Raw genomic sequence first — 221,075 nt, forward strand, 5'->3', positions numbered from 1 at the left:
CAATATTATATAAAAAGGAAAATCTATACAATAATAGGGATTAAATGAAACTTCACAAAATCAACTTAATTTGAATGATCTACCATTTATAGTATAATCTTTAATATTCTTCAAAAAATCAAACTCTGAGTCTGATTTCCAGTTTTGAGGAACTTGATCTTCTCTATAGTCTCTTGAGATTTTGCTTTGGCAAGTACCCTTCATCCACTTCCTTAGGATAAGAGCCTCCTCTGTTTTCACCTGAATTCCAAAACCTGACTTCTCCTATCATTTAGTCCTTTTGGTCTAGTGTACCTAAAGATGCTAAAGCTGGTTTTAAAGGCTGTTTAACCTCTTGGCAGGAGTTCAAAACTTGAAATTCCAGTAGCTTTGGTAGTGGTAGAATTCTTACTTCAGATTTCTAGTTCATCTGATACCCTTGCTTTCAGAAGCTAACTCATCCCTCACCCTTAATTAAAACTTTCCATCATTTGCCTCACCTCTATGTATTCTTCCTAAGCAACATCATTTCAGGACAGTATATACACTACCTGACTTGTTCTGAATTTAGTGAAGGATTGTCCAGCTCCAATTGTCAGTTTCCTTTTTCATCCTTTATTCTTTTTGATGACATATTGCACAGAGAAAATGTCATTTTTTCTTCTTTACTCTTAATATGCTCTTACAGTTCATAAAAGTTAAATTGAAATAAAAGAAATATTCACATAGATGTGTCCCACCATAAAAAAAGGCTACAAACATATCCTCATTGGAAGGTTTCTGGAAGTGCTAGAAATTCGCAAATAATTTTATTTAAAAGGAACAGATAGTTGTGTTTCAGTTATTAAAAAAAACACCCCCTCACCAATGCAATATTTCCACCACCAATGTTTGTAATCATGGTGCTTAAAAAAAGGAATTATAAAAATAGCACAGCAGTAGGGCGTTTGTCTTACATGCAGCTGACCCAGGATAGAGGGTGATTCGAATCCTGACATCCCATATGGTCCCTGAGTCTGCCAGAAGTGATTTCTGAGTGCAGAATCAGGAGTAACCCCTGAGTGCCACCGGCTGTGACCAAAAAAAAAAAAAAACACACACACACAAATAATAATAAATATAATAACAATAAAATAAATATGAAACCATATTAAAAATGAGGGTGAGAGACAATGAGGATACAGAAAAGTCCCATTTTCCTTTAAATGACCCTTAAGAAGTCATGTCATATCCTCAGCATAAAGACTATTGTATGTTGAATCAACATAATAAAGTCTCAACTTCCTTTATTTGAAAAATAAATTAAAATGAACAGATAGAGGCTCAAAGGACTAAAGCACAGAATTTCTATGTGAGAGATTTGATCCCACACATGCCATGGTCCCCTGAGTACTGATCAGAATGACCCTAAATACTTAGGTGTGGCCTCTGAGACCACCATGGTTTGTATGCAAAATCAAAAAAAATAAAAAACAAAGTGGAATAGAAAATACAATTATTATATAGGACTGTGGAGTTTGAATGAATGCTTTACATATGTGAGGTTTCAAGCTTGGTTCCAGGAGCTGTGTGCCATGCCTCTCCCCATCCCAACAAGACTGTGTATGACTCTAGTGGTTTTAAGTGCTGTCAGGTGTCCACCAGCACTATCACATCCACAGAACACCTCATTTCTATCCTGAACACTGAACTGTCAGTTCCACTGCATCAGACCAAATATTGCCATGAGCAATCCCTAGGCTCTTGAGCAAGAATGATTTTGACCAAATGACATCTGAATGAGAAAACTAAAAGTAAATTTAATCCTGAAATAATCATTTGATAATATCTTCATTGTGGTAGTACAAAGAATTTTTCTTTATTCCACTGGCTAAGAAATCACTAAACATTTGCTATACTCTCAGCCTTCTTTTTAACCTTCTCCTTAAACTCTCTAAAGAGTTGCCAAAGAGTAAAAGTTGTATATTCTACTTATGGAAAGTACCAGAAATAAGCAAGGTCATAAAGGCAGAAAGTAACATAGTGATCCAAGTAAATGGGATATAGGAAAATGAGGAATTGGTATGTAATGAGTAAGTAGATTCTGTTTGGCATAATGAACTTTTGGAAATTGGTAGAAAAAAAAATAGTTGTACAACTTTGTGAAAGTACATAATTCCACAGAACTATGAACAGAAAAAAAAGCAATTAAAATGGTAACATACCTATGTTAACAATGATTTTTCCCAGTGAAGAAAAAAGTTTTTATTGAAAGAAATTTACTTAAAAAGATATGAAGGGAGATAAAGAGAGAAGAAATATGTGTTCAAGAGAGAACACAGGCTTCAGAAAAGCAAGAAAGCAGAGTAGAGAAAGAAATATGTATTAAATAGAGGACACAGTCTTGAAAACTGCAAACAAGCATAACACAGTTTTTGGGTTCTTATTTTTGTTTTTGGTTTTGGTTTTTGGGCCATAACCAGCAGCGCCCAGTGGTAACTCCTGGCTCTGTGCTCAGAAATCACTCCTGCCAGGCAGGGGGACTATATGGGATGCCGGAATTTGAAACAATGTCAGTCCTGGGTTGGCTGCTTGCAAGGCAAACATGCTACCACTGTGCTATCTCTCTGACCCCTAACACAGTTTCTAAAGTGAAAATAGAATGCTTCAAAGTTGGAGGTGTTTTCATCAAATGAACTATGTTTTTGTCATTTAATTGTCACATTTAGTAATTTACTAGACAAATAAGATGCACCAGACACCACACTAGGTAAGGGAAGAAAACAGTGTGTAGCCAGGTGTGTTGGAGGAGGGAAATGAAAACTAAGGGGAAATAATCTATGATTGACGTTATGCAGAGTTGGAGGTGATCCTTTCGTGACTAGTGGGGGTTCTTCCTTTACTGCCTCCAACACAACATTCCTCTTAAAATAGAAATCTTGTAAATTGATTCATTAATAAATCCTGACTACCTCATTTAGATTAAATATTTTATTTAAAAATATTTTATTTGATGTAACGCTAAATCTCTTTAAGGAAAAGAAAGACTGATAGTTATTGTTAGTAGGGACATCTTGTAAGTCAATGTATGTATGAAAATTCTCCTTCAAAGTGTTTAATACAGGACCAGAAATTACAGCAAGGACTAGACAATTCCAGCAAGTTGAAAAATAAATAATCATAATGTAATGCAACCATGAACATTTTTTGAGAATAAGAATTAATATCTGGGTTCATAACCAAGGGAGAAATCTCAAGTATACTTGTCAGAGTATAAGAAATGTTAAAGTGTCAGGCAAGGATATTGTCAAAACTTTAGCAATTCATTGTAAAATGTTTAGCTTGAATTATAAGTTATTTGTTTTTTGGTGATTTATCAGCATCTCCAGATAGCAGGTGGTAGATTGGTGTTATCTGGATAATCTACAGGCATTTTCTTATTCCTTTCCTTATCATAGACTGCTGGTAAGGCTCCCTTATCAATCTACCACAACAGAGAAAAAATGGCACTGCTTGGCTCAGAAAAAGTTCCACACATGTTAAAGACCAGAATCCAAAACAGTTTTATTTTTATTTTTATTTTATTTTCTTTGGACCACACCCAGAAATGCTCTTCACTCTGTACTTAAGATTACTCCTGGCAAGATTTAGGGAGCCATATATGGTGCTGGGGATAGAATCCAGATTAGTCACATGCCAGGCAAATACCTTATGCTCTGTACTATCTACCAAGCTCCTCCAGTCTTGTTTTGATTCCTTGGGTCAATAGTACATGTAAGCAGCATTTGGAACGTGAAGCAAATGTGTTTATGTTAAAGAGTGTGTGAGCATAACCTCACCACCTGCAAAAAAATAATCCTTAGTGAGAGAACAGCATGTGTACCACGATGTGTGCATTAAGGGGAGGCAGTAAATGACTAATCATTTCCATGGTGAATATGCAGTACTTTCAGTGCCATGTTTTAGCGCCACAAGCTCACCATCAAACTGTGCACTTGTCCAGAGACACAATGGAACATATAGACATTAAGCTCCTATAAAAGTCCAGGCAGCTCAGTGTAGTTCTCATTTTGATCTTTTCTCGGGCATGATTCTTTTCTTTGCCCTCATAGCATCAATTTGCTGTTTACAAATTGTTTACTTCAGGGGTTTCAAACTCAATTTAGCTGGGGGCCGCAGGAGGCAAAGCCGGGGTGACGCAGGGCCACGTAAGGGATTTCGCTTACCGAATATTCACAATAAAAAATCGCATTAGTAAGAAAAAAAAACTCGCAAAAAATCGCTTTAAACGGGCCCGGAGAGATAGCACAGCGGTGTTTGCCGTGCAAGCAGCCGATCCAGGACCAAAGGTGGTTGGTTCGAATCCCGGTGTCCCATATGGTCCCCCGTGCCTGCCAGGAGCTATTTCTGAGCAGACAGCCAGGAGTAACCCCTGAGCATCGCCGGGTGTGGCCCAAAAACCAAAAAAAAAAAAAAAAAAAATCGCATTAAACATTTGCATACCCCGAACGGAACTGCTTTTTATTGCGATTATTAGGTAAGCGAATAATCGCGAATACTGCGATATTCAAAGGCCCCCTCGGGCCACTAAATGTTGGAGGGCCGCAAACGCGAGTTTGAGACCCCTGGTTTACTTCCTTGGGGAAGATGCCTATTAGTCATTTGGGGGTGAACTGGCTTACTAATAATGGGATTAGTGATTAACAGTGAACAACAACCCAGAAAGAAAGCATCCCTAGAGAGGTCTTTTCTCTATGGCTACTGTTGTTGCTGTGCCAGTGGCTTCCAGTCTTTGTTCTTTCCTTCTCCTAGGCAAGTGCAGTCTATAGCCACGAGTGAGCAGTTACACTGGAGTTACTGAAGTCTTCCCAAGATAAGTCTCTCATGAAGAGGCTAGTGTATAACTTAGCAAAGATTGGGGCAATATTTGGGGGCTCTTCCTTGCACTCCCTTCAGAGCAGACAGAAGCATCCACATCACAGAGACTACCTCAAACTGATTTCCCTGATTTTAGATTAGCAGGCTAGAAAATAATGCTTGATAAAGCATCGTCTTATTTAAAGTCTCTGTTGAGAGAAAGAAGCTATTGGGGTTCTTGTGGCCTCCCCTCCAGCTGTATTAGTGTTGGAGTTATTTCTCACTAACCTATGGTTGACCTTAGTTGGACTCCTAGAAAAGAACCCTACCTTCTATGGGGACACCAGTGGGCCTTATTGTTTAGATGCAATTTATTAGCAATTAGAATATACATCTTTTCAACATGCTCTGTGCCATATAGAAACCAGCAGGCCTGCTGTGGAATAGTCCCAGCATGGCTACTGAGACCAGATCTCAAAGAGAGATTGCTTCCCTGACAAGTGTGTGTTGTTTCTTAAGTTTATCTTATTTTTTTTTAAAGTTTATCTTACTGATAGTTGAAAATATTTATTTGATCTAAATATGAATCTCCCTTCTGCTGGGCTAAGTATGTATATATTTGAGAATTTACCTCTATACCTAGAAAACAGCATCAAGAGAAACATATTGAAGCTGAAATAACTTATTTAGTTAGTTCAATAACAGTTCATTCATTAGTTATTGATAGAAAGTATTGTGCCTTATTGCTCTGAAGCCCATCCTCTCAAATGAAAGGAATGTTTTAAAACATATCTGATGCATAAGGTACTCTTAGTGACTTGCTAATCTTTTACCGTGGAAATAACACCCAAGATTTGGCCTAGAAGTAATAATGGGTTGTTAAGAAACCTTTTCTCAGGTAAAGATTTGCCCCCTTTTAATTAAGCTTGTCTTTTTAGTCAGATTTTGTCCCTTTTACTAAAACCTGCCTTTTACTCAGACTTTAGAGAAGACAGGAAGTTGAATTATTTGTGGAAGTCCTAAAAGTAAAAAGCCTGCTCCCTCAGATGAAAGGAACCCTGATAGGAGCACCTGGCATCTTGGTAATCTTTCGATTTATATTGAATTGACACCCAGGGTCTGGGATGGGAGGGAACACTTTAAAATATTAAAATACACCCCCTTTGATCCCAGGGAAGCTCTGGCTCATACAGAGACTCTATGTCTTTTGATTAAAGCTTATCTTTTAGAAGGTATGTAACTCACCTTATAGACATGTGAATTGTTTTGAAGAAATTCATAGATCAAACACTATATGCTGACAAGCTTTTTTTTGTTAACAAGTAGGTATATGTTGAACTCTGCAGAAAAACAAATATGAGCTTTTTTTACATACCACAAAAATTATGATGTGCATAAATTGCCCTTGTAAACTTTAATAAGCCAGAATTCAGATTTACCCCACTTCTGAGTATAGTCTGTTTTCTCACTTCACCAACTCCTGCATCCACTTTCCTGAGGGACCCTGATTCATCCCTTTATCCATTAGTGTCTGGACCAAACCAGCCATGACACTAAGTTTATGAACAATTTAAACATTCAAATGTGTAAATAAATAAGTTTTGAGTGCTGTTTGTAGCAGTGATTCTCTAGAGTAATGGGAAATCATTTCTTTGCCAAAAACAGCACTTATAAAGATGCTACTTCTGGTCACATGTCTCTTTCTCTGTATCTCTGTGTCCTCTTCATTCTCCTCATACTCCTCTTTCTCCTCTTTGTCTGTCTCTCCTCTCATTCTCTTGCTTTGTTTCTTTTTGTCTTACACAGACACTGACAGATAGACATTGAGTTGTTTGTAGAGAGAAGATTCTGCTTTTATGACTGGTTGGTGATCTGGCTACATTATTCTGATAGTGTCAGAAAACTTAGTGAGCTCTTGTTCCATATACAGATGTGGTAAACTCTCTATTTTGCCATTCTTCATTCAGTGTTTATATACCTTAGCTGCTTTGGACTTCCATGAGACAATTACTAGTCTTCAGAAGGTCAATTGCATGTTTGTTGTTAAATTCAAGATAATGAAGCAAAAACCCTGATCTAACCTGCTCCAGGTGGCTTCGTGTTCAGAATCCTGTACTAGAGATCTACAGTCAGGTTTGGGCTTGTCACTCAAACTATCATTACTTCAATGGACCAAGGGTTATAACTGATTAATTGCACTCTGTGGGCCAAACAATGTGTACAGGAGTCTCATTCAAAAGGCAAAAATGGGAATCAAACTTCTACCAGGGAAGGCTCTAATACTACTCTGACACCTAATTGCACCAGAGTGGGTTCATATGACACCCTAAATGCCTTAGAAACAGGAACAACTTGCTTTCAGGGCAGGGTTACCTGCATTGCCACCTATGGTGAGCTGAAACCAGAAGATGCTTCGTGACACCCTGAATTTGACATAGGATCTATGCAAAAATTAGAATCTCGACTATATAAACATGACTGAGACAACTGTAATCGAAAAGAACTTTTACTAGGACCACAAAGAAAGACTTTGGGGTTAGACAACTTAGTATGTCTAAAACCTTTTGTTGGTCTTATGGCAGGAGTCTTCATGGGTAGGGTCTCCTTTTTTTTTTTTTAGGCCAAAGAGTCCCTTTATCCACACATTCATGCCAGTACTGGTTGTTCTTGTTCTTTATCATGTGTACCAGTCTCTGTGGTAGACACATGTGAGATGGTGTCTCATTTTAATTTGCATCTCCCTGGTAATTAACGATGTGAATTTTCATATGTCTCTTGATCATCTGTATTTGTTCTTTAAGGAAATGTCTTTTACTTTCTTCTCTAGAATTTTGGATGGGATTAGATGTGTTTTTCTTGCTAAACTCTACTAATGCCTTGTATATTGAATATTAATTTCTTAAAATAGGGGTATTGGGTAAATAGTTCTCCCATTCTGTGAGTAGTCTTTGTTTCCTAGTCATCATTTCCTTGGAGGTGCAAAAGTTTCTTAGTTTAATGTAATCCCATTTGTTTATGTTTGCTTTCACTTGTTTGGCCAGTGGTGTTTCATCTTTGATGATGCCTTTAGCTTCAAGGACATGAAGTGTTCTGCCTATGTTTTCAACCAAGTACATGGTTTCAAGTCAGATATAAAGGTTTTAATCCATTTTAATTTGAATTTTGTGCGTGGTTGTAATAACAGGTCTGAGATTGTTATTTTGCATGCAGTTTACCAATTTTCCCAACACCACTTGTTGAGGTTTTCCTTGCTCCACTCTCTCTATTTCTCCCTTATTTGAATTATTTGAAATAATTTGAATTATTTGATTATTTGAACATATACCTGAGGATCAGTCTTAAAATATTCAAGTCTATTCCATTAATCTGAGTGTCTGTCTTAATTCTAATACCATGCTGTTTTAATGACTACTGCTTTGTATTACAATTTGAAGTTGGGAAAGTGATACCTCCCATCTTTTCCTTATTTGTGAAGGTTTATTATTCCATATAAGTTTCAGGACTGTTTGGTCTATTTCTTTGAAAATGTCATAGATATCTTTATAGGTTCTGCATTGAACTATATAATGCTTTGGGGAGTATTGCCATTTTAATGATAGTAATCTTCCCAATCCATGAGCCAGGAATATGTTTCCATTTCTTTGTGCTCTCTTTTATTTCTTAAAGCAGTGTTTTTTTAGTTTTCTTTGTTATAGGCCTTTTATGTCTTCAGTCAAGCTGACTCACAGGTACTTGATTTCATGAGGCACATTGTGAATTGGATTTTTTTTTATTTTTTTCTTCTCAATAATTCTTTTTGTTATATTTTATTATTTATATATAGAAAAATTATGGATTTTTGTAAATTAATTCTGGAGCCTGCCATTTTACTATATAAATCTATTGTTTCTAGAAGGTTTCTGGAGACTCTTTAAGATTTTGTTTTTGTTTGTTTTTGTTTTTGGGTCAAACCCAGCAGCACTCAGGGGTTACTCCTGGATCTACACTCAGAAATCGCTCCTGGCAGGCTCGGGGGACCATATGGGACACCAGGATTCGAACCATCAACCTTCTGCATGTGAGGCAAATGCCTTACCTCATGCTCTCTCCTGCCCTGCTTTAAGATTTATTAAATATAGTGTCATGTCACCTGCAAACAGTGAGACCTTGACTTCTTTCCTATCTGAATTCCCTTGCTATCTTTTTCTTGCTGAACTGCTATGAGAAGTATTTTCAATAATTGGATAGAAGTGATGAAAGGGGGTAAACTTCTCTTGTGCTAGATCTTAGAGGAAAGACTTATAGTTTTTTCCAATTTAGTATAATGTTTGCTATGGGTTTGTGACAATATTGAGTCAAATGGATTGTGTCAAATGGCTTTGACAATATTGAGAAAAATTCCCTCAATTCCCATTATATTTAGCACATTTTTAATCATGAACAGAGGTTGGACCTTGTCAAATGCTTTTATGCATTTATTGCTATGATCATATAATTATATTTTTTGTTATTTATATGATGTCTTATATTGATTAAACTTGCATTGTTAAACTATTCTTGCATCTCTGGGATTAATCCTACTTGATTGTGACATTTTTAATAAAATGTTATATTTTCTTTGCTAGCATTTTGTTGAGGATCTTTGCATCTGTGTTCACCAAGGATATTATCCTGTAAAATTCTTTTTTGGTGATGTCTTTCTGCTTTTGGTATTCAGGATGATGTTACCTTCATAGAAACTGTTTGGGAGTGTTGTTTTCTTCAATTTCCTGAAAGAGCCTGAAAAGGATTGGTAGTTGTTCTCTTTAAAGGTTTAAAAAAAAATCACTAATGACTCCATCTGGGCCAAGGCTTTTGTTTATGGGAAGCCTTTTGATTACCATTTCAATTTACGCAATAGTGATATGTCTGCCCAGGTATTCCAAATCTTCTTGCTTAAGCCTTGGGATGTTATAGGAGTCCAAGAATGTATTCATTTCTTCCAGAGTCTCTTGTTTTGTGACAAAGAAAATTTCAAAGTAATCTCTGATCACCCTTGAATTTCTGTAGTATCTGTAGTCACATGCATCGTTCTGTTTCTGATTTGATTTACTGTTTTCTTCTCTCTTTCTTTTTTCTTTTTATTTTTTATGAACTTGCCCCATTTCCATAACATCAATGTAGGATAAAGTTTTATTTTATTTTTATATATTTATTTAAACACCGTGATTACAAACATGATTGTAATTGGGTTTCAGTCACGTAAAGAACACCCCCTTTAATGGTGCAACATTCCCACCACCAATATCCTAAATCTCCCTCCTCTCCACCCCACCCCCACTTGTACTCTAGACAGGCTTTCCATTTCCCTCATTCATTCACATTATTATGATAGTTCTCAGTGTAGTTATTTCTCTAACTGCACTAACCACTCTTTGTGGTGAGCTTCATGTTGTGAGCTGGAACTTCCAGCCCTCTTTCTTTGTCTCTGAAAATTATTGCAAAAATGTCTTTTTTTCTTTTTTTATTGTAAGAATTTATTCAAGAGACAAAATTGATTAACATATTGAGGTAAACTGATATAACAAATATAGTAACATAACATATAATTAATATAATATAATAATACATGTAAGTCAAAGAACATTTCTAAATAAAACACAATTTTTGATTATAATGACTTACATATCTTTCACAGTAGTATTTTAGGTACATATTAACATTGAATCAGGGGAATATTCATCACCACCAGTGTTGTCCTACATTCATCCCTGTTCCCAAGCATACATCCCTTTCTTCCTCCTTTATCCCCCAGAATGCTAGTTTAACTAAGAGCATATATGTTAACACTAAAGTAAACATTTTTTTTTTTGCAGTTCCAGATATTTTTACTAGTGGTTCTTAAATGTTTAGAGTCAAAGGAGCACTGTATAAACAATGTTAGAGTGGCAATTATCGTTTGCATGAGCCCACCAAAGTATGGGGGTCATGGAAAGGAAAAACTTTTGACCTAAGTATAAGGAGACCTTACCCTTAAAGTTTCCTGACATAAGACCATTTCTAGGCTCCAGGAAAACTAGTTTGTCCAATCCTGGTCATTGTCTGTAGAGCCCATACAGTTATATTTTTCACAGTCTCTGTTGTTGGTATTGTGTTTTTGTATTGCAGGTCCTGGAATCTGTATATCCTACATTGAAGTCAGGATAGCGCGGAGCAGCGTCTAATTTCAACTCGCAATAAATGGGCAACACAGAAAGCCCTGTCCAGTACACAGATTGTTGTTGTTGTTGTTGTTGTTTAAATCTTCTCAGTGTTAAGGGAAGACTCTTTTGAGTAAATCAATGTCAGAGCAGCAGTAGGGTCTTCCCTGGTAGAGAATTGCTTCCAGGTGATGACATAGACAACTTTGGATGTTTCGTAGATGGCTTCCCTGGTTCAGGGGTGACTGGAAAATGCCCAAACCTCTGAGGTTTGTGCCAGGTCATCATGTCAATGTTCAGGATGTAAGGTTCCATTGCACCACAAGATTTGTGTGTTCCTATCTCTATTAGATAAGAACTTATTTGTATGTATAGTATTTTCCATTTTAATGTGCCCATGCAAACAAGAAATAATGCCACCTGGCATTATCAGCACATAAAGGGGCCGCAGGAACAAGTCCAACAATCCCTGTGATCTGGTTCAAACATGAGCATTAAACTGGGGGACTCTTTCACCAACATTCCTTATTGAACAGTTCACAAAGAGAAAAAAAGATAAAAAGTGGGGAAAATAAACAATCTAACTTAAGATAGTGGACACAATTGTCACCGTTTAAGAAAATTTGTGTGTTCCCATCTCTATAAGAACGTGTTTGTATATAATTTCCCATTTTAATGTGCCTATGCAAAGGAAGAACAGTATCACATAGCAAGATTGGTGCCTATGGGGTTGCTAGAACAAGTCCAACAATCCAATTGACTTGGTTCTTATATAAACATTAAATGGAGGGACACTTCTACAAACTTCCTTATTTAACAAATAACAAAGGGAAGGAAAGATGGAGAGGGACTTTTTCACCAAAATACCTTATTGAACAGTTCACAAAGAGGAGAAAAGATAAAGAGTGGGGAAAATAAACAATCTAGCTGAAGACAGTGGACTCAATTGTCACCATTTATAGGAACAAATCAGAAACCTAGTATGGTAGTAACCACAGTTACACAATAAAAGAAGGAAGAGGCCAAGAGGCCATTGAGAGTAAACAAGTAGAGTACTGGCCTCTTCCCAGCCTGAGTCCATCCTCTCATTTTTATTTTGAAAATATATGGTACCCCCACCCGAAATGATCTCTTCCCAAACTAAAAGTCCATCCTCCCATTTTATTTTTAATATATATGGTATAGGGGCCAGTGAGGTGGCGCTAGAGGTAAGGTGTCTGCCTTGCAAGCGCTAGCCAAGGAAGGAGCGTGGTTCGATCCCCTGGCGTCCCATATGGTTCCCCCAAGCCAGGGGCAATTTCTGAGCACTTAGCCAGGAGTAACCCCTGCGCATGAAACGGGTGTGGCCCCAAAAAACAAAAACAAAAAATATATATGGTATTTTTGAAATGGAGACCAATGAGAAAAAATACCAGTGAATGTCACGACATTATGTCCCAACATACACCAGTGCGGCATCCGCCCACCATCCACCCAATGTGTCCCCCACTTAGTGTCGAGAGAGAAAGGGGGAAAGCCTGAAGACCACGATTGAGTCCACCTGGGCCGGCAACCAGGGAAGACCTGGAGTAGGGGAGGAAATAGGGGTACGGATGGAAGCCTGCCAAGCCTCCCAGCACCCCCCAAGCTAGGGAAAATGCCTGCGGTCTGAGGTGTCCCCTAACCTCATACCTGGGAAGAGCTGGTCTCCAAGATCAAAGCACCGGAAGCTAGCTATCTGCCTGGCCCCTCCCTCTGCTCCTTCTCCCTAGATAGGGAGGGGGGGAGAAGATTGGAGACCCCTAATAGAGTCCACCTGGAACCCACAGCAGGCCACCCAAGGTGGCACTCAGGCCGAGCCTAGAGTCCAGGTGGAAATAGGGGAATGGCTGGAGGCCTGCCAAGTCTCCCAGCACACACCCCCCCATGCTAGGGAAAATGCCTGCGGTCTGGGGTGTCCCCTAACCCCATACCTGGGAAGAGCCGGCCTCTAGGATCAAAGCACCGGAAGCCAGCTATCTGCCCGGTCCCTCCCTCTGCTCCTCCTCCCCTAGAGTAGGGAGGGGGAAGCCTGGAGACCCCTAATGGAGTCCACCTGGAACCCACAGCAGGCCACCCGAGGTGGCACTCAGGCCAGGCCTAGAGTCCAGGGAGAAATAGGGGAATGGCTGGAGGCCTGCCAAGCCTCCCAGCACTCCCCAAGCTGTGATTGGGACTACAAAGTACTGAAGTTAAAAAGGGTAAAGGGGGTATTGATGCTTGGGGGTGATAGAGTTAAGGAGTGAAAATGAGCTTTACAGGGGTTTGCGAAAGGGCAGGATACAAGATGGACATTCTACATACACAACACATAACTGAAGGACAGGATATACTATTAATATTTACTGTGTGCGTGGGGGCTATTGCCCATTTTTTCTGGCCGCCTGGGCTGGGTCCCAGGGAAGGCCTGGAGGCCAGGGGGGGCAGGAGAATGGATGGCTGGGGGCCTACCAAGGCTCCCAGTACCCCTAAGCTAGGGACAAGGCCTTCGAACTAGGGTCTCCCCAGACCCCATGCCTGCTAGAACTAGCCTCCAGATCAAGAAAGGATTCAATAAAGAACCGGAAGCAAGGATTTACCCGCCCTCCTCCTTGTGCTCTCCCCCCTCTTCACTGGGGGAAGGGCGGGGAAAGCTTGGGATTCCCTCCAGGAGTGACCACCCAACACCCACCTTTTCTGGCTGCCTGGGCTGGGTCCCAGGGAAGGCCTGGAGCCGGGGGGGGGGGGGCGGGAGAGGGAACGGCTGGGGGCCTACCAAGGCTCCCAGCACCCCCAAGCTAGGGACAAGGCCTTCGAACTAGGGTCTCTCCAGACCCCATGCCTGCTAGAACTAGCCTCCAGATCAAGAAAGGATTCCTCTTTTATTTTTCTTAAAACTCACAGATGAATGAGATTATTCTGTGTCTCTCCCTCTGACTTATTTCACTCAGCATAAAAGATTTCATGTACATCCATGTATAGGAAAATTTATTGACTTCATCTCTCCTGACTGCTGCATAATAATCCATTGTGTATATGTACCACAGTTTCTTTAGCCATTCATCTGTTGAAGGGCAACTCGGTTGTTTTCAGAGTCTGGCTATTGTAAATAGTGCTGCAATGACTATAGGTGTGAGGAACTTTTGTATTGCATTTTTGTGTTTCTAGGGTATATTCCTAGGAGTAATATAGCTGGATTGTATGGGAGCTCAATTTCCAGGCTTTGGAGGAATCTCCATATCACTTTCCATAAAGGTTGGACTAGACAGCATTCCCCCAGCAGTGAATAAGAGTTCTTTCTCTCCACATCCCCACCAGCACTGCTTATTCTCATTCTTTGTGATGTATGCCAATCTCTGTGGCGTGAGATGGTACCTCATAGTTGTTTTGATTTGCAACGCCCTGATGATTAGTGATGTGGAGCATTTTCTCATGTGCCTTTTGGCCATTTGTATTTCTTCTTTATCAAAGTATCTGTCCATTTCTTCTCCACAATTTTTGATGAGATTAGATGTGTTTTTCTTGTAAAGTTCTGTCAGTGACTTGTATATTTTGGATATTAGCCCCTTATCTGATGGGTAATGGGTGAATAGTTTCTCCCATTCAGTGGGTGGCTTTTGTATCCTGGGCACTGTTTCCTTTGAGGTGCAGAAGCTTCTCAGCTTAATATATTCCCATCTGTTTATCTCTGCTTCCACTTGTTTGGAGAGTGCTGTTTCCTCCTTGAAGATGCCTTTAGTCTCAATGTCATAGAGTGTTTTACCTACATGTTGTTCTAAATACCTTATGGTTTCAGATCTGATATCATACATGATGTTAGCTGGGAGTCTAAATTTGCTTTTTTGTAAGTGGATAAACAGTTTATTTAGGGTTTTTTTTAGGGTTTTTTTTGTTGTTGTTTTTTGTTTTTTTTTTTTTTTTTTGGTTTTTGGGCCACACGCGGCGGTGCTCAGGGGTTACTCCTGGCTGTCTCCTCAGAAATAGCTCCTGGCAGGCACGGGGGACCATATGGGATGCCGGGATTCGAACCAACCACCTGGATAGGTCCTGGATAGGCTGCTTGCAAGGCAAACAATGCTGTTCTATCTCTTTAGGCCCAGGATAAACAGTTTTGCCAACACCACTTGTTGAAGAGGCTTTCTTTGTTCCATTTAGGATTTCTTGCTCCTTTATAAAAAAAATTAGGTGATTGTATGTCTGGGGAACATTCTCTGAGAATTCAAGCTTATTCCACTGATCTGAGGGCCTGTCCTTATTCCAATACCATGCTGTTTTGATAACTATTGCTTTGTAGTACAGTTTAAAGTTGGGGAAAGTAATTCCTCAAATATTCTTTTTCCCAATGATTGCTTTAGCTATTCGAGGGTGTTTATTGTTCCAAATAAATTTCAAAAGTGCCTGATCCACTTCTTTGAAGAATGTCATGGGTATCTTTAGGGTGATTGCATTAAATCTGTACAATGCTTTGGAGAATATTGCCATTTTAATGATGTTAATCCTGTCAATCCATGAGCAGGGTATGTGCTTCCATTTCCGCGTGTCTTCTCTTATTTCTTGGAGCAGAGTTTTATAGTTTTCTTTATATAGGTCCTTCACATTTTTAGTCAAGTTGATTCCAAGATATTTGAGTTTGTGTGGCACTATAGTAAATGGGGTTGTTTTCTTAATGTCCATTTCTTCCTTATTACTATTGGTGTATAGAAAGGCCATTGATTTTTGTGTGTTAATTTTGTAGCCTGCCACCTTGCTATATGAGTCTATTGTTTCTAGAAGCTTTTTGGTAGAGTCTTTGGGGTTTTCTAAGTAGAGTATCATGTCATCTGCGAACAGTGAGAGCTTGATTTCTTCCTTTCCTATCTGGATTCCCTTGATATATTTTTCTTGCCTAATCACTATAGCGAGTACTTCCAGTGCTATGTTGAATAGGAGTGGTGAGAGAGGACAGCCTTGTCTTGTGCCAGATCTTTGTCCCTTACAACTTTCCTAAGTATAAAGTTTGCATCATCTGATATTAGTATGGCCGCTCCTGCTTTTTTATGGGTGTTGTTTGCTTGGATGATTTTCCTCCAGCCTTTTATTTTGAGTCTATGTTTGTTCTGACTATTCAGGTGCGTTTCTTGTAGGCAGCAGAAGGTTGGATTGAGTTTTTTGATCCATTTAGCCACTCTGTGTCTCTTAACTGGTGCATTTAGTCCATTGATATTGAGAGAAAGAATTGTCCTGGGAGTTAGTGCCATCTTTATATCAAAGTTTGGTGTTGTCTTAAAGTATGCTGTTCAGTTTTTCTTTTAAGAATGGTTTTGAGTCTGTGAAGTTTCTGAGCTGTTGTTTGTCTGTGAAACTATGTATTGTTCCTTCAAACCTGATAGTGAGTTTTGCTGGGTGCAGTATTCTAGGTGAAGCATTTATTTCATTGAGTTTTGTCACTATGTCCCATCACTGCCTTCTGGCCCTGAGTGTTTCTGGTGACAGGTCTGCAGTAAATCTCAAGGATGTTCCCTTGAATGTAATTTCTCTTTTAGATCTTGCTGCTTTCAGAATTCTGTCTCTATCTATGGGATTCGTCATTGTGACTAGGATGTGTCTTGGGGTGTTTTTTCTGGGGTCTCTTTTAGTTGGCACTCTTCGGGCATGCAGGATTTGATCGCATGTATTCATTAGCTCTGGTAGTTTCTCTTTAATGATGTTCTTGACTGTTGATTTTTCCTGGAGATTTTCTTCCTGAGTCTCTGGGACTCCAATGATTCTTAAGTTGTTTCTGTTGAGCTTATCATAGACTTCTATTTTCATCTGTTCCCATTCTTTGAGTAATTTTTCCATTGTTTGATCATTTGCTTTGAGGCTTTTTTCCAATTTCTTCTGCTGTATGAAACTGTTATGCATCTCACCTTCCAGTGTACTGATTCTATCCTCAGCTGCTGTTAACCTGTGGGAAAGCTCAACCATGTTTTTCTTCAATTCATCTACTGAGTTTTTCAGACATTTTATTTGACCTGAAATTTCAGTTTGGAGTTTTCTGATTTCTATCTTCATATTCTCTTGATTCTTATTAGTGTTCTCTTCTATACTTTGTTTGAGTTCTTTGAACATCTTCCATATTGCAGTGTTGGATGGGAGGATGAGAGGGAGATACTTGCTTAGTTCTTGCTTCTACTTTATTTTTCCTTAAAATTACGTAGTCATATTTATATTTTATGCCCATTGCCACATACTACACCACAAAATGTGGTTGATTAGTTTGCTAGAATGCAAGTATCTCCCTCTCACCCTCCCATCCAACACTGCACTGATCCTATGTTGTAACATACAAATTTATTTTTTCATCTTCTTTTGTTTTTTTTTTTTGTTTTGTTTTGTTTTTCGGGCCACACCCGTTTGATGTTCAGGGGTTACTCCTGGCTAAGCGCTCAGAAATTGCCCCTGGCTTGGGGGGACCATATTGGACACTGGGGGATCGAACTGCGATCCTGATCCTTGGCTAGCGCTTGCAAGGCTTATCTCTAGTGCCACCTCAACGGCCCCTATTTTTTCATCTTCTGATCAAAGTTTTCACTTTCTGATCAAAGTTGAAAAAATGACCTAAGCCCCTCTCCCCCGGGTCTATGTTTGATGTAATTACTCCTCAATATTCTACAGAGAATATCTAAATGTCATCAAAGGGCCTTCAGAATATAAGGGAAATCTTCAAAGGACCAAGGCAAAGGCCAGGCTACAAAGGATCTAGCTTGAGCTATGCATGTAGTACCTGTGACAAGCTCTGGCACACTAGAGTTATAAAATTATAAAGCCTGACTACCACATGCCACTTTGAGTTAATTTTTATGACTGGTTTCATTCTTTTGCAGATAGCTGTCTAGTTTTTCTGACAGTATACACTTAAAAGATGCTCCTTTCCGGTATATTTTTTCTTTAACAAATTGATCATATATGTGTGTATCTATTTTCAGATTTTCAATTCTGTTCCACTGATCTACTATTTACATCTGATGGCAATATCACACCGTTCTGATTACTATAGGTTTGTTCTATAGTTTGAAACCAGGTGCATAATGCCTCCTACCTTATTTCCTCTCAATATATTTGGGGGTCTTTTGTGAGTCTATATACATTTTAGGATTGTCTATCCTATTTCTGTGAAAAAAAAATACCCTGGTGATTTTTAATGTTATTGTACTAAGTCTATGACTGTTTTGGATTATATGGGCATTTATGTTGGATTGTACAGTTCATGAGCATCGGTTACTGTTCCATCTGTTTGTTTCTTCCAACAATGTCTTATTTTAGAGTCTGGTCTTTCACCTTTTTGTTTGGTTACTCCTGAGTATTTTAAATTTTTGGATGCAATTGTTAATAGGACTTAATTTTTGTTGTTTTAAGATGATACACTTTGTAAATTTTAGATTATTAAAATGAACATATAACCTATTTTAAAATATTTGAAAATCTGAGAAAATGAAATAAAAAATCCCTAAGGAGGGCTACATTAACATTTTGTTATAATCCAGTCTTTCTCTAGATTAGTTTTTCAGTGTTTATAAGTTCTTCAAATTGGCTCTTGAAAGCCAGAGGTAAACCTTAAATAGTTTTTTTTCCCTTCAGAGTAATTACTATTCAGTTTTTCCCATCATAAGGAAAATCACTCATAATAAAATAATTTGCTATTATAATTTATACAGCTGTTATTGTGAGAAGAGATCAGTGATCTCTCTCATTTGTAGAGGTTCACAGTGTTTTTCTTTGCTTCAGTTCTTTAAAATTATTTTTTCAGGGGGGAGGGGATACTAAAAGGAACCTATAAAGCCTTTTTGAATAAAAGAATATCATTTTTCATTTCAAATTTTCTTATAAAACACTTCCATTATTTTATTGGAATTTAATAATGATAAACATTTGCATTCTATAAACAACACAATTTTTATTGTTATACATAACCCTGCTCTTTCTAGCTTAATTCTTTTGGCAGATATTTCCTACTGCTCTGAAAAATATAATCAGTACAACAAAAATGGGGATGGATCTTGGTCAAATGTTTCAGTCTTGGGTCACATTTGGGAAAGCTAAATAGTTTTGTTACTTAAAATTGCTAGAGTCTATAATGAGTTCTAGACTCTAGCAATTTTAAGTAACAAAACTATTTTAAGTAACAAAACTATTTAGGTTCTTTGCCTGAAGAATTCTAGGTTTGATGGCTTGCACTGGAACAGCCTCTAAGCAGTGCCAGGTGTGGATATTTCACTATAGCATTAGACAGTACTGTGTGCATCATTATAAACTGATATCTGAATATACTGAAGTAAGTTCATCACTAGAGATCCATCTATGATTATAGATGGGACCTTTAACATCTATGGTTATAGGTGAGACCTTTAATATAATTTGGCTCCCACACTCACCCCATCCACCTCTGGTAACAGAACATGTTTTTTTTGTTTTTTTTTTTTGTTTTTGGGTCACACCCAGCGGTGCTCAGGGGTCACTCCTGGCTGTCTGCTCAGAAATAGCTCCTGGCAGGCACGGGGGACCATATAGGACACCGGGATTCGAACCAACCACCTTTGGTCCTGGATCGGCTGCTTGCAAGGAAAACGCCACTGTGCTCTCTCTCCGGGCCCACATGTTTTAAATTCATTCTTATTATTATGAAAGAAAACTTTTTACTGTATTTTTTTAACAATGATTACATTCTATGAGTTACAATACTGTTAACAATGGGTTCTCTTGAAAGTAATTCTAACACTATAACATATCACCAACAGGCCCAACACCCTTCCCTTTGACACCTTCCCCCTATGCTCTAATTCAGTTGTGTGGATCAGTTCTCCCATTACATTGCCTTTAGATCTTTGTTGTTACCTTGTTGTGTAACTTTAAGGTCTACCTATGAGAGGGATCATTCTGTATCTATACATATATATATTTTTTTTCTTTGAACTTTTGACTTTACTCAGCAGCTTAATACCCTCAGTTCCATCTATCTTGCTAAAAATTGCATGATTTTGTGGAACTGTTTTTTAATGTTGGGTAGTATCCCATTGTGAATACATACAACTTTTAATTTTATAGTTCATCTACAGGTATGTTGTTTTCAATAATGAAAAATGCAGGGAAATGCAGGCATATCTGGAATTAGGCTATATCACATTGTATGGGACCTAGAGAGTCTGATACTTTTACTTTCTGCAGAAACGCCAAACTGCTTTTCCATAATGCTTGCACAATTTCTATTCCTCCCACTTTTGTATAATAGACCCCTTCCTCTCTCTGTATACTATCCAACACATTTATTGTTGCTTGGAAAATATTCCTTCTAACAGGTGTGTTCTGGTATTTCATCTTTTCTTTATCCTAGTAGACAGGACAGAGAAAAGTCATTTATTTTTTAATTAATTTTTTTATAAAAAAAAATTCTTCATCAGTGCAACAGTCCCATCATCAATGTCCCAAGTGTCCCTCCTCCCCACCTCACACCGGCCTGTGCTCTAGACAGGCGTTCTACTTCCCTCATTCAGTCACATTTTGTTATTATGGTTCTCAATGTAATTATTTCTCTAACTGCACCCATCACTCTCTGTGGTGAGCTTCATGCCGTGAGCTGTACCTTCTAGTCCTCCTCTCTTTTGTCTCTGAGACAAATTTTGTCTCATTGCACAAATATCTTTTGAGAAAAATAAAAGTACTTCATCTTTTTTCCTAATGATAATCTGCATTTCTGACATGTTTTTCACATTTCTTCCCAACAATTTTGCTCTTTTGTGCTCTGGTGAGAACGTTAAGTCATTGTCCTCACTTTCTACTCGATCTTCCTTTGAAAGCATTTTCCTGTTGTCCTTTTACTTCCGTATGGTGCATATAGTTTCCATCTTTATAAACACCATGCTTTCAGGAAGCTCACAAAAATGATCAGAGAGGTTTTTTCCTTTTTGGCCACACCTGGTGACATTCAGGGGTTACTCCTGGCTATTCGCTCAGAAATCACTCCTGGCTTGGGGGAACCATATGGGACGCCGGGGATCAAACCAAGGTCCGTTCTGGATCGGCCGCATGCAAGGCAAATGTCCTATGCTATGTTATTGCTCTGGCCCCGGAGGTTTTTGCTCAATGTCCTTTAGTTCTAAAAAAAATAATTTTCAAAGTTCTGGCCTTCCAGATAATCTTCGCTTTTTTCTGAAGCATGTTTGCATATAGGCTCCATAGAAATTTCTTTTTTATGCTTCCTTAACGTCAACTAAAAAGGCATTTATGAAGTCTCAGAGGTTTGTCACTGAAACTACACCTGAGCTAGTTAAAATACCTTCTCAGATCACTTATCACTGACTGCAATAAGTTGTGATTTCTTTCAAGTGCATTTCTCAGAGCTGAGTTAGAAATTTGTAAAACAAATTTATCAATTAAATGCTTCCCTTCCTTTAAATTTGAGGGGATGTTGGGTCATACCCAGTTACGCTCAGGGGTTACTCCTGGCTCTACAATCACTCCTGGCTTGGGGGACCATATGAGATGCAGGGGATCAAACCGAGGTCTGTTCTGGGTCAGCAGTGTGCAAGGCAAACACCTTACTGTTGTCCTATCACTCTGGCCCCCTTCATTTAGATTTGCTTAAATAGGGCACAGTTTAGAAATAGCTAAAGTTCTCCCTGGACAATGGCTTTTTTCTGTACTTCCTTTTTCTACCAACATCACCTTAAGCTTTGCCTTTTCTCCCCTTATTTTGCTTTGAGTACAGAGGAAACACTACCTCCTGACCAGTTTCTAAGCTATTGCTTTCATGCATCCACAAACACAGGAGCATGATTGAGAACATCAGGAAGAGGCTGATGCAAAACTTTGGCATGACAGAGCCTGCCTGGCAGCAGCATTCCAATGGCTGTGCTATCTGCATAGTGCATTCAGACTTCTCAAAGTGAGTGGTGGATGGGCAGAGAGTGAAAGTTTCCCCTGTGGGCCACTGACATGTCTCCATCTGATCTCATCTGTTCTTAGCTGACAGAAATTCCTTTGGAATCTGTGAACAGGTTGGACATGTGCCCTTAGATAAATTATCTTAGATAAATTCTTAATTTTGTGGTGGAGAAAGCCCATTACATTTTTCTTTTCTATTATTAATAACTGGTAGTGATGGTAGTAAAGTAGAAGGTCTCAGGCTACATAAAGATGAGATTTGAATGTTGTCTTATTTTTCAAAGACTCGATTTTTGTTATATCACCTAATTTTACCTGCAAAATTAAAGTCAAGCCAAAAAAACATAAATTCAAGTTTCTCTATTCTAGTCCTCTGCATAGTGCTTAAGCCTCAGGAAAAAAATAGTAGACAATTATTTCAGAGCGACACTTGGTTGCTCTAAATGACTACTCCAACTGTATTTTTTAAAGTCTACAATAGTGATCTTATGAAATGGTAATCATTCAAAAGAATGATGTGTATTTTTCTGAAAACTGGCACACTCAAACAATTTTGCTTTTAATTTAGCCTCTGCCTACTTACTTACAAATCAATGTAAAGGAATAGAAGTTTAATAGGAAACTGGAAAGAGTAAAAAACAATGTCCATGTGCAAAATTTAAGAATTCTGGAGGGAAGGACTACAGAGCATGAAAACCGGCAAAGCTTTGCAAAAGCCGGCTCCCTGTGTGTGACATCAGGCGGGGAAAATCCGCGAAAGTACACCGGCCCAGTGGGGCCCAACTGTGAAAAACTGTGAGTGTGACCTGTCTATGTCTGTCTACTGTCCTCTTGCGTGAAACTCTTGCGAGTGGGGCAAAAAGAGGCTCCAGAAACCTCGCTCGCCCAGACGCCATTTTCAGGGAGGGACTACAGAGCATGAAAACCGGCAAAGCTTTGCAAAAGCCGGCTCCCTGTGTGTGACATCAGGCGGGGAAAATCCGCGAAAGTACACCAGCCCAGTGGGGCCCAACTGTGAAAAACTGTGAGTGTGACCTGTCTATGTCTGTCTACTGTCCTCTTGCGTGAAACTCTTGCGAGTGGGGCAAAAAGAGGCTCCAGAAACCTTGCTCGCCCAGACGCCATTTTCAGGGAGGGACTACAGAGCATGAAAACCAGCAAAGCTTTGCAAAAGCCGGCTCCCTGTGTGTGACATCAGGCGGGGAAAATCCGCGAAAGTACACCGGCCCAGTGGGGCCCAACTGTGAAAAACTGTGAGTGTGACCTGTCTATGTCTGTCTACTGTCCTCTTGCGTGAAACTCTTGCGAGTGGGGCAAAAAGAGGCTCCAGAAACCTCACTCGCCCAGACGCCATTTTCAGGGAGGGAATACAGAGCATGAAAACCGGCAAAGCTTTGCAAAAGCCGGCTCTCTGTGTGTGACATCAGGCGGGGAAAATCCGCGAAAGTACACCGGCCCAGTGGGGCCCAACTGTGAAAAACTGTGAGTGTGACCTGTCTATGTCTGTCTACTGTCCTCTTGCGTGAAACTCTTGCGAGTGGGGCAAAAAGAGGCTCCAGCGGAGCACGGCCGCTCCGCTTCGCTATGCGGCCGTGCACTCTAAGGAAAGAACTCCATTGCAACAAGAAGGAAAAATCACACTAAGAACGGCGCTATATCACAAAAGCAAACATTTCTCTCCGGACTGTCTTCTCTGCTGCATGCTCGGGCCTAAGATTTGACCCAGTGTGAGGCTTCATCCACGGAGGACTCCCCTCCCTTAGAGGCAAGTCAGCCCATCCAAAAAGGGAGGAGCCAGAGGAGTGTGCTGCCTGCATCATATAGACAATGAATACCACCACAACACGTAGAAAAACCCACAATACAAGTGTGACAATGGGGAAACAATGCAGGCCAGCATCAGACATAGAGAATGAAGATGACAATTCTGAGGACCAGATAATGACCAACCAACTAATCAACCTCTCAGATAAGGACTTTAGACTAGCAATATGGAAGATGCTCAACGGACTCCAAGAAACCATGGATCGAGTTGAACAGAACACTAATAAGAACCAAGAAAATATGAAGACAGAAATCACAAAACTCCAAACTGAAATAACATGTCAACTAACAGGACTGAAAAAGTCAGTAAACGAAGTGAATGACAAAATGGATAAGCTCTGGGACAGGGTATCAGAAGCTGAGAATAGACTTGGTGCTGTGGAAGATGAGATACATAACAATTCCATACAGCAGGAGAGATTGGACAAAAAAACTTAAAGCAAATGAGCAGACAATGGAAAAATTAGTCAAAGAATGGGAACAGATGAAAATAGAAGTCTATGATAAGATCAACAGAAACAACTTAAGAATCATTGGAGTCCCAGAGACCCAGAAAGAAAATTTCCAGGAAGAAACAACGGTCAAGAACATCATTAAAGAGAAATTTCCAGAGCTAAAGAATATATGTGATCAAATCCTGCATGCCCGAAGAGTACCAACCAAAAGAGACCCCAGAAAAACCACCCCAAGACACATCCTAGTCACAATGACAAATCCCACAGATAGAGACAGAATTCTGAAAACAGCAAGATCAAAAGGGGAAATCACGTTCAAGCAAGCTTCCCTGAGATTTACAGCAGACCTGTCACCAGAAACACTAAATGCCAGAAAGCAGTGGTGGGATATTGTGACAAGACTGAATGAAATGAATGCTTCACCCAGAATACTATACCCAGCAAAACTCACTTTCCGGTTTGACGGAAGAATACATGGCTTCACAGACAAAAAAAAACTCAGAAACTTCACAGACACAAAACCAGTCTTAAGAGAAAAACTGAAAGACCTAATCTAAGACAAGACTACTCAAAAGACACACCAAATTTTGAAATAAAGATGGCGTTAAATCCCAGGACAATTCTTTCTCTCAACGTCAATGGACTAAATGCACCAGTTAAGAGACACAGAGTGGGGCCGGGCGGTGGCGCTGGAGGTAAGGTGCCTGCCTTGCCTGCGCTAGCCTAGGACGGACCGCGGTTCGATCCCCCGGCGTCCCATATGGTCCCCCAAGAAGCCAGGAGCAACTTCTGAGCGCATAGCCAGGAGTAACCCCTGAGCGTCACAGGGTGTGGCCCAAAAACCAAAAAAAAAAAAAAAAAAAGAGACACAGAGTGGCTAAATGGATCAAAAAACTCAATCCAACCTTCTGCTGCCTACAAGAAACGCACCTGAATAGTCAGAACAAACATAGACTCAAAATAAAAGGCTGGAGAAAAATTATCCAAGCAAACAACACCCATAAAAAAGCTGGAGTGGCCATACTAATATCAGATAATGCAAACTTTATACTCAGGAAGGTTGTAAGGGACAAAGATGGACATTTTATATTAATCAAGGGGTACGTAGAGCAGGAATAATTCACTCTCCTAAACATATATGCACCGAATGAGGGGCCAGCAAAATATTTAATACAACTGTTGACAAATCTGAAAAATAATATCAACAACAACACAATAATTGTGGGGGACCTTAACACGGCTTTGTCAACACTGGATAGGTCAACCAGACTGAAACCCAACAAGAATATACTAGACCTGAGGAGAGAAATGGAAGAAAGAGGCCTAGTGGATATATATAGGACACTTCATCCCCAGAAACCTGGATACACATTCTTCTCCAATGTACATGGGACATTCTCCAGGATAGACTACATGCTGGCACATAAAACATACCTCCATAAGATCAAGAGGATAGAAATTTTGCAGACTACACCTTCGCTGACCACAAGGCTCTGAAATTATTTGTGAATTCCAAAGGGACTCAGAAGAAACACTTTAACACCTGGAAGTTAAACAGCCTCATGCTCAATAACCAGTGGGTCCGACATGAAATCAAGGAGGAAATAAAAAGGTTCCTGGAAACAAATGACAATAAAGACACAAACTATCAGAACTTATGGGATACAGCAAAACCAGTACTGAGAGGAATATTTATAGCTTTGCAAGCACACATCAGGAAGGAAGAAGGAGCTTACCTGAGTAGCTTAATGACACAGCTAATAGAACTAGAAAATGCTCAACAAAAGGACCCAAGAATAGGAAGGCAGAAGGAAATAACAAAGCTGAGAGCAGAAATCAACGAAGTGGAAACTCAAAAAACAATCCGAAAGATCAACGAAAGCAGAAGTTGGTTCTTTGAAAAAATAAACAAGATTGATAGACCACTGGCAAACCTAACAAAGAAAGAGAGAGAGAGAAACTTGATAACTCATATCAGGAATGAAAAAGGAGAGATCACTACTGATATGACAGAGATTCAAAGGGTAATCAGAAACTACTTTGAAAAACTCTACGCCACTAAAAATGAGAACCTGGAAGAAATGGATAAATTCTTGGACTCTTATAATCTTCCACGGTTGAAGGAAGAGGATGTAGCATATCTAAACACCCCCATCACCATTGATGAAATTAAAACAGTAATCAAATGTCTGCCGAAAAACAAAAGCCCAGGTCCAGATGGATTCACTAATGAATTCTATCAAACTTTCCAAGAGGAACTACTGCCAATCTTGGCAAGACTCTTTCATAAAATTGAACAAACAGAAACACTTCCAAATAGCTTTTATGAAGCCAACATCACCTTGATACCTAAACCAGACAGAGACGCTACCAAAAAAGAAAATTACAGACCAATATCACTGATGAATGCAGATTCAAAGATCCTCAACAAAATACTGGCAAATAGGATTCAATGCCTCGTTAAAAAGATCATCCACTACGATCAAGTAGGTTTCATCCCAGAATGCAAGGCTGGTTTAACATCCGTAAATCTATCAACATAATACACAACATCAATAACAAGAAAAATAAAAACCACATGAGCATATCAATAGATGCAGAGAAACATTTGATAAGGTCCAACACCCATTCTTGATCAAAACTCTCAGCAAGATGGGAATGGACGGAACCTTTCTCAATATAGTGAAGGCCATCTACCACAAGCCAGTGGCAAATATTATCCTCAATAAAGAAAAACTGAAAGCCTTCCCTCTAAATTCTGGCACAAGACAAGGCTGTTCTCTCTCACCACTCCTATTCAACATAGCACTGGAAGTACTAGCTATAGCGATTAGGCAAGAAAAGGATATCAAGGGAATCCAGATAGGAAAGGAAGAAGTCAAGCTCTCACTGTTTGCAGATGACATGATACTCTACTTAGAAAACCCTAAAGACTCTATCAAAAAGCTTCTAGAAACAATAGACTCATATAGCAAGGTGGCAGGCTACAAAATTAACACACAAAAATCAATGGCCTTTCTATACACCAATAGTAATAAGGATAAAATGGACATTAAGAAAACAACCCCATTCACAATAGTGCCACACAAACTCAAATATATTGGAATCAACTTGACTAAATATGTGAAGGACCTATACAAAGAAAACTATAAAACTCTGCTCCAAGAAATAAGAGAGGACACACGGAAATGGAAACGCATACCCTGCTCATGGATTGGCAGGATTAACATCATCAAAATGGCAATACTCCCCAAGGCATTATACAGATTTAATGCCATCCCTCTAAAGATACCCATGACATTCTTCAAAGAAGCGGATCAGACACTTTTGAAATTCATTTGGAACAATAAACACCCTCGAATAGCTAAAGCAATTATTGGGAAAAACAATATGGGAGGAATTACTTTCCCCAACTTAAAACTGTACTATAAAGCAATAGTTATCAAAACAGCATGGTATTGGAATAAGGATAGGTCCTCAGATCAGTGGAATAGGCTTGAATACTCAGAAAATGTTCCCCAGATATACAACCACCTAATTTTTGATAAAGGAGCAGGAAATCCTAAATGGAGCAGGGAAAGCCTCTTCAACAAGTGGTGTTGGCACAATTGGATAGCCACTTGCAAAAAATTGAACTTAGACCCCCAGCTAACATCATGTACGAAGGTAAAATCCAAATGGATTAAAGACCTCGATATCAGCCCCAAAACCATAAGATATATAGAACAGCACATAGGCAAAACACTCCAGGACATTACAGGCATCTTCAAGGAGGAAACTCCCCTCTCCTAGCAAGTGAAAGCAGAGATTAACAGATGGAAATATATTAAGCTGAGAAGCTTCTGTACCTCAAAGGAAATAGTGCCCAGGATACAAGAGCCACCCACTGAGTGGGAGAAACTATTCACCCAATACCCATCAGATAAGGGGCTAATCTCCAAAATATACAAGGCACTGACAGAAATTTACAAGAAAAAAACATCTAACCCCATCAAAAAATGGGGAGAAGAAATGAACAGACACTTTGACAAAGAAGAAATACACATGGCCAAAAGACACATGAAAAAATGTTCCACATCACTAATCATCAGGGAGATGCAAATCAAAACAATGATGAGATACCACCTCACACCCCAGAGAATGGCACATATCACAAAGAATGAGAATAAACAGTGTTGGCGGGGATGTGGAGAGAAAGGAACTCTTATCCACTGCTGGTGGGAATGCCGTCTAGTTCAACCTTTATGGAAAGCGATATGGAGATTCCTCCAAAAACTGGAAATCGAGCTCCCATACGATCCAGCTATACCACTCCTAGGAATATACCCTAGGAACACAAAAATACAATACAAAAACCCCTTCTTTACACCTATATTCATTGCAGCACTATTTACCATAGCAAGACTCTGGAAACAACCAAGATGCCCTTCAACAGACGAATGGCTAAAGAAACTGTGGTACCTATACACAATGGAATATTATGCAGCTGTCAGGAGAGATGAAGTCATGAAATTTTCCTATACATGGATGTACACAGAATCTATTATGCTGAGTGAAATAAGTCAGAGAGAGAGAGAAAAACGCAGAATGGTCTCACTCATCTATGGGTTTTAAGAAAAATGAAAGACACCCTTGTAATAATAATTTTCAGACACAAAAGAGAAAAGCGCTGGAAGTTCCAGCTCACCTCAGGAAGCTCACCACAAAGAGTGATGAGTTTAGTTAGGGAAATAACTACATTTTGAACTGTCCTAATAATGAGAATGTATGAGGAAAATGGAGAGCCTGTCTAGAGTACAGGCGGGGGTCGGGTGGGGCGAAGGGAGACTTGGGACATTGGTGATGGGAATGTTGCACTGGTGATGGGTGGTGTTCTTTACATGACTGAAACCCAAACACAATCATGTATGTAATTAAGGTGTTTAAATAAATTAAAAAAGAAAAAAAGAATTCTGGGGTGTAGTACTCACTAAGTAGTTTTCTCTAAATTAAAAAATCTGCAAACACGTTGGAAACCAGCATAATGTAAACAAATTATTTATTTAAACTTCCATCAGGTAAGGCTTTTCAGAAGTCACACCAGAACTGAATACTGATATCAGAAACAAAAGTTCACAGCTGTACACCTGCAGCAAAGCTTATATTGGTATGATCATGATATAAAAGGTTCGAGATGTTATCATTCAGAATCCATGAGGAAAGTTTCAAAGTCCAGGTCCAAGTCTGAAACCAGGGCATTTACAAAGTCGTCAGTGGAAGGGCACTTCTGAAGCATACCTGCAAATACAAACAAAATTAAATAACCCAGAATAAAACGATAAAAAGCCACAGTTAGCTCTGTACACAGATACTCTACTTTTTTGAAAAGAAGCATGCCTCTCTGTGCTTAGGAAGACAATGCAAAGTAATGGGCAGGGTAGGACCTGATTCATGGTTGTCAAGCACTTTAACTATTTGATCATAAAAAGTTAGGCTTTAATAAATATTTCAAGGATTTCTCTTTTTAAAATTTAAACACTGTGATTTACAAAATTGTTCATAATACAGTTTTTGGGCATTTAATATTCCACAACACCAATCCTACTGCCAGTGTGACCTTCCTCCAGCAATGTCCCCAGTTTCCTATCCACCTCCCAACCCTATCCTCTCAGCAGGCACAAACTTAAATTGTTTGTTACAACAAAATAGTATGATCAAAAATAGACCAAGAAGTCATTTTGTGTCAACTGTTAAAGCTTACTGAAGCCATCATCTGAGGATTTTTTTCCCCAAGGATTTTATTGTGCACATGTTTCTATCCACTTGGAATGATCTTAGAATGAATTTTCAGTTATCTTTGGCTGGGTAAAATCGAAACTGATTGCATTTTTTTATTCTGACACACACAGAGCTTGTTCCTGACTCTACACTCATAGATCACTTCTGGTGGTGTTTGGGTAACATATGGGGTCCTGAGGATGAAACTTGGATTAGTCATGTGCAGGGGAAGAGCCCTACCTTACAAATGATCACTCTGGTCCCAAGAACTGATTATATTTATGGGGCTATAAAACAGAGGATCAAGCATCTGCCTTGCATACAGCAGACATGGTTCAATCCCATTTTGTTCAGCATCCCATTTGGTCCTCTGAACTTGCCAAGGTGTGATCCCTGAGCACAGTACCAGGAATAAGTCCTAGAACCACCAGGTATGGATCCCTTCCCCCCAAAAAATAATTGATTACATTTAATAAACTTTATTATCAACTTCTATGTACTATAAAATCAATCAACTGTTAATTCTTTTACAGAAATTTCATACCACTGCCAAAATTACTGGCTTTCCTCCATATTTTTCCTATCTTGAAGAACTAGCTTTACAACTTGTTGTATCTTGCATATAATCTATGAAAATAATATCTCCCTATCTAATATTCAAAGATAAAAAAGGAGACAGTCTTTAGAAAGACTATGTCTTTGGAAAGTAAGGAAGCACTGCACCTGGCATATATCAACAAATAAATAAAATGCTATATTTATTTCAATTTTTCACCCCCTGGAAGCCAGAGACTCAAGTAATCAATCTTGTTCTCTCACCATATCAGATAATATCCTGGTCAGATAATGCTCATTATTAAAGGCTGACCAGGGCTGATACATTACTCTTTAATTTGGGGGAAGGATTCTATAAAATGAATTTCAGCACTGAGACATTAAAAGATTGACAGTCTTCTATTATCCTATACATTTCTCTTTGGGTGTGTGTGTGCATGCATATCTGTGTACTAAGTTTATCATGTAGTGACAGGAACTCTACATGCAAAAATATATCCTCCAGCACTTTAAGCTAATGCTCTGGCCCTACTCTCTACATCTCAACTGCAATGCAATTAAAATACAGCAAGTACTTGTGCATGTGCAAAATGTCAAACAGGTTATGAGCATTCTAGAACAAATAGGACATCTCAGCACATCACAAAAGTAAACTGTGTGGAGCTGGATATCCAAATGGGCAAAACTAATCTTGATCTCTACCACAGATCAAACAAAAACATTAATTTGAGAGAGGCACATACCTCATATAAGGCTAAAATGAGTGTTTAGAAAAATATATAAAATAACATTGTGACTTAGATATAGGCAAAATCTCTTAGGACAAAGATAAACCATTAAAAAAAATTCTGTATCAGACACAGATCAGTTGTTGCAGGTTTTTTTGTAGTATAAAAGAGAGTATAGGCTTTGTGTTTCTCCTCTTCCATTTGATTTGCTCTCATCTCCTTGTTATACCCTGGGACCTATGGTATTCAAAGTATCTACCATTTAGACTGTTGTGTTTCTTCGTGGAGTTATTCTAAGTATCACATATAAGTGAAATCATTCTGTATTTATCCTTTTCTTCTTCTGGCTTATTTCACTTAGCATAAAAAAAAATCAATGCTTTTCCAGGTATGTGCCATGTTTCTTTTTATTTTTTCCTCTCCTTTCTCTCTCCCCACATCCCCTTTTGGGTAACACCCAGAAATACTCAGGAATCACTCTTGCAGTGCTTGAGGATCATATAGGAGATTGAACGCAGGTCAGCAGCATGCAAGGTAAGCACTTTAATGCTTATATTAGCTCAATGACTTCATATGCCAGGTTTCTTATTACTGAAGAAAGTTGTAAGAAAAATACTTGAAAATGGCTTTCTTTTAATCAAATGTGCTAATCTTTTACATCTTTTCTTTACAGTATTTGAAAAAAAGAATGAATGGTCATTTATAATTAAAATGACTAGAACATTAGAACTACAAGAATAATAAAATCCACTTAGTCAGAGCCAAACTATTCACTTTAAACATGGTCAGCCTATTCCTTTGAAGTGGGTTATTTTGACTAGACAACTGCCAGTATAAATATGACCTTTCTCTGTCCTTCTTGGCAGAAAGATTTACTAACTAGCACATGTCCCTTTCCAATTTTCCATTTTCAACCATTCCTGCATCATAGAGAATAGTAATTATAGCAACAACAGGGAAAAGCATGTGTATATTTATAATATTGAAAAAAGAGATAGAGTCAGAGCTAAATGACTTACTGACTTGGATGCTATAACATTGCTTAAGAAGATTCAAAAAAGCAGATTCAGGGGTTAAAAAAAACATATGAGAAGCCTTTTAATACAAAGTTATGGTCTCCTCTCTTTAATTATATTTAAGTATTTTGCAAGTGTCAACATGAACTAACTTCTAGAGAATTCATAGAAAAAATTACTGTTTTCAAACAGTTCTATAAATGAGGGGGGAAATGAAGTCAGCTTTTATATATGTGACTAGTCAAAAATATTCCAAGAACTCAGATTAAAAAACCAAAAAGCTAGTAAAGATGTACCCTTTATCTTCATATCCTATTCACAGAAAGGGAATTAGGTTTGTAGCATCTAGGGCTCATAGCTGCCACTAATAATAGATTCATTAATAAGCATGTTGACATACTCCAAAACTGAAATATATTTCACTGCGGAGATCGACTAATTTAGGAGGAAAATGTGCTGATTTTACAGAGGACTGACCCAAACAAATAGCCACTTAAACACTAAAAAAAGAAAAGGGAAAAAGAAAGTAAAAACCATGTAAAGAAAGAAGGCAAAAGACAAATGTCAGTAACACACATATAGAATCTACCAGCTTATCAGAAAAAATATGGTAAATCTTTGAATGCTACCTGCTTGTCCCCAAAAGAGGAAACGGACATAATGGAATAGTCAAAGAAGGATCATTTGTTTTTTGCTCTTCTACCTAAGCAGCTAATGGGCTAATAATAGTGGGCATAAGCTAGAATTTTTTAAATTTTTTAAATTTTTTAAATTTTTTTATTTCTGGGTCACAGCTGGTGATGCTGGGTCAGCTGCATGCAAGACAAATGCCCTACTGCTGTGCCATCACTCCGGCCCCAAGTCAGAACATTTTTATCTTGACTTTTCCACTCAACTGGGCATGTCTCAAAACTACTAGGGCAACTGCATTAGGCCTGACTACAATAAATGAGATGTCAAAAGACAATGCGACTCTTAGACCATAAGACTCCCAGATCATGCTATGAATGTATTCTGTTCTCTCCTTGTTGCTAACACAAGACTGGAAATAGTGGGAGGATAAAGATGCCAGGCAGGAGGGTCTTACCATCCCAAAACTGGCCTAAAAAGAGGTTACCATGCTCACTAAACATCCACAAAAACACCAAAACAATGGTGGAAGCAACCTGTTGATCATGTACCCAGGGGCAAGCACTGTACTCAAATGGGAATTCATCAAATTCTTGGACACATTGGTGAGGAACCCTTTTGTTTATTTTGGGCCACACACTTCTGTATTCATGAATAGCTCTTGGGCTCAGGGATGCTGAGAATATGGGATGCTGGGAATTAGCTTGGGTTTATGGCAAGGAAGGCAAGCACCCTACCTACTGTATGTAGTATCTCTCTAGCCTCCATGGTGAGACCCTCTTATAGAGCAGAGAATGAAGCAAAAGGTCACAAACAGCCATGACTGGTCATGATTTCCCATGGCAATCTGATTCTGGACCCCCTGCTTACAGGTTACTGGCTGGATCTTTGTAAAATATTAACATATTCAAAAGGTTCACAATTAAACATCATCATTCTGGTTGTAATAAACCTAAAAGAATAGAAAATGAGAGAAGCAAGAAGTCGAATTAACTTCTATAAATATATAAGTCACCTTGTCAGCTTCTTGCTCTTCAAACAGAGTCAAATGCTTATTGTTTATTGAACAAACCAATTTCATACAATGAAGGCCATTTATGAGCAGTCCAAATTATTTTACAGTCTCTGTGCTAGAGAACATAGGACATTATGGGAGGATGCTCATGAAGCAGTATAGCAAAATTACCTGCCTTAGACATGATTGGCATGTATATGCACCCAAATAAGCTTCTTCCTCTCAAGGCACTACGCTTGGCCATATGTGCTCATCACTCAAGTGTTTTTCTATTGTCTAATACAAGGGAAAACTTCTCAAAGTTTTGCACTTAAGGTCATTTTTCTGAATAGCCTCCAAGTAATCCCCTGCAACTAAGAGCCTTTCTAAGCTCTTTATCTGAATGACTCCTAGAATGAGTTCAGTATCTTCACAAAGCTGAAAGTTCAAATCTTGCTATTCTGTAACACTCAACATAGAATCTAACCAGACCATCTTTTAAATATCAGCATGCTCTTGGCAAGGCAGTTGCTCACTAACCTGGAGAAACACATGAACGAAAATGTGATAATTGTATGAGATATCAATACTCACTATCACCACTGGACAGATTCAGCAGACAGAAAAATCGCAAAGTAATAAGACCCCTAAATAAAAAATTAAAAGATCTAGGGCTAATAGACTTATATAGAGCCCTCCACCCACAGAAAACAGAATACACATTCTTCTCAAGCCCTCATGGAACCTTCTCCAGAATAGACCATGTCTTAGGATACAAAGCCAACCTATATAAGACCACAAAGGTAAGGATCATTAGAAGTACCCTTTCAGATCACTATGCAACAGAGCTTATAATTGATGTCAAGAAGAAGCAATGGAGGAAAACTAATACCTGGAGATTGAACAACATACTGCTTAACAACAGCTGGATCAAAGAACAACTCAAGGAGGAAATAAAAAGATTCCTTGAGACGAATGACAATGAAGAGACAACATGTCAGAATTTATGGGATACAGCAAAAGCAGTACTTAGGGGGAAACTCATAGCATTACAGGCCTATGTTAAGAAACAGGAAAATAACAAAACCAACAGTTTAAAAGATCACCTCAAAGAATTGGAACAACAGCAACAGAGAAATCCAACCACAACCAGAAGGCAAGAAATCATAAAAACCAGAGCAGAAATAAACAACATAGAGACTAAGAAAACAATACAAAAAAATCAATGAGACCAGGAGTTGGTTTTTCGAAAAAATAAATAAGATAGACAAACCATTGGCAAAACTTACCAAAAAAAAAGAGGGAAAACACCCAAATCACTAGGATCACGAATGAAAGGGGAGAGATTACAACAGAACCCCAAGAAATACAACATATCATGAGATCATATTATGAACAACTATATTCAACTAGGCTAGAGAACCCACCAGAAATCGACAGATTCTTGGACAAACACCCTCTTCCAAGACTGGAAAAGGAAGACCTAGAAACTCTAAACAGTCCAATCACTTCAGAGGAAATTGAAGACGTAATTAAAAGACTCCCTAAGAACAAATGCCGAGGCCCAGATGGATTTACAGGTGAATTCTATCAAACATTTCAAGAAGACTTATTACCACTGTTCCATAGGCTTTTCCAAACCATAGGAAAAACAGGAATCCTCCCCAACTCCTTTTATGAGGCTAATATCACACTCATTCCTAAAGAAGGCAAAGACACCACCAAAAAAGAAAACTACAGACCAATCTCACTAATGAACATTGATGCAAAGATACTTAACAAAATCTTAGCAAACCGAATCCAACACCTCATCAAAAAGATCATACATCACGATCAAGTGGGATTCATCCCAGGAATGCAAGGTTGTTTCAACATACGCAAATCAAACAACATTATACACCACATCAACAACATGAAGGACAAAAACCACATGATCATATCAATCGATGCAGAGAAGGCGTTTGACAAAATCCAACATCCGTTCATGTTAAAGACACTCAGCAAAATAGGGTTAGAAGGCACCTTCCTTAAGATAGTTACAGCTATTTATGAAAAGCCTACAGCCAACATTATACTTAATGGCGAGAAGCTAGAAGCATTCCCACTAAGGTCAGGAACTAGGCAAGGCTGTCCACTCTCTCCACTCTTATTCAATATAACCTTAGAAGTCCTAGCAATAGCAATCCGACAAGAGAAGGGAATCAAAGGAATTCAAGTAGGGAAAGAGGAACACAAGCTAGCTCTATTTGCTGACGATATGATGATATACATCAAAAACCCTAAAGAATCCACAGAAAAACTCCTAGAAACAATCAACCAATACAGTAAAGTGGCTGGATACAAAGTCAATACACAAAAGACAGTAGCGTTTTTATATACAAACAATGAAGTTGAGGAGAGAGAGATTAAAAATACAATTCCATTTAAGATAGTATCAAAAAATATCAAATACCTAGGAATCAACCTTACAAGAGAAGTGAAAGATCTATACCAGGGAAACTTCAAAACACTTCAGAAAGAAATTGAAGACGATCTAAAGAAATGGAAGAACATCCCATCCTCATGGATAGGTAGAATTAACATAGGCATAATGACTATTTTACCCAAACTGCTATATAGATTTAATGCAATCCCTATCCAAATCCAGACACAATTCTTTAAAGAAATAGAACAATCAATTATAAAATTCATTTGGAACCATAAAAGACCCAGGATAGCTAAACACATTCTGAAAAATGAGAAGTTGGGAGGTATCTCCTTACCTAACTTGAAACTATACTATAAAGCCATAGTAATAAAAACAGCATGGTACTGGAACAGAGACAGGACCTCAGACCAGTGGATTAGAACAGAATTCCCAGACATAAACCCCCAGATATATAGCCAACTAATATTTGATAAAAGAGGCAAGAATATGAAATGGAACAAAGAAAGCCTATTCAACAAATGGTGTTGGTACAACTGGAAACTCATATGCACGAAAGTGAAAATCGACCCATATCTCACTCCTTATACAAAAGTCAACTCAAAATGGATCAAAGATCTGGAAATCAGACCTGAATCTATAAAGTTTATCGAGAATAAAATAGGCAGAACACTCGAAGACCTTTATATCAAAAGGGTCTTTGAGAATGGAGCACCAATGGCAAAAACGTTAGCATCAACTATAAACAAATGGGACTATATCAAACTAAAAAGCTTCTGCATGGCAAAAGAAACCCTACTTAATGCAAGAAGACAGCTAACAGAATGGGAAAAAATCTTTTCACTTGATATATCAGATAAAGGGCTGATATCTAGAACATACAAAGCGCTCAGAAACCTGAGCCCTTCAAAACCAAACGAAGCCATAAAAAAATGGGGAGACGAAATGAATAGACATTTCTCTGAGGAAGAGAGAAGGATGGCCAACAAACACATGAAAACATGCTCACCTTCGCTCATCATCAGGGAGATCCAAATCAAGACAACAATGAGATACCACCTCACACCAGTGAGGTTGGCTCACATCAAAAATAATGGGAACAACCTTTGTTGGAGAGGATGTGGTATGAAAGGAACTCTCATTCATTGCTGGTGGGAATGCCCCTTGGTCCAACATCTATGGAGAAAAGTTTGGAGAGTGCTCAAAGAACTTAGAATTGAGCTGCCATTTGACCCAGCAATTGCTCTCCTAGGCATATATCCCCAAGATGGAAGGACATTCATTCCAAAATACGTATGCACCCCACTATTTATTGCAGCACTCAGTATAATAGCCAAATCTTGGAACCAACCTCGATGTCCAACAACAGATGAATGGATCATTAAGATGTGGTACATATATACAATGGAATATTACATGGCAGTTAGAAATGATACAATCACAGACTTTGCAGCAACGTGGATGGACCTAGATCATGTTATGTTAAACGAAGTAAGTCAGAAGACAAAAGAAAAACACAGAATGGTAGCACTATTCTGAAACACCTAGAACACATAAAAAACAAAAAAATGACATTGAAGAAGCATAACTGCTAGAACCACAAAGAAAGACTTCATAAACTCCATTCCCTGATCTGCACAGCCACCAAGATCTTTAGAAACAGGTCTGATTTTACCATCCAAGATAAAGTAGAAGTCTTCCACATACCACGAAAGCAGCAAGAGGAGAATAAATGATCTATTTTTTTTGACGTCTTTATTTTGGTGTGGAGATTACGGTTGATGTCTCCAATATTATTTTATTTTATTTTGTTTTGTCTTTCTCTTTCTTTTTTGCACTTGAGTATGATTTGATTTCAGAACCGAGATTATTGTGTGGTGCCTGTCTTTATTGCTGTGGTGCTTGTCGGTTATTTAATTCGATATTTTTTTTGTGTGTGTATTGTTGTGATATTTTAATTACTTTTTTCACATCCTCTCTCAAACTGAGGTTGGAAGCCTCTAGACAGGACTCTGCCTATTTTCAGCATATTTGATTTTTGATTGAGAAGAGGACATATTAGGTGATGGGTATTCCCCTGATTCAATGTGAATATGTACCCAAAATACTACAGTGAAAGATATGTAAGCCATTATGAAAAAAAAAATTGTGTTTTTAATCAGAAATTTTCTTTGACTTACATGTATTATTATTATATCAATTATATTATATGTTATGTTATGTCACTATATTATGTTATATTAGTTTACCTCATTATGTTAATCAATTTTGTCCTTTAAATGAATTCTTACTTTAAAAAAAAAAACAACTTTAGTTTGCTCTGAAGAAAAAAAAAATAAAATAAATAAAAGATAAGATAAGGCCTCCCAAATCTTACCACAGGCTGTGTTCTTTACACTGGCTGTATAGAAAGAGGAGGTACAGTAAAGGCACCCCATATACACCTCAACACAGGCCCCTTGCCGGGTATGTATTGTGAATTGGGGGACAAAAAAAAAATGGGCCAGGTGGCAATGATAGCGATAAGGCACTTGCCTTGTATGTAGCCAACCTAGATTCTCTAAACGGCATACCATAAGGTCCCCAAGTTGTCAGAAGTGATTTTTAAGTGCAGAACCAGGAGTAATCCCGGAGTATCGGTGGATACTCAGTCAAACCAAAGCAAAAAACCAGCCAAGGAGTAGAGAAGAGAGCAAGAGCACTGCAGGAGGGCAGATGAACCTGGACTTGTAAGAGCTGCAGGGACTAAAGGTAGTTTTGATATCAGTAGAAGAGTTTTTAGCTTATAAAAAAAAAAAAACATTCCTCCTTCCTGGGAAACTGCTTTGTGGTTCGTGATCAATGACTCTGGCAAAGCACTAATACATATCTCAGAAACCTGTTTCCCTGAGCCGAAGTGATAGCACAGCGGTAAGGCATTTGCCTTGCATGCGGCAACACAGGACGGATGATGGTTGGAATCCCAGCATACCATATGGTCCCCGAGTATGCCACAGGGGCGAATTCTGAGAACAGAGCCAGGAGTAACCCCTGAGTGCCACCAGCTGTGACCCAAAAAACAAAAAAAGAAAAGAAACCTGTTTAAACTGTTCTGAACCTGAGAAGTTTCATCAGGCTTTAGTTGAGCAGAAGCCCTTTCTCTAGGAAAAACTCAGACAAGTTATTTAAGGTGCTAGAGGTCTCTGGGAATGCCATGAGTTCTGGGAGACCAGGGCTTTCCTGGGGAAATTCTGACTAGTCATGGGGATGGTGGGGACTCAGAACAGCTCCCCCTTCAGTTCTGAAATGGTCTTCCTGATGTCAAATTCATGCAATAATACAGAAAGTAAGACCATGTCTTGGCTGGCTCCATGCATTTGTGAAAAATTTCAAAGGTACTTAGTACAGTGTGTGCTAGAAATAACAGGCACAGGTACAGGAGCAAGAAACAATTTCTGTTTCCCTTTAGTTTGTTCCTGGGGAAGAAAATCCTAGAAAACTGAGGGGTCTAGAAGGAAGAGTGTGTTTCCTTCCAACGCAAAGAAAGTGACTGGTTAGGACACAGAAAACATTAGGATGATCCTAAAAAATGAACCTGAATCACAGCCAAGACCAGAAACAGTGAAGGTAAATAGACTGGTGGGTGGAAAATGGTGGGTTTTGCCACCCAGCATCAAATTTTTTTGGCCAGGGTTCATATTGCTTTAGGCAAAGGTGTTCAATTTGGGGGCAATTCTACTCTCAAGGAGCTGTTAGCAGAGTCAGAAGCTATATTTGGTTGTCAAAGTAGAGGAAAGCTCTGTCATCCAGGGGTCAGAGGACAAGGGCTATGCTAAATCCCCTCCAGCATAGGTTCAACCATCAGTGGAATCAACTGCCATTCACAAGGAATGTAGTCCTGGAGCTTGGCTAAGGAACTCCTGCCAGCTCCAGCTGTGAGGTTCTCCTCATCTCCTGTGCCCACACCTAAAATTGAATGGCAATGCTCATGGAGCTTGTAGAAAGTCCATTCTGACACTAGTTCTGACAATAGTAACAAGATCTGCCCTGATTTCTGATGCTGCTCTTCCTGGCCTTTCTTTCAGCCTTTCTCTTAAATTTTTGTATACTTCCATACTGCTCCCTCCCCAAATTCCTTTCTGCTTGGGTAAATCAAAGTTGGTTCCATTTCTTTCAAGAAGATTACCAACTGATAAGATGATAAATTTACAGGTTATCAAGAGAGATTTAGTAATGTATCTCAGGAATATTTGACATTTTTTGTGTGATTAGAGGCCAACTCTCTAGAATCAATAGTTGGATTAAAAGCAGGCTAATTTTTGTTTTTCATTTAATGACTACGTCTTTTTCAGATTCATAAAGTGTGGGTGATACACAAGTAAATTAGAATATCACATTTCCCCTCTTAAAATTCACTAAGAATAAAAAAAGAGTGTTTCTGGCTACGGAGGTTAATGAGTATTTCACTGCTTCACAATCCTGACCAGAGTAGGATAAATAATGAAACAAGAAAGATCTAAAGTAGGGTGAGGCTGTCTCAATAGTTTGCATCTTTTTGAACTAGTTAATCTCTTGGCACCATCAACAGCTAAGATCTAATCAGAAAGAACATCCTGGCCAACACCCCTATCTGCCTGTCTTCTGTGCTGTACACCATTTTCGGCCTGATTTCATCCTGTGTGTGGCTCATCTACAGACGGCTTCCCTTCCCTGGAGGTGAGTTTACAAGCCCAGAAAGGGGAAGCCTCTGAACTCTGCTGGAACTCATGTGCCAGCACCCCTATCTGCCTATCTTCTGTGCTGTGCTCCATTTTCGGCCTGATTTCATCCTGTGTGTGGCTCATCTGCAGATGGCTCGTCTTCCCTGGAGCCTTCCCTGGAGGTAAGTTTACAAGCCCAGAAAGAGGAAGCCTCTGAACTCTGCTGGAACTCAAATGCCAGTACCCCTATCTGCCCGCTTCGCTTCCCGGCAGAGCACATCATTTAGCCAATGAATACAACCACAACACGTAGAAAAACCCATAATACAAGTGTGACAATGGGGAAACAATGCAGCCCAGCGCCAGACAGAGAATGACGATGGCAACTCTGATGACTTGAACATGACCAACCAACTAGTCAGTCTCTCAGATAAGGAGTTTAGAGTCGCAATATGGAAGATGTTCAAAGAACTCAAAGAAAGTATAGAAGAGAACACTAATAAGAATCAAGAGAATATGAAGATAGAAATCAGAAAACTCCAAAATGAAATTTCAGGTCAAATAACAGGTCTGAAAAACTCAGTAGATGAATTAAAGAAAAACATGGTTGAGCTTTCCCATGGGTTAACAGCAGCTGAGGATAGAATTAGTACACTGGAAGATGAGATGAATAACAATTCCATACAGCAGAAGAAATCGGAAAAAAGCCTCAAAGCAAATAATCAAACAATGGAAAAATTACTCAAAAATGGGAACAGATGAAAACAGAAGTCTATGATAAGCTCAACAGAAACAACTTAAGAATCATTGGAGTCCCAGAGACCCAGGAAGAAAATCTCCAGGAAGAATCAATGGTCAAAAACATCATTAAAGAGAAACTACCAGAGCTAAAGAATACATGCGATCAAATCCTGCATATCAAAGAGTACCAACTAAAAGAGATCCAGAAAAAAACACCCCAAGACACATCCTAGTCACAATGACGAATCCCATAGAGACAGAATTCTGAAAACAGCAAGATCAAAAAGAGAAATTACATTCAAGGGAACATCCTTGAGATCTACTGCAGACCTGTCACCAGAAACACTCAAGGCCAGAAGGCAGTGGTGGGACATAGTGACAAAACTCAATGAAATAAATGCTTCGCCTAGAATACTACACCCAGCAAAACCCACTTTCAGGTTTGAAGGAACAATACATGGTTTCACAGACAAACAACAGCTCAGAAACTTTACAGACTCAAAACCATTCTTAAAAGAAAAACTGAAGGCCTACTTTAAGACAAGACTGACCAAAAGACACACCAAACTTCGATATAAAGATGGCACTAACTCCCAGGACAATTCTTTCTCTCAATGTCAATGGACTAAATGCACCAGTTAAGAGACACAGAGTGGCTAAATGGATCAAAAAACTCAATTCAACCTTCTGCTGCCTACAAAACGCACCTGAATAGTCAGAACAAACATAGACTCAAAATAAAAGGCAGGAGGAAAATCATCCAAGCAAACAACACCCATAAAAAAGCTGGAGTGACCATACTATATCAGATAATGCAAACTTTATACTTAGGAAAGTTGTAAGGGGCAAAGATGGACATTTTGTATTACTCAAGGAATATGTACAGCAGGAAGTAATAACTCTCCTAAACATATATGCACCGAATGAGGGGCCAGCAAAATATTTAATAAAATTGCTGACAAATCTGAAAAGTAATATCAATAACAACACAATAACTGTGGGAGACCTCAACACGGCATTGTCAACACTAGACAGGTCAACCAGACTGAAACCCAACAAGAATATACTAGACCTGAAAAGAGAAATGGAAGAAAGAGGCCTAGTAGATATATACAGGACACTCCACCCTCAGAATTCTGCCTGGATACACATTCTTCTCTAATGTACATGGGACATTCTTCAGGATAGATTACATGCTAGCACATAAAACATACCTCCATAATATCGAGGATAGAAATTTTGCAGGCTACCTTCACTGACCACAAGGCCCAGAAATTATATGTGAACTACAAAGGGACACAGAAGAAAAACTTTAATACCTGGAAGTTAAAAAGCCTAATACTGAATAACCAGTGGGTCTGAGATGAAATCAAAGAGGAAATCAAAACCTGACTACAAACAAATGACAATGGAGACACAGACTATCAAAACCTATGGGACACAGCAAAAGCAGTACTGAGAGGAAAATGTATAGTTTTGCAAGCACACATCAGAAAAGAAGGGGCATACTTGAATAGCTTAATGACGCAGCTCATAGAATTAGAAAGTAGTCAACAAAAGGACCCAAAAATAGGGAGACAGAAGGAAATGATAAAGCTGAGAGTAGAAATCAATGAAGTGGAAACCCGAAAAACAATCCAAAAGATCAACGAAAGCAGAAGTTGCTTTGAAAAAATAAACAAGATTGATAGACCACTGGCAAAACTAACAAAGCAAGAGAGAGAGAAAAACTTGATAACTTGTATTAGGAATGAAAAAGGAGAGATCACTACTGATATGGTAGAGATCCAAAGGGTAATCAGAAACTACTTTGAGAAACTCTATGCCACTAAAAATGAAAACCTGGAAGAAATGGATAAATTCTTGAACTCTTATAATCTTCCATGGTTGAATAAAGAGGATGTAGCATATCTAAACACACCCATCACTATTGAGGAAATTAAGACAGTAATCAAATGTTTGCCCAAAAACAAAAGTCCAGGCCCAGATGGATTTACTAATGAATTCTTTCAAACCTTTCAAGAGGAACTTCTACTAAACCTGGCAAGACTTTTTCATGAAATTGAAAAAACAGGATAGCTTTTATAAAGCCAACATCACCTTGATACCTAAACCAGACAGAGATGCTACCAAAAAAAGAAAACTACAGACCAATATCACTGATGAATACAGATGCAAAGATCCTCAACAAAATCCTGGCAAATAGGATTCAATGCCTCATTAAGAAGATCATCCACTATGATCAAGTAGGTTTCATCCCAGGAAGGCAAGGCTGGTTTAACATCCGTAAATCTATCAACATAATACACAACATCAATAACAAGAAAAATAAAAATCACATGATCATATCAATAGACACAGAGAAAGCATTTGATATGGTCCAACACCAATTCTTGATCAAAACTCTCAGCAAGATGGGAATGAAAGAAACCTTTCTCAATATAGTTAAGGCCATCTACCACAAGCCAGAGGCAAATATTGTCCTCAATGGAGAAAAACTGAAAGCCTTTCCTCTAAATTCTGGTACAAGACAAGGCTGTCCTCTCTCACCACTCCTATTCAACATAGCACTGGAAGTACTTGCTATAGCAATTAGGTAAGAAAAAGATATCAAGGGAATCCAAAAAGGACTCAATACTAGTAAATAAAACAAAAGTTGAATAGCTTAAAAATAACATGAGAAAAACTATTCAAACAGCAGTAGCAAAAACAAGTGTTACAGTCTCTAAAGAGCAACCATATGAGTCTGAGCAGTGCAACAGAAGTATGCAACTGCCATGAGTACTGAAACTAAAGATTTCTGAGCAACAAAGTAAAACATGTGAACCTCATTAAGTACAAGTGTGAGCAATCCTGGTGAGCATGCCTACCAGAATGTGAATGAGCACTTCAATTCAATAAATGAGCTCAAGCCAGTGCTGCAGCTGTGTGAACACTACCACGATACATGTGACCGTCAGCAAGCAAACAGAAGTTTGTGATTCCCAGTCATCACAATAACAAAATAAAGAGAAAAAAGTAAAACAAAATCACTAGTCAGAAAGTTACTTATCAATCAATATAAATAGACTGAATTCTCCAATTAAGAGGCACAGAGGTTTAGTGGATAAAAAAAAAAAGTAATATTTAATTTGCTGCCTATACGAGTGATTGGGGCCAGAGCAGTGGCACAAGTGGTGGGGTGTTTGCCTTACATGTGGCTGACCTAGGATGGACCATGGTTTCGATCCCCCGACATCCCATATTATCCCCAAGCCAGGAGCGATTTCTGAGCACATAGTCAAGAGTAACCCCTGAATGTCACTGGGTGTGCCCCCACCTCAAAAAAAAGAAAGTTCAACATTCAGAAATCAAAGTGAAGGATAAACTCATACAATCACCTCAATAGAGCAGGGTAGAAACCACATCTGATAAAACAAAACATCTATTTATCATGAAAATTCTCAACAAAGTGGGAATAGATGAAACAGACCTCAATAATAAAGACCTGATATGACAAATGCACATTAAAATCACATTTGATAGTGATAATCTACATGTCTTATCTTTTAATATCAGGAACAAAATAAGACGAACACATTTGTCAGTTTATTGAAAGTCCTTTTCAGAAAAATTGGGTGAGAAGAGAAACAAAAGACAATTGAGTATGAAGACGGGAAAATTGTTATTTGTAAATGATGTGGTATTATATATAAAAATCCTAAAAACTTCATTAAAGATATTAGACCTAATAAACCAATATAATAATTTGCAAAAGCAAAAGCAAAATATAAAAATTAGTTGCATAAATTTAGTTGCACTGTTATTAACAATATTCATTAACCAGAGAAAAACTTAAGGAATTAACTCATATATAACTGCATCAAAAATTAATAAAATATCTTGAACAAACTTCACCAATGAGACATTCACCAACATCTCTGGATACAGAGGTCTGATTTTACCATCCATGAAAAAGCAGAAGTCTTCCATACACCACAAAAGCACTGAGGGGAGAGTAAATGATCATGCAAGGAGTCTATAGTTAATCCCATGACAGTATACTTCAGGGGTGGAGAAACCCTGTAACTCCCAGGCCAAGGGAATTCCCTCTATAATATCCCCAATAGTTACTGCCTATGCAGGGGGGAAAAGAAAAAAAAAAGCACAAAAAAATCATTTTGCCACATATATATTTACTGATCGATCGATTTTTTTTGACATCTTTATTTTGGTGTAGATAGTGAAGTTGATGTCTCCAATTTTATTTTATTTTATCTTTCTTTTTGCACTCTGGCATGGTTTGATTTCAGAACCGAGACTATTGTGTGGTGCTTGTCTTTATTGCTGTAGTGCTCACTGGATATTTAATTTGATATTTCTTTCTGTATTGATGTGGTGTTTCAATTGCCTTTTTTATGTCCTCTCTCAAGCTGGGTTGAAAGCCTCTAGAAGGACTCTGCCCATTTTCAGCTTTTTTTTTTTTTCTGATTTTTTACCCCATTCTATTGCTTTTCTTTCCTTCAAACAAAACCACATAACTCGAGTTGTCTAGCTCTGCCTCTCAAATAGAGGGAGAAACAAGGGAGGGTTCCAGGACCAAACAGATATATGATCACTAATAGTAAGCTAGACTAAGAGGGGACCACCTACTCTAGCAACCCGGGGGGTTGATGGTGGGGGATGGGTTGCAGGAAGGGAACGAGGATAGGGGGAGGACAAATTTGGTAATGGGTATTCCCCTGATTCAATGTTAATATGTACCTAAAATACTACTGTAAGCCAATATGATCAAAATAAAAATTAAAAAAAAAACACCTCTAAGACATTGATGAAAAATACCAAAGGAGACAAAATAAATGTAAAGCTGTCCTGCACACATAGAATAGAAGAGTTAATACTGTTAAAATATCCTCATTAATCAATACAACCTACATATTCAGTGCACTATAATTAAATACCCAATGGTATTTTTCACAGAAATAATACAAATTATCCTATAATTTGCTGGAGCCACAGAAGATCTCAAATAACAAAAACAATCTTGAGGAAGGAGATGAGTGCCAGAAGCAATACAGTCTTTAATTTCAAACTAGGTTTCTAGGATGGATCTATAATAAGTAAAACAGTGTTGTACTCAAAACTGGAAAAGTAGAAATCAGTAATTAAAAAAGTGGTGTAAAGACAATATACATAATATTAAACAATATACTTTATATAACAACTGGATCAATCAAGCCTCTACCAGGGAAGACCTACCACTGCTTTGGCATTGACTTACTCCAAAGAGTGCTCCCAACACCCAGACGACTCTGCAACAGTCTGCATGCAGGGCAGATCGCTCCACATTTAATGGTATGCTGAATCTAGAGGATGCTCCACATCAGCCTGACATCGATGAAAGAAATGCAGAGAATCTGATACCAACAGTAGCAAAAGTGTGAAAAAGTTTTACCGGGACCATGTAGAATGACTTGGGTTGGACAGACTGGTATGCCTGGAACTCAGAGCCGGTTTTATGCCAATAAACTTCTGGGGTGAGGCCTTTTTGTAATCAGGTCAAGGATTTTTTTCCATTATCCCCATTTTTCTGGACCTGTGCAAACAGCGGCAATCGCCACTATCACACCTTTACTATATTTTTTTATTCTTATCGTTTAAGGAAAAAAATACAATTTACTGAACTTAAAAACAAATAACTGTAGTAGAATGCTTGTCTCGAATACAGGCAGGGGATGGGAAGGGAGGGAGGGGGTAATGTTACACTTAGTGAAGGGGGTGTTCTGTTTATGACTGTAACCCAATTATGATCATGTTACTTAAATAAAAAATATATTTAAAAAAAAGACAAGACAGACCAGAATCAAAACATTCCTGGAAACAAATGACAATAAAGACACAAATTATCAGAATTTATGGGACACAGAAAAGGCGGTACAGAGGATAATTTATAGCTCTGCAAGCACACATCAGGAAGAAGAAGAGGCTACATGAATAGCTTAATGACACAGCTTATAAAATTAGAAAATGATCAACAAATGTAACCAAAAACAGGTAGGCAGAAGAAAATAACAAAGCTTAGAGCAGAAATCAATAAAGTGAAAATCCAAAAAACAATCTGAAAGATCAACGAAAGCAAAAGTTGGTTCTTTGAAAAAATAAACATGAGTGATAAAGCACTGGAAAAACTCACAAAGAAAGCAAAGGAGAGAAACTTGATAAATCGGATTAGAAATAAAAAGGGGGAGATCACTACAGATGTTGCAGAGATTCAAAGTGTAACCAGAAACTAACTTGAGAAACTCTATACCACAAAATATGAGAACCTAGAAGAAATAGATAAATTCTTGGATTCTTATAATCTTCCAAGGTTGAATAAGGATGAGGTAGCATATCTAAACAGCCCCATCACTATTGAGAAAATTAAAATGGTGATCAAAAATCTTCCCCTTCTTCTGTACCTTAAAGGAAATAGTGCCCAGAATACAAGCTACCCATTGAGAGAAAGAAACTATTCACCCAATAACCATCAGATAAGGGGCTAATATCCAAAATATACAAGGAACTGACGAACTTTACAAGAAAAAAACATCTAATCCCATCAAAAAATGGGTAAAGAAATGGACAATTTGACAAAAAAGAAATACAAATAGCCAAAAGGCACATGAAAAAATGCTCCACGTCACTAATCATCAGAGAGATGCAAATCAAAACAACTATGAGGTACCACCTCACACCACAGAGAGTGGCACACATCACAAAAAATGAGAACAAGCAGTGCTGGCAAAGATGTGGAGAGAAAGGAACCCTTATCCACTGCTGGTGAAAATGCCATCTAATCCAACCTTTATGGAAAGCAATATGGAGATTCCTCCAAAAACTGGAAATAGAGCTGTTATACGATCTAGCTATACCACTCCCAGGAATATACCCTAGGAATACAAAAATACAAAACAAAAATCCCTTCCTTACACCTATATTCATTGCAGCACTATTTACCATAGCAAGACTCTGGAAACAAACAAGATGCCCTTCAAAAGATGAATGACTAAAGAAACTGTGCATAAACACAATGGAAAATTTTGCAGCCATCAGCAGAGATGAAGTCATGAAATTTTTCTATACATGGATGTACATGGAATCTATTATGCTGAGTGAAGTAAGTCAGAGGGAGAGAGAAAGATGCAGAATAGTCTTACTCATCTATGGGATTTAAGAAATATGAAAGACATTCTTGCAACAATTTTCAGAGACAAAAGAGAGGAGGGCTGGAAGTTCTAGCTCACTTCATGAAGCTCATCACAAAGAGTGATGAGTGTAGTTAGAGAAATAACTACATTCAGAACTATCCTAACAATGAGAATGAATGAGGGAAGTAGAAAGCCTATCTAAAGTACAGGCGGGGATGGTGTGGGGAGGAGGAAGATTTGGGACATTGGGGACGGGAATGTTGTATTGGTGAAGGGGGTGTTCTTTAAATGACTGAAACCCAATCACAATCATGTTTGTAATCAAGGTATTTAAATAAAGATATTAATTAAAAAAAAATCTTCCCGAAAACAAAAGCCTGGCCCAGATAGGTTCACTAATGAATTCTTTCAAACCTTTCAGGAGGAACTTCTACCAAACCTTTTCAGGCTCTTTCATAAAATTAAAGAAACAGGATCACTTCCAAATAGTTTCTATTAAGCCAACATCACCTTGATATCAAAACTAGAAAAAAAAGCTGCCAAAAAAGAAAATTACAGACCAATATCCCCGATGAACAAAGATGCAAAGATCCTCAACAAAATCCTAGCAAATAGAATTCAATGTATCATCAAGAAGGTCATTCACCATGACCAAGTAGGTTTCATCCCAGGATGAAATTTATGGTTTAACATCCATAAATCAATCAACATAATACACCATATCAGCAAAAAAAACCCAGAAATTATATGATAATATCAACAGATACAGAGAAAGCTTTTGATAAGGTCCAACAACCATTCTTGATAAAAACCATCATCATAATGGGAAAGAAAGAAACTTTTCTCAATATAGTCAAGGTCATATACCACAAGTCAATGGCAAATATTATCAATGGAGATAAACTAAAAGCTTTTCCCCAAAACTCTGGTGCAAGACAAGGTTGCTCTCTCTCATCATTCCTACTCAACATAGTACTGGAAGTACTTGCCATAGCGATTAGTCAAGAAAAAGATATCAAGGCATCCAGATAGGTAAGAAGTAAGTCAAGCTCTCACTCTTTGTAGATGATATGATACAATATTTAGAAAACCCTAAAATTGTCAAAAGCTTCTAGAATAATAGATTCATATAACAAAGTGGCAGGTTACAAAATTAACATGCAAAAATCGTGGCTGTCTCATATACCAATAATGATAGAGAAGAAATGGACATTAAAAACAATCCCGGGGGCTGGAGAAATAGCATGGCGGTGAGGTGTTTGCCTTGCATACAGAAGGACAGTGGTTTGAATCCCAGCATCCCATTTGGTCCCCCTGAGCACTGCCGGGTGTGACCCAAAAACCAAAAAAAAAAAAAAAAAAAAAATACCAATCCCGGGGCCAGAGTGATAGCATGGAGATAGGACGTTTGTCTTTCATGCAAAAGGACAATGGTTTGAATCCTGGCATCCCATATGGTCACCCGAGCCTGCCAGGAATGATTTCTGAACGTAGAGTGACCCCTGAGTACTGCCGGGTGTGACCCAAAAACCAAAAACAAGCAAACAAACAATCCCATCACACTAGTGCCCCACAAACTCAAATATATTGGGGTCAACTTAACTAAAGAGGTGATGGACCTATACAAAGAAAAATAATAAGAGAGAACACTTGGAAATGGAGACACATACACTGCTCATGGATTGGCAGCATTAATATAATTAAAATGGCAATACTCCCAAAGCATGTACAGACTTAATGGAAGCCCTCTAAAGATACCCATGACATTCTTCAAATAAGTCGATTAAACACTCCTGACATTCATTTGGAACAATAAATACCCTTGAATAGCCAAACCAATCCTTGGCAAAAGGAATATGGGAGGCATTACTTTCCCCTACTTTAAATGGTATTACAAAGCAATCATTATTAAAATAGCATGGCACTGGAATAAAGACAGATCCTCAGATCAGTGGAATAGGCTTGAGTATTCAGAAAATGTTCCCCAGACATACAATCAACTAATCTTTGATAAAGAGGCAAGAAATCCAAAATGGAGTAAATAAAGCCTCTTCAACAAGTGGTGTTGGCAGAACTGGTTAGCCACTTGCATAAAAGCTAACTCAGACCCCATCTAACACCAGGCACAAAGATCAAATCCAAATGGATTAAAGACCTTGATATCAGGCCTGAAACCATAATGTATATAGAACAACACGTGGGTAAAACACTTTATGACATTGAGACTAAAAGCATCTTCCAGGAGGAAACAGCACTCTCCAAATAAGTGGAAGCAGAGATAAACAGATGGGACTATGTTAAGCTGAGAACTTCTGCACCTCAAAGGAAATAGTGCCTAAGATTCAAAAGCCACCCATAGGATAGGAAAAACTATTTACCAAATACTATACTAACAAATATCATGACAAGGGTAATGAGTGAGAGAAATAGAAGGCGTATCTCGAATATAGGCACAGCATGGGGGAGCAGGCAGAAGGGGAACATTGGTGGTGGGAAGGTTGCAAGGTGAAGTGGGGTAAGGTTCTTTTTTATTTAAAGAAAATGCTTCACATAATTGACATAACTAATCATAATACATTTGTTTCAATATAAGGAAAAGCAAAGTTATTGAGAAAAATAGAAAGAAAAACTAAAAAATAAAATTGAAGTGAAGAAAACAGAAAGAAGAGAAAGCTCAGTAGCAAGTATATTTGTGGAAATTATTGTATTTCCAATAAAGTCATTTATACAATAGCAGAAAGCTATTGTAAGCTCACTCTTTTTTTTTAGAGATAAGATAAACAATAATACAATAAAAAGGTGTGTGTTTGGCAGTTGTCTACCTAGGCACAGCAAAATTTGGGGAACATAGAAAGGAAAAAACCTTTGCCCTAAAAACAGGGAGACCTTACCCATGAAGTATCCTAGCATAAGACCAACTATAGGCTCCAGACATACTAGGTTGTCTAACCCCAAAGTCTTTCTCTATGATCCCAGTAAAAACTCTTCACAATCACGGTTATTTCTGTCAGGTTTCTTTAGTTAGATATCCTGGTTTCTGTACAGATCCTATGTCGAAGTCAGGGTGACAGGGATCGTCTTTTTGTTTCACCCCACCATTCAGTGGCAATGCAGAGAACCCTGCCCTGAAAGCAGGTTGTTGCTGTTATTACCAAGCTGTGAGATATGAACCTACTCTGGAGTAAGTTGATGTCAGGACAGCAGTAGGCTCTTCCTGGTAGAAGTCCAATTTCTGGTGCTGGTTTAGAAAACTGTGCTGTTTCCATAGATAGGGTCCAAGGTTCATGGGTAAACGGTCAATGTCTGATCTTCTGAAGCCTAAGCCAAGTCACTATGACAAGTGTTCAGGGTATAAAGCCCCACTGAAATATAAAATTTATGTGATCCTATCTCTATTAGATAAGAACTTGTTTGCATACATAAGATTTCCCCCCCCCTTTTTTTTTGGTTTTTGGGCCACACCCTGTGACGCTCAGGGGTTACTCCTGGCTATGCGCTCAGAAGTTGCTCCTGGCTTCTTGGGGGACCATATGGGACACCGGGGGATCGAACCGTGGTCCGTCCTAGGCTAGCGCAGGCAAGGCAGGCACCTTACCTCCAGCGCCACCGCCCGGCCCAAGATTTCCCCCTTTTAATGTGCCTATGCAAAGAGAAACAATGCCACATAGTTCTACTGGTGAATATGGGGGTAAAAATAACAACCCCAGTGATCCTCAAAATATGGCCCGCAGGCCACATATTGTATTTGTATCTGTTTCGTTTCTTCATTGCAAAATAAGATATATGCAGTGTGCATAAGAATTCATTCATAAGTTTTGTTTTTACTATAGTTAGACCCTCCAATGGTCTGAGGGACAGTGAACTGGCCCCCTGTTTAAAAAGTTTGAGGACCCCTGATAAACAATCCCTATAACCTGGTTCTAACATGAACTCAGAACACTAGAGAAACTTATCTATTAGAATTCCCTACTAAACAGATCCTCCCAAAATAGGGGAAATTGCCGCTACATAAGAAGATAGACAGTAAGGGTTATATCTATTAAGGAAATACATTTAAAGAATTGTTCAAAGAATATATGCATGTCCCCTTTAAGCCTTTTGAAATAGTCTGGGGTGGGGATAAAATCCGGCACACAGCTTCAGCCTGTGATTTAGTCTTGTGAAGTCTAAAAAAATGGTTCCCAGTAGTCCTCAAGCTAGGGGATTCTCAGAAACTGAATCTTGTAGTGAGCAACAGTCCACAGCTAAGGGAGGTGGGGGATAAAGGGCTGCCAAGAGCAAATCAGCTTTTAACCCTCCCTCCCATGTAAACGAGTCTTGCCGGGTAGTGTACTCTAGGTTGAAAGTTTCTTTCATTCAGTAGTTTGAATGTCATTCCACTCTTTTCTTTGCTGGACTGTTTCAAATGGAAGATCTGGTTTGATTCTTATGTTGTTTCCTTTATACATGAGGTTTTTTTTCTCTTTTACTGCTTTAAAGAGTCCATCTCTCTGTTTGTGTTTTGCCATTTGAATTACTAAATATCTTGGTGTTCTATTATGGTCTGTTATGTTTGGCACTCTTATTGCTTCTTGAATTTGTAGAGAAACCTCTTTCCCAAGGGTGGGGAAGTTCTCTGCTATTATCTCCCTCACTACTTGTTCTTCCCATTCCCTTCCCCCACTCCTTCTGGAATTCCTATAATTCGGAGATTATTTCTCTTGTCTTTGTTCATGAAGTACCATATATTTTCTTCCAGTGTTTTGTTTCTCCTTTTTTGACTTCTTTATTATTGCTGGCTTATAATTTGTCTGAAGTTCTTTTATGTGATTCTCCACCTGTGTTCCTTCAGTTCCATTTGTATGAATTCTCTCATCTTCTGAAAGAGTTCTTCTTTGAGTTGGTTGAATTGTTTATAGATTTCTTAATGTTGCAGTCTAGTGACTCCTTGATTTCTATTGCTAAACCATTAAGTATTGATTTTAGGTCCTCATCTATAAGGTTCAGGCATTTTGAGTGGACTTGGAGATTTGCCAGGATTTCCCTCCATATCCCCCTACAGTAGATGTCTTCTTTAGCTTCCCCATTGATCTTTGCATTTAGTGGTTTGGAGTGCTGGAATATCAGAGTGTTGAAAGAAGTGCTAGATTAAATCTGCCAGGAAGATATATTGAAATGACTTCACATGGATGCACTAACATCCACTAAGTTTGGGAAAAGGATTGATGGGAAGGAAGGGAATTTCAGTAATGGCACTGGCACCCAGAAGGTGACTGAGGGAAGCTGTAGAGGAGGCCTGTACAGGAGACCTGTTCAAGCTTGGTTAAGGGGATTAGGACTGGAGCCTCCCTATTCTTGCCCAGACACAGGCCTCACTGTCCCCAGGGAACAAAGATTCAGCAATGGCACTGGGACCCAAAAGGATGCTAGGAAAGACCCAAAAAGACAACCACATTTACCTTTAGCAAAAGAGATTAAGGTGTGAGGTTCCCTAGTCCCTCCTGACACCAACCTGGCTGGCCCCAAAGGGCAGATGAACAGTGATGGCACTGGAACCCAGGAGACTGTGGAGAGGTTGAAGAGGAGGCCCCATTAGAGCTCGATGGAAGGGATTAGGACTAGAGTCTCCCTGTTCCCGCCCAGACACAGATCTCTCTGTCCCCAGGGAACAAAGATTCAGCAATGGCACTGGGACCCAGAAGGATGCTGGGAAAGATCCAAAAAGACAATCTTGTTTGCTTTTGGTGAAATGGATTAAGGCATGAAGTTCTCTGTTCCCTCCATGCCACCAACCTGGCTGGCCCCAAAGGGCAGATGACAGTTAATGGCACTGGAACCCAGAAAGAGACTGAGGGAAGGCTGGAGGGAATTAGAGGGTGTTTTTTCTTTTTTAATAACTGAAACCCAATTATAAACAAGTTTGTAATCATGGTGTTGAAATAAAGATATTATAATAAATAAGTACTATATCATGTCATGCCAGTGAGAATGGCATCTGTAAAAAATCCAAAAACAGCCTCATTGGCAGGATTGTGGTGAGAAAGGAAACTTTTCCACTGTTGGTGAAAATATCATCTAGTTTAACCTCTTTGAAAAGCAATAAATGAGATCTCTCAAAAGAAAGAAAGAAAAAAGAAAGAAAAAAAAAAGATTCCCATATGACACAGTAGCAGTACTTTAACTCACATACCACCGAGTAATACTACTTTTTGGACTCTACCCTCAAAACACAGACACATTAGTTTAAAAGGATATATGCATATATATGTTCATTGAATTGTTTAGCTAATTATGATTTAAAGATATACAAAAAGGTAGCAACAAAGGGCAAAAGGCACATAGTGGGAGAACTGAACCACACAACTGAGTTTGGTTGAAGATGGGGAAAGCTGAAATAAATAATAATGTCATGTCTTGTTAGAGTTAAGATGTGACTTGGGCCCAGCATTCCAGATGAGCCACATGTGAGAATGCTCCAGAAACTAAAGCAAAGGCCTACAAAACAGTTTCCTTAAAGTGGCATGGGCCTGGCATATATGAATCCATCTGACCTGTGCTGTTATTTTTCTCTGTGCAGACATCTGTACCAGGCTGCCCCATGTGCAGGTGTCCATATCTGCTCTTTATCTTCCTACAAAAGGCAAACATCTGGTTCTCTATTAACATTCCTGATTAACTCCCCTCTTGCTTCATGACTAATTCCTTTTTATTTTTCCCACAATATATCTTGTCACGTACATCAGATCAGTAGAATAAAAATCGCAGAAACAATCCTAATAAAATTGCTAATGACCAGCAGTCAGTAGTCCAGGCTACTGATTATAAGTCCATCTCATTCTTTTAGCTCTGCACACCATAATGCTGGATGGCACAGTGCCTCAATCAATAAAGTCAAAATACTTAAAAACAACAACAGTGTGTTGTTGACAGAAAAGGAGACAAAGATTAATGGAACAGATCTGGGTCAAATATAAATCTAAACATATAACGCCTTAATATGGCATATAGAAAGTTGAGTTCATGACTTTCAGGCAACTTATTTCGGTCTAATCCATGGCATCAAATGTGGTCCCTGGAGCCCTGCCAGAAGTGATCCCTGAGCTCAGAGCCAGGAGTAAGACTTGAGTATCAGGTGTGGCCTCCAAACAAAACAGCAAAACCAAAAAAACATAGATAGCCTGTTAATAACAAAATAATCAAGAACATAAAATGGAAAAAGGGCAGTTATTTCAATAAAATAAATAGGGCAGTTTTTTTTCAGTTGGAAAAACTGGATAGTTACAGCAAAAAATAAATAAATAAAACTGGAATGCTATCTTATATTATATACAAAAATTAACTCAAAAGTTAAAGACTTGAATGTAAACTGGAAAACTCCCAGAACAGCCAGGTAGTGTATTTCTTGACATCAGTCTCAGTAATCTTCTTGCTGTCATTGTTACTTCTGGGGATTTGACTCACAAGGTAATCAAACAAAGGCAAAATAAACAGCTACATCAAACTAAAAAGTTTCTACACAGTCAATGAAAGCATCAACAAAACAAAAAGGTAGGGACTGAAGCAGTAGCACAGCGGTAGGGGTAGCAGTAAGGCGCTAACCTTGCACATGGCTGACCCAGGACAGATCTGGGTTCAAAGCCTGGCGTCCCATCTGGTCCCCAAGCCAGGAGCAATTTCTGAGTACATAGCCAGGAGTAACCCATGAGCGTCATTGGGTGTGGCCCCAAACAAAACAAAACAAACACCAACAATAACAACAACAACAACAAAAGGTATACTATTGAAAGAAAATATTACAAGTCATATGTCTATTAAAGGGCTATTATTCAAAATGTATAAAGAATGCATACTACCCCCCAAAGTGTAAGGAATCTGAATAGACAACTCTCTGAGAAGGCATGCAGATGGCCAAGAGGCACATGAAAGTATACTTAACATCAGTAGTCATTATGGGATTGCAAATCAAAGCACAATGAAATATCACTTTACACTTGTTAGGATAGCTATTGTAAGTAGAAAAAAATAACAAGTGTTGAAAAGCTATGTGGAGAAAAGGAAATCCTTGTGTACTGTTCGGTAGGAATGTAAATCACTGCAACCTCTATGACAAACTGTATGGCAGTTATCCAAAAATTAAAAATAAAACCTTATTGATCCAGTAATAGTATTTCTGGTATTTACCCCCCAAAAGCAAAAACACTAACTGAAAAGATAAATGCATTTTCCTATTCATTGCATTATTTAAAAAGTCAAAATATGGACTCAGCATGTGTCCACAGACAAATGGATAAATGTGATGTATCTTTGTTATGTCTCTTAGAGGACATCTATTTTTGGTCAGTGATGAATTGTACAAATGTTACTAATCCCAATACATTGTATCACTAGCCTCGTGTATAGCCAACTTGTATTCAGGTTGCACTATTACTACACTCTATGATGTTTGCCTAACAACAAAATTTCCCAATGTCAAATACATCATTGTGCTAAAAGATATGTAATCATGGTTAAACAAATCATTATGGTGTACAAATTGAAATAGTGCATATTTCACCAAAAAAAAGAACAAAATCATATCATTTTTGATAACACAGATGATATTAAGGCTATTCTACTAAATTAACATCAGATTAAATGGACAAAAGAAATCAAGAACTAGAAACATCTGATTATAACTAAGGCATAGAGATGAGATATACAAAAAGGAATTTAGCCAAAAATACTAAAATAAAATATTTTCTATGTGTATAATCCCAGGAGGAAGAACTAGAGGGAGAAGATGCCACATCCATGATAGTCAGACAAGGGCTTGATGAAGGATTCTCAAGCATACAATGGTTAAGATCTTGAACTACTCACTTTCTATAGCATAATTTTTGTTAGAAGCAATCTAACATAAAACATTACCATGTAGAATAATTTTCGAGTATCACAAATGCTCTACTTTGTCTATCCTGAAATTTAATCTCCAGAAAATTCTTCAAAGTGGCAAAAATAACATATAGATCTAAAGTTTCATGAAACCTATTTCCCAGTTAAAAATGAGGTTGCTTATTTTATTTTGCTTTTGGGCCACAGCCAGTGACACTCAGGGATTACTCCTGGCTATGCACTCAGAAATTGCTCCTGATTTGGGGGACCATATGAAGATCGAACTGAGGTCCATCCTGGGTCAGCCATGGGCAAGGCAAATGCCCTACTACTGCACTATCATTCTGGCCCCTGAGGTTGCTTATTTTCTTAGTACAAATCAAATTCCACACAGAATGGATTGTGATTACATATTCAGGATATTCTTAAACGCACAACCATAAGCCAATTACTGAGCTAGTAATGAATACTGGCTTATTTTCTTACCCTCAACTTTTTAGGAGGTAAATATGGACCTCTTAAGAGGAAATAAAGAAGATAACTAAAATAAATCTGCTTTTGTCCCTGTTTGCAGTTGTGATAAAAGGTTTATCAAGGACTGATGATTGGGTTGAAAGTTCAGAAAAGGGACAATGCCCATGTTTCACCCCAGATAGTGAATATCACCATGAATGCCATTAAACTGTTTACTTCTCCCTTGCCTTCTCCTCCTCCCCCTCTTTATCTTCTTTCCTTCCTTCTTTCCTTCTTTCTTTCTTTCTTTCTCTTTCTTTCTTTCTTTCTTTCTTTCTTTCTTTCTTTCTTTCTTTCTTTCTTTTTCTTTTTCCTTCCTTCCTTCCTTCCCTCTCTCTTTTCTTTCTCTCTTTTCTTTCTCTCTTTCTTTCTCTCTTTTCTTTCTTTCTTTCTTTCTTTCTTTCTTTCTTTCTTTCTTTCTTTCTTTCTTTCTTTCTTTCTTTCTTTCTTTCTTTCCTTCTTTCCCTCTCTCTTCTTTTTCTTTCTTTCTTTCTTTCTTTCTTTCTTTCTTTCTTTCTTTCTTTCTTTCTTTCTTTCTTTCTTTCTTTCTCTCTCTTTCTTTCTTTCTTTTTCTCTTTCCTCCCTCCCTTTATCTCCTTCCTTTCTTCCTTCTTCCTTCCTTCCTTCCCTCCCTCCCTCCCTCCCTCCTTCCTCCCTTCCCTTCCCTTCCTCCCTCCCTCCCTCCTTCCTTCCTTTCTTCCTTCCTACCTCTTGGAACATATGGGATTGCTGGGGATCAAACATGGAGTAGCTGCATGCAAGGTGCCCTAAATGCCATACTTTTTTTTTTTTGAAGAACTGTGTACTTTAAGATGGCTAAATTGGTGAGTTTTGGGCTGGAATGACTGTATAGTGGGTTCGATCTCTGGCATCTCATATGGTCCCCCAAGTTCACCAGGAGTGATTCCTGAATGGTGAGTATTATGTTATCTAGACGTTACCACATTAAAAAAAAAAAGAGACCCAAAATTCTAAAATAGGATTTTTGATTCACCCAAATTATTAGCTGTCTTTATTCATTCATTACCAAATAAAACACTAATTATACAGAAAGGCAGATTTTCGATATGGGTTTGGGAGTGAGTGATATCCCAATATCACTGTGCATTCCCAAGTTCTTTCAAAACCATTAGTGGCAAATAATTACAAGTCCAAATTCAACTCACACTGACTAAAATTTACAGCACAAAAGCTGGCTTGCCAATTTGCAAACTCGAAAATAAATTTTATAAAAAATAATAAAAAAGAAAATGAATTTTATAAAAAATAATAAAAAAGAAAATGAATTTTATAAAAAATAATAAAAAAGAAAATGAATTTTATAAGATCAGAAAATTCTGATTATAGAGAATTTCTCTTCAGCCTTGGGCAACTGGATGGCTCACCACTCCACTTTGAAGCTTTTTTTTAGTACAAGGCTGTGGTTACCCAAATCTTTCCCTATAGGTGGATTCCCACTATTTACAATCAGTTCCTGGGAAAAGAAGGATATCAGCCAGAAAGTGAAATTCCTTTCCTCCTTTGAACTGAAAAACAGCCCCATTACCCCCTAGGCTGGGGGTCCTTTGTACTTCAGTTCAAATGAAAGGTTTTTTCAGGTGTTACCCAGCAGAACATGGAAGCTTCCTTATGTGCAGAAGTTGAGTCAAACAAGCAGAGTCCCACACAAGTACTCTGCTTACAAATAAGTTTATTTTAATTTCATCCTGAGATCTAATAATTCCATTTGCAATTACATTTCTAAATTACAAAACATTTTTCCTTTTGAAGTCCCATGTCTTCCTTAAACAAATACACCCACACTTTAAACATAAACACACCCTCTTAAAAATCAGTGCATTTACAAAAGGGAGGTCTTAGTCTTGAAAATGCAGGTGCTCTATTCCATTTCTTTACTCTCAAAGCTCTTAGCTATTTCAGAAACTATGCTGAATAAATATCCAAACAAGCCAGAGATTAGGGATTCTATTTACTTGGCTATTATTCTGCGTTGCCATTTACCTCTATTACTGAAACTATGCTGTACTACAGCCACAAAATTCTAACTCTGAATACATGACATGCTTTTCGCCTTTGTTACTGTTAGACTGTGAAAGCCATGAAGATTCTGTCCGAAAGGTGTATTGTGAAGGACCTAAACATGCTCAGCATTCATGCCTTCCCACACAACTAATCTTCTATGAGTAGAAAATCCCTTAATATGTAAGGCAACATATACCACATCAATTCCAGCTGGTATGCATTACCTCTCAGATTTGTTCCCCTGGTATTATTATGCTCCGAGAGCACAAAATATCTTCTTTGAGCACCAGAGCTTTCATGGCCAGACATTTTAGTGAACTAAAATGTTAAAAGTGCAAGAGAAAGAGTACAAAGGAGCATGAATGCATTCAACAGTTTCCAAAGCAAAAGCTTCCTGGGATAACCTGAAAAATTAGTTGAGATTACCAGTTCCAACAAGACAAGTCAAGGTACCTGCATTTGAATATTGGTTCTACTCCTTGCTACTGTGTAGCCTCAGGCAGTCAATCTCTTAAGCAAAGCAAGCAGTGGCCATTTAAGATGTCTCCTTTGTGCCAAAGCACAGGGCAGGAGTCAGGCTCCCTGCTTCATGGGTGAAGACCACCTATCTTGACGATAAGGCCAGAGATATTTTCGCTGGGGGACTTTCATGGCTGCAAAGTAGAGGCAAGCAGGGGACAGAAATCCAAGCAAGCGCAAAGCAAGCAGCAGCCATTTAAGATCAACTAAGGTATTATAATACAATATACATGAAAAGACAAAATGGAAGCAGAGTTAAAAGTCTGGCTATTCTAAGTATGTAAATTGTGATATTATGAATATTTTGATACTCAATTTTGTTTAAATTAAAGGGAAAAACGTAGTGGTTAGCTTTCCTTACCCTACAACATAATCCAACTAAGCATACATTTAATACTGTGAGGAAAGATTCAAAAATTTAAACACATATTACTAACTTATTTCCTTAGAGGTAGACAAAAAACTTGATAAACATATTCCAATAATTTAGACATACAAATGGAGATGAAGGAGGAATTATTCTTTTAAGAAGCTATAATAAACATGAACCATAAAGGAAAAATATTAGGGGCACAGGATATTGAGATAGTTTTATTATAATGTTAATAGTCAATAAAAATGTTTCTTTTAGAGCTAGTTGAAAGATCCAAACAATACTAAAATATATATATATAATCATCTTCAGAAAGTGACTTGTCCCTACACTCTGGCAATCTTGAAACCAAGAGAGTTGGCTGTAAATTCCAACTTTCAATGATTTAATATCTACTAAAAAATCTATGATTTTTAATATTTGGTGTGTAAATTATAATTCTTTTCTGCGGGAAGGGGGGAACCACAACATAACTTACCCCAACTCTGAGCTCAGGGATCACTTTTGGCTCTGGAACCATGAGGTACTGGAGTTCAAACCTGAGGCGGCCACAGGCAAGGCAAACACCCTATCCTCTATTCTCAATCCTGCCCACTGGCACTTTCTTTTTTTTTTTTTTTTTTTTTTTTAATTTTCTCCCCCTCTCCCTTTTCTTTTTTTTATTATTTTTATTTTTTTATATTTTATTTAAACACCTTGATTACATACATGATTGTGTTTGGGTTTCAGTCATGTAAAGAACACCACCCATCACCAGTGCAACATTTCCATCACCAATGTCCCAAATCTCCCTTCTCCCCACCTGACTCCCACCTGTACTCTAGACAGGCTTTCCATTTCCCTCATACATTCTCATTATTAGGCCACTGGCACTTTCTAAAAGTAAGTTCATTAGCATATTCCAGTCCTGTCTGAGATGCCCAGAGCCCCTCTTTTCCTTTTGAAACTCTACAACTGAGTGTCAGGTAAGCATTAATCTGGGGCTTTGGAAAAGGGGCATCAGCATTTCTACCCTGTGTTCAGGTCACCGTTAACAGCTGAACTATATGTTAACACTGATTTGTAATGACCTTCTTTAACAAACATTTTATGATATTTCTGTCAGGCAAACAAAAGAGCTGAAAGAATATTATGTACATTCCTTTTAAAAGGTAGTATTTGTTGGTATAACCTAAAAATGGAACTTGTGGTATATTTCTTAGAATATATCTACTTCAAGATATGAACTTTTAAAATAAGTTAAAGTAATTTTTTTTTGTTTTTGGTTTTTTGGTTTTTGGGCCACACCCGGTGACACTCAGGGGTTACTCCTGGCTATGAGCTCAGAAATTGCCCCCTGGCTTGGGGGACAATATGGGACACCGGGGGATCGAACCATGATCCATCCTAGGCTAGTACGGGCAAGATAGACACCATACCCCTTGCACCACCATTTTGGCCCAGAGTTAAAGTAATTTGCTAGCAAAAATTAAGTTGGTTGGGGTGGAGCACTGGTCAGCAACCTTTTTTTTTCAACTGAGCCAAATCTTGCCAAAACCACGATTGAAATTTATTTTGAGAGCCACATTTCTTTCCTTTTTTTCTTTTCTTTTCTTTTTTTTTTTTTTTTTTTTTTGGTTTTTGGGTTACACCGACAATGTTCAGGGGTTATTCCCAGCTCTATACTCAGAAATCGCCCCGACAGGCTCAGGGGACCATATAGGATGCCGGGATTCAAATCAGTGACCTTCGCATGCAAGGAAAATGAATTACCGCTGTGCTATCTCTCCGCCTCCCTCATTTTTTTTTTTTTTTCCGCTTTTGGGTCATACCCGCAGTGCTCAGGGGTTACTCCTGGCTCTATGCTCAGAAATAGCTCCTGGCAAGCTCAGGGGACCATATGAGATGCTGGGATTCGAGCCACCAACCTTCTGCATGAGAGGCAAATGCCTTACCTACATGCTATCTCTCCGGCCCCGAGAGCCAAATTTTTAAAACCGAAAATACATAGGATGGTCTCTTCTGTGTTGTACTACATTTTCAGCCTGATTTCATCCTGTGTGTGGCTCATCTGCGGACAGCCCGCCTTCCCTGGAGCCTTTCATGGAGGTGAGTTGACACGCCCAGAAAGGGAAGAGCCACTGAACTCTGCTGGATCTCAGATGCCAGCACCCCTATGTGCATCTCTTCTGTGCTGTGCTGCATTTTCTGCCAGATTTCATACTGTGCATGGCTCATCTGCGGACGTCCCGCCTTCCCTGGAGCCTTCCTTGGAGGTGAGTCGACATGCCCAGAAAGGAAGGAGCCAGAGAAGCATGGCCGCTCCGCTTTGCTTCTCAGCAGTGCACATCATTAAGCCAATGAATACAAGCACAACACGTAGAAAAACCCACAATACAAGTGTGACAATGGGGAAATGCAGGGTCCTAAAGCCCCCCGGAGGGGCCCGGCCAGCGGGGAAACGGCTGGGAGGCTTTCGGACTTCCACACTTTTATTTGGCTGGGTTAAAAGAACAACCACACCTGTAAAAAATCTGAGAGAGGTTAGTAAATGAAGACCTCAGGCGAAATATCCGATCAGAGGCACCTTTATTGGGTTCAGCATCTCTTATATAGAGGAGGAGAAATGGGCAGAAAAAAGGACATGTCAATCATACTTTTTTGGCGCGAAGGTTATAGAACAAAGGCAGTAAAATATTCAGAAGGGAGGGAGACCTTATGTCTCCAAAGTGGGATCTGCAGCCTGCTTATCTGGGCTAACATCAGTCTGTGAAGGGGGCAGGTTTTTGAAGGTAGCTATTAACGCCGGAAAGAAGCTAAGGGGAGTGGTCTAGATCTGGAACTAGCATTGGGGGTGTTCACTTTTCTCTTTGGCTTCAAAGAAAAATCTCCTTCAGCTGTGAAATACCTTTCCTGTTAGCTCAAAAGCTTACAGCAAAGTCAGCAGGTGGGCAGCCTTAGGTAAAAGGCTGCATAAAAGACAGAAGACAGAAAAATTGATCCTCTGACAGGACACTGTCTCCAACAGGAAAACAAAGCAGCCCAGCGCCAGACATAGAGAATGACGATGGCAAATCTGATGACTTGAACATGAACAACCAACTAGTCAGTGTCTCAGATAAGGAGATTAGAATCGCAATATGGAAGATGTTCAAAGAACTCAAAGAAAGTATAGAAGAGAACACTAATAAGAACCAAGACAATATGAAGATAGAAATCAGAAAACTCCAAACTGAAATTTCAGGTCAAATAACAGGTCTGAAAAACTCAGTAGATGAATTGAAAAAAACATGGTTGAGCTTTCCCATGGGTTAACAGCAGCTGAGGATAGAATTAGTACACTGGAAGATGAGAAGAATAACAATTCCATACACAATGGCAAATATTGTCCTCAATGGAGAAAAACTGAAAGCCTTTCCTCTAAATTCTGGCACAAGACAAGGCTGTCCTCTCTCACCACTCCTATTCAACATAGCACTGGAAGTACTTGCTATAGCAATTAGGTAAGAAAAAGATATCAAGGGAATCCAGATAGGAAAGGAAGAAGTCAAGCTCTCATTCTTTGCAGATGACATGATACTCTACTTAGAAAACCCTAAAGTCTCTACGAAAAAGCTTCAATTAACACACAAAATCAATGGCCTTTCTATAAACCAACAGTAATAAGGAAGAAATGGACATTAAGAAAACAACCCCATTCACAATAGTTCCACACAAACTCAAATATCTTGAAATCAACTTGACTAAAAATGTGAAGGACCTATACAAAAAAAACTATAAATCTCTGCTCCAAGAAATAAGAGAGAACACGTGGAAATGGAAGCACATATCCTGCTCATGGATTGGCAGGATTAACATCATCAAAATGGCAATACTCCCCAAAGCATTGTATAGATTTAATGCGATCACTCTAAAGATACCCATGACATTCTTCAAAGAAGTGGACCAGACAATTTTGAAATTCATTTGGAACAATAAACACCCTAGAGTAGCTAAAGCAATCATTGGAAAAAAGAATATGGGGGGAATTACTTTCCCCAACTTTAAACTGTACTATAAAGCAATAGTTACCAAAACAGCATGGTATTGGAATAAAGACAGGCCCTCAGATCAGTGGAATAGGCTGGATTACTCAGAGATTGTTCCCCAGACATACAAGCACCTAATTTTTGATAAAGGAGCAAAAAAATCCTAAATGGAGCAAAGAAAGCCTCTTCAAGAAGTGGTGTTGGCACAACTGGCTAGCTACTTGCAAAAAATTGAACTTAGACCCCCAGCTAACATCACGTATGAAGTTTAAATCCAATGGATGAAAGACCTCGAAATCAAACCCGAAACCATAAGATATATAGAACAACACATAGGTAAAACACTCCAGGACATTGAGACTAAAGGCATCTTCAAGGAGGAAACTGCACTCTCCAAGCAAGTGAAAGCAGAAATTAACAGATGGGAATATATTAAGCTGAGAAGCTTCTGCACCTCAAAGGAAATAGTGCCCAGGATACAAGAGCCCCCCACTGAGTGGGAGAAACTATTCTCCGAATACCCATCAGATAACAGGCTAATCTCCAAAATATACAAGGCACTGACAGAACTTTTCAAGAAAAAAACATCTAATCCCATCAAAAAATCGGGAGAAGAAATGGACAGACACTTTGACAAAGAAGAAATACAAATGGCCAAAAGACACATGAAAAAATGCTCCACATCACTAATCATCAGGGAGATGGAAATCAAAACAACTATGAGGTACCACCTCACACCCCAGAGATTAGCACACATCACAAAGAATGAGAACAAGCAGTGTTGGCGGGGATGTGAAGAGAAAGGAACTCTTATCCACTGATGGTGGGAATGCCGTCAAGTTCAACCTTTATGGAAAGCAATATGAAGATTCCTCCAAAAACTGGAAATCGAGCTCCCATACGATCCAGCTATACCACTCCTAGGAATATACCCTAGGAACACAAAAATACAATACAAAAACCCCTTCCTTACACCTATATTCATTGCAGCACTATTTACCATAACAAGACTGTGGAAACAGCCAAGATGCCCTTCAGCAGATGAATGGCTAAAGAAACTGTGGTACATATACAGAATGAAATATTATGCAGCTGTCAGGAGAGATGAAGTCATGAAATTTTCCTATAAATGGATGTACATGGAATCTATTATGCTGAGTGAAATACGTCAGAGAAAGAGAGAAAGATGCAGAATGGTCTCACTCATCTATGGATTTTAAGAAAAATGAAAGACATTCTTGCAATAATAATTTTCAGACACAAAAGAGAAAACAGCTGGAAGTTACAGCTCACCTCATGAAGCTCACCACAAATGGGTGAGTTTAGTTAGAGAAATAACTACGTTTTGAACTATCCTAATAATGAGAATGTAGCAGGGAAACAGAAAGCCTGTCTAGAGTACAGTCGGGGGTTGGGTGGGGAGGAGAGAAATTTGGGACACTGGTGATGGGAATGTTGCACTGGTGATGGGTGGTGTTCTCTACATGACTGAAACCCAAATACAATCATGTATGTAATAAAAAAGAAAAAGAAAAATTGAAAAAAAATATATAGGATGGTACACTGCTTTTAGTTTCAATAAGTTTTTATTGAGAATATTCTACAAGCAAGTATCCACATAGGTCGGGAGGATACAAATAACACAACTAATGAAAAAGAAAACCTTTAGAATGATATTATTTATCGATAGCATTAAATTCCTTAAAATTTGTCTTATAATGTAGAGAAAATTACATCCTGACAATGACTGACAAAATCACAAACACTAATGTGAACATTGGCCTTGCATTTCCTTTGATAGTTTGAGTAAGTCAGGTTTATATGTTGTTCTTTTTAATTTTAGGCATGATTCCAGGTTCTCACCAATGAGACAATTTCTCAATTTACCCTTGATAAGATTCATGCTTGAAAATGATTGGTCACACAAATATGTAGACCCAAACAAGGAAAGAATAGGAAACACTAGTTTTTTAGTTGATTATATGAGTCAGGAATACTATTCCAGGTGTTAAAAATCAATATATCTTCCTTCTCCAGGTCTCTTCAAAGCAGACCACTTGTGCTGTGAACTAAGTTCACATTTGCATTTCTCCAATTTTTCTAAATTAGCACAAAGACGTTCAAATTTCGAGCTCCACAGTTCTTTGTTTTTTTAAACCCAGCAATTGCATTTCAAAGTTGCCAGTGTCGTTATTAAAGGGAGAATAATTTAATTCCATTACAGTGGCATCCAGAGGATTTTTAACAAAGGTCAATGTCGCTTTGCTGTTTCTGAAATCCTGAGAAAAGCTTCCCTCATATTTAAAAGTGCTGTTTTAAAATAGGTAATGTCAATATCAGAATTGTTTTCTTGGCGATGTTTCAACAGGCTTGGAAAGTGAATCAAAGTTTCTCTGTCAAAATCTTGAGCGAAAACAGATAATTTGTTTTCAAATGAAATAACTTCTTCTAACATGAAAAAATCGTGTTTCCTTTCCCCTGTAGTTTATGATTAAACTGATTTAGATGTGAAGTAACATCCACCATGAAATACAGTTTTTGAATCCACTGATCATTTGTTAATTCTGGATAGTGAACACCCTTCTCAAAAAAATGCTTTGATTTCTGATAATAAGGAAGCAAAACTGAGGATGATGCACTGTTATGGGGGGGATCTGTGGATGACACATATATGGCACCTTATGTGTTTGTAAATCGTATTATAAAAGCAATGGGGCTCATCATGGTATTTTAAGCAGGGTTCACTCAAATAGTCCTCACTGGTACTGTTATATATTGACCTAATTTATTTTGCTGGCTCCTAGATTAAAAAATGCATGAAGCTCTGGCTTACAGGGCCCCAATACAAATATTGTCCCTGGGGAGTCTAGCAGGAGGAGGTTTGGCAAGCCCACGCCATGCCGGAGGCCTGCTTGGCCAGGCCTAGGGGGGGGTGCGGGACTTGGGTAACCCCAGCACCCCTCTGCCGCCTTGCTCCAGATCTCCAGGGCTTCCCCGGGCCACACGCCTGGGCAAGCCGGTGAGTTGGGTCCCTTGGTGGAGCTTGAAGGTACCCTAGGCCTTCCCCCACTATCCATGCGGCTCCTTAGGGAGGGTCTGGGTGGGGCTCTGAACTTCTGGTCTCCCAGCTTCTTGAAGGATCTCTCCTTCCTGGGAGCCGGGAGTCTAGCAGGAGGAGGTTTGGCAAGCCCACGCCATGCCGGAGGCCTGCTTGGCCAGGCCTGGGGGGGTGCGGGACTTGGGTAACTCCAGCACCCCTCTGCCGCCTTGCTCCAGATCTCCAGGGCTTCCCTGGGCCACACGCCTGGGCAAGCCGGTGAGTTGGGTCCCTTGGTGGAGCTTGAAGGTACCCTAGGCCTTCCCCCACTATCCATGCGGCTCCTTAGGGAGGGTCTGGGTGGGGCTCTGAACTTCTGGTCTCCCAGCTTCTTGAAGGATCTCTCCTTCCTGGGAGCCGGGAGTCTAGCAGGAGGAGGTTTGGCAAGCCCACGCCATGCCGGAGGCCTGCTTGGCCAGGCCTGGGGGGGTGCGGGACTTGGGTAACCCCAGCACCCCTCTGCCGCCTTGCTCCAGATCTCCAGGGCTTCCCCGGGCCACACGCCTGGGCAAGCCGGTGAGTTGGGTCCCTTGGTGGAGCTTGAAGGTACCCTAGGCCTTCCCCCACTATCCATGCGGCTCCTTAGGGAGGGTCTGGGTGGGGCTCTGAACTTCTGGTCTCCCAGCTTCTTGAAGGATCTCTCCTTCCTGGGAGCCGGGAGTCTAGCAGGAGGAGGTTTGGCTGGCACTGGTAATCTATGTCCAGTGTACATTCTCAAAATCGCGCAGGGGCGATAGCCCCCGCGCGCACAAGAAACATTAATAGTACTCTCACAAGAAACATTAATAGTACTCACTGTCATTGAATTATGTTTTTATGTATGCAGAATGTCCATTTTGTACTCTGCCCTTTTGCATACCCCTTCATAAGTTCATATTTCTCTTTAACTTCTTTATCTCCAATCATCATTACTCCTTTTTTACCCTTTCTAACTTAAGTACTGTTGAGTCCTAATTCACAGACCAAAGTGGTGCCCTAGAGTTAACACCCACCCAACTATTTTAAAAGGCATAAAAATGACGCATATCTTTTCAACATTTTATGGGTGTTTTCTTTGACGGCTATAACTTTTGCTAAATACTTTCTTATACAGTGATGATCCCCCCCCCCCATGTTTTTTATCTTCTCTTTGTGAACTGCTCAATATGGAATTTGGTGTGAAAGAATTCCTCAGTTTAATACTTATGTTTGAACCAAGTCATGGGTCTTGTTGGAAATGTTCTTATGCCCCCATATATCTGATAGCACCACGTGGCTTTATTACTTGTTTGCGTAGGCACACTAACATGGGAAAATACTATACATACCAATAAGTTCTTATCTAATAGAAATGGGAACACACAAATCTTGTAGTGCAATGAGACCTTACACCCTGAACATTGACATAAAGACCTGGCACAGGCCTCAGAAGAATGGGCATTCTCCATTTACCCCTTGATCTACAGAAGACATTTACAAAACATCCAAGGTTGTATATAACATCACCCGGAGGCATTCCTGTACCAGGGACGACCCTACAGCTGCTCTGACATCGATCTACTCAAAAGAGACATCCCTTAACACTGAGAAGACAACAAGAACAATGACCTGCTTACTGGACAGGGCTTGCTGTATTGCCCCTTTATGGTGAGGTTTGTCTGTAACATCACCTGGAAGCAATCCTCTACCACGGAAGACCCTACCACTGCTCAGACATCGTCCTGCTCAAAAGAGACTTCCCTTAACACTGAGAAGACTTAACAACAACAACCTGCTTACAGGACAGGGCTTCCTGCATTCCCCTTTCATGGTGAGGTGAAACGAGAAGGCACTCCACATCATGACTTCAATATAGGACATGCAGATTCCAGAATCTTTAATACAGAAACATGAGACCGACAACAGAGACTGTGTGATAAGTGTGTTGGCGCTACGGACAATGTCTTGGAGCGAACGATAACTTTCCTGAGGCCTAGAGCTGGTCTTATGCCAGGAAACTTCAGGGGTAGGATCTCTTTGTATTTAGGCCAAGGCTATTCCTTTCCATGCCTCTCATATTTTGGTGGGCCTATGCAAACAACAATTGCCACTCTAACACCGTTTTTACTGTGCTCCTTTGACTCTAATCCTTAAAACACACCCACTTAAAATTTGAGGTTAACTTAAGCTAATATGCATGTACATGGAAATGTAAAAAATACTATGCCTCTAATGTTTAAGGAGTTACGTAAGTTTGATGGCTTTAGATTGCCTTGTGTGCTGTTAAGAAATATTATAATGTGCTACAATCTGGGGACTTGAGGGACAAAGTAATTGCACATGGATTCTGTTTTATTTATCTTAACTTTCTTTGGTGAAAGTTCAAAGTTAAGATATCAGCAAGGGGACTTCTGATAATTATGTTATGGGTGATTGTCCTTCCACTGTAACTTTACCTTATCCTCTTTCTTTGCATCTTTTGTTCTCATAATTCATAATAAAAAATTATAAAACTGGAAAAAAAAAACAAAAAAAACAAATATTGTCCCACAGGGGAGGAGATGGGGTGGGGTCCAGGCTGAACAGTGACTCACCAGGCACCAGGATGCAGCCAGTGACCCACACATGGCTCTCTCCTCTGTTGCTCCTTAGTCTGTAGTGCAGAGAGGATGCTGCCTAAATGCTACAGCGCCAGACAGAAAGTCAAGCCCCCCATACCACATGACCTGACTGGACCTGTCTGGTGCCACACAGAAAGTCACGCCCCCCCCCAATACCACATGGCCTGACTGGAGCTGTGTGGAGCTAGTTGCTGGGGTTGCACAGAGCGCGGGAACTGACAGAGGGTAGGAGCAGAGTCCTGACTCCTGGAGCAGCCGCCGGGCACACAGAAGAGCCAAATTAAAAATGTAGAGCCACATGTGGCTCGCGAGCTGCAGGTTGCCGACCACTGGGCTGGAGGCATAGCATGCGGTTACAGTGCTTATCTTGCGTATTGGTTACCCTGGCTTGTCCTCAGTACCACATATGCCCCCCACCAAGCACCACCAACAGAGATCTCTGACCACCATGGGGTATGGTCCTTCCTTAACCCACCTCTGCCAATTCTGTTGGCTTAATTTGGTCTCTGAATGTTGATAGTAAAATAGGAAGAAAAATATTCTCAAAATGCAGAAATTTCTGGGTTAAGTTTAGCCAAAGTAAGATAAAGGCTAAGTTCTTTTCATTGGTTAACAGATAAATATGTCAAGTGGTTTTTATTAACCTCCAATATAAAAACTAATCAAAATGCTCATCAATTTCTAGCAAGGCTGAATGTTTCATGTATGGGAAAAGCATAACACACAGGTATTATTTACTCCTGGTATTCTAAATTAATTTATAAATGTGAAAGAAGTGTCACTTTTTTTTTCATGACGACATTGTTTCTGATAACATGCATATATTTCCTCTTTTATCTTTGAAATGCTGACCTTGACCTTTACTTCTCTGTCTCAAATCTGTTTGGGTTAAAGCTTGACCTCTGTCTTTTTCTATATGAGCAAAAAAAAAAAATCTGAGTAGGTATCTAAAGGATGTGGATCTTTGACCTTTACAGGTCCGTTTCTAGGGATAGTGCATCTGACTCTATGACCTGATGGTCACGAGGAATATGAATGAGTACATAACCAACCTGAGAGTAGGTATCTTGCCTCATTTATTAGCTCTGTACTGTTCCTGTCCCAGCCCCACAGATTGTTCGCTGGGTACTGGATACCAAGCATAAAGGGAGCTGTGTACTGGTGACAGCCTGGTGTAAGGGCCCCCAACAATGCTTTGTAGCTTGGCAGAGACTGCTGGTCGCCTGAGGAGGCTTTTTCTCATGTTCACAGAATGTCTCACCCCTCATTGTAATGTGAGGGTAACATATTGATTTTTAGGGATAGCTCTATGCCTGATTAACAGTAAATAGTCCCTGTTTGCCAAAGACCAAATGAATTAATGCTATCAATAACTGCTTTCAGTGTTTTCAACTAGACTGTTCACTAAACTAAAGATGTCGGAATGGCATATTGAACTGAATGTCACTGTTCAGGGGGTACTATTTCAGTCTTAAGCTAGAAAAGTGGGCCTTCAAGAATGACCTCCTGCCCCAGCGAACCAGTACTCAGCACCCAAGCAAAGGGACAACCAGTCAAACCCACACCTCGCCCCCTTCAAGAAAGGGAAACCAACTCCCCTGCTGACTCATGCTGCATGGTCCTCCTTACCAACCCTTCCTAACATGGACTGTTACTTGACACTGGACTTAGCTCTACAAGTATCCCCCATTGCATGAACTCTTTCCAAGTCCTCCCTGCCACAAATCTTTTGCCAATCTCAAGAAGGTCAGGCTGGGAGATGAAAAGGTGCCCGGGAACCCACACACCACAAGAAAATCTCAAAAGACAATGGGAAAACATATACTACCATCATAAGTATAAGACCTGTATTACACTACCTACCTCTTTACCTGCTTTTCCCCAAATGCAAGATACTTTCTTACATCACCTTGTTCCTTTAATTTTTTACTTCATTTCTTAAAAATCTTTTTTCTTGTCATATATACGTGAGCACATATATTTTATTTCTATTTTTATCTTTTATGGGTGTGTGACCTGTTTTTGTTTTCTTCTCTCTCCACCTTCAAATGCACCGGCAATGTAATGTAGCACCATTTCTCCCTGCAAAGGCACACTAAAAAAAGGGGAAATCTTACGTATAAAAACAAGCTCTTATTTATTAGGGATAAGAACTCATACTTGTTTATAATACAGGGGTATCTCCCACCTTAAAAATATGTCACGTGGACCCAACTTAGACCCCAGGTGATTAGACACCAACCGTCCAGCCTTGAACCCTGGACCACAGACATAGAAATGACACACTTCTTCAGAACAACCACAGGAAACAAATCCCAACCGAGATAACCTTAATAGTGCTTGGACACCAACAAGTGCCAGCCCTAATATGATACCCTGACAATGAGGAAAATGGGAACTTGACCTAAGAGCAAGTTATCCTACCTCACCAGCTAACGATAAGACAAAATCAGAAGACTTGTCACCCTTTGGTCTATCCAAATGCCAAGATCACGATTTACAGAAGACTGGCTGACAGAACCATGGCCAGACTGTATGTATACTGGGACCAATAAAAAGCCCTAGTCTAGAGTGTGAGCTATGACCTGCATAACAACTATGACTCCTAGTTCCAGAAGTCTGTCTGAGACTATTGTAATGGAAAGGGACCTCTAAAAACATAACGGAAGACACTATCCCAGGCCCCTTCCTAGGATCAGCACAAAGACCAGAACTGCCAACCACAGAAAACGGATTAAAATGACACTGAGGGGCCCGGAGAGATAGCACAGTGGCGTTTGCCTTGCAAGCAGCCGATCCAAGACCAAAGGTGGTTGGTTCGAATCCCGGTGTCCCATATGGTCCCCCGTGCCTGCCAGGAGCTATTTCTGAGCAGACAGCCAGGAGTAACCCCTGAGCAACGCTGGGTGTAGCCCAAAACAAACAAACAAACAAACAAACAAAAATGACACTGAGGGAACAAAACTTGTAGATCCACAAAGAAAGACATAATTATAAGTTCAACTCCTTGACTCGTGCAGATACCGAGACCTCTAGATACAGAGGTCTGATGTTATCACCCAGGACGGAGCAGAAGTCTTCCATACACCACAAAAGCACCAAGGGGAGAGTAAATGAACCTGAAAGGAGTCTATAGTTAATCCCATGACAAGGGTGGAGAAACCCTGTATCGCTTAGGCAAAGAAAATTCCTTTTCAAATGACCCCAATATTTACTGTGCATCTGTAGGAGGGGAAAAAAAAGCACAAAACATTTTTTATTATTATTTACTTATCTATTTTTTGTTGATTTCATTGTTGTGGTTTGGCTATTAGTGTGGATGTCTCCATTTATATTTAATTATTTATTTATTTATTTATTTATTTTCTTCTTTTCTTATGTGCTCTGCCACATTTTTTTATCTCAATACCATGGCTTTTATATGGTGCTTACCCTCTTTTGTTTTGTTTTGTTTGTTCGTTTTTTGGAATGCTCACTGGATATTTTATTTGACAGTTCTTTATGTACTGTTGTGGTGTTTCACCTTTTTCCCCTTACTCTCTCAAACCAAGGATGAAAGCCTCTAGAAGGACTCCGCCCATTTCCTGAGTATCTGATTCTTTTTTTTCCCCCCTCCGGGTTATTACTTTTCTCTTCTTCAAACAAAACCGCATAACTTGAACTATCTAGTCCCACCTCTCAATTGGGGGGGAACAAGGAAGGTATCAAGACCAAATAGGTGTAAGACCACCAAGTAGTAAGCTAAGCACAGAGGGGACCACTTATTCTAGCAGCCCCGGGGGTAAGGGAAGAGGATATGGGAAGGACGGGAACGGAGGTGGAGGGAGGACAATTCGGTGATGGGAATTCCCCTGATTTTATGTTAATATGTACCTAAAATATTATTGTCAATGATATGTAAGCCACTATGATTAAAATAAAAATTATATTTAAAAAAATGTAAAAAGAATTCTATGAATGATCCTCCATGCTGCTTGAAAAACACAGCAGAAATTTGATGCCCCTTTCCCCCAATCTAGGCAGTGAAATGTCAAATACATTATAGTTAGAATAATGAAAGAAGTTATTTTTCTAAAAATAAAAAAATAAAGAAAAAAAAGAAAAGTGGGCCTATAGCAAGTGATCTGATAATCTAGATGATGGTGTCCTCTTTTCCTTTCTTCCTTCCTTCTTCCTTCCTTCTTCCTTCCTTCCTTCCTTCCTTCCTTCCTTCCTTCCTTCCTTCCTTCCTTCCTTCCTTCCTTCCTTCCTCTCTCTCTCTTTCTTTTCTTCCTTCCTTTCTCTCTCTCTTTTCTTTCTTTCTTTCTTTCTTTCTTTCTTTCTTTCTTTCTTTCTTTCTTTCTTTCTTTCTTTCTTTCTTTCTTTCTTTCTTTCTTTCTTTCTTTCTTTCTTTCTTTCTTTCTTTCTTTCTTTCTTTCTCCTTTTCTCTCTTTCTCTCTTCTTCATTCTCTCTCTGTCTCTCTATTGTTTTTTGTACCACATCTGTGGCAATCGGGGGTTACTCCTGGTCATGCACTCGGGAATTGCTCCTGGCAGGCTCGGGGGGGGGGGGGCACATGGGATGGTGGGGATCAAACCCAGGTCTATCCTGGGTCAGCTGTGTGAAAGGCAAACGCCTTACCTCTGTTCTATCACCTTTGCCCCTAGGTGATGGTCTTGACTAAGGAGCAAAAACAAAGGCATCATCCCAGAGCTGACTTCAAGACAGTAATAAAGCTCTAAGAATAGTCTTAGTTGGTACAGCAAAACATACATCTCATTATCAGATTATTCATTTCTTTAAACCAAGTACAGAATTTATCTCTATCCTACGATAGGGCTATTTTCTACTTGATCACATCATTGATACTTTTTACTCATTTACTATTTGGAGTCTGCCAGCATTTTGGGGAGGGGGGTTGGGTAACACCCGGCAGCGCTCAGGGGTTACTCCTGGCTCCATACTCAGATATCACTTCTGTCAGGCTCGGGGGACCATATGGGATGCTGAAATTCGAACTAATGACCTTCTGCATGAAAGGCAAACGCCTTACCTCCATGCTATCTCTCCAGCCCCTGTCAGCATTTTAATAATTCCAAATTAAAGTAAAAATATATCTCATGATGTTCTATAGTATGTTGATTATGTATATGGCAAAAATCTTGCTGTGTTCTTGTGAGTCTGAGATATATAGTACAGAGATAGAGCACCTTCCTTGTACCTGATTGACCTGGGTTTAATTCTTCATATGGTCCCTCAAGCCCTTCCAGAGTGATACCTGAGCTCAAAGCCAAGAGTAAGCCTTGAGTAGTGCCAGGTGTGGGTCTCCCCCAAAAAACAACCACTACCACCACAAATAATAAAAACAAACTTGTATTCTGAATAAAATTTCTACAATACATACAAATTATTTTGGATAGTCAAATGAATACTATTCAACTGTAAGTGCAGGTTTCCACCTGTCTAGGATGAAAGGCACATGATGGAAAACAGACAGCCTGGAACAGAAAAGAGGTGTCCAACTAACAAAGGACTATGGCTAAGCAAGGTGGAGCCCTAATTGAGGTGTGGTGAGATCAGTTAACTGGGAGAGTGGCAGAAAGTAAAGGCAAGTCTCGAATCAGCAAATAAGGTGACATATGTGACTATATGTCCTCTGTCTCTCCATTTTTTTCACTTGTTTTTTAGGTTTACATAAATTTTATTTTAATGTCAAATGACAGCCTGAATTTTTGCATATTAATATTTTAGCTTGGCACCTTACTATTCTTTACTTTTGTTTCTAGAAGCTTTTTATGTAGAGCCTTTAAATTTTTCTAGATACAGTATCATGCCATCTACAGTGAGAGCTTAACTACTTTCTTTCCTATATGCATGCCCTTGATATTTTTTCTTGCCTCATTGCTATGACAAGTACTTCTAGTACTATGCTGAAGTTAAGTGGTGAGGGGGCAACGTTGTCTTAAGTCAGATCTCAGAGAAAAAACGTTTAGTTGTCCCCCATTAAGTATAATGCTCACAGTGGGTTTGTGGTAAATTGCTTTGGCAATATTGAGGAAAGTTCTTTCAATTCCCATCTTGTTGAGAGTTTTTATCATGAAAATGTGCTTGACCTTGCCACATGCTTTCCCTGCTTCTGCTGGTATAATCATATGATTTTTTTCTTTACTGATAGTTTATTATATTGATTGACTTATATATGTTAAAACAGACTTGCACTATAAAGCAGTAGTCATTAAAACAGCATGGTACTGGAATAAAGACAGATACTCAGATCAATAGAACAGACTTGAATATTCTGAGATGGACCAACAAGTATATAATCAATTAATCTTGATAAAAGGACAAGAAATACAAAGTGGAGCAAGGAAAGGCTCTTCAACAAGTGGTGCTGAGAAAACTGGTCAACTACATGCAAAAATGAACCTCAATTTTTAAGAGTTTTTCAGAGTTTATATATATATGTGTGTATATTAATAATATCTTTATTTCAGCACCTTGATTACAACATGATTGTAGTTGGATTTCAGTCATATAAAGAATACCCCCTTCACCAGTGCAATATTCCTATCACTAAAGCCCCCCATTTCCCTCCCCCCACCTGTATTCAAGACAGGCATTCTACTTCTCTCACTCAAAAAATGAACCCCTCTTTAATGCCTATACAAAAGTCAAACCAAAATAAATTAAAGACCTTGATATCAGAGCTGAAACCATAAGGTACGCAGAGAAAAATGGAGGCTGAACATTCCATGACATTGATACTAAAGTTATCTTCAAGTATGAAAAACCACTGGCCACACAAGTGAAAGCAAAGATAAATAAATGGGACTACATTAAACTGAGAAGCTCTGTACCTCAAAGGAAACAGTGAGTAGGATACAAAGACTACCCACAGAGTGGCAAAAACTATTCACCCAATACTCATCAGATAAGGGGTTAATAATATCTATGATATACAAGGCATTGACAGAACTTGAAAGAAAAATAATCTAACCTCATTCAAAAATAGGGAGAATAAATGTTCAGACATTTTCTCAAAGAAGAAATACAGATAGCCAAAAGGCACATGAAAAAAATTCCATATCACGGGGCTGAGCAGCGCAGTGGTAGGGCATTTGCCCTGCATGCGGCTGACCCAGGAGAGACCTCAGGTTGATCCCCATTGTCCCATATGGTCCCCCAAGCCAGGAGCAATTTCTGAGTGCACAGCCAAGAGTAACACCTGAGCATCACTGGGTGTGGCCGAAAAACCAAAAAAAAAAAAAAATTCCATACCACTAATCATCAGGGCGATCCAAATCAAAACAACAATGTCTCATCTTATACTACAGAGACTGCCATATATCACAAAGAACAAAACAACCAGTACATATGTGAATATGGGGAGAAAGGGACTCTGATTCACTGCTGATAGGAATGTAGACTGATCCAGCCTTTCTGGAAAACAATTTGGATATTCCTCAAAAAGCTAGAAATTGAGTCACAACAACCCAAGGTAGGGCCCTTTAGACTCAGGAAAGGAAACTCTAACGAGGGCTTCTGGGGGCTAGACTGCTGGGGACAAAGATCAGTTCCTGCTCTCATATTTTTCTTGCAGTACTTCCAGTGTGTACACCATAGTGACAGCCATTTCTCCCCCACTATACACCAGTAGGTCCCAGGACTTTCTAACATAAGCCCCACCCCAGAAGTGACAGCTGGGGTTCTGGGGACAACTGGAAACACTCCTCACCCATGTCTGTGTCTAAGCACTTCAAGAACTTTCATCTTCCTCAATCTTGCTTAAAGCAGGAAAATCTCTTTTCAACCTTGCCCACTTGCTCTCTCTTCCTCCAGTCTATCCCCTTCATTTTTGACCATGTCACTGTTGATGAAAGGCCTATCTAGGTTAGTCTCTACCATGTCTCCCTCCCATGATGGTCAGTGAGTATAATAAACTACAAACCTGACCCTGACACTACCTGCCTTAGAGGGGCCATGGCTCTCCTCTCAAACATCTACAAAACCCTATGCAATGGCATAGATTCCCCATTCTTGGCTGCAGAGAACCCTTGTTTGCACAACTTTGGCCATCCTCAAATGTAGCAGTTGCTGTGGTTCTTGAACAGCAATTGGGAAACAGGGTGGTGTAGACCATGGAATTTAAGGTTGTGGCAAGGTTGCTATCAAACATTTATCAAGGATTTATTTTGTTCCTCCCCCCCCAAATATGAACATGATTTGATATTTACCTAAAAATGCTAAGCTAGAAAAGTTTCAGTGTCTCTATTAGCAGTACCTCACACAAGACAGCATGCATGTTACAAGTGAACTGATACTGAGAAGTCCTAAGCCATGGTAATAAAAGGCCTCCAAGATTTCTCAGAAATTATCAAATGTTCTTTTTCTGGCCCAAAGTCATATCCAGGTGGAACTTCAGCATTATGTCTCTTTCAGCACTTTACACTGTTGATAATACCTTCTCTAGATCTGATGATGAGCCCACAGTGAGGGGCACCAAGTCAGGCATGTGAATGAAGATGATTTGTGGCCTGGGTTTGGTTGATGCTTTCTCTTGAAGAGTCAGAAGTCTGAGTTTCCAAAAGACCTAAGAGGTGAAGCATTCTTTCCATTATATTCCCAAAGGTATGGAGCATTCATAGGAGCGATCACTCTGAGTGCTGGCCCAGGACAACTCCCTGAGGGTAACTCTTGGCTCCCACTCTTCTCTACTATACTCTACTATACTGACCAGAAGTCAGTCCCTATAAACTCTGTCATGGTAGGGGAGCTTGTATTCCACTTCTTTGAGAAAGGGAGGGCAACATTATGTAACTTACTTGAAAATCTGAATGCCTGGCCCAAAGTGATAAAACCATGTATAGGGTGCTTGCCTTGTTCCAGTGTCTAGCACCATAAATGGTTCCCAGTGACCTACCAGGAGTGTGAGCAGTCAGGGGGAAAACTGAGCAATGCTAAATTTGGCCCCCAAACAAATTAAAAAAAAAAAAGAAACAACACAGAAATATGGGGGAGAAGAGATAGCATGGAGGTAAAGCAATTTGCCTTTCATGCAGAAGGTCATTGGTTCAAATCCTGGCATCCCATATGGTCCTCCGTGCCTGCCAGGAACGATTTCTGAGCGTGGAGTCAGGAGTAACCCCTGAGCACTGCCGGGTATGACCCCAAAACCAAAAAAAAAAAAAACCAAAAAAAAAAAAAAACCCACAGAAATAAATCAGAAAAAGAAATTGTGAATGGATTATCTGTGCAAGCTCATTATTTTTGGAGTGGTAGTGTGTTTGTGGGGGGGGGTGGTCCACATCCATCTATGCTGAAGGATGACTCCAGCCTCTGTGCTTAGGGATCAAACCCAGTGGGACCTGGAGGACCAAATATGATCCTAAGCGGGGATAGAACCTGGGTTAATAATATGCGACACAAGAGCATACCTAGTGTAAGGCTTTATCTTCAGGCCACTGAAGATTTTCTTAGAGGCCTTTTTATTCCCTTTGACATGCATACACAATGTATTTTATAGGTAAATCTTTCTAGGTATGGTCTTAGACCCCAAAGACAATCTATAGAACCATTCATTTTCCCAAGAGGCTTCAGTTCCTTTAACAGGAAATGCATGGAACCAAACTCAGAGCACTTAGCATGCTCATTGCTATCAGGGACAAGAAAGATTTTTTAAAAAAGAGTGAAATATCACCTTAGATTATTTTAATATTAGGAAATTGGAATATAAATCATCCCTCTTTTTGTTTGTTTCTTGGACAAAAGTACATACAATAAACTAGAAGAGATGGTGTTGGCAATTGTAGCCCAAATGAACATGCTTTGGAAACTATGAGCTCTGTGGAAATGTAAGGTATTAGATTTTTAATCAGCTTAACAAGGCCCTGTGGGCTCTCATGAGTCAACCTGGCAACAGAAAAAACAATCCAAAGGGAGTTTTCACTGAGAACTGACTCATTTACCTGCTATTTTTCTTAGTCTTATCTGATGTTTAGTGCTTCTTAAAACTGCCAAGTTATTACTTTCTATCTTTACTTGCATGCTATTCCTTTGGCCAAAGACAAACGAACCAAGCCAAAAGTGCTATTATGTTTTCTGGAAGAAGCACTGAAATAAAATTGTTTAATATTTGAAATAACCTCCTGGAATGCTAATATCTTAGATTTTTACCTTTTCCTTTTCCATACAAAATTCTTTGTGCAGGGTAAGAGCTTTGTGAAGGGTAAGAGCTCAAGGAATGCTATAACCTGAGGCAGAAACCAGAAACTGAACAAGGCAACATGTTGACTAGGCTGAGGTTAGACTTTTTGTCAGAACCACCATGACTAGAAATGATTATGAATGAAAAGCACATCTTTGCCTCTAAAGTCTAAAGGAGCTCATATAAAACAGGAAAAGAAAACACTTTAAAATAAATATAAAGGCATTCATATGGCAAGGAAAAAGTTTAATGCTCTTGAGATGTCAGAAAGAATGCATCAGCGGCAATGGGAATTCACTAGAGTGAAAAATCGCAACAGAGTTTGAGAAATCATAAAGATCCCAAGGTTCCTGTCCTTAATATTCAACAGCTTAAAGAATAGTTTGCTCCCAAGTCAGAAACTAAAATATCAAGCCAAGTCAGAAAGAGAAAGAGAAATCAGAAAGAAAAAAAAATTTAATTTCATTAACTATATAAAAAAAAAAGTGGACAGGGACAGGAATGATGGTATAGTGGGTAAGGCACTTGCCTTGTATGCAGCTGACCTGATTTCAAACACTGGTATCCCATTTGTTCCCCCAAGCACCACTAGGAACAATTCCTGAGTGCTGAGCCATGAGTTACCCCTGTGCATCCATCACTGGGTGTGCCCCCAAATAAACAAACGACAGTGGACAGAATGACTGACTATAGGGTCCTGTGGTCCTAGTCATCAACCTATAGTGCTGACAGCTCACCAAGAATTCTAGCAATCACAGTACAACTACAAGCAGCAGCCTAAGTCACACTTGTTAAAAATTGTAACTTTACTTATTTATTCATTTCTTTAAGTAAAGCCAGGATTTACTAGAAGTTCTGAGAAAAGGAAGAGGAAGAGAGGGAAGGAGATGGAGAGAGAGATGGAGAGAGAGAGAGAGAGAGAGAGAGAGAGAGAGAGAGAGAGAGAGAGAGAGAGAGAGAGAGAGAGAGAGAGAGGAGAGAAACATGCTGAACAGAGAGCCCAGTACACATTCCAGTTTAAAAGTAAGAAAGTACTCATTTCAAGAAGGGAAATGAGGGTGTCCTGTGTGTGTGTGTGTGTGTGTGTGTGTGTGTGTGTGTGTGTGCTTGCATGTATGCAACACATATTTGCACTACTTTATTTTCATTTCATTTATATTTTATAGGTTAAAAGAACAAGATTGTCTTTATTAAAATAAATTTACTTAAAAAATGTGAGGGGCAAGTGAGAATTACTACTCCAGGAGAGAACAAAGGCTTGAAAGAGCAAGGCTAAAAATCACAACTATAATATTGGGTTGAGTAAGTATGGTTACAATCTATATTGATTGGGTTTGTTTCTGTCCCAGAACTTAGTTCAGTCAAGATTTATCTTATTTCCCTAGTCCACAGGTATAAAAGGTTGCAGAATGCTGTTTTTAATGCTGGATTAAACTGATGGACATTCTAGAGAATTAAAGGAGATCACAGAGAAGGAAGCACTAGGCCTGTGGCAACGCTTTAAAGGTTTACCCCTTGCCTTATTTATTTATAGATAAGCAAAATGTTATCTAAAAACACAATAGGAGCCTTTTACCCAAGCATTTTAAATAATACAAAATACAGGTGTAGTCTATAAAAGAAATGCAACCCTACAGGAGTCAGGCTATTCACTGCTGAAATAATCAAGTCACACTTTAATAGCTATACAATTCCACTTTTTTATGTGTTGCAGTAAGAAGTAATTATTATTATTATTATTATGTTACTTCCTTAAGACTAACAAACTGCAATGCATATTTAACTTTCTAGAAAATTGTGCATTTTATGAAGACTTTTTTTCTGAAAAAAACTAATCAAAACTGAAATTTTTGGTCATTTTCCACATAGCACACTTAAAAAAATATTCTACAGTCCATATAATGTTAAAAGAATATAAATATATCACATATTACTTTAAGAAAAGACTAAATTCCCTTATTACTCTGAAACATACTTAATACAAAAACTGTGGGGGTCTGAAATGAACAAAACAATTTAACAGAGATAATAGATGAACCTCACTGAATACTTGGATATTATGAGAGTTGGCTTCAGTCAGGTATGGCTTTACTGTGCTTAGTGAGAGATTATGTTACTGAGGAGTATGGTTATAAAATTATCTTCATGTATGCTATGAATAGTGCTTAAAAACAAGAAAAACACATAATTTTAATTTGTAATGTGACCTATTCCAGTTATTACATCAGTTATATAACATGCACAATCCTAGAAATGAACTGAAAAAGAAATTAAGAAGCAGATAACAAAGAAATGTTCTGAAGTAATAATGCATTTTATCTTCCGCAAAGATATTGGATGGCTTTCCCAAGAAACTTACAGATAAGATTCATAGCAAAATTAGTCATTGCAAATCCCATTTTTATGGACCATTTTTTTCCTCTGAGAAAGGAAATAGGGTCTTAACTAACATTTTATTTTCATATGGTATCTAGGGTTTCTAGATAGAAAAACACATAGACTCCTTAAGAAAAGCTCCTGTTGGATTGAGAGGCCAAGTGTGGCATAGGCACACACTCAAATCCACTTTTTCCTAAAAACGTATCACACACATACAGAAGTGCTACCTTTGAAAGAACTAGCCACTAGCTAGAGTTCCTTCACAGCTAAGATTGAAGACACACAGTGAGATGTGTCAGCCACAGGACAAGCATGGTCTCAACCATGATTCCCCTCTTTCAGGTGAAACCATAGGGTTCTCCAAAATGGGTACCTCAGACATTGGAACTACCACTGCAGAGATGAGCTAATCTTAACAGCATTTGGCATTTAAGATCAATGGATCTCATCCTTGAGGGAACTGGGAGCAAGAGGTCATGGGGAGCTAAGAAGGATTTTAAAAGGGCCTACACATGTACCAGCTAATAAAGGGAGTCAGCATACAGGCAGAAGTATAAAATGCACCTGGGGAGTGTGAATGATTCTGATCTGCTTCAGTTGTCTAAGAAAGCACTAAGGCGACTTCGCAAAAAATGAAAAACTAAGCTTTCCTATGACCAATGATTCTACTTTCTTAACATTTACCACCATAACCCAAAACATTCATTTGAAAAGATTCTTCATTCCATGCTCACTGTATTGGCATTCATAATAGCTAAGATCTGCAAACAACACAAGTGCTCAAGAACAGATGGATAAAAACTGAGGTGTATGTGTGTATATATACACAAACATACATACATAAACACATACATGGAATACTACTACTCAGCTATAAGCAAAGAATAAATATCCTGTATTGGCTCAATTTGAATGGAACTGGAAGGTATCATGCTGAGTAAACTGTGATTTCACTCACATATGGAATATAAAGAAACAAACTAAGGCGCTAAAAAATGATAAATAAAAAAAGTCTCTGAGAGTCTACTTATAACTTTAAGTTGTCTGCTAATTAGCAGCTTGGGGAAGAAATATAGAGACCTAGAGACACTGGTGAAAGGATGCTGATATTCTGGTGGTGTGAGGAGTGTAGTAGCATCATATTCTTAAAACAGTGCTATTAGCAGTATTGTTAAATTATGGTATCCAAATAAAATTTAATAGAAAATATGAAATCAAAAATACAAAATTATGAATATAAAAATTTCAAATATATTAAAACAAAATATAATATTATTTAGGTAGACTGTTATATGTGAATTATATAAAGCAAATATGGAAAATTCTATCAGATACAAAAAAGAGAAAAAGTACAAGAAAACATGTCAGGTACAGAAAGATGAGAATATTATATACAAGTAACACTAAAGTTTGTAATAAATTTAACCAAGGAAGTGAAAGACCTATTTATTGAAAACTAGAACACACTGTTGAAAACTGAAGAAAATGCAAAAACATGGAAAGATAATCCATGTCCATAAACTGAACAAGTTTTTTAATTGTGCACATTACATGAAGCAAACTAGATTAAATCAATATCCAAATGCCATTTTTCACAGAAGTAGGATAAACCATCTTAAAATCCATCTGATACTACAAAAAAACTTTGAAAGTCGAAGCAATCCTGAGAAGAAAAAATGGGCGTGGAGGAACCACATTCTGAGGTCAAACTATGCCCATTTATACTATATCCTATTAAATATACCCTAATATTATATGTGTATTTATAATACTATATACTTAGCTAAAGTAATCAAAATAGCACACTACTGACAAGGGAACAGACATCCAATGATACAAAATCCAGAGCCTTCAAATAAACTCATACTCAAAAAAGAGGAAAAGAACATTTAACGGGGAAAGGAAATTCTTTTCACTCATTCTCTTACTTCATACCCAAAATGTACTAAAATCAATTAAAGATCAAATATTAGATCTGAAACCATTAAACTATTAGAAGGCATATGCCAAAAGTTCTTAGTGAATTTTTATTTGGTATCAAAGTCAAGAAAAACAAAAATAAACAGTATACATCAAAATAGATTTTGTGATAACAAAGGAAGCCATCCATAACACACTCTCACTCACACACACACACACACACACACACACAAACAGGGGAAACTACTGAATAAGAGGCATTTTCAAACTATTTTATAAAGGATTAGTGAACTAAATAATTTTTAAACCCATAAAATTCAATAACAGAAAGCAATCTACTTGTAAAATAAAAAGATATTTCTCTAAACAGGCACAAGAAAAAGGCTCCAAAAAATGGTACAATTCAAATTGCATCCTTGTCAGAATGGCTAACATGAAAAAAGACAAGAAGTGTTGGTGATAATCTGGAGAAAATGGAGCTCTCACGACTGTTGAGCATCTATGGAATATGAAACTATTGCAGTATCTATGAAAAACCAGGGTGGTGTCTGAAAATTTTGTAAAATAGAATTTTAAAAAATGATCTAGTCATGATACTTTTCTCATTTAAAGAAAGTGAAAAACTTGAAAAGATACATACCTCATGTCCACTACAACAATATTTAGACATGAAGTAGAACACGTAGATTATCGTCTTTCAGTAGGTAAATAAATTAAACTGTGTGTCACAGGTTCATGATAATACAGCAGCAACAAGTAAAAATTGGCCATTTTTGACATCTGTTTTATATTAAGTTTTATAAGTCTGACAGATTCTGTGGCTTCACTAGTATTTGAAATCACAAATAGTGTGATTCCCACTATGTACAATTTAAAGAATAGAATAAAAAAACAAGTCTAGTAGATATAGAGAATATAGTCATACATATAATGGTATATATAGACATAGAAAACAAAGATGGCAGATACAGATGTTTGCCAGACAGGAGGTAGGAAAGGATGCTGAACAAAACTGGTGAAAAAGATAATGAGTTTCAAATTTTTCATTACTAACCAAATATGGGGTAAAAAACACGGTATGGTGTTTTGTGTTATATCTTTATATTGTATTTCAAATTTGAAAAATTGATGAGATTGGAAATAGATTTACGATGGTGTGATCAATTTGCACTGGATACTAATGCCTGATCATTATGCTATACACCGGAAATGAAAATGTCTGTCAATTATACTGTAATTGATAAAAAGGAAAAATATAAAAGATCTGTTGCAGCAACTTGGATTTTTTTTCAGAGACTCAATAAACATAGAGTAAAAAGTGAAACAGACATGGTTGTCCAATAGGAGCTTATGAAAAATGTTATAAGTTATATAACTGATAACAGATTAATGTTAAAAGTTGGTGGAAATGCCCCTGATTCAATGTCACTATGTACCTAATATATTACTGTGAAAGATATGTAATCCACTTTGGTCAAAATAAAAATTATTATTAAATTAAAAAAATGTTTTATGTTGAAAGTCACTACTCTAAATGAATAAAAGCCATCACCTAAGACATTTAATTGTGTGCAGGCTGGCTGCAGAGAGAGAGAAGATGAGAAGTCACCTTGGGTTTTGGTTCACAAATCCAGTCCCAAGTAAGTGACACCAGGAATGACCTCAGTATATCCCCCCATTCATCTTTGAAAGGAACAAACCACCAGAGTTAATAATAACTGACAGAACGACATGAGGAAACATATTAACATTTAGAGGTAGAACTGTTCTATTGTTGGTGCTAAACTGGAACTGGAATACTTGACCATCTCAAGTTTGAACTGTAGTCTTATTTTTCAATCATGAATGTGTGAATTTTGGGTAATCCATGTCAAGTTTCTTCACACAAAATCTTTCAAGAAATGAAATATTTTCAAGAATTTGAAAATTTTCAAGAATTTACAGAGAGGTCATCACAACATTCTTGGAATCACAGTAGAAAAAAAATATCAGCCCAGACATAAACATTAAAAATAACTTCTTTATTTTACATATAAAGAAGTGGAAATATTTACTACCAAGCCTCAAAAATGATATCATACAGCAGTACCAGGAAGTTACATGCCATATAACACTGACATGAGAAATTTATCTGGAAGCAGTTTTTTCTTATCAAATCACAGAACACTGTCCATACAACTCCACCAACAACCAGGTGCTTACAACTCTGAGACAATTCATTTCACTTTTATATGTATTGACAGTAGATATCAATTAGTGTCCTGGCCACAGAGTGAAAATGCAGAGACTGTTGAAGAGTTCAGTGCTGGCTGCTGGAAGGAAGGCACACAGTGGAATCTTGGCCCTTCTAGTCACTACTTGAAGGGCACACAATGAGAAGGCCTGGTCTGTTTGATTAGCTATAGAATTTTTATCTATAGGATTTTTATCTCACTGAGCTTCTGGAAGATTACATGAATAGATATGTGCAAACTCCATGAGACAGTTTCTGGATCAGCCAAATTCAGGAAGCAGCAGCTGGAAAACTGAGTGTACTATCATCTACAAGGCATAATCTCTTAATATGATAGCGAAGACCTTAGTGGGGCTATAGAAAATAGCCATCTCTGGGTTCTGAATTTAGTTCATAAACTGGCTAGGCAAAGAGAATCCTGGAGGAAGATCCTGGCTGGAAAAGCTGTTAGAATGAATATCCAAGAGGAGTGAAACTTTTGTCTCGCTATCTTTATTGCTTCCTTTTCAGCAGTTGTAACAGCTCCTGGCACCTCATCAAATGTGCAACAAATACTCTTTGAATAAATGAATCATTGCAAGAAAAGACACAGTGCTAAACTGAGAGGTATTAGTGAGGCATACAGATAAGAAATACTCAATTAGTATAACAGATCTAGGCAAGGATACAGGACAGACCATTACTCAAAAGGCACATTTAATTACTGCATTAAAAACATCTGCCTAACAGCAGAGGTTACTTCCTAAATTTAATTTTTTTGTTTTGTTTTTTGTTTTTGGGCCACACCCAGCAGTGCTCAGGGGTTACTCCTGGCTATGTGCTCAGAAATAGCTCCTGGCAGGCATGGGGGACCATATGGGACAACGGGATTCAAACCATCCGCCTTAGGTCCTGGATCGGCTGTTTGAAAGGCAAACACCACTGTGCTATCTCTCTGGCCCCTAAATTTAATTTTTATAAGAGATAAAGATTGACTTGCAAATGTAATTGCTGACAATTCTCACGTACTTTTAAAATATTTGTGAAACATTTTATATATGAACAAAAAAGTCATAGGGTTAGAGTGACTTGCATGTATATTGCATGCAAACTGGCCCCAGGTTCAATCTCTGCCAATCTTATCTAGTTTCACAAACCTTGTCAGGAGGGATAATCCTTGAATACAGAGGTAGGAGAAAGCCTTGAGCACTGCCAGGTACAACTCAAACAACCCCTCCCCCCAAAAAATTTTGAATCACTTGCATTTACATTTTTGGTAAAAATACTGAACTTTTATTATTACTCGAAAAAGGGGTGTATAAGAAAACAAGTGCAAAATCTCAAAAAAAAAAGTTAATTAGCTTCAAATTTTTCAACCAGCAAAAAAAAATTTTTTTAAACCAATCAGCCAGATAGAACAGGGTTGAACTAAATCAATCCAGGACCCTACAGGGACCCCAATCACTGTCAGGTGTGGCCCTGAAGGCCACTCATGGTGCTGAGTGCTAAACACTCTCCATGACTCACACAGAATCACCAGATCCTCAGATCATCACTGAGAAGCCTCTCCCATCTCACCTCAATAATCCAACCTAAAGCTCTTTGAGTATCTAGTTAGGACCTTTTGTAACTACTCCCCCCACCCCCTCCGAAATAAAGGAAGAAATAGATCAGTCCTTTAGGCTCAAGAAATCACTATGGCCCATTTTAAAATCTAAAGGCCAATTTTTGAAGGATTGATAACATTTATGTCAAATGGCACAACTTTCTATTTAGGGTAATTGTAATGTTTTCAAAGTGAAAGCCTGATTTTCTAATCTTGGCATCTGAATACATCATGGACAATGGACAATGATTTTTCCGAGCAACACCGCAAATGGAGAGGGAGGAAGCACCATCTTTTTAGAATCGAGTAATGGATGGAGAAAAGGTGAAAGAACGTGCATTATAAATGGTGCAAGAACATAACTCAAAGTGCTAACATGAGTACATGGTACTCATACAGTTAAAAAGAAAAGAATTCTAATTGGACTCACCTTGGATCATGAGCAAAGGCTCCCTACCACCTCCATGAGCCAGCATCTCCCGACGGTAACGCTCCCCTGCAGCCCTGGGGAGAGAAATGGTTACATAAAGGCCCCACTTATCTCTTCATACTCTGCCTCCCCTCTTCTTTCCTTTCCTCCTCCCCACTGTTCACCTTCTCCCTTCTCCCTTTTTCTCTCCTTCCCTAACCTCCCTTCATCTTCTCTCTCCTTTCTTCCCCTTTCTTACCTTTTCTTTCCCACACCTTCTATTCTCTCCTATATCTTCCCCCTCTTATATTCTCTTGTAGTTTCCTCCTCTCCCACCTCTACCTCTTCTCTTTTTCCATTCTCCTTTTTATCTTTCCCCCATATCTACTTCCATCTTTATCCCTCTCTTTATCTCTGTCTCTACTCCCACCCACCTTGGTTCACCTTGGGTACTGCCCACTCTGGGAACAACTGCTCTAGTTTAAGATTATATTCTAGAACACCATCTTGTTTTGCCCACTAATGGAGGGGGAAATAATGGAGGGTAATGAGACCAAACAGTCATATGAACATTAAGTAGAAATAAAAAAAGGATCAAAATTAAGCGCCAAATCCAAAGCCAATGACAACAGAATCAATACACAATTTACAACATACTAGACACAGAGCAGACCACCTATACCTTTTTACCCTGGGGGGTAAAAAAGGGGGATAAGGGGTGCATGCTGGGAACTGAGGTAGAGAGGACAATAATGGTGGTGGGAATGCCCCTGACTCAATATCACTATGTACCTAAAATATTAAATTTGTAAAATTTGTAAGCCACTTTGATCAAAATTAAAAAAAGAAATTATAAAAAAGATTATGTTCTAGAACATGTAGAAGAGGAACTATGTCACTGGACAGTCTGATATTGTTGTTATGGCTCTGACCAATGACAGACTGCAAGCAGTTAAGTTTGGGGGAGTCAGAAGTTATTTGTGGTCTCTGGACAGGGCAATGGTCCTAACTCCCAAGGCATTTGTTCAAGGGTCAACGGCATTTTAAAGTGAGTTTGAAATTATTTCTGCTCTTTTTCATTTTCACAAAACAGTTTGAGATGGTACAGAACAAAAGAAACATGGAAGGGAAGGGGGGAAAAAGCAAGCAAGAATTAATTTACTAGCTAAGGATCACACTAATGGATGCTGCAACCTGAACTGAGTTGGTAATAAAAGAAGCAGAGGAAACATCTTGCTTGCATCTCCATGTTCTCTATCAGCTGGATTCCATAAAGGTCTGAGAAAGTTGTATAAACAAATTTTCTAATGAGTGGAACCTAGGGATAGGGCATCTGGACCATTCTATTATCTTAAGGTAAAGCACTTCTTTTCATGTACATAAATATACATTTGGCCACAGAGAAAAGGTCCTAGGTCTTCATTCCACTTCATTTCATTTAATTCTGGAGCATCTTTATATGGGCAGTAATGGGAACATGGTCTCCAAATCAAAATTTCTGAGAGCATTAGGGTTTCAAATGCCACCAAATTCAAACACATATCTTGGTTATGTCTAGAAAAAAAAAAAGGTGGAGGCTGTCGAGAATCAGAGGATGGATATGAGCAGGAAACAGCAGGGCTGGGGGTTCTCTGAGACCAGCACTAGGCTGTAGTGCTAGAGGGGGACACAGTACACAGCTCCCAATGAGCCTTAGCTCTATGCTGCCTACTATGACACTGGGGTTCCAGCCCGATTTTTCACAAGTTGGGTAAAAAGATTGTTTTGACAGAGGTCATAGTCCAATGAGTACTTTTACTAGCTTACTTTCATATGTCTATAAATGTGTAGCAACTACAAGTCTAGACAGGAATGACACATAAACAAGACAGAAATACCTAGAAATAGGTGTCTTTAATAGTAGGTGGTTTTCCAGAAAAGTCTCATTCCTTTGAACAAGATCTCTTTTCTGACCCCATTTATAACAATTTCCAACAAATAACTGTAATTCCCCAAATTGATTTATTATGGTCAATTTTAGCTTTAGATCTTTAGAAAATTAAACCTGAAGATCAGATGAAATATCTGCAGTGTGCATAGGTTAGGAGACAAAATAGCCAAACTAATCAGACTGTAAAATCTTAAATGAGTCTATTATTTCAGACTCAAGCTCAATGATTTTGAATAAAAGAATTAAGTGCTGGGATCATCAAACCTATATCCAACTGCAGGAAAAGTCAGGGATGTGAATAAGATGGGGAGAGGAAAGATTGAGGAATTACAGATCTCCATTTCACCTTTGGTCCAGTTTGTTCACTGTGAGTCTTCAATGAATAACCAACTCTCCTTAGAGCCTCAGCCTTAACCTATTCTGCTGAAGGAGCTGTGATGACTATCACATATCCTGTGGGAACTCTGGGGCATCCTAAATGGCCACAATACCATTCAGCTTACCTCATAGGAAGAAGTAAGTGCTAACAGACTCTGGAAAGGTACCATTTGTTTGTTCAGGAGATAAAGTGCTTTCAATGACCATCAGACAGCAAGTGAACACCACACTTGACTCCTCCGTGGAAGTAAATAAAAGAGAGGCTTCTGCTTTGTGGGGCAATCAAAATAGCCAGGAAGGAGCAGCAAGAACATGTGGTGATCTTGGGGGAAGGAGTTGCCCCTCTAGGTCCTGTTTCCTCCTCACTACCTAACTCTGGCCCTGGCTCCATTGTGGGAGGTAGGTGGACACCAGAGAAATCTCTGCAGAATTTCCTCTAAAAATTTTGGACAACAGATAGGTTCACCACATTTATAACTTAAATTGACTCCTAGGCTAAGCTGTTCAGGTCTGAGATGCTAGCAGACATTTCCCAGAAACTTTCTAGAGAAAGGGGCAGGCTGTGCTGTGTGAATTATGGATGAAGCCACAAGGTAAAGCAAGGCAAAGGAGGAGCATGTGCAGGGGCCATGGCTGTGGAGAAAGGAGGGACAGGATATTCTTTTTGGAAAGAAAGCTTTCCTAAGGCAGGGCGCGCGCGCACACACACACACACACACACACACACACACACACACACCCTCTCAATGTTAATACTCATTAAAAGTTCCAATGGATGCTGAAAACGAAAGACAAGAAATTTACTTCGGACACACACACACACACACACACCCTCTCAATGTTAATACTCATTAAAAGCTTCCAATGGATGCTGAAAATGAAAGACAAGAAGTTTACTTCGGGGTCTGGCATGAGCAATGTGCTTCAGTGTTTCCTAATGTAGAGTCTGTCAGGGTTAAAAGGAGGCCCTAAAAGCAAGTAGTGGCAGCAGAAGGACTAGGCTGACCAAACCTAGAGCACTAGTATCAAAGCCTGGAGTCCAAGAGGGCTGTGCCTGTTTCTTACAGGAAGTAGGGAACCATGCCACACAGGGTCCTGACAAATACAAGGGGTGGGGGGATGAGGAAGGGAGACAACATGTAGCATGCAGTTACCAGGGTCAGTGCTACAGGTTAGAGTACCTTTAGGTCCCTGGACTCCAGTCTCTCATGGATAGTGAGGGGTTCAAGCTGAAAGGGAGCACCAAAGCTTGGCTTCTAGCTAGGTTCAGACTGAGTGAGGCTTGCAGTGGGTATGGATTTCCTAAAGAAGGATAACACCTCCTCAATTAATCCTCCATCTTAACTCCCTTTACCTGTTAAAAGGATCCTGCAGAAAACATTCCTTCCAAACCATAGACGCTACCGCCCTGGACATGAGGTAAGAGTAGTATTTGGCACCGTAGCCTACGAGGTGGCTAAATCGAACCTGCCAGGCCTGCAAACAAATCAGAGAACACCGTCACATCTCTGCATTTTATGTTATAACCAAGAACATGGGGGGAATGCAGGGAGAAATGTGTACATGCTTTCATCCAACCTATTTGGCCACATCCTTTATAAAAACAGTAACCTTCCTTTATCTGATGCATGGCTTTATAGGCTGAATTTTACCTTCAATACTCATATTTTCAAGTATGAAAACCCAATTCCTCCATAATGCACTGGATTTGGAAACAGCCTTGCAAGTGGTGACCAACTAAGGTGTATTTGTGTAGAGAGGACTACTGTTCAGAATAAACTCACTTCTGCTCAGGTTCCTCTGACCACAAAAGGAAAGAACAGCTAAGCCTCAGCTGCCAGACTAATAATGAGGCAGCAGGATTGAACTTTCCATCTACTCTAACTGGCTGAAATGTCTCTGGTCATTGGCAGTAAACAATGAAATTAAGGAGCTCATTGTACATTTTCAAGGACACTGATGTGGTTGTTCTAAGAAAGACCATGAGGGCTAGAGCAAAAGCACAGTGAGTAGGGTGCTTGCCTTGTAAGCATCCAGCCAAGTTTGGATCCCTGTAACCAAACATAAACTCCAGAGCTCTGCCAGGAGTGATTCCTGAGAGTATAGCCTGGAGAAAGTCATAGGTCTCACCATAGAAACAAAAATAGAAAGACTAGAAAAGGTTCCTTGAGAGAACATTACTTCCTGGAAAATTCTTTTGTTTATACATATATAGTTATTTTTCTGTACCTAAAATTGGACTATCACAATGTCCCTATTTGTAGTACTTTCCAAAAGCAAATGCATATGCTTAGCAGAGGATATTCATGCTAACAAAACTAAAAAAAGAAAACTAGACTCTGATAACACAACTTTAAAACTTTACTTTTCTGAAACAAATATGACCTAAAACATTATCTTTCTGTAACATTAAATTTAAAATAAAAATGAACCTATTTTTCTTTTCAGGGATTAAACACAGCTGAAGAAAAAAGTTCACTGGAGAAATAAGTTAGGCTCTTGCCTTGCAAGCGGTAAACTTGGGTTTGATCCAATAGTCTCACTGATGACAGTGGAAGCAAGAACACCGATAGGCATTTTAAACTGTTAGGATGTAAATGGTAATTTGGGAGGGAGAGGTTAAGAAAGAGGAGCACATGGCTGGCAGTGCTCAGGAATAACTCCTGGGTTTGTGATCAGAGGTTGCTCCTAGCATATGGGGGTGTGGTGGGGAGTGGAGATGTGATGGAGAGAGAATCTGGTCTCCAGCATACATAGCCTAAGCTCCAGCTCTGAAAGTGGTATTTAAATGTAAGACAGAATGCCCATGTCAAATCTAATCATACAAAACTTAAGAATAACCTAATTTTTAATCAAAGGATTGGTTGTGTTGGGAATTGTTTAAAACATTATAAAGAGCACTACATTTCCTCCATTACTCCCTCTCTCCCTCCCTTTTCCTCCTTTCCTCCTTCATTCCATCTTTTTGGCCCACGCAGCAATGGGTTACTCCTATCTCTGAACTCAGGAATCAACCTGTGGTACTTGGGAGACCATGTGGCATGTCAGGGGATAAAATCTGGGTCAATTGAGTAGAAGATACCTTAACCCCTGTACTATCTCTCCAGGCTTATGTATACTTTTATTTTAAAAAGAAATCTATGTCTGTTTTTGATGTGGTACAAGAATCTTAAGAGATTACAGCAGGGGTCTCAAATTCGCGGCCCTCCATACAACATTTTGTGGCCCGCGGCAGGCCTTCAAATATCGCAGCATTCACGATTATTCACTTACTGAATAATCGCAATAAAAATCGCATTAGTAAGAAAAAATCGCATTAAACATTCACATACCCTGAGCAGTTCTGTTCGGGGTATGCAAATATTTGATGTGATTTCTTGTTTTACTAATGCGATTTTTTTTCTTACTAGTACGATTTTTTATTGCGAATATCAGTATGCGAATAATCACGAATACTTTGCCCCTAGCGCGGACGTCATTTCCGCTGCTCCTGCCCACTGTCCCTTGCATTATCAGAGGCCTAAGGGATAGAAGTTTATTACAGAATTAGATTTTGTCGTATCTTCATCATGACTTCATCAAAGCCTGCAGTGAAGAGAAAGATTGATGACGAGCACAGATAATTTCAAGAAAAGTGGGAGACAAGTATTTCTTTGTTGAGCACAAGGGGCATCCCACATGTCTTATTTGCTCAGAGAAAGTTGCAGTGCACAAGGAATACAACTTGAAATGCCATTATTCAACTAAACATGCTGAGGAATGTGCAAAATATCAAGGAAATGAGAGAGCCAAGTGGGTTGCCAGTCTTAAAGCATGTCTAATGCGGCAGCAAGATTTCTTCAAGAAAGCAATCAAAGAGAATGTTGCATCAGTAAAAGCAAGTTACATGGTTAGTGAGATGATTGCTAAGGCAGGGAAACCATTCACAGAAAGACAGTTTGTTAAAAAATGCATGTTACAGGCTGCAAGTATTATCTGTCCAGAAAAGAAAGGGTCAGTTTAGCAAAATCAGTCTTTCTGCCAACACTGTGGCAGAGCGCATTTCTGACATGTCAAGTGACATTTATCATTAACTGTGTGAGAAAGTCATATGTTTTGATGCATACTCAGTTGCTCTTGACGAGGGCACAGGTATAACAGAGACTGCACAGCTCACAATTTATGTCCTTGGTGTTGATTGCAATTTTGAACTGACAGAGAAGCTGCTCACAATAATTCCAATGCATGGCCAGACCACCACTAATGAGATATTTCGGCATCTGTGTGATGCCATTGAGAATGCATGGAAGAAGTTTGTTGGAATAATAACCGATGAAACACCATCGATGACAGGGAGAAAAAATGGACTGGTGGCACTTGTCCAAAAAAAAAACTTGAAGAGGAGGGTGTAGAGAAGGCTATTGCTCTTCACTGCATTATCCATCAGCAGGCCCTTTGCAGTAAATGCCTGCCCTGTGACAATGTAATGTCTGTTGTGAAATGCATCAACCAAATTAGATCCAGGGGCTTAAAGCACAGGAGGTTCCATGCTTTTTTAGAGAAGATGGAGTCAAAATATGGAGATGTGTTCTATTTCACCGAAGTACGTTGGCTCAGCAGGGGAAATGTCCTGAAAAGATTTTTTGAGTTAAGAGAAGTGAAAGCCTTCATGGAGAAGGATGGGAATGCTGTTTCTGAGTTGAGTGATCACAAATGGCTCATGGACTTAGCTTTTCTTGTTGACATCACACATAAGCTGAATGTACTAAACAAGATGTTACAAGGCCCGGGGCAGCTTATCAGTGCTGCCTATGACAACGTGAGAGCATTCTCCACAAAACTTGTGTTATGGAAATCCCAGCTCTCTCAGACAAACCTTTGCCATTTCCAAGACACAAGGAACTTGTGGATGCAGGCATACCATTCAGTGGTGAGAAATATGTTGATGCTAGAGAAGGAATTTGATCATAGATTTTCAGACTTCATAATGCACAGAGCCACTTTCTAAATTTTTGTGGACCCCTTTTCCTTTGATGTGCAAGATGCCCCATCTCTGCTTCAAATGGAGCTCATTGACCTGTAATGCAATTCTGATCTCAAAGCCAAATTCAGGGAGATTAGTGGAAAAGCAGACATGTATGGGCAATTTTTGAGAGAATTGCCCCCCAGCTTCCCTGAGCTTTCCTGAATTTGTTCAAGTGCACCATGTGCCTTTTTTGGGAGCACATATTTGTGTGAAAAGTTATTCTCCACATTGAACTTCAATAAGTCAAAGTATAGGTCTAGACTTAATGATGATCATCTTCTAGCCATACTGAGGGTCTCAACTGCTTCCTCTCTAAAGCCAAATGTGGTTCAAATTTGTGAGAAGAAGCGCTGTCAAGTCTCTGGCAGCAAGGAATAGGCAAAAGATGCCATGTTCAGAAGAATTCTGTATTCTTCTGAACTGTTCATGATCTTCACTCAATGTTCTATTCATGTTCAGAAGAAATAATTAAAACTGTTAATAATGACGTTTGAGGACTGTGTGTGTGTGTGTGTGTGTGTGTGTCTGTGTGTGTGTGTGAAACCCCTTATGCGGCCCTGCCTCGCCCCGACTTTGCCTCCTGTGGCCCCCAGGTAAATTGAGTTTGAGACCCCTGGACTACAGGAATTCTTTTTTTTTTTTTTAATTTTTTATTTTTGGGCCACACCCGGTAATGCTCAGGGGTTACTCCTGGCTATGTGCTCAGAAGTTGCTCCTGGCTTGGGGGACCATATGGGACACCGGGGGATCGAACCGCGGTCCGTCCAAGGCTAGCGCAGGCAAGGCAGGCACCTTACCTTTAGCGCCACCGCCCGGCCCCAGGAATTCTTTTTCACATAAAGTTGCTGTCATGTAGTAGCATCTTGTAGAAAGGCTGCTATTGTAATCTGAGATGCCACAAATACTGGTTCTAATGTCATTGATGATATAAAGTTGTTTCAAGTAGGACCAGCAAGACCTGTCCATACAGCAAAAGGGCTTGCTATATCTTTGGAACTTTTCCTTCTTAGTTAAGTGCCAGAAATACTTGGCAGCCTTTATGTTTAGTATAAAGCAGAGCTTAGCCTGATTTAGATTTGAGGTGAATATACTTTTGTTATCTTTAAAATAGGCCTACTTCAAGAGTGGCATTTGATCTGAGCTCTGAAATTCCTACATTCCTTAGATTCATCAATCACAAGTGAGTTCCACAGAGTAATAAAAATATGATCTTTCAGAAGTGTAGAAAGATAAGGATTTACTCGACAGTTTCTTGAACCACCACAGTATCTCTGAATTCCGACAGGACTAATACAGCCCAAGATACAGATTCTGGCACAATACAAGCTTGTTGGACCTTGTTCTTTAATTACAGGTTTGACTTCAGCACCAGAACCTTTCCATATTTGAAGACATGCTAAATAAATTATCCTCCCTGATACCTTTCATTATCAGTATGTAAGTTTATGACTGATGAAAATCTACAGTTTCACTGCTATTGATCACAAATAGCTAATGTAACCCAATATTCAGTACTTGCTACCATTGTATTCATCTTAAAACCTAAAAGACAGCATTTCATCCTTAAGCTCTAAAATTCTAATATCCTCTTTAAATGTAAGTTTTTATAGTGAGATGTGAAGCTGTACTTCTGAAACTGAACAGTACTGTAAATCAATAGAAATCAATAAAATCTGACTAAACAGAAATACATAGACGTGTATGCCTTCCTATGGGACAATTGTTCAGAAAAAGAAAAAAATTCTCATTTTTTTGTGTCAGAAAAACAACTCAAAGAAGAGTTTATGATTTTTTTTATTCTTTCTAGAGTCCATCCCAGAGGGATAGATCTAACTAAAGTTAAATCAATCATTCCAGTGATTCTGTTTGAAAGTCTGAGGTCATAGAGCAGCACAGCAAGTACAGCAGAAAATCTGTGCTCACTGTGAGTTCCATTATTATTCAGGGAGGCAAGGCTATTTGGAATTCTTACTGCGATAACCCTTCCTAACCATACCATTTTATTCTACTCAGATCAATCACGAAAATATAGAAAACTATCAATTTTCAGTGTGGACTCAGAAAAAATGCTGATACAAAGCATGACCTCCTAATATTTATTGTTATTGTTTTATGTCTTAAGTTTTTATTTGAGGCAGTGTGATTTAAATACTGCTCATGATAGGGTTCCAAATCTACACCCTATACAACAGTGTCAGCTTTCCTCCACCCATCCCCCCACATTAGGAAGCTCAGATCTGCAGACCAGTTCTCAGGCTTTGTTGCTCTGGCAAATAACTTTTTTGTTTGTTTGCTGAAGAAGCAGGATTTACTGTGGTGGGTGGGATTGGGATAGTGAGGTAGAGAGTGGGGAAGTGGAGAGGGGTTGGGGAGGCAGCGGGGAAGTTCAGAGACTTTCAGAAATACCAGTGCCCACCATTTGCCTAGAGGCCTACAATTCAGGGTGCATATGACCCCATAAGCATCTGGGATGCTCACTTAGCCACCAGGTCTTCAAACTCATCTTCTTTAAACTTTGTAAAACCCCATTTCTAGAAAATATGGTTTTTCTGGCAACCACAAACCAATTGGACCCCGAGCATTGTACCCTGGGGGTTTCCAAGTACCCCAATTCCCGATCCTACACAAACCCCAACCCTCTACACACACACACACACACACACACACACACACACACACCACCTGTTTTGGAGCCTGAGATTGGACCCTGGGGGTTTCCAAGTACCACAATTCCCAATCCTACACAAACCCCAACCCTCTACACACACACACACACACACACACACACACACACACACACACACACACACACCACCTGTTTTGGAGCCTGAGATTGAAGCCAGTATGAGAGCAGATAAAAGCATCCACAGCAAAGAACTGTCTCCAAGGTCTCTTATTACAGCTCGTATAAACCAAATAAAGAGGGAAAACATCCAAATTAGTAGAATTACAAATGAATGGAAGAGATTACAATGGAACCCCGAGAGATAAAGAATATCATATGGTCATATTATGAACAATTATACTCAAGCTAGAGAACCCAATAGAAATAGACAGATTCCTCAAAAAATACCATTTTCCGAGACTGGAAAAGAAAGATCTAGAAAGCCTAAACAGGTCAAACACTTCAGAGGAAATTGAAGCTGTAATCAAGAAACTCCCTAAGAAGAAAAGTCCAGGTCCAGATGGCTTTACAGGTGAATTCTATCAAATATTCGGAGATGACTTACTACCATTGATCCACAGGCTATTTTAAACCATTGAGAAAACAGGACTATTTCTTTAATAAGGCTAATATCCCACTCATTCCCAAAGATGGCAGGGGACACCACCAAGAAAGAAAAATACAGACCAATCTCACTAATGAACATAGATGCAAAAATACTCTACAAAATTTTAGCTAACCGAATTCAGCACTGCATCAAAAAGATTATACATCATGACCAAGTGGGTTTCATCCAAGGGATGCAAGGTTGGTTCAACATACACAAATCAATCAACATCATCCACCACATAAACAACAAGAAAGACAAAAGCCACATGATCATATCAATCGATGCAGAGAAGGCATTTGACAAAATCCAATACCCATTCATGAGGAAAACTCTCACCAAAATAGAGCTAGAAGGCACCTTCCTGAAGATAGTTACAGCTATCTATGAAAAGCCCACAGCCAACGTTATCCTTAATGATGAAAAACTGAAAACAATTCCACTAAGGTCAGGAACTAGGCAAGGCTGTCCACTCTTATTCAATATAACCTTAGAAGTCCTAGCAATAGCAATCCGACAAAAGAAGGGAATCAAAGGAAACCAAATTGGGAAAGAGGAACTCAAACTATCTCTTTTTGCAGATGATATTATGATATACATCAAAAACCCTAAAGAGTCCAAAGTAAAAGTCCTAGAAACAATAACCAATACAACAAAGTGGCTGGCTACAAAGTCAATACACAAAAGACAGTAGCGTTTCTCTATACAAATAACAAAGTAGAGGAGAGAGAAATTAAGAAAACAATTCCAATTAAAATAGTATCAAAAAACATTAAGTACCTAGGAATCAACCTTACAAGGGAAGTGAAGGACCTATACCAGGGAAACTTCAAAACACTTCAGAAAGAAATTGAAGAGGATCTAAGGAAATGGAAGAACGTCCCATGCTCATGGGCAGGTAGAATCAACATAATCAAATTGACTATCCTACCCAAACTCCTATATAGATTCAATGAAATCCCTATCAAATCCAGGCATCATTCTTTAAAGACTTAGAACAATCAATCATAAGATTCATCTGAAACCACAAAAGACACAGGATAGCCTAACATATACTGAAAAAAAAAGAAGCTGGGTGGCATCTCTTTACCTAACCTGAAGCTATACTATAAAGCCATAGTGATCAAAACAGCATGGTACTGGAACAAAAACAGCCTCAGACAGTAGGTTCGAACAGAATTTCCAGACATCAATCCCCAGATATACAGTCAACTAATATTTGACAATAGAGCCAAGAACTTGAAATGGAACAAAGAAACTCTCTTCAACAAATGGTGTTGCTACAACTGGAAAACTGTCTGTAAGAAACTGAAAATTGACCCATACCTCACTCCTTATACAAAAGCCAACTCAAAATGGATTAAAGATCTTAAAATTACACCAGAATCTATAAAGTTTATTGAGGAAAAAAATAGGCAGAACACTCAAAGACCTATATATTAAAAAAGTCTTCAGGGATGAAGCACCAATGGCAAGGATTTTAGCATCAAACATAAACAAATGAGACTACATCAAACTAAAAAGCTTCTGCATGGCAAAGAAAACCCACTTAACACAAGGAGACATCTTTGTGCAAAGAATCTTTGCACTCAACACATCAGATAAAGGGCTGATAACCAGAATATACAAACCACTCAGAAAGCTGAGTCCCCCAAAACCAAATAAAGCCATAGAAAAACAGGGAAATAAAATGAATAGACACTTCTCCAAGTAAGACCAAAAGATGGTCAACAAACACATGATAACATGCTCACCTTCACTCATCATTAGGGAAATCCAAATCAAGACAACAATGAGATACCACCTTACACCAGTGAGGATAGCTCACATCAAAAATAACATGAACAATCTCTGTTGGTGAGGATGCGGTATGAAAGGAACTCTCATCCACTGCTGGTGGGAATGCCCTCTGCTCCAAACCCTATGGAAAACAGTCTGGAGAGTTCTCAAGGAAATCAGAATTGAGATGCCATTTGATCTAGCAATTGCCCTCCTAGGTATCTACTCCAAGTCGGAAAGACAGAAATCCCAAAGTATGTGTGCATCCCACTATTTATCACAGCACTCAGTATAATAGCCAAGTCTTGGAACCAACCTCGATGTCCAACAACAGATGAGTGGATCATTAAGATGTGATATCTAAACACAAAGGAATACTACATGGCAGTTAGAAATGATACAATCACAGACTTTGCAGCAACGTGGATGAACCTAGAAAAATATTATGTTAAACGAAGTAAGCCAGAAGATGAAAGATATAAACACAGAATGATAGTACTATTCTGAAGTACCTAGAAAAACACCAGATATATAACCAATACCCCATGATCAAATAACAGGGTGTAACAGGATAGAAAACTCAAACACTGTAATAATCACCATGTACAGGGGAGTAGTGCCCAAAGGGAAGAGAAACAACACAAAGCCCAAATACACATTATATCATAAAGAAACCAGCTACAGCAGAAACAGCAGCAGAGAGAAAACAGGTATGTATGTAATCAGCCTTTTACTACAAAGGCTCAAAAAAATTTCCTACGGATCTTATACAAGATTTACAGGTAAAGATTATGATGGGAAATTACTGACTCCAACAAAAACATTTCAAAACAATATGTTTGAATGCCTTAATCTTACTACATTTAAAATAACCTCTCAGTATTTCTGTCCATAGGGGTGCTTGGATACAAAGGGTGGACATCCTACGGTGGCACCTCGGTGCTCAGTCACACGAACCACCATGATCAGCTTGCATCATGAAAATGACTGGATAAAACTTTTTAACATACCCTTTATCTCTAGGTTATGCCCTCTTTTAAGACCTGAAGCACATGACTAGCCAGACCACCGAAGCAGCATCCGTGACTTACAGATTTATACTACAGGGCCTATGCATTGAACATGTTCCAGCAAACTAATATGCCCTTGCTCTTTTATCCTCTCTTCTCATTACTTCAGTTTTTTGTTGTTTGTTTGTTTTTTGTTCTGTTTTGTTCTTTTTCTCTCTCTTCTTGTCTCCCTCTTCTTCTACCTTCTCCTCCTCATTATCATCAATCAATCCATATCAAATAAAAACCACAAGGTTACCTCCTATATAGGAAAGGAGAGCTGATATATAGGGTGCTGTGGACAATACTGCAAAGGGTAAACACCTATATAGATAGACCTCACTAACACAATGGTTAGTACTTGAGACATGAAACCTATACGTATCCAAAAGTCAATCTATTAGTTTCTTTACCTTACATGTACTATACTTACCTATCTCTCTGTACTCAGCATATCACTTGCTCTCCACACCTTTTTTCATTAATATATACCTAAGCTAACTTCTATATGTTTATCTGTGGGCAGGAGCACAGAGATAGGAATCCTCTTGAGAGACAAACCTAAATTATAAACAACCCATACCTATAGCCTATATATCCCCTCCCATGTACTATCCCTTCTCCCCCCTTCAGAAATCCGACTATCCCTTCACCCCTCAATCCCTTCCCTGATATCCCCACCATAATAAAACTCTTCACCCTCAGTTCTTAATCCATTAGGCATTAAGACCGGCCCCCTACCCCAACGAACCAGTACCCAGCACCCAAGTGAAGAGACACCCACTCAAACCCACACCTCGTTCCTGGGAAGAAAATACAACCAACATCCTGACTAACTCATGCAGTGTGGTCCTCCTAATCACCTCTCCCTAATGTGGACTGTGGCTTGATACCAGAACTAGTTTCACAAGGATCCCATTGCAAGAACTCTACAAGACCTCCCTGCCACAAATCTTTTGTCAATCTCAGGAAGGCCAGGGTGTGTGATGAAAAGGCGCCCTGGAGCCCACACCCACAAGGAAATCTCAAAAGATAATGGGGAAGCCTATACTTTCATCTTAAGTATAAGACCTATATAACACTACCTCTTAACCTGTTTTTCCCCAAATGTAATCTCCTGAATCACTTTCTCCCTTTTTCTTTGTTTTTGTTTTTTGTTTTATTTTCGCTTTTTGGGGGGATCACACCTGGCGGCGCTCGGGGGTTGCTCCTGGCTCTATGCTCGGAGGTCGCCCCTGGTGGGCACAGGAGACCATGTGGGATGTCAGGATTTGAGCCACTGTTCTGCATGAAGGGCAGACGCCTTACCTCCATGCTATCTCTCCAGCCCCAATTTTTTCCTTTAATTACTTCTTTTAATTAAAAAAAATCTTTTTTCTTTAGATATGTGTGAGCATTTATAGTTTTAGTCTTTGTTGTGCTTCTGATTTCTTCTCTCTCCACCCCCAAATCCACCAGCCATATAATACAGCATCACTTCTTCCTGTAAAGTCATATTAAAAAAAGAGGAAATCTTACATATAAAAACAAGCTCTTATCTACTAGGGATAAGAACTCATTCTTTTTTACAACACAGGGGTATCTCCCACCTTGAACATATGTCATGAACATATGTCACCTTGAACCAACTTAGACCCCAAGGAACCAGGCACCAACAGTCCAGCCTTGACTCCTGGATTCCAGAAATAGAAATGGCACAGTTCTCCACAACAGCTCCAGGAACCAAATCCCCATCCGGGACATCTATAATGTTGGTCTGACACCAACATGCACCAGTTCTAAAATGGTATCCTGACAATGAGGAAATGAGAACAACTTGATCTGAGAGAAAGTAGTCCTTCCTCACCAGCCAACGATAAGACAAAATCAGAAGATTTGTCACCTTTGATCTGTGCAAAAGCCAAGATCGCTATCTACAGATGACTGGTAGTTACAACCATGACTGGACTGTATGCATCCTGGGACCAACAACATCAACAACAACAAAAAAGCTCTAGACTAGGTTTTGGTCTATGACCTGTTCAACAAACAAGATCTCCAATTCCAGAGGTCTGACTGAGACAATAGCAACTGAACGGGTCTTCTGGAAACAACAAAAGACTCAATCCCAGGCTCCATTTTAGGAGCATCATAATGACTAAGACCACCAACTACAAAAGATGGATTAAAATGACACTGAAGAAATAGAATTTGTAGAACCACAAAGAAAGACTTCATCATAAGCTCCATTCCTTGAGCTGTACAGACACCAGGATCTCTAGATACAGAGGTCTGATTTTACCATTCATGACGATGCAGAAGTCTTCCATATACCACAAAAGCACCGAGGGGAGAGTAAATGATCATGCAAGGAGTCTATAGTTAATCCCATGACAGTATACTTCAAGGGTGGAGAAACCCTGTATCTCCTAGGTCAAGGGAATTCCCTCTATAATATCCCCAATAGTTACTGTGCCTATGCAGGGGGAAAAATTTTTTAAAAAGCACAAAATAATCCTTTTATCCACATATATTTAATTATTGATTGATTTTTTTGACTTCTTTATTTTGGTGTAGATATTAAAGTTAATATCTCCAATTTTATTTTTTTTATTTTATCTTTTTCTTTCTTTTTGCACTCCAGCATGGTTTGATTTCAGGACCGAGACTATTGTGTGGTGCTTGTCTTTATTGCTGCAGTGTTCACTGGATATTTTATTTGATATTTGTTTCTGTATTGTTGCGGTGTTTCAATTACCTTTTTCCTGTCCTCTCTCAAACTGAGGTTGAAAGCCTCTAGGACTCCGTCATTTTCCGCTTATTTGATTTTTTTACACCATTCTATTGCTTATCTTTCCTTCAAACAAAACCGCATAACTCAAACCATATAGCTCCGCCTCTCAAATAGAGGGGGAAACAAGGGAGGGTACCAGGATCAAACAGACTTAGGATCACTAATAGTAAGCTAGACACAGAGTGGACCACTTACTCTAGCTGCCCGGGGGGTGATGGTGGGGGATATGGGTTGCTGGAAGGGAAGGAGGGTGGTGGGAGGACAAATTTGGTGATGGGAATTCCCCTGATACAATATTAATATGTACCTAAAATACTACTGTGAAAGATATGTAAGCCAATATGGTCAAAATAAAAATTAAAAAAGAAAAGTACATAAGATCTATTTTTATTACTAAGAAATTTTAACCATTAACTAAATTTCAAAATAAGAAGTTATGAAATTATTTTATGACATCCTTTATTCACTTTAGTTTGAATCCAATATATGGCCAGTTCAACTATTTTATTGAATATAATAGGTTTAAGAAGAATAACAAGTTGGAAAAAGTGGTTTTGAAATAAATGTAAACTATCACCTGATGTATAAACCTTCACTGCTTTCATTTAAAGGATGTGGCCCTGTGAAAGAGTTGTTTAGACTGGACTCAGGCTAAAGTGGAAAAAGTTATTGCTGAAATTGTATAAATCATCTCAAATATTGTTTGATTTTAGCTTTAAAGTGCCTGAGTTTTTCTAAATGTTCTGAAAAAGCTTGGTTCACTTTTTACTCTCCATAAATCAGCAGGATTTCAAAGCTTACCAGACACACAAAAAACATATACATGTGGAAGAGGAATTGCATCATTGTGAAGTTAAGGACCTAAAGAGCATCAAAAGACGGAATTAACTTAGTTCTAATTATTAATATAAAAAGAAACTATCCTAACACATTAATAACCACACATGGTACAAGGAGTACACTCAGAATGACATGAGCTACCAAAGGACACTGAGAGCCAGCAACCTGTCATTCCAGGGTTCTGGGGACCTGGACAATAAACAGAAGAATGTACAACATAGTTTGTTCATTTCTTTTTTCATTCTAATACACCAACTGGCTTTCCTGCTCTTACCCATCCTATATGCAACTGAAGAAATCCGTGTACCCACTCATTAGTTTTACCAAAGAAATGTCCCTTTATTAGTCACTTACTGTTATGGATATTTAACATTTGGTTCAAGTTCACTGTTGGCCCAGCATTAAATTCGGTGGTATTGACATACTTTCTCTGTGGCCTATCATAGATTGGGCATAAGGTAACCCATAGATCTCCTTATAAACAAAATCTGATGCTTCAGACTCCATGAGCATAGAACCTGACATTCCATGTTACTACCATGTATAGTTCACCTCCGTTCCTCAGAGGAGTCACATCTGCTCATGCTGACACTTTTAGAACTTGAGCATAATAAGATACCCCACTTCCATGTTAAATTTTCTTTGCAGGCTTTGTGATTTGAAAATGCTGATATCTTGAAATGTTCTCTTCTCTCAGACACACACACACACACACACACACACACACACACACACACACACACACACGCTGGAGTGATAGTACAGGGGTAGGGCATTTGCCATGTACTTGGCTGACCCAGGATGGACGCTGGATCCCCATCACCTTATATGGAACCCTGAGCCAGGAGAGATTGCTGAGCACAGAGCCATGAGTAATCCCTCTGTGCTGCCTGGTATGACCCCAAAACAAAATAAGACAAACAAACAAAAAAGAGTAACATTAAATAAAATAAATCTGGAACTCTGCTGCATTTCAGATTCCAGCACCCCTATCTGTCTCTCTTCTATGCTGTGCTGCATTTTCGGCCTAATTTTATCCTGTGTGTGGCTCATCTGCAGACGGCCCACCTTCCCTGGAGCCTTCTGTGGAGGTGAGTCTACATGCTCAGAAATGGAGGAACCACTGAACTCTGCTGGATCTCAGATGCCAGCACCCCTATCTGCTTCTCTTCTGTGCTGTGCTGCATTTTCGGCCTGATTTCATCCTGTGTGTGGCTCATCTGCGGAAGGCCCGCCTACCCTGGAGCCTTCCCTGGAGGTGAGTCGACACGCCCAGAAAGGGAGGAGCCAGAGGAGCACGGCCGCTCTCCTTAGCTTTGCAACCTGCACATCATTTAGCCAATGAATACAACCACAACACATAGAAAAATACACAATACAAGTGTGACAATGGGGAAACAACGCAGCACAGCGCCTGACATAGAGAATGATGAAGGCAAATCTGATGACTTGAACATGACCAACCAAATAGTCAGTCTCTCAGATAAGTTTAGAATCACAAAATGGAAGATTTTCAAAGAACTCAAACAAAGTATAGAAGAGAACACTAATAAGAATCAAGAGAATATGAAGATAGAAATCAGAAAACTCCAAACTAAAATTTCAGGTCAAATAACAGGTCTGAAAAACTCAGTACATGAATTGAAGAAAAACATGGTTGATCTTTGCCATGGGTTAAGAGCAGCTGAGGATAGAATTAGTACACTGGAAGATGAGATGAATAACAATTCCATACAGCAGAAGAAATTGGAAAAAAGCCTCAAAGCAAATGATCAAACAATGGAAAAATTACTCAAAGAATGGGAACAGATGAAAATAGAAGTCTATGATAAGCTCAACAGAAACAACTTAAGAATCATTGCAGTCCCAGAGACCCAGGAAGGAAATCTCCAGGAAGAATAAACGGTCAAGAACATCATTAGAGAGAAACTACCAGAGCTAAAGAATACATGCAATCAAATCCTGCATGCCTGAAGAGTACCAACTAAAAGAGACCCCAGAAAAAAACACCCCAAGACAAATCCTAGTCACAATGAGGATTGCCACAGGTAGAGACAGAATTCTGAAAGCAGCAAGATCAAAAAGAGAAATTACATTCAAGGGAACATCCTTGAGATTTACTGCAGACCTGTTACAGGAAACACTCAAGGCCAGAAGGCAGTGGTAGGACATAGTAACAAAACTCAATGAAATAAATGCTTCGCCTAGAATACTGCACCCAGCAAAACTCACTTTCAGTTTGAAGGAAAAATACATTGTTTCACAGACAAATAACAGCTGAGAAACTTTACAGACTCAAAACCATTCTTAAAAGAAAAACTGAACGGCCTATTTTAGGACAAGACTGACCAACAGACACACCAAACTTCAATATAAAGATGGCACTAACTCCCAGGACAATTCTTTCTCTCAATGTCAATGGAATAAATGCACCAGTTAAGAGACACAGAGTGGCTAAATGGATCAAAAAACTCAATTCAACCTTCTGCTGCCTACAAGAAAGGCACCTGAATAGTCAGAACAAACATAGACTCTAAATAAAAGGCAGGAGGAAAATCATCCAAGCAAACAACACACATAAAAAAGCTGGAGTGGCCATACTAATATCAGATGATGCAAACTTTATACTTAGGAAAGTTGTAAGGGACAAAGATGGACATTTTGTATTAATCAAGGGCTATGTAGAGCAGGAAGAAATCACTCTCCTACATATATGCACCGAATGAGGGGCCAGCAAAATATTTAATAAAATTGTTGACAAATCTGAAAAATAATATCAATAATAACACAATAATTGTGGGAGACCTCAACACGGCATTGTCAACACTTGACACGTCAACCAGACTGAAACCCAACAAGAATATACTAGACCTAAACAGAGAAATGGAAGAAAGAGACCTAGTAGATATATACAGGACACTCCACCCCCAGAAGCCTGGATAAACATTCTTCTCTAATGTACATGGGACATTCGCCAGGATAAACTACATGCTAGCACATAAAACATACCTCCATAATATCAAGAGGATAGAAATTTTGCAGGCTACCTTTGCTGACCACAAGGCCCTGAAATTATATGTTAACTACAAAGGAACATAGAAGAAAAACTTTAACACCTGGAAGTTAAATAGCCTAATGCTGAATAACAAGTGGGTCCGAGATGAAATCAAAGAGGAAATCAAAACCTTCCTGAAAACAAATGACAATGGAGACACAAACTATCAGAACCTATGGGACACAGCAAAAGCAGTACTGAAAGGAAAATTTATAGCTTTGCAAGCACACATAAGGAAAGAAGAAGGGGCATACCTGAATAGCTTAATGACGGAGCTAATAGAACTAGAAAGTGCTCAACAAAAGGACCCAAAAATAGGGAGTCAGAAGGAAAAAACAAAGCTGAGAAAAGAAATCAATAAAGTGGAAACTCGAAAAACAATCCAAAAGATCAACGAAAAGAAGTTGGTTCTTTGAAAAAATAAACAAGATTGATAGACCACTGGCAAAACTAACAAAGAAAGAGAGCAAGAGAAACTTGATAACTCGTATTCGGAATGAAAAAAGAGTGATCACTACTGTTATGACAGAGATTCAAAGGGTAATCAGAAACTACTTTGAGAAACTCTATGCCACGAAAAATGAAAACCTGGAAGAAATGGATAAATTCTTGGACTCTTATAATCTTCCATGAAATCTTCCATGGTTGAATGAAAAGGATGTAGCATATCTAAACACACCCATCACTATTGAGGAAATTAAGACAGTAATCAAATGTCTGCCCAAAAACAAAAGCCCAGGCCCAGATGGATTTACTAATGAATTCTTTCAAACCTTTCAAGAGGAACCACTACCAATCCTGGCAAGACTCTTTCATGAAATCGGAAAAACAGGAACACTTCCAAATAGCTTTTATGAAGCCAACATCACCTTGATACCTAAACCAGAAAAAGATGCTACGAAAAAAGAAAATTACAGACCAATATCTCTGATGATCACAGATGCAAAGATCCTCACCAAATCCTGGCAAATAGGATTCAATGCCTCATTAAGAAAATCATCCACTATGAGCAAGTAGGTTTCATCCCAGGAATGCAAGGATGGTTTAACATCCGTAAATCTATCAACATAATACACAACATCAACAAGAAAAATAAAAATCACGTGATCATATCAATAGATGCAGAAAAAGCATTTGATAAGGTCCAACACCCATTCTTGATCAAAACTCTCAGCAAGATTGGAATGGAAGGAACCTTTCTCAATATAGTTAAGGCCATCTACCACAAGCCAGAGGCAAATATTGTCCTCAATGGAGAAAAACTGAAAGCCTTTCCTCTTAATAATGGCACAAGAAAAGGCTGTCCTCTCTCACCACTCCTATTCAACATAGCACTGGAAGTTCTTGCTATAGCGATTAGGCAAAAAAAAAAAAAAAAAAAAAAAGGATATCAAGGGAATCCAGAAAGGAAAAGAAGTGAAGCTCTCACTGTTTGCAGATGACATGATACTCTACTTAGAAAACTCTAAAGTCTCTATGAAAAAGCTTCTAGAAACAATAGACTCATATAGCAAGGTGGCACGCTACAAAATTATCACACAAAAATCAATGGCCTTTCTATACACCAATAGTAATAAGGAAGAAATGGACATTAAGAAAACAACCCCATTCACAATAGTGCCACACAAACTCAAATATCTTGGAATCAACTTGACTAAAAATGTGAAGGACCTATACAAAGCAAACTATAAAACTCTGCTGTAAGAAATAAGAGAGGACACGCAGAAATGGAAGCACATACCCTGCTCATGGATTGGCAGGATTAACATCATTAAAATGGCAATACTCCCCAAAGCATTGTACAGATTTAATGCAATCCCTCTAAAGATACCCATGACATTCTTCAAAGAAGTGGATCAGGCACTTTTGAAATTCATTTGGAACAATAAACACCCCAGAATAGCTAAAGCAATCATTGGGGAAAAGAATAGGGGAGGAATTACTTTCCCCAACTTTAAACTTTACTACAAAGCAATAGTTATCAAAACAGCATGGTATTGGAATAAAGACAGGCCCTCAGATCAGTGGAATAAGGCTTGAATACTCAGAGAATGTTCCCCAGACATACAATCACCTAATTTTTGATAAAGGAGCAAGAAATACTAAATGGAGCAAAGAAAGCCTCTTCAACAAGTGGTGTTGGCACAACAACATGTAGGTAAAAACTCTAGGGCATTGAGACTAAAGGCATCTTCAAGGAGGAGACTGCACTCTCCAAGCAAGTGAAAGCAGAAATTAACAGATGGGAATATATTAAACTGAGAAGCTTCTGCACCTCAAAAAAAATATTGCCCAGGATACAAGAGCCCCCCACGAGTGGGAGAAACTATTCACCCAATACCCATCAGATAAGGGGCTAATCTCCAAAATATACAAGGCACTGACAGAACTTTACAAGAAAAAACATCTAACTCCATCAAAAAATGGGGAGAAGAAATGGACAGACACTTTGACAAAGAAGAAATACACATGGCCAAAAGACACATGAAAAAATGCTCCACATCACTAACCATCAGGGAGATGCAAATCAAAACAATTATGAGGTACCACCTCACACCCTAGAGATTGGCACACATCACAAAGAATGAGAACAAGCAGTGTTGGCAGGGATGTGGAGAGAAAGGAACTCTTATCCACTGCTGGTGCAAATGCCTTCTAGTTCAACCTTTATGAAAAGCGATATGGAGATTCCTCTAAAAACTGGAAATCGAGCTCCCATACGATCCAGCTATACCACTCCTAGGAATATACCCTAGGAACACAAAAATACAATACAAAAATCCCTTCCTTACACCTATATTCATTGCAGCACTATTTACCATAGCAAGACTCTGGAAACAGCCAAGATACCCTTCAAAAGATGAATGGCTAAAGAAACTGTGGTACATATATACAATGGAATATTATGCAGCTGTCAGGAGAGATGAAGTCATGAAATTTTCCTATACATGGATATACATGGAATCTATTATGCTTAGTGAAATAAGTCAGAGAGAGAGAGAAAGACACATAATGGTCTCAGTCATCTATGGGTTTTAAGAAAAATTAAAGACATTCTTGCAATAATAATTTTCAGACATAAAAGAGAAAAGAGCTAGAAGTTACAGCTTACCTCATGAAGCTCACCACAAACAGGGATGAGTTTAGTTAGAGAAATAACTATGTTTTGAACTGTCCTAATAATGAGAATGTATGAGGGAAATAGAAAGCCTGTCTAGAGCACAGGCCGGGGTTGGGTGGGGAGAAGGGAGATTTGGGACATTGGTGATGGGAACGTTGCACTGGTGATGAGTGGTGTTCTCTACATGACTGAAACCCAAACACAATCATGTATGTAATAAAGTTGGTTAAATAAAGAAAAAGATATTTAAATAAATTAAATAAATCTTGATGCAGTTCACAAATATATCAAAAATCCAAAGCATTTCTCAGAGGAAGATATATCAGTGAGGAGAAATAGGTCATTCATATACCATGCCTGCTGTATCATCACCCATAATCACCACTTTGCCTATGGCTTTGCTTCACCACTCATCTACTAGACTTTGTAGAGATACAAATCTGACCAAACTCTAGGTATGTTGGTATTTAGTCTTACAGCACCAAGACTTTGTGGAGTCAGTATGGGCACCCTCTCCCCACTTTCTTATACTTCCAAGATACCTGGCAGTTATAACCACACCCACAAAAGCCACAGTATCAGCAATACTGCAAGGAATTCCTGGACTGTGCGACCACATTTGATAACTTTATTTTTGTATACTAATGCCATCCTCACAGGAACACACAAATTTAGATATCAATATGTAGTCGAAGTCATTTAATGTTCATAAAAATAATGGCATAGCAGAATGGTATTAAAAAGAACTTACTAAATATTCTGACAATGACTTAATGGCCTCATTAGAGATACAATAATTTTCATAAATTTGCTTGTCACTGTACTTTTTATCCCCTGCACTCCTCTTCTTATTTTTACTTTCTCTTTCTATATATATTTTTAAATTATTTTGCTCAATTATCTGGAAACAAATGTATTATAATTAACTATGTCAGCTATGTGATACATACTCTTTTAATGAAGTAAAGAACAAAAACAGTAAAACTACAGTAGGTCACAAATTTCATATACTGTCCCCATGAATTAATCAAGAATTTAAATGATAAAATTAAACTATGAGAATTCTAGGAAAAATACAGCAGAAATTGGGGCCGGAGCGGTGGCGCAAGCGTTAAGGCATCTGCCTTGCCCGCGTTAGCCTAAGACAGATCACCCGGTGTCCCATCTGGTTCCCCAAGTCAGGAGCAATTTCTGAGTGCACAGCCAGGAGTAACCCCTGAGCATCACCAGGTATGGCCCAAAAGCAAATAAAAAAATATAGTAGAAATTTTAAATATTTAAGCTAAGAATGCTTTATAAACAAGAAATAAAGAAAAATTAAATAGATGTAACTACCACTATCAAGCAACAAAAAGAAAAAATTAAAAAAATCATAAAAGAAGCTCGGACAGCATGTAGGGTACACGCCTTAACTGAGTTCAATTCCAGGCCTCCCAAGTCCAGCACAGTAGCTTTTAAAGGTCGAAGCCTAGCAAAAAAAAAATATATCACTTCTGCTTAGGTTTTTTTGGTCTGATTAAGTCACTGGTCTGACTAAGTCACTGGTGACTGAGTGGATGAAGAAGAAAATGTAATTTTACCAAGTGCTGGAAACAAACATGGACTGTGACTGGATAGGCCTGAGGACCACCACCTGGGCCTGGCAAAGCTTGCTTAACCATTTCTGGACACTGGACTCCTAATTATTTGACAGTGCAGCAATTATTCACTTTAAAGCTTTATTTGGTGTTCCACCTGAGAATAAATTCTTCAATGTTACATTACTGGCTTAAAGATCTGTAAGCCCTACATTTCCTAATCAACCCACCATCCTTGCCAAACTGCTTCTTCTGCTTTACATAAAAATAAACATTTCATTAAAAAATGGTCAGACCTGGGGCCAGAGTGGTGGCACAAGTGGTAAGGCATCTGACTTGTGCGTGCTAGCCTAGGACAGACTGCACTTCAAATCCACCAGCATCCCATATGGTTCCCAAGCCAGGATCGATTTCTGAGTGCATAGCCAGGAGTAACTCCTGAGCGTCACCAGGTGTGGCCCAAAAAACAAAACAAAACAAAAAAACATGATCAGACCTAAACATCAAACGCAAAGTTAACAACAACAAAATCAAGATACCCAATCTACAACAAGATCTGGACAAAGGGGACCTGTTACACTAGCAGTTCAGGGGCAAAGAGGGGAGGTATGGGATGCATGTTGGGAACAGGAGTGAAGAGAGGACAACACTGGTGGTGGGAATGGCGAGAATTCACTGTCACTATGTACTTTAACTATAACTGTGAAAGACTTGTATATCACATTGGTCACAATAAAATTTATTTAAAAAATATTTTAGGGGACCAATAGTGGGTTTAGTGGATTCTCTTTCTATGAAACATTTACTAATTTGAAAAATCAACATGCCATTAATTTGCATGTTCCATTTGCATATTTTGTGCCCTGTGAAAGTCAAAGGATTTATATATATATATATATATATATATTAAAATATATATGTTATATATATATTATTAATCTTTTAAACTTTCTGGTGCTGTTTGCTATGGAAAAGTGTTAGAATTTTTCTTTTTCTGTTGTTTTTTTTTGTTTGTTTGTTTGTTTTTTTTTTTGGTTTTTGGGTCACACCTGGCAGTGCTCAGGGGTTATTCCTGGCTCCAGGCTCAGAAATTGCTCCTGGCAGGCACAGGGGACCATATGGGGCGCCGGGATTCGAACCGATGACCTCCTGCATGAAAGGCAAACGCCTTACCTCCATGCTATCTCTCCGGCCCCCTTTTTCTGTTGTTTTATGCTCTATTTTGTATGAGCTCTTTATGTAACAAAAACTTAAAACACATGTTTTACTTTTTTATTTTTTTTTGTTTTTTTTTTGGGGGGGGGCCACGTCCATTTGATGCTCAGGTATTATTCCTGGCTAAGCGCTCAGAAATTGCCCCTGGCTTTGGGGGACCATATGGGACACCAGGGGATGGAACCGCAGTCCTTCCTTGGCTAGCGCTTGCAAGGCAGACACCTTACCTCTAGTACCACCTCTCCGGCCCTGCTTTACTTTTATTAACACCAGTTTCCTTGTGTGAAAAGGCTTACTTGTGTTAATTTTATGTACCTTTTTTGATAGGAACCCAGATTTTCATGAATTTCTCATTTATGAATCCATCCATTTCTTTTTAACTGATTCTTTAATGAAAAAAATATTTGCCTAACATACTATTTCTGATGAGTCTTTTATTTCTATTTAAGTGTCTACTCCATTTGGATTATATTTCCAGATAGTAAATAATATTTTATTTATTTATTTTTGGTTTTGGATCACAAGTGGTGGTGCTTTAGGGTTGGTTACTCCTGACTCTACATTCAGGAATTACTCCTGATGGTGCTCAAGAGACCATATGTAATGATGGGGATAGAAACCAGGTTGGCTACATGCAAGGCAAATGCCCTCTCTGCTAAACTCTCTGCTCCAGCCCCTATAGTTAATATATTTAAATTATATATGACAGAGAGAAACCTAGTCCAAATGTCAGGTCACATTCATGTTTATTTTGCCTGTAATATCTTCAGAAAATTACTTAATCCTCACTCTGACAATATGCCATAAATACCTAAATTTGTAAAATTTCTTAGTTTTAGTATAAAAATGAGTCTGCCTAACTGGCTGGCCAGTTTATCAGAAATAAACTAAAAGACTATCTGCAAACTAATATGAAAATGTCTCACTATTCTAAACTTGTTTTGTTTTGTTTTGTGGGGGTGGGGGTGGGGGCACATCTGGCAGTGCTAGGAAGTAACTCCTGGTTTTATGCTCAGAAATCACTACTAGCCAGGGATTGAACCTAGGTCAGCCTTACCCACTGTGCTCTTCCTCTGGCCCCATTTTTCCAAACTTTTCTTTAGAACTCCTAATTTCTCTGGTCCAGGAACTATGAGCACTGCTCCTCCCACCTGTGACACCAAGCATGACCAGGCACCATCTGCCAAGATTACCTGGAGCCAGAGACCTGCTCTGTGCCCTGGGTTTTGCACCCTGCCTTCTCTCTGGAGAGGCCTCGCAGCTTCCTTGGGTCAATCTCACAGCCTCACCTCCACACCAAGTGGAGAACCATTGACCACGTTTTTTCTAGTTTCCTAATAGCTCTGTTGATCCTGTTTTCTGACCTGTTTTATTCCTCCTCCCCATCTCTCACTGAATTTTTTGAAATTCCATTATTTGTATGCCTGAATGTTTAATATCTTTTCTTTAAAAGGGACTTTTGTTCTAACAAAAACCTGGATGTTCCTTGAGACTTCAATTTCCTAACATTTTCCAAGCCTCCTCTCATGAGGTATGTAGGCAAGAGGTATTTTGTGACTAGACCCTTCCCTCTAATTGATTCAGAATGGTGCTCTGACTTTTTTCTTCCAGCCCAGTAGCTGGGCTAGGTTGGGGGTAAAAAGGGTTAAATGGGGGGAAATAACAAATGGGGGTTGAGAGAATGAAGGGCTAGAAAAGAATTCGCAAGGTGGTAAGCAAGGGGAGGAGGGGCTATATGTAACAGGGGGAAGGACAATACAGAACATAGACAGACATTATACATATTACAGATGGTCTTAAACAGACATTAGGATGGCCAACACATATACACTCATGTGTACACATAGACAGACCCTGAGGATCGATCTGAAGAATGGCTTCGTGGATTAGATTGTGTATAAAGAAATCTTAAAAGCAATCAATTTTCAAGTCTAGAAAATTAAGTGATATAGTAATGAGCACTGAGTCTATAACATGAAGTATTGTCTAGTAGGTCTTAAGCATCCAGGTTCCTTTCCTAAAAGCAATCAAAATCATGAGCATTATGATATAATGGTAAACTACCTACGATTGAAAACAAATTACAATAACATATTCAATGAATGAGCTCTGTAACAGGAGTTTAAAACATGCAGTTGCATATTCCATTGCTATCTGTAGACATAAGCATTAGATTATATTATCAGACATAACCAATTAGAAAATGAAATGATTAGAATTTTTGTCGTAACATTATCATAATGAGCCTTTTCTTCTGAGTCTAAAATCCATTGACATTTAAGGAAACTATTGACAGAAAGGGCTGTTGTGCCATTTGGGTTGGGTTGTTGTTACAATTGGTGTTTTGGTTTGTGTAATTGCTCTTTGAGTAGCTCATTTAGGGTCGATTTGGATAACGGAAATATTGAGAGTTCTTTTTTGTCTGAGAATGTTTTTAACCATCCCTCCCATGTAAATGAGTTTTGCTGGGTATATGCCATTCCACTCTTTTCTTGCTAGATTGTTTCAAATGGAAGATCTGGTTTGATTCTTATGTTGTTTCCTTTATACTTGAGGTATTTTTTTCTCTTACTGCTTTAAAGAGTTGATCTCTCTGGTTTTTGTTGTTGTTGTTGTTGTTTTGCCATTTGAATTACTAAATGACTTGGTGTTGTTCTGTTATGGTCTATTTTGTTTGGCACTCAGTTTGCCTCTTCCCTTTCCCAAGGGTGGGGAAGTTCTCTGCAATTATCTCCCTCACTACTTGTTCTTCCCCTTTCCCATTTTCTTTTCCTTATGGAATTCCTATAATTCGGAGATTATTTTTCTTGTCTTTGTTCATTAAGTACCTTTATTTTCTTCCAGTGTTTTGCCTTTCCTTTCTTTTATTTATTTATTTATTTTTTATTTTTGGGCTACACCCAGTGACACTAAGGGGTACTCCTGGCTATGTGCTTAGAAATTGTTCCTGGTTTGGGGGACCATATGGGACAAAAGGAATCGAACTGCAGTCCATCCTGGGTCAAATGCCCTACTGCTGCGCCATAGGTCCAATCCCTCTCCTTTCTTTTTGACTTCCTTATCCCAGCTGACTTGTAATTTGTCTTCAAGTTCTTATATGTGATACTCCACCTGAGTAATTCTACTATTAAGGCTTGCTAATAACATGCTTTTTAGTTCCTTCAGTTCCATTTGTATGAATTTTCTCATCTTCTGAAAGAGTTCTTTGATTTGGTTGAATTTTTCATCTATAGATTTCTTAATTTCGTAGGCTAGTGACTCCTCGATTTCCATTACTAAAACATTAAGTGTTGATTTTATGTCTTCATCTATAAGGTTCAGGCTTTTAAGTGGTTTTGGAGATATGTCAGGATTTCTCTCTGTATCCTCACAGTAGATGTCTTCATTAGCTTCCCCATTGATCTTTGCATTTAGTGGTTTGGAGTGCTGGATTCTCAGGGTGTTAAAAGAAGTGCTTGAACAATCTGCCAGGAAGTCTGGCTGGCACCAAAGTGTAGATGGACAGTGATGACACTGGAACCCAGAAGGAAGCTGAGGGAAGGTTGGGAAGGTGGCCTATTCGAGTTTGGTGAAAGAGACTAGGACGGGAGCCCCACTGCTCTCACCTAAGCCTAATTTTAACCTTTGTAAATGAACCTGAGAATGAAGGAACTGCTAATATCTGGACTTCTATTTCATTATCACCAGCCCATATGAATTTGCAAGCCAAACCCCCTCACTTCCAAAACTAGCACTTGTAGCACAATTCCAGAAAACCAAGACAAAAATATAAATTGGTAATTCAGCTCTAGAAACACAATTATAAAAACAATATCCTCCTGCTTTAAATCAGTGAAACCTACAGTTGCAGCTGCCCCACACACTGAACATAAAAATTTTCGAGAAAATGAGTTATTCATGAGATTAAAGGTTCAATTTATAACACTTCTGTGTTTTAGTTACAAAGTCATAAATAAATCTAGCATGACAGAGAAGGTAAATATTCTTTCAGTTGTTTATGTAGCCAAAGAGGAAAGGAATTTAACATGCAATTAACCACTTAGGTGTTTTCAGATATGCACCATATGGTGTTTGCAAATAAGATAAAGGAATAAGAAATATATTTTTGTTTAACACTTGCTTAGCAACATCAAAACAAGTTCAACCTGGACAGTACCTACATACTCAGATTTCCATTTGCACAACAATAAGGGTTTAAGAATAGAAGAAAACATAACTTCTTCCCTAAGGAAGAAAACTAAATAGAAAAATGAGAATTTTTATCGAGTGTTTAAAGTTTAATTCTCTGAAGAGAAAAGGCTAATTTTTAATCAGCTGGGATCTAGTTATATTTTTTAATAAAGAAGCATTTTTAACACATTAAGAAGAAAATTTTAAGCAATTCTTTAAAACATTACCTTAACAACTTGTATGGCAAGAATAAAATTCAAAGATGAAAGAGATCTCATCAGATTTCTATAAAAACGTTTTCATAAAACCATGCTTATATCTTCATCATGGCGTATATATGCCACCTTTATACTTTAAAAATAACAAATTGGGGCCGGGCGGTGGCGCTAAAGGTAAGGTGCCTGCCTTGCCTGCGCTAGCCTTGGACGGACCACGGTTCGATCCCCCGGTGTCCCATATGGTCCCCCAAGCCAGGAGCAACTTCTGAGCACATAGCCAGGAGTAACCCCTGAGCATTACCGGGTGTGGCCCAAAAACCAAAAAAAAAAAAAAAAAACAAATTGGAGAAAATTATTACCATTTTGATAATAGATGGTAGAATAATTTAATAATCACTTCTTATCTTCATATTATACAATTATTATAAAATATTACTATAAAATAAAATCAATACTTAATTTTTAAATTTTTATATTAAAAAGTTGAGCTAAGGGGGCCAGAGAGATAGCACAGTGGTAGGGCATTTGCCTTGCATGCGGTCAACCCAGGAAACAGTGGTTTGAATCCCAGAATCCCATATAGATTCCAGAGCCTGCCAGGAGCGATTTCTGAGCACAGAGCCAGGAGTATCCCCTGAGCACAACCAGGTGTGATCCAAAAACCAAAACAAAACAATTTTAAAGAATGTTGACTATTGATTATTACCAAGTTTACCAAGAACTTAATAAAAACTAATACTAGATAGATAGATAGATAGATAGATAGATAGATAGATAGATGATAGCAAAAGATGTAAAATGAGTCAATTTCTAGTATATGCCTTGTGTGAAACCTCACACAGGGAAGATTTCAAGTTCTTCGGGAGAAGATGATTACTACCAACTCAAAGCAAAGAAACGTGTATTCAGTAGCAAATAACAGAATAAAATGTTAGACTCACAGTATTGGGAACATATGGTAAGCCATAAAATTTTTCCTGTGTTTCCTTGAGAATGTCTGTGGTTGACTTCTTCAGAGGATGCTTTCCATGGTAAATTTGATCCAGAGTGGCATAAAATACCTAAATATATAAAAACATCTATTTAGTTTTTGTAGGCCACATATATCTAAGATGTCACAAGTTTAATAAAATAATAATTACAAATCACAATAAAAATGTTAAGAAATATTCATATATACATATGACTGATATATATTTTGTGCCATATTTCAAATGCTATGTTAACTGTGGAAAAGAAAACTCTTAAACTTTTCATAACTAAATATTTTAAAGAATAATGAATCTTTATCTATTATGCACAGGCAAATGTGGCATCCATTGGTGTATGTGGTATACTGGGATTGAATCCAAGGTCTTACACGTGCAAGACATATGCTCTGAAACTGAATCACAGACCTTTCCTGTAGATTACTCTTTATGTATGTACAAATTAATTTGTGACTACAAAATAGTAATTCTACCTTATACTGGCTGTATATACATGTATACATAAGTTTCTGTATATGTGTATTATTTATACACACAGACTAGTTTAACTTCAATAACTTTTCAGAAACTGTGGCTTTAATCAGAATGATTAACAGTGAGAACAATTTTACCATAAGCTAACTGATAAAAACAAGAATTCATTTATTATGGCATATTTCCAGCCACAAAAACATCACCAGTTTCCAAATAAAGGCACAAACCAGTCTAATGTTAAACATTTGATATTCATTGATTCATGTGCAACCCTCTTTTGCAGTGCAGTTTCACAAGTGTGGCAAATGGTGCCTAGTCCAAGGTAAAATCCAAGCTTCAACAGTAAGTTTTTCCACTGCAGGGATCACTCATACACACAGGTATATCACAAAGAATTAATTTGATATGCCAATGAACCTGGCATGCAAAAAGGACACCAGAGAACCTGAAGAAAATCCTCAGAGACATGGTAAGAACAACCTCAAACCAGGAAATTTTTTAATTAAAATATATCACCTTTTTTTTAATCTTTAAGCACCATGATTACAAGCATGATTGTAGTTGGGTTTCAGTCATAAACAGAATACCCCCCTTCACCAGTGCAACAATCCAGGAATACTTGACTCCACCATGAATCAATGGGTCCTTTTTACTATTCAACATCAAAATAAAAGCCTGATATTCAAAGTTAGGCATGTGTGCATATATATATAAAGAGATATATACTGTTAGTTATAAAAAGGTTTGTGACTCCTTGACTCTAACCAATCCTGTTTTGAGAATTTCTGACATATCTTAAATAGAAATTAAGTAGGCAGTGAATAGATACAGGGTAAGAGGTGAAAGGACAATATGTATATAGATGGGTGAGATGGAGAAAGACACAGCAATCTAGAGGCTAATGAGCATATATACTACAGAGATATCTTGTGCAGCATATGGAAAGTCTGAAACCAGGCTCAGGTCACATCCCACACCTGGTGTCAGACAAGAAAACAAAGGCAACTGGTGTCTTCAGGGGACGAGGAGCCAGAGACCAGCAAAACATAACAAATAAAAAAATCTGGATTCAAAATTAGCTGCTCACAAAATTCTGAAAGTTGAACTTGACACAAAAAAATCTCAAGTAAAGATAATGCCTGCTTTTGCAAACATCCAACATGACCACTGAAATTGAATCATCTTCTGAAGTAAAAGAGAGATAGCACAGCGGTAGGGCATTTGCCTTGCCTGAAGCTGATTAGAATAAATGGTGGTTTGATTCCAGCATCCCATATGGTTCACCATGCCTGCCAGGAGTGAATTCTGAGCGCAAAACCTGAGTGCCACCAGGTATAACCCCCAAAAAAACAAAACAAAAACAAAAACAAAAAAAGAGAGAATGCTTTTTTAAGGAAAAAAAAATTATTTTATTTTTTAATATAAATCTTTAAGTACCATGATTACAAGCATGCTCACAGTGGGTTTCAGTCATAAATAGAATACCCCCCCTTCACTAGTGCAACATTCCCACCACCAATATCCCTCATCTCCCCTGCCCCTGCCTGTATCAACAGGCATTCTACCTCTCTTATTCTTTAACATTGTCATATTGTTAGTGCAATTATTTCCCTAACAGCATTCACCACTCTTTGTGGTGAGCTTGAAATTGTGAGCCGGTGCTTCCAGCCCTTCCAGCCCTTAACTCTTATTGTCTCTGGGCCTTGTTACAATAATGTCTTTAAATTTTTCTTAAAACCCATACATGAGTGATACTATTCTGTGTCTATCTCTCTCCCTCTGACTTATTTCACTCAGTATAATAGATTTCATGTACATTCATGTATAGGAGAATTTCATGACTTCATCTTTCCTGACGGCTGCATAATATTCCATTGTGTGTATGTACCACAGTTACTTTAGCCATTCATCTGTTGAAGAGCATCTTGATTGTTTCCAGAGTCTGGCTATTGTAAATAACGCTGCAATGAATATAGGTGTGAGGAATGGATTTTTGTATTGTATTTTTGTGTTCCTATGGTATATGCCTAGCAGTGGAATAGCTGGATGAAATGGGAGCTCAATTTCCAGTTTTTGGAGGAATCTCCATATTGTTTTCCATAAAGGCTGGACTACATGGCATTCCCACCAGCAGAAAAATAAAGGCAAAAATACCCCTTGTAATTAAGTTTCCAGTCTGTATCTTTCTTATTCAAAATGGAATTTGTAGGAAATTTGCAGTTGTTGACTTAACAGAAACTGAGGATTAACTTAGATAAAAGAAAAAATGTAATGACCTCTAGCTTCTGGCTTCACCTAGATATAGAATTATGATTCTTAATTATAAAGTTTAAACTTTCTCTAGAAAAATACAGGCATTCTTAAATATAAATATTGTTTTATTCCAACTGGTGATCTAAACATACAGCTAAATAAAGTTCTACTCATTTTACCTTCCATTATGAGTAACAATATATAAAGATAATCAGAACCTAACATTACTCATCTAGTTTATATTCTAACAGAGTAAAGTATTAAGAATTAAATCTTGGGGCCGGAGTGATAGCATGGAGGTAAGGCATTTGCCTTTCATGCAGAAGGTCATCGGTTCGAATCCTGGTGTCCCATATGGTCCCCAGTGCCTGCCAGGAGCAATTTCTGAGCATGAAGCCAGGAGTAACCCCTGAGCACTGCTGGGTGTGACCAAAAAAACAAAAAAAAAAAAAAAAAAAAAAAAAAAGAATTAAATCTCAAATTCTAACCCCAATAGAGGCTGTATTTTTTTCCTGATCTATATAAACTAACATACTGCAAGTGCTTTATTCCTTCAATTGATTTTTACAAATAAAAAACATTAATATGAAAATACCTTTATTTTAATTATAAATATAAAAAAAACAGAACAAACCAAACTGAATTTCTAAAGTTAAAGCACATTTCTCCACCTAGAAAATCAGCCATGAATATGACAGAAAAACATAGAACCTAGTTGAAATACATACAACCCCCAACAAAAAAAAAACATAATTTTAAAGACTTTTTACATTGGGATTAGAGTGACTGTATAGCAAATAGGGCACTTGCCTTGCATATGGCTGACAAAAGTTTAATCCTGGCACTGCATAAGGTCCCCCAAGACCCTTCAGGAATGATCTCTGAGCACAGAGCCAGGAGTAAACCATGAGAATCACTGGGTAAGGCCCAAAAGATATAAGTATACCCTGAGCTCTGTCAGATGTGCCCCCAAAATTGAAAGAGAGGAGGAGAAAGAGAGGGAAGAGAGAGAGAAGGTGGGGAGATGGAAGTGAAAGGGAGAAGAGGAGGGAGAGAGAGAGGGAGAGAGAAGGAGAAAAAGAGAGAATAAAATCCAAATGGATTAAAAACCTTGATATCAGATCTGAAACTGTAAGGTATATAGAACTATACGTAGATAAAAACACTCCATGACATTGAGAATAAAGACATCTTTAAGGAGGAAACAGCACTCTCCAAACAAGTGGAAGCAGAGATAAACAGATGGGACTATATTAAGCTGAGACGCTTCTGCACCTCAAAGGACATAGGGCCCAGAATGCAAGAGCCACCCACTGAGTGGGAGAAATTATTCACCCAATACTCATGAGATAAAGGACTAATATCCAAGATATACAAGTTACTGACAGAATCTTACAAGAAAAAAACATCTACTCCATCAAAAAATGGGAGAAGAAATGAACAGCCACTTTGTAAAAGAAGAAAGGCAAATGGCCAAAAGGCACATGAAAAGATGTTCCACATCACTAATCGTCAGAGAGATGCAAATCAAAACAACTATAGGTACCACCTCATGCCACAGAGATTGGCACACATCACAAAGAATGAGAACAAGCAGTGCTGGTTCAGATGTGGAGAGCAAGGAACTCTTTTTCACTGCTGGTGGGAATGCCATCTAGTCCAACCTTTATGGAAAGTGATATGGAGATTCCTCCAAAAACTGGAAATTGAGCTCCCATATGATCCAGCTATACCACTTCTAGGGATATACCGAGGAATACAAAAATACAATACAAAAATCCCTTCCTCACACCTATATTCATTGCAATGCTATTTACAATAGCTAGACTCTGGAAACAACCAAGATGCCCTTCAACAGATGAATGGATAAAGAAACTGTGGTATATATATACATTGAAATACTATGCAGCCATCAGGAGAGATGAAGTCATGAAATTTTCCTATACATGAATGTACATGGAATCTATTATGCTGAGAGAAATAAGTCAGAGGGAGAGAGATATACGCAGAACAGTCTCACTCATCTAAGGGTTTTCAGAAAAATGAAAGATATTTTTGCAATAATTCTCAGAGACAAAAGAGATGAGGGCTGGAAGGTGCAGCTCATGACATGAAGCTCACCACAAAGAGTGATGAGTGCAGTTAGAGAAATAACTACATTGAGAACTATCCTAACAATGTGAATAAATGAGGGAATTAGAAAGATTGTCTTGAGTACAGGTGTGGGTGGGGTGGGGAGGAGGGAGATTTGGTATATTGGTGGTGGGAATGTTGCACTGGTGAAGGGGGGTGCTCTTTACTTGACTGAAATCATACAACTACAATCATATTTGTAATCACGGTGTTTATATAAAAATAATTATAATAAGATATAATAAAAGCAAGGTAATAATTATGAAAATCAATTAGCAATATATTATTTATCATAATATAATATGATAGATTTCATAATTTTTTCTAGAAGTATATCTCTCTATTCACAAAGTTTGAATAATACATTGCAGTTTTATAGCCTGCTATTCTTCTTATATTAGAATTTTTTACTATTATTATTGAGTTCTGTGACCGTATCATTACAAATAAATAAATATTCCATAATTTAGCTAAAGAAAAGAAAAAGAAATAATTAGTGACCAGGATTGCCATTTAAAAACAACTACCACTTAAGATGGGGTCTTCTGGATGAAAGTGAGTCAGTCAACATTAATATAGAATATACTCCAAAGAAGAAAAATGGCAAAATACACACCAAGTAAATGCAAATCAATCTCAAAATTATAGTAACCAGCAGATGGCAGCACCTACATTTACACACACACACACACACACACACACACACACACACACACACACACACGTTAGACCATGACTGTTTGAGTATGTAATAAGATAGATCTCATTTGTCATAAATTCACACATACACACACACCTATATATATATATATATATATATATATATATATACATATGTTAGACCATGACTGTTTGAGTATGTAATAAGATAGATATCATTTGTCATAAATTAGATGTTCATTTCAACTCATCCTCATTTTAAATGAGCATCCACTTTTTTTTTTTTTGCAGTACAAAGAATCAACCCTGAGATCTTACACATATGAGATATGTATTTTACCATGGAGCTGCATTTCAGCCCAATTAGGCACATTTGATTTGCTTCAATATCCTGAATGCACTAAGCATTGCAATAAATATTAGTGTGTGCATTTCTTTTATAATTAGTGTTTTTGGTTTCAGAAAATAGATGCTAAGCAATATTGATGGATCTTATGAAAGCTCTATTTAAAATTTTTTTTCTGAGAAATTCTCACATTGCTTTCCATAGAGGCTGAACTAGATAGCACACACCAATATTGCATAAGGGTTCCTTTCTCACAGTTCCACAGTTTCCAGTTTGATTTTTTTGTTTTGTTTTATTTTGTTTGTTTTAAATACACCATTCTCACTGATATGAGGTAATAGCTCATTATTGTATTAATTATTATTTCCTTGATAATCATTAATAAGTAATGATCTCTTTTTCATATGCCTACTGACTAACTGTATGGCTTCTTCAAGGAACTGTGCTCATTTCTCCCCATTTTCTGATGAAATTATACTGTTGTGTTGTTGGAATTTTGTGAATATTTTGTATACCTTAGACATTAGCCCATTATCTATTATATTGTGTGCAAATATTTTCTCCAATTCAGTATGGACTATTTTTATTTTAGCCAATTTCTTTTGTTATGTAAAAAATTATGTTTGATGTAGCCCTGTTGCAAGTCAGTCCTTTATGGCGCTGACTGATGGAGGGATGAAGCTCGGAGCACATGTCTGCCACCCCGTTCAGCGGGCGGTTCTGAGTTGAATGCAGCGGGTATAAAGCTAACAGGTAGTCAGGCTTCAGAAGATGGCTTTATTCAGTGGACAAGGCTGAAGCCAAAAGCCTCAGAATCAGTCCTCCCAAAAATGCCCTTGCCTTCCACAGACCCTTGCTTTTATACATCAGACTCAGGTAACACCCTAGGGTGGGAGCAGAATCAGGTATCACCCTAGGGTGGGAGCAGAATGCCAGGTCACACCCTAGGGTAGGGCACAATAACATAATAATCCCATGGATATGTTTATATACACAACATAGCCTTAATTATTTGTTTCTCTTATCTTTGTCAATGGAGTCAATTAATTAAAAACACCTCTGAATTTAAAAACAAAACAATAGCCATAATCTGGAAACAACCCAGATGGCAACAGATGAGTGTAAAGAAACTGTGGGACATATACACGTTGGAATATTATGCAGCCATCAGTAGAGATGAAGTCATAAAATTTTCCTATACATGGATGGACATGAAAAATATTATGCTGAGTGAAATAAGTCAGAGAGACACACACACACAGAATAGTCTCACTCATCTATGGGTTTTAAAAAAAATAAATGACATATTGCAGTAATACACAGAGACAATAAAGATGAGGCCTGGAAGGACCGGGTCATTCAGAAAGAATGGTGAATGTTGTTAGATAAATAACTACACTAGCAACTATCATGACAATGTTAAGAAGTGAGAGAAATAGACTACCTGTCTAGCATACAGGGGGTGGCTAGAGGGAGATGGGTGGTGAGAATGTTGGGTGGTGAGAATGTTGCCCTGGTGAAGGGGGGGTTGTTCTTTTTATGACTGAAACCCAGCTACAAACATGTTTGTAATTATGGTGCTTAAATAAAGATAAAAAAATAAAAATAAACTGCATCTCAAACTACATTTGCAAAAATGATACAAATATATAAAATATATAAATTAAAATTTATTTATAAATTTAAAAAGCATATAGTTATATTACATCATATATATATAAATTAAAAATATATAAAGGTGCTTTCAAAATGCACCATCTGGAAGTAAGCATGTAACATTTCTAAGTTTTTTATTTTCCTAGCCAAAATGAGGAAGTAATATCTACTTCACAAAATAGTATGAACAGTATATGAACTCATTTAGCCAGTTCTTTGAACTTAGATGAAAGATATTTTGAGGGCCCGGAGAGATAGCACAGCGGCGTTTGCCTTGCAAGCAGCCGATCCAGGACCAAAGGTGGTTGGTTCGAATCCCGGTGTCCCATATGGTCCCCCGTGCCTGCCAGGAGCTGTTTCTGAGCAGACAGCCAGGAGTAACCCCTGAGCACTGCCGGGTGTGGCCCAAAAACCAAAAAAAAAAAAAAAAAAAAAAAAAAGATATTTTGAGACGCATAATTATTATAATACAAGAATTTTAAGTCTGACATTTATTTTGAAATATTACTCTGAAACACTTGGATACAAAGATACAAACATACCTGAAGTTGCATATCAGCTGCTGCGCAGACCTTTTTAGATTCACAGAGACGTGACACCATATTTTGGGGCAGTGGCTTGAAAAAAAAATTAGCAAACTGTTTAATAACTCATTATATTATGTGCTTATCAGGCAGACATAAAAATACAAATAAAAACAGCATTTCATTGGGGTTTAAAATATTTTAGTTAACAAAGAGAAGGATAAAGACAATCCATATAATTTCAAAAAGATAGTAACTATATAATAAAAATTCAGGTCAGGGGAAGGAGGTATCCACATTGGTTTTTAATAACTATATAAAGCATTTATTATAAAGCATTTACAAAACTCAGCAACAAAAGAACCAAAGCCCCTTCAAAAAATGGACAGAAGACACTTCTACAAAGAAAGTGTTCATTATCAGGAAACACAAAGCAAACCAAAAAGAAGTTATTACCTTCCACCAGTGAGAATAGCTTATTAAGAACAAACAAAGTATTGATGGGTATGGCAAAAAGGAAGCCTCATTCCCCGCTGGTGAGAATGTAAACTGTTTGTCCAACATCTATGAAAAATATTATGGAGATTTCTCCAAAAATGAAGGCCCATCTTCTAGGTATCTACCCCCTAACACAGAGACATTAGTCTGAAAAATATGTGACGATATGCACACACTTATGCTCATTGTAGTACTGAGTACTACAGCCAGGATATGGAAGAAAAATAGATGTCCAATAACAGGTGAAAGAGTAAAGTAGTTATAGATACATACAATGGAATACTGCATAGCCACAAAAAATGAAGTCATGCAACTTGGATGGAATTAGATGCCATCATGCTGTGAGAAATAAGTCAGAGGCAGAAGGAAAACATAAGATAATCTCACTGATCTATAGAACACAGAGAAACAAAACAAAGGTGTGGACAGTATCATTAGATAACAGATCCTCGTCACTGAATTACCTGAAAGTGCGGCTGGTTGTCTTGAATATAGGCAGGGGTGGGGGTGGAGGCATTGGTGGTAGGAATGTTGCACTGGTGAAGGGGGGTATTCTGTTTATGACTGAAATCCAACTATCATGCTTGTAATCATAGTGCTTAAATAAAGATTTTATATATTAAAAAAAAAAAAAGAGGCTGGGTTGGAGAGGGGAAGAAAACAATTAGGTTGACCAGATGTAACATGGGGACATTGGTGGAGAAGATGGTGCGAAGGAACATCAAAGTGTGTATCAAAATCATAATTGTCAATCAACAAGTATTAGAAGGATAGGAGTAGGAAACCAGAGTAGAGTAGACATAGGAACAGGGGAGAGAGTGATGGGCACTTTGCTGGCAGGGTTGATCCCAAGTTGATTCCTCAGCACTACCTATGGTTTGTGAACAGTACCAACAGTGATCACTGAGCGCAGAGCCAGGAGTAAGCCCAAAATACCACTAGGCATAGCCTAAAAACCAACTTGCATATTTTTTAACTACTTAAAAATTTTTAAGGAAATAATTCTAAATGCCCAATTCCTTTTCATTTAATTTTTGTAACATAGGACAGGGTCATCTATACACAACAATCTTCAATGTTCAAGAGCCACAGACATGTACAAGTTATATATTTCATCAATATAAATCTAAGTTTATAAAGATGTTCTTCTATTTTCTATATCATATTATATAATATATATATTATTGAAATGACCTCTTCAGGCTTTCAGCTTAGGCCTTTGCCCTTCAAAGAGTAATATTAAGGTTAAAATCTACTTAACTTAGTGAAATATTCCCCAGACTATTTGTTACTTGTCTGTACAGTAAATATTTCTTAAATCATTTATTGTTTATCCTTTACAATTTCTTAGTACATGTTCCTTTAGTGATTTTGTAGGATCATTGTCTGTGAATTTGAGCTTACTATTGCCACCTATGTGTTTATATGAGGACTACTTTTTATGGCTGTGATTGATATGTTATAAAATAAGATGCACAACTACAATAAAAAATTAGTTTGTCTGTTATTCTGTTTCCTAGTTCAAGTGCTCTGTTTGCTTATAAAGGTCTATATAATAATTTATGATAGGATAATAGATTAAAATGCCAGAAAGTAAATTATAATTTTGTGGCACCGCAGTCAATTAATAGAACTGAGCTGGTATCTTACCAGAAAACCAAGGCTAAAATTGTGTATTATTTTATATTCCATACTGAAAAAAACTGGATGAACAGTCAATATACTATCCCTTACAATTTGTGGTTTTGTCTCTAAGACTAGTTAGGTCTAATGGTAGAAGATCACATTCTCTTAGAAAAAAAAAATTAATGTCGGAAAATACTCAATTTCACCTCTATTGTAAAATCACTAGTTACAACGCTTACTATTACACAACTGTATTGCTAACACCAAAAAGCTCCTTCAGACAGCACCACGTGAGACAGGTTTGGAGCCTGGGAGCCATCTATCTGAGCCAGCAGGGAATAGTGATGAGAACTGTTTGCTGGATTGAAAGCTATTAGTATACACACATACATGTCTCTCTGAGCCTGAGAGCAGTTCCTGGCACAGAGCAGAGTGTCATACCAAAGGAATGAAAGCCCTCAGGAGCTTCAGGAAGTCCAAGAGTGCACAAGCACAAGAAGAGGACTCTTTGCTTCTCTCCCAATAGATTGTAAGAAAAGTCAACCCAGCCAGCAACAGGGATTTTTGAGAGTTAAGATGTGGACTGAAGAAGGCACCTGACAGAAACTCTAGGAATATTAAGAGGGCAGGGCTTCCCCCACCAGAGGCCTCCACGCACATAGTTTTCCTCAAACAAGAACTCTCCTCCCCTCTTCTCCCGCCTGTCCTCTCCCCTTTCTTTCCTTTTCCTCTCCCTCTTTGCCCAGCTTCTTCCCTCCTTTTAAATCAACATCTCACATCAAAATATTCAGGTTTCTGGCACAGGCCTCAGAGGTTTGGGCATTCTTCATTCACCCCTGAACCAGAAAAGCCATCTATAAAACATCCAAAGTTGTCTATGACATCACCTGGAAGCAATCCTCTACTAGGGAAGACCCTACTGTTGCTCTGACATCGATTTACTCAAAAGAGTCTTCCCTTAACACTGAGAAGATTTAAACAAGAACAATGACCTGCGTACTGGACAGGGCTTTCTGCATTGCCCTTCAATTGTGAGTTGAAATTAAACCCGCTCCGCACCATCCTGACTTCAATGTAGGATATACAGATTCCAGGATCTTCAATACAGAAACATGATACCAACAACAGAGACTGTGAAAAATATAACTGTATGGGCACTATAGACTTGGATTGGACAAACTAGTTTGCCTGTAGCTTAGAATTGGTCTTATATCAGGAAACTTCAGGGGTAGGGTCTCCTTGTATTTAGGCCAAGGTTTTTCCTTTCCATGTCCCCCATACTTTGGTGGGCCTATGCAAACGATAATTGCCTAACACTGTTTTTACAGTGCTCCTTGACTCTAACCCTTTAAGAAACCACTAGTAAAAATATCTGGAACTGCACTTTGGTTTTTGTTTAGTTTCAATTTCCATTCTTGAATATGTCTGTTGGTGTTTTTTGCTATTTGTTCCATTAAGTACTGAATGGCTGTGAGATTCTAAAACTATTTTTATTTTCTCTGGATGATTCAATTTAGTTATATAAAATTGTGCATACTAATCTATTATGGTTATTATATCACTTTACATTATTCCTTTTCATTATGATCCAATTTATTAAATCTTTCTCAATAAAATAAAGGAGAAGAAAAAAAAATATTCAGGTTTCTAGAAATCTGACTTCAACTTACAACCTATGCTGGCACACTCAAGCTGTACCTAATTTGTTTTTTGTTTTGGTTTGGTTGGTTGTTTGTTTTTTCCGGTTTGGTTTTTTTTTTAATACAGGTATTCCTTGGCAATATTATATATCGTTCTGTACCCCTGTAGTAAAGCCATTGTTGTAATAAAGCCATTGCCATGAAAAAGTCAGTCATGGGAGTATTTTATAAAAATGATGCATATCCTATAATAAGTCTACTAAATGTGCAATAGTTTTATGTACAGATTTTTTAAGCAAGCCTTAATTAAAAGATGCTTCCGTATTTAAAAACTCTTGTTATTAGAGCATCCAAGACTTATAATTCTTGACTGGTCAGATGGCCCCTTCCTTGAAAGAGACACCCAGAGTGTTACGTAGGTTGGCAAATCTTTGAAACTAAAAAAAAAAACAGTCTGCCATAGCAATGAGCTCTTGCTTTCATATCAGAGTGGCATATACTATTTCATACACATTCACATACAGTAGACTTCTTCAATACTAGAGTCACTCACAGAGAATGACCCAAGTAGCTAATGAGGGTCAGGAGGCAGAGGCAAAAATGTGGGTGTTTTCAAAGAGGAAAGCCAGTTAGTGACTTTAGAAATGCTAGAGGAAATGCTCTAAAGACAACAGAGCCTGAGAATAGATTAAAAAATTAAAAAAAGCCCAGACCTTGTGAGTCAGAGTTCCAGAAAAGGCAAGAAACTCCAAAAAGGGACTGGGGAGATGAGATATAGATGAGCCTCCCACTATCAGAGCTTCTGAGAAAAGTGGACTTCCGGGGGGGGGATTCGGAAGTGGGGGGGAGAAGCAGGCTAAATAACTATTAGTGTGGAGGGTGCCTAGGAAGAGGGATGCAATGAGAAATAGACAGTCATGCTAGAGTTGACTCACTGCAGCACAGAGAGGAGCTGGGGGACTGCAAGACAGAGGTCAAGGCAGTGGTATAGGGAACAGAAAGAAAAGGTCCAAGGCCAGCTGGAATGAGAAGGAGAGAACATCAGGGCACAGGAGCCCAGAACTGTGCTAAAGTTCTTAAAAGCATTCCTGGTTGACTCTGAACAAGTCCCGTGAAGTGGTAATTACTGGCACTTCTTTGGCACTAAGAGTCCAACCTAACAGGCCCATCGCCTTCCTCAATTAACGCATTCATTGAGAAAACAGACTAAATCAACATTCAGATCCATGTAAGCATTGTAAGCACCAAGAGGAAAAATTAGGAACGCTCAACTTTTTTTTCTTGTCAGATTTACAATAAATGCCACCCATCCACTCCCCAAAAAAAGTAAAAGGATTCAGAAGAACTGAAGAAACATTTAAAAAAAATCACATATTTAAAAAGTATATGGGGTGGGAAGGAGGGGATGGGGGGGGGGGCATTAGGTGGGAAGGTTACACTGGTGAAGGGGAGGTTTTCTTTTTATGAACTGAAATCCAACTATAATCATGTACGTAATCATGGTTATTAAAGAAAATAATTAAAATTTAAAAAAAAAGAATTTTGTGCTTTCCAAGCACAGTAAGAGCAGAGAAAACTATTCTCTTAAGAAAAAACAAAAGTGGGTGGCATTTGTGGTGGGAATGTTGCACTGTAAAGGGGGGAGGGTGTCCTTTTGATATAACTAAAACCCAACTACAAACCTGTTTTGTAATCATGTAATCACTTAAATAAAGATATTTATTAAAAAAAAACATATATAGATGGAAATGTTATCTTGCCTAGATTCACTGAGAATTTTACCAACATCAGTTGTCTTAAAACTTTTTTCTCTAACTTCTTGAAACTAAGATACAATCCTCATCTATCTTAGCAACAGAAATTTCTGTCAGATGTTGAATACTTTACAGCTTCATAGTTTTCACTTGACAGAACTTGTCAAAATTAAGAACATTAGGAACACCAGTAGAAAGCTGTTTGTAAGCAACGTAATAAAGCCGGAGTTCAAATATTCAATATTATATTGTCTGTCTATATTTCTCCATCGGTTTATTCTCAAAAATCTCTTTAGTATTATTTTTTCCATATTATCTTTCAAAAAATTAAAAAGTAAATAATATGAAAGGAATATGAAATTATTCAGAGGCGTCAGGTAGATAGCACAGAATTAAGGAACACTACATTACAGAGGACAAAACCCGGGGTTTTGTTTCTGGTATACATAGGCCACAAGGATGGCCAGGGGGGCTGTACTAGAAGCCCCACAGCACTGGGGAAGACTGGTGATCCCAGGCATTACTGTGTCCAAGCCACAGTGAATCCTCAAATCCCAGCACCAAACAACTGGCCTGGTGAAGCAAGCCTAAGATTGACCCAAGGTTTCCAAAAAGGAAGTCCTCCCAGTAAACATATCAATAATATTACCAAGATGTAGAAAAATGTATATAAATAAAAAAATAGTTTCTCTCCTAGACCCTGAATGTTTTGCAACCACTGTTATCAAAATATCCATTGTGAGATCCAAGGAAAGTGGATTGATATAAGATAACAAAAGACAAACTAAAAGATTAATAAAACATAAGAACTGGATTTTGTCTGCTTAACACTATGAGATATATGTATATGTGTATTAAATTGTCAAATAACAAACTTTAAAAAGAAACCACATTTTTAAATACTCAATATGCAAACAAAAAAATCAATTACTGGTTTTGATTTGGTTTGCCCTTTAAGTGTTCCTTACTAACATATGCCTTATTTATCAAAAAAAAAAAAAAAAAAAGGATGATCCAATAGACACATATAAATAAATCATAATGGTTAACGTTGGAATTTTTTGTTTTGTTTTTGTTTTGTTTTCGGGCCTCAGTGTTTACTCCTGGCTTGGTACTTAGGACACACTTCTGGCAGGCTCTGGGAATGATATGGGATGCCAGGATCAAACCCAAACTGGTTGCAAGGCCGGAGAAATAGCATGAGGTAAGGCATTTGCCTTTCATGCAGAAGGTCGGTGGTTTGAATGCCGGCATCCCGTATCGTCCCCCGAGCCTGCCAGGAGCGATTTCTGAGCATAAAGCCAGGAGTAACCCCTGAGCGCTGCTGTGTGTGACCCAAAAACAAAAACAAAAAACAAACAAAAAAAAATCCCAAACTGCATGCAAGGTAAATGCCTAATCCACTATATTATTTCTCCAACCCTAGTTAATATTTTTTATGAACTCACTCTTATTTTCATTAAACAAAGAAATAAAAATGAAACAATTGTATTCAAACAAAATTGTATTAACACAAGCCTGATACAATTTTATATATACTAAGTACTAAAAGACACAGAAATGTATGTTAGATATGTTAAAAAAAATATACAAAAAAATACATGTGAAAGCTGTAGAGAGAGGAAAGGGATTAAGGCATTTGTTAAGCATACAACTGAACCCATTTTTATTCCATCAGCACATGGTCCCCTAAACATTGCCAGGAATTAACCTCAGCACAAAGCTGGAAATAATTGCCAAGTGTGGTCCCAAAAATACAAAAAATTTAATAATCATCCATAAATTGCTGTTTTCTTGAAGTAATAATAAAATTTGCCTTCTATATGACCATAATCCATGAAGAATGAAGGTACTGAACATAAATTAGAAATTTTTGATACTTAGCACACTTGTACTATTAACAGTCACATAACTCAAATAATCTGAGGTTTGGTACAGTTACTTATTGACACAAGATACTATTAACAGGCTGATCTCCCTGTGGTGCATCCTGGACCTCCCAACAATCTAACCCCTAACCTGTGCTTGCTAGGCCTGTTAGAGGGCCTGACCTCAGACTGGTTCTAACACAATCACAATGACTTGATTCCTAAGAATACAATATTGCTAGTTTTCCAGAGTTTCACCAAAGAAAAGAAACTGTCCATTGTAATCTTGGTACGAATAAATGGTTTTTCAAATGTTTACCCTTTTTCTATTATGGTTCTACTACCCTTTATTTTTATTCAATAACCTCAACTGCGCCTGAGGCTAAAAACATCCCCACAATCTAGTCAAAGCCATCTACCACAAGCCAATGGCAAATATTTTATCAATGGAGATAAACTAAAAGCCTTTTCCCTAAAATCTGGTACAAGACAAGACTGCCCTCTCTCACCACTCCTATTCAATATAGGGCTGGAAGTAATTGCCATAGCGATTAGGCAAGAAAAAATATCAAAGGCATCCAGATAGGTAAGGAAGTCAAGCTCTCACTGTTTGCAGATGACATGATAATATATTTAGAAAACCCTAAAGACTCTACCAAAAAAAGTTTCTAGAAACAATAGATTTATATAGCAAAGTGGCAGGCAACAAAATTAACACACAAAATCAATGGCCTTCTTATACACTAATAACGATAGAGAAGAAATGGACTTAAAAAAAAAAAACAATTCCATTCACATTAGTGCCACACAAACTCAGATATCTTGGGGTCAACTTAACTAAAGAGGTGAAGGATCTATACAAAGAAAACTACAAAAGTCTGCTTCAAGAACTAAGAGAGGACATAAGGAAAGTAAGATACATATCCTGCTCATGAATTGGCAGGATTAATATAATTAAAATGGCAATACTCCCCCAAAGCATTGTACAGATTTGATGTGATCCCTCTAAAGATACCCATGACATTTTTCAAAGAAGTGGATCAAACACTTCTGAATTTCATTTGCAACAATAAACACAAACAGCTAAAGTAATACTTGGGGAAAAAATATGAGAGGCATAACTTTCCCCAATTTTAAACTGTACTACAAAGCAATAGTTATCAGAACAGCATGGTATTGAAATAAAGACAGATCCTCAGATCAGTGAAATAGACTTGAGTATTCAGAGAATGTTCCCCAGACATACAATCAACTAATCTTTGATAAAGGGGCAAGAAATCCAAAATGAAGCAAGGAAAGCCTCTTCAACATGTGGTGCTGGAACAACTGGTTAGACATCTGCAAAAAAGCGAACTCAGAACACCCTTCTAACACCATGCACAAAGATCAAATCCAAATGGATTAAAGACCTTGATATCAGGCCTGACACCCTAAGGTATATAGAACAACACGTAGGTAAAATACTATATGACATTGAGACTAAAGGCATCTTCAAGGAGGTAACAGCACTCTCCAAACAAGTGGAAGCAGAGATAAACAGATGGGACTATATTAAGCTGAGAAGCTTCTGCACCTCAAAGGAAATAGTGCCTAAGATACAAAAGCCACCCACAGAATGAGAGAAATTATTTACCCAATACCCATGAGACAAAGGACTAATACCTAAAATATACAAGGTGCTGACAAAACTTAGTAAGAAAAAAACACATAACCCCATCAAAATATGGTAACAAGAAATGAACAGACATTTCCTCAAAGAAGAAATACAAATGGCCAAAAGACACATGAAAAAATGTTCCACATCACTAATCATCAGGGAGATGCAAATCAAAACTACAGTGAGGTACCATCTCACACCACAGAGACTGGAACACATCAAAAAGAATAAGAACAATCAATTCTGGCAGGGATGTGGAGAGAAAGGAACTTTTATTCACTGTTGGTGGGAATGCCGTCTAGTCTAGCCTTTATGGAAAACAGTATGGAGATTCTTCAAAAAAACGGAAATTGAGCTCCCATTTGATCCAGCTATTTCACTCCTAGGAACACATGAATACAATACAAAAATCCTTTCTTCACACCTATATTCACTGCAGCACTCTTTACAATAGCCAGACTCTGGAAACAACCAAGATGCCCTTCAACAGATGAATGGCTAAAGAAACTGTGGTACATATACACAATGGAATATTATGAAGCCATCAGGAAAGATGAAGTCATGAAATTTTCCTATACATGGGAGTACAAGGAATCTATTATGCTGAGTGAAATAAGTCATAGAGAGAGAGAAAGATAGACACAGAATAGTATCACTCATCTATGGGTTTTAAGAAAAATTAAAGACATTGCTGTAATAAGGCCTAGAGACAATAGAGTTAAGGGCTGGGAGGGCAGGAAGGACTAGCTCACGATTTGAAGCTCACCTCAAAGAGTGGTGAATGCTTTTGGTGAAATGACTGCACTGACAACTAGCATGACAATGTTAAAGAATGAGAGAAGTGGGGCCGGTGAGGTGGCACTAGAGGTAAGGTGTCTGCCTTGCAAGCGCTAGCCAAGGAAGGACCACGGTTCGATCCCCTGGCGTCCCATATGGTCCCCCCAAGCCAGGGGTGATTTCTGGGCGCTTAGCTAGGAGTAACCCCTGAGCATCAAATGGGTGTGGCTGAAAAAAAAAAAAAGAACGAGAGAAGTAAAATGCCTGTCGCGATGCAGGTAGGGTGGGGGAGTTGGGGGGCATTGGTAGTGGGAATGTTGTATTGGTGAAGGAGGGTTTTCTGTTTATGACTGAAACCCAGCTACAAACATGCTTGTAATCATGGTGCTTAAATAAAGATTTATAAATAAAGTAAAAAAAAAATCCCCATAGATCATTCTAACCCCTCACCTCACCTCCAGGGTTGCCATAGGCCATTTTGAGAAGGCCGCATTAGTTTAAATTAAGTTTTCTGAAGCCACAGATAAACTCTGTGGCCTGTAACAGGTCAGGTCCCTCTGAGTACCCTCAGAATAAAAGTCTCATCCTTCTCTGTGCACCCAAAAAATATCTTTGCAAGGTCCCCACCCTCCTCCTTTCATTAAATATCAATACTCCAAATGGGAAGGAAATGACTATAAAACCACCACCCTCTTCTATCAGAAAGCTAAGTCTAATTTCCCACTTAAATTAAATAGGACTTATAAGACCATCAAGAAACCAAGTGTATGGGGGCTCAAAGAGTTGACACAATCAAAAACACACTTCTTGAAAACACAAATTCTAGAGGGCTCCATACCCAATGACTCCACAGCTACACTTCACATTGCTCACTGTCTTATATCATCCATGCTAAAGTCTGAGCTGCTAGAAATTAGACCAACATAGGTATTCATCAGGGTTTGAAATCAAAGGCAGCAAAATCAGAGCATCCTAACTTGACAAGCAAAACTGTTGACAAGAAGGGAGCACAGGGGAGTGACAAAGAACTGAGGTTAGATTAGATGTCTGGCATTTTCCAGATAGCAGGTGCATCTCCCCTAGTCTGCAAGAAGATCCCTCAGGATAAACCACTCTCTCATGTGTAAAACAAAAACTAAAAAATACCAGACAAAATCTTGTAAAATAATAATTAATATAGTTTATATTCAAGTAATAGTTGAATAATGAAATACTAGTTGTTAAGTCAACCTCTGAAAAAACATTACCTGGGACAAAGTCAAGTCCTTGTACCAGGTCTGTGCCTTTCTTAAGGCTGTCATAGCCAGGGAGATCATTGCATGCATTTGGATCTGCCAGTCTCCAGTCAGGACTGCTACCTACATATGAAAAACATCTACCCATGCCTGCCACGGCACTTTGACTTGGACAACAGATACCACTGTGGCCTCTGGAACAACTAGAGATAGCTAGCCAATAATCACAGAAATACAATATTGCTAGTTTCTAGAGCTTCATTAAAGGAAAGAAAATTGTTAATTGTAATCTTGGTATAAATAAAATCACATTGTTTATGCATCATCCATCAGAACAAAAATATATAAAAATTATAATATCTCCTTTGCATTAACAAAGCACAACACTCAGGGAAGATTTTAGAAATTGGGCAAAATGGGGCCCGGAGAGTTAGCACAGCGGTGTTTGCCTTGCAAGCAGCCAATCCAAGACCAAAGGTGGTTGGTTCGAATCCCGGTGTCCCATATGGTCCCCTGTGCCTGCCAGGAGCTATTTCTGAGCAGACAACCAGGAGTAACCCGAGCACCACCAGCTGTGGCCCAAAAACCAAAAAAAAAAAAAAAAAGCGTAAAATAAAATACTGCAAATGCAAACTTCTAAATTTTCTATAATAGATTTCTTCATGAGCTTGACTTGTAAGCATGTAACTTCATAAATTTGCTAAATGCTTTCTACCACTACAAAACTCACCAAATTTTAGTAATGTGATGTTAAAAGTTCAGTTCCAAAGCCTTAACAGTGCCAAGTCACTACAATTTTTAAAAACCTTGTTCTATTTATGACCATTTAGAAGATTTATTGTGATAGAACCTGCATAAATATTAAAAGTTAAGACATTCTCTGGTACAAATTTTTGTTATGGTAATAATTCATCTCCTCCTTCAGCAAAGAGCTCCTATCATCAATATCCCCTGGGAGCACATCAAATCTAACAATATAAACCTGTTAAGACATGATGGTTCAAAGCAAGAAAAGGCTTCAGAGGCAGAAAGCCAAGCACCATTGCATTCTGGGCTACAAGTCAGCAATTTGACTTTGCAGCTTGAACCCCACACCACACCAACTAGTTAGTCTCCACACGTCTGTAAAATGACTGGATCGACCAAGTCCCAGCCAGCTGGTTCTAAACCTAATCAGTACTATAAAACTGTTGCCAGATGTCACGTAAAAAAAATCCCAGCTCTAAATCCACTGGAAATGATACTGCTTTTCACTTGCTTTATTCTCGCTGCTCTTTCTAACAAGCTAAGATACTATGAGATGAAAGAACCATTAGAATTACTGACAATGCAAAGACACACACGGTTTTTAGTTTTGCTGAGCTTAAAAATAAACATCTTAAGGGCTGGAGAGACAGTGCTTGGATGAAGGCACATGCCTTACATACAACTGACCCCAATTCAATCTCTGGCACCACATCGACACCAGCACTGCAAGGTGGACACAGACAATTCTTGGTAGCATTCTCTCATTCAATCATGCCAGAAACAGTCTAAGCAGCACCCAGGGATCCTGGCTTAATTCTGTTTTTTCTTTTAAAATTCCATTTAAAAAATACCATGTTTTGCTATTTACACACAAAATTTAATGGGCTCAAAGTTTTAAGCAGTATGGAAGCTTGATTTTACATAAATAAGCAGAATTATTCTGGACAAATTAAGTGGGTAATCTAATCTGATGTCACCTACTTGGGGTCCTGGGGTCAGGGTCCCTCAACACCAACTCCCAATCAGTCCTCACTTTCATCTAGCACAAAAGATGAAAATGGGTAGAGTTTCAAAATAAATGAAACCTGCAAAACTAATTGTTTTCAGTTATGCTATAATTGCTATTTTGAGTTCATGTTCATATCACCTGAAAGAGAATGACAGGAGATGATTTATTACAAGACTTGTGTCTACTTGGAAACAGATCTTAAGCCACTAAAGCCTTGGGCTGACTTTCACAAACCCAGGCAACAAAGTAAATCTTATAATGACATAACAGCACATTACAGCTGTAAAATGAAAGTAACAAAAACTACTAAAAATAACACAATGGAAGTGGTCTGTAATTTTGTGAGAAACACCGTAAAAAAATATATGAGCCATTTCCCAGCAAAAGAAATTTTTAACTAGGCAAATTAGAAAAAGAAATACCTACATGTTATAAAAATTATGAGAGAAAATCTGGTATGGAGCTAATGCTTTTACCAACAGCCATCTTCTGTGTGACCTATGGCAAATTAAACTGAGCCTAAATTTCTTTAAAGTGTGATTAACTGTGTACCAACTGCAGACATTGCTACAGAAAAAAAGGCAAGACATAAAATAAATGTCAGCTTCTATTCATTGTTTGAAAAATATTTTATGAAAACTATGCAAAGAAACAAATAGTTCAGTGTGAACAAAATGACACAAACAATATATTTTCACTCAAACTCCATATATTTTGGGGTCAGGAATGCAGTGAAGGATTGCAAAATCACCACAAAGAAGCAGACTCTCAAACAAGAGGTATCATGAAGACTGAGTTTAACCCCTCATGAAGAAAAGAACAGCACAACTCTGCACGCTTGGATGAGCAAGTCACTTTTGATTCAATATTCTCACAATACAGGGAAACATTAATTAAATGATCTATAGGACAGTGAAAGTATTCTGACATTCTGAATAATAATGGATATGTTTCACTACATTTTTGTTTAGGTTCATAATCTACTTTAATCTGGGCTCTGAATGATTATTATATCTGTATATCACACCAATAAAAAGTAAATATATCTTAAGGTTTTGTTGTCAGAAAATTAGTTACAAATTAAAGATCTAAACATCTTGAAAGAAATGATTTTATAAGACTTCCATGAACTAGATCTCCAATCAGAAAATATAGTGTACCCAAAACCAAAGTTTTATAATATATCAACCAAGTGCAAAGAATCAAAATTAATTGTATGAAGTAATTAAAATCTCATTGAACAATAAATTACTAGATTATAAGAAGATAAGAAGGTTTAAAATTTTTAGAAAACACTTCTACCAACTCAATGGTCAAAGAGAAAATGAGGTTGATTGAAAAGAATCAATACTTGAAACCAAGACAGCAAATAGGGCACTGGCCAGGGCTGAAGCCCATAGTGTGCCAGCCATACTACATGACAGCCTAACCATAAATCCCCCAGCATGGCCTGCCGGCTCTGCTTGGTCCAAATTTGTGCACAGGACCGGATCCAGATAGATACCAGCTAGCCAGGGATGGCCTCTAACTTCTGTCCACTGCTTGGGAAGCACCAAAATAAACTAAAACTCAGCATCACAAAACTTAAATGTACAGCACAAAAAAACTTGTCTGCCCAGGCTAGAACATGGATATCATTCAATTACAGTGCACATGCCTTCAAAGGGCAGGCCCTGAGTTAATATGTGTGTGTATGTATGTGTATATATATATATGCTAACATGGAACTGAACTGGTTAAGTATGAGAAATAGATAAAGTGCTAAGAAAGATGATGAAAACACAAAGAAAGAATAACAAAATAGAAACCAACAAAGACAAAAACTAGGCTAAGTAAAGATTGTTTTGCTCACTTGAAAATATTAACAGATAGGGGCCAGCGAGGTGGTGCTAGAGGTAAGGTGTCTGCCTTGCAAGCGCTAGCCAAGGAAGGACCGCGGTTCGATCCCCCCGGTGTCCCATATGGTCCCCCCAAGCCAGGGGCAATTTCTGAGCGCTTAGCCAGGAGTAACCATTGAGCATCAAACGGGTATGCCCCCCCCAAAAAAAATTAACAGATAAACTCTTGTCAAGATTAATAGAAAAAAAATGAAAGAAAAATGTTAGGAATGAAAATAACGTAATTACAGATTAAATATGATTTAAAGGACAAAAAACTGCTATTATTAACTTACTCCCAATAAAGTTGAGAATCTAGATTAAATGGATACATTTCTAAAAAAAATTACAACCCAGTAAAGCTTAAGAAGAAAATAAAGTCAAGGGCTCATAGGACTACTGAGAAATCAGTCATTTTAAAAACATCTTCCCATAGAGAAAATAATAGACTCTGAATAATTTATAGATGAATTCTGTTCAAAGTTTCAAGGAACAAATTATTATAATTTTAGAAAAAGCACTTAAAGGAAAAGCATTCATCCAATCGTTTATGAAATGATATATACTTTAAAAAAGGACAAAGAAAACTTACCAGTCAATCTCTAAAAATTACATAGATGCAGACATTTTTTTCTATATAAAACACTAGCACTGAAGTAAGAATGGTATTTAAAAATAAGTAAGAACTGCTTAATCATAGAATACAAGTTAGCCTTAACATTTAATATAGGGCCGGGCGGTGGCGCTAAAGGTAAGGTGCCTGCCTTGCCTGCGCTAGCCTTGGACGGACCGCGGTTCGATCCCCCGGTGTCCCATATGGCCCCCCAAGCCAGGAGCGACTTCTGAGCACATAGCCAGGAGTAACCCCTGAGCGTTACCGGGTGTGGCCCAAAAACAAAAAACAAAAAAAAAAAAACATTTAATATAAACTAATACTTAAAGAAATCAAAGAAAAAAAATTCACACTCGGAGAGATAGCATGGAGGTAAGGCATTTGCCTTTCATGCAGAAGGTCGGTGGTTCAAATCCTGGCATCCTATATGGTCCCCAGAGCCTGCCAAGAGCAATTTTTGAGCATAGTGCCAGGAAGTAACCCTTGAGCACTGACGGTGTGACCCAAAAACTAAAAAAAAAAAAAAAAAACTCACCCAAAAATTCACAAAAATACTTGTTGAAATACAATACTCAGTGATAACTTAGAAAATATATAAAGTTATGAAACTAGGAAATGAAGGAGAAAAAGAATTATCCAATTTTCATATATCCAGTAAAGCCTGCTAGTGTAGGAAGGAACAAAGGAAGAATTAAAGGAATTTCCTTTTCTACTGAAACTAAAATATTTTTATGGTAAAACATTGGAAATATTTCCTTTAAAAATCAACATCTATGGAAATCTTTCAGTTTGCTGGAAGTTGATGAATCTGGAAAGGCTCATGCAGATTGGAGCGAGTCAGTGGGAGAAGGACAGAGAGTGGCTGTTCTCACTATTAGATGCTATACTAGAAACAAGACAAGGGAACAGAGAATATCACATAGTGGTGAATCCAAGGCCCTGGATAACAGAATGAAGAATGTGAAAAAGGGTGATATGCTTAGGGGTGAAAGATAAAACAACTTAAGGTTAATATAAGGGTCCTGGGCACTAAAGTTAATTTGAAAAAAAAAGGTATTTTGCAAAGGAAGCAGATGGGGGTGGGAGGGAACCTAAAGAGATTCATTGGTGGAGGGATAGCAATGCTTGTGGAGGGTGAGGAGTTGGGACACTGTAAGGCTTAAACTCTATTAGTAACAGCACTGTAAGTCACAGTGCCAAATTAAAATAAATAATAATTAAAACATGAGATAAAATTTAGGAAATCTATGCACTAGTCTATTTTTTATAGCATAAGTAATATCTGGCCAAAGAAAAGCCTTCTAGAAAATCTATATGCAAGTTATTAGGAATAAGGAAGTTTAGCAAGGTTACTAAAAATAAGATATTTGGAAAAGAAGAAATTATGTTTAAACATTAGCAACTAAGAATTTGAAAACAACTGTGTTTGTGACTGAAGTGCATTACACAGAATTATTTACGGTACATGGTGACAATGAATGAAGGGCATTCCCACCACCAATGTTGTCCTCCCTCCACTCCTGTTCCCAGCATGTCTCCTATATCTCCCTCCTTTACCCCCTCCACCCAAAATACTAGTGTAACTGGTCTCCACTTTACAGCTTGTTGTAGATTGGGTATCTATTCTGTTGTCATTGACTCTGGGTTTGGTGTTCCAGTCTGATCATTTTTTACTTTCACCATATGTTCATATGACTGGTCCTGGTATCATCATTTCCCCCCAACCCCAATTTATGAGGCTGAATAATTCAAGTTATGCAATTCTGTTGGAGATAAAAAGGTTAAGGAAAAGAGAAGAAAAATTTCGTATCAACTATCAAATAAAATGCACCCAGCCAAAAAAATATCACCAAATAATATCCACATGAGTGAAACAGAAAGAAAAAAGTGGAACAAAAAAGAGAAGGAAAATAATTATCAAAAACAAACAAAACAAAACAAGAAAAAGGAATGCTGGAGTGGCAGGGTTTGGCGGTCCCCTCACTTTTTTTTTTTTTTTTTTTTTTTTGCATAAGCACAGTAAGTATTGGGAAAGGATGGAAATTCCCGTGGCCTAGGAGATTCAAGGGTTTCTTCACTCTTAAATCATACTGTCATCGGAACAACCACTGGCTCCATATATACTCATTGCCATATCCCAGGGGGTTTTTTTGTTTGTTTTTGTTTTTGTTTTGTGGTGTAAGGAACTTTCCTCTCAGTTGTGGATGACAAAATCAGGCCACTGTAGCTAGCTATCTTGGTATTTGCGCAGGTCCTAGGACAAGGCCTAGGATAGAGTCTTTACGGTTCTAGAGGTTCTGTTCCATCATTGTTGGTGTGTTCAGTCTTCTGTATCATGTGCTCCATGTTTTTGCTCTGTCCCTAAGCTGAAGTCTAGTAAATTATGGTTCCAAATGTTCTGCTCAGCCTCTGTCGTCAAAATTGGGCCTCTGTACTAAGAAATCTTGGGGTTTTTTTTTTAAGAGTCCTGGGCTACAGCCTTGGGTAGGGTTTTCCTTGTTGGTCTCAAGGTAAATTCTACCCAGTCACAGTTGTCAAAGTCAGTTTTCTGTAGTGCTCTTATTTTTCATAGTTCAAAGGACGATACATCTTCTGATTTCCACTTTATGTTAGATGATGTGATAGGACCTCCTGGTCTTGGGTCAAGTTGTCATTTCCTCGCTGTCCTCATCATGTTAACACTGGCCCAAGTAAATCTCCCAACGGAGCTTAGTTTCTGGTGTTGTTGCAGGGAGCTGTTTCAGTTCTACGTCTGGGATCTGGGGTTTGAGATTGAACTAACACTGTCCAATCTCATGGAGACTGAGTTGTATCCACATGATATATGTCCAGGATGGAAGGCACCCTTGTGTAAAAAGTGTGAGTTCTTATCCTTAGAAGATAAGATCTTGTTTCTGTGTCTATAATTTCCCCTTATTTATTGTGCCTATACAAAAACGTATGTATCCTTTTGTATTGCTGGTGCTATTCTGGGTAAGGGTGACAGGCTACACACACAGTATCTGTGGTCTGGTCTGAGCTTTTATCCCAGGCAAGACGTTATCTTGGTTTTTGTGCCAAGCAGCACCAAAACTAGTGAGGATAGAGAAAATATGTATATATAAAAAATAGGACAAATAGATAAAACTGAGATAAAAAAAAGATATTTGAAGAAAACAAGTGATGGGGAAGGCTACCCGTATGTTTAGGAATACACATCTTAAGATGCATTATTATAAAGGTATTAAGCTTACATAGGCAATATAGGCCTCCGAATTAAGTCTTTTGAGATATTCTTGTGGGGAGTGAAAGCCAAGGCACTTTTGCATATCACAGACCTTGGTCTTGAGTTTGAGATATGATTTGCAATATTTCGAAGTCCTGCAGTGTCCTTGAGCTGGAGGTTTTAAAGAAGCTGATTCCGGTATCATGCAATAGTCCACGATTTGATGGGGGTGAGAGGGGCCACAAAGCTTGAGTCAGCAGGCATGTTGGTTGTGGTTTCTTGCTGAGACATGAGATGGGGAATCAAGAGGGTGTCTTTCATTGAGGAGCTGGATGGTGATCTGTTGGGGCTTTTTCATATCTTTATTTAAACACCTCAATTACACACATGATTGTAGTTGAATTTCAGTCTCACCACATGATTTAGCAAACCCACTTGGGGGTATACAGTCACTGAGACTTACTGACATTCAGTCTTCTATAGCCTTCAATATAGGACAATAGTTTCAATGGTCTGGCTCACAATATACATATACACAATAATGTATAATAGTATGTATATCATAATGTATAATAGTATGTATATGTAATATAACATAGAATGTATAACAGTATGTATATAGTATATCATGTGTATGTATATTACAATATATGCATTGTACACAGTACATACACAGTACATTCTGTATTTGTATAATTACCTAATGACAAGACCAACCAGACACATTTCTCCTTAAGACATGACATGACTGTCAATATCTAAAGAAAACGAAAGCAGGGCCCGGAGAGATAGCACAGCGGCGTTTGCCTTGCAAGCAGCCGATCCAGGACCAAAGGTGGTTGGTTCGAATCCCGGTGTCCCATATGTTCCCCTGTGCCTGCCAGGAGCTATTTCTGAGCAGACAGCCAGGAGTAACCCCTGAGCAACGCCAGGTGTGGCCCCAAACCAAAAAGAAAGAAAGAAAGAAAGAAAGAAGGAAGGAAGGAAGGAAGGAAGGAAGGAAGGAAGGAAGGAAGGAAGGAAGGAAGGAAGGAAGGAAGGAAGGAAGGAGGAAGGAGGAAGGAAGGAGGAAGGAAGGAAGGAAGGAAGGAAGGAAGGAAGGAAGGAAGGAAGGAAGGAAGGAAGGAAGGAAGAAGGAAGGAAGAAGGAAGAAAGAAGGAAAGAAAGAAGGAAGAAGAAGAAAGAAAGAAAGAAAGAAAGAAAGAAAGAAAGAAGAAAGAAGAAAGAAGAAAGAAAGAAAGAAAGAAGAAAGAAAGAAAGAAAGAAAGAAAGAAAAAGAAAGAAAGAAAGAAAGAAAAGAAAGAAAGAAAGAAAGAAAGAAAGAAAACGAAAGCAGGGACATAATTATTTGTAAATATTCATAACAGTATAATTTACAATTGTTAAAGGTAGAAACAACCCAAGTAACTAATCAGTGAATGAATGAACAAACATAATGTGTTCTCCTAGCCACCAAAAACTCCAGGTTTGCCACATATCTCCAGGCATGGTTTGGAACCAGAATGGGTCACATCCGCCCTACTCCCACACCTCTGTCCTAGTCCAAAGCCTTCTGCCATGTCTGCACAATCAGCCAACGCCACATGCATTGACTCATCTAACTCTTGATACTGAGGCACAACTAACTGCAAAAAGTCATGGATATATCGGCCTCGAAGCTGATTGCACTGGGGCCATACAAGAAGGGGTGGGGCAAATGTCCCCCACCCCCAGACCTTGCTGAAGCCCTGAGGGATGCACACTGACCCACCCACCCTATAAAAGCCACCACACTATGGACCAGCTTTACCACGTTTCCACAAACCTCTGCAGAGAGGTCTAGTCATCAAAAACTCCAGGTATGCAAGTTTTTGGCTGACATATCCAGGGACTGTTTGAAGCCAGAATGGGCAGCGGCACTTTAGCCCCACCCCCACCCAACCTCTATATTTCCAGTAGTACCACATAGCTCACAAGACCACATGACAGCCGGTAATTTTCATACTGACTTCCCAGTAGTACACCAAATTAAAGGTGAAATTATCATAGAAGCCACATAAACTTGACAAACAAAACCAACAAGAGAATGCTCAACTAGCCATATAGAGCTTAGTAGGGCTTCAGACAATGACAATTCCATTCTGATATATACAATTTCCACAAATTTTCTTTCAATGAAGATTCTATTTTTGATAATAATTCCATTACCATTTAGTTGTACCAAGCAACATGTAAATTATCATCCTGCCAAGGGGCAAGCTTCATGTAGTTGGGAAACTGGTGACAAGGGTGGAAGGAATGTGGGATTGGGATTGGAATATTGAGTATCAGATATAACTGCATTATGAACAATTCTGTAAGTCATGGTGTCTGCAATAAATTTAATTAAAATAAAATAATTAAAAGTAAACAAATAAAGGGGCCGGCGCGGTGGCGCTAGAGGTAAAGTGCCTGCCTTGCCTGTGCTAGCCTACCACAGTTCATCCCCCGGCTTCCCATATGGTCCCCCAAGCCAGGAGCGACTTCTGAGCGCATAGCCAGGAGTAACCCCTGAGTGTCACCGGGTGTGGCCCAAACCCCCCCCCCCCAAAAAAGTAAACAAATAAAACAAAATTTGGTCCATACATTCAAAGCAATATCACTGTCTTAAAAAGTCAGGAAAATCTGGCATGTGCAACAACAGTAACCAAACTTAAAACATGCTAAGTGAAATAAGTTGTCAAAAAAGTTAACTGCTATTCCACTAATGTAGGGGAACCACTAAAAGAAAATGATTGTACAAGCTTGGAGGTGAGGGAGGCAGGTGGAAGTTGATGTTTAATAGATAAAAATTTCCATTTTTTAAGATGAACAAAAATGGGCCGGAGAGATAGCATGGAGGTAAGGCATTTGCCTTTCATGCAGAAGGTCATCGGTTCAAATCCCGGCGTCCCATATGGTCCCCCGTGCCTGCCAGGAGCAATTTCTGAGCATGAAGCCAGGAGTAACCCCTGAGCACTGCCAGGTGTGACCCAAAAACCACAAAAAAAAAAAAAAAAGATGAACAAAAATATATGAATAGATATTTGATGACGGCACGACCAAAATGAGAATGTATTTAATACTACCAAATGGAACTCTTAAAAATGATGAAGATAGGAACCAGAGAGATAGTACAGAGGTTAAGAAGCTTTCCTTTCAAAATTCAATCCAAGGCACTACATAGGATGTCTGACCACTGCCAAGAATGATTCCTTAGAGCCACAGTAAGCCATGCTCCATAACTTCCCCACCCCACTCCCCAAAAAAGATTAAGATGTAACTGTTATACTTCCATCTAACTAAAACTAAGTGGCATCTTAGAACATTAAGGAAGAACCATGCATCTAGGCATATCTAGAAAGTTTTGTGCATAATGAGAGTACCTGGAAAGGGGTTAGGCCAAAGTTGGACTCAGTAAGTACTGAGAGATAGCCTTTAGTGTTTTTGATGCTGAGGGTCTCCTAATGTCACCCATGAATAAATGAGATGTGAGGAACACTACATCACACAGGTGACTGACACTATGTTCACTAAATATAAAATCCTAGGAGCCGAAGAGATAGTATTGTGGGTAAGGTAGCTTACCTTGCATGTAGCTGACCTAAATTCAATTCCCTTCATCCCATATGGTCCCCAAACATCTCCAGGAGTGACTGCTGAGTACAGAGCCAAGAATAATCCCTGAGTACCAGTTGTTGTAGCCCCAAAACAATAAAAAAATAAAGAACAGTGCTCGCTTCGGCAGCACATATACTAAAATTGGAACGATATAGAAAGATTAGCATGGCCCCTGCACGAAGATGACACGCAAATTCATGAAGCATTCCATATTTAAAAAAAAATTAAAAAATAAAAAAAATAAAGAACAAAAAATGTCAAAAGTCTTTGATTCCCCAGTGGCCCATATGGTCCCCCAAGCCAAGAGCCATTTTTGAGCGCATAGCCAGGAGTAATCTCTGAGCATCACTGGGTATGGCTCCCCCAAAGAACAAAAAGAATTAAATATAAACAAAACCTTCCTCACTCATAGATAAGTGAGACTATTCTGTGTGTGTCTCTCTCCCTCTACTTATTTCACTCAGCATAATAGTTTCCATGTCCATCCATGTATAGAAAAATTTCATGACTTCATAGCTCCTGATGGCTGCATAATATTCCATTCTATGTATACGCCACAGTTTTGTTTTGTTTTGTTTTTGTGTGATTAAACAAAAAGTTAGAAAAATATTATTCTTCTTAAAGATTTTAATGTCATGTTACTTACGAGATTTTTTTAATATTTTTAATTGTATCTTTGTTTAAACATCGTGATTACAAACATGAGTGTAGGTGGGTTTCAATCTCAAAAAGAAAGCCCCCCTTCACCAGTGCAACATTCTCACCAATAATGCCCCCTCATTTTCCTCCACCCACACCTCCTGCCTGTAGTTGAGACAGGCATTCTACTTCTCTCACTCATTAACATAGTCATGGTAGTTGTTAGTTTATCATTTCTCTAACTGCACTCACCCCTCTTTGAGGTGAGCTTCATATCATGAGTGAGACCTTTCAGCCCTCATCTCTGGACATTATTACAATAATGTATTTTATTGTTCTTAAAGCCCATAGATAAGTGAGACTATTCTGTGAGTCACTCTCTCCCTATACTTATTTCACTCAGCATAATAGTTTCCATGTCCATCCATGTACAGGAAAATTTCATGACTTCATTTCTCCTGATGGCTGCATAATATTCCATTTTGTATATATGCCACAGTTTTGTTTTTATTTAATTTTTTGTTCTTTTTTTTTTTTTAGGGGAGCCACACCCGGTGATGCTCAGGGGTTACTCCCGGCTATGTGCTCAGAAATCGCTCCTGGCTTGGGGGACTATATGGGATGGTGGGAAATCAAACTGCAGTCTGTCTTAGGCTAATGCAGGCAAGGCAGATGCCTTACCACTGCTCCGGCTTCTGTACCAGTTTCTTTAGCCATTCATCTGTTGAAGGGCATCTTGGTTGTTTCCAGAGTCTGGCTATTGTAAACAGTGCTGCAATAAATATTGGTGTGAGGAAGGGATTTCTGTATTGCATTTTTGTGTTCCCAGGTAGTAGTCCTCAAACTATGGCCCGTGGGCCACATATTATATTTGTATCTGTTTTGTTTCTTCATTGCAAAATAAGATATATGCAGTGTACATAAGAATTCGTTCATAAGTTTTGATTTTACTATAATCAGACCCTCCAATGGTCTGAGGGACAGTGAACTGGACCCCTGTTTAAAAAGTTTAAGGACCCCTATCTAGGGTATATCCCTAGGAGTGGTATAGCTGGATCATATGAGAGATCAATTTCCAGTTTTTTGAGTAATCTCCATATTGTTTTCCATAAAGACTGGACTAGACAGCATTTTCACCAGCAGTGAATGAGAGTTCCTTTCTCTCCACATCCCTGCCAGCATTGATTGTTCTTGTTCTTTGCAGTGTGTGCGTGAGATGGTACCTCACTGTTGTTTTGATATGCATCTCCCTGATAATTAGTGATGTGTAGTATTTTTCATGTGCCTTTTGGCCATTTGTATTTCTTCTTTGAGAAATTGTTCACTTCTTCCCTCTATTTTTTGATGGGATTAGATTTTTTCCTTGCTAAGTTCTGTCAGAAACTTGTATATCTTAGATATTTACAGATTTTTTGATTTTAGGGAATTAAACCTTTTCCGTCAATCTGAAATTGTCCTTCAAATGAAAACAACAAGCCCTTGGAATCTTAATTGCTGGCAAGAGGAGGCAAGTCCTTTGTAAAATTCACATCTCTTGCCTTCTGGCACTCTTCAACTTCTACAGATAGAAAAATTGTTTTCCACTTTCTACAGACTGTCTGCAAGTCCTTTAGTCTAGCTGAGTCTGAAACTCAAAATATTATCTCATATATAACTCATAAATTATCTCATCTATTTTTACCTACTTTTAATTTATTTAATTTTCACGTCAAGGAATATCTCCTAAAGCAGGACTGAGGAGAATTAGGGGCCATTTCAATGATTCTGAGCCAACCTAGCCAGATGCTCAGGTCTCCAGCCCAAACCTAGGGATCCATACAGGGAGGGAGGGAAGCACATAGTTCCAGGAATCGAACAGGTATTAAGCACCATAGTTTATATACTATCCCCCCAGACTCGAAAGCTTAAGTTTAGAATTTCATCACTTTCTTAAAACTCTCAAAACAGGGGCCAGCGAGGTGGCGCTAGAGGTAAGGTGTCTGCCTTGCAAGCGCTAGCCAAGGAAGGACCGCGGTTCAATCCCCCAGTGTCCCATATGGTCCCCCCAAGCCAGGGGCAATTTCTGAGTGCTTAACCCCTGAACATCAAATGCGTGTGGCCCATAAAACCAAAACAAAAAAAAGAAACAAAACTCTCAAAACAGGTTCTTCTCACTGAAGAATTTGGAATTAAAATAGGAACTTTTTAAAATATATATTCCTCTACACATATTGTGTAAACATGCACACACACACACACCCTTCTTTGTTCTTCTTATTTTTTAATGAATGGCTAATTTTACCTTAGAATCTATGGTAAATTTTAAACCATATTTGGGTTTTTTTTTGTTTTTGTTTTGGTTTTTTTTGGGCCACACCCAGTGACGCTCAGGGGTTACTCCTGGCTATTGGCTCAGAAGTCGCTCCTGGCTTGGGGGACCATATGGGATGCCAGGGGATAGAACCGCGGTCCGTCCTAGGCTAGCGCAGGTAGGGCAGGCACCTTACCTTTAGCGCCACCACCCGGCCCCTTAAACCATATTTGGATACCATCTCTATACTATTTATTTCCATGTATCTCCATGACCATTTTGACTCTTGCACAACTAAGATCCATAAACATCACTGCTCTTAAGGTCTATCAATAAGGTTCAGCATGTCTTTCTTCCTCAAATTTGGCTCTTCTAAAACACCCTTTTCTTGGAATCTGTTTTCACTTTCCCCATTCTAATCTCTATATCTATCTAACCAACCTCAAATCTTTCCAATTAAGTCTCAAATACTTCTTGAATTCTGCCTTAGTCTTGGCTCTAATAGCTACTTGACCACATGTTTACACAAGTTCTCACTATGGGCAACAGGGCAAGGCCACAAGTTCAAGGGAGGAACGCATAAAATCATTTGCCAAAGTTTAAAGAAAAAAAAATGCGCTGGGGAAGAGTTTACAAGAGATTCTCAAGGCCAGAATAGACACAACCCTCAGAAGTGTGATTGTACAGCCCAGTATAATGTAGAAAACAGATACTTGTCACAAAAGGTGGTCTATTAAATGAGCTAGAATTAAGAGATGGGCTGGAGTAGAGTGTGCAGCAATTGAAAGCAAATTCTAGAAACATCATTAGTGTCTCCTATCCCTCCCTTTTTCCTCTTGATGTTCTTGCCATTAATAAAGATTTCTCTACATATTTATACAGGCTTTTCCTTCTTGGTAGAATAAATTGGTCTGTATCTTGAAACTGAAAAGCCATGAACACTGGAATGGTCTCTCATTTATTCTGAGCTGTCTCTCATATTGAGAACAGTACCTGGTACAGAATAAAACTCAATTATTTACTAACTGAAGGATCCTTAGTGTACACCTCAAGGCCAAATTCTTCCAACACATTTTTTATGATTTTGGGACTCACTTTTATGATGGCATTATCATGTGGGCAGCTTTATTTCAACATATTCAGATTGAATTCAGCTGAGAATCCATTACAAAAGAAAGAATTTCATTAGATCCTCAAAATATGGAGCTACTGATATATGCTGTATGATGTTAATGTGCTCCTATGTTATTGACTAAAGATTCAGACAATCCACACAAACCACAAAGAAATTCTCTGCAGGTTAAAGAGTAGCACCCATGCCTTGATTTTTATGTGAATAACTGAAATAGACTATGCTGAAGACTCACTCCGGCTAGCTATCCAGAAAATGATCCAATAATCTACAGTTGCATTATCAAATAAAATCCAAAAGAGAGAGAGAAAGAGAGCAAGTGAGCCGATCAAATCAGATTGTATATCTAAAAAAAGAGTCACAAAGGCAATCTGGGTCCTTTTACTCACTTTATTTACACACTTAATTTCTTTGAATGTTTCCAAATACTCAGCACGACTCTAACTGCTAAGGATTTAAAGATAAATATAACCATACAACTATATTCAGGTGGTTACAATTTAAAGGAAAAGAAAATCACTAATTAAGGTAATTTAACATAATTCAATTTCTTTTTTTTTTCTAAAAGAAAGGAAAGAACATGTTTGCCAAGCAAGTAGACAGTATCCTACACAACACTATCACACTCATAACTTACTGCAAAAAGCCTATCATCTTCATCCTCCTTCAGAGAAATTATCATCATTAACATGACAATGTATTAAACAAATCTGAACCTCAAGATGAAAGATTGGGGCCGTGCGGTGGCGCTAAAGGTAAGGTGCCTGCCTTGCCTGCGCTAACCTTGGACGGACCGCAGTTCGATCCCCCGGTGTCCCATATGGTCCCCCAAGCCAGGAGCAACTTCTGAGCACATAGCCAGGAGTAACCCCTGAGCGTTACTGGGTGTGGCCCAAAAACCAAAAAAAAAAAAAAAAAATCAAGATGAAAGATTTTTCAGATTCAGAAATCAGAATTCAGAAGGCAGATTTTTCAGAATTCAGAAATTCATCATCTTGAGAAAATAAATATTTCAAAGCAGTTCAGGTTAAGTTGGCCTGGGCCAAGAGAACATTTAGCAGTGACTTGAGGAAAGAGAGTTCTGCTTAAAAAGTGACATCCTGGTAGGCCTCTCCTACAAAGTTTATTTCCTCCTTAGAAAACAAAAGCCAAGTGCTTTCTCTTCTCAGGTGAGTTTTCTGATGACTACAGAAGACATAATAGAGGGCACTTGTCTGTCAATGCACTATGTGTTCTGATTAAGCTTCTTTAAATTGGTTCCACAAAGGAGGGTGGAGTGGAGCTGATGAAGAGACAATGGGGTGAGGAGAGAAACAAAGAAAAAAATTAAAAAAAAATTTTTTTTAATTTAAAAAAATTAAAAAACAGAAAGATTCTAGGACCAAGAATCCTGTGAGTGGTAGAGTTCTTAAAAGGCACTGACAATTCAACATTGTCCAACTGAGCACAAGTCAAGCAAGTGGGACGATATTCATTCTCCTTACCTGCCCAGTTTGATAATGTCGGGCAAACTGGCTCACCACTCGATAGTCATTTGCAAAGTATTCCATCAGAATGGAAGGGACCTCAGCAAAATCAGTGGGGCACCTGGTTCCTAAAATAAGAGGGTAGAGAAAGAATTTTCATGAATGAAATCAACATATTATCTTACTATATACTCTGAAAAATCTTTATTTGTACTTCTAATGAACTATGACAGGCTTTGATTTGTTAATCAAATTTTTACTTCTATAAAACTATTACACATATTTGCAGAAAAGTTTATGAGCCTATGATATATTTTACTATGTATCAAAAGTAAAACAAAGTATTATACAGCTGGATAGAACACCTTAAAACTTTGGCAAACAAACCTCTCTTCAGTCATGCTAGAATATACACTTGACAAAAATTAAAACATTTCTTTATAGAACATTTTGCATTTAATTTACTGAACTCATTAGTTTTAAGAGTAGTTTGCTTTATCTCATAAGCCTCCTAAGAAAGTTAAATTCTCAAAATGAAAATGTGATGTTTCTCATTTAGAATACTTATACAAACAAATTCACAAAAAATTTTTGGTATTATTTTGTTATTTAGTACTGTCTTTTAAGATACCTTCTCCTCACCTAAAATACTGTGTATTCACTTAGTAAGTATCTAAAGCCAATTGTAGAGCAACTGTCTAAATTTGACAAACTGTGATTATGAGTTGAAAAGGCAGAGTCCAAAGGACTTCCTAGGTCCAAAGGAGCAATCCAGAGGTCTAAAGCACTAATGGTTAAAGCTTGTGGTCATGAGTTCAAACCCCTGGTGTACTTAATATATGTAAAACAATCCTGGCAGCTCTGCTGTATGCAAGCCATTAAGCATAAGTCATTTCCACACTGCTAGCACCAGTCAGGTATATCTAAGCAACACAACTAGAAAAAGGCATAGGCTGCCAGGCCAGAAATGAGCTTCTTGGAGATAATGTTCCTAGCATGGCCCTTGTGAGCCCCCTGTGAAAGATATGAAAATCTTTTTGCTGGAAGGCATATGAGCAGTACCTCATCAATAGCAACAAACAAAAGGACAGGGAGAGATAAAGGCTGAAAATTAAGTCAGACCAAGAAAAATATCAATTTCAGAATCAGGAGATTTTTTTTTTGTTTGTTTTTTGTTTCATTTTGGGGCTACACCCAGTGGGGTTCTGTGCTCAGAAATTACTTCTGATAGGCTCAGGGGACCATTTGGATGTGGGGGATCAAACCCATGCAGGCTGCATGCAAGGCAAACTACCCTACCCACTGTGCACTACTACGACGCCCAGATTTTTTAATTTTTTTAAGTCTTAAAGATGACAAAACTAAATAGAAATCCATAATACCTTCAAATATGGAACATTAATCATAAAAAAGTAACAAAGAAAAATGTAATGTTGTGGAAAAGTACAAAACTAGTAATTTTATAATACAATTCCAAAATGTTTTTATTATACTCTCCAAATGATTTCTCTTAAAAAGAAAAATTCAAAAAGAATAAAAAGAAAAATTCATTCACTCACTAATTCTGTGGAAGCTACCAAGGACACATACATTATATATACATACACATTACACAGAAATCACACATCACACATACACACCTCATCTACATTATACATAATACATTATATCTACATATTACAAATAATACATGTTACATTACATACATATTATACACATAAGACTATACCCAGCTTCTATGCACATATAACATGCACACATCATATATTGCAAACATTACATATATCAAACATTATACTAACAAAGACATTATACATACATTCCAATCATCATACATACATCAGTACATGATACTTACATAAGCAGACATTATATATACATACACATATATATTATATACACATTGTGTACAGATAATTGATACTCATAAGCAGACATAATGTTACATACAACATACAAGACACATTGCTACACATTTCATACACAACTGTATACTATACATACATTCACATATTATACTGTCAGATACAAACACACACCAAACACATTAAATAGGTTTACATATTATACATAAACATACAAACATTACAACACATTATATGCACACATTACACAATCATCTCCTGGTGACTCACCAGTAACATGTTGGTAACGTGTGCGTCCAAGCATAGAATGCATTGCATGTCCCATTTCATGGAAAAGATTTTCCATCATTCCAGGAGTCAATAAAGTTGGAGAATTTCTTGAGGAATGTGGAAGATTCAGCATTAGAACTACAACTGGTAGTTGATAGTCTCCATCTTCCTTTACTCTGCCCCCACGAATTGTAAAATGACAATCCTTTCAGAAAATAGAAGAATTAGGACATTTAAAAGTAAAAATAAGAACACAGATTTTTAACCCTTCTGTTCCTTTATTTATGTAGTTATAGACATATTTCTAATACTTTCTTGTCTTGCTAAATTTTGTTTTTAAAAACCAACAACAACATAGCTTAAGTTCATTTATTTCTTCACTTCAAAAACATGAACTGAGTTCAACTGATTATAGATGCCAGGAACCATTTTAAGGAGCTGCACACCTTCCAGGTGCACGAAGAGGAACGGACACTACAATTAGTTGATTCATTCCCTGTAACATGTGCAATCAACTAGGAGATGCTTTACATTCCCACTGTCCACATAGGAAAGTGAGAATCATCACACAGCTAAGACTTGAGAGATTTTATGTCAAGAGCTTTATCTCTTGCTCTTCAAAATAGATTCACTTTTCAGATGCAAAAAAAGAAACTGAAAACTTAGAAACTATTGTGTTGTTATTACCCCCCACCCCCGCAAGTGCATATAGTCAGGACCACCAGCCTCCAATCTGGCTCTGTCTGACTTCAGGAGAGAAGGGAACTTCAGATCACAGATCAGTATTCAAGCACCAAGATTCAAGCAGGGGTCAGGATCTGATCCCACCTTCAGCACCTACTGAGCAAATATCTTGGTTTTGTTTTGGAATGTTTGGGGTTTGGATATTTTGTTTGTTTGGAGGCCAGACCCAATGCAATGAGGCTACTGAAGCATTAAGTGCTCCAGACATACTCCATGCTCAGGAGTCACTCCTATGAGTGATTGGGACTAACAGCCCTAAACAACAGCCCTAAACTAACAACCCTAAACAAAAATGTTTCCCTGATTTCCTTTTCCCAGTAACCTCTTCCTTTGAGATGTGAAAAACCCACCTGGATTACAGGATCTTCCCCGACCCTGGTGGATTTGGTTCTGGATAATAGAGAGAGCAGTTCTGACTTAGTGGGTGCTGAGAGAGCACATGACAGAGAGACATGACTATGATCAATCTTGTCCTAACTAGCTTGGTGTTATTTCTCCATTATTACCCTGCTTCATCACACCCATCCACCTAAGGTAAGGGATTAAAACCATGGTACCTAGGGCAGTCTCATCTCTCATGGATTTATATTTTACAGGATAACATATGGTCCCCAGAATAAAAAATTATATCACCTACATGCAAAATATAGGCACAGCCAGGCAAATCACTGTGAAAAAAGGTTATGTCACTAAAATTTCATCTCTACCTTGTCAAGTCACAGAGTATCTCTCCAGACTTCCTGAGCTCATATCTGTGAAAATGGCTTTGAATTTGCTCCAAACTGTTTAATGCTTAAACTGATTGGCCAGCAAACATAGTATATAGCTAAAGAAAATGAACACCACATATACCAAAAAAAAGCAAGTATGTGGTTAGTGAGGTTTTCCTACAGACCATCTTCTGTAGAAGATGGACCCATTATGAAGTATGAAAAGTAGTGATAAGCTGGATTTCTAATCTGAAAGTCTGGGTTCAAGCCCCACAGTCTCTCTGTGACTGTGGACAAGTAACTTAATTCTTATGACTTCAGTAGCTTCATTATGATAGTGCCTATTTCAATAGGGGAAGGTGAGCAATTAAAGATGTGATATGTAAAAATGATTCAAAAGATGTAAATTATTCATTCCTACTAGCAATATCACTCAGAAAAAATGACAAATACAGATCTAAGCCACAACTTTCACTAGTTTTAAAATTCTACCCAAATTTCACATTTATATTTTTATAACTGCCTATTTGCATGATGCCTATGAAATATTAATAAATTACAGAAGCAAATCATTGTAAAACTCGCTTTAATTCAGATTAACTTCTAATGAGACCAGTTAGTAAACAAAGCAATAATTACCTGATGTGGTTTATCTGCTCGCTGAAAAAAATCACAATAAATGTACCCCAACAATCCCTCAGATTCATGAACAACAGCCTAGAAAAAAACAAAATTTTTAATTTAGTAGTCAACGTGAAACCATCAAAGACTACACTGGGAAAATATCCCTAATATAACACAGACACATATTATTACTGTCTATATCTCATCTTATTTGGAAATAGGTTCCAATTTCATGCCATCTCCTGAAGGATTCTGACTTAGAAACTCAACTCAGAGGAGTAAACCCTTGTCCAATACATAGCCACCAAAAATACTCAGGCCATTCACAGACCATTCACTGGGGAGGCAAAAGATAGCAGTGGTGGTGGGAATGCCATCTAGTCCAGCCTTTATGGAAAACCATATGGAGATTTCTCAAAAAAAACTGGAAATTGAGCTGCCATATGATCCAGCTCTACCACTTCTAGGGATATACCCTAGGAACACAAAAGCACAATACAAAAATCCCTTTTGCACATCTATAATCATTCATTGTTTAAATAGCCAGAATCTATAAACAATCCAGATGCCTGACAACAGATGAGTGGCTAAAGAAATGGTGGTTTATATACACAGTGGATTACTATGAGCTGTCAGGAAACATGAAGTCATGACATTTTCCTATACATGGATGGACATGGAAACTATTTTGCTGAGTGAAATAAGTCAGAGGATAGAGATAGATACAGAATAGTCACACTCATCTGTAGGATTTAAGAAAAGTAAAAGACAGTATTTTAATAATATCCAGAGACAATAGAGATGAGGGCTGGAAGAACTGGCCCACAATATGAAGCTTACCACAAAGAATGGTGAGTGCTGCTAGAGATATAATTACACTAAAAATTATCATGACAATGGTAGTAAGAAAAATAGAATGTCTGTCTTGACAGGTAGAGAATGGTGGAGGAGGGAGATGGGGGGCATTGGTGTGGGAAGGTTCACTGGTGAAGAGTGGGGGGGTGTTCTTTTTTTATGACTGAAACCCAACTACAAACATGTTTAAAATAATGAAGCTTAAATATATTATTAAAAAAATAAAGATAGGGCCGGAGAGATAGCATGGAGGGTAAGGCGTTTGCCTTTCATGCAGGAGGTCATCGGTTTGAATCCCGGCGCCCCATATGGTCCCCCGTGCCTGCCAGGAGCAATTTCTGAGCCTGGAGCCAGGAATAACGTCTGAGCACTGCCGGGTGTGACCCAAAAACCACAAAAAAATAAAAAAAAAAAAAAATAATAATAAAATAAATAAATAAATAAAGATAGCAGTGGGACAATATAACAGTAAGCTATCTCTCTTCTTCAAATCTTAAGAATGTGGTATGGGCCCGGAGAGATAGCACAGCGGTGTTTGCCTTGCAAGCAGCCAATCTAGGACCTAAGGTGGTTGGTTCGAATCCCAGTGTCCCATATGGTCCCCCGTGCCTACCAGGAGCTATTTCTGAGCAGACAGCCAGGAGTAACCCCTGAGCAACGCTGGGTGTGGGCCAAAAACAAACAAACAAAAAAAATTGCTCAGGCTTCAGGAAGATGGGTAATATTGTCCGTCATGATGCCCTTCTCCCAAAGCTGGCATAGCCTAGGAAGAATGCCATCTAAAATACAACAGGAAAGAAGAATAAGTGATGCCTCCTGAGTGGGGTCCACATCCTGACAGGGGGTCGCTTCACTATTGTTTTAACTGTGTCCATTCACCCTGCTGATAATATTCTTTTTTTCATTTCAAAAGTATTTTATCATCATCCTTGATCTCTGCAAAAATTTTCTCCAACTCTGTCTTAGCCATTCCAGCATTACACTGAATCTATGTCTGTAGAACAAAGCCATGAAAGAGAGTACAGGGTGGCAAACACAGAAGTAAAACATAAAATAACCAGAACCAAGAAGATGGCTCAAAGGGCTGGAACACATGCAGTATACATGAGACACTGAGTTGTGTCTCCAGAATTGCTATCATCCAAGCATAGCCAGGGGTATGCCATGGTGGTCCCTAATCTCAGGGTCTGAAGACTAAACCACCCAGCTTGGTCCATTAAACTGAGTTTAATGTTTTTGTGATAACAAATGAGTAGCAATTCTCAAATCCTATCAGGTAAAAAGGGAAATGGTCATGATTCAAGTACATCCTAATAACAAACTCTAGATTTAAAGTTATTAGCATAAAGCTAAAAAATTAACACAGAACATAAATTACTATATGATCTATCTACCAGGTCCTACAAGATAGAAAGTATGGTGGAAGGAAGAAAAAGGCACTAATGGCAAAGTTTCCTCTAACTTGAATTTCTCAACATATAAACACCCAAACTTCTAAGTTATAAATTTTAAAAAATTGACTACCTTTCTGTCATCAGATTATTTTCAGGAAACAACTGATTTTAGGGAAAAATGTTTCTTTTAAACAGAGTCCTATAATAGAAGTGTTGATTTGAATTTTTCAGAAAACAGGGGTAAAGTAAGACCCACATTCCATCAAAAGATGTTGAAGCACTTGACAAACCCAAGACATATAACTTTGACTTGATTCAAAGCTAAACAACTCTGGGGCTGAAACTACACAGAACAGGAGGTAAGAATTTTCCTTGCATGCAGCTATCCTAGGTTTGATCCCTGGAAACCTATATGGCTCCCCAATCCCTTCCCAAAGTGAATCCTCAACATCAGAGCCAGAAACATCAACCGGTGTAGTGCAAAACAGCTTACCAACTTCCGGACATCTTCACACCAAACTTCTCCTTTGGCAGGCTGCTCAGCATACAGCGAAATCCCTAGCAGTTTACTAAACAATATATTCAAGCCTTCCATGCATGCTCCCAGGGAAAAAAATGGGCAATATAAGCTGGGTTCAATGTTGTACCTAATAAGAAAAAGAAAAAGGACTAAGTGCAATCTTATTTCAGGGCCATAGAGATAGTACATCAAGTAGGCACAAGCCTTGCATAAGACTGACCCAGGTTAGATCCCAGTATCCCTCCTCCCCATCCTCAAGCACAGTCAGGAGTGATTATTGAGTGCAGAACCAGTACTAACCCCTGATCAATGCCAGGTGTGGACCAAACACAAAAATAAAAACAACACAAACTGAAAATGTCTTATTAAATTCAGAAAAGTGAGCTTAAAAAAGAAAGTGGGGGGGGGGGGGCAGAAAGATAGCATGGAGGTAGGGTGTTTGCCTTGCATGTGGAAGGACGGTGGTTCGAATCCCGACATCCCATATGGTCGCCCAAGCCTGCCAGGAGCGATTTCTGAGCATAGAGCCAGGAATAACCTCTGAGCACTGCTGGGTGTAACCCAAACAAACAAACAAACAAAAAAGTGGGGTTTAGGGGGCTGGAGTAATAGCACAGTGGTAAGGAGTTTGCATTGCAAGCAGTCACCCCTAGATGGACCCAGGTTCAATCCCTAGAATCCCATAAGGTCCCCCAAGCCCATCAAGAGTGATTTCTGAGCACAAAGCCAGGAATAACTTCTGAGCACTGCTGTGTGTGGCCTCCCCCAAAAAAAGTGGGATTTAAAAGCAACAAGATAAATTACTCTTTTGAGAAGTTTTCAAAGTTAATTTTCTATAGAAAAAAAAGAAAATTATTAGCCATTCAAATTATTAGCCACAATTGCACTAATGCTAGTAATTATGGTAGATAAACCTTCCCTGGCAGAGTCCCTTGTTTGGGTTACTAATCATATCAACAATTCTATTCAGCAGTCAGTTTCAGTTACCCACACTAGATATAGTCTTTCTGCATCTTCTATGCAAAAGGTAACTACTCAAAGCTAGAATGACCAAAATTAATTTGTGAAAAGTGTTATATATTTGTAAAGTAGAATATATCACATAAAGATTAAACATGAATCTTGAATTAAAATTCAAATCTCCAAAATACTGCTTAACAGGAAAATATTTGTAATATAAACAATCATATCTTCTGTTCTGTCACTATCAAGAACTAACAGGTTGGTTATACTACACCTCAAATATTTTTGTTGCTTCTTTTGGTTTAGGGGCAAAACCAAGAGCCTGGGAGATAACTTCCAACAGTGTGCACAGAGCTCCTATATGTCAGCCCTCTGTGCCATATGTTCTAGCCCCCAAAAAACATACTCATGTCCTATGCTAACATAAATCAAATTATATGTAATATATAATATGAATGTTATTTCAAGTTATCTAATCGTTTACTGTATATACTCAAGTATAAGCCGACACCCCCCAACTTTACCCTAAAAACTGGGAAAACTTAGTAACTCAAGTATAAGCCTAGGTGGAAAATGCATTGCAGAAGCCACTGGTAAATTTCAAAAATAAAAATATATTCCCAAAACAATTACAATAATTGAGGAATCAGTAGATTAAATGTTTTTCAATATTTATTGATAAAGAAAAATTGTAAACTAGTAAAAATAACTTTAAAACTTTAAATAAAGTGCAGAAAACTGTAGCTTAACAGGTAATCAAGCTAAATAACAAAGATTAAAATCCTTCAAAACTGGATTCCTCCTCCTCATCATTTGAATGTCCAAACAGAGCTTCAGCTGTATCTGATGTGAGGGTATCAGCACAGACAATGTCATCATTACTGAGTTCACAGATATCATCATCACTTCTGTTGGTTTCATACAAAGCGCAGAATATTGTGGGTTAAATAGTTCAATGACATCCAGTTCAGTTGAACGGCCTACCTCTTCAGCTCAGCCGTGACCTGTGGACTGAGCTGAAGCACAGCCCCCTCCAACAGAAGGCAGAAGACGACTGGAGACTACATGCATTTGATTCAGCATGTGCGCACTGAATCAAATAACCTGTATGACCCAAGTATAAGCCAAGTTCAGGTGCCAGAATTTTGTGACAGAAAAACTCGGCTTATACTCGAGATATATATGGCAGCTTAAATCATCATAGTTTAATTTTGAAGAAAATTTGTCAGTATAGATCTTATAGTTTTATAAATATCTCCATGTATCAATACTATACAATAAGTGAAATTATTTAAATATAAAGTGATATAGACACTCTAGCAGGGGTCTCAAACTTGCAGCCCAGGGGCCGAAACAGCCCTCCGTACAACATTTTGTGGCCCTGCCCAAGAAAATCTTTTTTTGTTTTGTTTTGTTTTAGTTGTTTGGGTCACACCCCCTAATGTTCAAGGTTTACTACTGACTTTGCCTCCTGCGGCCCCCAGGTAAATTGAGTTTGAGACCCCTGCATGTGTGTGAGCAGTGAGGCAAAGCAAGGAAAGCAACACTGCTTACCACAGGCAATGTCCGAGCTGCCTACACACCAAGATAATGGGGAATTCAGGCCTGCAAGCCTATTCTCTTGAACCCAGGTTCTCAAAGAAAGATATTCACCTCCCTGTAGCAGATGACCTGAGAGGGTCAGCAGCTAGGTGTGTATCTCTGTACTATGAGAATCCTGGTCATACCAGAGCAAGCCTAGCTAACACACTGCAGAAATAGCACTGTTGCAGGTAAAAAATTTATATCTCTGACATGGTCAACTCTTTTCAAATGAATTGCTGCTCCTATCCACTCTGTAAAAGTACTGCTGGCATTGTAACATGGCAATACTGTACCTGGCCCTATCATCAGTTTCTTTAGCTCTATGGACTGCATTTTATCTATCTAATAATATAGGCTGTTCAGATTATTTATAGCTCCTCTAGTAGTAATCTCTATCCTTGTTAAAAATATGTAAGCACGGGACCGGAGAGATAGCACAGCGGTAAGGCATTTGCCTTGCATGTGGAAGGTCGCTGGTTCGAATCCCGGCAACCCATATGTTCCCCCGAGCCTGCCGGGGGGGATTTCTGAGCATAGAGCCTGTAATGACCCCTGAGCATTGCCAGGTGTGACCCAAAAACCAAAAAAAAAAAAAAATGTAATCACATTATTATATTAACAATAGATAAGATCTACTAATATTCTCTAATATATACTTCATTTTCTAGTCCCCACTGTTCTCTTTTGTTATTGTTATTACTGAATTTTATCATTTCAGATAAACATTGATTTTACTAGATGCCAGGAAAAAGTATTTAAAAGCCTTTATTTTGCCATAATTTAATGGTTACCCCAAAGAATGCAATAATATAATAATATGCAAATACCTTCATAGCAGGAAGAAAAATAAATTAAAAAATACTAAACTTTCACAAATTATAAGTAATAAAACTAACAGTAAGAATCTTCCCTACAAGTGCAGTGGCCATGTCTGCATTAAGCCAGCTCCAGAGACCCACTCTATTTTTGAAAGAAATGTAAACCAGGCCATGAAAAATCATAGGCAGAACAGCTGAACAGCTGAAAACAGCAATCTCAAAAGGAAAGGGTGACCCAAGTCTTCACCCTGACTAAGTCACACCAGCAGCATCCACCACCCACAACTGCCACTTCAACAATGGTCCAGCTTCATCAGTCATCTACAGCTTCTACAGAGAAACCAATTTAACCCAAATCTCCAGGTATGTTGGTATTTGGGTTGACATCATCAGGATTTTTTTGGAGTAAGTTCAGGTACCCTCCCCTTGACATCTTGTACTTATGGAATGCCTGGCAGCTGAAAATATGCCCACAAAAGCCACAGTGCTTTTCTCACACAGCAATCATGCTTGGGATTTCAGTGCAATAATCCACCCCCCTTTTTTTAATACTGTCATCCTTGTAGAAACACACCAATTTATGTGCCATTGTGTATCTAAAGCCACTTAAAGTTCAGAAACAAATGAAGTAACAGAATGACCAACCAGAAATGTGAGCTTACTAAACCTTCTGATAATGATTTAATGATCTCACTGATCTCACCGTACGATACAATTATTTTCACAATATTTTTCTGTTTTACAGTTCTTTTCTTTCTTTTTTAAAAAATTTCACTCCCACTTACCTGGAAACAAATTATGACAAACTGTGTCAACTATGTGATACATACTCTTTAAATACAGTATTCTATATAGAAGAAAAATTATAGAAACAAATAAAACAATAGAATTCAAAGACGAATTCTTATCATCAAGCAAATTACCTGCTGTCCAGATAATTAAAAAAGCAAAATTTGTAAACTTAAGTACATGTATTCAGGCAGGTTTGATTTCTTTAATATAGTGATCCTGAAATTTGGTGGGGAAGGAGAAAAGGATCCATTTGGGATTTAATAAAATATAAGATCTTCACCCCAGAAAAAATAACACACACAAGTCTCCTTCTGGGTTCCAGTGCATCATTGTTCATCTGCCCTTTCAAGCCAGCCAGATTGGTATCTGGGAGGGACTAGGGAACATCACCTTTAATCATTTCCAACAAATGCAAACAGGGCTGTCTTTCTGGGTCTTTCCCAGCATCCTTCTGGGTCCCAGTGCCACTGCTGAATCTTTGTTCCCTGCGGAGAGTAAGGCCTGTGCCTGGATAGAACAGGGAGGCTCCAGTCCTAATCCACTCTACCAAGCTCTAATGGAGCCTCCTATCCAGCCTCACCTCAGTTTCCTTCAGGGTTCCAGTGCCATCGCTGTTCACCTGCCCTACGGAGGCAGCCAGGTGGGTGTTGGGGGAGGGAATAGGGAACCTCACACCTTAATCCCTTCACCAAATGCAAATGGGTTGTCTCTTTGGGTCTTTACCAGCATCCTTCAGAGTTCCAGCGCTATTGCTGAATCTTTCTTCCCTGGGGACAGTAAGGCCTATGTTGGGGCAGGAACAGGAAGGCTCCAGTCCTAAACTTCTCTACCAAAGTCGAACAGGGCATCCTCTCCAGCCTCCCCTCAAACTCCTTCTAGGTTCCAGTACCTTTACTGAAATCTTCCTCCTTATTAGTCCTCCTTTTCCAAAACCGTGTGGTTGCTAGTGTATCCTCGAGAAGCCATTTCAATATATATCATAGACTTCCCACCAGACTGAATCTAGCACTCTTTTCAAACTCTGATACTCCAGCACTCCAAACCACTAAATGCAAAGATCAATGGGGAAGCTAATAAAGACATCTACTCTGGGGGGTTCAGAAGATAAATCCTAGCATGCGCAAAGCAGATGCCTTACCACTTTGAACCACCACTCTGGCCCCTGTATAGCCTTTTGAATATTTTTTAAATGTATTTTTTTAATAGGTATAACAGTCTATCTTCTTATGTAGCAGCAATTTCTCCCATTTTGGGGAGATCTATTTAGTAAAGAATTCTAGTTGACAAGTTTCTCTAATGTACTGAGTTCATGTTAGAATCCAGCTATAGGGATTGTTTAGCTTGTTATTTTTACCCCCATATGCACCAGTAGTACCATGTGTCATTGTTCGTTTTTGAATAGGCACATTAAAATGGGGAAATCTTACATGTGCAAACAAGTTTTTATCTAATAGAGATAAGAACACATAAAGTTTATATTGCAGTGGGGCCTTACACCCTGAACACTTGTCATAGTGATTTGGCTTAGGCTTCAGAAAATCAGACATTGACCATTCACCCCTGAACCTTGGACCCCATCTATGGAAACAGCATGGTTTTCTATACCAGCACCAGGAATTGAACTTCTACCAAGGAAAACCCTACTGCTGCCCTGGCATAAACTTACTCCAGCATGGGTTCATATGACAACCTGATATCTTGGTAACAGCAACAATCTGCTTTCAGGACAAGGTTCTTTGCATTGCCACTTAATAGTGAGATGAAACCAGAAGACACTCTCGTCACCCTGACTTCAACATAGGATCTGTACAGAAACCAGGATATCTAGCTACAGAAACCTGAAAGCAATAACCATGATTATGAAGAGCTTTTTCTTGGACCAGAGAAAGATTTTGGGGTTGGACAACCTAGTATGCCTGGAGCCTGAAGTTGGTCTTATGTCAGAATACTTCATGGGTAAGATCTCCCCTGTTTTTAAGCCTAAGGTTTTTCCTTTCTATTTCTACCATATTTTGCTGTGCCTATGCAAACAACAACTGACCCACATACACCATTTTTACTATATTTTTATCTCTTATCTTAAAAAAAAAAAGAGCTTACTAAACCTTCTGCTATTGTATTAATGACTTTATTAGAGACACAATAATTTCCAAATATACTTGCTACTGAGCTTTCTCTCTTTTTTCTTCACTTCCATTTTATTTTTTTATATATATTTTATTTAAACACCTTGATTACATACCTGATTGTGTTTGGGTTTCAGTCATGTAAAGAACACCACCCATCACCAGTGCAATGTTCCCATCACCAATGTCCCAAATCTCCCTCCTCCCCACCCGACCCCCGCCTGTACTCTAGACAGGCTTTCCATTTCCCTCATACATTCTCATTATTAGGACAGTTCAAAATGTAGTTATTTCTCTAATTAAACTCGTCACTCTTTGTGGTGAGCTTCCTGAGGTGAGCTGTAACTTCCAGCTCTTTTCACTTTTGTGTCTGAAAATTATTATTGTGAAAATGTCTTTTGGGCCTGGAGAGATAGCACAGCGGTGTTTGCCTTGCAAGCAGCCGATCCAGGACCAAAGGTGGTTGGTTCGAACCCCGGTGTCCCATATGGTCCCCCGTGCCTGCCAGGAGCTATTTCTGAGCAGACAGCCAGGAGTAACCCCTGAGCACTGCCAGGTGTGGCCCAAAAACCAAAAAAAAAAAAAAAAAGAATGTCTTTCATTTTTCTTAAAACCCATAGATGAGTGAGACCATTCTGCATTTTCCTCTCTCTCTCTCTCTCTGACTTAGTTTCTTTCCATTTTCTATTTTTCTCAATAACTTTGCTTTCCCTTATCTTGAAATAAATGTATTATGATCAGTTATGTCAACTATGTGATGTATTTTCTTTAAATAAAAAAAGTTTTTAAAAAAGCGCTGAATGAAAGAAACTTTCAATCTAGAGTCCACTATCCAGCAAAACTCTCATTTACATGGGAGGGAGATTTAAAAACATTCCCAGACAAAAAGGAACTCGCAATATCCATGCTAACCAAACCAACCCTAAATAAACTACTACTCAAAGAGCAATTACACAAACCAAACCCCAAATTATAACAATAACACTACATAGTAAAATGGCACAATAGCCCTTTATATGTCAATATTTTCCTTAAATGTAAATGAACTTAAACTCTCCTATCAAAAGGCACAGAGAAGGCAGTTGGATCAGAAAATAAAACCCAAACATCTGCTGCCTACAGGAAACGCACTTAAAAGCTCAGTATAACTCTTGAGTTTTAAGTTCATGTTAGAACTAGTTATAGGGATTGTTTAGCTTATTATTTTTATCCCATATGCATCAGTAATATTATGTAGCATTGTACCTTTATACAAGGCACATTAAAATGGGGGAAATATTACATATGGAAACAATTTCTTATCTAATAGGGATAAGAACCCATAAATTTATTTTTTTGTGGTTAAAGTAGTCACAGTAATATTTAAGGCACATAGTGACAATGAATGAGGGGCATTCCTACCACTAATGCTGTCCTCCCTCCAACCCTGAGGAATCCATAAATTTTATATTGCAGTGGGGACTTTCACACTGGACATTTGTCATAGTGACTGGCTTAGGCTTCAGACAATCAGACAATGGGCAATCACAATGGGCAAAAACCGTGGATCCCACCTACAGAACCAACATGGTTCTTTGCACCAGCACCAGGAATCAAACTTCTGCTAGGAAGACCCTAATGTTGCCCTGGCCCCCGACTTGCTCCAGAGTGGGTTCATATGACACCTTGGTGACTTGGAAACAGCAACAACTTGCTTTCAGGGCAGGATTCCTCGCCTTATAGCCACCTAATGATTAGATGAAACCAGAAGACATTCCATGACACCCTGACTTTCACACACGATCTGTGAAAATCCCAGGATCTCTAACTATAGAAACCTATATGGTCCACCAGCACTGCCAGGGATAATTCCAGAATGCAAAGTCAGGAGTAGTACTGGGTGTGGCCCAAAAACAAACAAAAAACTAGAGTCAAATGACAAATATATCACTTATACTTAAGGTTGAGCTTCAGAGATCAGTTAAAATAAAAGGTATCCTTTTCTAATGACTCTGAAAGATGGAGAGGGAGCACCTGACAGAGACTTAGGAAGATCACCACTTAGGTCACACTGCTGCTTTGCTTTAAAAAATCTGAGGGTACCAAAGACACTACAACACATTAGAAGTTACTGTCTGAAGTTGTTAGATGATAATCTAGGAAGAATTATTCACTGGCAGGTCTGAGCTCCAGCAGAACTTCCTTGTTTCCCTCCATCTTTAATCTTTTTTTTTTTTTTTTGGTTTTTGAGCCGCATCCAGTGATGCTCAGGGGTTGCATCTGGTGATACGCTCAGAAATCGCTCCTGGCTTGGAGGACCATATGGATTGAACCACAGTCCATCCTAGGCTTGCACACCACTCCGGCTCCTCCGTCTTTAATCTTAATTTCCCTCTTTTATATTTACAGAATTATCCCTTGCTCTGCACTTGACACAATGTTCACAGAAAGGATCTAGTCTCAGGATCAAGAGAATAGTTATTTAAAATAACTGGGTAAATCAATTCCAGAGTTACGGAACTCCTCAATAAATTCCAAAGGTTGTTCTGTAAATAAGCATTTGCCATCCCAAAAAACACTTGAATAAAACACCTGGTCACTTTCATAGAAGAGGTCCAGAGGGCAGAAGGGACATTTTTGCCACCAGGTTTATTTGTTCACTTGTTCTGTCCCACTTCCCTTCTCCACCCACAATGACTTCATTAGATGAAAATATCCAGAGTTAATATAGTTTTCTCAGTAGAGTATGGGATTAATAACTGGCAGTGGGAACCTGAAATTGGTCCATCAGGGAATTAAGAGCTGACTTCAAAATTAAAACTTTAAAAACTCTGTGAATAGAATGTATAGGATGTTTATCTCAAGTTGTACTTCCCCTAAAACCAATAAATTACCAGAAAGATAACCCTAAGTCAAAAATACTTAAAAGCCAGGAAGATTGAACTCAAAGAGTTCACTGCACATTCAGTGCACACAGGAGGCCCAAATTCAAGCTCCCACATGATATGGTACCCTAAGTGTCTCCAAGAATGAGCCCCAAGCACTGAGCCAGAAATAACCCCCACGCACTGCCATATCTGGTCCCTAAACAAAAGAACTTTTGTTTAACAGAGTGGGATTCAGAGAACCAGCCATATAAAATTTATTGATCACTCCAACAGTCTGCAGCCTACCTTTAGATCTTTCCCTATAAACCATTTCCTAGGACCATGTAAATGAGATAGTTATTTTAAGAATGAGTCTATCCTCTTTCAACCTGCAGATAATTGCTAATAAAGTTCTTCCTTGTGAAAAACACACAAGGGACTAAAGTGATAGCACAGCAGGGAGGGCACTTGCTTTGCATGCAGCTGACCCAAATTCAATCCCCAGCATCCCCATGTTCCCCCAAGTTTAGAGCTAGCAACTTGAGGCCAGCGAGTATGGCCCAAAAACCAAAAAAAAAAAAAAAAACTAAACAAAAACAGAAGTGGGTATCTGGCATGATGGAATACCACACCTCCAGTAATGAACAAAAAAAGAAAGAAAGAGGGGCTGGAGAGATAGCATGGAGGTAAAGTGTTTGCCTTTCATGCAAGAGGTCATCGGTTCGAATCCCAGCGTCCCATATGGTCCCCTGTGCCTGCCAGGAGCAATTTCTGAGCATGGAGCCAGGAGTAACCCCTGAGCACTGCCGGGTGTGACCCAAAAACCAAAAAAAAAAAAAAAAAAAAAAAAAAAAAAAAAAAAGAAAGAAAGAAAGAAAGAAATAACAGGGGCCCAGCAATATACATATAGTGCTTGTCTTGCAAATAACTGACCCAGATTCAATCCCTAGTACACCATGTGGACCTCAGAGTGATCCCTGAGAACAAAGCCAGAGTAAGTCCTTAGTATTGTGGTTGTGGTCAAATATATATAAATAAGTATTAGACATATATCAAGATATATAATAGATATCAACATGCTTAATGAAGAAAAGACAAAAGGCTTGCTGAGATTTTTTTTCTATTAATAAAACAATCTTAAATCTCTCAAAAATTAAAAACAAGAAAATGTTAAGGCTTTGTTTAATAGTAGGATTCTAAGTCTTTTTAATGTCTAGTATAAAACTGCAAATACCATAAACATCTTTAAATGTGTTCACTGTAAATAGACTTCCAAATATGAGGGGTTTACATGCAAAGATATAAAAATCACAGATAGGTTATGTTTAAGGGAGAAAAGCGTTTGTTACTTTGCCACAATGCAATAAACATAGAATACAGAAGCCAGAGAAATACTTCAATCTAATTAAGTTTCCAAAGTCTTCCCTTCATTTCTATCCTTTCAGATGTGCCTATAATTTAATGCCAACATGTTCAAATTTTAAAAAATGAGAAAACGTAAGAAAATCACATAGCATGATGCTGAATACACTGCTTTCACAAATAATTGCTGAGCCCCAGAAATAGGATACAGTAAGGACTCCAATGTTACCTAAGCCCTAACTGTTCACAGGGTAGACAGCGAAGCAAGAAGCTACACATGTAAAGAATAGGGAAGGGACCATATCTTAGCCTCAGACAGCCAGTCAGGGTGTTTTGTTTTTATTTTTGGTTTTCTTTTGGGATTTTTTTTTGGTGGCTGCTTTTTTCATCAAGTGTTATGCTATTTAAATAGTCCTTTATTATTGTTGTTTTCTTTTTTCTCTTTTTTTATTAGGAGGAATTTTTATTATTTTAATTTATTTATTTTAATTAATTAGTTAATTAATTTTATTTATTTCTTTTAATCATCATGATTATAAAGTTATTCATATTTGTTTCAGACATAAATGTTCCAACAATAATCCCTTCACCAATGTTTATATCCTGTCACAATATTCCGAGTTTCCCTCCCATCCACCAGCTTAACTCCATGATAGGCACTTTTTAAAACCAACTTTAGGCACTTTGGTTTCTAGTACTATTTACTGATAGGGTTTCACTTCACCACCTTTCAACATAACCTCTTCCTCCCAAATGACCAAGGTTTTTTTTGTTTTGTTTTTTTGTTTGTTTGTTTTTGGTTTTTTTTTTTTTTTTGGTTTTTGGGCCATACCCGGCAGTGCTCAGGGGTCACTCCTGGCTGTCTGCTCAGAAATAGCTCCTGGCAGGCACGGGGGACCATATAGGACATCGGGATTCGAACCAACCACCTTTGGTCCTGGGTCGGCTGCTTGCAAGGCAAACGCCGCTGTGCTATCTCTCCAGGCCCCATGACCAAGGTTTTAAGAAGATAATGTCATCAATCAAGGATGGCAATACATGGGGGAAGAAAGAAGTTGGTTGCCCTAAGTTGGAGCACACTTTCTGTCACACGAAAACTCGAGAGGTAGAAACAGACCCCACCAATGGAGACCTTGACTTAAGAGAGGCCACAAGTGGCTTCAGAATAAAGAGCATTTACAGAATTACTGTGTAAAAAACTGTTCAGTGTTCATTTCCTTCTTCATTCTCCATTAGCATTTTTCAACAAACTTACCTCTCTGCACGGATCACACCACTGTAGTAAGGGGGGTCCCAGGGCATTAGTTCCTACAATAGAATAAGTCAGTTACCAAAGCATTAGTTATTTTACAATTTCACCATCATTTAGCCAGCTTGTAAAATATAACTTGTTACTGTATTAGAAGTTTTATAAGTACTCATAACTTGGCAGGAAATATCAGCCTCTTTATTTTCAATGGTACTCTCTGTATTCAGTGTGTATAGGTATAAATAAAGCATAATTTCAGAATGAGAAGAAAAGGTAAATAAACATCATTCTAAACTGTAAAATAATCTGGATTAATATAGCCTGGTTGAAAGTTATCCTAAAAAATAACCCTGTATTAGCCATAAAACATTGGAGGTAAAATTAGCATTCTTTCTAAATCTAAGCAAGTAGCTGAGGGTGGATGCCAAGAGTGAAAGCAACAATTTAAAATATAATTAAGACAGAATTTACTCTAAACTTAGCAAAGAAAATACATCATAAAGAAGTCTTGTAATAATAGTTCTTGAAATCTAATCCAGATCCTGAAGGAAGAAGGTTTCAGGCCTGGAGCGGCCATGTTCCCCACAGATTCCTACAGTGGAAAAGTGGGTGGGAGACCAGGCTGTGAAGCCTGGCTGCAGACTTTAAGTAGATGTTCCCTGCTACTTATATGAATTGGAAAAGTCTTTTCTGCTTACCAGCATGGTCCCACTTCCTTCTCCATGCTGGATCTTGACCACCCCCACCTCTCTCCCACTCATCCACACACCTCTCATTACTCAGTCACACCAACCAGCTTACACCTCCTACATATCTATTGCTCCCCTACAAGAATGCTCTTCCTCCAATGCTGCCTCAATAGCATACATCAACCCCTTCTTTCTGCCCATGTCTTATCTGAGAAATTCTGATTCACCAATCCATACAAGAGTGAAATATCCACCCTTTTTTCTCTGCATTATTTCCTTCTCTAATCCTTGTCAAAATACATGTCACCCACCCTCCAAGTATTTACCAGTTGTTTTCATTCCCCAGAATGTAAGCTTCAGGAGAAGGGCTTTGCCTCTTTCCCTATTCTATCACAGGAAGTTGAACAACACTTGGTACACCAGAGCTATTCAGTAATTTGCTGACTGTCTCAACAACACCTTCCAAATAGTATTGCACTTGAACTAGTAAAAAGAGTTCAGAAGGGCCCGGAGAGATAGCACAGCGGCCGTTTGCCTTGCAAGCAGCCGATCCAGGACCAAAGGTGGTTAGTTCGAATCCCAGTGTCCCATATGGTCCCCCGTGCCTGCCAGGAGCTATTTCTGAGCAGACAGCCAGGAGTATCCCCTGAGCACCGCTGGGTGTGGCCCAAAAACCAAAAAAAAAAAAAAAAAAAAGAGTTCAGAACACTGAACAAGAGGTCCACAAATCAGGGTCAGAAGGATAGCACAGAGGGTAGGACAACTGCCTTGTACGAGACCAACTCAGGTTCAATATCAACTCAGGTTCAAAATCCCTGGCATCCCATATGGTCCCCTGAGCCTGCCAGGAGTATTTTTCTGAGCGCAGAGCCAGGAGTAATCCCTTAGCACCACTGGGTCTGGCCCCAAAACAAACAAAAAAGTAGACCAGAAATACAACTATTTAACTAATTTAATACGTATTTATACATTTTAATTTATTCATCTGTTCACAGTGTTGGATATATACTATGTAAATTTATTAATATCATTAAAATATTAATCAGAGTGTTGGGCACTGAGTAAAGAGGTCCACAATGTTGTTACTATCTTTAGTACCACAATCCCTTCCAATTTCAGCTTAGATACTATGTCCTTAAAGAAGAAAAGGTTCTTTCCTCTTCCTCTCTTCCATGAACATCCTCTGTCATAGGACATATACCAACACAAGATATCTTAAGTTGAGGAGCCAGTGAAATGGCTTCAAGAGTGTGCACATAGGACCAAAGCGACAGCACAGCCATAGGGCATTTGCCTTGCATGTGGCCAGCCCAGGATGGACCAGGGTTCAATTCCTGGCATCCCATATGGTCCTTTGAGCCTGCCAGAAGCAATTTCTTAGTGCAGAGCCAGGAGTAAGCCCTGAGAGCTTCTGGGTGTGGTCCAAAAAAAAAAAACCCCAAAAATTTTAAATTTCAAAAAAGAGTGTGTTATGTAAGCCACTATAATTAAAATAAAAATTATATTTAAAAAAAGAGTGTGCACACAGATTTTGTGTGTATGTGGACTGAATCCTATCCATACCACCACATGGTCCCAAGTACTGCCAGAAAATACCCTTCTGGGTGTGCCCCTCTTCCAAATATCAATTGCGAGCTTATTTTCTTTTCCCCTAAAAGTTCATCAAAGGCAAAGACAGCATCTCTAAGAATCCTAAAAATCCAATTCATGAGACACATCTTCCCCAAAAGAGCATTAGTCATTGTCCATTAGACACTAGACAAAGTGCAAACTCAAGGAGTGTAAATAAGATGTCATAATCCCTATCCTGCAAAACTGAAGCTGAGAATGACTGAGGCAATTAGAAAAAGAAATGCCTCTGCAATCAGCAAATGTCATCAATTTTGCACAACATAAAACAAGAGCTTGGGGAGCCGCAGCAGTGGCGCAAGTGGTAGGGTGCTTGCCTTGCATGCACTAGCCTAGGACAAACTGCAGTTCTATCCTCTGGCATCCCATATAGTCCTCCAAGCTAGGAGTGATATCTGAGCACATAGCCAGGAGTGATGCCTGAGTATCACTGGGTGTGGCCCAAAAACAAAAACACAAAAGGAAAACAAGGGGCTGGAGAGATAGCATGGAGGTAAGGACTTTGCCTTTCATACAGAAGGACGGTGGTTCAAATCCCGGCATCCCATGTGGTTCCCTGTGCCTGCCAGGGGAGATTTCTGAGCATGGAGCTAGGAGTAACCCTGAACGCTGCCAGGTGTGATCCAAAACCAAAAATTAAAAATTAAAAAATAAATTAAAAAAATAAAGGAAAACAAGAGCTTGGGTATAGTTTGTCTAAAATATGGGAAGGGTGGAAAATGTCTGCAAGGAATGAAGCCTGAGTAGAATTGTGAAATGGAAAAATTAATCCAGATGAGAAAGGGAAAAGTCATTTTTGTGTATAGGATTTGTGAGTGACCAGAAGTTACCTCAGGTACTTGTACAAAACTATCCATCAGAATCCGAATAAAAGGGAACTTAGAGATATACAAAGATCAGAGCGCACTGGCACCACATGGTCCCCCTGAGCATCACCAAGTATAATCATGAAGACCCCAGGGACCTCCAGGTAGCCTTGGCTAATTCCTGCCACCACCATGCTAAGGTGCCCTACACAGTGAGGGCTTGAGGGGGGCTGAGAGAGTCAAGCTAAAATGAATAGGAAAAAACAACAACAACATGTGCATCATACACATAAGGGAACAAAGCACACTTGGCTTACAAGGCAGTTTAGAAAATAAATAGAGAGGGAACATAGAGGCAATACCGAGAAAAGAGGACAGGCAATAAGTAACAGAAAGATAAGTGTGAATTATAGGAAACACTCAAACTATTTACACTCAAACAAGCCACAAGATAAGGTCTGTTTTCCAGAAAAATCTCACTGGTGTCACATACTTATTTTTATTCATTCATACATTATTTTTATACAAGAAAGGTAATTACACTATGTCAAACACTGAGAAGAGAGCCATGCAAACCTAATCTAAGGATGACCGTGTAGTTTGGTGACTATGACGATAAATTGGGAAAAAAATAGTGATGATATCAGTCAGAGCTGTGGCAATAAGCATGAAAAGGTAAGATATAGATTCTACAGAACTTGAGAATTGGGCAAGGTTCATCAAGTTATTCCCTGCATGTAACACAAAGAGTAAATGATCTCGATGTTTTTAAGGTCACGGGTCAGGCTAGAGAATTTGTATCCCTACAAGTTCTCAGGTGATATGACTACTTCTGTTTCAGGGAATACTATCTGAGAAACACTGAGAAAGAATAAGCCAATTCTAAGTACAGAGAAATGGTATAATAATGGGTAGAGCATTTGCTTTGCATGAGGCAGACCCAGATTCAATCCCGGTACCCTATAAGATCCGCTAGGTACTGCCAGGAGTGATTCCCTGAGCACAGATCCGGGAGTAAGTCCTACTAATTTTTGGTGTGGGGAAACCTTCCCCAAACAAAAGGAAAAAAAGAAAATTTTAGAAAAGTAGCTGTAGATTCAGGCTAATGATATGAAGTCACTTCTGTCAAACAGCCTGTGTCAATAAACAACACAAAACTGTCAGGGGATGATGTGAAGTTTTAAGACTTAAATATTAACTTTAAATGAATCAATTTATGAGACTGCATTTTACTCTTTTCTTTTATACCCTCCAAACAAAATTCTTACCTATTATCTAGCTTCCCAGGTATGTCTATAAACAAAGCCAAATATGAAGATGATGAATCCTAGCTACTTGTACCTAGGTACAAGTTTTACCTTAAATTAACAAACTAAAAGTCACCCTAGAATTGAACAGAATTCATCAATTTATTAGTACTTGTTCCCTTAAGACTTCCCTACAACATGTGGCCTCAGTACTTAAGTGAAGAATTCCCTAAATAATGGAGTAATAAGCCTACACTCACCAAACTCAGTAACAGAAACAAGGCTGTACATATTTTGTGCATAATTCATGGGAGTCCTAGAGTTAAAAGATAATTACCTCAGTTGATAGTTTATGTCTAATAAAAATATTGTAACAGTGGCTTACAGAATTTTGAGGATTTAGTTTCATTTTCATCGCTTGCATCATCTCAAAATCTTTCAGAGTTCTGAAAAACAGATTCATCAAAAAGGAAAATATTTAATAATTATATTATAAGGGAATGTATTTTATTTTTTTTGAGGGGGTAGTTAGGGCCACACCCAGTGACACTCAGGGGTTACTCCTGGCATGTGATCAGAAATCATGCCAGGCTTGAGGGGATATTGAACTGCAGTCCATCCTAGGTCAGTCGCATACAAGGCAAATGCTCTACTGCTGCACCAGAGCTCTTTCCATATGTTACTTTCCAATGGGGATAATAGAAATAGAAATAATTTAACCAAATTTACATATAATAAATAGCAATAACACAATAGGATTCACTGTTAGAATTAATTCTTAAGTGAAACTATAAAAATCTGAAGATATGTTTGGACAAAAATATCTGTAACTACCCATATACATATACTGGAGAATAGTAATAATAAAGCAATGAAGCAAATATTCTCAAATAACAGCATAAACAATACAACTACATTATATTAAAGTTATAGTGTTGCTTCTGACTGAAACCCAACTATAATCATGCTTAATCAAAGATTATAATCATGGTGCTTAATCAAAGATTTTATACATATAAAATATAATAAAGTTACAGTGTTTTTTAATAGATAAAAGAAAAGTCCAAAATTGTTATTTATAATCCAAATTAGAGGACTGAATTCTAAGGCAGAAATTTATCAAAAAAATAAAATAAAAATGAATTTTACTGGGGCCGGAGGGGTGGCACAAGCTGTAAGGAGTCTGCCTTGCATGCACTAGCCTAGGATAAACCATGGTTCAATTCCCCCAGTGTCCCATATGGTCCCCCAAGTCAGGAGCAATTTCTAAGCACATACCCCTGAGTGTCACCAGGTGTAACTGAAAAACAAAACAAAAAAAAAAAATAGAAATGAGTTTTACTTAAAATTCATCATGTTAGTATAATAAAAAAGAGAACTAAAATTTAGAAAGCATTGGGAAAAAATGAAAGAACATTGCCCTTCCAGAAACCACATTTGTACCTTCTGGAGGCTGGGTCTGTGAGGCTGCTGGAGCACTGCCCCAAATAAACATCAGTAATAGCAATGTGAATTCCCATGGCCAAGAGAACAGGAGGGAAATGCTAGAATGAAAACACTTTCACTTGAAGCACCAAACTTTGAAGCAGAGCATTTTGTTGATTTGCTTTTAGGTCATAGCCAGTGGTACTCAGAGGTTTTACTCTCAAGGATCATGCCTGGCAGATTCAGAGGACCATATGGGATTCCAGGGATCAAACCCAGTCAGCTACATGCAAGGCAAATGATCTGCCCATTATGCTATCTCTCCAGTCCTATGAAACAGAACATTCTTAAAAAACAAAAGTAGGGGGCCCGGAGAGATAGCACAGCGGCGTTTGCCTTGTAAGCAGCCGATCCAGGACCAAAGGTGGTTGGTTCGAATCCCGGTGTCCCATATGGTCCCCGTGCCTGCCAGGAGCTATTTCTGAGCAGACAGCCAGGAGTAACCCCTGAGCACCGCCGGGTGTGGCCCAAAAACCAAAAAAAAAAAAAAAAAAAAAAAAGTAGGGGCTGGAGAGATAGCATGGAGGTAAGGCCTTTGCCTTTCATGCAGAAGGACGGTGGTTTGAATCCCAGCATCCCATATGGTCCCCTGTGCCGGCCAGGGGCGATTTCCGAGCATGGAGCCAGGAGTAACCCCTGAGCACTGCCGAGTGTGACCCAAAAACAAAAACAAACAAACAAATAAAAACACAAAGTAAAAAGCCAAGATAAATTATCTTCCACGTATCAATTAATTCACTGCTTGTATTTTGGCCAAAAAAAGATGAAGTCATTATAAAATTCATAGTACAATTTACTACATGCTATAAATGTACTTTTTAAACTAAAAAGTTTGAAACACATTTTTTACATTCAATTCAGTAATGAGTTCCGAAGATAATGAAATCTTACAGGTAACTAAATGGCTAATCTCGAGCAGAATAGTTGATTCTACCCAATAGCTAATTCTCTCTCTATTTCTCTCTCTCTCACTCACTCTCTCTGCTTTCTCTTTTTCTCCTTTGTCTTTCCCTTTTGCTTTCTCTCTCTCCTCCCCATATGTTGCTGGGATAGACTTCAAAGCATCACACATGAAAGCACTACACTACCACCTACCCACTGAGTCACTTTCCTAATCTCAACAATGAACTCTTTTTTTTTTTTTTTTTTTTTTTTTTTGATTTTTGAGTCTCACCCAGCAATGCTCAGGGGTTACTCCTGGCTCTACGCTCAGAAATCGCTCCTGGCAGGCTCAGGGGACCATATGGAATGCCAGGATTCGAACCAATGACCTTCTGCATGAAAGGCAAATGCCTTATCTTCATGCTATCTAGCCGGCCCCAACAATGAAGTCTTAACATCCTAACTTATAATGAATGATATTTTGTTGTTTTTTTTAAAGGGTAGTGTATAGAGAGATTTTTGTACTGAGTGTATTGAGTAGGGCACTCGTCTTACACATGTTCAACTTAGGTCAATAACTGGGTATTGGATGGAAATAAAGTGATATGCACGGTATTCCTTCATTAACAATACTGCAAACCAGTGTCTAAAAAGAGAGAGAGAGAGGAAGGAGCAAATGTAGGCAGGGGAAGTGGTGGAGAGAGACCAGGACATTAGTGTTTGAAAATGTTCATAGGTGAAAGATGATATACATTGTAAGAGTGAAACTCAATCATAAACAATTTGTAATCATGGTGTTTAAATTAAAATAAAAAATTCATCACACAGAGGCTGAAATGGTAACATAGCAGTAGGTGGGGAGTTAATCTTGCACAAGACTGACCTCGGTTTGATCCCTAGCATCCTGCATGTTCCCCCAAGCTTATAAAGAGTAATTTCTGAGTGCAGAATCAGGGATAAGCCCTGAGTGCAGCCAGATGTGGCCCACAAACAAATAAAACAAACAAACAGAAATCATCATGAAGCTCAAACATGCCTGATCTCTAAGAATTGGATTAGATATGTCCTGCCCTGATATATTCTTACAAACAATGGAGTTTCTCAGAGTGTGTGCTAGAGGCCAACAGGGCAACTCCAACTCAAAATTAAAGAAAAAAAAAGATTATTCATGTAAGAGTAGATACCATTTAATTAGTTTAATTTATCCATACTGTCATATAATAAATATATATATTTACAGTCTTTGCCAAATACTTTTGTGATTAATAAAAATGTTGTCATATAAATAAATTTTTGTGCTTGGGGGGACAAAGATCTATTTTTAAAGAATAGAATAAAACTAACCTTTCAGAGAGTTTGTCAGATAGCTTCTCAAGGAACTGTATGACAGTCTCTAAAAATGAAATCCAAAAGAAAATCTTTAATTATATAAAACTGAATATTCCCCTAAAGCATATAGTAATCATATTCCCTATACCTTATCCCTTAAGGAATAGTTTTCAAAGGTAAACAGGACTGCTAACGTAAAGTAGGCATATAACAAATATTTCTAAATAACAATCCCTTTTATCAGAAAAACATCAAACTAACCAGTAAAAATTCAAATTCTTAGATTATAACTTATAGTAAAAGAAGTTAATGAGAAGCTAAGGAAAAGAAGCCAAAATTTTAATGTGTATCTATTTATTCATGTGTATAAGATAAAAATGATAGAGAAAATATTTCTTAAGAGTCTAGTTTTTTTGTTTTAAAAATTGCTGCTTCATAAAATTATCAATACAATTTAGAAGAATGACTCACTAAAAGTAAATTTTAAAAAATCAGTGTTTTTCTGGATAACTTTTTAATTTTGTATACAACTGGAGAATAATCTTTCAATTATCAATGCTAAAGTTAAATAAAGCAAAATAATACCATTAAAAAACAAGCACTGAGTGTCAAATAGTACAAAGATTGAGGCTCTTGCCTTGCATGCTTGGTAATAACACTTGTTTAATCCCTAGCACCACTCAGTCTCCTTAGCATTTTCACATACAGGCCTGAGTTCTCCAAGTACACCAAGGAGACTAGGCAATCCCTAGCACATCCTTGAACTGCTTGCCAAGTTGGCTAAAAATCAGCAGGTGCTGTCCCACACTCCTGAGCACCCAAAACCATGCAAACTAAAACATAAATTATGTTATAATTTTATTAGTTAAAATGTTTCAGATAAATTATTTATCTTTTGTAAACTCATAAAGACAAAACAAAATTACTATGATTGCTCCATGATAGATGGTTTTTATATGTATGTATGTATGTGTTTATATATATATATAATATATATATTATATATATATAAAAATCGTGCCACTGATTTATGTATACAAAACCTTCTTAATAGTTTAAAGTTTGCCAGTTTTATTTATTTTCCAGAAAATCTGTTTAGTAATTACATGTTTCTTGCTTTCTTCAAAAAACTGTTGTTTAAATTAATTAAGAAGGCCCTTAGGATGGGTTTGGATGGTGGATGGAGATGGATGGACCTTTCTCTGCCATCTCAGACCACGTGACTCTGCAACCTCCTTCAGCTGGTATCTGGGTTCAGGAGAACAGCGGGCAGAAATCTCACTCACAAGCAGGCTTCAGGAAATAGCATCTTTATTCATGCCCTAGCCACCACATGTGTGTGGCCTAACATAACCATTTATGCTGTATATCTACTCAGCCCTACATTGTACTTGTACATCTCTGCTCCTGCTACCTCTCCATGCTGGCAAAATCCCTTTGGCCCCGCAGGCCAAACCTTATATTACCTTCCCAAGACCCCTCCCAGAAATGGGAGGGTCTTGCAGGTAAAGTTACAAGTAAAAGACCTGTCCCAGGAATGGGAGGGTCTTGCAGGTAAGATCAAGTTACACAGAAAGAATAGGGGGATGGGTTATTTGTTCTGAGAAAAAAAGGTAAAAGGTCATGAAAGACCACCAAAATCTAGAACTCATGGGATTTCTTGTCAGTCAATACTTTAAAACCTGGTAAAGTAAAGGTCAGAGATATAGTACAATAGATAAGACACTTGCTTTGTATACGGCCAACCAGGATTCTATCCCTGGAACCAGATAAGATGACCTGAGCACTGCCAAGAGTGATCATGGAGCACTGACTCAGGAGTAAGCCCTGGGGAGGGGGTAATCTTGTATAATGATCCATCAAAGGAATTAGCAGGGAGGGAGACTGGAGACAGGGCCCAATCCCAGCTGCCACAACCCCGCTCAGAAGCTTCAGACAGAGGAGGTCTCCCACCATCACAGACCACTTTAAAAAAAAAACAACCTTGAATTCCAACACCCCAACCCACCCTATGCAAAGAACAATGGGGAAACTAAGGAAGACATCAACAGCTAGAGATATGGAGAGATCTAACAGATTTCCAAGTTCTCCAAAACACATGAACTCAATAGATGATGACCTAAAGTCAGCATTCAATGTCTTAGCAGTGGAATTCAAAGAATCACTAACCAAAGAAATTAAGAAATCCATAGACAAACAATTCATACAACTCAAAGAAAAATTCTATCAAAAGATGAGAGATTCCATACAAATGGAACTAAGGGAACTAAAATACAGGCTAGCAAGCCACAACAGCAAATTACACACACAGAGAACCATATACCGTATTTTCCGGCATATAAGATGACTTTTGAAACAAAAAAGTCAACCCAAAATCAAGGGTCGTCTTATACGCCGAGTATATCCTGAAAAATATTTCAATATGCCGCTAAATTAAAATTGTCTGAATATTGCCACAAAACAAATTTTCCAACTTGATCCTGCACCAATCACTGCAAGGCTGCTCGGACCGCCTCTCTAACTCAGCCATTAGACAGTGTTCTGGACCCGAATCTACACTGTCAAAAGCCTGCTCAGATTGGCCAGAGTCAGAGAGGAAGTCTATTACAGTATAACCTTTGAACCTTTGCTTGTTGTGATTGGCTCACTGTGGTACATACAGTTGCAACACAAGAACGTTCTGTCTGATACAGCAAATATAGGCCTAAACCTATGTTTTAACTGCAAAATTAGGGAGTCGTATTATACGCCCAATCGTCTTATATGCTGGCAAATACGGTAGACAAACTTGAAGACAAAATACAAGCCAGAAACAACAAAGAAGTCAACAAAGAAACAAGAGACAAAACAATGGAAGAAAAAGTAAGGTACTTACTAAAGACAAAAGAAATAATCTACAAATTCCAGAAGGGGAGGAAAAAAAGGAAAGGGGAAGAACAAGTAGTGAGAGAAATAATAGCAGAAAATTTTCCCACCCTCTGGAAAGAGGCACCTGTGCAAATCTAAGAGGCAAAAAAGAGTTCCAAAAAAAAAAAAAAAAAAAAATAGACCCCAATAGACCAAAACCAAGGCATATAGTAATCCAAATGGGAAAAAAAGAGAAAGATGAATCCTTTAAAACAACTAGAGAGAATAAAAACCTCAAGTACAAAGGAACAAACAAAGAATCAAACCAGATCTCTCATTTGAAACAATTCAAGCAAGACGACAGTGGAACAACATATTTAAATTACTGAACAAAAAAACTTCCAACCTAGAATCCACTACCCAGCAAAACTCTCATTCACAAGGGAGGGAGGACTAGAAACATTCCCAGACAAGAAAGAACTTGCACTATTTGTGCTAACCAAAGTAACCCTAAATAAACTACTCAAAGATGTACTACACAACCCAAACACCCAACTGTAACAACAACCCTAAACAATATAACAGCACAACAACCCCTCTGTCAATAATTTCCTTAAATGTCAATGGACTAAACTCCCCCATTAACAGAGTAGAGAGTTGGATCAGAAAACAAGAACCAGATATCTGTTACCTGCAAGAAACATAACTAAAAGAACAGGATAGACACAGTTTAGAATAAAAGGATGGAAATCAAATATTCAAGCAAACAGAAACCAAATAAAGCTGGGACAGCCATTCTTATAGCAGACCAAATTCAACCTCAAGAAAGTGCTCAGAGACTCAGAGGGTCACTACCTATTGATCAGAGGTACATTAGACCAAGAAGTTCTAACGCTGATCAACATTTATGCATTGAATGAAGAACCAGTAAAATACATAAGGCGTATTTTTTGTATTATTTGCTCAAAAACCTAGAGAAACATATGGAAGGAAACGTGATAGTAGTAGAAGACTTTAACACACCATCACCACTAGACAGATCCACTAGGCAGAAATCTATCAAAGACATGAGGAACTAAAGGATATATACATGGTCCTCCACCCTCAGAAAGCAGAATACACATTCTTCTCAAGTGCACATGGAACCTTCTCTAGAACAGACAATGCCTTAGGATATAAATCCAATTTGCAAAAAGTCACAAATATAAGGATTATAAGAAGCATCCTATCAGACCACAATTCAAGAGAGAGCAAGATTGACTGTAGAAAGAAAATTTGGAGAAAATCCAACACCTGGAGATTAAACAACATTCAGCTCAACAACAGCTGGATCAAAGAGGAAATCAAGGAAGAAATAAAAAGATTCCTTGAGACGAATAACATTTAAAATAGTATCTAAAAATATCAAGTACCTAAGAATCAACCTAACAAAAGAAGTGAAAGACCTACCAGTGGTGGGCAACCTTTTGTTTCAATTGAGCCAAATCTCGCCAAAACCATAATTGAAATTTATTTTGAGAGCCACATTTTTTTTGTTTTGTTTTGTTTTGTTTTTGGGCCACACCCGGAAATGCTCAGGGGTTACTCCTGGCTATGCGCTCAGAATTTGCTCCTGGCTTGGGGGACCATATGGGATGCCAGGGAATCGAACAGTGGTCCATCCAAGGCTAGCGCAGGCAAGGCAGGCACCTTACCTCTAGCGCCACCGCCCGGCCCCAGAGAGCCACATTTTTAAAACAAAATACATAGGATGGTACATTGTCATCTTCCTTCTCCACACAGAAAGTCACATCCCCCCATATCACATGACCCGACTGGAGTTGTGTGGAGCTGGCCAATAGGGCGCACACTGAAAGAGGCTAGGAGCAGAATCCTGACTCCTGGAGTGGCTTCCCGGCACACAGAAGAGCCGCATTAAAAATGGAAAGAGCCGCATGTGGTTCATGAGCCGTGGCTTGCCGACCACTGACCTAAACCATGAAAATTTTGGAACAAGTCAGAAAGAAATTGAAGAGGAACTAAGGAAGTGGAAGAACATCCCATGCTCATGGGTAGGAAGGATAAACATCATTAAAATGACTATCTTACCTAAATTACCATATAGATTAAGTGCAATTCCTATCCAAATTCAGACATCATATTTTAAGGACTTAGAACAATCAATTATAAAATTTGTATGGAACCATAAGAAACCCAGATTAGCCAAATACATATTGAAAAACAAAAAACTGGGTGGCATTTTTTTACCCAATAATTTACACTGGCATAAATGAAAGTGTATGACTTATAATGAAAGTATGACTAATACTCAACATGTACATAAAAGTGCTTTGGTTAGACAAAAATAATCCAGATTATTAGCTCTACTTTAAAAAAATAAATCACTCCTGGAGCTGGAGAGAAACTACATAAGGTAAGGTAAGGATATGCTTATCTGGCATGCAACCAACCCCTGGTTAGATTTCTGTTACCACATGTGGTTCCCTGAGTACCACTAGGCATACAAAAACAAAAAGAAAACCAACCCTATCTAAATATGTAGAAAAATCTCAAGAAATTAGTCAAAGTATATATTCAAAAATAAAACACATTTGGAACCAAAGAACTAGCTCAATGGGCCTAGATTTGCTAAACATGCAAGAGGCCTGGGTATCACAGTATCACCAGAAATACCCAGAGCCAAGAGTGGGCCTAACCACCACCCACCACTAACCCACCATCCCATAAAAGGTAAGTAAGATTAATTAATAGCAATTTGAAATCAGAAATTTATTTCCATTAAAGTCTTACATCACTCTTAAAAGCTGAGTAAGAATACACTTACCTGGAGTTTTAGCTATTGTTCCTTGGAGAGCTCTGTGGGAATATGTGGAATAGCCTACTAATTTTGCCAGAAGATCTCGATTACTGAGCAATTCTTCCAAACATTTAAGTTGTTCAGTACTGGGATAAAGAAAAATTTTATAAGCAGCTTCTCGTACCTGTTTTAAAAAATGATATAATTATATATATATGTATATATATAGTATAGTATAAATATAAATACCATGCTGCATGTTATACTCTGACCCTCTTTGTTTTGTAGGTCATTACTTTAAAATTGTTTAAATTTTTAAATTTTAAATAATAAAAAAGTAAAAATAAAATAACGGGGGCCGGGAAGGTGGCGCTAGAGGTAAGGTGCCTGCCTTGCCTGCGCTAGCCTTGGATGGACCGCGGTTCGATCCCCTGGTGTCCCATATGGTCCCCCAAGCCAGGAGAACTTCTGAGAGCATAGCCAGGAGTAACCCCTGAGCGTTACCGGGTGTGGCCCAAAAACCAAAATAAATAAATAAATAAATAAATAAATAAATAAATAAATAAATAAAATAACGGTTTATACAATGTAAAAAAAATAGATTCACAAACCAAAATAGAATCAATAAGAACAATAAGATGAATGGGGCCAGAGTGATGGCGCAGCAGTAGGGCGAAGCTGACCCAGGACAGACCACAGTTAAATCCCCTAGCATCCCATATGGTCCCCCAAGGAGCAATTTCTCAGCACATAGCCAGGAGTAACCACTGAGCAACACCAGGTGTGGCCCAAAAAGAAGAAAAATACAAAAGAACAATAAGATTCCTAGAGCCCTTTGTTTCTAGAGCATAGTAAGACCAAATTTTATCTAATGCATGTGTCCATAAGGCTTTAAAAATACCATAAAAATATCTTTAGCCAAAGTCAAATATATAAGCATTACATATCTTTTTTTTTTTTTTTTTTTTTTTTTTTGGTTTTTGGGTCACACCTGGCAGTGCTCAGGGGTTATTCCTGGCTCCAGGCTCAGAAATTGCTCCTGGCAGGCACAGGGGACCATATGGGGCGCCGGGATTCGAACCGATGACCTCCTGCATGAAAGGCAAACGCCTTACCTCCATGCTATCTCTCCGGCCCCAGCATTACATATCTTAAGTCTAAAATGTCAATCCATTGGCTAACATTTATCATATTTTATATGATATATAATTAAACTACCTTGGATATAAAGAGCATTTAAAGAATCGTTCCATATGAAATAGTAATGGCCTGCAGATGAGACCTGAGCAGAAAGAGAATGGAATCCACATACCAAGTCATCTGGGGCTTCTGCATGCAGGCCATCGATTATGACATGTTCTCCAGCAAGTACAAAGTGGCGGCGGATATGTTCAGGCAAGAGCTGCTTTTCAATCTTATTAGGAAAGTTGGTCCCCATAAGAAACTTACTACTCAAATCCAAGATTTTAACATTCAGGTCCACTGCTCTTCTACGCTATAAGTGGCAGGGAACAATTGTTAATCAGAAACACTTAAAGTACTATTGCATGGCAAATTTAACAATCTATATGTAAACTAAAACCAATATATATTTTAACATAATATTTCAAAAGATTAATATTAATATGTTGTCATAAATATGACATTAATTCTATATGGATATAAGAGATAAACTGCCCTTTGGTTTTATAATATATTTTAAGATTTGCATGACCACTATACCTGTTATTTGACTGGGATACAAAACTAATCTTTGAAATGAACTTTACAAAATACAAACTTTCCTGCCACACAAGGTCTCTTATTAAGCAAGTCAGAGAACACTGGGCTCATTTTAAATTGCTTTTAAATAACTTAAAATAACTTAAAAGTTATTTTTAAATGAGTCTTTGAAGGTTACAGTTAATTTTCAAAAATTTGACAAAAAGGATTAAGGAAAGAAAAGCAATCCTGTGGCAACATCTGAAGATAGACAGTGCTCTTTCAAAACTGACAGCATGCAGCCTTGGGCAGTACTAAGGGCACCTGAAAACTAGGGGACCTGGGCAGTGACAGAAGGGAATGTGGTAGTGGCGACCTAGGTAGTGTTAGAGGGCACCTGGGAGGTGCAATAGACAGGTTAGAATCAAAGTTTACCACCTTGGTTATACTTGCTGATCCAGAGACAGGTGCTGATTGGTAGGAGTGAACAAGCTGATGAACACTATTAGTCTATGCTATGCCCTATAAACCTAAAGAACAATTAACCGAGATTAAGATGTAAACAGACTTAAAAATTGCTTATTAAAGAATTATATAATAATCAAAATTTTCCAATTTAGAAAATCAAAGCTCTTGGGGAAACTGAATTTATGATACTCCAATGTCTTTAGAATCCATTTATGTCTATTTTGTTCCTAACCATTTATCACCACCTAATGGCAACTGGTAAAACAACAATAAAAATGAAATACTGAAAAAGATAAAATAGTTGCAATTTTTTTTCGTAATGCCTTTATTTTTATTTTCAGGTGACAAAATTTTTTCAAAGAATTTAGCACTGTTAAGAACCCTAGGAAAAAAAGGAATGTTGCACTGGTGATGGGTGGTTTTCTTTACATGAGTGAAACCCAAACACAATCATGTATGTAATCAAGGTGTTTAAATAAAATTAAAAAAATAAAAAAAAAAGAACCCTAGAAAAATTAAAACTGGCTTTAGTTCACCAATCTGCTAAGGGTATCATTTCATTATTCTGACACAATTTAGTATGGTGCCTTGAATCCAAAGAATTCTATTAGATTGTAGTTATTAAATAAATGCTTTTTGAAAAGTACACATATACATTATTTGAAACTTTAAAATTATATTTATGTGGTCCTTCAAAATTAAGTTGGAAAAAATGCTAACAATAACATGAAAAGCTGAGAAAAAAGTGAGTCTCTTAAAATTCGAAGATTATGAGGGTGAGATTATTTCAAGATTTCTTTATCAGAAAAAGCAATTTGGAGTAGTAGTGAACTACAGTAGCCAGAAAACGACTTTCATGCAGCTGACTCGGGTTCAACTCTCAACACTTCATTATGATATGTGAAGTATACCATGAGTGATCCCTGAGTGCAGAGACAGAAGCAAGCAGCACACCTCTGAGAAAAGATTGGCAGTAGGTCCTCTTTAAAGGTTTGAAATAATTCACTAGTGAATCCATCTGGGACTGGGCTTTTTTTTTTTTTTTTTGGAACATCTTTTGAATACCATTTCAATTTCTTCAATAGTGATAGGTCTATGCAGATATTTCAGATCATCTTGGTTCAACCTTGGGAGGTAATAGGAGTCCAAGAATTTATCCATTTCTTCCAGGTTCTCTTGTTTTGTGGCATGAAGTTTCTCAAAGTAATCTCTGATTACCCTTGAATTTCTGTAGTGTCTGTAGTGACGACCCCCCCCCATTTTTCATTTCTTATTAAGTTTCTCTCTCCCTTTTTTTTCTGAGTTTTGCTAATGATTTATTCAGGTGCTTAAATAAATTATTAAAAAAAAATAATACACAGCAAAATCAATGCTAGTGCATTTCAACTTAACAGAGATCATTCTTTAGGCAGTCCCCTTCTAAGGGGACCAAATAAAAGTTGCAGAAATAAGGGGCTACAGGCCAGAAGAAGGACAAACTGCTAGGGCAGGGGGACACAGTAGGAGAAATCACAGGGTTGAGAAACCCTGAACTTGATTTTAGGCTCACAATCTCACCCAAAGGATTTCAAAGTGACAGTTCTGACACCTGAAACACTCCTATGATTCTTCACCAGATGGCCAAAGACCACCTGTGAGCAAAAAAGTGAGCAAAAGCTAGCATCTCTTCTGAGGAACTGAATAAATACATGGAAAGGTGGCCGAGATGCCAGAGCAGTGCAAACAAAAGAGCAGGCATGGAGTATCCAGAGAGCAACAGGCATCTGCTAGTTCCAGAGCATGCACTGGAGGAACAATGAGCATGGGCAGGGATCAAAGCCCAGGTGGGATTCCTGCACCCCCTGCCCCAGTGTGTCTAGTCTCTACCCTCATCTAGGTTATGAGTCTATGAATGCAAGTGTGGGCTTCCAGGTCTCAATCTTGGGAGCTAGTGAGGTAGTGAGAGCAAAGTGGGCTCTAAAAAGTTCATCCTTGAAGCTTTGAGCAGGCAGCGTCTTTGTGCTACTAGCTCCAATTCTGTAGAGGACTTGTCCACATCCTAGGTAACAGCTAGTGTCAGGATCAACTATGGCATTGCCTACCTCAAGTCAGGGTCCAGAGAATATGAACCCTAAAAGTGTTCCTCTAATGAGAAAATTATCTGCTCCATAGAACCAACATACTCTGAGAATTACTCTGCTACAGGTCTGTATCTCCAGTTAGCCAGCAGCCTGCCCCCAGTCCAGATCCCACCCTCCATGAACGGGTCCCATGTACAAACCCTGTGAAGATCCAGAAGCAAAGCCAGACCAGAACTGGAAAACTCATAACGTATATACTGGAAAGTCATTCAGGACTGTGGAAGAAGCCTAGTGACTATGGTGGCTATCGGGACATGACCCGTTCCCCTACCCTACCACCACTACCAAAGGCCTATCCTGCCAGAAGTAGCCTCTCCACTCTTGGCATGGTATGGATAACAGACCTAGACATCACCTGCATGCTGCATCAACCCCAATGCCCTGAGTAAACACCACAGGCAGGGCTTTATTCTATGGCCTACACTTCTAAAACAAGTCACAGAAAAAGTTGCTCAATTGACCACACAAGATAGCATTCACTAAAATTGAAAGAAAGAGGGAGAGAGGGAGAGGGAGAGGGAGAGGGAGAGAGGGAGAGGGAGAGGGAGAGAGGGAGAGAGGGAGAGGGAGAGGGAGAAAGGGAGAGAGAGGGAGAGGGAGAGAGAAAGAGAAAGAGAGAGAGAGAGAGAGAGAGAGAGAGAGAGAGAGAGAGAGAGAGAGAGAGAGAACCAGAAAACTGCCACAAATAAAACCCAGAGCTTTCTATGCTATTCTGACCTCCAAGATGTCACTCAGTGTAGTGGGACAGATTGCTTGTTTTGCTTGTTCCACTGTCCCCAAGAAAGGGAAATCTCATGCCTCCTATTTGGAGAAGACAGGAGGTGTTTGTCTGGTTGTAGTACTCCGCAAGAAATAATCTACACAGATTGAGTCTTGGGCTTTTGCAGAATGGGCTCTCAGGAAGCACCACTTGTAAAGCAAAAGAACCAAGATTTTATACTTATTAATATAAATTAAAAAATGAAGGAGCACAAAAATATATGGAAGCAACTAAAGTGTCACCAACAGGTCGATGGATAAAGATCCACATCTACATAATGGAATAGTATCCAGTTATTTAAAATACATCCCACAGCTGCTTTCATGTCAGCTCCTCAGCCTGCTGCTAGGACTCATTTTGTTTTCAAAAGAGATGTAAACCAATCAGTGAAAAATGGCGGGGACACTATTCTCACAGCGGAAAACTGGGCACTCTCAGGAGGATGGGTGAGCCAAGCTCCAACCCTGCCAAAGTCTAAGCAACTGCACACACAACTCACAATTGCCACCATACTAAAGGCCCCAAATCACTGCTTTACCACTGATTCCTGCAGAGACCTGCCAAATTCCAGGTATGCAGGTAATTGGGCTAAAAACTTTGAGGTCTTCTCAGACTGAACTGTGGGCAGTCTCCTTTTATCCCACAACACACACCCTTCCATACTTCTGGAAGCCTGGCAGTCATAGACACATCCTACAACTGCTACCACATCAGCCACTTAACCTGGAAATCCTGTAGCATGAAGCTGCAATGTGGCAGTGCAAAACCTCCAAATTTTTTAATATTAATACCCAGCAAGGATGCATCAAATTAGATGTCAAGATAGAACCTAAAGTCAACAAAAAAATCAAACAGTAACACATAATGATCAACTAAGAACAAGGAGCTTATGAATAAACAATGCACAAAGCAATATAAACAACATAACAAGCATTATAAAGTAAAATTATTTCATGCCTGCAAAGGGAGCAGACATGGGATGGGTGGGAAACTGGTAAAAAACGGTGACAAGAATATCACACTGGTAATAGGGTCGGTATTAGAACATGGCATGCCAGAAATAATTGTATTATGAGCAACTGTGTACACCGTGGTTTTAAAGTAATAAAAAAATTTTAAGATATATTTTATTATTTGCAGCAAATTAAAATGGTTCAGGGGATTATGAAAATGTAAATAAGATAAAAGGAAAAAATTAAGTTTGGGATGATTTCATCCATGTGTGCAACACACACATATAGGATTAATGAACAGACAAAAGACAAGCAGCAGACACTGATGATAGAATTAGTTGATGGCAAGAATGGGGGAAGGACAAAGAGAAAAATGAGAAGCTAAAAAAAATATCATAAGACAGTACAAAAGAAAACAATGGCATGGGGCCGGAGAGATAGTACAGTGGCGTTTGCCTTGCAAGCAGGACCTGATCCAGGACCTAAGGTGTTGGTTCGAATCCCGGTGTCCCATATGGTCCCCCGTGCCTGCCAGGAGTTATTTCTGAGCATACAGCCAGGAGTGACCCCTGAGCACCGCCGGGTGTGGCCCAAAAACCAAAAAAAAAAAAAAAAATGTGATCCACACTCCTGGAGAAACCTATAACAAGTGGCATCATCATCACTATCACCACATCATCTCATCATGAGCTGCAGCTCATCATCATCATCATCATCATCCCATCATCATCTCATCAACATCATCATCTCATCAACATTATTATCACTACCATCATCAATATCATCACATCATCTTCATCAACATTGTCATAAAAAAAAAAACATTGCCATCACCACATCATCACACATTATCACCTTCACCACATCATCATCATCGTCACCAACGCCACGTCATCATCATCATAACCTGAAATAAAGCAACTAAAATATCAAACATGATTTCAGATGAAGACAAAACTCTGCCAGGACTTATAAAAGTTTTGTGGACACTGTAGTATGAAGGTGAAGCTCTGCGAAGGATGTTGGACAAATAAATCTGGGAGCAGACAAAGCGAGAAATTACAGGACCACCAAAAACAAACATAAAAACAAACAAAAACCATGCCAAGGATAATGAGTGACCTGGGTCAAAATAATATGGGGAGGATATCACGGTGCGAATTCTGTTAAGTGGGAAATGCCATTTATGCCTCCCCAAAGAGCTGAATAAGTCACTCAAATGTGCTGAGCAGCATGGTAGTCCAGTCATAATTTGAAAGAACATCTCTGGTGCTCAGGCAGGTTGGATTGGCTGGCAGAAAACCTGCCAACAATGTCTGCTGGTGGGGCTGAGTCAATCTATAGGAGAGTCTCCTCCGCCTGATATCTCCTAATGCCTCTATAAATCAGTAATAATCAACTATCAGCCTTCGCTATCAGAAATCTCTAATGAGAAGCATCTGCTATAAGCAGCCATGAAGAGATCCAGGATGTGCCTCAGGGAACACCTGTCCCTCAGGCCCGAGGCCCCAAATGCAAAGTCTACGCCTTATGTATCCAGTGCAATCCAGGCAGTGCTGCTGTCCACAGCCAGGGTACAATCTTGGCAAAGACAGCCAAGCAGGAATGACCCCAACCCCACCAAATCATGAGAACCACCACAGTGGCATAGACAAAGAAAATTTTAAAAAGAGGGAAAAAAAGAAAAAGAAAAAGAAAGAGGAAAATAAGTAATAGCCAATGCTGGACTATAAGATAATACCTCGCTAAAACCCTAAATCAAAGTGTTCCCCCAACTTCCTCTCCCCTGTAACCTCTTCCTTTGAGATGTAAAAGCCCACTGGATAGTAACTTTTGTAGCTTACAGGACCTTCCCCCTCCTGGTATTGGGAGTTGGTTTGAATAAAGAGAACATTCTGGCTTCTGGCGGGCGCACAGAGAGCATATGGGAGAGAGAGAGGCTATAAAGTAAAAGCAGACTTCGACGAATCCTTTCCTCAGTAGCTTCTCTCCACTGTTACCTGTTTCATCAGATCTGTCACTTAAGGGGTTAGAAACTTTGTATGTGGGGTGATCTCACACCTTTGGATCTTTATTTTATGCTGGACCTCTGCTAATTCTGAGTGTGAGGTCCAAAAAGGATCAGTCCAGTTTTCTAGTGATAGGGATCAGGTGAGTTTTTTGGAGATGCAACAAATACAGGAAAAGCTCCACAAAAACAACTCCAGGACTTGGCAGCTATGAGACAAGTACTGGAAAAATGGGACAAAAATAGGGCCTGATTCAAACATTTTATTGGGGGAGGGGGGGAGTCAAGAAGATAGTCAAAGGGCTGGAGAACATGTTTTCTTGTGGGAGTTCCATATCTGATCCCAACATGAAGGGAAGGGAAGGAAAAGAAAAGGGAGGGAAGGGAAAGAAAAGGAGGGGAAGGGAAGAGAAGGGAAGGGGAGGGGAAGGAGGAAAGGGAGGGAAGGAAGGGGAGGGGAGGGGAGGGGAGGGGAGGGGAGGGGAGGGGAGGGGAGGGGAGGGAAGGGGAGGGAAGGGAAGGGAAGGGAAGGGAAGGGAAGGGAAGGGAAGGGAAGGGAAGGGAAGGGAAGGGAAGGGAAGGGAAGGGAAGGGAAGGGAAGGGAAGGGAAGGGAAGGGAAGGGAAGGGAAGGGAAGGGAAGGGAAGGGAAGGGAAGGGAAGGGAAGGGAAGGGATAAGAGGGGATGGAGCCAGGAATAAAGTTTCATCTTGAGCACACACCTGGCATGTATGAGGCCCATGTTCAGTCTCAGAAAAACTTAAGTACAATAGTGTAGGTGAGGAGGGAAGAAAATGCGGAGATGGCAACTACTTCACTGCAGTCATTCTTCCAATCCTTACCCTGATATCCAAAAGGTCCAAGGTTCTTAAGATTTGGTGTTTGAGAAAGAATAGAAGTCATGCTGGGAAATCCAAAAAACCAAGGGTGGAAACTAGAGAAAATCATTTTGTCCTGCTTTCACACCTGTAAAACAAAGGGTCAAGACTATATCTAAGATCATTCAAAAATTACATTTCTAGGATCCAGCTCGATAGTGCAGCAGCAGGGTGTTTCGCTTGCATGAAGCTGACCCAGGACAGACCTGGGTTCAATCCCCAGCGTCCCATATGGTTCCCCAAGCCAGGAGTGATTTCTGAGCACATAGCCAGGAGTAAAACCTGAGCATCACTGGATGTGACCAAAAAAAAAAATTCTACTTCTAAACAGAACCATAAAGAAGAAACAGATAGCTTCAGAAATCACTTCTACTCAACCTTCAAAGGTGACCTATTACCTATCCTTCTCAAGCTTATCTAAAATACTGAAAACAGAAGCATCCCCCTCTCTGTCTCATTCTCTCTCTCTTACACTTGCACACGATACTCACTATAAACCCTGCTTAGCATAAATACAAAGTCTCAAAATCTTAGCACTGAAACATTAAAACAAACATTTTGAAAAGTGGGAATTATTGCAGGGATGCTAAATCGGCTTAATATGTAAAAATCAATACTACATCAGTAAGGAAAAGGTAAAAATCATGTGATCATATCAATTGATATAGATAGAGCTTTAAAAAGAGTCGACATTCATTTAGGATTAAAAAAAAATAGTAACTTTCAAGAGACAAAAAATAGAGATAAGGGCTAGAGGATTTAGGTGCTTGCCTTGTACACAGCTAACCAGGGTCCAAACTCAGACACTACATATGGTTCCCTAGACATCACCAGGAGTGATCTGTGAACAAAGAGCCATGAATAAGCCCCGAACATAGCTAGAAATGACTAAATAAAAGAAAATAAAAAGAATCCTGATTGGGAAAAAAGGAAAAATAAAAATTACTTGAAGATGACATGAAAATATAGAAAAAAATCCTAAAGACTCCATTAAAAAACTATTAAAAATAATAAAACAATACAGAAAATCGGTTGACAACAAAATCTCCAAAACTACTGCATTGTGCTGTACAAGCTATAAACCAAAAGAAGTTTAGGGGATGTGGAACCAAGGAAGCTATCAGACATGAAGTCGTGGTAGGTGCTTTCTTCTGCAGCAACATAAGTCAACTTACCAATAGTGTTGCAAGATAAGGCTTCTGTATCAGGACCCTGAAATGTGCACAAAAGCCTAGCTAGGGACCAACTCTCTGGGAGGACCTGGAAAGGCCCCAAGAGACCTAAGAGGCCTGAAAGACCCCAGGGAAGTCTCAAAAGACCTCACACTGGGGCCCTTAAATTTAAAGTATTGCTATCTAGCCCCCATGTCAGGACCCTGCAAAGTGTGCAGGAAGCTTGGCTAGGGACCATCTGAAGAGTACAAGTGCAAATGAAGCAGTCTTTACCTCTTTATATCCCACCAATATCCTAACTCTAGTCACATAGCCACACAACACATAATAACAACACTCATGTACAAAATTCATAATGGAAAAACAACATAGAATTCTACCATCCGGGGCCGGAGAGATAGCATGGGGGTAAAGCGTTTGCCTTTCATGCAGGAGGTCATTGGTTCGAATCCCGGCGTCCCATATGGTCCCCCGTGCCTGCCAGGAGCAATTTCTGAGCCTGGAGCCAGGAATAACCCCTGAGCACTGCCGGGTGTGACCCAAAAACCACAAAAAAAAAAAAAAAAGAATTCTACCATCCTTAGAAAACAATGATATTAGCCCTGTAGAACCAACCAGTATTAACCATTATATAACCTCTCTAAAAGAGAGGGGCAGTGCTGAAGATGTTGAAGGAGTGGTACCTGCCTAGCGACCCGGAGAGGATTCAGCTAGAGGTGTAGGGACATGTGGTGAGCCACCTCCACTCTGGAGGGGGCACCAGCCCTGCAGCCCAGACCAGACATGACCCAGCAAGGTCTGCACAAAGAGTAAAGCCACTCCATAATGCTCAAACAATTCTAAAAGTCATATAAAACAATTAAACATTTGCATGTAGGATATAAGAAATGATTTTTGAGAATAATACCCACAGTTTCTTTAGCCATTCATCTGTTGAAGGGCATATTGGTTGTTTCCAGAGTCTAGTCATAGCACTACAATGAATATAGGTGTGAGGAAGGGATTTTGAATTGTAAAGAAACTGGTACATATACACAATAAAATATTATACAGCCATCAGGAAAGAGGAAGTCATGAAATTTTCCTAAATATGGATGTACCGTATTTGCCAGCGTATAAGACGACTGGGCGTATAAGGCAACCCCCTAATTTTGCAGTTAAAACATAGGTTTAGGCCTATATTTGCTGTATCAGACAGAATGTTCCTGTGCTGCAACTGTATGTACCACAGTGAGCCAATCACAAACAAGCAAAGATTCAAAGGTTATACTGTAATAGAATTCCTCTCTGACTCTGGCCAATCTGAGCAGGCTTTTTACAGTCTAGATTCGGGTTCAGAACATTGTGTAATTTGCATGCATAAAAAGCCTGCTTGGATTAGCTGAGTTAGAGAGGCCATCCGAGCAGCCTTGCAGTGATTGGTGCAGGATCAAGTTGGAAAATTCGTTTTGTGGCAATATTCAGACAATTTTTGTTTAGCAGCATATTGAAACATTTTTTGGGATATACTCGGTGTATAAGACGAGCCCTGATTTTCAGTTGACTTTTTTTGTTTCAAAAGTCATCTTATATGCCGGAAAATACAGTACATGGTATCATGCTGAGTGAAATAAGTCAAAGGGAGAGAGATAGACAAAGAATAGTCTCACTCATCTATGGGTTTTAAAAAAAAATTAAGGACACTACTGTAATAATCCCCAGAGACAATAGAGATGAGAGCCGGAAGGACAGGCTCACAATATGAAGCTCACCACAAAGAGTAGTGGTACAGTTAGGGAAATAAATACACTAACAATTACCATGACAATCTTAATGAGTGAGAGAAGTAGAATGCCTGTCTCAAAAACAGGCGACGGGGGCCAGAGCGATGATAGCACAGCAGTAGTGTGTTTGCCTTGTACACGGCAAGGACCCCAGTTTGAATTCCAGCATCCCATATAGTCCCCTGAGCCTGCAGGATTGATTTCTGAGCACAGAGCCAGGAGTGACCCCTGAGCACTGCCGGGTGTAACCCCAAAACCAAAATTAAAACAAATCAAATACAGGCAAGGGTTGGGAAGGAAGGAAGGATGGGGGCATTAGTGGTGAGAATGTTTCACTGGTGAAGGGGGATGTTCTGTTTATGACTGGAACCCAACTACAATAATGCTTGTAATCATGGTGCTTAAATAAAGATTTATTTATGGGGCCGGAGAGATGGCATGGAGATAAGGTATTTGCCTTGCATACAGAAGGACGGTGGTTCAAATCCCGGCATCCCATAGGGTCACCTGTGCCTGCCAGGGGCGATTTCTGAGAGTATAGCCAGGAGTAACCACTGAATGCTCCCTGGTGTGACCCAAAAACAAATAAACAAACAAACAAAAAATATATATATGAAAAGAAACATGAATTTGAATCCAGAGAGATAGTTTAGTAAGGTAATACCATACATTAAGCCACCTTACATTCAATCCCCAGGACCATATAGTGACCCCTGAACACAGAGCCAAGAGTAAACCCTGAGCACTACCAGATGAGACCCAATGTTATCCATCAGCACCAAAAATATATGTATACGTAAGCTTACATAAAATAATAACACCCTAAAAGAGAGAGAAAGAGAGAATAATACCCAAAGAGAATAGAAACCCATACCAGGAGGACTGGTCCTTAGTAGGAAGTTTGTCAAAATGTGGGGAGAGCCATTAGGTTAAAAAATGACCTCTATGGCAAGGATAGTGGTAAATGAGCACTCTGGACAAAACTGGGGGATGAAAGGAAGTAAAATGATAAGCATGGTATCCTTTCAGTAAAGCTGCAAACCACAGTGCCTAAAAGATAAAATGAAAAAAGAAAAGTGCCCTAGAAGGCAGGCTCAGGGGCAGAAGGGAAACTGAAGACATTGGGGGAGGGGGTAGTAGACAATGTAGGGAAGTAGGGAAGGATGCTTGAACAATGTACAACTAACTGAGAGTCAGTCACCAACAATTTTGTAACTTTGTACCTCATAGTGATGCAATAAGTTTTTAAAGGTTTTTAAAAAATTTAAAAATACCACTGGCAATCACATCAAAAGAATCCTAAAAACCAAATGCAGAAAGGAAGTTAAAAAAAAACTTACATATTGATAACTGTTATATTCTGTTAGAAAAAATGAAGACAGACATTGGTGAAATAGTATAGCGGTTAGAGTGCTTGCCTTGCACACAACCAACACACATTCAATACTGTCCTTCAATGGTCCTTCAAACCCCAACAGGACCGATCCTTGAGCAGCATAGAGCCAAATGTTAATGTTAGCCCTCAGCATAGTATCGCTAGCTGTGTCCCATCTCGATTTAAAAAAGAAAGAAAGAAAGATAAAATGCATTCTGTGCTTGTGAAAACAAAGAATATTGATAAAATTATTAACAATAATTGATATGATTAATATAATTATAATACAATAGATATTTGGTGCAATCATACTCAAAATCCTAATGTCATTCTTCAATGAAATAGATCAAACATTACTGAAATTCATATAAAATCATAAAAATCATAAACAGTCAATGTAATCCTGACAATAGAATAATAATGTTCTGGGGCTGGAGAGATAGCATGGAGGTAAAGCGTTTGCCTTTCATGCAAGAGGTCATCGGTTCGAATCCCAGCATCCCATATGGTCCCCTGTGCCTGCCAGGAGCAATTTCTGAGCATGGAGCCAGGAGTAACCCCTGAGCACTGCCGGGTGTGACCCAAAAAAAACCACAAAAAAAAAAAAAAAAAAAAAAAAAAAGAATAATAATGTTCTCACATCCTCAGGTTTCAGTTATACCACAAATCTATGGGGATCAAAATAGTATGATATTAGAATAAAAATAGACAACACATAGCAAGAATTTAGAGTCCAGAATTAAATCTTTATACATGGGGCCAGAGAGATAGCATGGAGGTAAGGCATTTGCCTTGCATGCAGAAGGTTGGTGGTTTGAATACCCGGCATCCTATATGGTCCCCCGAGCCTGCTAGGAGCGATTTCTGAACATAGAGCCAGAAGTTAACCCCTGAGTGCTGCAGGGTGTGACCCAAAATCCAAAAAAAAAAATCTTTATACATATTTATGTATATACGAATAGCCAATTTACAATAAAGAAGTCCAAAGAAAACCTAGAATAAAAATGTCTGCAATAAATGGAAACTCAACAAGTCACATATAAGAGAATAAAGCTGATCCGATCTTTTGCACAAAAGGTAAAGTTAACTTCAAACTTGGTTTCAAACCTAAAATCATGAAATTTTTTAAATGGGCAAAATATTCCAAGTCATTGGCTTCACAGATGTCCTCAGGGATGTGGATCCAAAGATAAGAGAAACAAAGAAAACACATACTAATGTAACTACATTAACCAAACTGAGAGCATCTGCAGAGGAGAAATAAATCATTAAAACAAGACCAAATGAATGGGAGAAAACTCATTCCTACATCACGCACTTTTAAACAGGGTATCTATGGTGCATTTCATAAAGGGTAGTTTCTTTAAAGTCTCAGTATGATGGGGCCAGAGCAATAGCACAGTGAGTAGAGAATTTGCCTTGCACGCGACTAATCCAGATTCAATCCCTGGCATCTCTATGGTCCTCCGAGCACTGCCAAAAATGACCCCTGAGCACAGAGCCAGGAGTAAATCCTGACCACTACTGGGTGTGACCCCAAAACAAAAACCTCAGTAAGAAAACAAAGCACCTCGTGAAAAGTGCAAGAAGAGGACTAGAAAGGCAGCTCAGAGCGTTGGAGCTTATGTCTGGCATTTGCAAGGCTCCAAGTTTGATCCTTGATGGCAGAGCCAAGCCCTGCAGCATTGACTCAAGAATCACCAGATGTGACAACTATTAAAAGAAAGGGAAAATGTGTGAGGCCCTGGGTTCAGTCCCTCCTATCACAAAAAAAAAAAAAAAAAAAAAAAAAAAAGGAAAATGGGATGGAGGTGAAGAGATGAACAGACACTTTCCTAGAGAAGAAATGCAGATGGCCATCAAGAATATTAAAAGATGGAGCCTGAGAGATAGCACAGTGGTAGGGCATTTGTCTGGCACATGGCCAACCCAGGACAGACCCTTGTTCAATTCCCAGCATCCCATATGGTCCCCCAAGCCTGCCAGGAGCGATTTCTGAGCACAGAGCTAGTAGTAACCCAAGTGCTGTCAGGTGTGACCCAAAAGGCTCACTATCAAAAAAATAAACACAAAAAATAGCCAAAATAACAGTGCTGAGAATGTGGAGAAAATGTAGTTCTCATATGGTGTCAGTAGAAATGTAAATTGTTCTAGCCTCTAAGGAAAACAGTTTGATTTCCAAAAATGTTAAAAATAGGAGACCAGAGAGATAATACAGTGGGTAAACCTTGCATGCAGCCAACCCAAGTTCAGCTCCCAGCATACCATATAATTCCCCTAGCACTACTAGGAATGATTCCTGAGTAGAGTCAGGAATAACCCTTAAGCATTGCCATGTGTGCCTCCCCCCATAAAAACCCCACAAAATATTAAAAGTAGAATTACCAAACTGGGGAGATAGTATATAAAGGGAAGGCAGCTCCATACATATAGCTGAGCCAGGTAGTGGTCACCACATACAGTCTCCCAAGCCTCACCAGGGTTGATCCTTAGGTACACATTAAGAAGTAAGCCCTGAGTCCTGCCAGGTCTGGCACAAAAAGAGTATTAACATTACAATATAATAATGGTGAATACAAAAAAAATAATAGTGAATACAAAGAATATGGTATACATATACACAATGAAATTCTATTTAAGGGGCCAAAGAGATAGCATGGAGGTAGGGCGTTTACTTTACATCCAGAAGGATGGTGGTTCAAATCCCAGCATCCCATATGGTCCCCCATGCCTGCCAGGGACGATTTCTGAGCACAGAGCCAGGAGTAAACCCTGAGTGCTGCCAGGTGTGACCCAAAAAACAAAGAAAAAAAAAAAGAAATTCTATTTAAGATGAATCTTGGGCCAGAGCAATAGCACTGGGATTAGGGCTCTGCCTTAATGTGTCTGACACAGGTTCAATCCCCAGCATCCTATATGGTCCCCTGAGCCTGCCAAGAGTAATGTCTGATCACAGAGCCAGGGTAACCCTGAGGGCCACCAGGTATGGTCCAAAAACAAAAACAAAAAGATGAATCTTCTGTTTTCTTTTTTTTTAAGGTTTATTATAGTCTTTATTTTTTAATAATATCCTTAAATACCATGACAACAAACATGATTATAGTTAGATTTCATTCATAAAAAGAATACCCCCGGGCCCAGAGAGATAGCACAGCAGTGTTTGCCTTGCAAGCAGCCGATCCAGGACCAAAGGAGGTTGGTTCGAATTCTGGTGTCCCATATGGTCCCCCGTGCCTGCCAGGAGCTATTTCTGAGCACACAGCCAGGAGTAACCCCTGAGCACCACCGAGTGTGACCCAAAAACCAAAAAAAAAAAAAAAAAAAAGAATACCCCATTCACCAATGCAACATTCCCATTACCAATGTCTCCACCTCCCCCCTCCCGCCTGTATTTAAGACAGGCTTTCTATTTCCTTCACTCATTAACACTGTTATATTTCTCAGTGCAGTTATTTCTCTAACTGTACCCTCCATTCTTTGTGGTAAGCTTCATATCATGAGCCAATTTTTCCAGCCCTCATCTCTATTGTCTCTGGGCATTATTATAATAATGTATTTTATTTTTCATAAAACCCATAAATGAGTGAAACTATTCTGTGTTTATCTCTCTCCCTCTGAATTTATTTTCTGACTTGTTCCACTCAGCATAATAGATTCCATGTACATCCACGTTTAGGAAAATTTCATTACTTCATCTCTCCTGATAGCCGCATAATATTCCATTGTGTATATGTAGCACCGTTTCTTTAGCCATTCATCTGTTGAAGGACATCTTGGCTGTTTCCAGAGTCTGGCTACTATTCACAATAAAGGTGTGAACATATATGAATATAGGTTGTGAAGAAGGGAATTTTTTATTGTGTTTTTGTGTTCTTGGTGTATATCTCTAGGAGCGGTATAGCTGGATTATATGGGAGCTCAATTTCCAGTTTTGTTTTTTGTTTTTGTTTTTTTTGGTTTTTGGGTCACAATCGGCGGTGCTCAGGGGTTACTCCTGGCTGTCTGCTCAGAAATAGCTCCTGGCAGGCACGGGGGACCATATGGGACACCGGGATTCGAACTAACCACCTTTGGTCCTGGATCGACTGCTTGCAAGGCAAATGCTGCTGTGCTATCTCTCCGGGCCCCAATTTCCAGTTTTTTAAGGAATCTTCATATTGTTTTCCATAAGGGCTGGATGATAAAACATTCCCACCAGCAGTGACTTCTTTTCTCCACATCCCCTCCAGCACTGATTGTTCTTGTTCTTTGTGATGTGTGCCACTCTCTGTGACATGAGATGGTACTTCATTGTTGCTTTGATTTGTATCTCTCTGATGATTAGTGATGTGGAGCATTTTCTCATGTGCATTTTGGACATTTGTATTTCTTCTTTGAGAAACTGTCTATTCATTTCTTCTCCCCATTTTTTTTTGTTGTTGTTTTTTTGGGTCACACCTGGCAGTGCTCAGGGATCGATCACTCCTGGCTTTACACTCATAAATTTCCCCTGGCAGGCACAGGAGACCATATGGGATGCCAGGATTCAAACCACTGTCCTGCACGAAAGGCAAACGCTCTACCTCCAGGCTAGCTCTCCAGCCCTCACCCATTTTTTGATGGGGTTAGATTTTTTTTCTTGTTAATTTCTGTCAGTACCTTGTATAACTTTGATATTAGGCCCTTATCTGATGGGTATTGGGTGAATAGCTTCTCCCATTCTGTGGATCCATTTGTTTCCTAGACATTATTTCCTTTGAGGTACAGAAGCATCTCAGCTTAATATAGTTCCATCTGTTTATCTCTGCTTCAACTTGTTTGGAGAGTGCTGTTTCCTCCTTGAAGATGCCCTTAGTCTCAATGTCTTGGAGTGTTTTACCAACGTGTTGTTCTATATACCTTATAGTTTTGGGTCTGATATCAAGGTCTTTAATCCATTTGCATTTAACCTTTGTGCAGGGTATTAGAGATCTAAGTTTGTTTTTTTCCAAATGACTGACCAGTTTTCCCAACACCACTTGTTGAAGAGGCTTTCCTTGCTCCATTTTGCATATATGGGATAGAAAGAAAGGAACAGAATATCCAGTAAAAGCAAACTTTTGGGCTATAGCCCTAAAGCATATACAGTTTGCAAATCAATGTTATCTCAATTAAAAAGATAAAACTGTGATTTAGTCAAAAATGTTCTACTCCTTGGCTGAGAGGCAAATGAAAGGTCTGGAGAGCAAACTCTGCTTGCAGGAGCTGGTGGTGAGATTCCTAGCATTATATGGTCCCTTCACCACTACTAGAAACAACCTTTGAACACTAAGCCAGAATAACCCAAATATTATGGCCCTCAAAATCCAAAATTACAAACGATATGTGTAAATCTGTAAAGGTCTTAATGATGTTCCTTGGTCTTGCATTTCCAGATCTAAATCTTCCAAATCTTAACTTTCCTACACCCTTCAGCCTATTTGGATGACTGACATCTAACACCTCAAGTGTCTCTAGAAATGTCTTATTTCATTTTTTTTCCTTTTTCTCTTTTTTTCCATATTTTTTATTTTTTTATTTTTATTTTTTTGCTTTTTAGGTCACACCCTGTGATGCTCAGGGGTTACTCCTGGCTAGTTGCTCAGAAATCGTTCCTGGATCGGGGACCATATGGGACACTGGGGATCAAACCAAGGTCCATCCTGGATCAACCGCATGCATGGCAAATGCCCTACTGCTGTGCTATTACTCTGGTCCAAAATGTCTTATTTCTTAACTACCATGGATGACAGCTAGAGTGTATATGACTTCCAAATATAAGTTACAAAAGATTAACATTTCATAATACACAAATTCAAGCAAAATAAAAAGTCTACAACCATTACACTGGTAAAAACCAAATTAACATTACTGAGAACAAAAAAATTCAAACCCAGAAAAGTAGTTACCTTGTCTTCATCTAGATGAATTCCACTGATTTCAAAATCAAACATAAACAGTTCAGCCACTCGTCTACAAATAAAATAGGCCCCAGGTTATAACAGGTAATAAAAACTGCAACCATGTTTTTTGGGTATTTTTTTTTTTTGGTGAAACAACATGATTACCAAAAGCTAGAGCTCTCTTTTTCTCTCTCCTCTCTCCTCTCTCCTCCCTCTTCCCCCTACACACACACACACACACACACACACACACAATTTTGTTTGGTGCCAGAGTGGCTGAACTGTTTATGTTTGATTTTGAAATCAGTGGAATTCATCTAGATGAAGACAAGGTAACTACTTTTCTGGTTTTGAATTTTCTGTACGATCTGTTGCGATGTCCCTCTTTTCATTTCTAGTTTATTAGGATTTTCTCTTTCTTTCTGAGTCTTGCTAGTGGTTTATTGATCTTGTTTATTTTTTCAAAGAACCAGCTCTTGATTTCACTGATCTTTTTGATTGCTGTGGTGTTGGTTTTCCAGAATTACAATCCATAAATTACTGCTCTAAGTTTCATCCTTTCTGCTTGTTTTGCTGGTCATTTTTCCAGATTCTTAAGTTGTATAGTCAAGTTATTTATGTGAACCCTGTCTTCCTTTCTAATGAATTCTTGCATAATTATGCAGTTTTTTTTTATAGCTATGCTTTTTGGAAAAGCTAATTTAACTAAAACTTTCCAAGGAGAAAATATATCAATATGTCAGATTAGCAAATGTACTGACCATGGGGAATACTTTTCAATGGCTCAAGAGCTAATCCTTCAAGAAATGCATCAAATAATAAAATGATGCTGTTAGACAATTTAAATTATTCTTTTGTTTGGGGGCCACACCAGGCTGTACTCAAGGCTTATTCCTGAGAACAAGTCCCTGCACTTGGGGACTGATCTTGGAAGACTCAAGGAACATGAGTTACCCAGGATTAGTATTAATTAAAATAATCATTCATAACTGAACCATTCTCTACACATGTAACTTGCTTGTGTAGGCTCAAAGGTATAGAATGAACAGAACAGAGGAGATTAAATCCTTGCTCTCAGGAAGTGTCCAGCCTATTGAGGCAGTGGGAGGGTGAATCTTCAAAGAGAGAAGATGATGTGAGAGGAATAAGAACAAAGGAGGAAAAAGTAGAATAAGAAGACAGAACAAGACCCAAGAAGAAAGCAAGGTTCCTACTAAGTAACAAAGGCAATGTGGAAATCATGTGGAAATTGTGATCATAGAAGAGAGACCCCAGAGTCCAAGGACCAATCAGTGCAAAACCATTGGTCTGACCTATCTAGTCACCACCACCGTGAATACAAAGAAATGTGTTGGACATAGAGACATTCAAGAAATAGTTAGCTAGAAAGACGAGAATCTGAGAGAGGCTGGAAGGTGATTTAGGACCCTTAAATACTAATTACTAAAAAGCTGGCACTCTTAGGGAACACCTATTAATGGGGGTCCTATATTTACTCTTATCTGCCTCCTCTCCTAAGACTTTTGTATTAGTTGCTAAAGGACCCTTTGATATGTAAAAGCCTACTAGGTTGGATTAACAAAGAGGCAACTCTCACCATTTGCTCATCTTCCTATGTTTACTGTACAGGAAGAAGAGTCAGGGTGCTTAGTCCACAAGGATCTGAGTCCCCTAAACCCCTCCTTTTCCTTCTTATGTTTATCTTATTTTCTTAATCCTCACAGTGCCCTGTTTCAGGCCCATTCACCCTAAACTGATCCCAAACAGGAATGCATACCTGGTTTCAGGATCAAGGGACTCCATAAGTTCCTTATCAGCTAGTAATTTTTGCAAACTTCGATATAATTCTACATTTGTGTTCAACCTAAAAAAAAATCACAAATAAGAAAATCTGCTCATTTTCTAATTTTTATTTTTAACTTTATATAAAGAACAGTGTCAAATTCCAGCATGCATATAAGCAGAGATTAAAGACAGGGAATTTTATTAAGGTTTGCTTTTACTTAATTTATACCAGGACTAGAACTCAGAGAAGGCCAGTCTTTCAGGGGAAGTGTTAAGATATAAACAGCTCTGTAAGGCAAAGGATATATTTTGATTACATATTTACTACAGGGGTTGGAAGTCATAGCCAGTGTTGCTTAGGGACCATTCTTGGTGGGACTCAGGAGACCCTGTGTGGTGCCAGGGCGTAGAACTGGAATCACCTATGTACAAGGCAAGCACCTTCCTGCTTTGCTATGGCTCCAATCCCACAAAGGACACCTTAAGACTCCAGCTGGGGTGAGATGACCTATAAAGCCAGAAGAATGCACTCATAGGTGACCAAATAATGTTATCTATGGGGAAGCAATTCCCAGAGGCAAGATACCAATAATCTTTTGTCTTTAACAGGAAGTATGGCCTAATATGGTGGAAGCTGAACAATCACTAGGATGTGAGCATTCTAAACTAGACACTCAAAATTGAGTTCCCTTGGGATTACACCCTTGGGAATATCACAGCCTATCACTGTCATCCTGGCTGCTTATTGGGACTTCCTCAGCTCACATCACCTCAAGCTATCATAAGGCAGAGCTGCTTAAATTTTTTTTCATTTCAGGAACCCTCTTCAACTGAAAAACCCAGCAGAGACAAGGAACACTTCTGAGTCACTGCACAGCTGTTTCAGAATTAATTTCTGGTTAAAGGGTCTCCTAAAACCTTCTACTGCTGCTAAATTTTGTGTGAGGCCACATCCAACCACATGACCCCATCTGGGCTTGTGAGAAACTATTGAGAAGCAGGATCCTGAGGGCTGACATGTAACACAGGTCAGTCGTCTCTAAGTAGTCGAGTCAGCCTGTCTGTGGTCAGTGTCTGAGAACTTCTCAACCCAATCCACATCTCCTAGTCAAGTCACAAACTTCCTGCCTAAATACCAAAACTTAGAGCAAATGCATCTTTCTGAGAATCTACCTCTGCTTGGTAGACACTCAGAAAAGAGATTAGTTCTGAAAGCCTTCTGCTACTCCCACTCAGGGGCTCAAGGCTACTCTAGCTTCAGTCAGCTCACAATCCAAACCTTCCACATTTCTAGGAATCAAATGTCACTACAGTGCTCCTGGGCCAGCCCAACACTAAGGCAATGAAGGCAGTCACCACTAAACATTAACAGTGAACAAGGGAGCACAGGAAAGAGGACATCAGTGTAGTGGACAACTCCTGCTCAGCTCATCCACCAGCTCTTCATATCAAAGGGAAGTTGGCAGTTGAGAGGCAGCTGCACCATCCATGCCTCAGAAGTCTGGGCCACTATTCTGTTATATGGGAGAGTTAACATTTTGGCCTAGGCATGGCACTCATTCTAAGAAAACACACTTTTGTCTACTACTGAAAAATAAATCAGGTTGACACTGACCTGATAAATCACCCATCAAAAACCAACAGAAGCTCCAACTGTGGAGCTATGGTTCAGTCAAAATAAAGGGAAAATGAGTGAATTGTGCACCGAGAACCAACTCTCCCGTTGGTTCAACACTCCAGTGGCTCAGCAGGTCCAAACTTTTCAGGCAGGCCCCAGTGCAGTGGTAGGAGTCATGAGGATAAACAGACCAATTCACTCTTTACAGAGTAGCAATGGCCTCTAACAAACATTCTCACAAAATCTCATTATCTCTACCAATCCCAAGTGTCCTCCCATAAAATAAGACCCAACCTCCACTGAATTTAACATTTCCTGAGACCACACAAAACAGATAAGCAGGGTGCCTAGGACCAGAAGCTCTGGCTCACTTCCTGAGGCCTCTCCTCAAGCTCTTATTTCATCTGAGAAATCCCCCTTTCAACCCCTCAAGAAGTCTTGCTAAATCCTCCAAGAAGTCTTGCTAAACTAAAGAAACCACCACTTTTCCCTCCACAAAACGTTGTTTTCTGGTGTATCTTGGCCCAAGTCCTGTTGTTCTCAGATGTTCTTTGAGTGCTTATGGATGTAGAATAGCCACATAAACATTATTACCTTAGTGTAATTTGAATTAACAAGCTCTTTAAAGTGCTAGTATATATTTAAATTTACACAATAATCACTTTAAAATGACTCATTTCATTATAGTCTCAGTTCTCAAAGACACCACCCTGCAGACCTCCACTCCCAACTCTAAAGGAACTACAAGGACAGGGCATGTAGAGAATGCTGGCTTTTGACCTGTGCCAACGGGTTGTACCAGCAAGTACATCACAATCTAGTAGTTCCAAGTTGTGCTAAGATATCAAAAACATATGACACTGTGTAACATTATGCAACTAAGACACTGTTCATTTCCCATGTGCCCAATACCGTTAAAAGAAATTTATGCATCATCATCCTTTCTTCACCACAACCCTGAGAAAGAATAATTTCATGACCCATGTGACATGAAAAGGACCTCTGTGACTGAGCAGAAATTAGAGCCCAGAGTCCTCTGCCAGTTTTGGGAAAGTCAAGCTGGAGGTTATCCTCAGAATCCTTTCTCCTCTCCCCAGCCTAGGTAACTATGTAAATATGGTGGAATAGTAAGGAAGTAACCCTTTGGACAAGCATCCTAAATCCTCAAAATCCTGTGTAACCCAACAATGTAAGGAAGGGTGAAAACCTACTTTTCAACCATGGTGCCAATATTTCGACAGGCTTCTTCAGCTGCATCTCGGAAAGCTGGCTCTGGGTGAGCAATCTTCACAAAGTCAGCCTGACAAAAAGAGAAACACAATACCAAAATAACACCCCATGGAAAACATTCTTCCAGGATCTCAGTCTGAAAAATGAAACCATATGCTTGAAAATGTGTCATTTGCCCCAGTCCATACATTTACACCAGTACAATTTTCTCAAACTGGAAGGCAAAATAGCTTCCTTCTGAGCATCTGTTACTCCTTGCAAGTAAATTTGTTGCATTCAAAATACTTTTCCTAATGACAATCTTTGTATTCATTGTTCAAATATAAACACCAATAAATTCTTCCTAATTCTGTAATTAAAATAAAAAATTAACCTCTTGCTTCAGAAATTCTAAAATAATTTTGGGGGAAGAAATTTAGGGTACAACCTAAATTTTGCTTGGGGGCTACTTCCAGCTCAGATATCAATCTGAGATTTGCTTGGGGACCTACATAATGCCAAGAAACAAACCCTTGTATGGCCCCAACCTCAACACAACCCACCCCCAAAAATGTGGTTCTTTTGGACTGAGAGATCATGCCTATCTCAGCATGGACTCCTTAGTTATGAAGAGACTTCAAATTCAACTTCAAAATAAAAAGATATCCCTAACATCACATATGGTCCCCGAGCCTGGCAGAAGCAATTTCTAAGCACAGAGCCAGGAGCAACTCCTGAGTTTTGGTGTGGCCCAAAAACAAAATAAATAAAATAAAAAGATATGGGGCCAGAGCAATAGCACAGCTGTAGGGCATTTGCCTTGCACGCAGCTAATACAGTACGGACCTCAGTTCGATCCCCAGTGTACCATATGGTACCCCAAGTCAGGAGCAATTTCTGAACGCATAGCCAGGAGTAACTGTTGAGCACTACCGGGTATGGCCCAAAAACCAAACAAAAATAAAAAATAAAAGATAAAATGGTGGGAGTTTTTTGGGGTAAATTGTAAATTGTAAATCCAGACTTGTACAAGTAAAACACCTGGCTCTAGTACTTCAATACAGATAGATTCAGAACCCTCTCATCTCTCACCCATTAAAAAGTCTTTTAATACAGTCTATTAAAACTTTATTTTTACTTATTTACTTTGGTTTTTGAGTCATACCAGGAGATGCTCAAGAATCATACCTGCCTCTACACTCAGAATTACTCCTGGAAGGCTCACAAAATTATATAGGATACCAGGGATCAAACCTCGATCAGCTACGTACAAGGCAAATTATTATCCAGCCCCTGAACGTTTATTTATTTTTTTTTGGGCCACACCCATTTGACGCTCAGGGGTTACTCCTGGCTATGTGCTCAGAAATCGCCCCTGGCTTGGGGGGGACCATATGGGACTCCTGGGGATCGAACCGCGGTCCGTTCCTTGACTAGTAAGGCAGACACCTTACCTCTAGCGCCACCTTCCCGGCCCCTGAACGTTTATTTTTAACTAGAAGGCTTTTTTTCTTAAAAGATCTGTGAGGCTGAAGATATGATATAAAGAGGTAAAGCTGACTCCAAAGTGACTGTTGCAAGGCCAGGAATATAGCGCAGGGGTAGCTTTTCATGTAGGAGGTTCGTTGACCTCCAACAGCACCACATATGGTCCCTTGATCCCTGCCAGTAGTGATTCCTAAGCCAGGAATAAATCCTGAGCACAATAACGTATGACCCAAAAACACACACAAAAAAAAAGATTGAGGAAAAATTGATCTTTCATAAGAGCAATTTTCTTATATATTGCATGCATGAAAACCATCAAAGCTTCTTTGCCATAAGCCATCATATCTTTATTATATGTATCACATATGCTCCATAACTACACACATTAAAGCACATTGTCAGTATAATCTTTATCTCTGGATTCTCCATTCTTCAGGACAAACTGTACTCAGCAGAGAGAATACAGTTGGTTTTAAGCTCACAGCCTAACACCAACCTTAGTAACCAACTTCACAGACATGATCAACATGCCTGCCTAGGCACTCACCAAGTCAGCTACGCTACACAAGCAATCCGAGAGCTCGTCGAATAGGAGCACGATGCCAGGCCCAGGTGGCAGAGTACAAGCCCGCTCCACTAGCCAGTCCGTCCTTCGCAGGGCATTTTCTTGTGCAATGCGGAATCCTTCTGGGGAACTAAGCTCAGGCACTCCAAAAAGACCCTGAAATCCAAAGCACATTTCCAACTTCCTGAAAAGGTGTCACTTTCTGAATACATTCCTAAGAGTTTACAGTTCCAGTGATAGGAGCAATCACTCTCCTAACATAGATCTCATTTCATGGCCTTTAGACTAAATACCACTTGACAGTACAAGCCAGAAGTGCAACCCAACAGTAGAGTTCTTGCTTTATATGTGAGAAGCCAATTTCAATCTGGCAGCACACACAAAAAAGGAATAGTGATTACTTTTCCAATTTTTAATTACTTCATTTAAAAAATAAAACTAAGAGCATGGGTTCAAAATATAGCTGTTACTACTGAAAGGACTTAATAATGATTATAAAAGTAAATGAGATAGCACAACAGCAAGGCGTTTGCCTTGCATGAAGAGGACAGTGGTTTAAATCTCAGCATCTCGGGCCGGGCGGTGGCGCTGAAGGTAAGGTGCCTGCCTTGCCTGCGCTAGCCTTGGATGGACCGCGGTTCGATCCCCCCGTGTCCCATATGGTCCCCCAAGCCAGGAGCAACTTCTGAGCACATAGCCAGGAGAAACCCCTGAGCGTTACCGGGTGTGGCCCAAAAACCCAAAAAAAAAAAAAAGAAATCTCAGCATCTCATATAGACCGTGGAGTCTGCCAGGAGCGATTTCTGAGCGTAGAGACAGGAGTAGCCCCTGAGCGCTGCCGGGTGTGACCCAAAAACCCAAAACATATATATATATATATATATATATATATATATATATATATATATATATATATATATATATATATACACACACACACAGTAGTAATAATAACAGGGTCAGAGAGATTCAGTGGGTAAGGGGCTTGCCTTGCACATAGCTGACCTGAGTTCTTCCATGCCCAGCAATTCAATATTTTGAAAATGGTAAAAATCACTCATCTAATGGGTATGACATTTTTTTAACAGTTAAATCACTGGTAAGGCATAAAAAAAAAATAACCATTAAATACAGGAGTGCTCTGGATGTGATATAGTTTCACTTGTTAAACTACATAATCACAGAGAGCCTGAGGGTTCTTTGACTGTTTACATAAACATTCAGTCTTGGTTTCAGTCTGAAGGTGGCTTGAAGAGGGGATGAGAAGGGGGAATGCAGGATCATGCCCAGTGGTGTCCAGGGCCTACTCCTGCCTCTGAGCTCAGGGGTCACTCCTGGTAGGGCTCTGAGGAACATATAGGTGGCCAGAGATCACACCCGAATTAGCTGTGTGAAAAGCAAATGCCCTTCCTGCTGGACTATCACTCCAGCCCCTGGAAACAATCATACTCGAAGGGGGCAAAACTGGAAGAGCTTGACTCTGCTCTCTACATTTCTGGAGCAGTAATTTCTGCACACCTATAGGTCCTTTTATTTGTTCTATGAGTAGAAAGCGGAACTGCTTGGAGCAAGAATCCTGTACTTGGGGCTCAGCACAGAGGGTAGGAAGTTTGCCTTGCAGGAGGCAGACCTGGGATATCATATGATACCAATCCCCGGCATACCGTATGATATCTCAGACCTGCCAGGAATAATTTCTGAGCATAATTTCAGGACTAGCCCAAGTGCTGCTGGGTGTGGTCCAAAAAGCAAAAGAAATAAAACAATTTTGTCCTTTATCACTTTCTATTTTGGGTTTTTGGGTCACACCCTGAGGTGCTCAGAGGTCATCTTGATGTTTAGGATAGAATCAGGATCAGTTGCACAGAACTAGGGACTAAACCTCTGTACTATCATCCCAGCCCTACTTTAACAGTGACACCATGAGGGAAATTAATGAATAAAACGCATCAATGTTGCATATGCTTTGTAAATCAACTCTGCAAGCACACTGATTTGGGAAAGTATCAAAAGTAAAGCTTTCTTCCAAGAGTAGCAGTTCCTGCATGAAGCTATTAACTGTGTATTAAACATGTATTAAACTGAAGAAAATGAGAAAGAATAGAATCAGAATCAAAAATTAATTTTTATAGGAAATTATTCTTATTCTATATGAACTAGTTCTACTTCCTACTACACCTCCCCAACTACTCTTGGGAATGCTAAATCTACAGATCTTTTTTTTTTCTTTTTGAGCCAAAAAACTAAGGCCCGCATTTGAAAATCTGGTTTCAGTATCTACAATGACCATCTAAGAAAGAAAAATCCAATCAGTTAAAAACAGAATGACTACGTCTACCCACCCCACTGGAAAACCATAGCAGCAAATTCCATCTAAAAAATAACTACAAAGATAATGACGAAAGGATAAAATTATAATCATTATAGTATCAAATCGCTGAATCTTAAAATGAATGGTATCATGACATTTTGAAGATGCCAAAAAAAAAAAAAATGAATGTAACAGCCCAAAGTGATCATAAACTTCACAAATGCAGAGAGATCGGGTGGGTTTCTTTCCAACTTTCACTTTCACTAAGGACTGAGCACAGAGGACGGTGCGAGGCAAAATGGGCACTTCTTGGGTGCCACACACACCCCCCAAGGGTCTGGGGTTCTGGAGGGAGGCAAAAGGCCCACATACTGATTAAAGGACAAGAGGGAAGCCAGGCGTTCTCATCAAGGGTTTCCTGCGAGAAGAAACGCACACAGGCCACGTGAAGTCAAGTTGTGAGTCTTGACAACAGAGCTAAGTGACAGCGGAGAGCGTGCGTGGGATAAAAGCCCAAGGGGGGCGTCCTGCCCGGGGCACGAACATCCGAGGAAGCCAGAGGCCAGACGCAGGGGCCAAGAGGGTCCCGAGAGGACGGCACCGGGCAAGGGACCAAAGCGACCCTGCGGCCCAGCACCGCGCAGAGGCTGCAGGCAAGGTCGCTGGGGAGCTGCCCCTGGGCCCTTCCCGCCGGCTCTTCCCCGGGGCAGCGCTCGGAGCCTCCACGCCACCGCGCCGCTCACCCGGCGCTCGCCGAACAGGTCCAGGCCGCGGCCCTGGGACTTGACATTGAAAGCGGCGCCCACCGGGGCCCAGCGCGTGCTGACCCCTCGGGCCCGAATCTCGCCTCCTAGGCCGCCCAGAAGCGACGGTCCCGGCCGCAGGGGCCGCCCACCGGGACCGGAGCACCCCCAGCGCACAGCATCGCGGCCCCCAGAAGCCGGCAGCGCCGCGCGTTTCCAAGGCAGCGACTCGCGCTGCGTCACGTGACGGGAGCGCTTCCGGGAGGCGGGGCGCGACTCGCCGACCCCGAAGCAAGAGCGTCTCTCCGGCGCCGTGTCAGAGGGCGCCAGAGCATGGCGCCCCCGAGCGGTCGGAGTGGAGAGCGGCAGGAGGCGGTGACTCCTCTGCCGCAAGACCCGGCGAGCGCCGCACCCCCGGCGGGGAAGGCAGAGGCAGAGCATGCACTGGGGCGCCCGCCTACTAAGGACAGCCACACTAGATGGTGCGGAGCTGAGCCTCTATTTTATTTCATTTCATCTCATTTCATTATTTCATTGGTTTGCAAGCCACGTGTCTCCTGCAGCAGCAACCTGCGCTTCTGCTCGGTCTCCTTGTCTTTGCAGGTCTTTGCAGGTAGCAGCAGCCTGGCAAACCGTACAGGCTCCCGGGCCACCTTCCCGAAGACTGGGAAAGCTCGAGGAAAAACTCCCAGATGATGCTCCCAGATGATGGTTTGGAAAACCTCGTTTGGGGCACGTCTAGGAAAGGAACGGAGGTTCTTAGAAGGAAGCCGGGGCTCCGGAGCAGCTTACTTACTCTTGGCCAGCATGCTGCCTTTGTTGTCTGCACACCGCGGCCTCCGCTCGCTCTGGGAGAGGCTCCTGCGTAGAAAACGAAGTTGTGCTGATCCGTGAGAAATGAGTGACTCTGAGTCCAAAGAAAGCTGGCGGCGGTGTGCCTTCCCTCCTGAACACTGCCTGGCTCTGCCTGGTCCTTGCTCAGGAGCCGGATCGCACCGGCCACTAGGTCAACATCTGGATACCCAGGCTCTGCAGAGAGCGGGTTTCCAGATTGATTCTTTTTTTTTTCGGGGGGGGGGGGCCACACCCGGCAGCGCTCAGGGGTCACTCCTGGCTCTACGCTCAGAAATCGCTCCTGGCAGGCTCGGGGGACCCTATGGGATGCCGGGATTCGAACCACCGTCCTTCTGCATGCAAGGCAGGCGCCCCTACACTCCCATGCTATCTCTCCAGCTCCTCCAGATTGATTCTTAATCCTTGGCTACCGAGGTTCGGATTGGGTGCACAAGCAACCTTTTAGATTTTCTTTTTGGTTTTGGATGGGACAGGGATGCAAACCCTGCAGTGATGAGGGATGACTACTAGTTCTGCACTCAAATTATTCCTAGAAGTGTTCTGGGACTATATGGGATGCCGAGTTTGACTCCAGTTCAGTCACATGCAAGGCAAACATCAGCGGGTACTGTGCCATAGCTCCCCTCCCTTATCTGATTTTCTTAAATGAAACGAATCTCAGACTCTAGCTATGGAATTTAGGGTATCAAAAGAGGGACTAATCTTGAAAGGTTGTCAAGTGGAGCATGGTTGACGGATCTTGACACTTTAGGATTTCCTAGCTGTACAAACATTCTAAAATGGAGTGATATCTCTAAATTTTGTTTTGTTTTGTTTTTCTGTTTTGGGGCCACACCCGGCGTTGCTCAGCGGTAACTCCTGGCTGTCTGCTCAGAAATAGCTCCTGGCAGGCACGGGGGACCATATGGGACACCGGGATTCGAACCAACCACCTTTGGTCCTGGATCGGCTGCTTGCAAGGCAAACGCCGCTGTGCTATCTCTCCGGGCCCAATATCTCTAAATTTATCTGAGATTAGTGTAAAGATTAAATTTATCTTTAATTCTTCTATTTACTTTATACATGTTGAAGCAAAGTTAACAGATTCAGGCATTCCTTCTTGCAGAAATTATTAAGGCCTATAAGCTTTATCTCCTGATAGTTTCCCAAATGTTTACAAAATTAATTTACAAAGTTTAGCATCTGAAATTTTGTTTTTTTTTTTTTTTTTTTTTTGGTTTTTGGGCCACACCCGGTAACGCTCAGGGGTTACTCCTGGCTATGCGCTCAGAAGTTGCTCCTGGAGGGGCCGGGCGGTGGCGCTAAAGGTAAGGTGCCTGCCTTGCCTGCGCTAGCCTCGGACGGACCGCGGTTCGATCCCCGGAGTCCCATATGGTCCCCCAAGCCAGGAGCAACTTCTGAGCGCATAGCCAGGAGTAACCCCTGAGCGTCACCGGGTGTGGCCCAAAAACCAAAAAAAAAAAAAAAAAAAGAAGTTGCTCCTGGCTTGGGGGACCATATGGGACACCGGGGGATCGAACCGCAGTCCGTCCGAGGCTAGCGCAGGCAAGGCAGGCGCACCTTACCTTTAGCGCCACCGCCCGGCCCCTTGATTATTTTTTAATGGAGTTTCTTCATGGTGTCAGGCATTAGGGCAGCTGATTAAAATAAAAAGATGGGGGCCGGCGAGGTGGCGCTAGAGGTAAGGTGTCTGCCTTGCAAGCGCTAGCCAAGGAAGGACTGCGATTCAATCCCCAGGCGTCCCATACGGTCCCCCTAAGCCAGGGGCAATTTCTGAGCGCTTAGCCAGGAGTAACCCCTGAGCATCAAACGGGTGTGCCCCCCCAAAGAAAACAAAAACAAAAAAAGTTAAAATAAAAAGATGGTGGCCAGAGTGATAGTACAATGGGTAGGGCTTTTGCCTTGCATGCATCAGACCTGGGTTCAATTACAGGCATCCCAAAATGTCTCTGAGCCTACCAGAAGTGAGCCTTGAGTACAGAGGTAGGAGTAAACCCTGAGCAGCACCAATGTTGCTCAAAACAAAACAAAACGAAATGAAAAAAGGAAAAGCTAGTCATCAGGTAAAATGCTTCGCTTGCACAGAGTTGACTCCATTTTGATACCTGGCACTACATATGAAGCCCTGAGCAAGCCAGGCGCAATTCCAGAGTGCAGAATCAAGAATAAAAATCACCAACCAGGACACGATGCCAGGCACAGCAGCTCCCAAGCCAGGGAGTGATCCAAGCTGGATGTGACCGAAGCTACAAACAAATACATGCATACTATATATATATATATATATATATATATATATGTGTGTGTGTGTGTGTGTGTGTGTGTGTGTGTGTGTGTGTGTGTGTGTGTGTGTGTGTGTAAATTTGAAGACACGGTCGCTAAATGTGAGTCC

At 39.0% G+C, this 221,075-nt stretch overlaps 1 protein-coding gene and 2 non-coding genes across 3 annotated transcripts; 2 read left to right on the forward strand and 1 right to left on the reverse strand.

Moving 5' to 3' along the window:
* Positions 1-29,169: 29,169 nt before the first annotated feature.
* MIPEP (mitochondrial intermediate peptidase) lies at positions 29,170-218,269 on the reverse strand. Its single transcript, XM_049778451.1, has 19 exons — positions 217,829-218,269; positions 214,757-214,930; positions 212,724-212,812; positions 209,887-209,973; positions 208,116-208,179; positions 190,326-190,508; positions 189,041-189,197; positions 183,385-183,433; positions 180,059-180,119; positions 175,309-175,361; positions 163,536-163,689; positions 160,809-160,886; positions 158,716-158,920; positions 156,599-156,708; positions 128,948-129,022; positions 120,836-120,955; positions 93,175-93,296; positions 89,534-89,607; positions 29,170-29,425 (listed from the first exon to the last, which is right to left on the reverse strand). The coding sequence occupies exons 1-19, from the start codon at positions 218,267-218,269 to the stop codon at positions 29,328-29,330; spliced, it is 2,394 nt and encodes a 797-aa protein (XP_049634408.1). The 3' UTR covers positions 29,170-29,327.
* Positions 38,614-38,746, forward strand: LOC126016573 (small nucleolar RNA SNORA51). Its single transcript, XR_007498366.1, has one exon. It is a non-coding gene; the product is annotated as a small nucleolar RNA SNORA51 (small nucleolar RNA).
* Positions 151,165-151,270, forward strand: LOC126017065 (U6 spliceosomal RNA). The gene has a single exon (XR_007498741.1). It is a non-coding gene; the product is annotated as a U6 spliceosomal RNA (small nuclear RNA).
* Positions 218,270-221,075: the final 2,806 nt, after the last annotated feature.

This window comes from Suncus etruscus, chromosome 8 (genome assembly GCF_024139225.1).
Source record: "Suncus etruscus isolate mSunEtr1 chromosome 8, mSunEtr1.pri.cur, whole genome shotgun sequence".
Lineage (NCBI taxonomy): Eukaryota > Metazoa > Chordata > Mammalia > Eulipotyphla > Soricidae > Suncus > Suncus etruscus.

Excerpts from the sequence above, each read along its gene's own strand:
- MIPEP (XM_049778451.1), bottom strand. The coding sequence starts at position 218,269 with ATGCTCTGCCTCTGCCTTCCCCGCCGGGGGTGCGGCGCTCGCCGGGTC. Across the intron at positions 208,180-209,886 it reads TCCCTTGATCCTGAAACCAG|ACGAGTGGCTGAACTGTTTA; the intron begins GTATGCATTCCT and ends TTTTATTTGTAG. Across the intron at positions 180,120-183,384 it reads TCTGACAAACTCTCTGAAAG|AACTCTGAAAGATTTTGAGA; the intron begins GTTAGTTTTATT and ends TCTGTTTTTCAG.